This window comes from Lepidochelys kempii, chromosome 3 (genome assembly GCF_965140285.1).
Source record: "Lepidochelys kempii isolate rLepKem1 chromosome 3, rLepKem1.hap1, whole genome shotgun sequence".
NCBI classification, from domain to species: domain Eukaryota; kingdom Metazoa; phylum Chordata; order Testudines; family Cheloniidae; genus Lepidochelys; species Lepidochelys kempii.
Genome location: NC_136382.1, coordinates 118,708,740 through 118,929,013, shown reverse-complemented (window position 1 = coordinate 118,929,013; position 220,274 = coordinate 118,708,740). Strand labels below are relative to the sequence as shown.

At 41.3% G+C, this 220,274-nt stretch overlaps 3 protein-coding genes across 9 annotated transcripts; 1 reads left to right on the top strand and 2 right to left on the bottom strand.

Moving 5' to 3' along the window:
- The first annotated feature begins 16,783 nt into the window (after positions 1-16,783).
- On the top strand, positions 16,784-66,122 carry TFB1M (transcription factor B1, mitochondrial). Of its 6 annotated transcripts, none has more exons than XM_073337735.1 (8): positions 16,784-16,802; positions 18,578-18,735; positions 22,640-22,791; positions 29,115-29,223; positions 33,548-33,699; positions 37,641-37,760; positions 63,253-63,380; positions 65,242-66,122. In XM_073337735.1, exons 2-8 carry the CDS (start codon positions 18,603-18,605, stop codon positions 65,489-65,491), a joined length of 1,044 nt encoding a protein of 347 aa, XP_073193836.1. In that variant the 5' UTR covers positions 16,784-16,802; positions 18,578-18,602; the 3' UTR covers positions 65,492-66,122. The 6 variants fall into 6 exon arrangements, with proteins under 6 accessions (XP_073193836.1, XP_073193835.1, XP_073193834.1 ...); XM_073337734.1 differs by having other exon boundaries at positions 16,795-16,813; XM_073337733.2 differs by lacking the exon at positions 16,784-16,802 and adding an exon at positions 16,930-17,146.
- On the bottom strand, positions 47,942-53,162 carry CLDN20 (claudin 20). The gene is made up of 2 exons (XM_073335236.2): positions 53,002-53,162; positions 47,942-48,780 (listed from the first exon to the last, which is right to left on the bottom strand). The coding sequence occupies exon 2, from the start codon at positions 48,684-48,686 to the stop codon at positions 48,027-48,029; it is 660 nt and encodes a 219-aa protein (XP_073191337.1). The 5' UTR covers positions 48,687-48,780; positions 53,002-53,162; the 3' UTR covers positions 47,942-48,026.
- On the bottom strand, positions 66,073-170,701 carry TIAM2 (TIAM Rac1 associated GEF 2). 2 transcript variants are annotated; one of them, XM_073337719.2, is made up of 26 exons: positions 170,596-170,701; positions 168,346-169,545; positions 162,734-163,169; positions 157,162-157,334; positions 154,802-155,026; positions 144,428-144,613; positions 142,788-142,934; positions 139,652-139,723; positions 133,537-133,701; positions 130,531-130,635; positions 129,615-129,693; positions 127,841-127,933; positions 126,468-126,728; positions 109,508-109,611; positions 89,056-89,235; positions 87,007-87,075; positions 86,502-86,627; positions 83,972-84,080; positions 83,079-83,258; positions 81,179-81,297; positions 79,001-79,109; positions 77,557-77,615; positions 74,559-74,664; positions 72,872-72,959; positions 71,012-71,166; positions 66,073-67,295 (listed from the first exon to the last, which is right to left on the bottom strand). In XM_073337719.2, the coding sequence occupies exons 1-26, from the start codon at positions 170,608-170,610 to the stop codon at positions 66,655-66,657; spliced, it is 5,202 nt and encodes a 1,733-aa protein (XP_073193820.1). In that variant the 5' UTR covers positions 170,611-170,701; the 3' UTR covers positions 66,073-66,654. The 2 variants fall into 2 exon arrangements, with proteins under 2 accessions (XP_073193820.1, XP_073193830.1); XM_073337729.1 differs by lacking the exons at positions 126,468-126,728; positions 127,841-127,933; positions 129,615-129,693; ... (8 more) ...; positions 168,346-169,545; positions 170,596-170,701 and adding an exon at positions 116,484-116,544.
- Between the last annotated feature and the right edge of the window lie 49,573 nt (positions 170,702-220,274).

Here is a 220,274-nt window from a genome sequence, read left to right as displayed (position 1 = left end):
GAACTCTTTACCCTAATGAGAGAACAGGAACGAGACTTGGCGTCTGCTCCTACTTCCAGCAAAGGGCATAGTAAAATGTTCAGTGGCTTAAATGGTAGCAGGACCCTGTGCTTCAGAGCACAGCACTATCAGAATAGCTGAGGTTTAATTTTTATGTATGGTATATCAGAGAGTTTTCAACAGGATGAAAGACTCTTTTTAAATATTTCATGTAGAGAATATACAATGGCAAAGAATAGAGTTAAGTAAATAAATAATGTTCTGCTTCCGTTTCCTGGGATGCACTTATCCCCTTTATGACTCTTGATACTGCCGTGCATTTCCTTGCTTTCAGACTTCTCTTACCTCACTCATACTTAAAGAATTTTCTAAGATTACAGACATAGATCTGTTCATCTCTTGTCTAGTCTCCTTTAACAGCTTAAGATAAATCCTATCTGAACCAGGTTTGAAGTCTTCATCCTGATTCTTTATCACCTCTGTTATTGGCTGTGTAGAAATCCAGGCTAGTGAGTGTACAACTGTCATCTGATGGTTTTTGGTTATTGTCCTGCCTTGAAAATATATTTAATGCTGTATCTGTGATACTGTTATTTACATCAGTAAATTCATCCTTCCTCATTCCACTCACTATTTTCTATACAATTAATGGGGCATTTTTAGCACATTTTACTTCAAGAAGAAATCAGAAAACGGCAGTTGCAATGGGATGGGTGAACATAAGGCACTTTACTATGCATATGATATCTTATGTCTCTCAACTGGTGTTAGTTTGCACAGAGAAATCCAAGGCTCATCTGAGAAAAGTGATCAATTAATTTTCCAGATTCTCTGTGTATAAAGTAAATTTCCAAAAAAAAGTGAAGTACTTCCCTTGTTCAAATCTGCCCTCATCGGCTGCCAAAGTCATGAAGCACTTGGGCAAATTGTTCAACAGAGGATTGGAAACTGTGCTATGAGACATTATCAATCTGGGAATCCAGTTACTGAAAGCTTGCTTCATGAACTGAAGCTAATTGATGCTCTCATTGTAGGGTTGAACCCGAACCATCAAAATGATAGTAGTTCCACAGATAAATTAATTTTTAGTATGCTGCCACTTAAAATTCCACCCAGTCACTTTAAAAGGATTCAGAACATGATTCAAATCCTTTTATGGTAAGGGAAAAGATCAAGAATTAAAACAGAAAAATTAGCTGCTCATAAAAACAAAAGGTGACATAAGGTTTCAAATAGAGAATTATATTATATTGCAACATATTTTTCACAACTGCCTCTTTTTCTTTTACCTACTGAGCCACTTCTTACTTGGATCGATTTAGAAGCTCTAGAAATGGCATCTTTGCCAGTTCAATCCTGCATAGTCATGCCTATTAAAAGGTTCAGTATCCTAATATTAAAGTATAATAAGGAAGTTTGGATAAGGGAGACCAAACTGATCAATTTTTTAATAAAAATTATGTAATCATACTACCACCTGGAACAATGCTAAAATACAAAACAAGAGCATGTACCTTTACCTGGAGGAATAGGAAAAAGATTGTTTCCATAGGGAAGCTGTATCTGAAGTGTTTGCAGACTACCTTTACATTTTTGCAAAATGGTTTTAACTTAGGAAGTGATCAACAATTGAGACTCCATGCAACTTTAGTTTATTTGCATTCCTATTAAATATATTTGACTATGAAACAAGACCTGCTGGTAACTCTTTATTGGACTGTTATCAGCTGAGTCATATTAATATTTGTAATATTTATTACAGGAGTTGTCCTCAGTACATGAGAGTACAAAGGGTAAAATTTTCAAAAGTGCCCAAGGCCCAGATCCTCAAAGGTATTTCGGTCCCCAACTCCTATTGAAATCAATAGGAATTAGGCACCCAAATACATTTGAAGATATGGGCCTACATCCCATTTTCAAAAGTGCTTATTTCACTTAGAAGCCTAGGTGCCATAGACTTTCAGTTGGACTGGACAAATTTGATCTTGCCTCACTCATATCCATTCGGAAAGTGGCTGCAAAGATCATTTTCCTAGCTTCCACTTGTTAAATTTTCAAACAAGAGCCTCAGTGCTTTCTTTCACGCTGCTCCTTGTGCTAGGTAGGAGTTCCTCATAAACATCTGAAAAGCTACCTCATTATCGAAGCAACCTCATCTTCCTCCTTCAAATTCCTCCTGAAACCTACTTTGCTGTGATGCCTACAAAAAACTTGACAACAGTTAGGCTGCTGGTGTGCTGAGACCACTGCCTGTCGTGATGACCAAGATTGTCTCAGTGCTTCCTTTTCCTGCCCTGTCTGTCTGTCTCTGTCTGTTGTCTCTTGTGTTATACTTCGATTGGAATAGGGTGCATCTTTTTGTTTTGTGTTTGTCCAGTGCCTATCACAATCGGGTCCATAAATAGAACTCTTACGTCCTATGGTAACACAAATAATAAATAATAATAACTTACGATGATCCAAGAAATATAATGAGGGGAAATGAATGAAATTGAGAAAAGGACACTTTAGGCTAAAAAATAAGAGAAAATATCCTAATAAGGAATTGCCAGAAGCATGGTTTCTTGAGTTATTACAAATAGGACTAGACAAACTACAGAATAGACCTTAGGAATAGACCAACCCTGTATTCACTCCCAATAAACCTCTAATTTCCACCTCTAATTTCTAGGGCTCTCATATTTTCTCTGAGTAGTGGTCAGAAACTTTTAATCAAAAATGCCAATTTGTCAAATTGTTTCAAAACTATGTTGACTTCAGTGAAATGTCTCTTAGGAAAAAAACCCAGAATGAAGTGTTTTTATAATGTTATAAAGCCTCTGGTGGGTGGAAACCACTGTCTATCATGCTGACCAATATCGTCTCATTGTTCCCTTTTGCTCCACAATCTGTCTCTATCCATCTGTTGTCTCTTGTGCTTTACTTTGATTGTAAGCTCTTTGGACCATCATTTTGCTCTGTACAGCCCCTAGCACAATGTGGTTCTGGTCCATGACTTGGGCTCCTTCATGCTACCACAATACAGATAATAAACAAACAATTCTTGAAATGCAATTTTTCAAACCAATTTAGAACAGTGTTTATCCAGCCTACAAGGCTGACTAGCTGTCTCCGCAACCAATTTAAGGAGAGCTGTGTGTTTTAAGTTTTCAGACAAGGCTTTGTCAGATGAAAAGTCAGAATTATATTAAAAAGAAAAGGAGGACTTGTGGCACCTTAGAGACTAACAAGGTGCCACAAGTCCTCCTTTTCTTTTTGCGGATACAGACTAACACGGCTGCTACTCTGAAATCAAAAATTATGTTAGTTTATCACCACCTAGCTGAATCTTTGGGTCACAGTGCACTGGGATCTGTCTTAAAAAGGCCAGATTGTTAACCACAGCAGTGCAGTGATATTTTCAAGGATTTTAGGATAAGGGTTTTTATTTAAGAGTTAGACGCTGTCAAGATTTTAAAAAATAAATCAGCGTAGCTGATGTGTAAATCAGCATACGTCCATTGTCTTTAATAGAACATTATACTAGCTGGGAAGCTGGTCCAATATCTTTAAAGAAACCTCATGTATTTCTGAGGAAAATACCTTGGTGTATAAAAGCTTGAATAATACCTTTTCATCATTTATACTGCGTGCTTATTTTTTGCACTTCACTTTCTAATTCTCATGACTAGCACAATGCTGATAAGTTTGGGGTTCTAAAACTGCATTATAATTAAAAACAAAATAAAACAACCTTTGCACTGAAATTTTAAAATGTCATAAAATCCTTTCTATTTAAATTATGTTTTGTAAGCACTCCTCCTGCTCCTTTTTAGCAAAATGTAAATTTTGGCCTAACTTACTTGAAAGCTTCCAAAATCTGGAAGAGCTATGATTGACAACCTACCTATTCATGTGTTTAACTACATTTATTTTTCAGGTTTGTTAGTCAGGATTTATACTTTCAATTTTTCTTAGTACATTTGCCTTCATTCTTCACTGTAGACTTGTTTCACTGACCTTCCGCTTTTATTTCCAGGTACAATATTAATATTCTGGCAGTCTGACTCCACTATCTGTGGTTATTTAAATGTTTTGTTAACTAGTGAAGACTGTAGCATTCACTTAACATGGAACAAGACTGGCACCCAGTGGCCAGACCAGACACCTCCAGCATTTATTCTTCACAGTTTTTCCATTAGGCATCTTAGAGTTTTTCTGGGATGTTGAAGATAGCATCTTAATCTCACAGAATCATTTTTCCTGTATTGCCCTTGGCATTAAAAAGGCATAGAGCAATTGTAGCTAAAAAGTTCACTGTCTGTACTTTTCTACTGCCACAAAAATGTCTTTATAGAGAGTTCTCTGAAAGTGGACCATGAGTAACTGCTAGGTTCAAACACCCCAAACTGCAAAACACTTTTATACCCCCAGGGCCAGATTGTGACTGGCTGTTGTACAGATGCGCAGAAAGCGGCGGAGTGCAAGATGCCCCCAGCCCCACTTTGCACATCCCACTTTAAGGCCTGATATAATCTCAGTCCTTACACTTAGGGGAATGCAATGACTTTTTCATCCATATTTACACAGCACCCCAAAGCGGGTTGGGAGAAGGCAGGGCCTTGCTCTCGACCCTCATCCACACTGGCCTGCAAAACAGTCCTGACACATCCCAAAGGATCCTTGGGACACAATCCTTCCTAGAGTTTCCCCTGTGCTGGTACTAGAGTTGCCAGGTGTCCGGTTTTCGACTGGAACATCCGGTCCAAAAGGGAAACTGACAGCGTCTGCTCAGCACAGCTGACTGGACGCTAAAAGTCCAGTGACCTGCAGTAGCAGGAAGAGCAGCAGCTGCGGCTGGAGCCTGGAGGAGCGGCTCTGCTTAGCAGCTGCTGCTCTTCCCGCCCCCAGCATGACACAGAGAACTGGCTGGCTCCAGTGGCGCCAGAACCCGGTGGGGGGTTGGCCTGTCCACTTTTCCCAGGAGCGGACCCCCCCCTCCACACCCGGCCAGACCTGGAGCCTGGTGAGGAGCCTGGGCAATTGTGGGAGCCGCGTGGACCCTCCACCTGCCTGCGGTGTGGGGGGGCTGAGAGCAGCCCCCAGCCCGTGTCCCTGGCCCCCAGGATCCCTGCCCAGCCCAGGGCAGGTGGAAGGTCTGCAACTCCACGCCAGCTCACCACAGCGGCCCGCACAGCTCTCCCCAACCTGAGTCTGGCTGGAGGGGGGCCCTCCGAGCCACAGCCCGGCCATGATAAGAGCTGCACAGAAGGGGGAGCAGCAGACCCACCCCCTGCCCTGGGTTCCGGGGAGGGGGGAGGGGACATGGGCAGGGGTTGCTTTTGGTGGAGATTTGTCAAGAGCAAAGCATGCTGCCAAGCCAAACTAATTTCTTTCTTTGATAGGGTTACTGGCCTAGTGGATACGTGAGAAGCAGTAGACATGCTATAACATCATTTCAGTAGGGCTTTTGACACAGTGCCACAAGACATTCTCATGAGCGAACGAAGGAAATGTGGTTGAGATGAAATTACTATAAGATAGGTGCACAACTGGTTGAAAGATGGTACTTGTAGAATAGTTATCAATGGTTCACTGTCAAAGTGGGGGGATGTATCTAGTCAGAACCCTCATGGGTCTTTCCTGGGTCCAGTAGTTGATATTTTCATTAATCACTTGGATAATGGAGAGAATATGCCTATAAAATTTGCAGACGACACCAGGCTGGGAGGGATTGCTAGCACATTGGAGGACAGTATTAGAATTCAAAATGACCTTAACAAATTAGAGCATTGGTCTGAAATCAACAAGATGAAATTCAGTAAAGACAAAGTACTACAATTAGTAAGGAAAAATCAAGTGTACAAACACAAAATGAGGAATCACTGGCTAGTCAGTAGTACTGCTGAAAAGCATTTGGGGATTATAGTGAATCACAAATTGCATATGAGTCAACAATCTGATGCAGCTACAAAAAAGGCTAATATCATTCTGTGGTATATTAACAGAAATGTTGTATGTAAGACACAGGAGATAATTGTCTAATTGTCCCCCTCTACCTGGCACTGGTGAGGTTGCAGTTGGAGTACTGTGTCCAGTTCTAGGCATCACACTTTAAGAAAACTGTGGACAAACTGGAGAGAGTCTAGAGGAAAGCAACAAAAATGATAAAAGTTTTAGAAGCCTGACCTAGGAGGAAGGGTTAAAAACACTGGACATGTTTAGTCCTGAGAAAAGAAGACTGAGGGGGTCCTGATAACAGAGTTCAGACATGTTAAGTCCTGTTACAAAAAGGATGGTTATCAACTGTTCTCTGTATCCACTGAAGGTACAAGAAGAAGTAGTGGGCTTAATCTGCAGCAAGGGAGATTTAGGTTAGATATTAGGAAAAACTTTCTAACTATAAGGACAATTAAGTACTGGAATAGGCTTCTAAGGGAGGTTATGGAAGCCCCATCATTGGAGGTTTTTAAAAGGAGGCTAAATAAACACCTGTCAGAATGGTATACTTGGTCCTGCCTCAGTACAGGAGGCTGGACTACTTCCAGCCCTACATTTCTATGATTCTATTGTTTTAAAGGATAACAGAAAACAACACCTGTCAGAACAAACAATAGATTAGAGACTTTGTGGTAAGGAAACTTTCAATAGGGTGGGAAATAACAAATTTTCTAGTTATAACCTCATTTGGGTGTTTTCGGGTCACTTTGCAACACAAGATAACCAGTTATAATCTGACTTTTAATTTACCTTAAATTGGTGTAAATTAATTGTCACATGGATCTCTCTCTACTAGCCTGCAGGCCACAAAACTCTAATGAGGATGGCATTTTCTTTAAGCCCATTTTCTAGAACAAGGTGAATATATTTAAAACCTACCAATAGTAATTCCGAGCAACACATTAGTTTTAAGGTCAGTGTGATTACATTTTCATTCTTGAGATAATTCTTAAGTTGTCATAAAGTGTATGTCTATAAATATAGAAATACAATGTAAATAGTAAGTATGCCATTTACTGAGCTCAAGAGAAATCTGTAGAAGGAAAATGTCATTAGCATTCATAAAAAGAGGAACGAAAGAATAAACAAGTTTATATCTTCTTGAGATTATAGGCTACAACATGCTATACTAGCTATTCAAAATGCCACAGAGATCTCACCCTTTCAATGGAAATTCTTCACTGGATATCAATATAGGATTGATGGAGTGGCAGCTGCTGTTCCATAGCTAAGGTTGTACTTCTGGCCCTGATCCTGTGATTGTAGGCAGACCCCTCCAATTGCTCTGAAGCCAATGGTGCTCCTGGTGGGCACGGAGGTCATATCATATCAGTTCTATAAAATTATGACTGGTGTAGAGAAAGAAGATAGGGAAGTGTTGTTTACTACTTCTTATAACACAAGAACCAGGGGTCACCAAATGAAATTAATAGGCAGCAGGCTTAAAACAAATAAAAGGAAGTATTTCTTTACACAATGCACAGTCAACCTGTGGAACTCCTTGCCTGAGGATGTTGTGAAGGCCAAGACTATAACTGGGTTAAAAAAAGAACTAGATAAATTCATGGAGGATAGGTCCAACAATGGCTATTAGCCAGGATGGGCAGGAATGGTGTCTCTAGCCTCTGTTTGCCAGAAGCTGGCAGGGGATGGATCACTTGATGATTACATGTTCTGTTCATTCCCTCTGGGGCACCTGGCACTGGCCACTGTCGGAAGACAGGATACTGGACTAGACGGACCTTTGGTCTGACCCAGTAGGGCCATTCTTGTATTCTTATGTTCAGTAAGTTAAACCTGGGGCTGAGTTAGAATTTTTCTGAAATCTTGCAATGAGTCAGATAACACGTTCGTAAATTACAATGCCCTGAAAAACAGATTCACCAGTGTTCCAAAATTCTACATTTTGGGGGTCACTTATACCAAAATAACCTCTCCCTTCCCAGAAAAAAACTCAACAGAACACAAGAGAGAGGTTAAAAACAACTCTGCTGGTCTTTCCAGGCTGAATTTCAGGACCAAAATTTAGTTGTTTAAAGTCTAATTTCAACTGTTATTAAAACTTTATTATTAGGTATGGTAATACCCACTATGGGCTAGGTGCTTTCCAAACACTTAAGAAGGACAGTTCCTGTTCCAAGGTACTCACAACTGAAAATTATTATATACATAATAAGAGCTAGTCTTTGCCACCAAAGCACTTACAATCTTTATAGACAAGACAGACAAAGCATAGGGAGTGGGAAATCCATGAAGAAAGGTGAAAAGAGTTGCCTAAAATCCTGCCACACATCAGTGGCAGATCTGGGAATAAAACCCATATCTCCTCACTCTCAGGCCAATGCCCTATCCACTACACACATTGCCTTGGGGAGGACAGCTCCAAAGACTGTAGTTTACTATGTCAATGGACTGCTGGAGAATGAGGCTTTCATTTTTAATAGAAGTTCCTAAGCCCTCTTCCTTGCACTGTAATGTTAGTTAGGGAAGTTTGTCAATAGAAAAATGACTCCATTCAAAGGCTCACAAGGGACTTTTCCCCTGCCTTGGGACCTGAGGAGCTTCACAGGAAGGGAAGGGGAATTCCTCCCAATTTCCTTTTCTCTAGTCTCCTCTCCCTGTGTACTTCCTTAGGTCCATAGAAAGAGACCCCCTGCTTCTGCATGCCTCCGGTGAATGTGTGTGTGAGGGGGGAATAAAAGTGCTGGAAAGAGCAGAATGAATGGGTGAGAGATCAAGGAGTTTCACTCCTTCCTGTAAACCTGGTGAAGTCTGCAGTTGAAGAGACCTTTCAGTGACTATCAAATAGATTCTATGGCCCAAAGGGACACTGTGATCATCTAGTCTGACCTCCTAACACAGGCCATAGAACTTCTCCAAAATAATTCCTGTTTGAACAACAGCACATCTTCTACAAAAGCATCCAGCCAATTTTGATTTAAAAATGGCCAGTGCTAGAGAACCCACCATGACACTTGGTTAAAAAAGAAACCTAATTACCCCTAATTTTAAAAATATGCATTATTTCCATTAACCCTATAACCCACTGGGAGGGGAAACTGCAGCACAAAGACAGGAAATGATTTGCCAGGTCACACAGCAAACTGGGGCAAGGACAAGAGGATGGATGATGCAGCAGTTTGGGTGTGGGCCTGTGACCCAAGAGATTAGGAGACTCATTGTTGCCCTCCCTTTCGTCACTTCCCCTCACCCTCTGAGCCTTAGGCTAATTCATCCAGAGCCTTATAACACTGGGGCCAGAGCCTTGGGCCTTGTCTACACACCAATTGCATACTGGTATAATTATTTCAGTTAGGGGGTGATTTTTCTACCACAATAATTAAATAGGTACAACCCCTAGTGTCGACACAGTTATACTGGTATAAAGGTGGTTTTATATTGGTGTATCTTATTCCCCTTCCCTGCAGGAATAGCCACACTGGTATAAAGCACCTTTATAGTGCTATGATTATATCCACTTTAGAGGACTTGTAATGCTTTAAGTATAGTGGTATAGTTAAAGTGGTACCATTTTTGTGTGTAGAAAAGGTTAATGAGCAACTATGGGCCCAGCCGATCCCGCCCAGCCACACCCACAAAGCATACTCCAGCTGGAGGTACAGCTTAAAAGGGAGCCAGATAGCACAGAAGAGGGCTGACAAGGCAGGGTGAAGAGCCTGCCCTGAGAACTCCTGAGGAAGGGTGCTACAAGAATCTTCTGTGGAGAGAAAGGGCCTGCCTGGTGAGACCAGCGGGACTGAAGGTTCAACTGGTACTTTTGCTCTTACTAATTTGTAACAGAGTGCAAAAACTTTGACAAGAGAGAGGGCGGTAGGAAGTGGCCCAAGGAGGCAGACATCAGGCTTTCCTGGGTGCTGGACATTTGGTAATCCCTACAGGGCCCTGAACTGGAGCCTGGTGGAGTGGGATGGCCTGGGCTGCCCTACCAACCCCCCTTCATTAAGAACCCTCAACTTCTAGACTCCCTGCTGGAGGCAAGGAATGAAAGGGCCATTTGAAACCTCAGCTGGGCTGAGACACTTGTTGGGGGGTCAATAACTGAACCCCATATCTTCCTAGGAAACCTGTCACACCAGGGAGAAAGAGGACTAAATGAGAAACTGACTGGAGAGTCAAGTCACCTGCCCAACAGAAGACAGATCAACACCAGGTGTGGAGGTGGTGCAGGGGCCTAACCACTGGGCAATGCCACCAGCAGACACCATCCATCACAAAGTCTAAGTGAACATCTGAGGTTGGTGTGGTGAGAGAAAAAAGCACACTTAGTACTAGAAATATGAATTTTTATTATTAAAACAATGGTCTGAGGTGCATATTACCAATACTGTACACGCAAAGAAGAGAAGATGGTAAATTGGCATATCTATGGGGTGGAGTTTGGTTGTCTTGCTTGAGAAGTATTTGGTTCTTGTGCTGTAGAGCAAGCACACGTGGGGGTAAAGTGCATAGGTGCCTCTTACTCCCCCATTAGGGTTATAGAGACTAAGGCCAGAAAGGAGCAGGATATCATCTATGCTGACCCGAACATCACAAGCCACTAACCCTACCCAAATGTTCCTGAATTAAGACCAATCGTCTGGATTAGACTGGAGTATTACAAATCTCAGGAGACTAAAGTATTGCGTGCAGAGAAAAGGAGGAACCTTGGTGCACCAATGTCCCACCCCCCCCCACATGGCAGGGAAATGATTAAATGAGATATGCCCAGATATACCTGGCAAGCGACCTGCATCCTCACACTGCAGAAGAAGGTGAGTCAATCTGTTTTAGGGAAAATTCTTTTCTAATACCAGATATAGTGATCAGTTAAACCAGGGGTGGGCAAACTATGGCCCAGGGGCCACATCCAGCCCTTCAGATGTTTCAATCTGGGCCTCGAGCTCCTGCTGGGGAGTGGGATCTGCGGCTTACCCTGCTGCATGCGTGCTGTGGCTCTGCACAGCTCCCGGAAGCAGCAGCACGTCGCCCCTCTGGCTCCTATGCATATGGGCAGCCAGGGGCTCCGTATGCTGCTCCTGCCCCAAGTGCCAGCTCTGCAGCTCCCATTGGCCAGGAACTGCAGCCAATGAGAGTTGCAGGGGCAGCACCTGCGGACAAGGCAGGGTGCAGAGTCGCCTGGCTGCACCTCCGCATAGGAGCCAGAGAGGGGGACATGCTGCTGCTTCCAGGAGCTGCTTGAGGTAAGTGCCACCCGGAACCTGCACCCTTGACCCCCTCCTGCCCTCTGAGCCCCTCGGTCTCAGCCCAGAGCACCCTTCTGCTCCCCCAACCCCTCATCCCCAGCCCCACCCCAGAGCCCGCAGCTCCAGCTGGAGCCTTCACCCCCCCACACACATCCCAACTGCTTGCCCTAGTCTGGAACCCCCTCCCACACCCTGAACTCCTCATTTCTGGCCCCACCCCAGAGCCCTCACCCCTTCCTACACCCCAACCCCCAATTTTGTGAGCATTCATGGCCCACCATACAATTTCCATACCCAGATGAGGCCCTTGGGGCAAAAAGTTTGCCCACCCAAGTTAGACCCTGACCATGTGATCAAGACCCCCAACCAAGCATCTGAGAGAGAATTAGAGAATTTACATTTTTAAAAACCCAACATGAAATCAAATTTATTAACAGCTTATCTTGAAGTAATTAAAGAAAAACCCACTGATTTTTTCATTAAACCCTTCTTGTTGTTTTGTAAAATAGCAATTATCATTTGCTATTCTACATTTTTCATCAATATGTGGAGCTTGCTCTTTTTACATTGATCATGTTTTAGCATTTTAAAATGTCAGGGCCAAATCCTGTAGTTTTTACTCAGCCAAAATTGCCATATCTTGGCTGAGTAAGAACTGAAGGATTTTAGAGACACTTAAAAAGATATATAATGGAATATGTAAAGGACAAACATTGGCCAGGTTCTTTTCCTATTGAATCAGTTGCAAAACTCACATTCTCCTTATTGAGAACATGATTGGGCCCTTATGCAGCATACTGAAAATACATTTCACAGTAAGATTCCAAGATTATCATTCTGTTTCACTCTGTAGCCTAGGATGTCCGTAGAGTCAGTGTGAAGCGATTGGAAATAGCTACAAGCATGGATGAGGGCTCCTTTTATTCAGAATATCACCAGGTGCAACCTTTATTGGGTTTCGGGGTCTATCCTCACCAATTTTTAAGGTCTCAGCAATTTTGACTTTATGAATAATACCTGTGCAGTGTACTGCCACAGTATGTCATGCAAAGAATCCTAGGTAGGTAACACAACCAATCATCACCCTTACTCCATAGCTAACTTGCATTCAACAATTTCATTGGTTGTGTGAGGGAGACTGCATGGATGGTGGATTAGTTGGTCCAGCTGCCACACCCCTTCAACAGGTTTAGCTACTAGTTTTAGATTATGGGTTCCCAAACTTGGTTTGCGGCTTGTTCAGGGTAAGCCCCTGGCGGGCCACGAGACACTTTGTTTACCTGAGTAACCACAGGTATGGCCGCTCGTGGCTCTCATTGGCTGGGTACAGCAAACCGCAGCCACTGGGAGCTGTGGGCGGCCATGCCTTTGGATGGTCAATGTAAACAAACTGTCTTGCACTCCAACCAGATAAACTGAGGTAAATCTACAACTTGCCCTGTCTACGCTAGGATTTTACAATGTTAACTATCACATAGTAAAAACTCACCTGTGTTCCTGGTTTAGACAGGGCATGGTACCTGGTTTTGCCAGAGGATGTTGTGAAGGCCAAGACTATAATGGAGTTCAAAAAAGAACTAGATAAATTCATGGAGGATAGGTCCATCAATGGCTATTAGCCAGGATGGGCAGGGATGGTACTCCTAGCCTCTGTTTGCCAGAAGCTGGGAATGGGTGACTGGGTGGATCACTTGATGATTACCTGCTCTGTTAATTCCCTCTGGGGCACCTGGCATTGGCCACTGTCAAAAGACAAGATACTGGGCCAGATGGACCTTTGGTCTGACCCAGTATGGCTGTTATGTTATATGGGAGAAGCCTAGACTCTAATCCAATATGCTAATGGGTCTATCATATTGCTGTGTCTTCACTTGAACTGTAGAAGGTCTTTCATTAGAAAGAGAGGACATGATCTAACTTCTTTAAATTCTAGTTTAGATAAAGCCTACGTGTGAACAACCCAAATGGGGAGAAAGTAGCCTAACATTTTTAAATACTTGCAGTTAATTTAGAAATTTTTTCACCAACTGTTACACACACACACAGACTATTTTTGGTTGATTTATGTATGTATTATATAGTATACTTATAATACATACCCACTTATATAAATTACCTTAAAACAACTGTGCAATGGTCTGATTTTTTTCTATGTTCTTCAGAAGGATATGAATATCTTCAGTCTTAATTTACCTTACGAAGCTGTCAGGATGTTGATTTACTGTTTGTTAATTAATCTTATTGCATTTGAAATATTTTTAGTGACTTAATCATTACACTTAGATATGGACAGTAAAAAAGTTTACATTAGTGTACATTTAAATTGTCCTTTAAATATGCTATTTCCATCAGTGGCTGTAAATACCTCTGCTGATTCCATGACCTTTTACATAACTGCTTATCTGTTTTATAATACAAAGTACATGGGTTTGAGCCAGGACAAATCCCATTGACTTCAATCAGAGCAGGATGGGGGCCCATACTGCCCAACTTACTCCTTATAGAGGGACTTTAACATGTTACTGGGATCTACTGATTTGTTGTTGTATTATTGGGAATTTGTTATTGATGCTAGAGGCTTTATTCAGTGAATGTAACCTAGAGCCCCCCCTCAGTGATTTCCCCTGATTGAGGGTTACTTACTGGAAACATTAATGTCAAGCTTACATTTAATGTAATAAAAAAAACACACCCTTCTATGAACTTTACTTTTCCACCTGCAACTACCAATATGCACTTCACTTCTCCAGGACTTCCTCTTGGCTTTTTATTAAATATTCCACTTCCAGAAAACAGCTTCTTACCATTCACTTACCTGTCAAAGCAATCAGCAAGCAAATAAATAAAAAGCAAAATCATAAGTAGGTACTTAAAACCCATCGTTAGTTCTACAGTACCACAGAGAAAGGAACATTCTTCTCTGCCATGCCCAATCACTTCTGATGTCAGCAGGGGACTCTTACAAGTAGTACTGGAAAATGTTGAAAGAAGTGTACTGTACATATATTTTTAGCTACAGTATGTTCTATAATTCAAATACTTACTTGTGACATATCAATTGCTTGATTTATTTTGTCATTCATAGGTGAAGTGTCACTAAGCAGCTGATACTGTAAGCTGCTGAATGCCTGAAACTCCCACTGTAGTCAGAAGAAGTTAAGTACATGAAGGCCCAGATCCTCAAAGGTAGGAGCTTAAGTCTAATTGTCTCCAACTCAAGACCCCCTAAGGCATGATTCTCATGAGGTGCTCAGCACTCTCAACTCCAGCAGAAATTAAGGGGAACTGCAGGTCATGAGTACTGCTGAAAATCAAGTCCTAGGTGTGTAGAATTGGGCAAACCATGAACTTGGAAATTAGTTAACTCAAGCTTTTTTAAAAAAAAACAACCTCTAATGTAAACATACCCTAAAAAAACTGGAAGTCGGGATATCTGCTTTGTATTTTTAGTTCTGCTCCAGACTTGGAGTACCACTTTAAGCAAAAAGAAAAGGAGTACTTGTGGCACCTTAGAGACTAACAAATTTATTTGAGCATAAGCTTTCGTGAGCTACAGTTCACTTCATTGGATGCATTCAGTAAGTCATTTATGGCTGGATCTTCAAAGCTACTGAGTATCTGCACATACCATTGATTGCAGTGACTTCTGAAAATTGAGACACCAATGTCTATGTACTTTCATTTCGCCCCTGTAAATGGGGATAACACTAAATCACCTGACAGGCTTTCCTAGGATAAATTATGTTTGAGCTTTGAGAGTCTTGGATAAATGATGTTATATTTATTGTCCATAGTAATGAAAGATCTAGCGAAGGCTGTAGATGATTTTTCTTATAGCCGTTTTATATGCTCAAAATTTTCTGGAGAACACCACTTTCACGATTGAAACATGCTTCAGGGCTGTAATGTTAACAAATCAATGTTGTTAAAAACTTCGAGCTAGACCCACAAATGGATTTAGTCTCTGAGTGCCCAAATTCCTCGGTTGCCTAAGTTTCTCCAAGTAAGCATGCACAACACTGCACACATCTGATACCCTATCTCATGCTTAAATCCCAGCACGATGCTCAGATTAAACATTCCCATGCCCATCTTGCACATGGCCCAGTCCAGTAGGTGTTTCCAGAGCACACCAAAGCCCACAAGACTATCGGGGTGACCAGACTAGGAATTTTGGGGTGAAGGCATGGGCATGTGTGAATACCAGTAGCCATGAGTTAGGTTTCCCACCTGGAATGTGCGATGCCTGATTTCAAATCCCCACTCTGCTTCATGTGTAGCAGGATCTCCTATATTCCTGGTGACTGCCCAAACCACTGAGCTATGATATTTTCTGGACTAGGTCACTCTCAATCTCTCCTTTTGAAGCTGTTCCCCTCAATTTGCAGGCTTTCTAGTGAGTCCATTTGTAGGTGCTCAATTTTTGATGTGGATTGTAGAGGGAGCCTGAGCACCAAACGTAGGGCTGAGGACTCCACTGAGTGACAGAACACCTAAACATGAGGCATTGTAAGGCTGAGCACTGCAATGCCTTTGTCTTATTGTGGGTCTGGCCCCTTGTGTTTTGCACCCCGTCACTTCTTACAGTTTTACGCCCCAGTTATGTTATTGGATCTACATGGCTGGACACTGCTGCCTAGTGAGGCATAGGGTTGCCACCCATCCGGTTTTTACCTGGACCACCTGGGTTTCGGTTTGTGTATCCCGGTGCCATTTGACAAGCCCAGATGTCTGGTTTTTGACCTGGTGGGGAGGGGCATGCCGTTCGGGGGGGGGGAGGGGGTGGAAAGAGAGTGGGGCCACGAACAGGCAAAGCAAATGACACAACGGGGAAGGGGGCAGAGCAGGGGACGGAACCTCAGGGGTCCAGTTACCAGCCATTAGAAAGGTGGCGACCCTAGTGAGGCTCTGCCCAGGAACCAGCCCCCTCGCGTGTGGCTCCAACTTCAGGGCGGCAGGGGGCCCCAGCTGCAAGCAGAAGCAGGGGGCAGGTTTGGCAGCAGGGCTCGGGACAGCGGACTTCACGTTAATCACGGGGCGGCACAAACTGCCCTGAAAGCAAACCTAGGGCACGGAAAGCACAAGGAAAGCCCAGGCTGAACCCAGCGCAGCCCGCCGCGCGCAGAGCAAGAACCACCCGGGGGCGCGCCCAGGACCGCCCTACACGCTCCCAGCAAGCGGCGCACATGGACGCGCTACGGCGCCTGCGCAGTGTGAAGCCCACGACCCGGAATCGGCTTGGGAGTAGGAAGCGCACGTGCAACAGACGGGGAGCGGGAGTGTTTTGAGACCAACGGTGCGCATGCGATCTAAGACCACCGTTCCCAAGGCGATGACGCGTGTGAGACCCTATCCAGGCACCGGAAGGCGGAGTGTAATGTTGAGGAGGACGGCAAGGGCGCATGCGCTACGGGGAGACCCAGGCCTGATTGGGCGGCGAAATTCTGTTTCCGGTTCGCTTTCCTCCGTATCCGGGTCCCTGCGCCGCGTGGCGGTTGTTATTGCTTAACGCGCTAATAAAGTTACGCTTTACAAAAAAATATACCAGTCGCCTGACTCTCGCGCGCGTCCTCCCGCTCGGGTGCGCTCCGCGCCTCCACGCGACAGCGGCCTCCACCAGTAAGTTTCAGGTGGGCAGCTTCCGCCCATGCCCCCCTCCCCTTTGGGGCCTTTGCGCATGTGCGAAGCCTCTCCGCCGGGGTGGCTCTACGTCGCCGCGGGGCCCGTGATGTGGAGGGGGCGGGGCCAGGGGGCGGTCACACCTCCCTCCCAGCCTCACGGGGCGCTGCCTGGCGGCTAAGCCCCGCCCCTGTGGGGGGCGGGAGAGTTGTGATACAAAACGCGCCGCCTCGCAGCCCCGCCCCCTGGGGCGCCTCCCGGGAAGCGCCTCGCCCGGCCCCTTGTTCAGCCGGGCACGCGCTGCCTGGGCCTCCGCGTGCGCAGGGGCCGGGCCCTCTACAGAGGCAAGCGGGGTGAGAACCGTGGGGCCTTGTGGGTGGTTTCACTCGCCCCTTTTAGACGCTCCCAGGCTAGAGAGCAAGTAGTTGGCAGCGCTGGGCTCGTTGGAAGATGGGGGGTTTGTCAGTGGTTGAGCTCCTGGAAGTGCCCAGTAGTATTAAAAGCTGCACACGCTGGTGCAGATCAGGGCCCGCCCTATACCGCGGGGGCAGTGGCCTATGTGGAGGCTACAGCTCTCATGAAGCTTCCAGTGGGATAGCTTTCTGATAACAAAATTACTGCATGACCCCATGCCGCAAGGGCTCCCGCAAAGTTAAGTGGCTTGGACTTCAGTCCCGCGGGGCTCGGGCTTTGGCAAGGCTGACATTAGACTCACTGAGGAGCAGGGCAGAAACTCTGAGCCTCCGAGCATAGGGTTGAAGCCTGAGCCCAAGGCCCCTGGGGATGAAGCCTTCTGGCTTCAGCTTTCTGCCCTGGACCCCAGCGAGTCTAATGCCAGCCCTGGTGATCCCATTAAAATGAACTCGCAACCTACTTTGGGGTCCTGACCCACAGTTTGAGAATCGCTGAGCTACAGGATCTATCTGCTCTAACTAGAAAGCCATTTGCATCCAAACGGACCGTTGCATGCTGGAACGTCTTGTCTCTAAGGCTACTCAGATCTCGCTGAAGCATTGCATGCTGAGACTGTAAGACTTCGCTGAAGAATACTGTGTAATCCTTAAACTAGGGGAATGGGTCTGAAAAGGGGGCACATTTTGGTAATATCTGTGGCAAGTAGGCCTTTTTCTCCACCATCCAGAGGATCAGAGTTAGAAGGATCACAAAGTGTGACCAGTGTTGTGGAAAATGGCACTTAGGCTTTCCACCTTCTTTGTCTTGTTTTATCACCAAACTTGATGTTTCAAGGAAAAGAGGAAATAGTTTTTCTTTTTATTGGGGAAATTGATGTAATTAAATAATTGTGTACAATTTCTGTACACTTGTACTGACTTTCCCTTTCAATGTAAAACCACTACTTTTTAGTTTAAAAAAGGCTACAATTAAACATCAAAATACTGGACTGTTAAATAACTCTATTTTTGGAGGTATAGGGGGTTCATTTTACATCTGTTGTCTGACCAGCCAAATATATATGATTCTAGTGCTGCCTCTTGCACACAGTACCTAATCTTAAAGGTGTGAGTAGATTAAAGTTAATGAAACTACTCATGTGCTTAAAATTAAGCACATTCCTATGTGTGTGTTTGATTAAGACCTTAAGTTGTATATCATGTGTATTTTTAATATATGCTTCTAAAGCAATAGGCTCATTTGATATGAGAATAAGTAAATATTTTGAGTCTTTTACTTCATTCCATTCTGTTTCTTACATATGTAATTCTGTCCTACTGTATGCTTGATTACACCTAGTCCCTTCTTTCCCTGTTTTTTAGGAGCAAGAGTTAACAGTTTTGGTCAATGGCTGCTTCAGGAAAGGTGGCTGCTTTCCGTCTACCACCTCTGCCCACTGTTAAAGAGATTATTAAACTGTTTAATCTCCGAGCACAAAAGCAGCTGTCCCAGAACTTTCTCCTGGATTTGAGATTGACAGGTAGGACACTTTTTTATCTTGCATCTTTTAAAATTTTTAATCATAAACTGCCTATTCATTTTTCCCCAAAATTTAAGTTCTATCTACATTTGTTTGCATGGGGACTCTTGTCTTCCTCACAACAATACTCTGGTACATTTTAAAAAAAAAATAAAAAATTAACGCCATACATTTACCTATAAATACTCAGAGATTTAATTCTGTATGAGGATTAAATGCTGTATTGGGGAGTGGGGGGAGTTCCTGTACAGTGTAACCCTCCCACACTTAACGTTCTCTCGTTTAACGTTGTTTCGGCCTTACGTCCCTGCTCAATTACAGAACATGCTCCATTTAAAGTTGTGCAATGCTTCGCTATAATGTCGTTTGGCTGCCTGCTTTGTCCACAGCTGGCAGCCCCCCTATTAGCTCCCCTACGCCCCTCGCCATGCCTCGCACCCACCAGCAGACCCCGCGGATCAGTGCCTTCCACCGCTTCCTGCCCGTGGCAATCAGCTGGCTTGTGGTTTTCAGGAGGGAGGGGGGAGGAGGGAGGACTTGGTGCGCAGGCTCCGCCTGCCTCCCGAGCACTACAGACCAGCTGATTGCTGCGGGCAGGAGAGGGAAGAGCGAGGACCACGGTGTGCGGAGTAAAGGAGGAGGGGGAGGGAAGAAGAGGCCGGTTAAGGGGGGGGAGCTTGGGGAAAGGGGTGGAATGGACCGGCCGAGGGTTGAGCCCCCCACCCCTAGTGCTTGCAGAGTAGGGGAAGCCGCCGCTGCTGCTGCGCAATGTGCTTCTCCTAGCCTACAGCACCTTCAGCCTCCTTGCCTGCCTCATTGTCTCCAGTGCCAGTGGGCTGTGCCTGTGTGGGGTAAGGCGGGGGCACCTCCCAACTATAGTACTGTATGACAAAAAAAATTTCCCTGGAAATTTCCCTAACCCCCCCCATTTACATTCATTCTTATGGGGAAAGTGGATTCGCTTAACATTGTTTCACTTAATCGCGTTTTTCAGGAACGTAACTACAACGTTAAATGAGGAGTTACTGTATTTATACATAACAGAAAATTGATTTTCTTATTTAAATGTGAAATTCAACTTCATCTTAATTATGGATCTGTGCCCAGTGCCTATAAAAAAAAAAAAAAAAAACTAATTCCCCCTCAAGGGTTACCAGAGAATATTACGGAATGGTGGGAGGCAATTAGATAGCGTCTATGTTCCCCTCAAAAATGAGATACTCTGAGGATCATATTTATGCAGGGTATGAAGTACTGCATTTGTTTGTTTATTATCCTAGCATGTACTTTGACTAGGAAGGCCATGTGCCCTAGTTTACTGGGATTGTCCTGGTTTTTCTGAGCCTATTCTAATATACTGGTCAGATTTATTTCTCCAGCTTCATTTCAGCCACAGTTCACATCACCTATGCTGCTGACTCTAAGCTGTGTTGCTCCTTCTCTGCTGACCTAGAGATGGTTCTACTGTGCAATATTTGCACGGTGTGGGTGTGAAACCCCCAAGAGCTTTTCTACACTTGAAAGTTAACTCAGATTACGGTAGGGTGCAATAAAAGTAGTTATGAGAAACAGGAATATGTGGAGTCAATCAGGAACAACTCCATATGTGGGCAAGCCTTAAAGGTGAGATTCACAAGAGGGCACTTAGGCACTGAAAATGGCAGATGGGCACCTAAGTCCAAAATTTAAATCCTCAAAACCCTTGCTCAGCTGTCACCTAACTTTATAGGTGCTTAAATTGCCTTGGTACCTAAGACTCCACTGGTAATGTCCCCGGGCATCTAAATTTCTGCTGGTGGGCATGCACTAGCTTTGCCAACTTTCTAATCACATGAACCTGAACACCCTTGCCCCGCTCCCTCCCTGAGGCCCTGTCTCCCCTGCTCACTACATTCCCCTCCCTCCGTCGCTCACTCTTCCCCATGCCTACTCACTTTCACCGGGCTGGGTCAGGGGGTTGAGGTGCTGGATGGGGTGAGGGCTCTGGCTGGGGGTGTGGGCTCCAGGGTGGGGTCAGAAATGAGGGGTTCAGGGTGTGGGAGGGGGATCTGGGCTGAGACAGGGGCTTGGGGTGCTGGAGGGGGTGAGGGCTCTGGGGTGGAGCCAGAGATGAGAAATTTGGGGTGCAGGAGGGGCCTCAGGACAGGGGATTAGGGTGAGGGAGGGGATGTGGGCTCTGGGAAGGAGTTTGGGTGCAGAAAGGGCTCAGGACTGAGGCAGGGGGTTGGGGTGTGGGAGGGGGTGAAGGGTGCAGACTCTGGAAGGGCGGTGCTTACCTCGGGCAGCTCCTGGAAGCAGCTGGCATGTCCAGCTCCTAGGCTCAGGGGCAGCCAGGTGGCTCCCTGTGCTGCCTCTGCCTGTAGGCTTCGCCCCCACAGCTCCCATTGGCTGCAGTTCCCGGCCAATGGGAGCTGTGGACTTGGCGCTTGGGAGCAGTGTGCCGAGACCCACTGGCCACCCCTGCACCTAGGATCCGGACATGCCGGTCACTTTCAGGAGCCGTAGGGAGCCTGCCTTAGCCCCACTGCGCCGCTGACCGGACTGTTGGCCTGTTAAAATCTCCTGGATTGTTTTTAGTAGTCACCAGGAGATTGAGGCTGATTCTGGTAGACTCCCAGCCAATTCAGGAGGATTGGCAGCCCTAGCATGCACACAGCCATCTCGGTCCTCATACCACCGAGCAGCTTAGTGTCTAATTCACACCTGAGCCTCAGCGGGATTCACAAGATAGGCATCCCCTGTCTGCTTTGCCCGTAATATGCATCTGGTATATCAGGCCTTGCTTAAAACAGAGACGGTGGTTGTGCTGCCTGTGTCCCCTTATATCCAATAGCATAGAGGCTGAATACACATCTAGGATACGGGAGAACCAGATTCAAATCCTCATACTGCTTGATGTGGAGTGGGGACTTGAACCCTGGTCTGGTACCTGCCAGGTGCCCTATCAACCTATTGGGTAGTCACGTCTGGGTCTCACTCAGCCTCTTCTGTTGAAGTGGTTCCACTTTGCAGCCCCCCCCCCCCACTTTTTTTCTTTTTTTTGTTTGTTTGTTTGTTACCACTCCCTGTGTTCTTCTAATGTCTGACCCTGGTTTTCTGCACCTCCTTTTGTACAGATTTTTCTGCTCCCCACTCCTTTAACCTTTATCTGTCCACAACCAACTCTGCTCCATTTTGCCCTAATCTTTCCTGGTTCTTGTTCCAGGGTTCCCCCAATCTCTTATCTCAAATAGCTCTGCTTCCTAGATATCTTAATCCCCAGGCTGCTCCTCTTTAGCCTTGTTCATTTTATATTTCTTTGGAACTGCCTCAGTGTAATGGAATTTCCCTTTAAAATGGACAGACTCTACAGAGATGCCACAGGGGTTACCTACCAGAAAGGTTTCAGAGTAACAGCCGTGTTAGTCTGTATTCGCAAAAAGAAAAGGAGTACTTGTGGCACCTTAGAGACTAACCAGTTTATTTGAGCATAAGCTTTCGTGAGTTACAGCTCACTTCATCGGATGCATACTGTGGAAACTGCATCCGATGAAGTAAGCTGTAGCTCACGAAAGCTTTTACTACCAGAAAGAGAATTGAATTTCCTATTTGTAAGGAGAAAATTATTTTTCTATCTTTTTTTAATAGATTCTGTAATTAACAAAATACATTAAGCACCTGACTGTGCAAGCTCTCTGTTTGGTTATATGAGTTTCTCTAGTAATCTAGAAATGAAACTGAATTCTGTGCTGTTTAGCAGGCTCCATAAAACAACAGTACTCCCCTCATTTAACCAGGAGGTGTCATTGTTTATGTCTCTTCTGTGTTAAACTCATTGTTTACTGTAGAAACACAAACTGTATTGCTCTTGGTGAGCTCAGTGCCGTGCAAAATAAAAGCTTTGTATGTGCTTTGTGACTTACAGATAAGATAGCTAGACAGGCTGGCAAGCTGAAAGATGCCCATGTCTGTGAGGTGGGCCCTGGGCCAGGAGGAATTACAAGATCCATTCTGAATGCGGATGTTGCTCAACTCCTGTTAGTTGAAAAAGATACTCGATTTATTCCAGGACTGCAGGTATCAAATAGGAAATAAATTGTTTTTGTATAATTAATACATCTTTAAACATTTAAGAAATTAAAGTACTTGAACAAAAATTAGATTTCCTATTTTGATCTGAACAATTGAAAAAAGTACTCCTAGCTCTAAAACAACTTGTATCAGAAATATTGCAGTGTTCTCTGCTTCTTTCCTAGTGTTCAGTTGTTTAATGTACACTGTTCAGCCACATAGATTAAACTAATCTGTTTTATTATGTTTGATTGGATGCATTACCCATTCATTGGGATAATACTGCTTAATACCAATTTATGTAGAAAACCTTTTAAGGTTTTGAGATTTAAAATAGTTTATAGTCCATCTCAAACACCATTTATCTGATCACATCTTTTTCACCAGATTGATATAATGACATTTTTGTACTTCTAATCTCTTTTTGTGAAAATCATTTCTTCAGCTCAAACAAAGGATAATAATGCTCGGCCCCACTCAGATGAAACAGGTTTCAGAGAGGTAGCCATGTTAGTCTGTATCAGCAAAAACAATGAGGAGTCCTTGTGGCACCTTACAGACTGACAAATTTATTTGGGCATAAAATTTTGTGGGTTAAACCCATTTCATCAGATGCATGGAGTGGAAAATACAATTGAAACAGTTGCAGATGCATGCTGTCTTTGCAAAAACTGTTGTAGTTAGGATCATCCTGATACAGTTGTTGTTACAGTTATAACTGCATCCGTTAAGATTATTGAATATAATCATTATCCACCAGTTAATAAATTTGAATCTCATAATTGACTCATAAATCACCATTATTTGAACCAAGTAAGAAAGTATATGATGTAATTAATTCTTTGTGCATATCTTATCAGATAATTGCTTGAATTAGCCAGTACATTTTTGTTTGGCTTTCAAAAACTACTGCAGAAGCAGATTCCTCTAAATAGAAGCACCACTTCTAGGATCCTCCAGCAAAGTATCTTAGACATATATACAGACTAGTTGAGTGAGTCACTGTTTTTCAGTAGCGAGCCCCTCACAGCAGAAGTTCATATGCTTTTGACAGGCTATTCAGTGTATTGGAGATCTTGAGTAAGAGTGGGTGTGAATAAACAAATAGTATCTTGCATCCATTAGTATTAAATTTGGTTTTCAGCTTTATTTTCCAAATAAGGTTATGATAAATTACAGAATGAGTCCCTCTTTGATGTGGGTCATAACCTCTGTTTTTCACTGAAAGTTCTCTGTCTCAGTCTAGAATAGCTGTACATTAAAGGCCTGGGATTTGAACAGCAGAAAATGCTAGATATTAAAATAACAATTGGGGACTGTTATTTAGAAGAATCTTTTACCATGTGTGAAAGCAGTGACCTTTAAAGCATTCTGCATTTTTACTAAGTTCTTTTCAGGCTTTCCCATGATTTTTTGCTTCATAATATTGAAGTAGGGGTCTGTAGTACAAAATTGAAAACAATACAGAGCCTAAGAGCAAAATTCTGTCCTCAAATCAAATGTGCACATGCAAACCTAATCTGACATGAGTATGCAGGTAGAACTTTATCCTATATGTTAAAAGACAAAGGACTGGATTTCATTGTGTGTGGTTTTTTTTTTTTTTTTTTGGTAGCACATCCTAGTGAGGTGGGGTTGTGAGGCACCTCACTACCCCCTACCCTTACTGTGAGGATGCCTGGTCTTTGCCTGCTGGGGGTCAACTCCTTGGGCTATAGGCAATAGAAGCATTCCACCCCTGCCAACTTGAGCTCTGCTGCCCCACCGCAGGGTAGCGGTGGGCATGCGTCAACCCTCAAGCCCTTTGAATGTCCCTCTGCAGAGTCCAGCATTTGTTCCACTGAACATTTGCTGTATTCCCAGATCCACTGCTCTCAAAGGGAAAATACATCCCAGCTTATGAGTTACACCTCAGATCGCTCCTCCGCTTAATAAACAGCATTTAGAAAAGTTTATAGTGAAAACAAGTAAGTTTATTTAACAAAGTGTAGAGATTTAAGTGATAGCAAGTAGAAGTATTGGAAATAAATGACTGCATATAAAATAAAATCATAACTTGCATTCTAGAGCCTAGACTTATTTAACTAGTCACTTTCATGTCTTACAGTATTGTTCTCCAGCGTTTTTCAGCCAGGCAGGCTGTGATCCCTTTTTCATGAAACAGTCCATTTTGTCAACTTCTCTCCTCAGTGAAGGATAGGTGTGTGTCTCTGCATTCTTTTGATACACTTGATGAATCCTTTCATCTAGTCATAAACTGGACACCCTCCTGCGGTGTGTTCCTTTCCTGTAGATCTGGTGATCTCTAGTCAATTTAGCAGTCTTGATTAGTTGGTGGCTTAGTATGCAAATAGACTTACATTGTGAGGCACACAATACACAGTGACCAGATGTAGAGATAAGTGTCTCCTGTGCCCTCCTGAGCAGAACCTGTCCAAGACAGGTCACCAGGTAACCTGCCTTTAACTTTAAGGCTTTAAGAACACAATTTCCAGTATAGGTACATAACTTCTTAAATATTATCTGTACATACATTTCACAATGATTATGATGGCCAGTGGGCTACTGGCTTTTGGTAGCGTGCTTATATGCCAGTCCTTGGTGAATTATTGTGCATATATTTGGTCAGGGGATTCCTGTAAAATTATCTAAATTTCATCCTCAAAGGGTCATAGCCTCATGCTGGCATACAACCTGATAACTTGGCTAGGCAAACTTTTATAAAGAGGGCAGAGGTAGGATTTTCCCCTTAGGCTGAGCAATGGAATGACTGCAGAACTCTTCCATTGTGGTGAATTCAGCCTATTGGTGGAAGTATCTGTCAGTGCCCTTTATACCCACTCAGATGCAAGGTGGAGGGCAAGAGGAACTGCAGTGACAAAGCCTCTGGTCCCATCTTCCTCCCGGTACTTTGTGTCTAGAAGCTTGTGGAACCTCATTAATTCTTCTGCCAGAGGACCCTTAGTGGATGCCAGAGGACCCTTGATGGATGCAGGATTTGCTCTAAACTGCATTAATTCACAATGGGTGTCCCAGTCATTAGTTCAAATTAGCAATGTTCTGTTGCAATTTTATGCCAACATGTTTCATAAAATGCAGTGGAATTTACTAGTGTAGTGAAAGTTAAAGGGCAATAGGTAATAGTTGGCTATTAAGACACAAAGTTGCATCTGAAAAAACACATTTTGTTTTTTCTAATTTGTTACTGTCATAACCATAAGGGTAGCCTAAAATTCCTCCTTACCTCTAAGGGGTTAAGAAGCTCAAATAACCTGGTTGGCACCTGACCAAAGGAACCAATGGGGACAAAAGATACTTCCAAATCTGGGGGGGAGGGAGGAGGAGAGGCTTTGTTTTGGGTTCTTTGTTTCTGTGTTCGTTTGCTCTTGGGACTAAGAGGGACCGGACGTCAATCCATGCCCTCCAAACCATTCTGAACCAGTCTCTCATGTTACAGAAATTGTAAGTACAGCCAGGCAAGGAGTATTAGTTTCTTTGTTTTCTCAACTTGTGAATTTTCCCTTTGCTGGAGGAAGGTTTATCCCTGTTTTGTTGTAACTTTGAAACTAAGGCTAGAGGGGGTTCCTCTGTGTGTTGTGCATCTTTTGTTACCCTGTAAAGTTATCTTCCAACCTGATTTTACAGAGGGGATTTTTACCTTTTCTTTTTTAAATAAAATTCTTCTTTTAAGAACTGATTGGGGTGTTTTTTTTTTTTTTTTTTTTTTCCAGTGTCCAAAGATCCAGAGATTTGGGTCTCTGTTCACTTTGTAACCAGTTGGTTAGGATATTATTCTCAGCCTCCCCAGGAAAGGGGGTGTAAGGGCTTGGGGGTGTATTTTGGGGGAACAGGAATTCCAAGTGGTCTTTTCTCTGATTCTTTGTCTAAATCACTTGGTGGTGGCAGCGTACTGTTCAAGGACAAGGTAGAATTTATGCCTTGGGAAAGTTTTTAACCTAAGCTGGTAAAAATAAGCTTAGGGGGTCTTGCATGCGGGTACCCACATCTGTACCCCAGAGTTCAGAGTGGGGAAGGAACCCTGATAGTTACTTATACCTATTTACTTTTATAGTGCTGACAAGAACCTTAAACTGTTTATTTTCCATCTCTAATATGCTAATGAATTTTTAAATTATGCAAACTATAGTCACTTAAAAAAACTAAAAACACTTCTTGACAGCGAAACCCACTATTAAAAAACAATTTCGCATATGATCACTGCCTATTATTAGTATGGACATCTGTCTACTTCGTTTGGTACTATTTACTTACTCCATTGATCTTATTATGTTATCTGGCATCCTTGGATGTCACCCTTCACAGTAAAAATTAACATATCAAGGCAGAATAGCTACTTATAGGTAGCTAAACTACTGCTGCAGTGATGAAATCCACTCTTAAATTGGTTTGAATTAAAATTCGGGACTTGTTTCACGTTAGATTTTTTTTCTCTCTCTAGTTGAAAATAATTGCATTTAAAAGAAAGGGGGACTTTTTTAAATTTTTTTTTTAAGAGTTAAACTCCATTTCAGTATCCCCTGCATGGAATTTAAATCTCTGCTTGAATGCTATGTCTATGAACATTCCTGGAAAGCAGCAGTTTCCTTTGGCTCAGAAAGCTGAGAAAGTTGGTTTTCCATTAAGCAGTATAGAGGTGAACTTTTAAAACGTTTTTCATCCTGTCCAAATACCCGAGTGAAGCTGCATGATTGAAATTGAATATGCAAATGATGCTGCTGAAATGACTTGATAAGCAATAAATCTAAGCTACCACAAAAATCAGTTCCCTTTTTTCATTGATTAAAGTCAAAACATTTAGCTGTTTATAACATAGGTTTGAATTTTCACACACACAAACCAAAATTGCTTTTTCGTTGTTCATCTGTTTTTCCTAATCTGTTTTAAAAATAATAAAAATCTTCCTCTGATACTTGCTAAATATAAAAATTGATTTGCTCCATAAATAGTATATTCAATAGGGGCACTTTTATTTAAACGGAAAAACATTGCAACTATCAGATTAAAACACATCAGTGTATCTTTCACATGTTGCTTACTATGTGTACTTACTACCAGTGTTTGTGATTTACTATTATGGTTTGCTGTCTCAAAGACTATTTCTCTGCTTGTTTGATCCTACAGTGAAGACATAATTTCAAATACACTGTCTTAAATGAAGCATTATGAATCAATGCAAGGTCAAGCAGCAGTAGATGGCTCATGAGGGAAAATCTAATTACTTAGAAAACAAAAGAAAAAAACCTGCTAAGGACTTGACTAGATAAACGGTTAGTGCACACCAAGCTAAGATGTAAATCTACAGTGCAGTAGCATGCTGCTCACTAACTGTTCATGTGGACCCTGTTAGCGCACATTTACAGTTCCCTAGTGCGTTTTGATCATCTCCGTTTTGAAATGGGAGTATATCAGTGTGCACTAGGGGAATTTTTTGTGCAAGTGAGCAGGGTCCACATAGATTGTGTGGCATGCTAGTGCACTGTAGATTTACACCGCCACTTGCTGTTTCTCTAGAGAAGCCCTTAATAACAGATATCTCTAATATAAAAAGAAAGGGAGCAGAGCACTGAAAATTTCAAAGTACATTTATTTTTGTATAAACAAACTATTATCCACAAGTTTGTTTCAGTACGAAACTCCTTCTTTCATGGCTGTATAGATTTGCATTATAAACTTGATCCTGCAAGGTGTTAAATCCTTTAGCCTGATCCTGTACAACACGTAAGCATGTACTTAACTTTAAGTGTGTGAATAGTGCCATTGATTTGAGTGGGACTAATAATGTGTTTTGCTTGATCAGGCCAGAGTGCTCAGGATTTTGCAGAATCAAGCCTTATATGAGAGTTTTGCATGTTTGAAGCACAAATAAGAAGTTACATTGACATTTGAGAATTTTCTCCAATATATTTTAATAATCCGTGTTCATTCCAGGCTTGAAAATTCTTAAATCTTTAATTATTTGCATTAGATCTAAACTGTCAATCCTGTAACCCTTTATTCTCATAAGTAGTGAATAGTAGGTGTATAGAATCAGACCTTTTGTTTGTATTGGGTTTATTTTTGTGTGTGTGTGGGTAGCTTTTGCATGGAAATGTGCGTTTTGTTCATCTTTTATTTATAATGTGCTCAGACCTAAAAGATAATTATTCTATTTTACTACTACATGTATGTGAGGTTCAAAATATAGGGCCAGATTCATGCCTAATGTAACTCCATTGAAGCAAAGGATGCGTATGGCTCAGTATGTTTAAAAGTTTACCAGATTTTATTGGAGCTAAATCAACTAATTCTGCTTGCTTGCTAACAAATAGATGCTGTCTGAAGCAGCTCCGGGAAAAGTGCACATTGTTCATGGGGACATTTTGACATACAAGATGGAGAGAGCTTTTCCAAAACACCTTCAAAAGAAGTGGGAAGATGGTTAGTATCTGTTTTCAGTATATTTGTTTCCTCCAAACAGTTGCTATGCAAATCAGTTTGTTTGACAAGGTACCTGGAGTTATTTGTCATGATTTCCATTTCCTCTCACTTCATCTGCTCACATGGGTTTTGATCTCTTTTGGTGGATAGCAGTTGACTAGTCTCACCCAGATTTACGTTTTAGATGTTAATAGTTAACCCTTCAAATACAGGGTAAGATTAGAGAGGCTGGTTTTCTTTCCTCCAAAATAAAAAACAAAACATGAGAATCGCCTATTTCCTACCTTGTCTAAGATTTATAGTTATGGTATAACTGTTGCTTAGGGAAGTGGAAAATCCAAACCCCTGAGCAAGGCAGTTACACCAACCTAACTCCTGTTGTAAACAGCACTGCGTCAATGGTAGGGCTTCTCCCCTGGACATAGCTACTCTTCTTGGGGACGTGGAGTATCCACGCCAACAGGAGAAGCCCTCCTGTTGGCTTAGGTAGCGTCTTTACTGAAGAACTAGGTGGGTGCAGCTAAGCCATTACAGCCTTTTAAGTGTAAACGAGCCCTAAGGCAAAGAGGCTAAATTTGTATAATTTAAAATGGTTGATACCTTTGCAAGTACTAGCCTCAGGATGTTGTCATTGTGAAAAAACAGTTTCTGAAGAGCACAGAAGTAAAACACAAAGTGCGCGTATTGTTGTTTTCCCCAATCCTCCTGCTTTTGTGTGATGAACCACCATTTATTAAATTCTGTTGTAACCCCACTGAAGGGTCTTGTAGAATCCTCTTTGAAATTTGGAGAGTTTCGTGGTATGTGAATTATATTGCTGACCCTTCAGTCATGCATACTGGGAAAGTATAAGGTCTAATCATGGCTTTTTATCAAATCTTGGGGTTTTCTTATGGCTGGATTTCACCTTTTCTCCTAAAACCATATGACAGTACTAGATAAACTTATAGGTAAGTTTAGTCGTCTTTTCCAAAACCTGATTTCTTAGTCAAATATAGACACAGCATCTGGTGGATGCCAGAAGAACATTAAAAGTTTTTTTTCTAATTTGAGATTCAAAGGAAACGTATTCCGTTAACTTTTTGGAAAATCCCCTGCTGTATTGCATCTTCCCATGTTATTGGGAATTTAATAAAACGTGGGTATGCGCAAATGTGTATATGAGGATGGAGCTGAATTTTTAAAATGTACTTTTCTAGAACTGATGCATTTATTGTGTCTGATTAGTTTAGATACAAATACACAGGATGGATGTTAGAAAGTTCCCGGAATTATTTATTGCATATGAAAAGAAGAATAAGGGTAAAGCTGTTTCTGTGTAAACTCTGTCAAGATGCATTTGATTATAGATTCTAAGGTTGAAAGGGACTATTGTGATCATCTAGTCTGACCTCCTCTATAGGACAGGCCGTAGAATTCCCCAAAATAATTCCTAATGCGTATCTTTTAGGAAAAACCTCCAATCTTGATTTAGAAATTGTCAGTACTGGAGACTCCACTTAGACCCTTGGTAAATTGTTCCAGTGGTTAATTACTCTCACCATTACATTTATGCTTTATTTTCTCATCTGAATTTGTCTAGCTTCAACTTCCAGCCATTGGTTTGTGTTATACCTGTCTCTGCTAGATTGAAGGTACTTGGATTGTAATCAAGGCGCTCTTGAACCTTCTCTTTGCTAAGCTACATAGATTGAGCTCCTTAAGTCTGTCACTGTAAGGCATGTTTTCTAATCCTTTAATCATTCTCCTGACTCTGCACTGAACCCTCTCCAATTTATCCACATCCTTCTTGAATTGTGGGTACCAGAAGTAGACACAGTATTCCAGCCGCGCTCACACCAGTGCCAAATACAGAAGCAAAATAACCTCTCCTACTCCATATTCCCCTGTTAATGCGATCCTGGGAAGCATCACTCTTTTGGCCAGGACTCCACTCATTTGGCTCATAATTGTTTTCAGTTTTGTGAAATAGGCCTTGTTAAAGCACCAAGTGTGTGTGTATTACTGGTCTGGACTTTATTCCACTTGTACGTTATAAATGTGATCAAGTCCTGATCACTTGTACCTAAGCTACCATTCACTTTTAGTTCTGTGCTCAGTTCTCTTTATCTGTTAGGACAAGGTATAATATATAATATAATATGTTGCTGCAATATTTTTTGAATTAGGAAATTGTCATCTATAATGTTTAGAAATTCCATGCATGTTTAAAGTACTGGCAGCATGAGACCTCCAGCATATGTCACTCAAATTGAAGTCATAGAATCATAGAATATCAGGGTTGGAAGGGACCCCAGAAGGTCATCTAGTCCAACCCCCTGCTCGAAGCAGGACCAATTCCCAGTTAAATCATCCCAGCCAGGGCTTTGTCAAGCCTGACCTTAAAAACCTCTAAGGAAGGAGATTCTACCACCTCCCTAGGTAACGCATTCCAGTGTTTCACCACCCTCTTAGTGAAAAAGTTTTTCCTAATATCCAATCTAAACCTCCCCCACTGCAACTTGAGACCATTACTCCTCGTTCTGTCATCTGCTACCATTGAGAACAGTCTAGAGCCATCCTCTTTGGAACCTCCTTTCAGGTAGTTGAAAGCAGCTATCAAATCCCCTCTCATTCTTCTCTTCTGCAGGCTAAACAATCCCAGCTCCCTCAGCCTCTCCTCATAACTCATGTGTTCCAGTCCCCTAATCATTTTTGTTGCCATTCGCGGGACTCGCTCCAATTTATCCACATCCTTCTTGAAGTGTGGGGCCCAAAACTGGACATAGTACTCCAGATGAGGCCTCACCAATGTCGAATAGAGGGGAACGATCACGTCCCTCGATCTGCTCGCTATGCCCCTACTTATACATCCCAAAATGCCATTGGCCTTCTTGGCAACAAGGGCACACTGCTGACTCATATCCAGCTTCTCGTCCACTGTCACCCCTAGGTCCTTTTCCGCAGAACTGCTGCCTAGCCATTCGGTCCCTAGTCTGTAGCTGTGCATTGGGTTCTTCCGTCCTAAGTGCAGGACCCTGCACTTATCCTTATTGAACCTCATCAGATTTCTTTTGGCCCAATCCTCCAATTTGTCTAGGTCCTTCTGTATCCTATCCCTCCCCTCCAGCGTATCTACCACTCCTCCCAGTTTAGTATCATCCGCAAATTTGCTGAGAGTGCAATCCACACCATCCTCCAGATCATTTATGAAGATATTGAACAAAACCGGCCCCAGGACCGACCCTTGGGGCACTCCACTTGATACCGGCTGCCAACTAGACATGGAGCCATTGATCACTACCCGTTGAGCCCGACAATCTAGCCAGCTTTCTACCCACCTTATAGTGCATTCATCCAGCCCATACTTCCTTAACTTGCTGACAAGAATACTGTGGGAGACCGTGTCAAAAGCTTCGCTAAAGTCAAGAAACAATACATCCACTGCTTTCCCTTCATTCACAGAACCAGTAATCTCATCATAAAAGGCGATTAGATTAGTCAGGCATGACCTTCCCTTGGTGAATCCATGCTGGCTGTTCCTGATCACTTTCCTCTCATGCAAGTGCTTCAGGATTGATTCTTTGAGGACCTGCTCCATGATTTTTCCAGGGACTGAGGTGAGTCCCTCAGGATAACAGTTTTTGTTCCTACATATTATAGATGAGTGCACAAGTAGACAGTCATCCTGTTCCCCAGTGTGATGTGATGGTCTGTAGCAGTCATCAACTATTATCCCATCTTGTGCTTTATCTGTTAGGACATTGAGCCATAAGCATTCAAGATAATTTTCTTCTGTGTTATTAGGGACGTGGAAATAAGTAATGCCACTTTTTACATAGTGCCACTCCCACTTTCCCCAATTTGATACTTCCTAAATAGGTCATAACCATTGATTTAACATTCCAGTCATGTCAATCATCCCACCAGGTTTCAGTAATACCAGCTAGATCAAATTTATGCTCATAAATGAGCATTTCCTGTTTCTCATGTTTGTTACCTAGACTCCTAGCATAGTGTATAGGCAATTCAAGATTTTTTTTCTGTTTACGTTCTTTGGTTTCTTGAATAAATTTTGTTGTCAACATCTCGATTTTATTCTGAGGGCTCATATCTTCCTTCTTTGTACCTTCCCCTTTTGCTGTTAGTTTAATTCCCTCCTGAGTGCTCTAGCCAGCCTGTCCCCAAGGAGATTAGTCCCTCTTCTGCTGAGGTGGAGGCCTTCCAAATTATACAGCCCTCTCTAATTGTAGAAAGTGATCAGTGTTCCACAAAACCACAGCTTTTCACCCTACCTCACTTATCTACCTATTTTTACAAAAGATTTCTTTTCAAATTCTTATAGATCCACCAAATGTGCATATCATTGGAAATCTGCCATTCAGTGTTTCAACACCTCTAATCATCAGGTGGCTTGAAAATGTTTCCAATAGAGATGGACCTTTTGTTTATGGCCGAACTCAGATGACTTTGACTTTTCAGAAGGAAGTAGCAGAGGTAAGTTTTGTTATTGGCTTATTAAAAACTTACAATTGGACAGATTATTTCAGCACCTAATTACTTTAGTTATAGATGAGAAAAGCCTGAGAGAGATTTTGTTGACTTGCAGAATGTTTTAAAACTGCCTAATAGTCTATACTTCTCTGAAATTGTAATTTTAAGGCAGGAAACCTGGCACAGTGCTTAAGTTTGTGTGTGCTTAGCTACAAATTATACAGTTTAATATTAATTTTCAAAATCTGCTCAGTTCTGTGCATTGCACACTGTTTATAAAAAGTTTCTTCTTATGTGGGAGACAAATATCCCTTAAGCATTGAAACATTTCACAATCTTGTTTTCTCTGAAGTCTGACTGCTTCATTCCAAGTAGCTTCCACAGCATGCTCCTTTTCTGTCTTCAACTATTTCCTTTCCTCATCAGCTGAGGTGACATTTTGAGTTACACTTCATCTTGTTTTTCTAAACCTTTCAGTCACCTCAAGAATTACACTGGAAGCAATTTTTTACCCTGCTTTATTTTAGACCTCCTTTGCTAACAGAAGATTTTCAGTTTTGAAATATGTCATATCACTGATTCCCACCAATGATTAAACACTTCAAACATAGGGAATTTCTTGTCAGTGGAGCCCATAGACGCTGGTCTTCGCTTTCCTGAATATAATCTTGATGCCAGAAATCTGAATGGAACCATTGCCAATCTCTTCACCATACCCTGACTCTGATAAGAATAAAACTGAGTGCACCAAATCAGTTTCCAATTCTAAGAACTCCTGGAGCAGTTTTTGACTGATTACATTTCATTTGAAAACTGAGAAACTTGATGAAAGTGAAATTGATTTTCCTGCTCTCCACAGACTCTCTCAGATGTTTCTAGTCAACTGATGATCAGCTGACTCACTCTACAATGCCCTCAGACATTTTTTTAGCTTATTTCATTCAGTGTTTGAGAAAACCAGATTACCATTTTCTCAACCACTTCATTGTTCTGTAAGTATTCAGTATTGTTTGTATATTCTATGTGTTGCAGTCAAAAGGCTAAAGTAGCTGCTCCAAACTGAAAACCAGGTTAGACATTAAGTTTTACCCGCAAGGCCTTTGTGAATTGTGTAAATGAGAAATACAGTGATTGTAAGCCATAAATTAAACCTCTCCTGTTATTTCGGGTACCTAGAGCGTTACTCCGGTACCTAGAGCTCCCATCCTTCTGCTACATTTACTGCAGTGTTTGGGAGGACAGGGTTTGAGATAGGTACTTAAGTGGTTCCAGTATATGGCTGAAGAGAACATCTGGGACAAGTAGTCTGTATTTTGTGAATGTGAAATAAAGCAGCCGCCTTTTATCGTCTGAGTCCATATGATTTCTGACACACAAGATCCAGTTCTTTCCCCCAAAATACTTGATGAGAGCTATTAGCCTAAACATTAAAAAATGGCTAATAGATTAGGCTTTAAAGTATAAAGTGGAAAGATGTGGAATGCTATGATAGCAGGAAGAAAGAAATACAAAGAGAATTGAGAACATAAAAACACTCTGTACTTTATATAGCTATAACCAGCTGTATGTGCCTTTAGGGTTTTTTTTTCAACATGACATGGAGATTATAGTGTTTCTGCACCCAACATAGCTCGAGTGACATGCAAAATAGCATACCCGTTAAGTTCATTGTATTTAGAAAGCTGAAAAGACTGAACGTTATAAAGTGGAGTGATGTTCTCAAGGTCATGGAATGAGTCAGTGCTGGTTGTGTTTACACTGTAGGATCTTCTGTTTCTTGGTTTCTCATTTATTTAAATGTGCATGATTCCAATGAATATTTTATAAAAAAGATCAAAGTCTTTCAGTGTTATGGTTCACATTTCCATTATTTATATGAGTTGGTATGCCTTTTGGGGAAATATACTACCTTCAGTAAAAAAACAGGTTACCTTATGGTCAGCCAGGAAACTGGGAGTCAGAACTTCTAGGTTTTATTCCTGGATCTGACGCACTCTGTTTAGACCTAAGGCAAGTTGTTTCACCTTTCTGCCTCCGTTTAGCTGTTTGTAAAAAAATTGGAGTTAGATATCCAGGATATAGGTGTCTTATAAATATTTAAAATGCACTAGTAGAAAAACAGGAATAACAACGCTTAGTTTCACAGAGGTATATAGAGGTACACGTTTAGATCATCAGATGAAAGATACTAGTAAGTAGAATTTCTGTTTTTGTTGGAAGAAAAAAAAAGTATGACCAAAAATACTTATTACTGTTTTTATTTTTTACTTGGCACAAAATCAAACATTGCCCATATATGGATTTTAGATGGAATGAGAAGCTTGAAAGACGAAAAAGGGCGGCAACAACAAGGAAAAAGTGGTGATACAGATTCTGACAGCAAAACGTCTTTGTACAACTTTATGTGGCACATAACTTGCATTTTCTTGCGTGGTGTTTTCAGCGAAGCTGAACTGTTAAACCAGTTCAGTCATTTCATTTTAAGCACTAGCGTAGACCAGACAAAACCAAGTGTTATGCTCTCTTTCTGAAATAGCATTGAAAATGATTTTGTCTTTTCTACATTAGCACTTAAGCCATCTGTAGTGTCAGTACAGGGATTTTCAACAACAGTTCAGTTTCCTACTGTATGTAAGGCTTCAGTAGCCACGCCAACATTCAGTGGTACTGTGTTCACTGGAGGGCACATTGGATGCAGACATTACCATCAGATATCCATGTCATCTTTTTCATCTGCATATAATGTGAAAACAAAGGTGATGTGGCAAATGAGGACATGAATCACCTTATGATACTTGAGTGCAATAAGAACCACTTCTAACAGATCATGGGCACAGTAGTATAGACCGGACCAGTTTTTACCACTTTTAACTAACATAGCTGAAAGTCACAGGAGCCTCGTTTATCCTACTGCTTCCTCATGTTTTCATACCAGTTCAGTTGAACTGATGTTAGGACTCATTGAAAAATGTATGAAAAAATTCCCATGCGTTTCTGTAGCTTAGCAAGGGAGGTTCTGTGTGGTATCCCATGCCCGTGTTTCTTAAGTGCAAACAGAGGCACCAAGAGCAGATAGATTACATTTCCACCTACTCCACTTAAGATTATCTCACTGATGGTTCATTATGTGACCTGCAACACTGCTTCATTCTTAGCTCAATTATACTTAGTTTCCGATAAATGACCACCACAGTAGTCATGCATTACAAAACTAGTAATTTTGGCCTTGTAAGTCTTTTTGAGACTTTTTTTGGAAATTAAGAGATCTTGAGAGCTGAATTTTAAGTGAAAACAATTTGAAGATTTGTTGCCTTATTTTTATTAAACCGTTTCATTTAACGATATTTTTAAAATGTCATCCAGTTATTGAGGAGGGAAAAATCATCCTTATCTTTGTAATAAGTTCAGATGGATTTACAGGGAATAATACTTTTATTTGCTTCCTTATATTGCGTCTGTGAGAACCTCATTTGACTAATATTTGATCTTGCAAGAATTAAAAAAAGACCAGAAAAATGAACGCTCAAACATGGACATTGGAAACAAGGGAAGCTTTGGGAACATTGTCACTCAGTTCTGTCTTCAGCATGAGCCTTGCAAGCAGATCTGTTCAGGTGGCTCCCAGAACCATTTTTATATCACTGAAGCTCCACAGAAGTGCAGGGAACTACCTGTACAGATTTAACCTACAGGTTTGGGGCAATAAATTGTATGTAATTTAGATATCTTGATAGGCATGTTAGAAAAACTTTGGATGGTTTGGACATTAATTTTGATCATTGTATTTACTTTTAAGAGGGTGCCTTTAAAAATGCTTTTGTTACTCTTGGTTTTAAATATCCTTACCTTTAGATTAAGCTGCAAGTTGATAGAGCTTTAATATTCTTTCCACTTGGTCAGTCTGGATTCACTGACTTATAAGTGACATTCTGATTATCCCATAGAGGCTCACAGCCACCACGGGAAGCAAGCAACGTAGCAGACTGTCCATCATGGCTCAGTATCTCTGCACTGTTCAAAACCGGTTCACAATTCCAGGCCGAGCCTTTGTTCCAAAACCAGAGGTGAGTCATCTTTGTGCATTTCCTTTGCTAGAAGGAGATGCAAGCTACAGTTTCATCTAATTCTTTACCGTAACAGCAACTTATAAAAAGATCAGTAGTTGTACAAAAAGGATTGATCCTGAGAGATGCTTAAAGCCATTGGAATTAGTTGGAACACAGCACCTTTCAGGATCAAGGCCAAAAGCAGTGTGGACCTGATCCTGAAAAAAAATTACAGAAATACAGTAGGCAGTCAGAGATGAGTAATAAAACGACAGGAGGCATGGAAAGTCTTCCATGTGAGGGGAGCTTGAAAAGGTTGTGACTGTTTACAGAGGAGATGGTATAAAAAAGTTAAATAAAAGAACATGATAAATTTAAAATTGATAAAAGGAAATATCTTTTACATCCACATACAATTAATCTGTAGAACTAACTGTCACAAGATCACATTGAGGCCAAGAGTTTATTGGGACTCAAAACAGGGTTAGACATTTATGTGGATAACATTTGCAGTGACATTAGATAGGATATGTTTTAAAGAAGGGATATAAATTGTCATGTTTCAGGGAATAAACCAGCCACTATGTGAGAGGGTCAAGAAAATTCTTCTGCTGTGGATAAGCTATTCCGTAATTGTCTACTTTGATGATTCTTGTACCTTGCTTTGGAGTATCTGGTACTAGTCACTTCTGAAAGGGGATGTTGGACTAGCTGGATCTGCTGTGCAGATCAGATAGAGCAGTTATGTTTCTTTTTCCTGCTCCTATTGAAGACAGTGATGAAAAACTCTCATTGACTTTGTAGGATTGGACTATAAACTGGGATTGCCATATAATACTAATGAATACAAGGTTTAACATTTTTATATAATGTAAAAAAGTTGGGGCTAGATTCACAAAGAGAACTTAAGCATTACAATGCCTAACTCCTAGGCACCCTGCTGATGAGTGAAATTCACCACCCTGAATTAGACGCCCAAACTTTCCATGCATTGTATGGGGAGAGTTAGGTACATAAGAAAGGGATACACAGAAGCCAGCAAACTAGCAAGTGGGAAATGCTGAGGAGAAGCTTTTTTTGTATAGATTAGGTGTACTCTGAGCATAGCTACTGGATTGGGCCATGCAGATGAGAAATGCCTAGTCTGAGAATCCTATCAGGGTTTATGCAGCTTTGCACGAGCCCACTGGCAAAAGCACCCAAGAAATGTAGACACCTACAAGATTAGGTGGCAGCTCAGTGGTGGTTTTGTGAATGACGGGGTGCATAAATATTGGACATAAGGCACTTTATATAGACACCTCAGTCCTTTTGTGAATCTAGCCCCAGGTACCCACATTTCCCTTCTTTGGATTAATTTTTCTCCTTGAAATAACCTTTATCGATGGAATCAGATCAGTGCTTCCACAATTAGAATGGTACAATTTTGAGTGCATGTAGTTTTGTACTTTTTTTTTTTCTCTGAGGAAGATCCTCAAAAGCAAAATACATTTTATGGGATCTATACCTATTTGGACTGCATTCATTAATGCTGAACAGTGACAACACATTGCTTCTAAAGTTTCATCCAGCAATAAACATCTTCGTGGGAATTAATAAAATAGTTGTAAAGTATTTAGTGACAGAATATAAAATGAAAATATTCTGTAAACAGATTAATAGCCAGTGAGTTATGTAAACCATTTGATTTGAGACGTGAGTAAACAAGTAGAGAGAGAGAGAGAGAGTTTAAAAACGAAATATCAGGAAAGTGATCCCCAGGCATAAGAAGAGATGCTGAGCTGCAACGGAGCATTAGTGAAACTACAATATTTTAATCAGTCTGATCAACTCCCAGTTCAGCTGATACAGTGTTACTCGCATGCTGTTCAGAAATATTTTAAGGCTGCTCAGTGTATAGCAGCATTAGAGTAAATGAAGGCTGGAGGCAACTGAGTGAAGCACTACCACTGAAAAGGCTTAGAATAATGCAGATTATTCATGTTTTCTGATGATAGTGGGGAAATCTGTTTCAATAAGTGAGTATTTCCCCCTCTTCTTACTTTTAAAGTAAACCATTCTTTTGGACTGTAATTTGAAAACTGCTTACTGAAAATAGCAAGGTCTCTTACCTAAAGGAAATAATTGATTAATAAAATATCTGTGCATATTTCTAAAGCGTGGTGTTAAATGTTTTACAGTCCCATTCCCAGGGATGAGCCAGAGCTGGTCACAGGTTACACCTGTGACATCCCAGTCCTTTCCATAGCAATGTATTGATATATCAAAAACTGTCTGGTAGTGTTGGAGAATTTTTTTTTTTTTTAAAGAAACCTCAAACAAATGACACATCTATCATTGCCAAACAATGGAGTTTCATCAGTACATGCCAAAATGTTGGAGCTGGGTCAGTTTGTTTAAATATATTTTGTGACAGGTTGGAACACCTTCCCCTGTTGTTCACGCCCCCCCCCACCCCCACCGGCCCGGTCCAGGATGCCACCTGATGTGCTGGGATTTCACTGAGCCTGCCTGCTCCACTAGCCTGGGGGCCCTCTCCCTGTTTTGCTGAATCAGGCTTTCTGGCAGCGCGCACACACACAGGTAGGGATGCACCAGTTGTAGAATCACAGAGTCTGCAAGCAGCTGTCTATGAGGAGATTCAGCTAGGAAATTGTCCAGCGCTGAAGTGCACACCCCCTTTTGGGGAGTAAACCCAAAATAATCATAGAATATCAGGGTTGGAAGGGACCTCAGGAGGTCATCTAGTCCAACCCCCTGCTCAAAGCAGGACCAATCCCCAACTAAATCATCCCAGCCAGGGCTTTGTCAAGCCTGGCCTTAAAGACTCCTAAGGAAGGAGATTCCACCACCACCCTAGGTAACACATTCCAGTGTTTCACCACCCTCCTAGCGAAAAAGTTTTTCTTAATATCCAACCTAAACCTCCCCCACTGCAACTTGAGACCATTAGTCCTTGTTCTGTCATCAGCTACCACTGAAAACAGTCTAGCTCCATCCTTTTTGGAACCCCCTTTCAGGTAGTTGAAAGCAGCTATCAAATCCCCCCTCATTCTTCTCTTCTGCAGACTAAACAATCCCAGTTCCCTCAGCCTCTCCTCATAAGTCATGTGTTTCAGTCCCCTAATCATTTTTGTTGCCCTCCGCTGGATGCTTTCCAATTTTTCCACATCCTTCTTGTAGTGTGGGGCCCAAAACTGGACACAGTACTCCAGATGAGGCCTTACCAATGTCGAATAGAGGGGGACGATCACATCCCTCGATCTGCTGGCAGTGCCCGTACGTATACATCCCAAAATGCCATTGGCCTTCTTGGCAACAATATTGTCTTACGCTTTATAGAGAGATCTCTCCCTCTCCCTTGCTGTGGAGAGAGAGAGGTGCACAGCTTCCTGCCCCGCCAGCCACCCCCAGATATGAATTACACAAACTGGGTTATGTTCTAAAAAGAAATAGGTAAATTTTAAGTGATTATAGGGGATGGCAAACAGAATAAAGCAGATTACCAAGCAAATAAAACAAAACATACATACTAAGCTTAAGATCTTGAAACCACTCTCTTTAATAAGTAATTTCTCACCCTAAACGTTGCTTTTGGGGCAGGTTGCAGAAATTTTGAAGGTTAGCTAACCTGCTTGCAGCTTAAATCTTCAGGTATCTTATTCAGACTATATTCCTTTTCCAGCCTGGGTTCAGTACTCCTCCCCTTTTCCCTTTGTCCTTGTTCCTTAGGTGTTTCCAGCAGTCATCCTGGGTGGGGATTCAGTGAAGAGTGAACCAAGTTCAGCTTACCTCCAGAGGCTTAGATAAGATTTAAATAAGGCGGGAATCTTTTGTTTCTCAGTCTTGACCTCCCCACTCCTTTTAGTGGAAAATTACTAGAAGTCCAAGATAGTGTTTAGTACCAGGTGACATGACCACATGGCCTAGTAGCATCACAGCAACTTCCCAGGATGCCTCTCAGGAAGGAGAGAGATTAGTATCTTCAAAGTCTTATTGTTTCTTCCTAATGGCCCATCAAGGCTGATGGCCTGTTTTCTGGTGGGTGTCTCCCAAATACACACACAGTTGTAATCGTTGCATAGTCGGTATTCCTAACTTTAGATACAGAAATGATACATGCATACAAATTGGATAATCACATTCAGTAAATTATAACCTTTCTGATGATACCTTACAAGACCCATCTTGCATAAAATATCTGTTATGCTGCATCTATATCATAAGCATATTGCCATAAATAATATGGGGCATAACGTCACATTTGTAACACTATTCTAATGAGACGGGATAGGCATTGCTTTTTTTATACTGCTGTAGATGGCAGAAGCAGAGAAGATATATCAAGATGTACCAAGATGGTCAACTAACGTATTGGGGAGTGCTGTGTTGTGTGACTACATCGCTCTGTTTGGAGATTAGCTGGGGATGGATCCAGAGCAGCAGCACAGCAGTGTGATGAGGCACTTCCCAATTGATAGTTTAATAAATGCAAGATTCCAAAAATTGAAAGAGCAGGAAACTGATTTATTTCCAGCCTGAAATTCCCTCCATGCTTATCCCCAGTGCTTGTGGCCCCGTCTTCTGCACATGAGAATAATCAACCATTACTAGTAGCATTGTTTCTTGAAAGAGAATACCCCCTGGGTAGGAATCATTAGTGCCGTGATCCCTGTTTGTGTGGGGGGCATTGCTTTTTTTCTGGTGTGACACTGTGGAAACTATGATAACTTGAGTATGGTAACTTGAGTAGCTCAGATAAACAGTTCCATACTATTAAGAAGAGAAGGCTGGGGAAGTGTGCCTGGGTCTGGAACTTGCTTCCCTTCTTGATCCCCCAGAACCTGGCTTTGGTGACCCTTGGGTCCTGCTGCAAGACTTGTTGGCTTTCTCAGGTCATTCTTGCAGGGCAGGTTTGATGATAGGATGGACTTGGGGATGGGATGGGATGGGATTCTTTGGGGGCTGCAACATTTTTGGAAGGTCTGCCTTTTTAATGTTTTTGTTTTGATACAAATGTATATATTTTTTTTTGCCTAGAAAACCTGTTATGCACAGTTGAAAAATGAAAATAAAACTAACTAAATCCTGTTCAACCATGTCATTGCCCCTTTGCTAATCTGCCTGAGAGCTGTCTAGTCTTTATTTACTCCTGTGGGAATTCTGCACCACTGCGCATGTGCAGAATTTATGTTCCCCACATATTTCTTTTCTTCCCCGCAGAAAAATGACTTTCTGACAGGGAAGCAAAGGGAAGTCAGAAGAGTGGTCATGCGACCCTCCCAAGCAGTATGTTTTGGGTGCTCAGGTTAGCCAGCAGAGAGGTAAATCACTGGGGCAGGAGGCGGGACCGGGGAAGACCCAGCTGGTGGCTCCTAACCTGTGCCGGGCTCAGCTGCTTGTCCTGGCTGGGCTGGGGAGGAGAAAACTTTCTTTTGCCCTGCATAGCATCCGGGGCTGAGTCAGACCCACCACTAGATTTCTCCCCTGGCTGCAGGAAGGTCTGCAAACTTTCTCTCTCTCCCGATTCATGCACCCATCGCTCCTCAGCTGCAGGGGAAGGGACCCCTATACATGGAGCTCCTCCCCCATCTGCTCAACCGCCATGCATCCAGACCTTCTCGTACCCAGATTTTCCTGCCGAGCCTCACCCAGGACCTTCCTCAGAACACCCACCCTCCCCCATAAGCTCCATTCCCCTTGCACCTGGACCACTCTGTCGAGCCACCCACACCTGGATCCCTACCCCACTGAGCTACAACCAGCTGCACCTGAATCCCCACCCCACTGAGGCCCATTCCCCCAGCATTTGGATCCCCCACTGAGCCCCACACAGCCAGTCCCGTCCTGCTGAGCCTCAAGCACCTTCACCAGGACCCCACTGTAGAGTCCTATTACCATTGCACCCGGATCCCACCTGCATCCATATTTCCCCACATAGATCCCTCTCAACCACACCTGGATCCCCACACACTAAAGCCCCTTCACACTTAGATCCTGCATTGCTGAGCCTGCCTGCCCACATGGAGGGGCAGGGCCCTGGGGTGTTTCTGGTGCAGTCCTGCTCCCTGCACTGTGTCAGGGTTGTGTGCAGCCTCACTGCACAGTCTGTGCCCGGGGGTGGAGGAAGCTGCACAGTGATCTCCCACCTGTGAGCAGCCAGTGGCCTGTGCTTCCCAATTCCATCCTGGAGCCTCCACATTTATTTGACAAATAAAATTTGCAGAATTTTAAAATATTGTGCACAGAATTTTTAAATTTTTGGCACAGAATGCCCTCAGGGGTATTTATTTTCTGTGACCTCAAGTATTAAAGTCTTAACTTTTAGCATATTATTTTTCATTTCCCTCTTCTTCCCTATCCTAACTCCTGTCTGCATCTTTTCCTTCCCAGTTTTAAAATAGTATTACTACCACCCTTTTTTACCCTTTTCTGGCCACTCCACCCTTGAGTAGGCAGAGAACAGTATGCTTCCTTCCCACTTATCTGCTCTCACCAGCTCTTTTTTAAATTAATACATAGCTGCTTCTTGGCATCCAGAAAATCCCTGCCCTTGGATTCTGAGGACAGACTGAGCCTCTTTCTGGTATGAGACAGGAGGAGACCAGTAGCTGGAAAGGCATAGGAGAGTTCTGGTGGCAAGGAGAGGCGGTTTCGAGCTTGGGATGGGTGAAGTTGCCTCTCTGTGGGAGTTGGACCTGTCCCCATTATAAGCAGTGGGGTTGCACATGTGTAACAGAAAGCGAATATAGTCTGCAAACTGTTACTTACAAGAGTCCATGAAACAAAAACTGCACAGCTTCATTGTCAGATCCCAGGCTGAGTTTGCAGGGCTGTTGGGAAAAACCATCTTTTTACTTGTAAACTGAGCAGATTTAATCTGGAATCCTTGAGAGAGAGAAACACTCAGTTCTGTGATGCCATTTTCACAGTAGAGCCACATTTCCAAGTTCTACTGATTTCCTTCCTGCTCTACCTTCTCTTGTAATTTCATATCCCAGCAGAAGCAGCTCATGGGACAGTACACGCAGCCTGAAGATATCAGGCCGGTCCTGGGGTCAGTCCTGTATCCTCTCCCCTTCCTCCCAGTGGGAGATCCCCTGGACTGCCAGAAAGGAAGTGGAGGGAGTTCAAAACTCTGGCCAACTTCTCTAACGCACCTGCAGAGCTCTTCCGGAGAGATTGTTCTCTCCCTGCCTTACCCCATTTCTAGGTCTTTGTCTGTCTTTGTCTCCTCTTCTGGGCTGCATTGTTTTTCCTCCAGCCTTGTAGTCTCTAAGATTCTTTGCTCTTTCTCTTCTCTCTCGCACTCGTCTCCCCCCAGTTTCCTCTGCATCTCAAGCCTCTGTGTGTCACACGTTGCAAATTACATTCAAAGTTACCTGGAACTTCTTACTGCCAGCATGGAGAAAAGACTGCGGTCAGGCAGGGGCACTAAACCTCTATAATTACTTTTTTAAAGACCTGTTGTTTTGTTGGCCATTTACTCCCTCCAACTTTCAGTTTTTATAAAGTAATATCAGTGAGTCCTAGCTCCCTTTTATACCAGAAATGTGTGAACCGAGAGCGAATGAGGAAAACCTAGAGCTGGGGCCCAAATCTCAACTTCGTGCTGGTCATCCCTTCCTCTCTGGCAAAGGAGGCTAGTTGGGGGCATGGCGGCATTGGTGTAGTCAAAACTGGGGCTACTGTAAACCAGCCTCCTGACTCAGGTAGCTGTAATTGGCTCCCTGTTGTCTCCCACTCTCCTATGTTAAATAGAGCTCCACCACATGAGAATCTGGCTCTTAGACTGCTGATAGGCAGTTAGCTGGCAATGGGTTGATCAGAATGAAGTCCTGTGATCCCGTCTTTCTCTGATTAGCACCCTTCAAAAAAGACAACATGCTTAAAGTTAAGCTTTTATTTATTGAATATTTCTCTTTAAACTAAAGCAAATAGTGACAATTGCAAGAGGAAAAGAAACATAGAAATCAGCAGACAAAAACATTGCAGATATTTTTCACACTCCTTTTGCCACATTTTGCTTTGACTCCTGCTGTCCTGTAGATTTATCCTCTAACTTTTTTGCCGTGATCCTTGAGAGTTTGACTACCATACAACCTTAATTAGATACCAATACTATATGTGGAGTTGCTTTTTTTTCTCTTGGAAAGTCGTTGAGGCGCTTGTTGTGAGTTAAACAAAAAGCTCTTGCTTAGATTTTGTGTTGGTAAATAAGGAACTTCTGAGTCTTCTATATAAGTAGTCTTGGCAAAGGAGTCTTTCTTAGCTGCTTATGTAACTAGTGTAGTCTTCAGTTTTGCTTACAACATGCAAATAAATATTTTTTGGGGTCTTTCCCAAAATTTCTCTTTTGGTTCTTGTTTTCTTGTAATTTTTTTAAAAAAATACTGATTTAAATTTCCAGGCTACAGATGCTCCTGATTAAGTACAGGACATGCCACTAAATTTGACATCCAAATATTTTTGAAACAATACCTCAAATCAGTTCTCCAGAAAAATATAGGTGTTTAAAGAAAACCGTACACCCCTAAATGTATACATTTTTACAACAAACTCAGTACAACTGCCTTGGAGTGTTGCAATGCACTAGGCCACTGTCCCTAAATAACTTTGGCTTTTTCAGTTCTGGTTCTGGCTAAGTCTGCACCACTGAATTACTGCTGATCTGGCACAGTTGCCAGTGATGGTACAAAACAAACTGCTTCATAAAATAGGTAGAAAATTCAAATGCTCACTGTTAATGTATAATATAAGGCAAGTTCTGTACCCATAACTCAGAGCTAATGGATATATGATAGACACTGTCATTGTGTGTACAAAAGTATTTCTCTCTCTATAAAAGCCCATAACTAAAGATTAAGCTTCACTCCTTCCACACTATTCAGATTCGTCTTTATTTGATGCTTACTATATTAATCTATTTTATACTACAGTTCTACCATAGTATTTTAATGAATCATGAGCTAATAATCTGAGCACTAAAAAACTGTATAAGAATAAACAAGACATATTATAGTACCTGACTGAATTGTGAGGAACTTGTCCAGAGTCGTATCCCCAAACATTCAGCCAGTCCTCTTTTATCCTCTTGCTTACATCAGCAAATTCACATCATTTTTTTTTTAACACCTAGGACAATATTTGACATGAGACATCTTCTGCAATGTCCAATAAGTTATGCATGCTGGAAAGAAGGTTCTGAGGCTTTAGAAACATTCACCAAGTTAATTAAACTGACAAAGTACTTGTAAACTAAGATGCTGTCATTGACCAGTGCTGTGTATGGCATATTGCAATGGGTTTGATCCATTGACTTCAACGGGTCTTGGATCAGGCTCTATGAAATTAAATTTTAAAAGGGCCAAAAATATACAGGGTTCAATAAATAATGAATAAATAACAGTAGGTGAAATACTCCATTAGTTAAAGGCTAGTGGTTTGCTTTGTAGAGTAAGGAAGATAGAAGTCAGGGAGGGTGCAGATTTTTCTTGTGCCTAAATATGTAGCTTGTAACCAGTGGGTTAAAGCTTCCAAGTATTTCCTTAGTCATGATGACACTTCTTTTGCCATGTTCCTCCTTAAACCAAACATTTGTTGTTCGGTGTTGGGTTGCCAGCAGTTGGAGACTGCCTAGTAGACATTTCTTTTAAAATAAAAAATGGAACCCACAGCAGGTGGGGATTTTTTGGGCCATTTTTGGCAATATCTCAATGGCAGCGTTCGCTCTTCAGCTCCTGATATGCCAATATACAATGTGGCTGTGTTTTTTAAAAAGAAATCTAGTTACCATGGCAGTTGGGAGCTGGAAATGAAAGGCAGATATGGCTGTGATTTAAAAGCAATGCATGGGGCTTCACAAAGATGGAGAGTTGGTTTTGTTTTGTTATCATAATTAAAATGAAATTCTAAAAAATAAATCACAAATTTTGGTACATTACTGGTACCTGTATTTGCTGAATAGATTTCTTTTTGTGATTAACTGTCTCTGCTGTAGCTAACCATTAGTTTAATTGTACTGTTTAAATTGGTTCCTTTCTCTTCAGTAAATTTCAGCTGGAAAGCCAAAGAACTTGGTTTGAAAAATCAGCACAAAATAGTGCTTGCAGCAGATATTTATGCTTTATTTCCTGCCATCTTTTTTCCTGATTTTAATTAAAAATAAAAATACCTTATTAAAATGTAATTGCAGCCCTGACATTAAGAACAGTAAGTGTTTTGTTTTTTTTTAAAAAAATCTAAAGTAAACAAAAAAGCCCCAGCTGATAGACATTACTATATTTACACATAGTCCTTCAGGTTGTAGCCTGCATTGTTCTCTTGCTGTGTGGCTGGGAACTGTTGTTGCTTCGTAGGGTAAATCCATGCTCCCTGCTGCTTTTTAAAACAGGAAGTGCAGAAGATCACACCTGCAATGAACAGAAATCCTGCTGAAATGAATCCAATATAAACAGCTCCTCCTGGTTCATTTTTACTGCTCTCTGGAACTGTTGGGTCCAGAAAATTTGAAATTATCTCTCTCGTGTACCAGGATGTTGGTATCAACTCAAAGATTCCTGCAAGGATGAAGCAGACCCCTCCAGCAAAAGAAGTGTAGCTTTTGGTGTCCCTGTCCCCTCCCAACTTTGTGCACTTCATTCCTACTGTGGAGATGCAGATCCCAAAAGCTGATAGGATGCAAGACAGGACCATGGTTGTCCGTGCAGCCTGGATATAGACAGGGAGGGATAGGACTGAATATTTCAGAGTGCAGCTAAACATCCCGGTGCTGTACCATGTGCAGTCCATCCAGAGCCCTTGCATCTGTGTTATAGCTGTTATGATATTTGAACCCACGTCTGCATTTACTTTCCAGTTGGGCAGTAAGGTGGCTGTGATGGCGCCGAAAACACCCAACAAAGCTAGAATAAAAGCAAAGAACTGTAGACCTGCTGATGCCATGATGATTATCTTCTGTCACCTTTGTCTGCCCGTTCCTCTTCTGTTGTAAACGTATGTAACTGGCTGATAGCTTCCCAGCCAAGGCTGTAGCTGTCTGTGTGTGACAGAAAAAGGGGAGGAGAAGGGCAGGGGGAAAGAAAGGAGAAATCAGGAAACAAAAAAGCTTGCATTTAAAATTAGAGCTATCTGAACGAGTATCTGAGCATGACCCTGCAGCAGATGAGAAGCCTGCTGAGCAGCTGTACCCAAGGCACTTGAACGTAAATGTTTACAAATGGACAGTGTTTTAGAGAGTGATCACAAGAAAGAGCTGCCCTTTCATATGTGACTAAGCCATGAGCTAAAACTTGCTCCACCAAAGTCATGTTTAATGGTAGCATCCAGGTTTTTGGCTTATTAGGCAACGTGAATGCTGTACATAAAATTATAGAATTTAGTAGACATCTGGGGAACAGTTTATTTTACTTTTCAAGTACTTGACCTTAATTGTGTAATAGGAATTGGCCTATAGATGTTTATTGATTTTTTTAAAATAAAAATATTGATAACATTTTCTATTTGTTCTAAAATGTCCTTGTTTAAAAATAGCAACCACTCTTGTGTCTAAATAATACGGTGACCGAATTACAGATTTTTGGGAGGAGTGAAGAGATGGGTCAGTTTCATTTAAAATATATTTACAATTAGGCTATCATTTGTGTAACCCTTTTCTGAATTTTCTCTTTAGTTCCAGAAACATGGTCCTTCGATCACATGAAAAATTTTAGCAGCAGTGTTATGATTGTCAGCACAAACAAAAATAATGATTCAACTGATCCCTCAGTCTTATGTTTCTATATAATGTTGGATCTGTGGTATTTCTGTGACATTAAGGGATTCCAGTCAGTAACTCCTTGTTAAATCTAGTTTTAGGTGCTGAGTGCCATCAAGGCCGGGGGCCTTTGGTAGCTGAGGCTGGTGAGCACCTTGCAAGATCATGCCCTAAGTCTCTGCCTTAAAAATCTTTCCCTAAAATTGAAGCTTGATGTCCAAATAAAGTGTTTGGCACGAAAACAAACATTTTCCCCCAGTCATTTTAATATTATTGTGTATACTTGTTTTTATCATAATAAGAAAAAAGAAGAGCAGTTCACAGTGACTTTTGAATTTATTCATCTCTGATCATTATAGGGTTACGAACCCTCCAGAATTAGCCTGGAGGCTCCAGGAATGAAAGATTAATATTTAATTAAAGATTATGTCATGTGATGAGACCTCCAGGAATATGTCCAACCAAATCTGGCAACCCTAGATTGCTAAGACTAGGAGAAAAAACCTGGGGTTAATTTACAGTATACCCTTTATTGTGTGCAGTGTTGTGGCAGTGTTGGTCTCAGGATATTCGACAAGGTGGGTGAGGTAACATCTTTTATTGGACCAACTTCTGTTGGTAAGAGAAACAAACTTTCGAGCTCTTCTTCAGACCTAGGAAAGGTACTAAGAGTGTCAGTGCGACATACTCCGAACTTTTCCCGGGCCTGAAAAAGAGCTCTCTGTAAGATCAAAAGCTTGTCTCTCTCACCAGCAGAAGTTGGTCCAATAAAAGATATTACCTCATCCACCTTATTTCTCTGATACAACCTTTAGGCTAGATTCTGCTACCTTTATACCAACTGTAGCTTAATCTGGGGTTTATCCCATCTAGATGAATATGGCTTGATCCTGTGTTTACGGAGGTCTGTGGCAAGGCTCATAGTGACTTCAGTAGTACAGGATCAGTCCCAATGTGAGTAAGAGGTCCAGAAGACTGACTGCCTTAGGTATTTTTTGGGGGGAAATCTAGTTTACTGAGGTGGAGATGGGATTACAATTATGCACATTCATCTGGAGAGAGCTGATTCAACAAAAAATTAATTATTATTACAGGTGGAGTTAATGTACATTAGCCTGATTGACAGATTAGCTGCTACATCTGTGGACAAAAGCCTACAATTAAAAACCAAACAGTTCTAAATACAGTATAGCCCATTCAGTGAGTAATAGATTCTTCTTAAATGAAAGCCTGTTTCTCATTTTTTTTCAAATGCATAGTGTGCTCCAGAGAGATAGGAGAAGCCAATATGTGCTGTCCGCATTTAAAAAAAAAAAAAAAAAAAGCATAGAAAATGTCTGGTGGGACAGCCTTATTTCTTGTCTTGATAAGTTGGGCACTTCTTGGGATGAGAGAGTGTTTGTTTTTTAAAAAGTCTCATTTGTACTATTACATGAATGCATCATGAACTAAAAGTATATATTTACACATGGGAGCCTGTTGTGTACCAAAGTGTATCTGTTGTGAAAGCCAATTATGTATTTAACTGATTAAATACTTACTTTTACAGGGAAGGGAGGTTGAGGGGAGGGAAGAGGGCATTTGTACCCAAAAGAGTGAAACAATTTTGGAGGCATTCTGTAGCTGGAGTTGATACTGAGTATTTTATACCCTTTTATAAAATATCATAATGAGGTTCGTTAAATACAAACCTTTTAAAAATATTATTGAAGTGCAGTTGATGTATGAAATGATTGATTGTGGGGTTTCACATTTATGTGTCTGCTAACTTTCACATCAAACTTGCTAATGTCACAAGTAAAATTACGATTTTCCTAACTCACCAACCCTACCAGTTCAGCTAAAGATCTGAAAATCAAACCTCTGCACTCTGGGCTGCTCAGCATCCACAATAATAAAGGATCTGTAGTTGGATGTTAGGCCCCAAGAAAGCACTTAAGCCTATGCTTAACTCTATCCCTGTTCAGGACAGCACTTACACACTTGTTTAAATTCCATTAGCAGAAATTCAAGCACATGCTGCCCTAACAGGGATGCTTTCCTGAACTGCGACCTTAGTGAAAAGTTCTGTTGATGGACAAACCAGAATAGAATCTAGTCACTTTTCCATAACTATGACAGTTCTGCAAAACTAACAAGAATTAAAGGTAATAAATTTGTTACTGAAATCAGACTGTATAATTTTGAATACTCGGGGAACAGAGGTGCCGTGTAAGAAAGTGCCATTTTTCCATCTTCACTTTTCTGACCATAAAAACACCCCCGCTTTGCTGCTTAGGCTGACCCTTTTTAAAAACTTATTGTATGGAAGAGGTATTTTTTCACTCATGTTACAGCTGGAGGGTCAGGCTACCTTAACAAAAGCCAGAATCTTTGCAGTAATGTAATACCAAGGATATATAGCTATGAGAGTGGACACAGTTCCCTTTAAAATGATTGAATCTTCTGGGTGTCAGGTTGAATAGAAATGAGGCCACTTCTGTTTGTCATCCCAAGTAAGGCAACTTGGAGTCGCTGGAGCCCGTGAGGAAGGCCAGGATTAGGCAAAGCTTGCTTTATGAAATTACATCTCTTGTTGGCTGGCTGGGGCTTTTAGCAGAGCCACAAGGAGGGGAGAGGCATCAGTTTGGACTCCTGCAATGTGGTTGCTAAGATCAGTGTTGTTTGAACACTTTTAAAAATGTTGGGTTTTTTTTCACTTGTATAAATGAAAACAAATAGAATTTCTAATGTCTGAGGTTTAAGGAAAAGTCACAAGAAATAGTATGTGGGGAAAGTTGAAGTCAGTGAAACACACGCTTTTCTGAAATAGTTTGCTATTAATTTATTATGTACTACAAAGTGACATTAGTTTAAATCAGTGTTTATGTGGAAGCACTACCCATTATAGACTTTGGATAATTACTTGATTACTAAATAACGATTAACGTAGTGTGTGGGGTTAATGAATGAAATTAGAATTTCTGTGTGTAGTTAGCATAGTTTAGTCATTTAAACGGCTGTTCTACATCTTTCCAGACATATAGTTGATACATTAGCCAAATTGTAACAGTTAAGGTACACATTTTAGAAAAAGTGATTCCAGCTTTAACATCAGTAACTTAGGCCACCCAGTCAGAAGACCTCCCCTTTTTCAGAATCCTGTCAGTTTGCTCAAACTACCAAGAATTTCTTCAGCAAAAGCATCTCGCACTAGCTGTAACAGGACCCTGCAAAGGCATGGTGTTGCTTCCATTTACAGGGCTAATTTGCATGGCTAGATCAGCTCAAAACTTTCATTTTAAAAGTGTGGCTTGATCAGCACATTTGGGTTTTGAGTTATCAGCCTCTCTCACTACTTCGTTTGTAAATTTCAACATATTCAAACCTGCAAACATTGCTAGCAGTAGTTGTATATTGTAATTAATAGGTATATGGTAAATTCCAAGCACTATAAAACCTAGTATAAACACTGTGAACCATAATAAAAATACTATCTTAAATTTCTGTTTGCGTAGCACTTACCACTGAATGTGAGGTCTGAGACGTTTTCTTCACTGTCAGTGCCCTGTAGAAATACAGTTTCTCTGGAATGCAAAGATTTGTTCTTCATATAAAATAGCATTGGTGTTTTATTAAGCAAAAAATTGCTTTGTGTGTTCTTTTTCTCTCTTCTGCCACAAGGGTAGCCCTGTTGCCCATTCTCTCTCTTCGTTCCATCTACCAGAGAATAAAGGACCACTTTGTTCAATTAGTTGTGTTAGAGAAACACTGTTAGTGAGCAAAAACGAAGAGATTATGAGAAAAACACATGTAAACCCTTTGTCCTAAATACATAATGATATCCAGATCCCATGATGAACACTATAAACATTTGGCAAATATAGGAAAATCTTGAGAATCTAGAAAATTTACAGATGTATGTTTTAAAGAAGAGATTTTTAGAATGGATTTCAATGGAATTGAGAGTCAGAATAAAGGAGTTTTATATCAAAGATAACTGTATATATGAGTTTACAGTTCCTAGTAAGATTTATACAGTAAGCTTAATTCATGATTAGAAATGTTGCATACAATTCCATATGATTTTCATATTTTACATACCTTTCATTAACAGTCTTTAGTCTTCTGTGGATCTTCCAGTAGTTGATTGTCTTTCCATGAACTTGGATGAATGAATAAAGTAGTAATGCTCATGGAGGCTTATATGGTAAACACAGCACTGGCAAAGTGGCCCCAACAAGTCAATGTGAAGAAACATGTTAAATCATGCGTCGGCCAGGAGCACCTGTGCAGACATGGCGCAGGGACTAAATTTGGAGTGACTTGATCAAGTCATTCTCTTTAGTCCTGCAGTCAGTCCTATTGAACCATCTTATGGTGAGCAGGCAGGCGATATGGATTGCTAGCAGTCGTACTGTACGATCTTCTGTCAGGCAGGCAAGAGATGAGGATGGCTAGCAGTCATATTGTACCATCTTCTGCCGAGCAGCCCTGAGATGTGGATGGCATGCAGTCCTTCTGCACCGTCTGCTGCCATCCAAAGGATGTAAAAGATAGATGGAGTGTATCAAAACAAGAAATAGACCAGATTTGTTTTGTACTCATTTGCTGCCCCTCCCCCCCCGTCTAGGGGACTCATTCCTCTAGGTCACACTGCAGTCACTCACAGAGAAGGTGCAGCTAGGTAAATCTAGCCATGTATCAATCAGAGGCCAGACTAACCTCCTTGTTCCAATAAGAACAATAACTTAGGTGCACCATTTCTTATTGGAACCCTCCGTGAAGTCCTGCCTGAAATACTCCTTGATGTAAAGCCACCCCCTTTGTTGATTTTAGCTCCCTGAAGCCAACCCTGTAAGCCGTGTCGTCAGTCGCCCCTGCCTCCGTCAGAGCAACGGCAGACAATCGTTCCGTGCCTTTTTTCTGAGCGGACACCATACCAAGGCAAGCATGGAGGCCGCTCGGCTCACTTTGGCAATTAGGAGCACATTAAACATGCACATTAAACACCACACGCATTATCCAGCAGTATATGCGGCACCAGAACCTGGCAGAGCGATACCGGGCGAGTAGGCGATGTCAGCGCGGTCACGTGAGTGATCAGGACATGGACACAGATTTCTCTGAAAGCACATCATGATGCTAATGGGGCAGGTTCATGCTGTGGAACGCTGATTCTGGGCTCGGGAAACAAGCACAGACTGGTGGGACCACATAGTGTTGCGGGTCTGGGACGATTCCCAGTGGCTGCGAAACTTTCGCATGCGTAAGGGCACTTTCATGGAACTTTGTGACTTGCTTTCCCCTGCCCTGAGGCGCATGAATACCAAGATGAGAGCAGCCCTCACAGTTGAGAAGCGAGTGGCGATAGCCCTGTGGAAGCTTGCAACGCCAGACAGCTACCGGTCAGTTGGGAATCAATTTGGAGTGGGCAAATCTACTGTTGGGGCTGCTGTGATGCAAGTAGCCCACGCAATCAAAGATCTGCTCATATCAAGGGTAGTGACTCTGGGAAATGTGCAGGTCATAGTGGATGGCTTTGCTGCAACGGGATTCCCTAACTGTGGTGGGGCCATATACGGAACCCATATCCCTATCTTGGCACTGGAGCACCAAGCTGGCGAGTACGTAAACCGCAAGGGGTACTTATCAATAGTGCTGCAAGCTCTGGTGGATTACAAGGGACGTTTCACCAACATCAACGTGGGATGGCCGGGAAAGGTACATGACGCTCGCATCTTCAGGAACTCTGGTCTGTTTCAAAAGCTGCAGGAAGGGACTTTATTCCCAGACCAGAAAATAACTGTTGGGGATGTTGAAATGCCTATAGTTATCCTTGGTGACCTAGTGCCATGGCTCATGAAGCCGTACGCAGGCAGCCTGGACAGTAGTCAGGAGCTCTTCAACTACAGGCTGAGCAAGTGCAGAATGGTGGTAGAATGTGCATTTGAACGTTTAAAGGCGCGCTGGCGCAGTTTACTGACTCGCTTAGACCTCAGCGAAACCAATATTCCCACTGTTATTACTGCTTGCTGTGTCATCCACAATATCTGTGAGAGTAAGGGGGAGACGTTTATGGCGGGGTGGGAGGTTGAGGCAAATCGCCTGGCTGCTGGTTACGTGCAGCCAGACACCAGGGCGGTTAGAAGAGCACAGGAGGGCGCGGTACGCATCAGAGAAGCTTTGAAAACCAGTTTCATGACTGGCGAGGCTACGGTGTGAAAGTTCTCTTTGTTTCTCCTTGATGAAAACCCCACACACACACCTTGGTTCACTCTACTTCCCTGTAAGCTAACCACCCTCCCCTCCTCCCTTCGATCACCGCTTGCAGAGGCAATAAAGTCATTGTTGCTTCACATTCATACATTCTTTATTCATTCATCACACAAACAGGGGGATGACTACCAAGGTAGCCCAGGAGGGGTGGTGGAGGAGGGAAGGAAAATGCCACACAGCACTTTAAAAGTTTACAACTTTAAAATTTATTGAATGCCAGCCTTCTTTTTTGGGGGGCAATCCTCTGTGGCAGAGTGGCTGGTTGGCCGGTAGCCCCCCCACCGCGTTCTTGGGCGTCTAGGTGTGGAGGCTATGGAACTTGGGGAGGAGGGTGGTTGGTTACACAGGGGCTGTAGTGGCAGTCTGTGCTCCAGCTGCCTTTGCTGCAGCTCAACCATACACTGGAGCATACTGGTTTGATCCTCCAGCAGCCTCAGCATTGAATCCTGCCTCCTCTCATCACGCTGCCGCCACATTTGAGCTTCAGACCTGTTTTCAGCCCGCCACTTACTCTCTTCGGCCCGCCACCTCTCCTCCCGGTCATTTTGTGCTTTCCTGCACTCTGACATTATTTGCCTCCAAGCATTTGTCTGTGCTCTGTTAGTGTGGGAGGACAGCATGAACTCAGAGAACATTTCATCACGAGTGCGTTTTTTTTTTTCTTTCTAATCTTCACTAGTCTCTGGGAAGGAGAAGATCCTGTGATCATTGAAACACATGCAGCTGGTGGAGGAAAAAAAAGGGACAGCGGTATTTAAAAAGACGCATTTTATAAAACAGTGGCTACACTCTTTCAGGATAAATCTTGCTGTTAACATTACATACATAGCACATGTGCTTTTGTTACAAGGTCGCATTTTGCCTCCCCCCACCGCGTGGCTACCCCCTCAACCCTCCTCCCTCCCCGTGGCTAACAGCGGGGAACATTTCTGTTCAGCCACAGGCAAACAGCCCAGCAGGAACCGGCTCCTCTGAGTGTCCCCTGAAGAAAAGCACCCTATTTCATCCAGGTGACCATGAATGATATCTCACTCTCCTGAGGATAACACAGAGGGATAAAGAACGGGTGTTTGAACGCCAGCAAACATACACTGCAATGCTTTGTTGTACAATGATTCCCGAGTACGTGTTACTGGCCTGGAGTGGTAAAGTGTCCTACCATGGAGGATGCAATAAGGCTGCCCTCCCCAGAAACCTTTTGCAAAGGCTTTGGGAGTACATCCAGGAGAGCCGCGAATGCCAGGGCAAATTAATCCTTGCACATGCTTGCTTTTAAACCATGTATAGTATTTTAAAAGGTACGCTCACCAGAGGTCCCTTCTCCGCCTGCCGGGTCCAGGAGGCAGCCTTGGGTGGGTTCGGGGGGTACTGGCTCCAGGTCCAGGGTGAGAAACAGTTCCTGGCTGTTGGGAAAACCAGTTTCTCCGCTTGCTTGCTGTGAGCTATCTACAACCTCCTCATCATCATCTTCTTCTTCTTCTTCATCCCCAAAACCTGCTTCCGTGTTGCCTCCATCTCCATTGAAGGAGTCAAACAACATGGCTGGGGTAGTGGTGGTTGAACCCCCTAAAATGGCATGCAGCTCATCATAGAAGCGGCATGTTTGGGGCTCTGACCCGGAGCGGCCTTTCGCCCCTCTGGTTTTCTGGTAGGCTTGCCTCAGCTCCTTAAGTTTCACGCGGCACTGCTTCGGGTCCCTGTTATGGGTTCTGTCCTTCATGCCCTGGGAGATTTTGACAAAGGTTTTGGCATTTCGAAAACTGGAACGGAGTTCTGATAGCACGGATTCCTCTTCCCATACAGCGATCAGATCCCGTACCTCCCGTTCAGTCCATGCTGGGGCTCTTTTGCGATTCTGGGACTCCATCATGGTCATCTCTGCTGATGAGCTCTGCATGGTCACCTGCAGCTTGCCACGCTGGCCAAACAGGAAATGAGATTCAAAAGTTTGCAGTTCTTTTCCCATCTACCTGGCCAGTGCATCTGAGTTGAGAGTGCTGTCCAGAGCGGTCACAATGGAGCACTCTGGGATAGCTCCTGGAGGCCAATACCGTCGAATTGTGTCCACAGTACCCCAAACTCGAGCCGGCAAGGCCGATTTAAGCGCTAATCCACTTGTCGGGTGGAGTAAGGAAATCGATTTTAAGAGCCCTTTAAGTCGAAATAAAGGGCTTCATCGTGTGGACGGGTGCGGGTTTACATCGATTTAACGCTGCTAAATTCGACCTAAAATCCTAATGTAGACCAGGGCTTAGATTTAATCAATTTGAGGGCTTTTTGTTGCCTACCTGTAGTCTTCTTAGTTTAGTTCAGTGAAATCCTATAGTGCACCAGATACTTTTTTTAATCTTTTGAATGAATACAGCCTGTAAAACTAAAAATTTTCAAAGAGACGATGTATCTTTAGTTCTGCTGTTTGAGAGAGGTGAGGGGAATAAGAGGAAATTAAAGATACCCCCACTCTCCAAAACCCCCCCATCAATGTTGAAGTTCTAACTTACTGCACAAAAGCAAAGAAATTCCAGGGAAATTTTTCAAATGTTGGGCCTCAAGCTGGTGTGATATCAGAATCAGGTCCATTGGTGTTAGTGAGTTGGCACAACTGCAAATGAGGAAAGAATATTTTCCTGAATATCATTTTTCACTAGGGTTAGACCTGAATGAAAACCCCAGATGTGAATGAGACAAATTTTGAGGAAATTAGTTCTGTTTTCAAAATATACAGCTGTCCCTTGTCTCTACGGTGGACAGCTAAAACCCCAGTTCTGAAAACTCTTGTCTTCTCAGATTGCTGGCTTGTGCCCATCTTATTTAGAGTGAAGGCAATTGATGCCTCTCATTTTGGTGAAGTTTTAAAATGTTCTTCTTGTTGGGTGAGCAAACTGAATCTCAAGAAAGGAGTATCTAGGTTTGCAGTTAGCACTGCTCTGCTGCAGACGTGTATTTTCCATAATCTGAACTTTGTTGCTACCGCTGGGTAAGCGGTAGAGTTACTTTACCTGAACAGTGATAACAGACTGGTGCATAAACTTATTTTTCTTTAGTTCATTTGTTTTCCTTGTCCAGGGAACGGGCAGACCTAAGCTAAATTATATGTTTGTGTCGGGGTTGTTGAATCATGTGGCAGGAATCTCCATCATAGTAGGATACCCTACGGGAACGACAGGTGGTAATGAGTGTTGTTACACTGTTGGCAGATCAGTTTATTTCAACTTTAAACATTTTTAGCTTTTATTATTACTTTATTTTTTATTTGTAATTATATCTTGCCTATTAAAAATATTTGGAAAATAAGTAAAAGGAGCTGATAATAAGATAAACAAATGAATCTGTATATTTTAAATGCATTTGTGTACACTATGCTGGCTTATGTTATTCTAGCCCTTTTAATACGCATAACATAGAAAGAACAGGATAATAATGTATGTAATTCAAAGGACGTGTCCAATTACAAGTAAAAAGCATTTTCCTTTAGCTGTTGCCGTAGTAACCAGGCAGTTTTCTAGGTTTCTAAGGAAAACAGTTCCTGTAATTGAGTGAATGCTGAGGAGTGGGGTGTGTTTGTGTGTTTTCCCTAGAAGCTGAAAATATTGCTGGTCAGCTATGAGATTGCAAATTTTCTTCCAAAGGAAAGCTAGTGTCCTCCTAAATTGTAAATTGCATTTAATTTTTTCCTGAAATTTTCTTTACAAAGGTAACTCCTACTTCCAAAACCAAGGATTCATATCTCACTTTGCAGTCACTCTACAAAATGCAAGGGGGGCAGAGTGGATGACCCAAGTGGGTTTTTTTGGCCCTGTTACCTATTATATTATGAAAATTGTGTGTTTTATGTCTTAGGTTAAATTTTAAACAGTCACCTAAACTGAGTAGTCACTCTGATTGTGAATGTAAAATATGGTTTTGCATATGCAAACCAGCACTTCCATGTTCAACTGCTAAATTTTTCCAGCTAAGTACCTGGATCTGCAGGATTTTGCATCTGCAGATTAATTTGGATGTGCATTTGTCTTTTCATGAATGATGATTTTTTTTTTTTTTTTTTTTGGCTACAGCATATACTCCTGGGGCCAAGTTCTGGTTTCAGTTACACCGATGTGAATCTTTTTAATTGATGGGTGGAATTTTTCTGGATTTACTTGAGTGTAGTAACCAGATTGTCATTCCAGTCCAGACCAGTGCTCCATCTAGTCTGACATAGCCCAATACCAGATGCTTCAGAGGGAGGTGTAAAACTTCCATAGTAGACAAATACGCATTAACATGCCTGTGAAGGAAATTTCCTTCTAATCCCAGGCAGTTAATAGTTGGTTTACATCTTATAACATGAGAGTTGATATCCTTTATACTTTTTATCCCATCTAGTATAACTGCAAATAATATTCTTATTCATTTGAATATTTAAAATTCCTTTTCAGTGATGCTAACTTCATAGCCACACTAACTCTATGCATTGTGGTTAAAAAATATAGTATATATACTTATCTCTTTTAGTTTGTTGCTTTTCAATGTTATTGGATATCACCTTGTTCCTGTATTGTGTGAAAAGATAAATAAGAAAACTCTGTTGACCTTCTCTCTGCCTTTCATTCTTATTTATGTATCTCTGTAATGTCCCCTAATTCCTCTCCTTTCTACTCCTTTTCAGTATCACCTTATTTGGAACTTATGTAATTTATTTACTGCATTTTATTATTGTTCCTATTATCTATATTACTTTTGTGCCTAGAAGCCCCAACCATGATCAGGGTCCCATTGTGCTATATACATACACGTAGTAAGAGACTGGCCCTTCTTTAAAGATCTTAATCTAAATAGAGAAGATGTACAAAAGGTCTAAGTGGACATGGAGAGCTGCTGTGACCTGCCACGGTCAAATAGCAGGTCAGTAGGAGAGCCAGGACAGAATCCAAGTCTCTTAGAGTCCCATCCACTGCTTTATCCCTAGGATCACCCTGTCCTCCTCTCTCTCTTCAAGCCTGTAATTCTCTGGGTGGCCCTTCTCTTTCTGCTATATTCTTTTGGAAGCAGGGTTTACAGAAAACTGTGAATGCAGTTTTCAAGGTGTGGGCATAACATTGTTTGTATTATGGAATTATGTTTTAAGTGTTATTCCTTAGTGTTTATCAGCCTAAAATCTTGCTGTTTTTTTTTTCCCATGGACCCTGTACTTTGAACACAAGTCTTCATTGAACTGTCCAAAGTGAGGCCCAGATATTTTTCCTCTGTGGGACTGTTAATGTAGAGCCCATCAATGTTTTGAGTAATTAAGATATTTCTTCAGTGTGGATTCCCTTGCATTTGTTGCCATTAAATTTCATGTGCAACTTTTTTGCTCGATCACCTAGGTTTTCAAAGTCCTTCTGAAGTTCCTCGTAATCCATTGTACTCTTGACTCACCTAAAGAATTTTTCCAGTTCAGTGTTTACCCTCACATCCAGATAATTATAGAAATCCCAGCCCCCACCCCATTATAACCTCTTTCCATGTTAAAAATATGCCATTTAATCTCTCTGTTTTTTATCAGTTTCTGATTCATGATAGTACTTTACCTTTCATCCCTTGACTACGAAGTCCGTAGGGTGACCAGATGTCCTGATTTTATAGGGACAGTCCCGATATTTGGGGCTTTGACTTATATAGGCCCGTTACCTCTCCCCTCCACCCCATCCGGATTTTTCACATTTACTGTCTGGTCACCCTCGGAGGCCTGGTCTACCCACAAAACTTGTACAGTTTTACCTATACCACAGCCCCCCTAGTGTGGACACCGTTATACTGGTATAAAGGTGCTTCTACCAGTATAGTTATTTGCATAGGTGAAGGAGTGTAAGCACCTTTATATCGGTATATCTGCATCTACTCCAGGAGCTGTACAAGTAAAAAACCCCAAAATTGTTAAATCAGTACCAAAGCTTTGTGTAGAGCAGTCCTAAGCTTCTTTTAATAATCTCTTGTGAGACTTCAAACAAAATGTGGGTTCAGACAGGTTGAGGAGATGCTGTTTAGAGAAACCATACTAGTTTCTTATCCTATATTCCTCACCCAGTTGTTTTATAACTCTGTATTAAATACAGTTTGCCTAGTTTTGCAGAGAGGCTCGCTGTTTTGTAATTCCCAGGATCAATTCTTGTGCTTTTTTTTTTTTTTTTTAAAGAGAAGAACAGCATTGGCTGATCTGTTCTCTAATGCATTAACTGATTTTAATGAGATTTTACATATTTTTATTGCTTGGCCACTTCATCCTTAAAGTTGAGTATACTTTAGTACTCGTGTAATACTAATTTTCAGTCTGATCCCTCTTCTAAAGATGTTTTTACTTCGCTGTATTACTTTCGACATTAGATACTCAACTACAATTATTTTTTGAACAAATTCCAGTTACTCAGGATTAAATCAAAAATAGACCCTTGTGTGCTTTAGAACTAACTGTTTCAAGAAACAGAGTATAACGGAGTAGAATTTGATCCCTTATTTTGAAATTTTACCCCCTACAATCCAGTATTCCGTATTGTTCAGAATGAAAATTTTTAGCCTAGTCAGTACTCCTGGGTAAGTTATTTAATCAGATTAATTTGTCTAGGATGATTCTTATGTACAGTAGGAAGTCACTTTCATTTTACTTTCAGTACTTTTTTTTGTTGCTTATGTATGAGGATGGAGGCTACGTTATTTCAGGTGCTGTATGCAAACCCAGAACAGTCCTTGCTCCAAAGAGCTTACTTTTTATACTATAAAAATAACAGACTAAAATAGGAAACATGTGACACAAGGATTACAGATGAACTGTTGCAAGAACTGTAGTGCACTGGCAGTAACTATGCTACTTATTCATCATTTGAACTTACCCCCAAACTTGCTCCCTCAGAGTTCACCTCAACCAGCTCAGACTTGTTAAAATGCAACTTGCCTTTGGCTATACTAGAGTTTTAAAACATTTTGGCTAATCCATTCAAATATTCCCTCAGCCTAGCTGTTAAATGTTGGCTAATTTCTTCTATATATTATGACAGAATTGTGTCTCTTCAGGCGGGTGTGGAAGAGAGGTTATTAGCTTCATGGATTAATTCTGAGAGTGTGTTCCAACATAAGAAGCAGCATGGAAAAAAGTACAAAGATGTTTGAGAGAGGAGCAGACAAGCAGATGATTGAAGCTGGTATCATTGGCAGAGCAGCAGGGGCACGTAGATGTGATGCAATAAGAGGCAAGTGGATAAGTAGGAAAGGGCAGATTTGTGAAGGGCCTTGAAGATAAAAGACAAGGCCCTAGGGTTGACATTTCACCCTTGAACATGAATAATTGTAATATTATTTCACAGCTCTGTATCTGCTAGTTATTTTCAAGCCATTAATGTATCTTTTTATGTTATGCCAAATGCTGATTCCTGACACCCACGCTGCTAATTTAGGAATGGTAAGAATGTACACTGGAGGGGAAAGAATTAGAAAATGCAAACCTGTGTTCACTATCTGTATCTAATATTTCTTTTTGTATAGGTGGATGTGTCAGTAGTGCACTTCACCCCTTTGGTGCAACCAAAGATACAGCAACCCTTTAAGCTGGTGGAAAAGGTCGTTAAAAGCGTTTTTCAGTTCAGAAGAAAATACTGCTGGCGGGGAGTGGAGTAAGTAAATTCTTTAACCAGAATTCTCTTTAGAACAATCTTCTTGTTGATGCCTACTAAATCCATCAAGAATAATGGAGTCTTCATTACATATTCTGGGTTTGTTCACTTTATGTAAATTTATACTGCTTACAAGGCATCTCGGTTCATCACGTCTAGCTCTGTAAGTAAGTAACTGACTCAGATAATGACAAAATAGGTTCTGGACAAGAGCCTGTGTGGGTTGTGTCCAAAAGAAAAGGTCTAAAATTCTGAACTGAAGGTAAATTGATTAAATAATGTTTTACTAGCCAGGAACAGGGGAAGAATTATTACTCACAGGGAGGTAATGGGCAAAAAGTGAGATCACCACCTTCACTCTGGGCCCTTCACACAGGGTAAAAAGGCTGCAGCTGTATAAAGACATTCTAAAAGCCCTATTGTAAAAGCTCGGGGAGAATTGTCCAGTGCAGAAACTGAGGAAGACAGCTGTCTGCTATTGTCTGAGTACTTGTTCAGACACTAGTATTGGGGGCATACCCACGTCACGGTCACAGAATGCGATGCTGCAGAGGCTCTGGAGGGAGCATTGCTCACAAGAAGCTGGGGCTGGGCTTCTGTAACTTTAGCCAGCCCTGTTGGGTCGTCTAATTATGCAGAGGATCAGCCTAGAATTGCATCTGACTCTGGGTGGCCAGCTCTGTGCTGCAGCACAGTATCTCACCATAGCAGGGGCGTTCCATTTTTTCTCTGCGGTGCAGGCAGTTGATTTAAACCCACAATGCCAGTGGCTGAGGCCGTAGCTCTGGGAGGTGGTAAGTGAACAGGAGGCCAGGCACAGGACGAGCTGGTGTGGGTGGCACACGCTTAGTTGGGAAAGAACTGCTGAGGAGCAGAAAATACAAACATTGCTGTCTTTCTATTTTATGAAGAATGTATTTTCAGAAGATTTAAAAAAATCAGTTATTGTTTAATCTCACATTTCGGATACTATTCTAAGTTCTTTGTAAAGGGGGAAAAAAATCTGCATTTTTTTTTTGCATGTCTTGTATCCACTAGCAGCTTAACGTGCCTTAGTACTGTGCCTAGCATGTAATTAAGGATCACAATCCTTTTATTGTTCAGCCGGTGAAAGGAAATTAGCAAATTCTAGATGCCAACTCAGGAGTGCTTATAAGTTTTAGATAGTTATATGAAAGCAGGGAGGTAGGCTGAAGGGTTAGTGTCTACTTAAACTGTAAATGTATCAATTCCTTTACATGCCATATGTTATATAAAGTTGCTAACGAAGTACAGTTTGAGTTACTCTAAATGACACAGACCTGTATAGATGTTCAGACTATCTAATGTGACCACCCCAAGCTGCAATATTTTCTATGACAGGTGCATTCTCCCCTTTGAACATTTCAAATCTCAAATTCCATCTCCATGGCCTATCCATCCTTGGCTTCTCTACTGAGCTTGCTAGGCAGTAATGGTGACAATTGTAACGTGGATCTCTTTCCATGAGAGATGTGATTCTTTTTACTAAGATTACCAAAAGTCATCAAGATGGTAAGTCCTATCACAAAATTTTGATCTGATCCAAATAAGCAATTCTTGTCCTCTCCTTCCTAAATATTACAGATAATTTAAAATGCATATGTCACATTTACACCAGAATATTAAACTGGCAGTCTCCCACTATATTTTCTTAACATCTAAACCTGAGTTGGAAAATTAACTGAAAATTTAAGGAGATCTATTTCTTCTCAGGAAACTAAGTGTTCGAGTTAGGGGTGAAGGAAAAGATTTAGTTCAACATAAGCATATCCCCATGTCTGTGTGCTTTTTTTAAAAGAAAAAAATGTATTTGAATGTCTTCCTTCTTGTTCCCTTTTAGAATCCTGTTTCCAGAAGCTGAACGCTTGGAAAAAAGTGAACAGATGCTGATGCTGGCAGATGTGGATCCAACTCTGCGTCCAGCTCAGCTCTCCATTTTACATTTTAAAAACCTGTGCAATGCATACAGGAAAATGTGTGATGAAGACACAAGCCTTTTCAGTTACAACTACAGAGAAGAACTGAAGCAGAAGAAGAGAACTAGAAAAAAAGGACACTTGGAGCAGTCTGCAAGGGAAGACCAGCTCTAATGTGTCAGACTGTGCATCTAAAAATAAAGTTGTGTGCCTCATTGTTTTAGTAAAAGGAGACATTATATATGTGTGTGTAATCTTGAAAACATATTTATATATACACACACACCTTTATTTTTGTTGAAATACTGGGGGAGGGGCCATTCCTATTTATTTCATTCTGCTCAGCAGGTTAAGGAGCCCATGTTTGGTGTATCCTCCACTCTGGTCTCTAACTTTACCTTGCTGAATCAGGATCTAAAAGTTTGGGTAGACACATGCTTCAGAACCTTGCTGAATGCAGGCCTCTCTGAAATTAATGGGAGTTTTTTGTATGAGTGAGTCCTTAAAGTAAAATTTTACTGACTATTCCGGCATAACAAATATTATGTGATAGTGTTTTTCTCCTTATCCTGGAACACTCTATGGGCAGAAATCTTGTATTAATGCACTCAAGCAAATAGCTTCAAGAATGATTAAGAGTATTAGCAGGCCTTCCATGCACTTTTTTTAATCCCAAACAAAAGAACTCTGTCTTGAAAGCTCCAGTAGGAGAAAGCTGCCAATAAAGCAAGAAACTAGACAGAATGCTCATTTTTCTTTTACTGTACAAGTTGGTAGAGAAAATAAAAATACAATCAAAAGATTACAGTACACGCTTTGTTTTTATATTTACATATATATAAAGTTGACAGCATCTTGCAACTTACAAAAATGACTCATGCACTCTTGTGGACTAAAACACCTTAAAATAACTTAATTCTGCTTTAAATAAAGCAAAAATTAAAACTGCTGAAAAAAATGCCCAAAGGAAAAGTTATTTTGACTTTTTTTTTTTAATAAAGATCACAATTCCCCCAGCACCTTCTCCACATAACTTAAAATAATTAGAATGTACCTTTTTAAAGGACACAACATCATCTGGCTAGCTGCTTAAAAAGGATAAACTAATTTACAGACTCGGGCCAGCTTAATCTATTTTTCTTGATCCACAATAAATTAAAATAACTTAAGAATCCTTTACAACTATATTTTTGTGGAAAAATGTATTAGTGCACAAAACCAACAGTAGTTTTTCAGCAATTTCCACATAATCACTAGTTTTAAAGCAAATCAAGTAAGTCAAATTTTATGTGGATATTAAAATTTTTAAATAACCTGTTAAATCATAGCACTCACAGCTAGGATTTTCCATGCCTCTCCACTGTTTCATAAAAGCAGTCCTCATTAACTACAGAAGCTAAACTCTGGACACTAAATTCCCTCTCTAAAATAGAATTCAGATCCAAGTTTGCACTGTCAGAGTGACCGTCAAGAGAATGGTGATGTTCCTGCATTGCCAGTAATGTTCCCATGTTATGCTTTGTGGTGTTTGCTTTTCGTTTAATTGGACAGAAATGCCCACGCACCAGCTTTGAATGTTCTCCTGCCTTATAACCATCCCCAGCCTCTTTTTCAGGGAGTAGCTTGTGCTCTATGTCAGCACTGGTCTCCTCTGAAATCTTCAGCCGCTGGAACTGTATTTCAATGTCCCTTGTAGGGCTGCCCTTCTTTAGGCTTTGCTGATAGTCATCCTCATCATCACTGAGAATATCCGATTCCTTGACAAGGTTGTTGGAAAAATCTGATGTGCAGCTTGGAAAGTGTTTCAGAGGAGATGAAGTTTTTGATTCCTGTATGCTTTCTGTGGTATGGCAGCTGCTACTCTGAGTACTGCTACTCAGGCTGCATTCATCAGAATCCAGTAAGTTTCCTTTCAGTGTATCATTGTTCCACTCATTACTGGAGGAATTCTTCAATACCTTTAAGGATCTTGTGGAAGCTGCAAGTATAAAAGGCAGTCTTATTTTTGCATTAAAACAGCTTTCACAAAACAAGGGAGTTATGATTATGCTGCTGAGGGATACTGTATAAAATCTTATGGCTTTCTGATTTATAATGTAATTAGTCCCATTTTGACTAAAATGTATTGTATCCTCTGAGATCAGACTGCTGGTATTGACAATATTTGATTTTATATTGCTCTAGTAGTTGTAAAGTTACTGCGTATTTAGTATATGCAAAATTCTTCATAAAGCCACAGATATGGTTTGCAAAGCAACAAATCTAAACACTTGTGAGGCTGGGTCAGTTACCCAGTGTATTGTATGGCCAAGCACCATCTGAGTCCAAATTCATTTTTCTGTCAGTTGCTTCCCATGATGCAAGAGGAATGTTTCAGTCATAATTGTTTCAACTCCAGGTAGAGGACTTGCAGTATTGGCAACACGAGTGGCCAATTTATAGATTTCTAGGCCAGAAGGCTATCGTCTAGTCTGACCCTCTGTATAACCGGGCCACAGAACTTCCCCCAAATAATGCCTAGAGCATATCTTTTAGAAGAACATCCAATCTTGATTTTTAAATGGTCCGTGATGAAGAATCCACGTTCCAATGGTTAATTATTCTCATTGTTAAAAATTGATACTTTATTTCCAGTCTGAACTTATCTAGCTTCAACTTCTAGCCACTGAATTGTGTTACACCTTTCTCTGCTAGACTGAAAGCCTCATTATTAAATGTGTGTTCCCTGTGTAGGTACTTAGACTGTAAATTACCCCTTAAACTTTCTCCTTGTTAGACTTAAGGAGATCAATCTATTTAGCTATCATAAGGTATGTTTTATAAGCCTTCAATCATTCTTACGGCTCTTCTCTGAACCTTCTCCAGTTTATCCACATCCTTCTGAATTGTGGATGCCAGAATTCGACAAAGTATTCCAGCAGCACTCACACCAGTGCCAAAAACACTTAAAATAACCTCTGCTACTCGAGAGTCCCCGTTTATGCACCCAAGGATCACATTTGACCACAGCATCACACTGGGAGCTAATGTTCAGCGGATTATCCAGCAGGACCCCCAAATCCTTTTGCACATCGCTGCTTCCCAGGAGCAAGTCCCCAATTGTATAAGTACAGCCTACTTTCTTTGGTCATAAATGTATACATGTACTTTTAGCCATATCCAGCACTAGAAAGCAGTGCTCCAAAGAAGTCCTGTATTTCACCAAAAAATGCACTGATAAAGCACTCCAAGGTGGAGTGGATAGATGCTGTGAGGGAACAAGCCCTCTCTACCTTGCCTCACTTCCCTCTTTTCACTTCACTTCCTGCTCTGTTGCGTGAGCTTTGGATAATGGTAGGGCTAAACCAGTAAAGAAAGCCAAACATCATTTAGGGAATGCCTCGTAGTGGATGGAAGGGCAAATCCCTTTCCACCCAAAGTAATTAATTTGACCTACACTAGGTCTGTTGGTGGAAGGAAGCTAAATGGGGTAGATTTAGGGTGGGGGACACAAAGGGGGTAAGCGGCAGCAGTTCTGTGGCATACTTCTGCTGCTCCCTTAACCCCAAGTACATCACAAGAAGGGTTCTAGGGAGGTAGATTTTCTCTGTGGCAGTGTCCCTGCCTGGGGATATGACGACAAAAATTAATGCTAACTGTTAGCATCTTATGTTGCTCCTCCCACTGTGATACCCCCCTGAGTGAGGAAAGTATGGCAGCTGTTAGCCCCACCCCTCAGAGAAGGGATGCCCTAGGATTAGTGAAAACAGTTGGAGAGCCATGGGATTTTCCAGAAGATCTCAGGCCAGTGGCAGGTTCCACAAGCCAAGGCCCTTCTCTGTTCTGCCCAGAGTTGGGCAAACTCCAGACTGCTCCACTGGCAGAATTGTATTTGAGGGTCTACACCTCTGGGCTTTTTTTCCCCACGGGGGGGATGAGGGATAATAACTAGGGCTGTCAATTGCAGTTAACTCTCATGATTAATTGCAGTTTTAATCACCTGTTAAACAATAGAATACCAATTGAAATGTATTAAATATTTTGGATGTTTTCTACATTTTCATATATATTGTATTCTGTGTAGTAATTGAAATCAAAGTGTATTATTTTGTATTACAAATATTTGCACTGTAAAAATAGTATTTTTCAATTCACCTCATAACTAGCACTGTTGTGCAATCTCTATCATGAAAATGCAACTTACAAATGTAGATTTTTTTTTTTTTGGTTACATAACTTCACTCAAAAACAAAACAGAGTAAAACTTCAGAACCTACAAGTCCACTCAGTCCTCCTTCCTGTTCAGCCAATTGCTAAGAGAAACAAGTTTGTTCACATTTATAGGCGATAACGTTGCCCTCTTCTTATTTACAGTGTCACCAGAAAGTGAGAACAGGTATTTGCATGGCACTTTTGTAGCCGGCATTGCAAGGTATTTATGTGCCAGATATGCTAAACATTCGTATACCCCTTCATGCTTCGGACACCATTCCAGAGGACATGCTTCCATGCTGATGATGCTAGTTAAAAAATAATACATTAATTAAATTTGTGACTGAACTCCTTGGGGGAGAACTGCATGTCTCCTCCTCTGTTTTACCTGCATTCTGACATATATTTCATGTTATAGCAGTCTCGGATGATGACCCAGCGCGTGGTGTTCATTTTAAGAACGCTTTCACAGCAGATTTGACAAAACGCAAAGAAGGTACCAATGTAAGTTTCTAAAGACAGCTACGGCACTCGACCCAAGGTTTAAGAATGTGAAGTACCATCCAAAATCTGAGAGGGATGAGGTGTGGAGCATGCTTTCAGAAGTTTTAAAAGAGCAACACTTTGATGCGGAAACTACAGAACCCGAACAACCAAAAAAGATCAACCAGCTGCTAGTGGGATCTGACTCAGATGATGAAAATGAACATGAGTCGGTCTGCATTGCTTTAGATGGTTATCGAGCAGAACTCGTCATCAGCATGGACGCATGTCCCCTGCAATGGTGGTTGAAGCTTGAAGGGACATATGAATATTTAGCGCATTTGGCACATAAATATCTTGTGACGCTGGCTACAAGAACGCCTGTTCTCACTATCAGGTGACATTGTAAATAAGAATGAGGCAGCATTATCTCCTGCAAATGTAAACAAACTTGTTTGTCTGAGCGATTGGCTGAACAAAAAGTAGGACTTAGTGGCTCTAAAGTTTTACATTGTTTTATTTTTGAATGCAGGGGTTTTTTTGTACGTAATTCGACATTTGTAAGTTCAACTTTCAGGATAAAGAGATTGCATGACTACTTTTATTAGGTGAATTGAGAAATACTATTTTTATTTTTTACAGTGCAAATATTTGTAATCAAAAATATAAAGCAAGCACTGTACACTTTGTATTCTGTGTTGTAACTGAAATCAATATATTTGAAAATGTAGAAAACATCCAAAAATATTTAAATAAATGGGATTCTATTATTGTTTAACAGTGTGACTAACTGTGCGATTAATCACGACAAAAAAAATTTAATTGTGTGACAGCCCTAATAATAACTGGCACTTTTAGTATGAAGCCTCCCTACCAAAAAGTAAATTATATTTTAAAATATGAATTACAGTAAAAATACACCACCCCCTTCATGCCTAGAAAGAGAAGTGGTTTGGCTCATGCTATAATAATCATGAAACTGCAAGTCTGTATTTCCCAGTCTAGCAAACTGACTCTTACCCAGTTTGGCTGAAACAGGGATGCGGTTCTTGAGTGGAACTAGGCGATCTTTACACGTTTTCTCCAATGGGGACTCACATTTTATGTGACGTCTGAAGTTCTCCCGCAGAATGGAACGAATCACCTTAACAATGTTAGTCTTGCTTTCGCAGTCGCTGCCAGGTTTAAGGGAACAGCAATGAGAGGGCAGATTACACAGGTCACTGTAGTTTTTTTATATTCCCATGCCCAAGCAGTCTTTCCATTTGGTGCTGCCTTCTTTGCTACCGAAGGTTGGTGCTATTTAGTTATTTAGACTATGTGGAACAGTTTCAATAGGAAGGTTGAAGGAGTCCCACCCCAGAATACCCACTAGCTCACTGGTGAACGTACTAGACATCAGGCAGATGGAGGGAATCTGAACCTGGGTCTCCCATATTCTGGGTGAGTACTCTGCCCCGTAACGTTTAGCCAAATGGTTAATCATAGAATCATAGAATATCAGGGTTGGAAGGGACCTCAGTAGGTCATCTAGTCCAACCCCCTGCTCAAAAGCAGGACCCATCCCCAATTAAATCATCCCAGCCAGGGCTTTGTCAAGCCTGACCTTAAAAACTTCTAAGGAAGGAGATTCCACCACCTCCCTAGGCAACACATTCCAGTGTTTCACCACCCTCCTAGTGAAAAAGTTTTTCCTAATATCCAATCTAAACCTCCCCCACTGCAACTTGAGACCATTAGTCCTTGTCCTGTCCTCTTCCACCACTGAGAATAGTCTAGAACCATCCTCTCTGGAACCACCTCTCAGGTAGTTGAAAGCAGCTATCAAATCCCCCCTCATTCTTCTCTTCCGCAGACTAAACAATCCCAGTTCCCTCAGCCTCTCCTCATAAGTCATGTGTTCCAGACCCCTAATCATTTTTGTTGCCCTTCGCTGGACTCTTTCCAATTTATCCACATCCTTCTTGTAGTGTGGGGCCCAAAACTGGACACAGTACTCCAGATGAGGCCTCACCAATGTCGAATAGAGGGGGACAATCACGTCCCTCGATCTGCTCACTATGCCCCTACTTATACATCCCAAAATGCCATTGGCCTTCTTGGCAACAAGGGCACACTGCTGACTCATATCCAGCTTCTCGTCCACTGTCACCCCTAGGTCCTTTTCCGCAGAACTGCTGCCTAGCCATTCGGTCCCTAGTCTGTAGCTGTGCATTGGGTTCTTCCGTCCTAAGTGCAGGACCCTGCACTTATCCTTATTGAACCTCATCAGATTTCTTTTGGCCCAAAAGAAATCTTCTCCTTCAGCAGCTGTGTTTTATGCAAGGCCCACTTGGCATGCCTACCAGATCAGGCACAGCAGGGGAGATAGGGCAACTCCTAGTTTGAGGATCCTGGTCAGGTTTAGGCATGAGAGAGGCAGCTGTGTGCACACCCACCAGAAGTAGTTCAGGGGACTGAAGCAGCTGAAAATTAGGTGCCTAGGAAAGTCAAGTGCCAGCTAAGCAGGGATTTTAAGGATCTAAATTTTGGACTTCAGCACCTGAGGTGGCATTTGGGAGCATAAATTCCTTTGTGACTCTAGGCATTGATTGCATCAGACATAATTCACTGAAATTTAAGATCGTACAATAAAAGGTGTGTGCAGATTCTTGACACAATGAATGATTGAGCCGAATTCACTCCAATCTCAGATATTTTCAGCACATCAAATTCCATCCAAGTAAAGACTACCTCAGTGCCTGAATTTGAGGTGATGGGTGTTTTAGAAGTGCTGAGAGACAGGAAAAAAGGTCACTTGGAAAAATAAAATGTTCTCAACGTACTTTTGTCATTCCATTAGTGTAATTTTGTCAAAAATAATCTTCATGTCAAGTTTACCTGCTGCACAACTGAAAGATTGTTTCGGGCCTGCCTTCTATTTCTGACTTGGTATGAATCAGTTCCCAGATGCAATTGTTTTCTGTTCCTAGAGATAGGAAAAAAATTGTGAATAATTCATGCTTTCAGACTACACCATCAGCATTATAGATCTCAGTGTCTCACCAAGACAAGGTTCATAGAAAAGCTGAGATCTGCATGATGAGCTGGAACCCTCCAAGGAGTGCTAAATTTTATCGCTTAACAACTTGTCTTTAAAAACTCAACTTCTTTTCCAGAACAAGACTCTTCCTTTCTATCACTTGCTTCAACAAACACGAACATGCTCGTCGTTATTTCTGAAGCCTTGAAATCCAGGCTACCAGTCCCTATGACGTCTGATTATTAGGCCTTTTCTCACCAGACACAGGAACTTTGACCCTGAACCTCCAGTGGCAACACTAGGCTATTCCTTGCATAGACAGGCATCTCTGTTTCTGTCTGCTTAATCTCCCCTCCTGCTCAGCTATTAGCTTGTCACATAATTCAGTTCAGCTCTGCTATATCAATTGGGGCTCTTTTTGACGGATTTAGGTCTCATATCTGAAGCACTTACATGACCTCCATCACCATAGTATTAGAGCCCTTCACAGTTGTTCATATATTGGTCCTCACGCACCTGTGAGGTAGGGAAGTGCTATTATCCCCCTGCTTACAGATAGGGAACAGGGGCACAGAGATTAATCATGGGATTTTCTAAAGCACCTAGGCAGCTAATTTCCATTGATTTAAGTGAAGTAGGCACCTAAGTGCTTTTGAAAATTCCACCATAAATGACTTGCCCAAGGTCACACAAGAAGTCTGTAATGGACCAGAGAATGGAATCCAGATCTCAGACTAGCACACTAAGCCCTGAACAATCCTTTCTCTCATGCTGCATCCTGATTATATTCCTTGCCACCCCTGGACGGCAGTGATATTGCACGGGGTGTCAAGTATGAAAGAGTTTGGCCCATATTACCATGTTATCATTAGATTGCTTTGAGCAGCCTCTTCAGGTTTTTTCCTACCCTTTTGTTGTGGGTTTCTGTTTTGCCATGAGAAAAGGAGTACTTGTGGCACCTTAGAGACAAACCAATTAATTTAAGCATAAGCTTTCATGAGCTACAGCTCACTTCATCGGATGCATACTGTGGATGCATCTGATGAAGTGAGCTGTAGCTCACGAAAGCTTATGCTTAAATAAATTGGTTAGTCTCCAAGGTGCCATAAGTACTCCTTTTCTTTTTGCGAATACAGACTAACATGGCTGTTACTCTGAAACCTGTTTTGCCTAACTTGTTGCAGCTCTATTGTGAGTTTCAGTCATGACATAGCAACACCAGCCTAGCAAGTCAGCTTCAGGCTAACCATTTAACATCCAACATTCCTGAACTTGTTCTCTGATTACAGAAGGGAAGAAAATGAGGTGTGAAGACAGAATATCTGAATGAAAATATCTATCAGTGTATAAAGCCTATGGCCCTTACAAGCACATGCTACTACAGGGTGTGGGTGTATAAATATTTATAGAGGGAGAGATAAAAGGGCATATGTTTATCTGATACTACATTTTGTAGCCAGGTTCACGTTTGCCTGTTCACAAGACTTCAGGAAGCAATGTGTAGCTATTTATTAGTTCCTAATGTATTTAGTTAAATATAATTACCTGCTGTATTCCCCAGCCGGACTTGAAGAGCAGATAAAGGAATTAGCCAACGAAATTTAAATGGATCCAAGTCGCCATAATTATGTGCAGCCCGTACATTATTGGGCTACAAATTGAAAAATAACCAAGACATATTTTTTAAAAAAGAGGTAAAGCAACATAAGTGACATCTGCATTGATATAAATGTTATTGATAAAATGGCCTTCTGTCCAAGGACTCGCTTCTCAAGGCAAATTTTATCCGAATAGTCTTACTCCTTAAATATCTTACTGTCAGTTTGATTGTAAAACAATGAGAGCTAGAGCTGAGAAATATAGATTGCTGCAGCTTTGAAAAATGAGTTTTTTAATAAATTACATATTTCCACATGAAGGAAACTACCTGAGAGCAAGTTCACTATGAGTAAACCAACTACCTATTGTTTAGCAAAACAAATTCTTCAGTTTGACAATACTGTTACATTTCCTTTTATTACAGTTGTTTATATCTCTCTTAGTATAAGCACATTACATTAATGCTCCATGTCATCTCCTCTGTTGTAATTTACTCCTGGGGGAATTCTGTGCCCTGCGCATGCGCAGAATTTATGTCCCCCACAGAAAAATGACTTTGACAGGGAAGCAAAGGGAAGCCACAAAAACGATCATGAGACCCTCCCTAGCAGTATGTTTCAGGTGCCCAGGGCAGCCATTAGATAGGTGAATCACTATGGGGGGAGGGCAGGACTGGGGAAGACCCAGCTGGTGGCTCCTACCCTGCGCCAGGCTCAGCTGCTAGTCCCGGCTGGGGAGGATGGGACTTCCTCTTCCCCTGCATGGCATATGGACCCATCCCCTACATTTCTCCCCCAGCTGTAGGAAGCGCTGCAAACTACCGCCCACCCCCCCCAGCGCTTCCTGCACCCATCGCTCCTCAACTACAGGGGGAGGGATCACTGTACAGGGAGCTGCTCCCCCATCCAGCCAACCCCTGTGCATCCAGACCTCCTCATACCTGACTCTCCGCTGAGCCTCACTACGCCCCCCCCCCCCGCCAAGCCTGGACCACCCTGACGAGCCACCTGGATCCCCACCCAATCGAGCCCCAAACAGCTGCACCTGGATCCCAACCCCACTCTCCCAGCATATGGCTCCCTCCACTGAACCCCCCCACACCCTATGAGCTCAATCCCCCACACACTTAGAACCCCGCTGCTGAACCCCAACCACCTTCACCAGGACCCCCCTGCAGAGTCCCATTACTGTTGCATCCAGAACCCTCCAACAAGCCCTTGTGTATCCAATGATATCCCCCATTGAGCCACCCGCACTCCAATTGCCCGACACAACTCTCTCAACCCACACCTGGATTCCCCCCACACTAAGCCTCTCCACACCTAGATCCTGCCTTGCTGAGCCTGCCTGCCCACACCTGTCATGGAGGAGCAGGGCTCTGGGGTGTTTCTGGGCCAGGCCTGGTCCTTGCGCTGTGGTAGGGTTGGGTGCAGCTTTACCACTGAGTCCATGTTCCTGCACAGTGATCTCTGATATCTGTGCAGCCAGTGCCCTGTGCTCCCCAATGCCGTGCTGGAGCCTCCACATTTGGGCCCCACACTACAAGAAGGATGTGGAAAAATTGGAGAGAGTCAAGCAGAGGGCAACAAAAATGATTAGGGGACTGGAACACATGACTTCCGAGGAGAGGCTGAGGGAACTGGGGTTGTTTAGTCTACAGAAGAGAAGAATGAGGGGAGATTTGATAGCTGCTTTCAACTACCTGAAAGGTGGTTCCAAAGAGGATGGATTTAGACTATTCTCATTGGTAGCGGATGACAGGACAAGGAGTAATGGTCTCAAGTTGCAGCGGGGGAGATTTAGGTTGGATATTAGGAAAATCTTTTTCACTAGGAGGGTGGTGAAACACTGGAATGTATTACCTAGGGAGGTGGTGGAATCTTCTTCCTTAGAGGTTTTTAAGGTCAGGCTTGACAAAGCCCTGGCTGGGATGATTTAATTGGGGATTGGTCCTGCTTTGAGCAGGGGGTTGGACTAGATGACCTCCTGAGGTCCCTTCCAACCCTGATATTTTATGATTCTATCTGATAAATAAAATATGCTGAATTTGCATAATTTTAAAATGTGCGCAGAATTTTTAATTTTTTGGCGCAGAATGCCCTCAGGAGCATGTAATTAGCTTATTCACGGGAAAAAGCCATCCTAGGCAAATTAAGGCACGGCTTATTTCTTTCTAGATTTAACTGCTCATTGTATATCAGTCTCTGCAAGTTATTTCAAGACACTCCCTTGATTGGTTTCCTTGTGACCTCCTGAGGAGTAGAGAGTTGGGTGTATTTCAAGTATTTGGGGCCTATAAAATATGATACTTAGCTGTAAACGGACATTTGTTTTAGCTATCCCGATTAAATAAGTATGTTGTCTTTCCATACTACCTTTCGTTCCAGAGTGAACTATGTACTACATACAGGGATCGCTTTAGCTACATGGCTCACCAGTTTAGGACAGGACATAAAGAATGCATATTCAGTTGATACTATAGGGGGAAGTGATGTAATTGGCAAATAACTGAGTTTGAATTATGCCAGAATACCCAGGTTAATGAAAAGTCCCCTAGGTTCTTTAATGACTCTCAAATGATGAAGTTTAATATCTCATCTGACTGAAATCACCTCCCAACATCCTGCTGGGGCATTAGTTCACACAGAAATGTGCTGCTTATTGAATCAGTAACACAGTCTGTTGCAACATCCAGACAGTCTTCTAGTCTCAGTCAAATACTGAACACTTCAACCAATTTAGCCTGTGGGAGCAAGCACAGCCCACTGTGATATGGCTGCATTAAACCAGCAGCTTGTACCATTCACTTTTCTTTCAAGTTGGCATATTCAATTTTGAATCATAATAGTGATTCTAGATGATCTGGTGGTCCCTTCTGGCCTTAAACTCTATGACCCTATGCTTAAATATATATAGCTTGAATTGAAATTATTGCCAGACTTACCAGTTTCTTTTTCAGTTTACAGTTCTCCTTATATACCAATATGACGGCCCGCTTAAAAACTGAAAAGGAAAAACAAGAGGCCTCTGATTGTAGGTCTAGTATTCAACAAAAGAGACATGATGGCTGTACTGACTATTTACAGTTATTTCTAGTTAACTACAATCTACAGGGTACTTGTTGACCCTACACACAACAAAAAAATTCCCATAGCAACTGCTTGAACTGTGTGATGCAAGTCTGCCTCTGTCACAAAACTACTTTCTTAAAAGAATTAGGGATGAGCAATACTGTTTGAAAGCCTATCGCCCTGTATCAAGGTTACAGAAATTGGCCTTTAATAAATGCAGATGTACAAATCGGAAATGTTATTGTGAAGAAGCAACATGCTAGCAACTTCCCTTGAGGGGAAGGAAAGTGTTGCAGAAAAAAAGAGGCCCATTAGAGATGTCAAATTTGTTCTTTGATACAGTTCAGCATTTCCTCTGGAGTGTGACAAACTTCAGAACTCTCCAAATTCCTGATTAGCTATCTAAGGTATTACCATCATATCTGAGTGCCTCACACTCTTTAATGTATCTATCCTCACAATGCCCCAGTGAGGTAGGGAAGTGCTATTATCTTCATTTTGCAGATGGAGAACTGAGGCACTCAGTGAGTTGCCTATGGTCACTAGGGAAATGTCTGTGGTGGAGGTGGGGAATTGAAGCCAGATTTCCTCAGTTGCATGCTGTTGCTCTAACCACTGGACAATCCTGCCTCCCCATGTATCACTCAGACATTTCCCTTTAGGGATGGGGTTTGGGAATTCCCAGTGCCTGGCCCAACATGTTCAGTATAAATGAATCACTGATAAATCCAACTGTGTTAATCTGTGGGGAAAGAGGTGGTGCCTCCTCATACATGTGCTTCAATTTCAAACAGAAATGCCCACTTACCCTAACGGCTACCCACAACTGGCATGTTAAGCATAATGTTTTTTAGCTCACCCACAATTTCTACATAAATCAGCTGTGTCTAAATTCGTTGAAGTTCAAAGTCTCTGTTATTTCTTTCATGTAGCTGATGACTAACTCAAACCTTCGAAGTCATTCATATCTTCAGCTACCCATGTAGGTGTATGCCATACAGTGGCAATGTTTGCAGAGATGAGCTGAGGTCTTTGGTGATAGTAGAGCAGGCAGAAGGAAAAGCCATCACAGAGAAGTTAGTGCATGTGCTACTAATCTCATTTCCAGGTATCTAGACCTCTATCTTCTACATCTCAATAACATTACCGGGAAATTTTGTGTCTGTCCTCCATATGAAGGACTACCCCAACCATTACATGGCTATAGCAGGGCTTACATTTTAGTTAGTCTTCATTAGTACAATGTCAGTTGTCATATTTTACTAGCTAGATGATGTACTCGATATCTTTAGGGTTTTCTCTTAATAGGACACTAACCAAACACTGTAAGTTCAAGGTCTTTTCTTGCTTTGCCCAGTGATGGGAAAGGATTCAACCAGGAAACAGCAGAGTGCATCAGAAGTTCTCCCATTGAAAGTTCTGTGACCTGTATTACGTTATAAAAAATAAGTGCAATTAATTTCTTGATTAACAATCATCAACCACAAATGTTAACGCGTGCGGGCTGATAAATAAAAAGTATGCCTGTGTTTAATGTTATTTGTATATAGCCATGGCTCAATGCAACCATATATACATACCCCAACTGAGCCGTGGTTGTGTAAACAGCAATATATTTTAAAAAATACTGCCCATAAAAATAATAGCACACAAGTTATGGAAGCTGGGTGATTTGCCTCTTAGAGCTTATTTTTGCTACTAACACTTAAGTTGAAGAATGTTATGTCTGACTTGAAGTTCTGTCATTGAGATACAGCCAAGTGTGACGTTCTTTTATCATCCCTTTAATTTCTGTAGACTAATCAATGTATAAGACCCTTTCACTGACTGAATTAGAACATGACTGGTTCTCTTAGGCTTTTCTTTCTTTTGAGCAGTTCTTTCTCGCTTCCAGAACAGAAACAATTTGGCTCTTTTACCAGGATGAACCTTAAAACAATGAAATCATTAGCTGTCACACCTTTAAGGATCAAGCTAAATGGGTGATCCACTTATACATCTTTGACCACAAATGGCTAAATCTAGTGAGCTTGCTGGCCCAGTTCTGGGAGACACTAGAGAACACGATCCATTATGCTTCTGCTAGTTTTCTTTTTTAATATTGTAATAAAATAACCAATTTGATTAGAGGGGTGATACACACACATTTTACTTGGATGCACATTCATATCCAGAACTCAGATCAGAGCAAATAATTCTGAGATATTAGTAACAAAAAAGCCCTTCCTGGATGGTAGGAGTCTCTCACACCAGAGAACACATTACAAATATTAATAGACAAAAATAGCCACTTCCACAGCTGGTGTATATTGGGACTGCTCAACTGAAGTTAGCAGAACTATGACAGTTCATACTAGCAGATGCGCTGGCCCGTAATACCAACTAATTTTTTTTGTGCTTATAAACAGCCGTGTATGTATCAACACTAGATGAATCCAGAATGATGTTAGTAATGGGCATTATAATGAATCCCGCTAGAATCTTTGATGAAAAGAGATTCCATTTTCTGAAATCTAAGCACTCATGCATAAAATGTGACCTCAAGCCTTGGGATGTGGATAATCTACAGCAGTGATTCCCAACCAGGGAACCAACATGTACCCCTGGGGGTATGGAGAGGTCCTTCCGGGGTTACATCAACTCATCTATTTGCCTAGTTTTACAACAGGCTACATAAAAAGCACTAGTGAAGTCAGTACAAACTAAAATTTCATACCATGACTTGTTTATACTGCTCTATACACTGTACACTGAAATACAAGTACAATATTTATATTTCACTTGATTTATTTTATAATTATATGGTAAAAATGAGAAAGTAAGCAATTTTTCAGTACTAGTGTGCTGTGACACTTTGTGGTTTTATGTCTGATTTTGAAAGCAAGTAGTTTTTAAGAGAGGTGAAACTTGGTGGTACACAAGACAAATAAGACTCCTGAAAGGGCACAGAAGTCTGGAAAGGTTGAGAGCCGCTGATTTTCATTGTTTTCTTGCTGTGAGTTACAGTGGCTGTCTGCTCCCATCGGCCCTTCATGACAGACCAAGAGAAGGTTCTGGCAGTCGTTTGTGTAAACATGACAGTACCTGCTGAGGTCTTATCTATATGAACAGTATATTTGCAGCATGGGGTATAAGTCTACCTTGCACTTGCCTGCTGTGCACAAAGTATCTGGGCGGAGCCTGTTGATGCGCACTAAAAGTTCCCCAGTGCACTCTGAAACAAGACAAGATATTTTAGTGCACATCAGTAGGGTCCACAGGGACACTGAGTGTGCGGGTAGGGTATTGTGAGGTAGACTTACACCCCAACTTGCCATGCACTGTTTGTATAGACAAGCTCTTTGAGAAGGAAATTTGATGGGAGACACAAAACTGAGCACCCTGAACTCTGAATTAAGATCCTCTTCATGACTTCAATAAGACTTAAGTAGATACAGTATCTTACAGGACTTCATCTGAAGTGTGAATAATATATGTTTCATTCTTTCTCTTTACCTCCTTCTCTGTTCCACTCTGATCTGCAACCAGCTGGTCAAACACAGTTCCATAGTCCTCATATATCTTCTGCATCTCATTGATGTGACTGGCTACTTTTTCCATTGCCTTCAGCGCTTCTGAAGTTTTTAAACAAATCCACCATTTAACAGACAAATAATTCAGTTTCATTTTATAAGTGCATGCTTTTTTTTTTTTATTAAAGCCTAGGAGAGATTTTTACTCAGGGTTGAAAGTATTCAAGGTCCCAAGCCAGAATGGTCCATGACCAACAATAATTATGACTAGATCAGTACTTTACTTAGTAAATATGGGCTCTACACTTGTGGATAAGCATATTCAAAGAGCTTCTTAGCTAGTGTTTTAAATCCCTCAAAAGACTGAAATAAATATTTTAGTAAAAAAGCTACAAAGTATATAAAACTTCAGCCGGTAGTAAATATAGCTGTGGTTGTGGCACCATTAATATAAACAAGAATCAATGAATAAGGTCATTAGGAGCTTCAGTGTGACTACAGCCACACTAAAATAAGCTGTTTGCATGAGTTTTACTGTAAAAAAAAAAAAAAAAAAAAGGGGGGGGGGGGGAGTTTGGCTCAGCCCAGGAAGACTTGGGGAAATACAGTAGCCAACCACACAGGCTCCTTGCATGTTGTATCTTGGGGAAACATTCATGAGGTTAAATTCTATAGACCAGCTTTAAAATAAAAAAAAATCTTACTACTACAAGAAAGGTGTTGAATTTCAGCTGGATTTATATATAAAGGGGTCAGAAGAGGTGAGGTTTGCTTCCTCACACCCTGCCAACTGTTAACTGAGTATTCCTTTCATATTTTGGTGTCAAGTTTATTCCACCAGCAACTCATCTCAAGATTGGTTTTGATGCAGAAAAGCTATTTTCTTCTTTAAGAGTTTCCCCAGCTCTTGGGGTTTATGGCACAGCTTCACATTTGACTCCATAAAGTGATCAGGGTTGCTGACACCTGTATTTACTTGGCATCTATTCTGAATCCTCCAGTAAAGGTTCTAGCCAGCTCTATTTGAAGTCAAAGGAAAGTTTTGCCATTCGCACCATATTATCTGGGCATACCTGATAAACCTGTTGCTTTGATGTTAGCCTCAGATTTCTCACCTACAACAGATTTTTGCTCAGTCTGTATGTTGTGAAATGAAAAAAATTAACCCATAAAACGTTTCCTCGAAAGGCTGATCCCTCAGATGCTGAGTGCTTTCAAGTTCCACTGAAATAATTTAAAATCCAAATAAAGGATCAAATGGGAGTTTTTCTTGGGTGAGAGAGGGAAGACTAGGTCCTAGACAATAATAACCCCTACTTCATTTTCTCTTGTGCTTAAACAGGTGGTCTTTTCCTTTCTAAATGGGAAGATTGCAAACCTCTGAAGTCATAAATCCATCTCTACTAAAATGAGAGTTATGGGCAATTTTCTCTCACTGATTTGGCTGAGTTTTTTTAACATATTTTGACAGTGAATAATAACCACAAGATGGAGCTTTCTTCACCATTTCCTAGCTTTAAAAAAAAAAAGCAAGCACACTGAGTTGTCTTGATTGTGTTTCAAGAATAATACAGAGTGGGAAGCTTGGTCCCAATCATCATGGCAGCTCTTGGCCATACCCATTTTTTCAAAGACATCCATACACTCCAACATCTAGTAGGATTTTTCCGAGAAACAACGGAAAGCAGCTTGCTCTTAATCACTTTTTTTTTTTTTTTTTTTAAAGGAGAGAAAGGAAAGTAAGTATTATTCTCTCTAGGATTTGAGACGACTTTCTAATAACACAGAAATTCTGCTGGTGTGTAACAGTTGTACCATTTTGATAAGGGTTGAAACTAAACTGAAACTCCCTTTAGTCTCCATAGAAGAATGAAGATCGAGACCTGTCAGATGATAATGCTCCTCACTCTCATTATCTGTCAGGGACACCAGTTCCTTCAGGAGCAAGGGGTACTTCAGCACTCTCTGGACAGGCTTGATGAGGTACGACTCCAGCGTAGAAGAATGCTGTTTCGTGGGGTTCCGTGCATCCAGAAAGGCCTTAAAAGCTTTATCTGTTTTGGCTAAATGTAGAAAGGAAACCTGGTCAGTTCAATGTAGAAGTCATAGAAGCTAATTGAAGAACAGAAGAACACGTTTCCATTTTTTTTTTTTATAAAGGCACTTTTCATATGCATTTCAAACACTGCTTTATGCAGAAAATGAATAATTAATCGTGGGTTTTAATAGCATAATAATTACAAGTAATGTTACAGAACTGACAGCTGCTGAGTGAGCATCTCCTGGGCACAACTCTCTCAATGTACCATAAACTTGGCCTGCTCCAAAACAACCAAACACCAAGATCTCAGTGTGAAAGAACTAATTTAACACTTCCATCTCAACGTACACTTAGTTCTCTGCAGCTTTGACTGACACAAACCCTCATATGTTGCGCGCACACATACACCCAAAAATAGATCTCAAAGCTGCTGTTTTTTTAAGTGTGAACTGAATCTGTAGATAGCACAGCCTTATGGAAAGAGCTTCTGTTGTTATTCAAGCTACTCTGAAGGTGTTACAAAAGAAAACTTCTCCTATTATTTTCTCAGATCATGATTACATTTCAGCACAAGGACAAATCACAGATATTCATGTAAAAAGACCTCCCACTTCTCCTTTTTTAATATTAGGATTCTCCTGGGGCACAAACCTCAAATTGATAAAACTAGTTATAGTGATTTATTTGAAGTTAAAGTCATGCAAATGAATTATATCAATCAAAAAAATGAATTACCTCGCTCAAGGACTTTCTGAACTTTTATGTGGTTTGCACAGAACCCACTGTACAGTTTGAAGTGGTCAGCATAATATAGGAAAGAACCACCGAGTGAAAACAGCAGTTTCTGAAACCAAGATAATCAACATATTTATTTATTAAAATCTTAATTAAGGCTCTGCAATGATTTAAATAGTTTATATTGTGGCCCCATTTCCAAGCTAAGGCAGCTTCTGTTCTGGATATATTCTCTAGATATAACCATAAACCTAATTTAACAACTGGAATCACTGCATACCAGAACATTAAAGTGTGGCTCCACTGTGAAAAGCCAGATAGTCTTGTTAGATTCTGTATTTGTTTTGTTTCAAAGGCTTTCCTATAAATATGCTCAGTTTACAACTGAAAAAGGTGGTTGAAATGGATTTTTCCAAAGGGTAGGTGTTTGAAAAGCAAGTGTACCCTCTCTGACGTATGGCTGTATAAGTGAGAGGGTTCTAGTAGAATATGGACCCTTTTGACTTTAGGTTATATATTCAAATCCAATCCAGGTTTGTAGGTAAAAGTTGTTCCCATTTGACAATTACTCAGTGGCCTACGGTAAATGATTGGATGGTTTCAGCCAGTTCTCTGTGGACATCACCAAAACAACCACTTCATCTGGCAGTCAGTCTCAGCCTCAGCAATGAGACCAAGCATTGCAAGGGTTTGGGCACTGACTCTCCCCTCATTCGTCCCTCCAGGTCAGGATTAAAGGTGCGACAACGGACCAGCGGTGTCCAAGATAGAGAACTTCAGTCTCCGGTGCTATCAAAATGACATGTTTCATGAACATTGAATTCACTTTTTAAAAAAGAAAAATTAAGAACTTCTTTAAGAAATTGAGCTTTCCCTATTTATTATGTATCTTTGGGAAATAAGCTAATGAAATGCATACAAGCTAAAGATTAATACTGTAATTAGTGCCACTTCATAGAGCAATCCAAGAAAAAACAAATCAGTAGTTATAATAAAATTCTAGTGTTTCTCCATTACTCATTACATCTCCATACCTCCTGTCTTCTACACAAAGAAAATCACAGCTAGCATGAGCCTGTCAATTGAAAAGTGTGAAGAGGCAGTTTTCCTGCACTTATAAAAATAATTCCCTGTACTCCTCCACTCTCCCTGCCCCAGGTATGTGTGGGTCAGCTACACCAATTACTTCATCTTTGATTCCTTTCTCTGCCAACAGCGTCATGTTGCAGCATGAGTCTGCAAAAATAAATCGGTTTTGCTGTGTCTGCTGCTTAACAACAGCATATTTTATAAATGGAGCTTCACACAGACACAATGGGATTCCATTCCTGTACTTGCATATGCAAACACATGCAATCATTTGCTCTTCAAAAACCCTGTTTACCCCACTGGAAAGGTATTAGGAAGTTTACTTTACACTGACAATATTGCTTCTTGCACAAGGTTTAATAACTGGTCATGCTGTTGAATACACTTAGTTTACCCTTCAATGACTATATTATATAGTTTTATCCTACTACATGGCTGCAATGGGATAGGGAGAAGGTTGGGCAACCATGTGATGGAGCTTATGGTGTTGGAAAGAATATGGGTGACTGTATGGGTGAAAAGAAAGTAGGGGCTGATGCCAGAAGAAGGTATAAAAAAAATTCTGATGATTTTCAAGCCTGTTAACATTTTTTTCCAAAAGGTGGTAATTCCTGGGTGCTTTTGTGTTTCTTTTTTTGGATGAAGGTAAGCTTGGGAAGGACTGCGAGTCCTGGAGACTACCAGGGCAGGAGAGATATCTTATTAGAAAGCAATCCACAGAATGACAGAGTAAAAAAGTAGGAGCCATTAAAAGAGATGGGAAGGGGACAAACCAAAAAAGTAACAAAACTTTAAAAATAGCCTTTTTACCCAAAATTTCTTTAGTGAAAGTCAATGCGTATCTGGGAGACACAGCAGAACTGTCCCCTACTTCCATAACGCCGCAGTCACGGGATAGGAGCCACCTCTTGTGCGTGGTGAATGAGTGATGCTACTAAGGCATATTGAAGAACCATACAGTGGGCCATATTCTGCCTTCACTTACTCTCAATGGGCCCTGGATGTGAGAGAACTCCCATTGTCTATAGTTGGGGTTATTTGTATCATGTAGCTGGTGAATTAGGCACCATCACTTCAATGGACTGCAGGGGGCATAATTGCAGAGCAGAATTTGGCCAAGCGATAATGACCTTGCTATAAGAGAACACAGCACCTTTAAGCATTATGTGTTTATAGAATACTGAACATCTAAATCTGTACTTGTTTCCAGTGGCACATCATGCACCATGGAAAAGAGAAGAACTAAAATGCAAAGTAGGCCTTTATTTTTCATTTCTGAATTCAGTCAGTGCTCAAATATGTATTTGCAATAAAAAGCAAAGCTAACATAAAAAACCTGCTATATGGAGAGAAAGAGAAGAGAGAGAGAAAATAAACCTAAATACCAGAACTCTGCACAAACTTCCAGACATTACAATTTGTTAAAAGACCACATGTTTACCCGAAACTGGGATGGGGTTTCCAGTGTGTTAAAATCTGAGGAGGAAGAAATTCCATCTTCCAGGGTCTCCAAAAACACCTTCTGGAAATTTAACATTTCTGGCAGACTGCCAAACAATGACTCCATCTGTGTGAAAATCAGACATGACAGATATGAAGTGTCCAACTTTACTGGATGCCATGAGGAGACAATCCACTAAAGAGGAGCTATAAGCAAAGGGATGCCACAGGTCAATGATTTTTTGTTTTCTTAATAATGTTGGCATTGACTCCACAAAGAAAAAGTGGCTAAAAAATACCAAAGTATTTTTTAGAAACGTTTTAGTCAGGAGAACAATTACCATTACAAAAGATGTAACTAATGTGCTAAATAGAAAAACACAATAGCGTATGCTCTATTGGTATGTTTGTTGTTTGCTTTTTCTGTCATGTTCGCCCAAGTGTCAAGTGATTTTGGAAAGAATAAAAAAGAACGAAGAAAACATCTTTTTTAACTATTGCCTCACCTCATCTTGGGTAAGGAAGGTCTCATTTTGAAGGGGTTCCAAGTATAACTCAAAAAGGCAGCTCAAATCCTGCAAGAAACAAAGAATTTGCTCAGCTTTATATAACAATTCAAAACCATACTGCATTTGAGAGCTGTGTATAAAAATCACGTTCAAGAAGAAAACTGAGAAACAATTCACTTTTTTGCAATACTAAAAACTATTTTTAGTTTAGACGCAAACTAATCGGAACCTAACACTGAAGCTTTATCAGTCTTATAGCCCCAAACTGCACAGTTTAACAAAGAAATGTTTTAGTGCAGAGAGGTATACAAATATTACAGAAGATAGTTTTATGAAGAACACAAATATAGAAATACATGAACAACATCAAGGTTCATAAGCATGCAGGTTGGGTGAACAATAGCAGTAACAAGTCCATTAAACATTAGTATTAACAATCAAAATGATGTGTAGTGTTTTTAAATCTTATTACACATTAAGGTGCTTTGTTATTTTTTCAGGGCAACATGATTAAAGGGCTTTTCCAGTCATTTCTTCACAGACTTGAAGCTGTTTTGGAAGACTTATTATGTCATATCAAAGTGTGATGGCTGCCTCGTGGGTCAATGCAGTAGGGCTTTGTCACCCTGAGAAAAGAAGTGGCAGAATTTCTTAACGGGAAGGGCAGAATGTGTGTCTTCTTGAGAGCCCTGCACCAAAATGTTATGACTTGCCTGATCTGGGATGTTTGGCAGCTATTACAACACACCTCAATGACCTCCATATTAAACCACAAGATAAAAAGAATCTGAATTGTCATCCTTGAAGCTATTTGAATTTTGGGGGATCAAGATGAAACTATCTGATTACCAAATGCCTGCACATAGATTAGGTCATGTTCTCATGTCCAAGTAGGTACAATGCTTGCTTTGTATCATAAGTGGATGTATCCAAATATCTAAGGGCACACTGAGTCTTGATTAAAGTGAAAAGGAGTACTTGTGGCACCTTAGAGAACTAACACATTTATTTGAGCATAAGCTTTTGTTAACTGTAGCTGTAGCTCACGAAAGCTTATGCTCAAATAAATTTGTTAGTCTCTAAGGTGCCGCAAGTCCTCCTTTTCTTTTTGTGGATACAGACTAGCATGGCTGTTACTCTGAAACCTTGATTAAAGTGGTCTCTATACAAGAAAGAGCAGCTGGACTTCTTCAGGGATCCATTTTATGTAGATATACCTAGTTTGCTCGAGGAAGCATAGCTGGAGATAATTGAGATTTCTAAAGCAAATACATTGGGAACCTTCCCTCCTAGACTTCCACATGCATGTTGATTCCAGCAAATACCTATACCTAATAGCATATATTTTGAGATCAAGTGTTAGGTTGGCAGTACTTCGGATTGTGAACAGGCTTCTTCCTTGATGAAAGTTAACAAATCCAAGCTTCACATAAGACTTTTAATTGAAGTTTCTCCTTTTGGAATTCAGACTTAATTAGCTTGGGTCTAATTAAAGAGCCAGGCATTCAAAAAAAGTATGGCCTTATTTACTAATTGAACAAATTATTATTACTAGAAACAGCTGAAATTGTGCATTATGTGTTTAAGTCTCCCTGGCTGCAGATTCAAAAATAATTGCCAATTATTGACCAATTCATTAGTTTCCATGGTAAGAGACATTCTTCGTAATCAGAAAAGCTAATCTTTAAAAATATGTGAAAGCTTAAATTCTGGAGAAGTATGGAAAAATCCACTGGATGACCTGACAGGATGATCTCAATCCTCAGATATTGCAGATGCCCTCTACCCATGAATTTCCACTCCCCTGGATATAAGAATACATCTCAAATTGCCCAGGGATCTGAAATCTTAGGGCCTGGACCTGCAGTCGTTACTCACAAAAGGTAAGTCCATTGAAGGTGATGTGAATGCTCATGTGAGTAAGCTCAGGCCCTTTTAATGGTCAGCTCATACACAGATAAGCCTGAAAATGTACAAGTATAGTATGCAAACCATTGTAGAGCTCAACAGGAAGCATATAGCTAAACAGAAGGTTTTTTCTATTACCTTGACATACGATTTCTCAGTGTCCATAAGTTCTTGGATGACCTTTCTCAACCTATCTGCATCAGACAGGGCTCGTCCCAGTGGTCTCAGGGGTGGATCTTGGCTGTCCTTTTGTCCTTCCATGCCGTTTGCCTGGACTTCAGGAAATTTCTGACACAATGTAGTAATTTGTTCGGTGCTCTATTGGATTAAAAGAAGTAGACTCATTTGAAAACAAAGGACACAAAAGGTAGGTGCAGCCTTTTTAGAACTTTATATAGGAAAGGGGATTCACAGATTCATGTTTCCTCCTGTTCTAAATTCACTGGGCCATATCAGACCATTGATTTTTAAAGCATAACTCCCTATTGCTTTGAAGGCATAATACAGCATAAAAGAAAACAATAAATGGCATAATGTGGTCCTTTACAAGAAAAATTGTTTCACAGATCAAAACAACAACATTTGCAATTTTCTAGTGATTTGATCCAACATTTTTTGTACTGACTTCCGTGGATGTTTAACACATACAGGAAATACAAGATCATGCTCAATCTGCAACATCTATTTTGATACTAAGCATTGTCTGAAGTTACTTTCTGTATAATCTATTTCTCCTCTTTTTTGCCACATTCACTCCAGGAAGATAGGAAGGAACAGAAAATAAAATGTTCTTTACCTTTCTTTTTACTCGTTTTTATTTATTATCTGTTTCAGATTATTGACTTTCAATAAGACATGAGCTTCTTAGTGTCAAAGTCACTTTTGAAAATGGGACTTAGGAACCTAAATCATGTAGGGGTGTTTGAAAATTTTAACCATAGTAAAAAAAACGAGATAACAGTTTCTCAAGCAGGATGAGAGGTGGAGATGAAACAAAAAGGGTAATGAATCCTAGAAGAAAACAGGAGAATGCCTCCTGACAATGCGAGACTGTTTCCTAGTATACCCCAGAGTGTTTAGTCTAGCACAGTTTTAAATTACACAAGCAATACGATTTCCAATACTCCTATATGTCTGAGTACAACTTTATACCATGAGCAGCACTGAAGTATCTGACAGGTTTCAGAGTAGCAGTCGTGTTAGTCTGTATTCACAAAAAGAAAAGGAGTACTTGTGGCACCTTCGAGACTAACAAATTTATTTGAGCATAAGCTTTCATGAGCTACAGCTCACTTCATCAGATGCATCTGTTCCTGTATATACCTATATGTACACTGTACCTGCAGTGTCTAATACTAATATTGGATTGTCACAAAATGTTGTGCCATATCTTATATTCTATTTAGGAGACCAAGCCATAAATGAAATCAGCTGCACACATGTGTGAGTCCATATACAAATGTTTCCTTCATGGTTCTGAACTAAGGTGCTGATTCAGCAAAGCAGTCAGTGCAATATACAGCAGCCCTTAGGCTGCTCTAAATTACTTCAAAAGTCATTTCAGATGGCCAAAAATTAGGGAAGCTTAAAGGTGGCTCCTTTCCACTCCCTTTCCTTCTCAACTATTCTGAGTCCAAACTCAGCACAGCACAGCCTTTAGTCCAGAATATGGAGCTGGGTGTCCTAAGCGATAATGTCAGGCTAAAATCTGAAACAGGAACTACAAAGGCTTGCCATGTTATGGTGTCATCCAATGGAGAAATAACAGAAGTTCTGATGTTTAGGGAAGTAGCTCGTAAACCAGGGAAGGGCAAACTTTTTGGCCTGAGGGCCGCATTGGGTTTTGGAAATTGTATGGAGGGCTGGTTAGGGGAGGCTGTGCCTCCCCAAATAGCCAGGCGTGGCCTGACCCCTGCCCCTTATTCCCCCCTCCTTCTCACCCTCTGACGGCCCCCTCTCGGGACTCCTGCCCCATCCAACCCCTCCATTCCCTGATGGCCCCCCGAGGACCGCTGCCCCATCCACCCCCCCGCTCCCTGTCCCCAACTGCCCCCAGGACCCCATCCAATCCCTCCTCTGATTCCTGACTGCCTCCCCCCATCCAACCATCCCTTCCTCCCTGTCCCCTGACCGCCCCCAGAACCCTCACCCCTGACTTCCCCCTGCCACCCCATCCAACCCCTCCTCTCATTCCTGACTGCCTCCCCCCGGACCCTTGCCCCATCCAACCACCCCTTCTCCCTGTCCCCTGACCGACCCCAGAACCCCCACCCCGACTTCCCCCCACCACCCCATCCAACCCCTCCTCTCATTCCTGACTGCCCCCCTGGGACTCCTGCCTCTGACCGCCCCAACCCCTATCCAAACCCCTGCCCCTTGAACACCCCTCCCAAACTCCGCTGCCCTCTATCCAATCCCCCTGCTCCCTGCCCCCTTACCACGCTGCCTGGAGCACGGGTGGCTGGCGGCGCTACACATGGAGCCAGCCATGCCACCGTGCAGCACAGAGCACCGGGTCAGGCTGGGCTCTGCAGCTGCACCGTCCCAGGAGCTCACAATCCCACCCCCCAGAGCATTGCGCCAGCGGTGCAGTGAGCTGAGCCTGCAGGGGAGGAGCCGGCGGCTAGCCTTCCAGGCCAGATGCTCTGCCACATTTCCTATAACCATTAGGCAACGTGCATCATATAATGACACCATAAATTACAGCATAAAATCCCAATCAATTATTCGACAAAATAAATATGCATTCCTAACATCCAGATAAGTGGATATAATTTTTTAAAATGTCAAACAATATCAACGTAGGACTTTCCAGTCCCTGGCTTTAAATGGCTATTATTCCCAAACAATGCTTACAGTACCTTGCAACACTAATGCATGCAAGCATCTACTCCACAGTCCCTGTGTAATGACAGCTCTCAGGACTGCGGAATCTAGTTAAGGGCCATATTTACAGCACAAAATAGGATTTGACAAAATACAGTATACATTGAATGGCATCTGTTGAGATTACAGCTTTGTCTTGCTGAAATTTGTCAAAAATCACACTTAACTCTGTGGCATTAAAAATAGCAGGTTTTGAAATAATTATTCTTTGCACTTAGCAAATCATGGTTTTATTTTAAGAACCTTTACAAGAAGATGAATTTCCAAAACACTTGAGTTTTATCTCCTTTGTTTCTGATGTCAGACAGTGTGACATCTGTGTCATAATGACTTTGACTTCAGGCGAAATACAGCTCAAGGTGTGTGTGGGCAGCTGTGATTGACATCCATGGGAGTGCAACCATTGATCAAGAATACTAGGTAGCCTATTGAAGGCTATAAGCAAAGCACAGTATTACTCTAAGAAAAAATATGTAAAAATTATATACATATTATAGAAAGATGCACTTGGACAATAATGTTGAATGCGTCATCTTCTGTAAGTGCCTGAAAGGGGTGTGGGATGTCACAGCATTATTTGGAGGCATTTTGCAGGACCATGAGCTTTGGAGAACTGAGCTTTCCCACCCTCTTCCTGACTAAATTCTTGTTGTATCTCATGCATTTCTTTTATTAAAATGCCAGGGCAGTTTTCATGAAAGCAAGGCTAGTCCTCAGATGTTGAAGCGCATGCCCCCTGCCTTAGGTGGCACTTCCAGCCTGTACGCCCTGACAGTTTTCAGACTTACTGCCCACTGTCATCCCTTGTGAAGTGGGGCGCTGCAGAACTTGGCTCCATGATGCACATGGGGCTGTGCACTCCCCGGAGGCAGATTCTTCATTCCTGGTGCAGCCATTTACACCTGATAGGAAGAATGAAATGCTACCCAATGGCAGGACTTTACACCCACGTTGCATGCACACTTTGCACAGCTGCGAAGGGCCACAGTAGATGCAAGGCAGTACAGAATGCAGATCTTTGCAGAACAGTTTCTGCAGCAAAAACAACGAGGAGTCCTTGTGGCACCTTAGAGGCTAACAAATTTATTTGGGCATAAGCTTTCATGGGCTATAACCCACTTCATCAGATGCAGGGAGTGAAAAATACCGTAAGCAGGTATAAATACATAGCGCATGAAGAGATGGGAGTTGCCTTACCAAGTGGGGGGGGGGGGGGTAAGTGCTAACGAGGCTGTGTACAACACTTCTACCACCACACCAGCTCTACCTGTACAAGCTAATGTAAAGGGCTCCGGGTCATGATCCTGTTGCTTTTCCCCTACTCTCCCCACCACCCCATAGAGATGTAGAAGACACCCCAGAGGTTGCTGTTATGCGAAGTCCTGAAGAGTCACACAATGGGCAGAAATTGCTTTCTCACCCCTGGGTTGGTTGCTCACACTCTGGTCCTATGCATTTTGCTTTAAGAAATGAGAATATAATTTTCCCTATATTTTGGCTGCCATGTTCTACATAAATAGGGAATATCTTTATCGACCTTTTAGAGGGATTTGTTCTGGGCAAAGATATAACGTGCCAGTGCTTAATATTGCCAGATTCTCCCATGAGCTTGGGCCCAAGCAGACATTAGCAGTGATGCTTATACCGTAACTTGGTTATGAGTCACGTCTGATTCTCAAAAACACAGAGTAAAATGTATTTGAGAAAAAAATACTCAGAGAACAACCTTTTTAACTGAACAAAGAATCCCCTTACTAGGGAGCTATGATTAACCTTTGGTATTTTCTTTGCTATTTGGCATTTATGCACATGGCAGTCTGAAGCTTTGCCATCCCCTGCAAAGTTAAAAACCTATGCAAAATTAATTGGAGAAAGAGCACATGACATTAATCAGAACTGGTTAAGCTCCAGCAAAATTTCATGGCTGCCCTCTGAAACACTGCGACTTGATAGTGTATGATACTGAATGAAAACCAGGGTTCCATGAGGTTAGTGTTACCTTCTCTGTGTTGTTTATTTTACCATTTCTCATTTAAGCACCACGTGTACTCCAAAGTTTGCTCTGCCAGGCAGGCAGTTGGCATTTGTTTGAAAAAAAGTGATTAACAGGAATGTTTTTGAGTAGGCTTAGAAAATTCTTTAACGTAACCTCCCAATGAAATGTTCTCTCTCACTCTCTCTCTCTCACACACACACACAAAATACATGAGTGTGAAATCTAAGCAAAAATTTTATATATAAATACATATATAAAATATAGACTAGTCCATCACTTGGTATACAGTATGAGACACAGAGCATGATATGTACAGTATCTGACCTGTTACTGATGTATATTCACAGTTGTGTACTCTTATAAAGAATGCCTGCATCTATGTGGAGGTAATTAATTCTTTGAATTTATTATCTGAAGGTGAATCATGTTGATTATCATCATAAAAAACCAAAATGACACTTTACTATCATATCGACAGAACAGAAAGTGACTCACTTTAAACTTGAATCCTTGTCTGGTTAGTTGCCTGGTGTACCAGTAGCTTATTATTTTCCAGGGATGAGACCAGATTAGCATCACAGCTGGTCAACAGACGAAAAGCAGTGGGATTCCAAGAAAAGAACAGTAGGCCTAATGCCTTCTCTAGTGTCAGCTCTTGTGGGAGAAGAAAACCAGAGAAGCCCATAAAGTTTCCACTTGCTTTAAACAGACAGGGTAGACCTAGTTTTCATGATTTTTCTATTTAAAGTGCTTTTGATCTTCTTTCATCCTCCCTATGAATGGAAAATGCTTTCCACTCAAAGCCATAGAAATCTGCAGGTTGTAGTTTCTTAAGGGACATGTGACTGTCAAGACAAAACCTTTTAGGGTCCACATTTCACTGGAAAAAAAATCATCTATAAACTCCCCAGGTGCTGTGCATGTATAGATAGTATATATGTTCTACTAAATCATTCATTTGGCTGAAAAAATGTCTGGAGTTTGGGAGTTATTGAAAGTAAGCTGGTTTTCACTGGAAACTACCATAATGAGCTTTTCACTGCAGATATACTGAGGTTACTGATAATAGGTGGCACTGGAGGTGGGGTAAGAGACAAAATAAAATGAAAATGTATATATCAGAACTCTTGTACTGCTATAGCTCTAGTTATTTTAGATGGTCAGTTATAATCCCCCAGTTTCAGGATTTTGTACCTTGGACTTTTTTTTTTTTTTTTTTTTTTAGTTTGAGGACAACAACAAAATAGAATTGTCTGTTCACTAACTAAAAAAAGTAGCTTAGTTTATGATAATATAATTACCTTTCCAAGGCCATTTGTTCATGGGGTGAAACAAATCCTTGCTGGTACTGCTAAAAAATCTCAGTCATGTCTGAAAACCATTAGCTGTGCAAGCACAATAACTTTTTCTAATACACGCTCCATGATACTTTGGATCAACTTGATTCACCTCAGTGATTGCAGAGGGGCCTAATACAAAGATTTTATAACCAGATTTTTAGCCCATTCTCAATCTATTTTATCCATCGATATGATACTTTATAACAATTCTTAATTAACACTAGGATATCATCTTTTGACACTATGGAGGGCCAAAACAAAGTACAGTAAGTGTGACTAAGTGCACTGTGCTCAGGCAAACAAATACAACTCTGAAGTATCCTCCAAATATCACAGTATGAATTGAAAAGGTGTTACCTGGAAGCATTGTTTTGTTTAGGATTGTTTCAGTTTGAGATTATGCTTTTTAATTAAAATATTACTAGTAAAAAGCAAAGTAGATTAAACAGAAACAAACCTCATATAAGCTCTCGGGTTCTGATCTGCAAACTAAGCATGTTCAGACTTACCTTTAGGGATGGAGCAGCATACCCAGTAAGTAAAGGATGAAACACAGTGATGAGTATGAGCTTTTGTGAGCTACAGCAAGTGAGCTGTAGCTCATGAAAGCTCATGCTCAAATAAACTGGTTAGTCTCTAAGGTGCCACAAGTACTCCTTTTCTTTTTGCGAATACAGACTAACACGGCTGTTACTCTGAAAACAGTGATGAGCATTTCGTATAGTAACCAGACAAATTGAGCTGAGCTAAAGTTAACTCTGAAGTTCCCAGTCTCAGAAATTTTAATCAGAACTCTAATGCCATTAGTAACAACATGGATTTGCTTTTCTCATAAAGAGTGTAAAGTAATGTTGGCAAGGTAAAGTTGTTCTAATTAAAACATGAGAAGTTTTAATACTAACTTTATTTAAAAAGAACTGCTGAGATATTTGCTCATCAAGTAGCATTCTGTGTGTTAATTAAATATCTAACACCCTTTTGTGACTACATCACATCAGCATTTGAAATGTACAAAAGTTTGCATCCAGTAAACTGTTATGCAAGACAATTAGGCCTGCATTCTCAAGGTGCTCAACACCTGCAGTTCACACTGAGTTCACAGGAGTTTTGCTCAACACCTCTGAAAATCAGTGTCTTCGGGACCTGATCCAATTTGTACTGAAGTGAAAGGCAAAACTGAAAATCATTGCAATGATGCAGGGTCCAGGCCTTTAACGTATCATGCAAAATTTCAGATGGCATTCTTCAGATAGACAGACACCTAGACCGACATACTGATTTAGAAAAAGATGGCACCTCTCAGTGTATACATAATAATGAAGTGTATATAATAACTTCCCTGAATCCCTACTGTATTTTTATCCTATAGCCTTATTAAAAATATTGCCTCTCTCCTCCTTCCCTCTCTGCTTATTCTGATGCAGTCAGCCATTAACATATGCAATTTAAGGAGCAGAAGATTTCAGGCAGGGTTTTGCATACTTTTCTGTTTATGTAGTGTCACAATTTTCTTAAAATTTATTTCCCCTGCGGGGTCCAGGGTTGCAGCTTCTGCTTCTCCTGCAAATAAAGCTGCAGTCCCAGATTATTTGTTAGAAAGCTCAGAAAGGGAACCAAATGTTAATATTTTGGTTATTTCCAAGCTGTAGTGAACCGCTGGTAAAACAAGCACAATTCCCTGCTGTGATCTGAATCATCATTTGATAGATACTCTGCTTGCAACAGAGACACACAAAAATGCCATTACTTGGGTAAAACTGCAAATAATAATAAAAAAATCCCACCTTGAAACACAGACGACTGTAATAAAGCTATTTATTGAGCAGACACCTCTCTTGAAATCTATTATTCAATTACTAGATACAGTAATTTGATGTAGCGTTCACTTATGCTTTCACTCCTACTAAGAGCAATGACCAAACCATTCATCTGAGAAAACATGTAGTCCCTAGTGCGTGTATAATTGGTCAGCTTCTAACCTTGTTACATAAATGTCCTTTTATGAAAACAGTTCCAGAACTTACTATAGAGAAAATCTGGTGCAAAGACCCATAAGTTTCTGCTGCCAAGTTTTGTGAGCTCAAACTAAATTCTTAGCTCTGGTTTTACTCCTCCTGAAGGCAGGCACTGTGGATTACCACCATCAACTTCTCTAAGGAAAAGGCTTTTCTGAGCAAGGTAAGTGCCTTTAGATCTCATACTATCACATCTTTACTCTGAGCTCAACAACTGCAACATACTCTGCAATGATTATCCTTTGAGTTGATGAATGAAAATTTGAGATGCTATTGGTGCCCAGTTTTAAATTGGACTAAATACTGTACAGGAATGTAAACAGAATTCCTTGCGTACCTTCACTTTTAAAACACTTCCAACATCATGGAAAAATGCCAAGTACATTCAGATAACAGCATTATTTAAAAAAAAAAAAAAAAAAAAGAAGCAGAGTGTAGTTGTAAATGGCAGCTCATGGTTTGAGAGAATATGGTTTTATGTAGAGCAAATCTCCCCTGAGACATACCTGCTAACAGAATGCCATGGTGCCAGTGAATTTTACCACTTAAACAAATACATCAGGTGCTGTAAGGAAATTAGCCAGATACCTAAAACACCCATGGGGTAGGGACTGCCCTGAAGGTCAAGGTGACTTTACCAATAATGTCGATGCTCTGTCAAGTGTATCAGCCACTAAATGGTGTGGATTACAAATGAGCTCTGAAATGGAAAAAGAAACAAGCAGCTTGCTAGATGTTTTGTTTATATAATTGTGCTTGTCCTTTATTTGAACTTTCTAGTTTGATAAAAACATTCTAAACTATGCTGCTCGTTAATAAATTCATGCTCAAAAGGGCACTCTATGTCTCATGCTAATCAAGTCACAAAAATATCCTGTTAGTAAATAGATCACTTATAAAATGTGACTAAGCAAAATGTTATAGGATATTATGCCATTAGTAGGGATGCTGAGCCAAAGAGTTACAAGATGAATAAACAATTGTTTAATTAATTGACTGTGCTCTACCAATGAAATAAAAAGCTGTGACATCCTTCCCCACTTTCCCTCTATTTACTAACACTTTTGGGGCCCACTACAGTGGAGGCACTCAGCACCCCTGAGGAGATACTCAACATCTGGCAGGAGTGGGCCCTTAATGCTACACTTTCCCCTCCCTATCGCAATACAGTACCCATGACCCTTAATTTTTAACCCAAACAATATGCCAAATATTGCCCTTTGATACATGCACACTGCTTCAAGGGAATAATTTAGCTCTTAATTATTGCAACTTCCCTCCACCACTTCTCAGTTTATTACTCCCAGTTGGTAGTTCAGCATTAACCATTTTGTAAGGCCCTGTTGCAGGGTGGCTGCCTGTCAACAAACCAATGACCATTTAATCCCTAACATACTATTAAATACTGTTGAATATTCCGAGGGCATGTAGGTAGTGCCCATCATCTGTCCTGCTGATCGACCATGTCTGTCCTTAGATGATGGCAAGACATGAGGTGCACTGGAGGGCCAAAAGTGCAGCGATTCAACCAAAGGACACTGTATAGTGGTTACAATGATGGGGATATTTTCAAAGGGTCACGCAACGTTTCAGCCCCATTATCCACATCTATGGGATTTTAATGCTTTGAGAATCAAGCAAGCTATGTCTTCAGCATCACCTTCACTAAGGTGCAATTATATGGAAAGAGGTATTGTTCCTCCATCTTTTTTCTGCATCAACACAAATGATGGCAATTAAAAAAATCTGTTTTCCTCAGTGGATCAGTGTTAAAAAGAACTCAAATTCATACAGCATGATTGAAAACAGTCTGCTAAACTCTAGGTTCATAAAATTCTTTATTCTTGATTAAAAAACAATGACGACTGCTTTAATTCCGTATTAGGAGGGTATTCTTTCCCAGACTTGCTAATTAAGCCTGGATTATTAGCTAGCCATATGCCAGCTAAATGATGTTACCAATTAATAGGTCTTTCAAAAAATGTGTTCATTTCAAAAATTAAATGCAAGTGTTATAGTAATATTTCCAGCTCCTCTCTAGGAGCTGGATATAGAAAAAAAATGAAACACAACAAAACAAAAACCTTTAAATTACTTTTTCTTTTAGCAATCTGATAACCAGACAAGTTCTGTCCCCCACAAAAATCCACCATCAAAATCTACACATAAGATAATCAACCACCTTGGAAAAAGTTATTTTAAGATGAATAGAAATACGTTTGTTCCTTTTTGCTGTAAGTAATGTGCAGATTTCCTGTAGGGACAGATGTTTGCCATCTTTCATACCACTGGCAGAAAGCTCAGTAGCTAGAAATTGACATAAGAACTGCCATGTCATGCTGGGTCAGATCAGTGATTTACCTACTAACACTGTGTGTGTGTGTGTCTAACAGTGACTAGCGTTAGATGCTTCAGAGGAAGATGCAAGAAACCCCTGTAGTGGGCAATTATGGAATAATCTGCCTAACAGTGGAGTTTCTCCCGAAACAGCCCCCCACCTTCCCCCACTCAGTTTGTTATTGACTTGTAGCTTGAATCACAAGGATTTATACCCCTTCTAAAATACATACACATGCAATTTTATATTATATAGTACAGAGGAACCTGGGAACTTTCATGCTATGGTAGTTGTATAAATAAGCACAGTGGCAGTGAGAGACAACTCATAATGAGTAGGCATTCTGGCTAGGGAAACCCTGGGATTCCATAGCAATCACATGCTAGGTATGAAGGGCTTTTCTTTCCCAGCATGCTGTTCCTAGGGAACTCCAGAGCTTCCCTGGATAGTATGCTAAGAATTATGGGACATCTTTGTTCCTGTGCCCATTTGCTAAGCTGCTGTTAAAGAATGTGTTTCCCGTTTCCCACACCTTATTACATGAGGGTAGAGGGTGAATCCTGTTCCCTTGAACATACTTTTGGATTAGAGAAGGCAGTGATCCATTATGGAGAGGGCAAGGGCCGGCTGCATTTATAACATACACCTGAACCATTTGCAAACCTGGGCTGAAGTTTGCACATACGACATTAAACCGCACCCACCCTGATTTAGGGTAGGTTTCAGGTTCTGTAATATGAACTGTTCACAAATCCCTAGGTATTACTATTTCAAGCTTGACTCACTTGATCTACACATCTGCGCATAGGGTGTGAGGGGTTTGGTCTTTCATTTCTCAAGAACTTGATGGATAACGTGAACCATTATTTCTGATTGTTGACTTAAATATTTTCACTTTGCAGCAAACGTTTTAAAAATATCTTTGGATACGGTTACTTGTTCAAAGTTTAATTGACAAATGAAGAATTTTAAGTCTAGACATTTTAAACATCAATAACGATCACAATATTTGGTATTAATTAACGTTTCATTTAAAATATCTTCAAGCATCACAAAATACTGAATTCTTTCTTCTAAACGTTCATACACACACACATGCACAGAGAGCTTTGTTCTGTATTCAAGAAACTTTTCTTAGTCGCTGAATGAGAAACTATGGTAACCACTGAGATTTTAAACACTTTCTAGTTACACTCCTCCTTTACAAAGTATCTTAGCTTTGCCATTCATATTCTTTAGAGACAAAGAGGGTAACCCTTATCCTTTCCCATTAATGCACAGACTACAGTTAAAACACTAAAAAGAAGCACCTATGGTGACAGCAAAAATCTGAGTTAAAACTTCAAAATACTGATCCAAAACCCACTGAATTCAAGGGAATCAATGAAATCAAGCCCTATGCGAGGATCATGTGGTTTTCAACCAAGATAATCAGAAATTGATTGGAAGGAAATATCCTGCCTACCTGCAATATTTACAGGGTATGGATGTAGCCACATTCTGTTACTGATAACACCAGTTATCATCATGGAAGCCTCCTGGGGTTGCATTGGAGTGACTGAGAACAGATTCTGTCCCATGTGGGGGAAGAGAGAGGGGGTAAGCTCTTCAAGCTATTAATTTCTGATTCCAAAATTTTTAATAATCCTTTATCTTCCTTTTATACAGGTGCTGAGCTACTGATTTTCTTCTATGGTCAGCAGATTACTCCACCTTTTGAATGTTCTCTAAAAACAATATTGTGACAGCTGCATAAGTGGATGGGTAGCTTGATGGGGTACACATACTCTCCCTGCCATCATATGGCCTGCAAAAGGACCTATCATACTTGCAGTCCCTGCACATAGAGGAATTCAGGACTTGCTCACTTGGTGTACCTCAGAGGAGGTGGGATGGCTCAAGGAGGAGACACGGCCATACCAGGTATTTTCACACAGGTCTAAGAAGCACTTGGCCACTCATAGAGGAATTATGGCTCCCAGAGACTGGTTCCTTTCTTCAGATCTCCATGTGGCTTTGCAACTGTTTATCTGATATTATGTCCTCATTATGGACAGCTCCTCATTTTGACCCAAGTCACAATTCAGAGACACATACCAGGATGTGTCACTTGGTTGGAATGATTCTCCCTCTGGACTCAAGACACCACTGGTGCTTTGCCTGCATGCAGTGCACAACAACTGTGTTTCCATCTCCAGTATTCAATCGCTGTTAGGCTGGCCTTGCCAAGTACATCAAGAGCCAGGGAAATGACAAAATTGTACTTCCATGCTTCTGCCTTACAAGCCAAAAATGTGCAGAATGTTATTGCCACTAGAACTGAGTGACCTCTCATCCCTGAAGAATGAAGCATGAACCCAGTACTCTGTAGCTGGCAAAGAGAATTTAGTCCCCAGAATCTATCACAAACCTTGCAGACTCGTGTCCGATGCACTATATTCGTGCTGCTGTTGTGCTTCCTTTTTGTCCACGTGTAAACCTGGGGGATTTTTCCCAGAGTAGCAGAGGGGAAAGATACATTTCAATGTGGCTCTCATCAATTTCCCGCACATGCAAACATCAGAGATCGATTTGTTTTCTTCCTTTGAGTTGTCTGCACCAATTTCATTAATGAGAAACTCATAGTCAGTGTGTCTGGAGGTCAGTTACTACTTCAAGCCAGAAAAACCAGCATGATAGCACACAGAAGGAGTCACAAGTTCACACATTTGCTCACAAACACTTTTAAAATCATCTACTTTTCTTCTTGGCATGCTTGAACAACTGGAAAATGAACTATACATTGATCATGGTCATGGGTCTTATTAATTTTGGTTGAACTGCGTGATCAATGCGACACACAACGGACAGGAAATGTCTGGGATTTGCAGCAGATGTTGATACACTTCTAGAAAGTCCTTTACTAATTAGCTCATGCATATTGGAGGCCAACTGTTAGGACCTTGTCTGGGTGTCAGACAACTGCAGTACTCCCTTGAACGTGTGGCGCAAAATCCTGGCTCCTCTGGAGTCAACAGCAAAACTCCCAGTGAGCTCAGTGGGGCCAGGATTTCACCCCTGGCTTACTAGAACTGCTAGCTGACCCCAAAAGTAGCAGGGAGGTGGCAGAGCCATGGCTCCAACTCCATTCTGCACCAGCCAGAAAAGCTGGTTGGGATCAGCACATGCTGTGCCATCTGGAACTGTAGTACAATAACTTTCAGAGTGCCCAGTAGGGCTGCGCACTGCTTTCGGTGCAGAGCTATGGCTTCAAGGCACAACTGAACCAAACAAAACCGATGATGATAGACACACTGTTTCCGAACATCAGCTTGTCCTCTCGCAATACATCTTGATTCCATGCTGGCATGATGCCCACACTGCATTGAAGAAGAACAGATGATTTCAAGAGAACTATATCCACCACTGGTTCCCTCTCCCCTCCCCCCTTCCCCCCCCCCCCCCCGCCCCCGCAGTTAGAACAGAGTAAGGACATTAATTGCTGGTTGCTTCACTAGTTCTGGGGTCTTATCAATTACTAAAGAAAATTGCTCACCACACAAAAGATCCGGAATGTCTTATTGACGGTGATCAAAAGCTTCAGGCAGCTATTTCTCTTGCAATTAATGACATGCAGGGCACGCATGCACTGCCTGGGATATTGCAAAGCAGAGCTAAGAAGAAGCTGTACCCATGAAAACATTTACTGGAACGGCCTCAATGCATAGAAAGTGCGCCAGGATGTGGGGGCAACTAGTGGCTTCTTCCTTCTATTATTTCATTCCTCTGTTGAAGCCTGGGTCATCTCAGTTTGATTTTCTTTCCATTTGAATTAACGCCTATTGTTCATGTGTTCAGCATAATGGGATTTGCCAGCCAGGAATTTTACAATCTTTCCTGCACAAAACTGTCTCTCCCCACCTCGCTTGCCTTCTTCCCATTTTTACTTTAAGGTCAGTATTCTTCTGGGGACATTTTTGGGATGTCAAGGTAAGAGAGTATTTATTCTAATCCGTGAGCACTTCTGCTCTGGAAGCAAATCAGATGCCTGAATAATGTATGCACAGTGTCCACATGCTGGATGAAATCAAAGGGCATATCTGTACTGATCACATGTACGTATTATACATGACACGTTTCAAAAAAATTAACTTTCCTTCTCTGAATATTCTATTCAGCTTTTGCTGTAGGGAAAAATTGACTGTTTCTAACATTTACCGATTAAAAACAAATCCTTCCATAGCTTATTCACACAAATTCAATTAGTGGCTTCTGCCTGGTTTCTACTGGATAAGTGTCCTCATCAGCATAACTGGATGGCACCACTTTACAAGTGTTGGCAGCCACAGCAGAGATGTCATTGTTTATTATATCATAACGATCACCTGTACTTATGCATAGTAAGTGTCTTTATAGATAACATGCTCATACACGAATTGTTGGAAAACAGGTTAATAATGTATGCACCATTCCCAATAGCCATTTGCCTTCCCTTAGATGGCAAAATGACTCTCATGCTTTTGGCATTCATTACATGATTTTATTAATTTCCTGATGAGAATAGGAATCATGACTCACACTCCATTCGCCTGAAGCTCCCTCCAAAACAACATACTCCATTTTTTAAAACGTGTTTATGGAGGAACTGGATGGACCAGGAGATTGGCAACGGGATTCAGAAGTCTTGATCTAGGTTTGAATCTGGGCTAAATGGAGAGTGACAGAATTTTCACCAACTAACACCACTGTCTCTCTGAAAGAATCTGATGGTGTTAGTAAAGTTCTGAGTGAAGAAGTTTCAATACCATGTTTAGGCAGTCTCAGTAGAGAGATAAGGGATTCCATCTGCTTTGAAGAGTGTCCCTCCAACACATGGCTGGGCCAGGTGAACAACAAGGGCTACAAAATGTCCAACACCACATGGATGCACAGAAAAATATTATAAAATGCAAAGTGACTTTTTATTATAGGAATAGCTATACTGAACCAATGGAAAATTAAACAAACCTTTCAAGTGCTGACCCCAATGCAGGGTTTCCTTTTCTAATACAGGAAGTGATTATTTCAAATGTTTTCAGGCTTTCGTTGGTAGAACCTTTTAGACAAGTTTGTGTTGCTGCTTACTGTGCTTTACCTATTCTGTAATAAATTAAGGATTGAAGCCTCCAGGGCTATCCATCCAAACTTTGGCATTAGCACTAAATTCACTAGCAAAAGCCAGCCTTCTGACTTTTTAACGTGGTTTGGCCAAGCAATGGAAAGATGTATGAGAGGGTTGTGTGTGTCCGTGTCCACACCACCCTCTCTTTCCATGTGCATATCTGTTGAAGAAATGGGTTGTGAGGATCACCGTTAAAAGGTAACAGTTTGACACAGCTCAAATTCTGCCTTTTAACATATCCTACTAATTAGCTGGGAGCCATATTTATAAAGTTGTCAGAGGTTTAGGACGGTGTGAACTTTGTGCAAGGAATCATTTGCCTGATTGGTAAAGATGTTTACTGAGATTACATGTACAAATTGTTTATTTGCATGTGCAAATGGCCAGATGTATTAGTGGTCATTAGCATAGATATGCACAAAATTTACGCAGCCATTCCGGGTAACTGTACATGCAAATTAGATGGATAACTGCAGGCATACTCTGGATAGTTTTGGGACCAAAAAGAAAAAGAAAATCTTGTTTTTGCCAAAGTTAGGAGTATTGCAAATTGCATACTGAGCATACACAGCCGGTGTGCACTTCTAGTCTTCTGATATTCTGAAAATATAGCTGTTGGGTTCTTCCCATGTGGAAGCAGTAGGACAAACTTGGATTCTCAATGTATGGGGGCCAATAACTGTTGTTTCCTAAGCCATTTGGAAATGTGCAGGAGCTTGCCCACAGGCAGAGTTAATGAAAATATTAACTGCTCATGATCAATATGAAATTTGAAAGTTCTCTTATCTCTGGTAAATGACAAAAAAAAAAAAAAAAAATTCAAACAGTCCAAAATGGGCATGCATTTTTTTCAAACCTTCCAAACATTTGCCTGCCCATAATTTAATATGTCTGAAATGGTTTCTTTCGAGTGGCCCACGAAATACATCCATTAGGTTCTGAATAAATAAATACAATTTCAGCACCAGACAGACCATTTTGCAAAAGCTAAGGCAGCATTTGTAGTGTTTTTTTCCCTAAAGAAAGTGCGAGCAGGACAACTGCTTTGATCACATTTCTGCATTAGACAATTCATTTTGATCTGCCCTTTGAAAAGGGACATCAAATTATTCATAATACTTGAGAACCTGAAACGCCATCATCATTGATTTGTATTCAGCTAGTCAGGGAGACAAAATATGATATTCTAAATATGCTCTATTTCATTTAACAGTTTTGGAAGAGGTTGGCATATGTTACTCTGAATTATTGCATTCATTCCACTATTACTATTATTACAACAAAGTATCAGCTATCTATTTTTTCTATAGATTTTGTAAATACAGGAAAATAACCATTCTTTTTATAAGAACTTTAATATACAGCTTTGAACACACTGAAGTTATTTCAAATGCACTGCATTATTAACTATTTTGTGAACTATTTTGCCAAGCTGGAAACATGCAACCAGTCTGAGGACAAAGTATGTCTTTAAGAAGAGTGACTAAAATCTACTGTAAACTAATATTTTTTATTATTATCTGGTAAATCTCTGGTCTGAAAACATCTCTCTCCTACTCTCACAGACACACATATCTAATATCAGCGAGAGAGAGAGAGAGAATATGTTTACATTAAGGTCTTTCCTTTTTTGTTCAAATTTAATTTGTTTCAAGAAGCACTTTTCTCTGATGATGCTCAAAAGAATTAGAGCAGCTGAAAATTAAATAAATAAATGTAATGCATTAAAAGAATCTACCAAAAATACACAGTAAAGATAGACAAGTTATCAATTGCATGGTTATATTTCCAGTTAATATAAACCATAGCTTACAGAAAACATTTTTCACAACTATGACCTATGAATAAAAATAAAAGTAATCGACATAAGGCACTGAACACATAATGCAGCTTATGTTACTTTAATGTATGAAGGACTTGATCTTTGGCAATTGTCAATATATCAGCATTTCAATGAACACCAGGAGCACAAGAAATTAGACCTCAAAGTGATTAAACACAAATAAATCTAATTGAATCAGCAATCGTGCTGCATCCCCAGATTTTTCAAAGTCTTCTATCTTCTGTCAACAATACGCCTACATATTGCAGAAACAACAATTGCCAACGTTACATACCACTGCCATATAAACAATATTTTAACACAGTTTGAAAATGTATTGACACAGAATGTGTTAAAAGTGTAACATTTATTGTTAAAAAAAAAGTGTGTGTGTGTGTGTGTGGGGCAGTTATTAGAAAGGGTATAAATTGGGCATCTCAGAGAAAGAAAAACTGCCAAAACTACAGAATTGCCAAGAACAGATGGATTTAAGTGTCTACTTATTTTATATAATTTCTTAGAGCTTATCAAGAAGTTTCATTTTCTGTAACTAAGTACTGTAACTCTTTATCTTCCTGTTATCTCATGAATTAACTTTTAGACTGACAGACAAGACATAAAACTATTTCAATTCATTCATTCATCTGTCTCCTGGACTAAACAATGAATGAAAAACTGTTACTGTCAATGTCGTACCCCTACGACAAAAGATGTTCTTGCCCCAAATTAGTATGCACCTCTGAAATTCATTTGGATGCTCTCTTCACTGCATTCTTCATCAAAGATTATCCTTATCCTTTAGGTTGTTACAGGAAAGAGGCTACATAATGAAAAATAAAATCCCCAAAAGTGCAAATATAAAATCTAATAAGTAAACATACAGATTTATATTAAGAGTTTAGCTCTGTTAAGATTGCTTTTTGTTTACTTACTTGTTTTAGGAAAAATTCAACCAAAGTTCAAAGGATTGTGCTTCCACAAAGCAAGTGATTACATCTACAGCTGTTGTTTGTTGGGAAATGAACCACACACACACACACACACACACACACACACACACCCCCCAATAAAACAATCCCCAAACTGCCTGTTGTTCCAAGATATGTTCAGAACCACCTACCACCATCAACGTCTTCTTCACAATGCTGTACTTGCATATGTAGCCTCCTCTCACCCCCACACTTCTGTAACATTACATAATACTGAAATATCCTTACAACTGTACTTCCATACAAATGCATCAAACTAGCATACATAGATATGTGAGGCAAAGGAAAAAACAAAACAAAAACAGATACTATACCTTCAGAGGCTGCATTATTTTCTTCTACTAGCTTTTATTAGGAGTGCCTATTGTTCATATGGTGAACAGTCCAACAATCAAAAATAGAAACCACTTCTTTTTGTTCCTAATCACCAAACATGCCCAATGAGGCTACTTTCTAACTTACTGTCTTTAAAAATCCTACATGTATTAGAAACATCGACAGGGTTGTACAAAGAGCTGTGACAGTAATAGGTACCCTCCAACTGAAAGAAGACAATCAATTAAAAACCATTTGCAGAGATTGTAGGGCTGTCAAAGACTCATTTACAGCTGTGGTTCATGAAATCAAACTGCATCTGATTGCCAAGCCATTTTTTCCACTGCATCTAGAAAGCCAGGACACCCTCCGTTAACTCTTAAAAATAACGTTTGCATTACTGTATTCCAATCAAAGAACCCAACTGCAATATAATCTGGGAAATAACTTAACACATTATGCACCAGTATAACTGGTAGAGAATTTAGGAAAGAGTCACCAGGGAGCAAACCTGGCTGATCCCTTCCAGTTCTTTTGGAATTAGCGGTGGCACATAGTTTAGATCACAGCAGCTTATCCCATCCAATAACTACTATAAATGAATATCTCTCTGTGTATCAGTATCCTGCTGAACTCTCTTTAATTTCCCATTTTCTGGCGCATTTGAAAAAGACATCAGGAATGATTTTGACAAACAAGTCTGTTCCTTTCCTGTTGGCAACTAAATGTTTCTTGCAAAGCAAAAGTACGAAAATGTCTTCCTTCAAGCAGTCTGTGATCTGATTTGCATGTCTCTCAGCACTATTCCGAAACCGTTGTTCTCCCTCCTCTCACACACACTCTCCTTTGGCAAGATTACAGTGGATGGGTATGCAAGGAGAAGTGGGAGAGGGGCACCAGGGGTACAAACAGCCTCCCCTGAGTAGAAGACTGCATTGGACTATTGGCGCCCAGGCCAAGAGCCTCTCCTAGACGGACATGAAGACTGGATTCAGACAGCAGCATGCAATAAATTTTTACAAAGGACGTAGCAGTTGCTTTGATCTCCAAAGCACAATGCACCCCAATGCTCCTAGTAGGATAGTGCACCTCCACATTGCCCCAAGTGAGGCAACTATGTGTTTTAAGGGGCAAATCCAGACTCAGGTTTCATGAACTGTGAGGGCTCAAGACTTCTAAAAATCAGACCCCATGTAACCCTTTTGGCTGGGTAGCCAAAAAAATAAATTCTAAAAAAATGGAGGCACTTAGAACTAGCGGCCTCTTCTACAGTGGCTTAAGTAACTGTTGCTATGGTCACCTCAACCCAAAAAAGTTTTTGGAACAACAGCAGCACAAAGAATAAGAATGGCAACAGACATTCAGAGAACAGCTAACCAGCTTAGAAGGCATAGATGGTACAGTGACTAGCATGCTAAATTATCTTCTCTTGAGCCGTAGACTCAAACCCCACCTTTAGGTGACTTGCAAAGATGAATTTGGTGAACTCTGCCTTATTCCCATTTGTCCACATGGCAATATCATTAGAGACACAGCAGCTATGCCCCCTGGTATGTTACAGGTCAAGGCTGGCCTCAAGCTAATAATATTAGTCCTTCAGGGTCATAAGCAATAAATTCATTTACTAAGAAGAATAAATATATAAATAAGCTGGCATATAATCAACCCCCCTTTTCTGCAAGCTGCAGAGTGTCATCTTAAAATGATCCCAATTTGTTTATTATCGCTAGGTCTGGGATATGCTCTTACCCTGAAAGGTGGATCAGTCTTCTGCCTATGTGGTACTTGGTCCAAAGTGCCATCAGTACTGCTCCTCTTCAGACCAGCAGTGACATCAGGCACATTGCTAAAGTCTGCATTTGAAAGAAAAACCACCACAGTTTAGAGAGTTACCTATGATGAGAGGGAGAAGAATCAATTTGTTTTCATTTGTAAACGCTCTCTGCTGCTAGTCAGGTCATTTGGGGGGAGGGGGTAATACGTTAGCTTTCCCTATATATAACACAAGAGGAAAAAAGAAATGGACAAACTTCAGAGTGGAAGCTCTGCTTTTAAAAATGCAACTGGATAAGAACGAACATCTGAAAAAACATACATATCTGATCTACAAAAATAAATCTCTTCGTTCTTGCTAACAGCATGCTTCCTAATGTAGCCTCATCAGTCTACAAGGCAGCAGTCTGTGCCAGTTGATGGAGAGGACCAATCAAAATGATTAAATGTACAAAACCACTCTCTTTGGATGAACACTCTGTTCTAGGACATGACTTGGTTTTAAACTCCTTAATGGGCCAAAAAAGAGAATCTCATCTTAGAATAACTAACTTTTCTTGGCCGTTGGCTCCCTTAACATTTTAACCACTTGTGTTATGCTGAACATTTTTATTTTTTAGCAATACAATACCATTTACTGTGGTAATACAAATCCCACACCAGGCGCAGCCCAAGTACTTGCTTGTCTACACTTAAAGGGTGGCAGCAGCGCAGCTATGCCGATGCAGCAGCACCACTGTAGGGCTTCAGAGAAAACCCTACCTACGCCCATGGGCGGGCTTCCCTGTCAGCATAGGTACTTCACCTCCACGAGAAGTGGTAGCTAGGTCGACAGGAGAAGCTCTCTCGTTGACAGGGAGCAGTCTACATCAGGAGTTAGGTCGGTATAAGTGTCGCTCAGGCGTGTGAAAAATCTACACCCTTGAGCGACTTAGTTATACCGACATACGTTGCTAACATAGACCAAGCCTTAAGCAGTGAAACAATTAAAACATCCCTATATGCACACCAGACTTGAGTGGGATTCCGCACGGGTGGGGTGAGATGCCTTTGCAGGATCGGAGCCTCAGCTAATTACCTGCTGAGGGGAGGGACTGTTCCCTTAATTGCTGTATAAAATGCAATTGGTGCTGTACAGAAATGTTAAACAGAATACCTAAGGAAAATAATAAAGGAAGAAAAAACTATAAAAAAATAAGAAAATTAAATGAGAGAGAGCTAAAATTAACAGAACAAATAAATAGGCAACGATCAAAACTTCCACCAAAAAATAAAGGAAAAGACAAGGAAAATAGAGCAGTCAGGTACGAAGCAGAAACATAAATCTTATGAGAGACACTATTCATCACCCCGACCAGTTTGCTTGAGTATTCTGCCCCCCACACACGTATTTTGTCTTTTGAGTTTTAAGATTTTTTTTTCAGTGCAATGACTATGTCTTCTCATATAGTTACACAGCATTTACTGTTAGCACAACATGGCCTGATTGTGGTTGGGGCAAAGGATGTAACCACAATTTAAATTTGAAAAAATAATAATTTTTTTTAAAAGGTTACAATTAGCGCTGTCAAGCAATTACAAAAATTAAGAGTGCGGTTAATTGCACTGTTAAACAATAATAAAATACCATTTATTTAAATATTTTTGGATGATTTCTACGTTTTCAAATATATTTATTTCAATTACAACACAGAATACAAAGTGTACAGTACTCACTTTATATTTAATTTTGATTACAAATATTTGCACTGTAAAAAAAACAAAAGAAATAGTATATTTCAATTTACCTAATACAAGTACTGGAGAGTGCAATCTCTTTATAATGAAAGTCAAACTTACAGATGTAGAATTATGTACAAAAAATAACTGCATTCAAATATAAAACAATGCAAAACTTTAGAACCTACAAGTCCACTCAGCCCTACTTCAGCCAATCGCTCAGACAAACAAGTTTGGTTACAATTTACAGGAGATAATGCTGCCCATGTTTTGTTTACAATGTCACCTGAAAGTGAGAACAGGCATTCGCATGGCACTGTCGTAGCCGGGACTGCAAGATCAGTACATCTGGCACGTAAATATCTTGTAATGCCATCTACAACAGTGCCATGTGAATGCCTGTTCTCACTTTCAGGTGACATCGTAAATACAAAGCAGCCAGCAGTGTCTCCCATAAATGTAAACAAACTTGTTTGTCTTAGCAATTGGCTGAACAAAGTGAGTGGACTTGTAGGCTCTAAAGTTTTACACTGGTTTTGTTTTTGACTGCAATTATGTAACAAGAAAAATCTACATTTGTAAGTTACATTTTCACAATAAAATTGTATTGTATGAGGCGAATTAAAAAATTATATTTCTTTTATCATTTTTACAGTGCAAATATTTGTAATAAAAATAATCTAAAGTGAACACTGTACAGTTTGTATTCTTTGTTGTAATAGAAATCAATATATTTGAAAATGCAGAAAAACATCCAAAAATATTTAATAAGTTTCAATTGGTATTCTATTGTTTAGTAGTGCGATTAATTGTGATTAATTTTTTTCAATCGCAGTTCATTTTTTTTGAGTTAATCGCGTGAGTTAACTGCGATTAATCGACAGCTCTAATTACAATAAAGTTTTACTACCAGGGAAGGAGCCCATTTTGGGAATATTATGATGGAGTAAAAGTTGGATACCATACTAACACTGGGAAGGAAGGATATGGCCTGTCAATTGGTCTGGAATTTGTAACCTCTTATTTCTTCCTTTTGTGATGAATGCAAAACATCCTTTGATTGTGCTCTTGTGTGCCATCAGAACTGGTCCCAAAGGTCAGATAGGCAGCAACATCATCAGCCACATGGCTAAAAGCTGCACACCCCTCACCCTCCTGACCCCAAAAGTAAAAGAAAATTCTCTTGGAGAATGTCACATTTACAGATGAGAAGGGTTTTAATATTCAAGCTATCAAATGGAACCTGAAGTCAACAATGAAACAAACTATACAACCTAAAATTTGTACTGAGCAGCTCTCAGCACCCAGAGTTACCAACAACTCCAATGGGAGCTATGGGTGCTCGGCACATCTTGTATTTGGCCCAATGTGCACAAATGTTTTGATAAGCTCCTTTCCTAATTACATTACTTATGCTATGTTTTGTCATGCTAGCAGGCAGATACATGACTCACCATCATTCAAGAGAAATGATAATGTAACCACCACTAGAACTGAAAAGAAAATATGCTTCCTAAGTCAGTTATTTACTATTAATTATTCAATTAAAGCAGGGCAGATAGTGCACAGATGGGATAATCCATGAGAAAGGCAAATACATGTGTAGTGTCCAAGAATATCGCACATGTAAGGAAATTTCAGCCCTTGCATCTCTGCAGTTATACACGCAGAAGTCAATATGGAAATTATTCAAAAGACTGAGTTAAGATACAATGGAAGCATATCCCATGCAGACATCTGAGGCAGCAGCATTCTTATGCTATATTCCTAGTCAGGAAACTAAAGGAAATCAACTTGAATACGTCAACATCAGCCATCCGGCAAGCGACTTCATCTACCACAAAGAAACCATCAACCAGTGTAAATGTCACCAATCTCCTTTGTCCATTTAATTAACAAAGAAGTCTTAATTACATTCCAGTCCATGCCGTTTTTACCAATTCATCCTCCCACTGCAAGTTATCAAGGGAGCAAGTAGTAACAGGGAACATTGTCTCTAACTATCAGCCTATTAGAATCTTTTTTCACAATACTTCATTCAGGACTTGTTCTATTTTAAATTTTCTGACCAATTTGAAAAATATCTAACACTCATCGTCAGCACATCAAGTGTTACCAAACGTCAAGAGTCTTGTAGCTGGGGAAGCCTCCTCCTATCCCAAGGGGAAAATAGAAGGCAGCATGTTTCAACCTGCTACTCTATTATAGACAACAGCCAGTTGGTGAAAAACTTCACCAAACTCCATATAATAAAGGAACAGATGGCACAGCAAAATTAGCTGTACCCAGTCTCACTCTCCAAACAGGCTCAGAGTGCTGTGGAGACAGCATGCTCAGCTTTGGGAAGTGGGAGAGGTTCCGTGCATCGCTTCACACTAGCCTCCTGTCAGGTTAAGAAGCAGTCCTGACAGACTTCAAAGGCAGTCCTGGCAAGAATGGGGTGACTGCAATGAAATGTCTCAGTAATGGAGGGTGTAAATAGGATAAATGGGGGTGTTTGGAAGGGAGGGCTGTAGAGGATTCCTTCCCAGGGAAAAGAAGTGGATATAATATAGTCTTTATCAAACTTGGTACAAGGTTAACAAGCTCTTATGCTCCTTAAAAATAAATGACAAAATTTAAGTTAAGTTTTAATAAGTTTTTTAAAAGAAATATAAAATAAAATAAGTCTTTTAAAAGAAATTATTTAACTCTTCAAGCACTCCTGAAGAATAATCATCAACTTCAGTGCTTTCTGCTCATAGGTTTTGTAGCTAAGCAGATTTTGGTCCTGCTTCTCCTCTTATATCTCCTCTCCAACAAGAATCCTGTCTTCCTCCCTGCTCTTGCAAACCTAATGGAAGAAGGGGAGGTGAAGAGCAAGCAAACAAAAATACATACACCTACCCCTAAAAAAAACCTCATCTACTGGGGAAGGGAGAAGAGCAGAAGACTCATGAAATAGACTGAGGACCTCACCATGAAGACTTGATTTATCTGAGGAGCACTTAGACCAATGGTTCTCAATCTATTTACCACTGTGGGCCTCAGGTGCAGCTCTCTCTATGTGGGCCACAGCTGCACAATATATATACAACCTAAATGGCCCTGAGGATGTCAGGTGTGCTGATCGGGACACAAGTGGCCTGAGGGCTGCGGGTTGAGGCCCATTGACTTAGACACTATGGTGATAGGTGTTATGGAAACCCTAAGATAGACAGCAAAGAAGAACAGACAGGCTTCAGTACAAACAAGCAGACTTTCATCACTTGTGCATTACTTAGGACTAAAAAAGTTTAAAAAGCTTGCTGAGACCAAAGGGCCTGATTGTCCTCTTTCACTGATTTTGCATGGGTGTAACTAACACTGGAGTTACTCCTGATTTGTACTGGGATGAGAAGAAAATGGATGCTTTAGACACCTTAGAAAAGGTTTACAAGCAACAGATAGAAACCAGTTGTGATGGCCTCAGTCTATTTCCTCCACGGCAGAGAGCCAGATCTCATTAACTGGTTGTAGTGTGATAGGCTGTTTGCAGAAATAATTGTTGCCTCAGGAAATGCTACTATGCTTGCTCATAGTTCTGTAGTATCTGAAGAAAATTTGGTGGCCTATCTAAAATGAGATGATGGTCCCAGCCCAGTTTCTAGCAGACCAAGTAAAATCATTATCACAACTGGTACTAATTTGCACCAGTCAGAGATAGTCTCAGCAGAGAAGTCAAGATGTGAACAGGCATGGGGACTGAAATATCCACTCACCCTTATAGATGATGGTTTAGATCGTTGGCTATAGTACACAATACAACTCAGGAGGAGACTGGGAGTACAAAGATAGTCATTGTGCTCCCCCAACTTTGGGCTGGCTGGGTGGCCAGCCAGTTCTTCACCATAACTTAGAGCAGCCTGTGAGCTGCTTGAAGTTACACTGGCTGCCAGGAGACCCAAGGTACTGATACCACAGCCTGGAATCTGCAGGAAGCATGGGGATCCCAACCATGCTCTGGTCCCCTCCCACACTCTCAGCAGAGAGGGTGGAAGAATAGTGGTGTAATAATTGCTACATGAGCTCTATTCCACTATAGGCTCCCCAGGGTGAAGGGATCATGGATGGTAACACCATCCCTATGCCCAGATACTGCTGCTAGCTCAAAGCAAAATAGCTGCACTGCACCAGCGTATCTGAGCTGGTTTCTGTGAGACACACGAGACATAGTAGGGCAATATGCCTACAAAATGGCATTGTTTGGAGGCACAGCATAGATAAACTTGCTAGAACCACATTTCAGATCATTTTTATTTGCAACTTGGCAAAATTATTATATTGTACTATATATTAAGAATTAGTAGCCCCAGTCTGTTGTGCGGGAAACAATCAATTCAATGAGTTTCTTGAATGATTGTGCATGCTTTAGACACTGCTTGTAACACAGCCAATATTTAACATAGGATTCCTTCTTTCTCTGTGGCCTGATCTATGACACAGACTTTCCATAACATGGAAGTTAGAAACTGCTTTTGTGTAAAGACACTAATTCAGGGGTATGGAAAGCAGCATTTTTTGGGGGGGTTTTGTTGTTATTCTCAAGAATGGTCAGTTATGAAAGCCTGCAAATTCCTTTTATTCGTCTAACAAATGATACAGCCAAGAGAAAGGCAAGGTTCCAGAAGTCTGGAAAGAATGTTTCCAAAGTCTCTGGTAAAAGTCATTGTATGGCCTCAGACAAATCTCAGGAAGCTGCAAAGCCTTCGTGGTCTTAGTTCCTCAATATCTATTGAAAAAGAGTCAGGGAGTGGTAGATGAAGCATTCCACCACAGCTTGGAGAACAGAAATATCAGTGTGGTAAATTCTAACAATGCTCCCTAGAGAGCAGAATTCATAACTTCAAATTAAATAGTTCAGCCTGGCAGATAACTGCATCTTATTCTACTGAAAAGTAAAACTATTTCATATTTTCAAACAGTAGAGATACTCTTTTGCAATAAAATTACAAGAACTTAAAAGAGTATATTTACTTTTGATTAAAGCATATATCTTCTTATCCTCCTTCCTTCAAATTATAACTGTTACGTACCTGAAGCTGCATCTAAATGGAAGGACGCGTGAAGGTGTTGTTTGATCCAGAAAAATGTCTTATAGAGTAATTTACAAGAGAAACTTTTTTGTTTTCTTAAAGAAGATACTTGAGTTTAATAAATATTCACTAAAATACTTGGGATCCAGTCACTTAGATCTGATGCAAGCAAAACTCACTAAAATGAATGAGATGTCTGCATCAGATCTGAAGAATCAGGCCTTTTAAGTTCTTTGGTCCACATCATTTTCCTGGTTATCTTCATGAAGGGGGCATTCTGCATGGTTTCTCCCATCCTTGCTGCAGTCAGTCATCTCTACATTTTCCTGCGTAGGGACCAGAGAGAGCCTTCTATGAAAATTTTGACTGCAGCTGGGAAGGGGTGGGAAAAAGAAGGTAAGCTTCTGCGGGGGGTGGGGGGGGGGAGGCAAAGCACACTTGTGGAAAATTCAGCAGACAGCTAAGCCATAGCCTTAGGGTGCATTAACTGTTCAAAGCCCTCTTCTATGCTGGGAAATCCCCTTGCGGGAGGGAGATGTGTCCAGAAACTGTGGTGACTGGGGAATTCTTGGTAATGGAGGTTTCAATGAAGCTTTATTGCAACAGAATCAGACAGGAGGCAGAGGACCCCAGTGCTTTTACACAGAAGCACAGGGCTTCCGTCTGGATGCCATTCAAGTCCTTTATCAACGGCAGGGGATCCACTGAGTTTGGGAGCAGAATCTATGGGGAGTCGTGTGTGTTTGTGGGCAAAGATGGGGCACATCCTGTTCCCTGAAGGAAAGATCTCCTGCTGAGGTGATCCTCTCCTACAGAAGAGAGGGTGATCAGGTTCTTTGTGAAGTCAAGCCAGAGAGAAAAATTGCATAACCTGTAACACAAGTAGTTATGCACTAAATGGAGAGAGAAGGGGAAGCCTAGATTCCCCTAGAAAACTGAACATGAAAGATATTACTCCAACCCAAGTCATTCTCCTTAGTTTCATATGAAGAAGTCCATCCATTCTTACTCTAGTACCCTGTCGCTACACAATGCAGCATATGAAAATTGCTTATTCTGAGTGATAGCTGCTCATGATGTAAACTAACGACTTTGAGAAGAGATTTAAAACAAAGTTTAGACAAGGCACCTCCTGAACAGGTTTCTAACTTAGAGCCAAATCCTGAGAGTCTTTGGGCTCTCTCTTGACTTCAAGATAAGTTGCAGGAGCTCAGCAAAAATTTAGCAATTCTCAGGTATGAGGAGAACACAACAGGTAAGTAATTAAATTAACCCAGTTACTGCCACTAAGTTTTTCACTGTTCTTTGGATCAGAGTTTCTTAAAGTATAGTCTGGAGAATTATTATAAATTTATGAGTTGTACTAGCCAAAATAACTTTTAAAGCAGATAAAAAATTACAGAAGCCAAAATAAAGATGGTTAGATGATAATGTTCACAATGTGAAAAACTAAACTCAACATGGGATGTTACAATTTTCAATAGATAATAAATCAGTTTAGTTAATTCCAGGCTTTCTTACAACCTTTTTACAAAGGCAAAATTTTATCCTAGGTCTACAATTATGTGGGCAAGCGAGTGTGTTATCAGCATGGAACGATGGATCCTTAAATGTAGATCCTTATTAATCTCCTATCAAGTTTATCTGCTAATAGAATTATAGAACTGCTCACGTTAGTTCAGCCAAAACAATTCTTAGTAGAATTCAGAAATTAGACAGGTTACTTAATTATCAAAGTATTGTCAATTCAGCCCAAAATTATCTTGCCAAGGTGATACTGATAGCCAAGCTTTGCCACTTATACACACACAAAACTACGTATCACACATTACACCCAGAACATAATAAGCAGATAATAACTTTGAAGATATTTTAATTTCTCTGGAATTTCAATTCAATATGCTCTCATGTTACTTTAAACAAAGGTTCAAATAGTGGGTAAACCTGCAGCTTACAAGCCAATTCAAAGATTCTTCCTCCTTTTGTCTAACAAGCTATCTGTTCTGTTGACCACAATATCTGTGTGATTTCTGGGCTGACCTCTGAAACACTCAGCGTTTCTCACAGTTAACTTTTGCTGTGGGGAAGCCCAGTCTCCTGATTCAAATAGCACTAGGCTTAGTTAGTGTACTGAGTTTCTCCACCCTCAACACACTCAATTACTTATTGAGCTGGCATAACTTCTAGACAACTAAAATTAAACTTGTTAGTGTAGCAAGTGCATGTAAGAGATTTTAGTAATTCAGCAGGTTTTAAGTCAGGAACATACTTTCTGAGATGCATTTAGCCTCGCATAACAAAACTGTCACTTGGGTAAACAATACATGTATAAAAGCCATTCACTACTTATCAGTTGGAGCTGGCATGAAGGCAAGTTCTCTAGCTCAGCTTCGCAGTTGCAATGACTGGTTACTCAAAATAGAAAGTTCATTCAGGTAATTCACTCCAGGTGTTGTGACAGCTGTATTCCTATTCTCTTTCCAGATTTCACAGTGGTTTCCCTAGATAGGCAATTAAAAGATAGAGTTCACGGGCTGTTGTCAGACAAGACTTTAGCTATTGCCAAACAGAGTGCTCTTGCAGGCCGGACAGTGAAAGTCCTGCTCACAGTCTCTCTCATTCAGATGTTTTGGCTTCATGACGAAACATGTTGAACAATACAGGGCATTTTATATATTTTCTGTTGGTGACATGGCCTGGTTCCTCTTGTTGGCAAAGCTAGTGAGGACCAATCAGAAAGTAACTGAGGCTTCTTCTGATGAAGATTTGAAATGTCTAGCCAGAATACAAGTTGTGTCTCTTTTAATCAACCAATGAGAAAACAAGGTTTTCTTTGTTTCTTGCAACATTGTGTCTGCAAAATTTTTGTGCAAAACATCTTGTGTCATACCAGTTTGTGTAAGATGTGTTGGCCCATATGTTGAACACCTCTGGCTTTGCTCCAGTCAGCAACCTATTTCAGCAAGTTATTTTCTGTGGTTCCTTCGCAACACGTTCCAACTTCACACAACTCTATGCTTTTTTTTAAAGCAGCACTTTCAATTGTCTGCAAAAATGTCCATTTTGACATTAGAACAAAGTCTTTATGTAAAGTCTTTTCATACTCCTTGATGATTCTATTTTTGTTTAATGCAGCAACATGAAGTCATTTTTGATTCATTTGTTTGGGCAATCACCAATTGCTGATAACAATTAATGAAATCATACAAAACAGCTGTATACACTTCAGTAACAGTACCTGATAATTCCCTACACCTCAGTGACAAGGTTAGTAGGACCACTTCACACGTGAAACTTTCTCTGTGCAACTGCCAACCATAAGATAACCAGTCCTTATGGTTACTTAAGTCATACTATTTTGACTGGTTAAAGATTGGCTTCTCAGTATGCCTTTGGGATGTATCAGCATCTTTATACAAAACAAATACCTTGTGAGATATACCTTTCTTAAAGAATAGTTGTATCTATGTATATCTATATATCTTACTGATCGCATTAATTGGGAGGGCAATCTTTGAGGAGGCTGAAGAATAGAGAATATCAAGGAATTGACGGTAGGTATTATTGACTTCCTCCAATGAATCTGGACACCCTCTGCCAGTATCTGACACCCTCTTTGCCAGTTCCTGAAAGAGCTCAAACTCATCCACCAAAGATGGTAGAGAAGGCATGACAGCTTCATCTGGAGAGGAGGAGGGTATGGTCCTCGGAGTCTCTTTCTCCTCAGTACCAACTTCCTGTTCCTCTAAATCTCGAGGTGGTTCTGAAGTGAGTGTGCCTCAAGAGTTCTCGGGCAAGGCTCAGAGTTTGAGAAGCATGTTGGTGGTGCACTGCCCAACCGTCCCAATATGGCCATTGGGGGGGAGGGTGGGATAAAGCCCAGTGGTAGCACCCATGGGGGGCCATACCATGTTGGTGGTGGTGGGGTCATCTGTGGGTATATCCTTGGGCTCTGTTGGTAGCGAGCACCATATGGAGCTTGGGAAAAGTACTGCAACACTACCTCCTCAGGGTTGCTGTCTGAACCCTTGCAAAAGAGTGGAGGGGCATGGCATTGGTGGGGGATATTTCCCATGCTCTGTAGAGGCTCTTGGTACCAAGAGGAGGGGACTCCAGTGCATCTGGCATGTAGAGGCCTCTTGATGGCGGAGTTCCCCCTGTACCGATCATCCTGGTGTCAGTTGCAGTGCCAGGGAGACGGGATGTCGTCCGCACCAGTCACTCTTGTGTCGGTTGAGCCACCGCTGGCAGTACTGATGTGGGCTCATGGACTGGGAGCATCTTTTTAAAGAAGTGTTTACTCCTGTCCTTTGGTGCCGATGACTCTGTGCCTGTACCCATCAGGTCCATGAGCCATGCTTACTGTCTGTTTCCATAAGCTAAGGGTACCGGACCGAGATGACCTCAGTGCTGAAGATACTGAGTGAGATAATTATTGCTTGCAGTTATCTCGGGGCTCACTATGGGGGCTTCCCGCTTTCTTTTTAGAAGATTTGTGAAAGGGGTCCGCAGCCTGCTTCTTCAACCTGCAGCCCCTAGATATAGAAGGCTGTAGGAAGACTCATGTCTACCAGGCTACTGGGGTTGGAGAACTGCCTCCATGAAGATAATCTTCTGGCAGAGCTGTCTTTGCAGGATCTTGGCTGGAGCTGTTGGTAAAGACCACATTTCTGTTGTGTGGCCTTCCCCAAGGCAGTGAATGCACACTGCTTATCCATGATTGGGATCGTCTCTTTACAAGTGAGGCACTTCTTGAAGCCCAGCAAACCAGGCACATCCTGTTGGGAGAAAGGGCTCCCAACGGGGGAGAAAATGTGGGAAGAAAAATAAACTTTATTTTTTATTTTTAAGGGTAAAATAAAGAAAGGGGGAAAACTACAGCTAGAAATACAACTAGGAGACTAAGTATCCATAGGTAAATTGATTAAGATGATAGTCTTAACAGACTGCTATTGACTGCGTCTCTAGCCAAGGGTAGTCAAGAACGAACTGAGGACAGTTAGCCCATGTGCACTGGCTAGCCTCGTGGTGCAGCCCAAGGAGAGACAGTGCATGTGCGGGCCCAACAGACACTGCTACCGAAGTTCTCTGATCAGCAGTGCAGGGACACAGGCAGACCTACAGTGAAGCACCCGTAGGCAGACCTACAGTGAAGCACCCGTAGACACACTACTCAAAGAATAAACAATGTTTAAATGCATGGAACACAAACAAAAGACACAGGAGCAAGGTAATTTCCTCAGGAAGAACTACATTATGTAAATGTTAACTCTGGGGTAATTTTATCTATTTTCATCTCAAGGCAGTGTTTTACAAAAAGCCATCAGTGTAAGTGAGGAATATTTCACAGATTTACTGAAAGATCTGAATCAACAGATGGAGGGAGACAGAAAGAGACGTGGGCTGCTGTGAAACTGGCAAAAGCTAGTGCTTCAGTCAGAGTCTGCTACTGGAAGCGATGAGTTTACCAGCTTGAAGTTCTTCCAACTCATTTTCTCTCTTTTTCTTAATACTATTATAATGTGAGACATAGAAGACTTCGAGAATGAGAAATGCTCTGGACTCAATGATCTTTCTGATGGAAGCTCTATAGGAGCAGGGCTACCTGATCTTTATTAGAGAAAACTAATTAGACTCTGAAGAAGTCAAGAGGGGGACATCCCTCTTGAAGGTATTTATCTGTCTAGGCTAGGGTGACCAGACATTCCAATTTTATATGAACAGTCCCATTATTCGGGGCTTTGTCTTATATAGGTACCTATAACCCTTCACCCCCAGTCCAAATTTTTCACACTTGCTTTCTGGTCAGCCTAGTCTAGGCATTTATGCAACACCTTGTTATCTGAGTGTCTGTATGGCAAATTTGAATTTGAGGCAATGAAGATCTTGAGATATTGTAACAACAAATCATTTCCTGAAAACGGCTCTGTAATAGAGATTTAAACCTATTCAGATCAACCTCTGTTTGTAGCTCATGCTTCAGATGTCAGCAGAAGATTCATTAATTAAAAAAATAGACACATTAAACACTAGCATACATAGTATTCAATTCTTGTCATTAACTCTACTGTTTATTTCTCCATCATCTACAGCATGTAGAAATGGGGCAAGTCTATATTTTCCATGGCAGGAAAAATTCCATCCTAATTCCCTCATTTTTATTACCTCTTTACAAATATTTGTTTAACTTCCTTAGGACAGAGAACTTGGTGCAAACTTAGTTGCTCAGCTAATTGGGTTTTCAGTGTTTCATTTTATTTCTTTTCCAGTATAAACAGGTGGCTCAGCAGCAAGTGCATGCTGCCACATGGGAAGTCAGATTATAGCATCGGAGAGGCTGTATACACTGCCACAGCCGAGTTCAGGTCTCCTGAAGGAAATGAATCACTCTTATAGAAAACTGAACTTCCAATGCCTGGTTTTTTTAGCAGTGGCAAACCAATCACTTTTCTTCCCTTCTCTTTGCTCAAAATTGCCAGATTTTGACACAAGGTAAAATGTCACATCTGCAATGCAAGGGATTAGGTAGGAAACTGCATTCGTCATAAAGACATTAAGGAGTTATAAGCATATAAATGAAAACTCAGACAAACCATATCACTAAAGCTAAATGAAGTTAGTGTTTTTCAAAAGATTACTTTATAGTAACTTCTGCTTCATTATAGGCCAGATGTTGTTACCCAGCATGACTAAAGGTAGGTCTACGCTTACAGCAGTGTGTGTAGAGGATAGGCACTGCACACCCAGCTAGCATGGGTATAAATAGGAGTGTAGGCAGTGAGGCTCGGTAAAGGCAAGGGGAGTGCAGTACATGCCTGAACTCCCCAGGTCTCACACCTTACCCACCTAAGTACTGCCTCCCACTACCCACATTAGTGCCTACGCTGCTATTTTTAGCAATGTAGTGTTGCTCTGCCTCTCCCCTGCTGAAGCCTTTCCCTGCTGTAGTGAAAGGCTGCAGGGGCAGGGAAAGACTCTCACAGGGGGGAGGCAGTGGGGAAAGGCTCTGGCAGCTCACCACTGCCAGTATGTTTCACTGTGGAGTACAGATACATGTGTAATGCTTGTACTCTACATGCTGCCATAAATGTAGACATAGCCTAAGGGTATCAGCATTTAGTCCTATAGGATAATAATGCACTTGGAGTATATTTCCCAGACCTGAAGAAGAGCTCTGTGTAGCTCAAAAGCTTCTCTCCCCCCCCTCAACAGAAGTTGATCCAGTAAAAGATAGTAGCTCACCCACCTTGTCTCTCTAATAATACTCTGAGGCACTTTTCATTTTCAAACACCTTACACAACTTAACTAATTCTCTCATCTTCCTCTCAGAACTTCTAGGTATAATCATCTGCTTTTTATAAATGGGGGAGTAGAAAGATTAAGACCAACATATTCCAATGTGGCCTCTGCCCAATTTGAGACAACAGGTGTTTGTCTTTCAGAAGTGCTCAGCACATGCTAATCTTCCTGACTTTCTAAGGAGCTGTGGGTGCTCAGTATCTCTGAAAAGGCGGCTCAGGTTGTTTCAAGTTGGACATTATAAGGAACCAAAAAATTCCAACTGTGGTCTAAGTGACTCAATTAATACCACCCAGGGTAACAGTATCAGAGCCAGAGTTAGAACTAAGGAGTCTCTGGCACACAAGCCTGGGTTCAGACTACTACACCCAAGTTATTTATAAATAAAAAGAGAATACAAGGATGAAACCCATTAAGATTACCTATTTAAGTCAAAGTAGCACCACTTTCTTTTGTTTCTACATCAGTGGTTCCCAAACTTTAACAGCCCGCGAACCCCTTTCGCTAAATTGTGAAATCTCGTGAACCTCCTCCTAAAAATGAATATTTCCAGGAATTTAAGTTTAAAATTTCCTTCACACTCTGTGGGGCTCCTGCTGCTGGATCCTGTTGACCGCCCCGGTTAACTGAGCTCCACTGAGCTTGGGCTGCAGGTCCCGCTGACTGCCGGGGCTCGGGCTGCCAGCCCCAACTGCCAGGCCCCGCTCTCCCTGGGGCTCGGGCTGTCTGCCCTGCAACTGGATCCCACCTGCTGCCTCCAATGCCCAGGGTCCTCTGGCCACCATGAGTGAAATTTTGCTGGTGAACCCCCTGTAACATTCTGCGAACCCCTGGGGTTTGCGAATCCCAGTGTGGGAACCAGTGATCTACATGAACCAAATTAGATGACAGACTTTCTCACAGAGCTTGAGTTAGAACCATTTCCCCTTCCCGCTCTGCCACCCCCATTTCAAGGTAAACCAGTCTGCCTTAACTGCTTTCTTAATCAGATAAGCATATACACTTTAGTGCCTAGAGTATGAAACATACTCTAGCAATATCTTATTATAATGGAATATCTGGAAATTAACCGAAGTTGCAAATTTGTCTCTGAGAAATAATGAATCTGGTAAATGGACACATACGTTTATTATACTGAATACTCCAGGTAATGCTGGCCTGTAATATCAAACCAACAAGCTGAGTAGTGGCCCTAATATAACTAATTAATTAGTTCCATCATAATTTTTGTTTTAATGACACTAGCTTTTATATGCCAATAGTCAATTTAATGGTATTTTAAATTGAACTAAGGCCCCAAGAGAGATGCTACCGAGGGTATCACAAATCTTGTAATCAGAAATTATTTTTTTTATTTCAAAGATGACCCAAAAAGTTACTTTATAATTAAATCCAACCTATCAACTTCTCCTTTGTGATTCTTTTATTCTTTTTTTTTAAATCATGCCAAGATTAAGATCAGAAAACACTTGCCTCCACAATTAAGCACAAAGAGGACTTCCTGTCCCTCACGCAGCAATGACTTTGATCTAGGTTTCCTGGGGAATTTTAAAAGCATCCTCCAGATGTATAAAGAGGGAATTGCACCTTTTCCCCCCATTCATGATACATTGAGTTAAATCTGCTTATATCTTATAGGCACAGTTTTCCAGGGAAGCAAATACCCCCAAAATACTTTATATTTCAAGCAGTATCTTAAAAACATGTTGACATCACAAAACAGATTTCTTCAACACAACAGGGCAGTCTCAATCACAGTAATGTTTATACTGCTTGTTTGTGATGTGGCATTTGATAGAATGTTTCAGTTCACAAAAGGCCAAGTCCTGCAGTCCCCACTCACTCTTATTTAGACCAACAAGTCCATGAGATGATGAGTAAAACTGGCATTGGCCTACCACGGACTTGGGGGTGGGATGAGGAGAGAATGTTTGACAGAGCTCAATAGTGCTCTAGGGGTATGATCCGGCTCCCATTGACTTCTATAGGCACTGGCTCAGACCCAAGGGGAGTGTGCCCACTGCTACAATCCTTGAGGGTGTGCAGCAGTATGAGCTGCCTTCTACTAGCTGGTAGGGCAGAAAACAGGATGATACACTCACCTCCTTCCTGACCATTTATGGGTGTCCATGATGCTAGCCAGTCCTAGCACTAAAGATCCTTGCACCCTCCCCCATCTTCTTCTTCGATACAGAATATGGCCACAATCTCACCCTCATTTAGCATACTTCCTATATCTGATAGTTAGTATGACAATAGGATTGAGAAATTCACAGAGAAGGCAGCTGAATAATCACATTAAAAGTGTCTCAAGGTAAAAAATACATTTATATAAAGCGGATACCTGTATTCTCCTGGAATGCATTAAAGAAAACACTGATTGGTGGGAAAGGCTGCTGTAAAATGTCTCCATTTTCAGCGGGATTATTGTTATTATTTTCATAATGCCCTAAATGTACATGGTAAGTTGCACAAATGAAGCATATTAAAACATACGGCAAAACTTCTACTCCTAAAAACGATACCATTTCAACTTTTGATGCTCACATATGGTTATACTGGGTAGCCTTGACATTGCAAAACAGAGTACTTGGCATTACTGGGATGATACAGTGGAATAGGTTAAAAGAACATAATTTTCCTGTAGAAATGATCATTTTCTGTTTCATTGCTACTCTCAGGAAATCACTCTAATTACAGAAATGCGTGAAATTTAAATGGATTTTACACCGTTTATATCTGGATTTTTCTCTTGTAGCATGAGAATAATTTTTTTTAATGGATTTAAAAAAAAAAAGCAAAACTAGTTTTAAAATAACTGACTGGCCAGGGAAAAATACAATCATCATCATCATCTCCTCACCATTTGCAGTATTCTTTTTGAAGTTATCCAGAAATTCTTCCAGGAGCTGTGACTGGTTAGGAGGGGGTAACAAGCTTTTCGGGTCCCTGGAAATGTCGCCAACTGACCACGACGTACATAATGCTCGCTTAGGGCCATAATGACTTGCTCTCACCGTGAGCGTGACACTTCTCTCGGAAAACAATAACTCCATCTGCCTGAGGTCAAGATCAGACACAGCCTCTCCGTTTATAATCAAGATTTCATTGCCCACTCTCACCCCTGGGAGAATGAGAAAGGAAAGAAAATACTGGAGCACTGAAGAACAGGGCTACAAAACAAATTGTATTGCATTTTGATTATACATATTTTTATACAAATGACCTAATCCTGCAGTTATCCCACTGGAGTCAGAGGGAGTTTTGTGTGCGCGCCATGACTGCAGGATTGGCTATTTGTTGTGCCACCTATGACATGGTTGTTTCTACTCAAAGGCTAAAGCAGGATGACTCTGACATGCAGCTTTAGAAAAGGGTATGACAGAAGAATCACACAGACTCTCAGACCAGGAGTTCATTTTAAGGTGGCCCTCAGCATCCTGAAAAGCCTATAGGCAAAATAACTCTTATTTTAGGATCCCAGTTCAGGAAACACAAGGAGCTTTATCACGCTGATTTGTTCATTCTTGCAAAATTGCAACAGGGAAATCTAACAAGTGAAGTTTTTATGGGAGAGTTCAGTTAGATCTAAATAGTGGCAACTTGTACATTTTAGGATCAGCAACAGCCAGTTGGCCACTGCACTCCAGATGACTAAGGGAATAATTCTCCCCTTCCTTTGCAGGCAGTGCCAAACACAGCAGAATTGATGCAGTTCAGCAGTGTGGAGGGGAAGGTGAGATGTTAAGAGGCTGATGAGGAGGCGTACGGTCCATGAGCACCACAAAGTAGAAAACTTCAGTGATACCCTGCAATGTAATGCACAAGGTAGTTCTTTGGGAGCCAGCCTGTTGCATACATCGCTGCTTGTTGCAGGCAAATGGTTGGCTAAGAGCCATGGAGGTTAATTCAGCCGTGGAGGTTCCACCGTGTGAGGTGGAGAATTTCTCTCTTCTGTCCCTGTACAGATCCCAACATTTAGTGTGGGAGCAGATTTTGCCCCAAGTGTAGACAAGCATTCTTTTCACTTCACCTCTTGTTAGAAGGGTTCCTCGGCCACTTTATGTAAATAATCTTACCTAGGCTTCATCTACTGTACATGGTGATCAAGCAAGAAGACCAAGGGTAGTAGAAGCAAAGAACTATTTTCAGACAATTTTAAAGCTCCCTAACGTTTGCTACTTAATAAAAAGTAATGAAAAACGTAACAGTGCTTAGTACAGCCATGACACAAACCTTCTTTGTAAGCCAGTCCATCTGGAAGGACATCACTTATGAGTATATGAGTGAGATGCTGGTTTTCAACAACTTGAGCTGTGACTGCAAACCCTGGAATTAAGAATAAAGATGGTTTTACCCTTACCACTTGGTCTGCTTAAAACAACAATCAGGTGAATTTCTGGTCAGGTATTTCTCATTTAGTTTTGTATGTTCAGTAGATTTAATCTACATAATCAAAAGGGAGGTGACATTTCTCACTCCCAACTTGTATACACACACACACGGACAAATGCTCTCATATAAATTTCTTTCCTCTTCAAAGAAATGTAAATAGTTATTATGAGATATTTTATTGTTTTTTCAAATAAGCCCAATATAGCTTTTCAATAATACAGATCACCAGATCCAGTGAAGCTCTATAAAACACTTTGACAAATATTGTGAGGATTTCATATGATTTCTTGTAAAAACTGGGAGAGAACAGCGTCTGAAGACACACATCATTTTTACATGTTTATAACCCATTTTTTGTGTACAACTGACACAATCAGGACCAGGCCCCCATTCTGATGGATGCTGTACAAACATTAAAAAAAGAAAAGAAAAAGAAAGTCCTTGACCTGAAGAGCTGCCCCTCAGTGGCTGTTTCCTTTCTCTAGCTGAGAATGTTTGACACAAAGAGGTGAATGAGATGAGAAGTCAGCATGATGGAAAAGGAGTTCTCTGCAATACCATGAGAATTCTCCATTTTGTTCCTCACACGCAGATTTCTGGTCTCAGTCCCTGACTCAGAGAGACTATAATCACTGACACAATCAAACTCACATTAGAGCTGGTCTACATAGTGAATTAGTCCACACTAGAGGGTTGTGAATTCTAGTGTGCACTAGCATCTTGTGTGTTAATTAGACCCTGTGGATACTGCTGGCACAGACTAAAAATTCCCTAGCGAGTGTTACTGTAATACTTTTTGAAACAAGACTGCATTTACAGGCACACTGGAACTTTTAGTGAGCACCAGCAGGGTCCGCACAGGCCAATTAGTGTGCAACACACTACTACGTGCTAGAATGTACACCTCCCTGGTGCAAACTAATGCACCATGTAGACATGCCCTTAAAAATCAATGGAAAGACTACCTTAGTGGGAATGAATTGGCCTGAACGTGAGTGAATCAGGAAACTTATTATTTTTTCTGTTCCTATTTCTCCTTCTACAGTATTATCTTCCTTCCTTTTTTCTCCACTGCCTTCCTCATTCTTGTCAGTTGAATGACTAAAGTCCACATTTCACAATAAGCAAACATAAGGATATTCTTAGGCATTACCTCCCACAGTGAAAAGAAGCCAGTTAAAATTTCTGTCAAGCGACAGCCTATTGGCACAGAGTCAACAGAATGTTTTGCTGCCAAAAAGGAAATCATATTTCCTTATTTGAGAGTAGGCTGGGTATTTCTATTTAGTTGAGCATGAGAAAGTTGCCTGCAACACTTCAGCAGCATTTTTACTTTCCGGTCAATGAAGTGGCATTGGGAAGTAAGCAAGCCTTTTACTTGCTCCCCCAAATGCAGGAGTTTAAAAAAAAAAAAAAGCAGCAGTATCAAATGAGCAGCAATTCTTGGGTCTTCCTTAAAGTGCTAACTTGTGCACTCTGCAGACTTGTCATACTGAACATGGAGCGGCCCAAAAGTTGTCAACAAAGAGAAAGCTCCTGGAAGGAAAAATTAAGCTTCAAAAAGAACAAAGAAAATAAAAGGAAAATCATTGGGAGGGATTTTACTAAAACTTACCAAAATCAGTTATGTTCTCAGTCTTAGTAAGATGTACATGGTAAACATTTAAAGGAAAAATTTCTATTTCATCATATATCTGTTAGAGAGAAAACATCACAAGTTGTTAAACTGTGAAACTGTAGGACTGCAAAAGCCAAAGGTTCAATACATAATTGAAATCAGTATCATTTTAATTATTAATAAAAAAAGCCGCATTGTTAAATAATCCATTAACAAAGGGCTAGATTCTGCCACCTTTACTCACATTAGAGAAGTGTGTTATGCTGCAAGTATCACTGAACTCAGTGGGACTAACTGTAGACTAAGATATTACCTAATGGGTGAAATTCACGCATGTGCAGAGCACCAGCACTAGGCGTAGGCACCATTAAGTCCCACTTAAACCCTCAAAATAGTTCTTAAACCAAGGCTTAAGTGATGCCCTAGATCTCTAGTTCTCTGCACATAGGAGAGTTTAATCCATTGTGAGTATGGGTAGCAGAATACAGCCTGTGATAGTGACCTAATCTAAAAGTCCCATTTTGTATCTAATTCACAGACATTTCATAGAATCATAGAATATCAGGGTTGGAAGGGACCTCAGGAGGTCATCTAGTCCAACCCCCTGCTCAAAGAAGGACCAATCCCCAACTAAATCATCCCAGCCAGGGCTTTGTCAAGCCTGACCTTAAAAACTTCTAAGGAAGGAGATTCCACCACCTCCCTAGGTAACGCATTCCAGTGTTTCACCACTCTCCTAGTGAAAAAGTTTTTCTTAATATCCAACCTAAACCTCCCCCACTGCAACTTGAGACCATTAGTCCTTGTTCTGTCATCTGCTACCACTGAGAACAGTCTAGATCCATTCATAGAGTATAATCTAGCTGTGGCTACAAGTATCGAGAAGTTCTTATCTAAAATTAGTCAAACTTGCCTGATCTTGTATGTATTCATATGCTTCAGGAATACAATACTCAATGTTTTCATCAACTAATCTTCTAAGTTGTAGACCGTAGTGTCTTGGTTCCAGCTGCCTCATCTAAGGGATGAAAAGAACATATTTGAAATTCATGATTTATTTACAGAATCCCAGATGTCAAAGAAGCCACATACACACAAAGCCTTTAGAAGTTAAGCAAAGGCAATCTTCAACAAGTTATTTTCTAACTGGTTTTGTGGTGTATTGTCTGTATTGCCTAGATGATACAGTTCCAGCTCACATCAGTGTGATTTTCTGTTTCTTGTAAGTATACTCAGGAAACACTTGCATTAACATTACATCTTGGCTGTTAGATTAACCAAGTGTCATTATGTGTTTTCAAATAAACTTAGAACTCTGTTCTGTCCTTTTGAACTTGCACACATCTTCATCATTTTCTGTGGCTCTTCTGCGCAGCTCAGTTCTGCACATAACCTGTACCTCTGATGAGGAAAATGCATATGCATATACAGGCTCTTAGGAGAGAGAGATTTCCTAAGGGGTTGCTTTTATTGCACTTTTTACTGCCAGGTTTCATCTATGATCAGTGAGTAATACCTACTTTTCACCATATGTGGTCAAAGTGAAAACCTAAATCTGCAGGAAGTCAAAGGGGAATGGGAGTACTCCCTAAGGATACTAACCTATAACAGATGAGCCCCTGGTGAGTCTCTCTCTTAAATTTAGCTCGCTGCCGAGACTACTGCAGCAAATCTTGCATTTCAGAATTAAAAGAGCAATGTTTCAGAAGAGAAGGCAGTTCTGCATCTATTAAGGTCATTTCATCCCTCTGTCCAACAAGCCTCTGAAGCTTATGAAATCTTAATCCACTGAGGAAGGATTGTTTAGCTGAATATTTCATTATGTGTAAATAGAATGTATAGGTAATGTGTGCACTGTATTCTAAATAATTATATTAAAATGCATATTCTTTCTCTGTGTGTTATGCAAAGTTTTAGGTATGCAGAATACAAATAAGTGAAAACCATCAAAATATGGTTGAGAAAATAAATAAATAAATAATAAATAAATAAATCAGACTTTACCCCCACACCCACACTTTTTAAACAATGTGTTGTGTTAAAGAATGAAGATTCCTTACATTGCCATTCAATTCTGGTGAGGGTAAGAAGGAAAGAGCCAGAAAAGATGTAGCAGAAAGGATTCAGTGTTAGACTGCTTATGAAAAACTTTACATACAGAACAGAAAGAAAAGATAAAACAGAAAAAGGTTTCATTAAAAGAAAACATTAAAATAAAGTAACTTACTATTAGACTACTGAAGTGATACAGGCATAACAAAACAGTATTTTCTACAGACAGACATTTTGGAACAGTGTAGTGAGGAACACAAGTAATTTACTTTTAAACTTTATTTTATAGATCCCTTGATTTTATATCCCTTTATTTCTTTTAGCAGGGCTTCTATGTGTTACATGACAAACCAGTTCCAAATGTCTCAGCTCTGTCTTGCCATCTGGTGGTCAACCAAAGTCTTATAGGATAAATAGCCTAGCTCTTCTTTCCTAAAATTTAGCTCTTTTGCAAATGGTGGGGTCAACCATTCCTTTTAAAAATAAGGGCTAATTTTCTTCTCATTGATCCACGAGGAATGGGGACTAACATGAGCAATAACAAAATTATATCTTTTTAGTGACAGTGTGTAGGTTCCCTGTGACTTGGCTAAAGCACTGTCCTTGTGTCAATTTAGAAAATGTAGATAATGCCCAATTTTTTAAAAAAAGAAAAGAAATCATTTTGTTCAGCTATTATGGAGAGAAAGTAGTTGTGACTATCTTTCCTTTAGAAGCCCTGGTACTCCTTAACTTCAGCAAATTGAATCAGCACTCCTTGAATTTCACACTGGTCTAAAATAGACTAGGTGGTGGGGGGAGGTTTTCTGTTGTGTTTTTTTAATCAGGAGGTAAAGTCAATTGGACATAATTGTCAAGTAACAGGATTTTTAAACAATTTCACCCCAGATTTATTGTTTTATTCCATTATAATTTGAAAATGGTTTGAGTCACAAACTCAGAGTCAAGTTCAATCTGTTCGCACAAGTGATGATTAACACCCTAGACTATTTTTGGTGTTGTAAATGCTCTGGTCTTGTCTCCATAGTTAATGCTGAGTTCTATTTTGCCTTTAAGCAGTGATTCAACCTCTTTGTTTTGCATGAAAACTACAGTGTATCCTCCCCAAACTTACAGCACCTACTCTGAGAATAGGCTAAATTTTTTGAGAATTTATAAATAAATCCATTAGTTAATTTATTAATTAAAACAACTAGCTCCTTTAAGAAATTAACATCTGTCAGTCTTTTCTTTGTCCCAAATAATCTTATCAACGGAATATTGCAGACACTCCAAACTTTCCATATAGTTTAAAAGAACTAAAATCTTACACAGAGTCTCTATTTGAAGAAATTAGGTTCTAATCAAGCAAAGTTATTAATGATTATTGTTTCTAATTATTATGATTTTATAGGCTACAGAATAAGCTCAAGGGAACAGTTTAAGTAGCTCTTAAGTGGGGCCATTGTGACATCAGAGGTAACTCAGTTACCACCCTTCCTCTACAGCTAATTTCCATGCAACAATTCTATTCATTGTAATAGATATAAAGTGATATAAAGGGAGGCTGGATATATGTCAAGAGTTCTCATGGGTAGATTAACAGGTGCAGCTGTTACTGCTCTTTCAACATTCTTGACTGCATGCTAGCTTGGGCATCAATGAATGCCCATGCCACCGCTTGAAAGGCTCTCCATGACGCCGATGCTTTGGTTCCACTGAGTCTTAAATACAACTGCCAGAAGCACAGGAGGAATCCTTAAATTACAGGGACACTGGGACTCAGTGACTGGGCTCTCCCTGCTTCAGCATCAGAATAATTAATAACAAGTATAAGTGATGGCCTTTTAAAGCTCACAAGCTGCTTTCAGCTGTGAGAACTCTGTACCTTGCATGCCAAAGACAAAACATCTTCCACTCTGTGTTCTGGCTTGAGGGTTAACGTGACTCCTGGCCTATCACAGAAATGAACATATGTTTGGATTTCCCAAGTACTCTCTTTCTGGACCCTTTCTGATGCAGAACAGTAGACGTTCAAAAATTCATCAACTTGCTGCTGAAAATAAGGGGGAAAATTAACAGTACATGGAGATATGACAATATCAATAATATATTGTACTGCAGGTTTGCTACTGGTATGTACTATGTGCATTTAGCAAAGGTATCACAAACTCTTTCCTGTCATACAAGAACAAATTACGTTACAAGTCCTCATACAATATCACTGACTTTAGTCCAGATTTTGTCTAGAGACTTAATTACATTATTTCTCTTACATTCAAATGACACTATTTCACTCACCTATCATGTTACTAGTTCAAATTAACTCCTAATGTGGCAAGATTATACATATGTGAACAAATGGAATACCGTCTTAAATAGGATTACATAATTATACCTATGTAAACAAATGAAAGCCTTAAACAGGATTAAACAATTAGTACCGTATTTTATCAAAGACTTTGAATAGATCACTGTACAGTAGAACCTCAGAATTACAAACATCTCGGGAATGGAGGTTGTTCGTAACTCTGAAATGTTTGTAACTCTGAACAAAACATTGTGGTTGTTCTTTCAAAAGTTTCCACCTGAACTTTGACTTAATACAGCTTTGAAACTTTACTATGCAGAAGAAAAATGCTGCTTTCCCTTTTTAAAAAAAAGTTTACTTTTAACACAGTGCTGTATTTTACTGTATTTGCTGCTTTGGGGGGAAGGGGGCGGTCTCTGCTGCTGCCTGATTGTGTACTTCCAGTTCCAAATGGAGGTGTCTGTGGTTGACTGCTCAGTTTGTAACTCTGTGGTTCTACTGTATTTCTAATGAGAAAAAGAGGATAATCTAACGTAGTCTTCCAGCAGAGGGCACTATGGAGCAAGAAACATCACAGACAACATAGCAGAGGCATAAACTACTCCTGCTATACCTACAGTTTAAGATTATATTGTTTGTTAGAGAGTGAAGAGTATGTGATCTTTCACTGCTTAGGCTCAAATTGAAGCTCTTTCCAACATTAAATAGGAAATACATCTGGCAAATCACAACCAACTTTAATGTGGAGGTAATGCATGACACAAAGCCATTTTGTATACATTTATACAACCATTTGATTCATCTTAAATATCCCGCTACTATCTTTCTCATCTTTGCCCTTTCTTCTGTGCCACACTTTAGGATTCAAAAGTAACCCACCAAAGGAGAAGAAACATACAGCTACACTGTGTTGAGACTAGACTTTCAACCACTGTATTAGGTGTCAGAACTCTGAGCCAGATTGTGGTCGGCCTCTGCACATATAAACAATAGAGGGGATTTGTGAGGGAGCACAAGGAAAAGAACCCAACCACAAACAGAGCTTCCCGTACTCTGAGTGCAGAATCTGCTCCATGGTGTGAGCCACATCAAAGTAGGCGGGGAAGCAGAGGTGGGGCCATGACGCTGTCCACTCCCCACCAGCTAGCAAAGCCAGCCATCTATGCAGGGGAAGGGTAAAAGTGTGTGCATGCCTTTTGTACAGTTGGAACCTGGGAGATGCAATTCTGCCTGGAGCACCTGCAGGGGCTGTGCAGCCCCAGGGGCCCAGTGCAGGGCTGTGATTAAAAGCCACAATGGAATCCTTATAGTGGAGCTCCCTTGGACAGGGACTGCGTTTCCTTCTCTATTGGCACAGCACCAAACATAATGACCACACTCAACAAACAACAACAACATCATCGTTATTCTTGACATGCATGCCAATCACAGCAGTAAAAACAGTATATCAAACAGCCACATCAGTGTATTTACCACATTACCCATAAATACAAGTTGCAGCCAGATTAGAAGCCTGGAGCAGGAATTATTTTATAAAGAGCCACATTTTGATGACTTTCAAAAATCATACTTTCCTAGTGGCAAACTACCAGCTAGAAAAATGATACCAAGGGCAAAGCCTCAGCTGGTGTCAATAGTCATGGCTTTACTGTAGTCAGTGGAGCTACGACAATTTATATCTGCTGAGATTCTCCCTCATTGACTCTTGTACCATAATTCCTACAGAACAGTTGCTATATTATAGGATAATTCCTATAGAACTATACTCACATCAGAAAGCACCGAGAAGCCAAGAAGATAGGAATCAACTATGAGCTTCTACAACTGTACAAATGATGAAAAAGAGACAAAGCAAGAAAGACAAATTGCAAATATTAAGAATCCTGATATCATGTGTCAAACTGTTAATTCTCAGTGTGCCTCCTGGAGAGAAAGGTGAAGCAACCCTGTATGTCAACTCAGAAGATGCTAGTAACAATTCAATGGTTTGTAATTATCAGTTGGCTTATTGAAGGGAAATCAGCCCTTCAGTCTGCCCATTGTAAATCAATCTCACTACAATCATTGGTGGAGAAAAATTTCAACAGAGAAGCAAGGCGGGGAAAAACATTATTTAAAGGCATCTTCCCCCACCCCAGCACAATCCCCTTTAAATTATATGATTCAGAGGGTTTTTTTTTTTTTAAACTAACAAACTGCTAGGGATCCAAAATAATCTGTTTACTATGTATACTGATTCCCAAACATAAGCATTACTAAGGGCTTGATGTGAGGAAAACTTAAGTCTTTCTATATTAAACTACAAATATATTCCTTAGCTGTGGTCAAGATACTGTTGCTTCACCCACATTTTCCATCCCAGAAACTCTGACATTAAATGAGATTTTTTTTCTGTTATGCCTGCAGCGACTAATACTACAATATTTCATTCATTCCTTGCCACATAAAGCTACAACAACCCACCTAGTTTTCCAGCAACATGTGCCAGGACTTTTAGACTGTCATACACTATGCCACAGTGTTGCTTGAGGAGCAGTAGGATACTTCATGATTTTCCCATCTTTCTCTGTTTGTTGTCACCATCTTCATAAGGAACACCTCACAAAAGCTGCCCGGAACACTTCGCTACTTGTATTCCATTGCATTCGCCAGGAAGCATCTTATGAAAGGTTTTGATTCTGTTTTTGATTTTTATTTGAAATTGGCTAATGAAACTGGGTTGATTCCAACCTTAACGGTTTTGAGACTTACGATGAATCACTTCTGAATTGTTGTACAATTCATCAAAATACCGAGATCTTAAAAAATGCACAGGCCATATTTTGAACCCTTAAAAAGTTTAGAAACAAATGCCCCACTTTTGCATATTTAACAGCCATAAGTCTAGATTTGTTATCCCTCTGCTGCCATGAGTGGAAAGGATTCAGATGTAGTGAATGTAGCATCAAAGGGCAAAGAAAAACCATAGATTATTCCCTCCTTCCCTGCAACCCTTTCAAAACCCCTCCATGGGGGCTCAGCATGTTTCAGGTTCCGCCTGTTTGGCGGCGCGGGGCAAGTGGTGCAAGGATATGGCAGGGGGTGTCTGTTGTCTCTACCTCCCAGCCCTGTGACAGTATTGTAACTGCAGGAGTTTTATTCAGTTTTGGATTATTCAGTGTAGCCCATGTCAGAGTAAATCCCCTGGCCTTGGAGTGGGAGGAGGGGCTAGCATGAAGTGGCTGGCATGAAGGCCACGGCAGCATTACTCCTTCAGGAGACATGAAGAGGGAACCAGAAGGCTCAGGTTTAGAGGTCAGAATCCTGTTGTGTCTGGTTTCTATAGCACAGTTTTGTTACAATCAGTTCTGTGGGATGTGGGGAAGGAGGCAAACCTCACACCACACCCCATGGAATAATTCGAGGGAATTCTGAGTTCTCTTTAGGGGATGATTTGAAATCAGAAATCCCATATAATTACAACGTACGTATACTGCCTACTGAAAGAGGGGGCAACTTTCTATAAATATTCCCCCTCCTCCCACAGTATTCAGCAAATAACAGGCATTACACCGCTGAAAGAACAGTTTTTATTGATTTTTTGCATCAAACACATAATGAGTTAGAGATTATTTTCATAGGCACAACAACACTCTAGGGTTTGGTACTGTCATTGGGAAAATTCTGTCAGAGTGTACTTTTGCATAATTCTACGGAAATCTATATTTATATTTCTTTATTATCTGGCCACTAAATTAATACTCACAATACGGAAGTAAACCATACACTTCATCATAACTAGAAATTACAGCATAAAAAGCCATGAGATATAACAAACTTTTCCCAAGTCTCAAATGTTAATCTACCATCAAGAGTTGCATTACAGCTTTTGATTATAGTCATTTCTAAGTGCAATGTTTCATTCTAAATGCAGATTTAATCTAATGCTAGGTAGAGTAATTCAATGCAGGGAACATAGTTCTGTGGCATAATTTCTTCTTAGCTCTTTAAAACTTAAAATTACATTAGGGGATGATCTGGTCCAGGGAATGAAAGTGAGTGAAAATGTAAAGTGGAGAGAAACTATCACTTTTATTCCAGAGGGATACTCAAGGGAACCAAACGATGGTCTAATCAAAATTAAGCCATAGAATCCTGATTCTTAGTACCGCAAACCCTTGGAAGGCATGACACCTGCGACTTATGCTGCTATTGCAGCAATCTGTCAACAAATTTGCCTCAATTCTACCAGTTGGTTTGGCCTTATATCCTGCTCACACAACAGCAAGTTTGCATGGAGAGGGCTTCTTCTGTCTGGACTTCAAATCCAGAAAAAATGGGTTAGTGCCGGAACAGGGCCGAGCCACATGTTGCGGCCCCAGAGCCTACTCCCCAGCGGGAGCTTGTGGGCTTAAAATGTCCAGATCCAGCCCACGGGCCGTAGTTTACCCACCCCTGTTCTAACCACTTGGATCAACCTAGTATACTCACCAAAGGCTAGTCCTGCCCACTCTCTTTTAAATCAATGAGAACTTCCTTGCCATGCATAGCTGGAGGGGAGATATTTGGCATTCCCTTGCTTTGTCCTTATAGCAAACAAAGGTCTGCAGCTTGAAAGAATATGAGTCATTTGCTGCCAGTGATTTAGGCACACAAATGAATGATAGGTCAGAATAGTAATTAAAAAGATCTCTGATGTTTTGTAAAAATGTCTCTGCTTAACAGATGAGAATTAAAAGTACAATATCACAGAAACAAGCCACAAAACTAAATGAGATCATCTTAATTAGAGGGGAATATTTGCACAAGCCTAAGAAGGGAGAGGAGCTGGAAAGCCCTCTCAATGATCCTGATGCCATCCAGATTCTACAGTACAGTTTAAGTCCTCATTGTACCTGCAAATACAACTAACACTGAAACAGTAAGGACTGTATTGTGGCAGTTATGCGGTGTACTGCTCTGCTTCAGGGGCATTGCAGAGACACATCACCTCAGAGGAAGAGGAGGGACTATGCTCTTTACCGCTCCTAGACAATTGTGTGGCCAGGGTAGAGGTCAGTTCCCCATAACCCTACCTCCTCCTTTAGAGTGGCTTGCACCCCAGCAAGCACGAAGGAGGAGGATTGTGACTGTGACCAGCCACTATGCAGGGTACTTCAAGTGGGGGCGGGTTCTACTGCCCTCCACCACATCTCCTCCCACATGTACGGTGCAGCCAGGCACATTAGGTTCTGTGTCTTTCTACCTGAAAATACAGACTCTGTAATATTACAGTTTCTTAATCTTTAAATATACAGGTTCTGTCAAACGAATTCATGCCAAATGATAAGCAAAAATCCAGTAATAACTTGGTCTAGGCTATACTACACAAGAAATGAATACTTCCAAATTAACTAATTGCTGATATTGACGCGCATGCGCTCTCTCTCTCTCTCTCTCTCTCACACACACACACACACAGGTATGTAGCAGTTAGGATCAGGATTATATAGGAAGTTTTAGTTAAGGAAAAAGTCTACCTTACACATTTAAAAACCCATGTCAGAGTGGTTTCCCTTAACAGATTATAAATCAAATTGTGGTTCTGTCAATTAATACCAGAGGATATTCAATAAAGTTTCTGAAGTAGCTTTTTTTCATATACTTATGTGACATCCCTTCAGAAAGTTAAAAGTACATTTAACGGTGTAGTACAAAGACTGGCTTATCTTACCTCAGTAGAGGTGGATGATTTCTGGAGTAGCTGTGTGCCTGCAAATCCATTTCCCCCAGTTGAATCAAAAATCTAAATTGAAACAAATGCACAGATAAATAATCAAACAAACTAAGTGCTATGTAACATACAAGGTTAGTTTCCAATACAGCTAAATCTCTTGTGCATAAACAAAGATGAAAGGTAACAAAATATCATTCCATCAACCAACCAACCTGAGAATAGCTTATTTTTGAGACATGTTACCATTTTATTTTGACTAAGAGAATATATTATGACAGCATCCATGCTCTCTCCATAGTTAACGCTACAGCAAGACTCCTCTTATAAGGCCACACACACATTCACATTCCCTCGCTCTTATCTATCTATATATGGTACTTGCATTTATCTAGTATCTTTGAGTGGCAAAATAACCCTCTGGCCAACAGTTTCCAGTCCTGGTAGCCTGTGAAATACCATATCATGTCAAACCACGTGTCACTATTATTTATAGAAATGCTATTCTAAATAAATGTTGTGGTTTTCTAAAACACATTAGCTTGGACTCATGGTTGTAAGAGAAGTCTACCTTTATAGAAAGAAGGGTAAAAAAAAAAAATAGTACCAATAACAAGAAATGGTAGCTGAGTATTATCCCCACGTTAGAGATAGGGAACTGAGGAACGGAGAAATTAAGGCTAAAGTTCTCAAGCTGTAAAGTGGGGATGAAGCTTACCTAACTCACAGGTGCTGGGAGGCTAAAAAAGGCATTCATGATTATGGATACACTCAGTTGCTATGGTGATTAGTCATATAGTACCTAGACAGATAGACCTGCATACTTCATTCATGCTTTGCCACTTGTAAGTAATAGGACCAACCCCCAAAAAGGCAGATGTACAAAATGTAATTTTTAGTTCACTTCTAATATCAACAAAGTAGGAAAATATCAGACATAAATGTTGTTGTTAGAAAGTCTCATTTTTTGGTCGTCCCAGTTAAATGTCTTAGGATACAGAAGACAATCCCAAACTTTCTTCTCTTGACTTGTACACATGATGCGGTATTGAAATGTGAATAAACAGCAACACTTATTAACTTCCTTTCCCATGTTCCACTCAGAGCTCTAATCAAAGTATCTTATTTTTATGACCTTTTGAAATAATTTTTAAGTTAGAATCAAACAGAAACAGAAACTGTTTCAGAGATCAGGGATAATGTGAACCTTGATATCAACCATCTGCCAGGATTCAGTTTCCATAACTGATTGGTTTCTAAATAATGGGGGAACAAAATACTATCCCCTTCATTCAATTTTATATCGGAAATCTTCCCAGGGTGGACTTTAAATTAATACCATAAAATAAAATTGGGCTGAAGATAAAAAAAAACTTTAAAAGGTTTGAGAGTATGCTATCTGGCTTTCTGCTTAAAGTATTTTGAACCACCACATTCAATTTTAATTAAACCAATGAAAGCAGGGAGATTCAGAGTCAAGGCTGACATCCTCTTCTTAACTCACAATCTGATGATTAGGCACCACAGCACTGTGAACACAGCACTCACGAATGCCTTCCTTGCTCATCCCAAATTCCCCCTGGATTCAAAGGTACACAAGGAAGGGTGGATTGGGCCCTGAATAGATCTATCTATATAGCTATGAAACTCTATGGCACCCTGTGAGGGTCAGTGAGTCAAAATTTCAGCCATCATTCTTAAATTCTTCACTTTTATGGAAATGAGTCAGAGCCCTAGTATGACTGACACACAGTACTTTGTGTTTACATTTCCTTAGTTTTACAGTAGGATTTTAAATAAAAAGTGAAGTAAACTTAAAAGAAAAACAGAAAGTCTCTGAAAACAGATTTATTTGGGGTCAGCTTGTTCCAGCCCTTGGCGCTAATTCCCTGCAGTGAGGGTGATGAAAGGAGCATTTTACCCAGATTGTTGCCTGAAAATCCGAGTGTGGAGGCACCCTCCTCTCCATGTTCAGATTCTCCCCCTTCTGCTCAGAAAAGGAGGGATACAGCTGCCTTGGTGACACAGTCCCCGCTGTGAACTCTGTGGAGCACTCTCCACAGAGTCTGGGGCATGAAGGGGAGTCATATGGAGTCAGGATAGGGAGGGATAGTGGCCAGGGGCAGGGGATGCACTGTCTCTCTTCCCAGCCCTGTAAATATTAGCCAGGGGCTCAGTCAGGCTTGGGTATCAGTTATTTATTACCTACGTTCATCATGAAAGCACATCTCTCTGATATGTTGAAATATGTCACTATGCAATAGACTACACCCTTAGTCTATCACGTAGATAAATATTTACCCATTCAGAATATGAACTGCTAGACCATAAAACCCAGACATATTAATGTGCAATATTAAATCCATTACATCAGCTCTCGGGCTATTGTGATATGAATATGGATGGGCATGTTTAAAAAGTCTGAAGGCAAATTACCGGTGTATTTGCAGCAGCCAATTTTCAAATGCTACATGATCAGGGATTTTTGTTTAATAAAACTCAAATGCAAGATTGGGGGAATAACCGAAGAACAAGATGGACTAATGAGTGACCCGCATGGCCGGTTTTACAAAATGAGCCCAGCTAACACGGTAGGCACGCAGAAAGCTACTGAAAACGGTAGCATTCTGTGTGCATGAGCCTGCCTGCCTTATAACAGTTAACCAAAAATTAACCACTCCTTCTCTCCTTTCCTCTACTGCCTGTACAATTCAGAAAAACTCTGCCAGATCCTCATCTTGTGGAAACTGAAGTAACTCCATTGAAGTCAGTGGAACTGTGCAGATTTATGCCAGCTGAAAATCTAGCCCCCTAGGTCATCACATCCTTCCCTCTCCGGCTGAAGGAGCACTGGAGTCTAAGCTCCCGTCAAGACCCACCAGGGCTGCTTTGCATGTCCGCCACATGAAGTCACTCCGAAGTATTGCTGCAGAAATCTCCACCTCCCCTTGCAGAGTACACTGCCCTCACAACACACTCAGGCCCTGCTTGTCTAGAGCCACTAACTGTCTACTCCTATGGGTCAGAATCTCTCTTATTCAGCAATGTACACACACAGCAATAGGAACTTAATTTTACAGTACTGTCATTTACAAGCTAAACATAAGCCTTTTAATGATTTTAAACTGGCATTTACCTGAGTTACTGAAGGTCGTTTTTCTTTCCCTTTTCTTGCCAAAGTGTCTAGCCCTTTGAGTGAGGAAAATAAGCCCTTTTTACTTCGTACCCTCTGTGACAGAGACAGGGTTCGTTTCCTTAGAGCAGCCTCATCCCTGGAGCAGATCTATTAAACATACATACAAGCCTTCACATCTCGATCACATAACAGCAAGATAACACCAAAGTAATTATAACGAGGCATCAAATGAGGGTTATTTCAGTTTGTCTCAACATGGTCCCAGACCAATGGGTCAAATCTTCTGCACTGCTGCTCCTTTTTTTATTAATCATAGAATCATAGAATATCAGGGTTGGAAGGGACCCCAGAAGGTCATCTAGTCCAACCCCCTGCTTGAAGCAGGATCAATTCCCAGTTAAATCATCCCAGCCAGGGCTTTGTCAAGCTTTGTTAATACAAAGTGACAATTGAAGAAATATGATGTAAAAAAGTCAAGTAGGGAAGATACTGAGAAAATATTGCTCTGCCCCACAACAAGCTAAATGATAGTACAAGGCCATAAACCATGCGACTGAAGAAGTTATTGCAAAGATCCTGTGGAAGAATGATAAGCCATGATTTAGATGTTAAATTCCTCAAGGAAGGAAGGCACACAAAAGTCTCAAGCATGCAGGATAACAGCATATTGTCAGACCACATGATTAGCAAACAATAACACTAGCCACATGGGCAAAGAGAGAGAGAGTGCACGCATGTGCAAGAGAGAAATATAGTCCCTGTCTGTGGCAGAGCTTGCCTTAATATTTCAAGGTGGACCTTCAAAACTCTTTTCCACCCTAATTCCCGATCACATCAAATGTGATCCAGTCCTGCTCATTGTGATCAGCCTTAGACTTTTGGCAAGGGTTAGAGAGATGGGGGAAGATTCTCAGCTGGTGTAGGTCTGTTGAAAGATATGACAGCATACAATAGCTAAGGATCCGCTCTATTATTCTTTGCAGACTGACAACAAGATTTTTAAAAGTGTCTAATGATTTTGGATACCTCCGCCCACTTTTGGGGGCACAACTTGAGACGCTGTAAAGAGGCCTGATTTTCAGATGGACAATGCTCGGCACATTCTGAAAATCAGGCTCTTTTAAGCTGTTTTAAGATGAGCAACTCAGCACTGATGGGCCCAAAATAACTAATCACTTTTAAAAATATTAACTCCAGCCCTCACCCCAATTTAATTTATTTTATTTTATTTATATAAAAGTTGAGCTGTGAATTTAAGGGAGAAAAAAAATCACTGTGGCAAACCTTCCACAATGATAAGTTTACATTTTTAAGCCCATCTCTGCAAAGAAGAGAGTCAGAAACTTACACGGTGGTCTTTTTGTTTTAAATGAAAGCTGAGATAAGCCTCAACATATCTGAGTCTCCAAATTTGGGGTGAAAGAAAGCATGGCCCAATGATTCCAGGTCCCAAAGTCTGTCTCTGGGCAAGATAATTCCTGAGCATTTAGGGTCCACGAACTAATGGGGTTTCTTTGGCAGCTGGTGGGTTTGGCACTGTGTCAGAGCGTGTCTGTATGAGTTTCCTGGCTTTACTCTTCATACAAATAAATCACTAGTGATAAGGTAACCAGACCCTTCTATAATACAGTCACACTCACCAGTGCATGGAAAGAGGAGACTGAGAAGATGCCCAGTCTCCCCAGGGCCAGTTTTGAAGGACGGCTGGTGGCAGCCAGAAGGCTCTTAGGGTTTGGTAACTCCCCACCTTGTAGACTCGCCAGGTAGCAGCGCATCCTGAAGAGGTCCATGTTAAATTTCTCTAGATTCTGCTCCCATTGCTGGATCTATGTAGATATGAAGAGGGACAATTAGAGAAAAAAATGTTTTTGTGGGTCTCATTGAAAATGTGAGCTCTTCCACAAACTTCTAGTAAACTACTTTCATCTGGAGGTATATGGATTGGATTCGTTTTTCTCTTGCCAAAACACATTCAGTCATATTGTGTTACAATAAAACAAAGCTGGTGGTCCTAAATATATACTGACAAGATGAATGTATCATGGGTAGCCTGATTCCCACAGAAGCAATTACATAAAAACAAATCCTTGTGGTTCATGAAGTTTCAAGAAAATTGATTAATTTTGTTTCCTACATTTTTATGAGCTTAGATTCTATGTTTGGTTGCCTAAAAGCAAAGCTGCATGACTCAGCTAAATCAATCATCCAAGTAGCAATGTTGATGGGTTTTGCTGGTCTTTTAGTGCTCTTCCTTTTGAATCCCCCATTCCTAAAGAAGAGGTAGCAACTGGTAACACCAGCATGTCTGGGTCTTACTCCTATTAACAGATAAACCATTCCTCATACCTAATCATACTGTAAATGTCAATTAAATACATTATAAGCCTTACATATAATATGGAGCCTGCTGCAATGAAGAGTGTGTTTGCGTCATACAATATAAAATATTTAAATACACACACACGCTTGCTGAGGAGTTCAAAGGTGAATAAATGTTCATTTAAAGGTGTGCACTTATATGAATAACTTTCAAACTGAAGATCCAAATGCTGGACTGGATACTGAACATAAGTATCCAAACTTGAAGCATGGGCTTTTGTGTGTGTGTATATATGTGCACAAGCACAGACATTTACATAATGTATGTGGGCCAGATTTTGCCCTCAGTTACAATGGTGTAAATTCCTTGATTTAGAGAGGTGTAAGAGCAGGTAGAATCAGTCTACATATACATACATACATACATATATATATAGATGCCTCAACAGAAAAGAGCAGCTGTATTTTGCAAGTTAACCATGGCCACACTTTAGGCCTAGTCTATACTAGAAAATTGGTCAGGGATGTGAAAAATACACCACCTTGGGCAGCATAGTTATGTTGACCTATGTCCCCGTGCTGATAGCGCTAGATCACCAGAAGAATTCTTCCATTGACCTAGTGACTGCCTCTTGGGGAGGTAGATTACCTACACTGATGGGAGAATCCTGTTGGTGTAGGCAGCGTCTACACCAAAGCACTATAGGGTCACAGCTGTGCCGCTGTAGCATTTTACGTGTAGACAAACCCTTAGATAAATCCTATCATCTGAAATCTAGATCTATTAAACTCAGTCTGGACAAGTACCTTTCAATCATTTATTACCCAAAGGAGAAGCTGATAACAAGGGTATACAAATTCTAGGTGCACTGAATGACTAACACATTTGGCTTGAAGCTTAAAGTGAAATCAGATCAGTTTCCTTGTCATGTCACCAAATATCAGAAAGAAATGAATAACTGAATAGCTGAATAACTGAAATGAATAGTCTGTTGCACTGTTAAATTCTGCTGGCTCCTTCTGAATGCTGCTCCCCCTAATGCACTTCAGGAAAAGTGCACATAGGTAGTTAAGTATGGCTTCAGGAAAATACTGGAACAACCATCTTTTCTTGTTAGACAACTCAATTTAATGTCAAGGTCATCCACAGAGAAGTCACCCTTTCCTACTCCTTAATGCTTTATGAGTGACACAACCACAAGTCATGTAACCAAGGAAATGATTCACTAATAAAAAATAAAATATATAATTCTTTATAAGCTATGCAATATCCTAATTTTTGCAATCCATTTTTCATTTCTTGCTAATAGCTCTCTGAGTTGTGACACTGCTTTTCTCCTGCCCTGCTGCCTTATTTCTTATACTTTTCTTAGGGCTCATCTACATCACTAATTTTTGCAGTGGTTTTTGAAAGCAAGATAAATCCTGTTGGTATAAACCCTTCTTTACAATGGTGTAGCACACCTGCACGGGGGAAGTGTAGCTTCACCAGTGCAAAAATACTTCAGGTAGACAAGCCTTGAGTTGCCAGCTACATGCTGGCATGAGACACCAGAGGTTCCAAATACATTATTCATTCTGAAGGAGTGGGATATGTTGCAGCATGTTTGATGCACACTCTTTTTGTTTTCTCCAAATATTTGTTTTAATGTCTGTGCTCCATTGAACAGGAAAATGACCATTTCCCACGGTAATGGATTTTTTTTTTAATTCTCTTTCTTGCTATTGCAATTATTCCATAAGTAGAGGTACCATAGAAAGTCTCCTGTAAGAGCTACCCCGTCTTTGGGAGTAGTGTCTTTTTTTCCCTTCTCCTGCAGACAACAGAAAGGGCTCAATTCACCACTGCATTGTTTTAGTTTTATGCTGGTGCAACTCTGTTAATTTCATGGGTGAAAAAATGGAGTGATGGAGGGATAAATCAGGCCTCTTATCATAAAGAAAGATGAGTGATGGTGGTGGTAGGAGTTGTACTGCAACTGATTGAGGAGCCACTAAATGTTCTGGATTCACTTTGAGTTCCTCATTTATTGTTCCTCTACTCCTCCCTTCACACATGTGTTCGCAAACATAAAGTTGGCACCACTATTACATGGGTCAGAGTTATCTGCTTCTTGGGCTCTTTAGAAAAAGAGCCCAAAAAAGAGCCTCCAGTTTTTCTGTGACATACCATCTCAAATTTCAGAGTAGCAGCTGTGTTAGCCTGTATCCGCAAAAAGAAAAGGAGTACTTGTGGCACCTTAGAGACTAACAAATTTATCCTTGATCAGAAAAACTGTGTGTTATGTAAATCCAGAAAGAAAAAAAAACTTTGAGTGTTATTCTCTTAAAAATGTGTTTTAGGTCACAAAGAAAGGATACACAAACATACACACAGAAAAGACAGAGTATTTTCCTTATGTGTCCTTCACATAAGGAAAATACCTAGTGCAGTCTCACCAGGAACAACTTTTAACGCATGTATGTATGTATGCCTGTGCATAAATCCTTACAAAGAACTCTTCCCCTCACCGCTCACCCTGGATTTATTTTATGATTGTTCTTTATTTTAAGCTTCCCTTTACTTCAACTCCTTTCACCAGACACCCTTAGTAGGACACTTTTCCATCTACCTCTACTTCATGGATGGGGTAATATAGTATGTGGTTCCACAACAGTCTTCCCTCTCCATACACTGATGTCCATAGAATTAAAGTGTGTGCAAGCTTTCCACAACAATAAAAAGCTCAGGTCTGTCTTTTCACCTAGGGTATGTCTACACTGCAGCTGAAAGGTGTGATTCCCATCTTGGGTAGAAGTACATACATAAACTTTGTTCAAAATAGCACGGGCACAGACAGCAGCTTGGGCTAGCCTTCCAAGCACATACCTAGGGTCTTGGACAGGGTTGTCCATGAGCGATTGGCCCAAGCTGCAGCGCGAGCTGCTGCAGCCACACTGCTATTTTTAGCATGCTACCTTGAGCAGAGTTAGCCTGTGTAAGTCTACACCCGCTGGGAATCACACTTCCCAGCTGCAGTGCAGACACAGCCTTAGAATGGAATTTTGAAAACCATTCAGCTGTGGCCTAAGTCAGCTCCCATTGTAGTCATGGGAGTTTTCAAAGGAGGCAAAGTTAGGCTGAGTCTGAATATATTTGAAAATCCCACATTTAACAAACAGAGTTGAGATTTTCCTGGATACTTAGGAGTTTGGCCTACCAACTCTCAGAAAATCATGGAGTTTAGGCACCAAAGTTCCTTAAGTTCCTTTGAAAATCCCACGTAAGCTTTTCTACAGAAATATCTTTTAAATAAATATAAGCTAAAATGGGGGAGGGACAGGAAGAGATGATGCAAGGATCTTCTGGAGAAAGGATTACATGACTGTGTTTATCAGCCATGCAGGATGCTAGCTAATCAACTCCAAAAGCACCAGTAATCATGATGTTACGTTTAATGGCATTAGCAAAAACTGTGGGCAGGGAATTTCAGGGATTGTCTTGTAGTCTTATCAAAACCAGGGATGTCTGGAACTAATTGGAGACTGTGAACTAATACCAGCTGCTATTAGTCTAAACCTTTTAAACTATGATAATTCTCCCTGCCCATGATTTATACACTTGAAGACTAAAGGGGAAAACTTACAATCTAAAAAGCAACAACTTCAAAGTAAAACACATCCTGGTCTAACATGTTAATTACAATCTATGGGCTAGCAGCTACAATCCTCACTCTGCCTTTAACTTGAATGAGGCAAATATCCCATTGATTTCAGCCTGAGTTAAGACTAGAGGATTTAACCCCATCATGCACATAAATTAGACGTAGGGGCTATTGTGTAAGATAAGAGGTAAAAAAAGAAAAGTCAATGCAACAAACAATAGCAGGGAATGGAAGGAGAAGAAGAATGATAATGGGTATGGTAGGTGGTTACATATATGATAGGCTAGCTAAACAGACTTGATGGTTTTGAGACATTTTTAAAAAAACAAACATACACAACACAACAGAACACACTTCTGGCCACCTACCCAGCCATTATCAATTGCAGGTAGGACAAAGGAGAGGACAGTCAGATTGCCTGGCAACATGGCTAGCATTCTTCCAGGTAACTGCAAGTATTTTGTACATAATAGTAAATGCTTTGATTGATAGACGGAGATCTGCAAAGCCAATTAGGGGGAGGTTGGATGCTCAATTCCCATCGATGGCATCCAAGTCCCATTGGTTTTAAAATCTCAGCCAGAGGTTATAAGCCTCCTTGAAGAAGTGGGTTTTGGAAAGAGAGTTAAAAGAGGACAGGGATTGGCATTGTATACATTATGGTCAGAAACAGAGGTCCAGTTTTAGAGAGGTGGGCACGGGAGAAAGACATAAAGGGAGCATCCACGTAAGTGCCTTGAGAGAGAGAAAAAATGAGACAAAGGCAGAAAGATAGAAATGAGATATATTGTGGCGGATCTTGAAGACATGGATGAGATACTTGAATGATTTAGGCTGAGGGCCACTAAAGGAATTGTAGGGTGGTTGAACATGGTTAGAATGGTAGGCAAGATGGATTATTTTTGCAGCAGATACCTGGACTGGGGAGGAAGAGGCTTCAATAGCTGAGATGCAGGAGGAAAGAGGCTTGGAAAAGATTTGGGAAGCAAGGGTTGTTCTTAGATCACTAGGAGAAATGGCTCCTAGGTCAGAGAAAAATCTATTAAGATATTGGAAAACAACTGGAAATCAACTAAATGGTAAAACATATGACACCCTTATAGCATGAGATAAGCTAAGATGCTTGCACTGTTCATATCTGTGCTAATTTAACAACCTATAGGATCTGCTACAGGACTGAAATATATGTAAATAGTTAACAGATAAGGGCCTAAAGTGACATTGAAAGGTATTTAGATGCCAACTCCCACTGATTTCTGTGGGAATTAGGTGCCTAAATACCTTTGATGATCTGGACCAAATTGCCAGTCGATGCTGTTCAAGAATACGTTGCATTATTCCTGGCTTCTTGAATGCAGCTCTTTACATGGAGCTCTGACAAGGATCATTTTAGGTAGGGAAAGCCCAGTGTAACAAAAACCATCTCCACACAAATGACTGAAATGGAGTGTCAGAAGTAAGAGCCGACTCATGAAAAGGGGACAAATATAGACAAAACACATTTAAAGGTTCATCTAAATACTCTCACATGAAAAAGCTTTGTGCTCACTCAGACTGAGCCAGAGTCACAAAAAGAATAAAACTCCTTGACACATGATATGATTTTAAAACAAATTCTTCCCATTGCACCAAACAAAGCAGAAGGAGCCCAGGTAAAGGTGAGGAGAAGGAAAAGATTGGTCCAACACTTTAAACTGATGTGATTTTTCCCCCCATACACAAAACACCGTGCTCCTTGCTAACAGAAATGACTGCAACAGACTATTTGCATGAGTAAGAAGTGCAGGATTTTGCCCTGAGACTTTTTTTCAGACAGAATGTATCCTTAGAAGCTGATCTGGGGAACCTACTGTGGCCCTATGGATTTAAAAGAAAAAATCCCTGCTGTTTTATAGGAACAGCTTTTCAACCACATTACAAACACAAAAAACTCTTTGCATTCCATTCCTCAGTTCTCAGACACAATCCATATTGCACACATCTGGATGAATGAGTCACTCACTATCAGGGGACTTTGAAAAGATCTTTTTATTTTGTCATGTGTTCCTACAGAGAGCTTGAAGCAGCAACTATGGCACTCTTCCAGGAATTTGTATAACATAAGGGTTACTTCAGCTATCACTAGATCTTTGAAATCAAAGAGATGAAAAATGGAAGAGAACACAGTAAAACAACATTAGTGTAAAGTCAATAGTATCCTTTATTTACCATTCTGTCTACTAAGTTAAGAAACATTAACGAAAATATATTGAAACAACAAGAAGAATACACATGGAGAAAAACTACAGACAGCTAGCTTTTTCCAACCAGTGTCACTTTCTTATCGAAGTACAGATGTACAGAATATTTACTATATTGACCACAGTATGGAAAGGAGTCATCATTTCAGGGTCATAGCAACAGCATCAAGGCCCTGATTCCGTAAGGCACTAGGCATGTGAGTAGCCCCATTGGACTATTCACATGCTTAAAGTTAGGCATATGCTTAAGAAACTTGCTGAATTGGGGCCCAAACTTATTAGCCAACTTGCCTTCTGCAAAGGATAGAAGAATTAGCCTGCAGCCCATAATCTCCAGCCACCAACACAGTTTCTCCAAATGCAGAGATGCTCTACATCTTAAGTCTAAAGAAAGTATTTTATTCAAAACCTTGGTTGATTTCCTTTCTTGGTTCAGGATCCGCAAAATGGCAAATGCATCAGTGTGAAGACCAGAGCAAGATTTCCCTAACTTCTCTCCCTGTCTATTTACTTCTTTCCATAGTGGTGAGCTATCATTAAAATGGAAGCATTTTACTGAGGATGGAGAGAAGGACAATTTTACACAGTAAAAAATAATGAGCTAGAACCTCAGCTGGTGCAAATCAGTGTAGGTCTATTGTACTCAATGAAGTGACATTGATTTACACCACCTGATGCTCTGGCCCAGTAAATCTAGATATCAGTTGTTAGTCCCTGGGTGTGCCAATTTTAAAAAAAGTAACAATCAATTGCAACTAAAGCTTTATTTCTCTTGCAGCAAAAACAGCAAGGACCCAGCAAACTGCTTTTGAAAAAGATTATCTTGGAGAACTGGTACTGTGACTTTTTACTCATGTATGTTATTATTAAACAGTATTAAATTTCATTCTTTAAAAAAAAAAATTATGAAAAGTTGGAGCTTGGGATGTCAGTTTGCCCAATAAAATAGCTTGAAATTAAAGTCATGATCTTATAAATGTTTGTTACTGAAGGAGAAATCTATTACATTTTAAACAGAAAAATAATCTGTTAAATGTTAAACAAACCATGTAATGAATTGCCCTCAAAGTGGCAATGAGAGAGAGAGAGAGGGGACAGTAGAGGCAGGCAAAGGGGAACTAGTACAGTATAGTTCAAGATGACTTTGGGAAAGCAGAATGCAGTCCTATTGATCTTGCTATTCTGGCTTTTATGACAAAATACACTTAGCGAAAGGAAACTAGGAAAACTCCCATAAAAGTAATTCCAAGCACGTGTCTGCTTTTCCCATTAACATTTCATTGCTTTAGTGCCCGCTAATAAAAAGAAAATACTTCTCCTCACAACCATCTGATAAGTGAGTTAAGTAGAATGTCCACAGCAAACGTGAATCATGTCAGCTACGTCAAAATTATTAAAAAAAACATAATAATGTTCTTTCTGCAGATTCTAAAATGGCAGCATAAGCCCAGAATGCATTCAAGCCAATATTACTCAGAGTTATTCCATATGATCTTTTCTTTTAAAAGAAATTCGTAACAAAACGAAGAGGAACAGGGAGGGAAGCAGCCATGTGATTGAAAAATAGCAAATACATTAATGAAAACATTAAGAGATATATGCTGCCTTCTGTCCACAGCGGACTTTCCATTCATGCTGATAGACATTCCCCATGTGCCCAGATGCAGGGCCCTACTTTTGATTTATTTTGCAACATTCTTTTTAGAATAATTCTATTTAAAGATCTCCTGGACATGCACCTGACCCCACTCCCATTGAAGTCAAAGGGAGTGTTTTCATTGCCTTTAACATCAGTTAAACTGGGCCCCATGATTGTAGCATATATTATGATTTATTTGCCCACTACACAACAGTACACATGTTAATAATTAAGTGAGCCAAAGTGGTTAAATCTGGGTGCCTAAGCTGTGCCTGAAGATAAGTGTATATGCACCCATTTCATGTACATTCCCTAATGCACAAAAAAATTGCACTCACAATGTTTGGTGGCAAAATGCTACTGCAGCTCCAGAACAAAAGTAACTGAACTAGTGTTGTTAGTTCTGAGAGGAGTATGAACTGAGATGTGTAGTAAGGGCTTTTCAGAAGCACTCTACTTTGTTCTATCTCCCTTCCCATTTAACTCAATGAGAGTTTTACTATTGACTCCAATGGAGAAGAGTTAGGCCAAGGTGGAGTGCTTTTTAAAATCCTACCCATAACATATTTATGATATACTTAGAGAAAGACAAATATATCACAGCTCCCAGATCAGAGAGATGGCATAAACAGATTTCAGACTCACAACTAATCCATTAGATATGGCCCCTCCCAAGACCTTTGTATCTGTAGTTACAGCAGGCCCTTTGTGGGTTTCCCCCAGACAGTGGATCTAATTCTTTTAAAGCCCATGTAGTGGGTCACCATTCTTTGTAAGAGGGCTCTAAGTTTGCTATTACTGGACTGAGGTCCCATATTGCTCTAAAAATGTTACATCTACTGCTGGAGGCAGTCCCTGATCTAGGAGATACTTCGGCTACCTGTCCAGCAGCAACAAGTCCCAAGGCAGAGAGTTATAAAAATAACACCTTCTTCTTCATAGTTATTTTGTGGGGAGGGCAACTATCATTTTAAGCTTTAAAATTCTTTGGATTCCCAAATGTTAGAAATGCAATAATTCTTTATCAAATGCTAGCAATCAAACCCACCAAATTTCAAACCTAATACTATTAAACTCCCCAAAGTCCGAAATACCAGAAAGTTTAAAAACATATATGCACACCTTTAAATATGTACACATACTTAAAAATGAACATGTACAGACTCCCGTACTATAACCCCTTTTTAGAGGCTGGTGAATGGTGTGCGAAGAACCACATGGTGCAGGGATGTAGAGATCTCCCACTCCCTAACTCCCCTCCCGCCAAAGCAGAGGCATTCAATATCTTGCTTTTTAACAATAAAGATGTTGAGGAAGATAGAAGCTGTAAGTCTTGGGGAGCTGTAGGTTCCTATAGTATGTAGGATTTTCCCTTGGATGGTACTAAACCCAGAGATTTTACAAAGGACTGGGCCCTAAATTTAACCACATAGTGTGAAATCTTAGCCCAACGAAGTCAACAACAAAATTCCCATGGACATCACCGGGGTCAAGATTTCACACATGAAGTTCTATGGAAGAGTAGAACTTAGTATTGGGCACCAAGCACCTTTAGGTGCCTACAGATTTCGGGGGCAGCTGAGTGGGGGCTTTGTGAATCCCAGTGGGGCCTGATTATGGGATTGAAGTGCCTAAAGTGACAGTTAAGTGCTTAAGTCCTTTTGTATAACTAGTCTTGGAAGTCTTGTGTAAAGAGACTGGAGGATTTTTCCCTAAACATTAAGAATTCAGATTCCACAACTGTCCCCTGGTTTTGTTCCATATGTTAATGATGATTCATTCTTCATTCTTATGAGCAGCTAATAAACTATAAGCAACAAGAGCAGAAGACAGGAATGTCTGGCTGATAATTCACCCAACACAAGTATAACATAGACCTTGTTTGACTTTTGCAGCATGCTATAGAAATATCTATTTCCATATGTGGAAATTTGATTAGTAGTCCTTACAGGCAAAGTTGTAGTAGTTAGCTTCTATAACCACCGGCTAGGTCTTTTGTATGGCATTGTATAGCTACCAGTGATTTCCCCGTTTTGCATTGTGAATCCATAGGGACACTTGTTCTCCAAGCCTAGGAAACATTAACAAAATCTGAGCCCAGAGCAGGTGAGCCTTGTAGTCGAGACTGTGTAACAAACTCAGTAGTAGAAATTAATACATGATTTGTAGTACCTGATTCTCTATGGCCTTCCTGTTTTTTGGATCGCTGACAATTGAAAGCTGTAATTCTGCCATCTTTTTCATCTTGCTATCCATGTCAATCTTCTGGATAAGGCTCTTGGTCTGGTTTTTCAAAAGCCTGACAGTGTCCTCTTTCCCAAGTTTCTTTGCAAAGAGGGAAGCACAAGCAGAGTGTATTGCTGTAATCCAGTTTTCCAGGTCCGTCTGGCTTGTTGCCTACATAACAGATCAAGAAAGCAACATTCTAATCAAAGAGGAAAAATGGCACTTAGGTGATACTAAAAAGTTTTTGTCAGGTGCATTGATTTGTAAGAGCTTTATGCTTTAAATTAAGCATGTGTGTAGAGTTAAGTTAAGTAGGTTGCTGGTAGCCTTTTCTCCACTGTCTCATGGGGTATGTCTACATTATGATATGAAAAAACCCAGGCATGGCTGTGGCTGGCCCAGGTCAGCTGACTTGGGCTGTGGGACTATAAAATTTCAGTGTAGATGTTCAGGCTCAGTTTGGAGCCCAGGCTCCAAGACAAAGTGAGGCAGGAGGTCCCAGAACCTGAGCTCCAGTCTGAGCCCGAATGTCTACTCTGCGATTTTTAGCCCTGCAGCCTGAGCCCTGCAAGCCCGAGTCAACTGACCCAGGCTCTAAGACTCAGTGCGATGGGTTTTTTATTGCAATGTAGATGTACCCCATGATTGCTACACCCAGCCTTTTACTTCTGAGTCCTGCCAGGCCTGTGAGTGCCCTAGAATCAGCAAGCACAAGAGCACTTCTGAGAGTTGTGGAGGTGAAGTGATTTGTACGGATCAACCTTTCAGCCAGCTAAGAAGTAAAACTGGCAGGCTATGAAGACAAGTTTCCTCCAGTCTGACTTGGCCACAGGGATGGTGGCCACAAAAGTGATTTCTGAGGATAGGGGTCTGCATATTTGAACAAGCTCAAATTAGTGGAGGGAGCACAGCAGGACAAGGGAGGATGCATTTTTATGCATTTTATGTCTGCAAACATCAATTTAAAAAAATACAGCTTTGCAATAATGTATTTTTCCTTAGGAGGATGGCTGCATGTTATGAGCCTCTCCAATAACACAGACAGTGGTTAGTTTCCTTAGATTATTAACTACTTTTTTTGGGTTCCAAACGTCAACATTGAGCTGAAGCAAAACTCCCTTTGAGGCTAATGGAGTCAGGGGTGGGTCCATCTGTATGGAACTGTGGAGTGCTAATAATGTATCTGGATTTTGATAATACTGCTGATTTCCTATGAGTTGTAACGGGCGAACAATAGATGCCTTACAGCATAAGTTACGCTCCGTTTATTTTAACCCCATCCATTCCAGCCCCTCCATCATTTCTGTAGCTGTGGCTGGCTGAGTTCACTGATGAAGTATCATCATGCACCTGAATGGACCAGTGACAGACCTGGAGGATCTCTAAAATCATGACAGCATCAACAGTTATCATAGTTAACTATTGTTTTAATTTCATGCCTGCAGCCCTCCTCCTTGTCAGGACCAGACATTTCTCTCTCTCTTTTTTCCTCTATCTGAACATCATTGTTCTACTGTTACCTCTCAAAGTACACTTCTCACCTTAAGCTCACATTACATTTGGCTATCTAATTCTCGGGTCTCTTGACTGACTCTGATCATCTCCCCTGCTACACATCTGGGTTACCCTTCCTGTTCCCACCTCTTCTTACGTACCCCTTGCCTTTCCCTTCCCCAACGAGCAAAAAACAGCATTAATGGAGTGGAGAACATGGCGCTTGGTTTTCACTCAGTCCTCCCTCTGGCAAAAATCCCCATAAAACGTCAATGAAAGTTTTGCTTGAAGATGGGTTTGAGTGAAAGTCTGAGGTACAGACTAAGATTTAAACAAACATATATATAGTTTATTGCTATTAATCATGTTTATTACGAGGGCCAACCGAGAACAGGGCCCCATTGTGCTAGGCACTATACAAATACAGAGCAGCTGACTATCCTGTCCCTACCCTGCAGGGCTTACTATCTAAATAGATGGGACAGACACAGGGTGGTAAAGGAGTAGAACACACAGGCAGTGTGAACAAAGTGATTGTAGCCAACAGCATGTTAGTTTCACAATTTCTGGGAGCAGGAGGGAGGGTTTAGTTAGGAGGGGATCAGATAAATGGAGAGAAAAAGGAAGGGAAAGGGAGTGACAGAGACAGGGCAGTGGAGAAGAGGGTAAGAAGGGTAGATGTGGAATGAAACTAAGGTGAAGAGACTGTAAAGGAGCAGGAGGGGCAGGATGGCGCAAACAATCAATCAGCACAGGGCACATAACTAATTATATTATATATAAAGACATAAATAAAAAAATATTATCCTTACCTGAAATAGATACACATCTCCAAAAGAATTGCTGAGGCAAAACACATTTTCCTTCTTGGGATGTTCAGGGACAGACTGCACTATGCTGTCCTCTGCAAACAGAGCATATCTTGGTGAATTGTTCTGTTCCATGGAATTCCTGCCATAAGTCTCATAAAAGAGCAGGGTACAACCTTTGGGGAAAAAAAAAAGAGAGAGAGAGAGAGAGAGAGAGAAACAAAGTGAGGTTCCAAAGTTCTTTTACACTACATGCTGTAGGAATAAAGAATTAAGATGCAAGACACATGGCTGTCCACCATTGGAGTTTGAAAAAGAAGTATTACTAAACCAAGAGAAAGGCAAAGGTTAATGGTGGCTTTGTCAGAAAGAAGGGAAAACTGATAACTAATAATCAGGAAAAATGTTTTCTGAAAGACAGACTTGGGCTGAAAAAAAAATAAATTATAGCTTAGTAAACTTTGAATGCCAAAATGCTAGAGCAGTGGTTCTCAACCAGGGATCTGGAGTCCCCCAGGCAGCCGCGAGCAGGTTTCAGGGGGTCCGCCAAGCAGGGCCAGAATTAGACTTGCTGGGGCACAGGGCAGAAAGCCAAAGCCCCACCACATGGGGCTGAAGCCCGGGACCCTGAGCCCCACCACTTGGGACTGAAGCTGGAGCCTGAGCAATGTAGCTTTGTGGGGGCCGCTGTGGCATGGGGTCCCAGACAACTACCCTAACATCAGCCCTGGCTTTTGTATGCAGAAAAGCAGTTGTGGGCCCCAGAGTTTTTATTGCATGGGGGGGCGGAGGAGGCGGTTCAGAAAGAAAAAGTTTGAAAACCCCTGTGCTAGAGCACATAGAAAGGCTGCTCAGCTGAAGAAGCTGTTGTGTTTATTTAATAATTTGTGGAGCCAGTTCTCTCTCACTCAGTCACCTGGGAAACCTTAATATTTGCTAAAGGGGATTAGCAGATGCTCAGTACTTTTGAATTTCAAATATGTACAAAATGAGTAAGCATCTCTGGAGATTAACTTTGGTTCCCTTGTTTCTATCTGCAAATTCTGTAGTCAGACACTGTTCACTATCCAAATAACTTGGATGTTTTAAAGGATTTCCCTTTCTTGGACTGCATTCTCAGTTTTTCAGATAGAATGACATGCCAGATAGCAGATTGCCACATCTGCATCCTGGAACTAAAACTCAGTAACTAAGCTGATAATCATACATATAACAAAGAGACGGTTAGGGGTGACCCGATCACAGTCTATAAGTACCTACATGGTGAAGAGAAATTTGATAATAGAGAGGTCTTCAATCTAGCACACAAAGGGTATAACAAGATCCAATACCTGGAAGTTGAAGATACACTAATTCAGACTAGAAGTGAGGTGCAAATTTTTAACAGTGAGGGTAATTAATCACTGGAACTATTTACCAAGGATTGTGGTGGATTATCCATCACTGGCAATTTTTAAATCAAAGTTGAATGGATGTTCTAAAAGATATGCTCTCATTTAAACAGGAATTAATTCAGGAAATTCCTATGGCCTGTGTTATACAGGAGGTCAGACTAGATGATCACAATGGTCCCTTCTGGCTTTTTAATCTATTACTATATATCTGTCCTGAACTATAGAAATATACAGTAAAGGGTTTGAAAGGGAGCCAAACAAGGATTAACATTCTACCTTTTTCCACTGTTTTTCAAATTAAGAGGCACTGTCATGCAGTGTAGGCCGAAAATGTAGGTTTTGCCAGAAAGTGGTGATTGTGAGAATAGTGGTGCATCTTTATGTGTGTGCGCGCATGCATGTGCACTTATGGTGGTGTGATGGGGATGTCATACAACCCTAATACAAATAGAAATGTTTCAGTTTTACATATGCTTTTTAAAAAAAAAAAAAAAAAAAAAACCTGAAAATAGATTTCCTCCCCCATTTTTAATGTTCCCCTGACTAGTGTTGGAAATCCAAAATCACAGCATTCTAGTTCTTGAGAACTGGAGGTGCAACCTAGGTCACCAAGTGTAGATGTAAAACCAGCTCCAGCTTTAAACGTCCTCACTATTCAGGGTTGTTTGGATTCTGCTCTCCATTTTAACCCATTACAGCCATCGGTGCATGCTGGCTGTTAAGGACTTATGGAGTTTGGAGCCAATGTTCTGGTTGTGACCCATCTCTATAGAGAATTAAGAGAAACAAAAATTAATCTGACCAGTCTCATTTCATTTTCTAGTGTGAATTAAATGTAAACAGTAAATTCATAAATTAGCACCCAGGTGGCCTGAGTGCTGGGTTGACACTCAGAGGAAAGAATTCTCTCCCTAGTATACCCCACTGAGGGCACTCCAGTCCAATAGCTGGAACAGTCTACACAGCCATTTGTGTGTCCTTCACTACCAACACACACACACACAGAGGGTGTCTGACACAACTGACCAGTATAGCCGCAGCTTTGTCCCCAGCCTGCTATGCTCTGCTTCCCTATACAATAGAGCCACACTAAGGGCACTGTGCAGATGCAGTGACAGGGGGCATGATTTGCTCTGAAATAAGAGGCATTGCACCTAGTGTAGTCACTTATAGCTCAGCAGAGTGGGCATAGCAGTACCAAATCCAAATTCCCCACTTGCATACATCAGCAGCAGCGTTTTACAGCCACTATGCACGCACACATTGCACAGACATAAATGACCACATAAAATGCAAGGAAGGTGAGAACTGGGTTAGAGGTTTAGAATTCAAGCCTAGTTTTAATGGGTTGGTGCTTTGTTCCTGTATATATTTCCCAGTTTTCTTCAGTCAGAGAGCACTGTACCATCTCAAAGTATTTTTGACTTATCTGGATTTATTGTTGTTTATAAAAAGTATAATTATATTATTTTAAAATTCTTTCTAATATCCTTAAGGTGTTATAAGAACATAAGGAAGGGTATTTCAATCCATATTTTTATCCTGATAGTTTTTCACTAATTTTAAGTTTTTCAGAGGAGCAGGGCATGTTTTAGAGTTCAGCCACGTAACAGCAGAACTATGGATAAGTCCACACATTCTCTCTACTCCTGATGCTGCACTGGAACTGATTATAGTCTATGTGTTTTGATCAAAGCTTATACTCAGGGGGAACTGGTGGGAAAGCAAGTTCCCTTGTTAAAATAAATTAATTAGAGGGGACAGATGGGAAGGACAGTTCCCCTTGTTAAAGGTTTACTATTCAAGCTCAGGTCTTGTCAGCACACTAAGTAAAGTGGAGGCCTCAGGACACTGATAAATCCAAGTTTGGCAGGTAACCAGAAGGTTGTAAGCCTTTTCCATATTTATAATTAAACACATATCAACAGAATGCAGAGAAACATGCTGTTCTCATTCACATACGTGGCTCTTTTAAAAATGTATTTAAAAATATCTTGGTTATTTAAATTTCCAGAATAAATTAAACCAAGATTTTATCAAAATCTACACAAGGAGTTCTGAAGCAAGTTTCTTGATCTTAATATAGTACGCTATATAAATTAAATAAAAGAAGGCGGCCTTGAAATCCACACAGACAAATTTATTTTGGCAACAAAAATCTTTGCAAGACAAGTAAAGTGTATGTATGAAAAAGGAAATGAAGGAAATGTCTATTTATGAACAACTAACAAAGACAAAAAGATCCAGCACCATGAAGGTAACTATAACACTAATCCCATGTGAAAAGCACTCAAGATACAGTAATAGGACTCTCACAAAACAAGTGTAACAAACTGGATTTGTGCTGGAAATGGCCCACCTGATGATCACTTTAGATAAGCTATTACCAGCAGGACAGTGGGGTGGGAAGAGGTATTGTTTCATATTCTCTGTGTGTATATAAAGTCTGCTGCAGTTTCCACGGTATGCATCCGATGAAGTGAGCTGTAGCTCACGAAAGCTCATGCTCAAATAAATTGGTTAGTCTCTAAGATGCCACAAGTACTCCTTTTCTTTTTGCATATACTTAGCCTAAGGTGTTTTGTTGGTACTTTAAGAAATCTTTCAAAAGACAGATTAAACTCATATTTACACTTCAGTGTCTAAACAAAGGTGAGGAAAGGGTGGTATTCAGATACTGCTTTTTCTCTTTACATATGCTATTTGCAGGCGTGATTCATTTTACTGCCTCGGTCTAGTGATAAAGACAAGTGATGTAACCTGTTAATTAAGGCTTTGTCTACACTGGACTTTCATCTGTAAAACTTCTGTCATTCAGGGGTGTGAAAAAACACACCCCAAATGACAAAAGTTTTACTGATGAAAAGTGTTGGTGCGAACAACGCTTTGTCTGCAGGAGAGCTCTCCCACCCACAAAGCTACCGCCTCTCGCTGGGGGTGAATTTTTTTTTTTTTTGGGTCAGTGGAAGAGCTCTCTCCTGCTGACAAAGATCAGCTATCGTGCACACCTTTTAGCGGCACAGCTGTCGCAGCACAGCTGTGTCGCTAAAAGGTGCATAGTGTAGACATAGCCTCAGTCTGACTGCATTTTGATTGCTTAACAACAGATCTCAGAATTATCGTGCAGAATTATTGTATTTTTTTCTTTCCTGCTGGTTTACTTTGTATGAGTTAACATTGCAACATTTTGAACACCACCAATACTTACAGCACAGAATTTATTTTTCTTCAGGTCTAGACCCATGCATGGGTCAGGTAATAATTTTGAAAAGTGAAACCTGTGGGAAGGTTATTCTATTCTCTCCTCCAGCCTCAAATATGCTAGGAAACTATTTACTTTGACTATTTCCTTACTTATTAACTTAGCATTATATTAACTAAAAGGCAATTCCCAGCAGTATAATCTATACAATTTAGGAAATCACCTGTTAAATTCCTCTGCCTCCCCAAACAAGTCGTACGTTGATTTTCCTCCACATATTTGCTGACACCCATCCGCTGCTGGTAATACACCTACTTCCTCCATTACAATCATTAGTAAATGTGCAACCTTAGCTCTGACCCAACAAACATCCACCAACCCACAAACAGCGTTTTCCCCCCAACAGATTGGCTCCACACTGTGCTGTTTCATAGTAAGGGAAGCACACCCAAAGCTGAAGGTGCAAATGTAGGCCCACTTTTAGGAAGGTACTTAAGCACATGCCTATTTTTAAGCATGTGAGTAGACGACTTGTGTACTTAAAGTTAGTCATGGACTTAAGTATCTACCTGAATTAGGCTTTGTCTACACTACAGACCCTACAGCTGTACCCATGCAACTGCACTGCTGTAAGGTTTCCCGCGTAGCTACTCTATGCTGGTGAAAGTGGTCCCAGTGGCATAATTAAACCACCCTTAACAAGTGGCAGTAGCTATGTCGACAGGACAGTGTCTCCCACCAACATAGTGCTGTCCACACCGGCACTTCTGTTGGTGAAACTTTTGTCAGTCGGAGGAATGTTTTTTCACACTCGTGATCAACAAAAGTTTTACAGACAAAAGTGCTAGTGTAGACAATGCCTAAGGTCTTCAGGGGCTGAGTTTCAGTTCAAAACGTTATCTAGGTTTCATTTTAAAAGACCACCAAACAATGGATAGCACCTGTGTTGGCAGGTTAAAAGAGTTTAACAATGATTTACCTTTGAGTGTTATCCAATACTGTTTCCACTTTCTCCGTGCAACCAGCTCAAGTTTTTTCTCCTTCTGTAGAGTTACCAACGGCTTGAAGAAGAGCCACCCAGCTTTGCGCACAACTCCTTGTTCTCTCTCATACAGCAGATCCAGTTGCTCTAAGGAACTGAATGATTCACTGCTGGAGTCCTCTGTGTCTGTTGATGTGTCCGTATTCTCAGCGTTAGTCCTGCTCATGTCCAGCTCCCGCATGAAGTTTTCGTAAATGTTCTGCCGCAGGGCATCACTGCTGATTGCATTAGTGGATTCACTTCTCTGGGGCAGAATATGGCCAGAGCCAGGTGACCACAGTAAACCAGACAGCTGCGAAGGTGACAGAGTGTCCGTAGCAAGGTTATCAATTCTGCTGTCGAAGTACTCACTCAGATCCTTGGATTTTGGCTCCTGTAAATAATGCAAATTGCAAGTAATCTATGGCGAAGAGACATATTGTCTTGTTTCATGTTTTGTCATTGCAAACTCCATCACAGCATGCCTGCTTTCACCATGATGGTGCCTGTTAATCTTAGCAATCTTTGCTACTGTCAGTACTACTGCAACATTTATGTTCAACAGAATCCCAATAAGTATAATTGCCAAACCAGCAGTGTTTCCTGACTCAACAGGCCTTTAAAAAAAAAAAAGTCATAGAACTCCTTGATAATTGCTGTGAGTTGATTTCCAACAGCCCAATGGGCATTGTGAATAGAACCACATACCTCTGACAACCGTGAATTCACCTTTTTTCTGAGCATCGTGAAACAGGGACATTGTCTTTTACACCCCAACCTGACTATAATAGTAACACTGAGAACAGGGGTTTTATAATGGGTGAAATTAAATTCAATCTAGGTAGCAAGGTTTCAATATCTGACCATTTAAAAACTTTGGATCTTTGGATTAACAGATGTAAGCTGATTACTTTAATGGAGCTAGGCTCATTTTGCCTCCTGAGGATCTGAAGAATGTCAGTCTGAAATATTTTTAAACCCATTGAATTCACCATCTACCAACCAAGATAAATGTGCTCAACTTTGTTTTAAAACTAAGAGAAAGTGTATTGGATGATTTGCACAAATCCAGGTTTTAAAATGCAGTGGTGTATATTTTCTAAAGATTGTAGACATTGCTATTTCAGTGGGGGCTTGACTCCCAGATCCAGCAGTATATTATGAAATCCATTTGTATTACTCATGCTTGTATGATGCAATTTCATTTCTTCTGCAATAGAGCAGGGCAGTTCCCTTTTAAGCTCTTTGAGATGACTGTTCTACATATGATTTTAATTCCACATTGGTGATGTGGAATGTTCACTCATTCCTGCAATAGTCTGGCTACATGGAAGTTCCGAGCCTCATGGCCTGACTCAGCAAGGTGCTGAGCACCCTTACTTCAGTGGGCACTCATGGGTCTTAGTATTTCACAAGATTGAGCTCTTCAAGCTAATTTCCACTGTCAAAGAGAACCATTCCACCAATCTGATGGGAGGATTTATCTCCCATCCAACTGTATTTTACTGATATTCTTAAAAAATAGATTATACTTAAAGAATAAGCGAGAGAGAAACTATTTGCTGTCTTTTGTATGGGGGAAAAAAAAAATCTAACAAATTTTACTTGAAAATACCCAGTGGCTGTAAATAGCTCAACCAGAAGCACAACTATTACCCAGGAAAGTGTTATTTTTTGCTCAAGTTTACACTGCTTCTATAGTAATATTTATTTGCACTCTGACTTCTACATATGGATAAAGTAAACAAACACTGGTCTCCTGTGAACTAGTCGCACCAGAAGCTTGGAAAGCAGCTGCACTTTTTTTCCACATCCTAGATGCGGCACATCTAAAATGTACTGGAAGAAGCTGCGTCATGTTTTGATAGTATGATGACCTCCAATGTAAAGCCAAGAGCAACAGGGAGATCCCATGCCGTTGCAGATTTCACAAGAAAGGTCATTTTTCAGCAGTAGGCTCAAAAATGCCAGATTTAATTTAAAGATTATGTTCCAAGACAATACATTTAAGTTTGAACCTGGAAGAAACCCTTCTAACATCTAAATCTTTTAGATGTGCTCAGCAAAATAGGTGCAGCTTTCCTATAAGCGTGTATAGTTTCAGCATGTAATTGATCTCTATCCTTTCCACAAAGCTTACGACGATTAGGACTTAGTCTCAGAGCACTAAAACAACAACATAACACATATTGATCCATTTGGCACATTCCTCAGAACGGGACAGCGAAAAGCCAGCCTGGCCCAGAAGGAGCATTTACCAAGGGGTAAATCACTCTATGAAGTCAGCTGAGTATAAAAGTGGCTTGAGATCAGAATCAAGGGCTTGGCTACACTTGCGAGTTAGAGCGCATTAAAGCAGCCCCAGTTGCCCTAGCTCACTACCCGTCCACACTGGCAAGGCACGTAGAGTGCATCTGGTACTTCACCTTGGCGAGAAGATTAATGCTTGTTGTGCCCTGGCTGAAACACCTGGACGTTAGTGCGAACGAGGTGTTGCATTACTGTGCTCTGATCAGCCTCCGGAAACATCCCATAATCCCCTTAAGTCAAGTGGCCACTCTTGTCATTGTTTTGGAATTGCTGCAAGAATGCGGATATGCCCTTTGAAAGCTCCATTTCTGACAACTGGCATGCTTATCTGCTCCAAGACAAAGCAACCATTACTGTGGAATGCTGTGTGTGTGAGAGAGGGGTGGGCGGGGGAGTCTGCTGCTGTCTGAACTTACAAGACAGCATGCTGACATGCTCTCAGCCCCCCAAAAACCCACTCTCTCTCCCCCCACACACACACAACACACTCCCTGTCACACTCCACCCCACCTCCCCCATTTGAAAAGCACAATGCAGCCACTTGCATGCTGGGATAGCTACCACAATGCACTGCTCTCTGTGGCCGTTGCAAGAACTGCTAACGTGGCCACACCAGTGCGCTTGTAGCTGTCAGTGTGGACAGACTGAAGTGCTTTCCCTACTGCGCTCTACGAAGGCTGGTTTAACTCAAAGCGCTGTACATCTACAAGTGTAGCCATGCCCCAAGTTGAGTGTCTGAAGTTCATTCCTGCAGATGGAGGCAGGAGTAATCCTAAATTCCAATGAAAGTGAGAGGGAATGAATATCCTAATATGCAGATTTGGGTGAGAGTTGGGTTCATATTATTTGGATAGTTGAGACTATTTGGAATTAGAAAAAAATGACAATGGATATAAAAGATTTAAGATGTGAGCTATATTGAGCAAGGGAGAGAAGGCAGCAACATTCTCACCAGTGCAAGTGGAGAGGCAAGATTTAAAGAATATATATATATATATATATATTATGCATGTCCCTGCAAAATGATTGTATTCCATTGATCACACAACTCCTGGCCTGACTCCAGGCACTGAGTAGCTGCAAATCTCTGGTAAGATTTGGGAATCTCCATTTCCCCTTTCTTTAATCCAGTTTTGGCACAGGCACATGCTGAAACATTGGCATTTCAATACTTTCTTATTGCTCTTCAGAAGCAATCAGCTTCCTACAAAAAGACCAATTTTCAGTTTATTTAAGGAATATATTGTTAGGTTTGCAAATCACTAATAGGGCCTCGTTTGGGGCCCACTAAATTAAGGGCAAGCCATGCCACTAACTGGTTATAAACTCCATTAAATTTGTCAGACAGGGACTCGAGCCCCAAACCAATACTACTTTGAGAACTTTTGTCTCTCTAGGGATCCATCTACACTACCACTGTAACCAAGTGACAGCATAGCTATCCCCTGAGCCAGTTACAACATGTTTAAAATTGGTAAAGTGGAAAGGACCCAGCCAAGCCCTCACAAACAAACTACATCTATGGACAAGATGCTACACGTTTTAACCTGTTGTTGCTAGAGTCCTCATCTCAAAGACAGTTGTTCTCTGTTACTCAAGCCCAGCATTTTCAAAGTAAGATACTATAATTAGGATTGGGGTTGATTTCCTTTCACCAGGTCTGGTTTGATACAGACTCACCAGCAACATTTCCCTGCTGTTGGGGAAGTCAGTGAGTCTCTTCACTATGTATACACAGCTGGTACAAAACAGCCATTAATCCCTTACCGAATATCATTCTGAAAATGTTGTAATTAACTAATGCATAACAAAAGGGCTATGTTGCAGACATCGTATTTAGAGCCTGATGTGAACTTTTATAAAAATCTAAATATTCAGTGCTGTTTATATCAATGAAGAAACCTCGGGTAAAAAGCTAAAGCACTTTTTATTAATTCAGTTTTTTCCTGTTTTCTAACTAACAAGTGAGTGCTAAGGTAAGGTTTCAAGAAACTTGAGGGCTCCATAACAACTCTCAAAAAGTCTTAAGTAAGGTAATGAACCAGCTGAGCAGCCTTCAGTTTCCCAGAGCCAAATTCTGTGGCTCTCTTGCAATTTACACAGGCAACCCTCAGATTAACCTGATTTCTTGGCACAAACTGGTCCTTAATATTATATGCCGTGCCTTGAAGTCAGTTTGGCTCACACATTGGTTGTGGTATGGAGTGAGGAGGAGCTCCAGGAAGATTATGCCACAAAATGGCATAATGCCTACCAAATCTTCCCAGCACATTGGGGAAGCACAGTTGCTGCATCATCCCTTAGAGGGAGCAACGTGTGATCTCCTATTTAGCTAGATAATACTGCCGGATGGTCTGAAGATGTACTGGTACATGGCTCTGCCTCCTCTCTGCTCACCTTGGTGGTGGCTTGCATCCCTGTAGTTTTAGAAGGGAGCAGTCCCTAAACTGAAGAGAGCACAGAGAGCACAACTTTGGCCAGCCCTTTCATGGGAGGCATTATGGGAGTGAGGGAAGTTTCTGCATATCCCATTTGTGTGTTCTTAGAAGGCCAGGCACAGTCTGGCCTTTACGGAGCTGATTCTGGGACCTAGAGCAGGAGACAGGAATTTCAGTCTCGATCACAGCTATCCTCAGTTCCCATTGATGGGATTAACCTTAAACTGTTCTAAAGAGACACCCACTAACTAACCAGATGGCACTTCAGTTTTGATACCCAGAGAATTATGTAGCCAGGTTCATACACAGGAAGAAGACAGCTAGATAATAACATCTCCATAAAACACTTACAGGTTTAACCAAAAACCCCGTTGTCTACATTTGGATTTGGAGATATAACTGGGTTGTCCTTTCCTAACTTGAGAGGGATAACAGCGAACACTGGTGATGAGGGGGAAAAAATTTACAAAAGATATTTACAACGTGCACATTCCCATGTTTCAGGATTTGTTTTACTGCACTTTTCAGATTATTTTTACAGACATTTTCAGGGCTACAAATTATGTTTTGATCTACAGGATCAGATATCTCTTTGTTTTAACACTGAAACTATTTTAAAAGCTCTAGTCCATCTCATGAAAATCCAGTGACTTGAAAATCTATTCACTGATGTATTTGCTTCCATAAATGACAATTTGAGATAGCTGGAATTTTCACCAATCATTGAGTAGTCTTATGGGAAAAACAAAATACAGGCATTATACTAATGGAAGGTGTCTACAGCTCTCAGTACTAGACTTTAGGATGAGTTTTTCCACATACCTGCAGTTTTCTTTTCTTTCTAGAGAGGCTTCCTGTCCAGTCACTGATGCGTCGCATCCTGCTTTTTAATGTATCCTTCTTGGAAGCATCTTCGTTTAGGGGTTTGGATTTTCTACATGGGAGAGTATAAGAAGAGTACTGTGCGGGGCCTCTGTGTTCCACCCTAGAGGGAACATCAATGTCTGAGGCAAAAGAAACACGGTTGCTTAAGCTGGCATGAGTGCCAATGTATTCATCAGACAACCTGAGATCTGAGGATGGGCTGCCTTCTAAATTTGTATCCTTATATAGATCGCGGAGGGAGGAGAGAGATGAACTTTGGTTGAAGGACTTTTTCCTGTCATTTGTGGGGAAACTGGCATGAATCCTTGTATCCGGAGTGCTCCTGGTCAGGTAGGAGCCATTCAGCTCATTGATATCCCCATTGTTTCCCCAGGGAGAGTCATACCATGAAGATTCTGAGCTTAGGGAGCTTCCTTTACTGGATCTAAGTCTTGAGTCAGTGGGAGATAGACGATGACTTGAAGTGTCATCTGTACTGGAGTTCCTCCTCACATCTAGCAGGTCATTAGATTTGGATTCTAAAGTAGGTGAGTACCTCAGCAGCTGGACTGGTCCTTTGGATTCCTCTGTAGAGTCTTTGTTGTTGCTACTGTTGTGAAACTCAACCTTTAAACAGCCATCCAGTTTCCCCAGTGTTTTAATGAGAACTTTGGGGCTCCTCCTGTCATCTGGTGGTGAGGTTGATGCTAGGCTCTCATTCTTTCCATAGCAATTTAAAATATGTCCACTGCATTCCCTGGAGGCAACATGATTACTTGCAACTTCAAGGCCAATATAATGGAAACCATTCTCGGGAAAAAATGCCGCATTGCTTCCCTGGCAGTAGTTCCCTGTGTTTGTCCTGTGTTTGGCATGGATACTGCTTTTAGAGGCCTTTGCCACTGTGTCACTGAGCCTCGGTGAATAAGGCTGGTTACTCTTGAAGTGAGAGAGGCAGCTTCTGGCTAGTGATCTCGATTTGTAGCTAGTGCTACTGCTGCTGTGTCCCCATCCATGCAAGGAGCAAGACTTTTCACAGCATTCATGCGAACGATGAATTTTCAGAGAACATGGTTTCTGCTTGGCACCAGATGCAGCATTAGCGTGATTTTTTGATCCATGAAGGCTGTACTGGCTTTCTGAATTCCCCATTTTCCACTAAATTAAGAAAAAAAGTTTCATTAGTATCAGTGGCCAGAAGATGAAGAACTAAGATGAATAGAGCACTTTTACACTCTAGACTTTTTTTTATTGTATGAAACAACTTTTTTTTAAAATAGAGTCAATAACCATTTTCAGTATTTAATAATTTTTTTTTCAGTGGGTGGGGAGGTGGTCAGGAAAGCTCATTCTGTGTGTGGTTTGTTACCCTGCTATAAAGCTACCAAATGCTGGCGTCTAACCCCATTGAAATCATTTCAACACCTCCCTCTTCCCACACCCCCTGGCAACATCTTCTTCTTCTAACTTGTAAACCTTTAACTCCCAAGAAAAATTGCATAACGAAAGGGAAACAACAGGATAATCACTACTTAGATGTACAGTGAACTGTACTTTCAGAAAACCCCTTCTGCCAGGAGACACGCAAACTGCAGTTTCAGCTTGACTAGCTTCTGTGAAATAAAATGTTCCTTCAATAAATTGTTCAGTAAACCCCTACACATGATTAAAAAGAGCCAATGGGGTGGGGGGGGGCCTTGGGTTTTTTGAATAGCTTTATCCCTCATTTCAATACAAAGCTGCACCATGTTTGTTCAGCACACAGAAGTTTAGAAGCTCACTCCACAAAAGGTACTTGAGCAATCCTTGCTGACTTAAAGTAGCATTTACAGGAGAAGTTCAATTGCTGGTGTGAGAAGGTTGTACAATCTGGCCCCATATAAGTGCACTTGAACATAAAAGGCCCAAGCTGGCCCATCCTTACTTTTGTTTCAAACTCCAGTGGCTGCAATATACATACAAAGGACAAAGAATGTTTTGAACAGATAAAAAACAAGTCATCCTAAACTGTGTTTTCAATGTTGAAATAGTAACTAGTGCTTCTCTTCATATTAACTTTCAGACTGGACTTGTGTAGCCTCCTTACAAGCTTCTGAGAATCCACATTTTTTTTTTTACATTTATTTTGAAACCCTCCCTACTCCACCCTATTTATTTTTCATTACGTATTTTGGTATACAGTTTAGTATGAAATAAAAACAGAAATACCTCTAGAATCACCATTAAATGTGGGTGCAATTAGCAATCAGTGTGCTTTGCATTGTCCTAATAGCTAGCCACCACACTTTCCAAAAACGGGATGGCATTCCATGAAAACTTTCTGGAAAATACAAATAAGGAAAAAAATCTCTCAGTCAAATATATTTACATATACTTTACCTCTGCTATCAGATAAATCAACATAAAAATAAGACAGAGCACAAAAATAGAGAGAAGAGAATTGGTTAAGAGTCTTTATATTTCAGCTACATATTCCTATACACTATGTTTGTTAAATTATTGCAATAGAACCTAATATTGGGATGTTTTCTAATTCTTTCTTACTCCCCTTTCAGTGATGAACTGGCACAAACTTCCATTACTCTGCATTTTGCTTTGGTAACATGCATTAAAGTTCATCAGGCTGTGCAAGTATCCATTACAATTTGGACCACTTGTACCAAACTGATCAGAGCAATGTCTTTGTGCTTGTTTACTCCTGTCATGGCTGAATTCCAGCCACAACCCCAGAGGTGAAAGGCTACCCTGCCAACAAGCCAGCAAACTTTTCTTAAAGTTTATTCTGATTTTAAGTTAATCTGCCAGCAAAACAACAAAAAGGCAGCACCAGGCTCTGCACACACCAAAAGGTAACAAGACAAAAGTCGCTACTGAGAAGCTGAGTATACATCAGCTGTTCACATAGCACACAAAGGCTGTAATTCAAAACAACAGGACAGGATCTGAATTTCACAGAACTCAACAGCAGGTTATTGACTGAAAACGCTCAGCAGAAGAAATGCATCACTGTAGAGAAAGTTTTTTTGGGGGAAAATTATTAGAACAGCAGTTTAACAGATATACTGTTTACCAAAATTCATTCCTTCCCCCAAATAAACTTGGCGGACAGTTTACAAGTAATCCATGAAGAGTCCAAAGAACTATGACATTTTCAATGGAAAAATTATCCCATCTGCACAGAAATAAAAAAATACACTGAAAGATTTAGCTTCTTTATTAAAAAAAGAGAGAGAGAGCGCGCGCGCAAAAATGTGGATGATTTTATGTCTCTAACATATTAAGAGCCACATAGGTGACTAAAGGAATTCATTAGCAAGCTTTGTATTTGGCTAACGTTTAGGTTACCTACATTACAAGTCACAAACTAGCATTAAAAACAGTATCGACAGAGAGCCTTCGACAAAAGTCAGCAAACAAATGTCTTAGAGGTATATTATATTTTTTTGACCTTGCTCTGCAGTGTTTACACACCTCTGTACACAAAGCCATGAGTACTTTCACCAAGCCATTTGTTAGAGACTTTCACAAAATGTAGGGACTTGAACATCTTATGATAAAAAATCTACTTTATTTGAAATGTTAATAATAAGGAATTTAGATGTTTATGCATCCCCTTATCTTGTAGGTACTAACTGTCTATGCCTAGAAAAGCATTAGTTATATAAAGCAGCTCTAACAATAGCAGCTTTAATACACAGCAATTGATTTAACAACAGAAAGGGGAAAAAACCCTACATTCAAGATGAAACCAAGTTAAATAGAAAAAAAAAATGCATAAACTCTATCAAGTTCCCAGTTAGTCAGTTTCAGAGTAACAGCCGTGTTAGTCTGTATTCACAAAAAGAAAAGGAGTACTTGTGGCACCTTAGAGACTAACCAATTTATTTGAGCATGAGCTTTCGTGAGCTACAGCTCACTTCATCAGATGAAGTTCATCACATCTGATGAAGTGAGCTGTAGCTCACGAAAGCTCATGCTCAAATAAATTGGTTAGTCTCTAAGGTGCCACAAGTACTCCTTTTCTTTTTGCAGTTAGTCAGTGTAAATCTTTAGCAAACCTGCTTTCACCATTCCAATAGGAGCAGATCACACACTAGGGAGTTTGTATGTAGAACCTACATATCAGAGCATAAACTATACTTGCAAGGAAGCTTTGAGGGGCTTATTTCTATTCATAAGGGGACATTGAACCCAATTTGTCTAAATAAGCAGGCAAAGTGACCATCTGGTCTCCATAATGATTGTGCACTGGATGGTAATCCTTTTAACAGACAGGGTAGTGAGCAAGCTGCTATTAAGAACCTCAAGATAGACATCAGTTTTTCAAGGCTCAAGTCACTGGTACAACTTCTAGTGTGCGTGTCTGATGCCATGTACATATTATATAATGGGTGAAGGAATAAATTTATCTAAGGTACAATGACTGTAAAATAGGGCCTCAGTCAGTGTAGGAGCCAATCAAACGTACAACAAAACAGTCAATAAATTCCACAGAAATAGTGACAAGGGATTTTTCTCAGCGCTCTGGGACTTCAGAACGCCAGGACATTCTAAACATTCAAACCAGTGACACAACAAATAATGACATCTGCAAGACTACAGAGCAATCACCACTCTCAAAATTAGCCGCAGCCATTGCTACTTTTCTTACATTTGTATAGAGATTTTCCTTCGACAGCCTACAATATGCGTGAGTTGGGGGAATCAGTTTGGTGCCAAATCCCAGATGACACTGGTGCATGGGAAAGGCTCTAAGACAAGGTCCAGTTTCTTTGATTCAGAGATGCAACGTATTTTAAACCTCCTTAATTCTGGAAGGTACAGAAATTGAAACATAAAGGACTGATCTTAGCTACATCTAAAGAATAAAAATATATATTTCACAGCATCTTTGTATTTCAGATTAAGAGATGAATTCTCCCACCAGTTTGCAGAGATGGCTGTATGGATACCTCTCATGAACAAAACCAGCTCCTATTAAATGTTTTCTGTCATTGTAGTCAGTGTATTTATAAAGTGGCTCACCTCACTCAAGGATGATAAAGTTTATTTACTTTCAATTGTACTAGACATTCCATGAAAAAGAGAGTTTTTAGCCTTTACCCTAGGTGCTCCATGATACATTAAAAAAAAAAAATGCAAGTATACCAATAGACTACTCCAGGAAACCCCCTCTCCCCCACCTACCACCACCACATCCAATAATTAACTTAAGTCAGAATCCAGCAGCTAAAAACATTTCCCCATGTTTATGATCTTCCATATGAAGTCCTCCCAGTCTCTCTGGGCTCAAGAACAAAAATGTGCATTGTAGCATGCCCTGAAAGATCGACCAATTAGGTCTATTTCAGACCAGGGTGGGAGTGAGATCCTGAACTGAGGATCCCTCCTGGACAATGGCCAGCCAGCTACACCCCTTCTCTTAATCTAATGGGGCTCCACCTTAAGCACCTTCACTGACTGCCATTATGGCAGGATAGTGATTAGACAGCCTTACCAAATGATAGAAAATGTCCTTGGGAATAAAGGGTATAGCAGCACATTGCAGCTTTAAAGGAACTTTCCACACCAAATTATTAATCTCTGAGAACAGAGGTTTATAAAGAGGTATTTAGATGAACTCATTAGCATCCCATACTGTATGTAAAAGCAAAGACAAATTTTGTGTTTTCAAAATGTATTGGGTGAAAGCAAATATTTACTTTAAAAACAATAAAAAATGTTTTGGCATTAGATTTGCTTATAAGAAACAACAATTCAAGGGAACAGGAAGTTTTCAGACCTACAGAATAAATTGCTTATTCTGTGGCAGCAGTTTACAGCCAAGGACTACGAAGATTCCTGTTGTGATTTCACTTATTGTAAGAGCCACACTACTTTGATTTCAGCACTGCCATCTCTCTTCTTCCAGTACAATGACATTGCCTAGGTTAAGACTTCCCTAAAATTAAAATGCAGGATGCTTCTCTATTCTAAATTGTGCAGAACTATAACTTCAGATTGACAGAAGGTGCACAGGAAGACATAAAAGGACGGAGTACCCTTCAACCAAAGGCAGAATTATTTGGTATCCACGGATGAAATCTAAAGGAAAAAGAGGCTATGGTAGGATTGTCATGTGGCAATTTTGTAGATTTCTTTGGTAATGGTTGACCTCTTCAAACTATGAAGTTGTTAGAGACCGACTAACGTACATTCTAAGCAATGGTGAAAAAGGCATCTTCATGCACACATGAATCAGTCTACTTCTATCTGTCTATTTGCATGCAATATTTAAAATATCTTCATTCTCTTGTTGGGCACTCAGTGTGAAATTCACTCCTGTGCATGGCCAATATGAGACCTATGCACCATTTAAATTCCACTTAAGCCCTCTTTTAAGATCTTATGTGGGAATGTGTGTGCTTCACAGGCCTGGTGCTGGTCCTTTGGACATGCGTGAATCTCACACTAAAAGAATACAGTGTCACTTGAAGGATATTGAAGCAGGCAGCAGGGAGGGATCTGGGTCCAGAGACTTCCATTGCTATGAAACCATCAGAAAACAGATTTTTAGACTAATACAGCCTCCTTTCTAACCTAGGCAGATCAACATAAACAGTGTTGCCAATAATCATCAGAACCAATAGTTTGAAAGGATGAAGCATCTTGGAGAAATATCCAGGCTCCAAAAAAAGTACTCACACTTATGTTATATTGCCATTGTTCACCTGCCGTGAAAAAGTACGCACATCATTGAGGGAGAAATGGTCATTAACCTATCTTTACCCCCGACCCCGTCCATGACCCATTAGTTCCAAGTCTGAGTTCAGCAGATCAAGAGCAAGAGCTTTGTTTAAGACCGACTGTAAAACACTACTGAATGTAAATAGATCATCTGTGAGGGGAAATTCAACAAGAGACACGTAGGCAATATAACTGCATACACTCCATAGGTAACTGGGCTCTTAGCTGGTAGAATGGTAGTAATAACATTTTAGGAAAAATAAAATTCAACCCATATGGAACAGATCTTCTGGCTTGGATACATCAGAGGACCCCAGATTAGAAAATTGGGCAGAAGACCAAAGGAAGATGGGAAACATCAGACCAAGGCTAGAAAAGCCACCTAGGAAACGTGAACAAGAAAAAGGCCTTGTCTTTCCATTCTTTACTGTTGACCTGGAGATGAGAGAAGACATCAGATGACTGTTCTAATGAATCAACAAGGCATCTACTGTAGAGGCCTTTCATTTAGAACAGTGGCTGCAAAATCTTGGTGTCCTAGGGTTCTCTCTAGTCGCAAATGCCAGTAGTTTACATGCCAGTCCTCCACTGCTAGAAGACATCACAGAAACACGATGGGCAGGAGTCCACTCTTCTGAATACCATGGCCACTCAAAAATAAATCCTGTCTGAAGTACCAGTGCTGAAAGTGAGAATCAGGAAGATGAAAAAAATACGTACAGAAGAAAGTACACCGAGAGCCTAGGAAATCTCACTGTTCTACTCATGCAAATACTGACCTCAAGCTCCATCATGGTTATAACGTTTGTACAAAAGATAGGAGATTAATCAAAAGGAGCCCACACTGACAGATGAATGTGGATTTCTTTAGATAAGTGCAGTAAAGGGGTACACTCTCGGACCTTTCTTATGGAAGGACTTATAGTATTTGGCATTGACCTCTGGTGGGAGACACTATGGCAAATGATATTTATCTTTTCTCTATTGTTTTTTCACTTGTTTGTGGGATTTTTATTTTGTTTGTTTAAGTGTATATATTTATTTTTTTTATATAAAAAATGATCTAATCCTTTGAGAGGAGTGGAGTATAAAATAAATGCGTCCCCAGCACTCACCAAATGCAGCCTTCTGTCTTAGGAAAGATGTGCTCCACAAGCTAAGGGGGTATATTCCGAGCTCACATGCTCATACTCCTGCTAACTCAACGAGAGCTCGTGTGAGTATATTTAGTGGTGTAGCTGCAGCAGCACGGGCAGGAGCAGAGCCAGCACAGATCCCTGAGTCCAAACCTGCCTGAACCCCACATGTACATATCTGGCACCAACACACCATGCCGCTCCCCACGCTGTCACAGCTACACCACCATTTATGCTCTCTCGCTTACCCGCACTGAGCTAGCGCAAGGATGTCTATGCTAGGGGAAACCTCTAGCTCATACTAGATACACAGCCTTAGAAGGACTTTCAGCTGTAGAATGCGACTGTAATATTCACCTTCAGGAAGGGGGGGGAAGACATGGTGGTGCCAATGTCTTCGCAAACATGGCTGGTCCATCTGCATGTCAAATAAGGGCACCACAAGAAACTCTCATCTCAATTAGTGGTGCTGCGATTATGCAGAATCTAGAAGTATTTCAGAGTAATTAAAAAAAAAAATCCCTCTCCCATATGAAATTGCCAGTTTGTTATTTTCTTTTGCTGCACTTATGTGGTCTGGAATGCTATGGCTTTGACTTGGACCAACTAACTGTCTCCCCTCTTTCTCTAGCTCAAGACAATTAATTTAAGAAAAAAAGATTCTTCTTTCACTAATTCCCAATACTTTTTCTTGTCAGCTTAAATCACTTTTATACCCTCCTTTCTGTAATGGTCAAATCATCATCAACTTCAGATGGTTTACTGAGTCTGAGCCTGTATTTTTCACTTAGCTACTATACAGCTTATGGTTGTGGGGAGGGAGAGGGCTTAGCGTATTTGCTTTGTTAGTTCCACAGGAATACAGGGTTAGAAGTATCTTGTTTATAAATTATACCTTTGTTCACTTTGGTTTGCAGTTTAATGTGACAGTCACGCAGAAAGCCAAAAAGTAAGCTAGACTTCACCTTTTTCAAGGCTGTACATGGATCTATACAGGAAATAAGCAGGGATGTGTATTAGTGTTACACTGTAGCTGAATTAAATACCGAGTTTCTTATTGGCAGCAATTTACAGTATTTTTTAAAACTATGCATTTTGGTCACGTGCTTTCACAAATGAGAAGCAGATTTTTGATTCCTGCAACTCCAATCATATTCCTATGACAAAAATACACCATAATAAATTGTACCATAGTATTCTTGGCAGAATATTTTGCATTTATATACTACTGTATTCAAGCAATGAACTAAAGCAGTGGGGGAAGAAGGGGAGAAGCATTATTTAGCCTTAAAAGTCCTATTTGAAGCCAGAATCCAACTCAAACTCATTTGACTCTCTTTAGAGCAGAGTCTCATTAGGTTAAACAGAAAAAACTGTTCGGTAGATCACAGATGAAAATAAAAACAAAATACGACAACAGTTTTCTTCATAAAACAGTAATCAGTATTCAATTATTAAATATCAGCTAGATAAGTCTTTTAAACAGTTAATCATTGATCACACGCTTCTAATTTTATATATAAAAACCCACAATCTCTTTTTTGGTTTTACATACAAAGTCAGTACCAAAAAGCCTACATCACTCTTCACATGTCATATCAGAACTGCAGACCCTGTAACGAGGCCATGATTTTTCCTTTTACTTAAATCATTTTTCTGAGCCCTAGACTTGTGCAATTTAATTAAGTTATGCTTTACAGTCTTCAAGTTAGAGCAGCATGGAAGACTGATTCAAGCTTGAAGATCCTTATCCTATTACAGGAGGGCTGATACAATCTAAATCTCTGGAGACATAATTTTCTTCTGCAGTAAAAACAAAGTCCATCATTTGTAAACGTTATTGAATTGATGCACAATGGCTAGTGTGCACATCCATCTAAGTAATAACCATTAAGCTTGAAGAAAAAAAAAAAAAGAGAGAGAGAGACAGTTCAAATTTTGGCTAATGTAGTTGTAGTAGTTAAAGAGCTGATGTGTCCTCTCTCAGAGGGACGACTTCCTGCCCATGCAGGGATGAACTTAATGATCCGATAGGTCTCTTGCATCTCTAGCTACTATGTCCTTAGGGTATAGACCAAAATATAAAGTAGATTAATGTAATGCCTTCAAGGAATTTCAAACTATTTAGGAAACTAATGAGTTAGATCCTAGGAGTGTATGGACTCTGTACCTGCAGGAACTGCAGGCAAATTTAGCAAAAGTTTCTAAAACCTGATTTCTCAAACTGTCCTCCCTTTTTTCAGCTTACAACTTGTGGGCACAGATGTGTGCAGAAACTGATGTTCTGTAGCCATACATCCTGAGGATGGGTGGTCTTGTGGTTAAGGTACTGGACTGGGACTCAGAGCTGAGTTCAGTTTCTGGCTTTGACACAGATTTTCTGTGTGATGTTGGGCAAGTCATTTAGTCAATCTATGCCTCCTTTCCTTCAAGGACATAAGAACAATGGGTGAGGTTTTCCAAAGCGCCTCAGTGACTTAGGAGAACAAATGCAAATGACTTTCATTGGGACTAGTGCTCTTAAGTCACCTAGGTGTTTCTGAAAATCCCATCCAATAACATTTCCTTTCTCTCGTCCTTTGTCTACTTAGATTGTAAGTGTTTTGGGGCAGGGACTGTCTCTTAATATATGCACAAACACCACAGCACAGTTGGGCCACAATTTCAGTTGGGGCCTTTAAGTACTACTGTAAATACAAAATAGGGAAGAAGCAGAAGAAGGTGTCTAGGTACTTTGGATGCAGCCACAGTCAGCTAGTCAGTCATCTAAATTCTCTCAACTGTGCCCACGTGAAATTTTGGATGCCGAAAAAGACGCTTGATTGAGAGCAAGACCCCATTGCTCAGCAATAATTCTCCTGCAAACTTGTATGCGAGAATGTCTTACTAGGTCTTCCTTATTCTGTTAAAAAACTGTTCACTTCCAACTGGAAAGTTAGTAGAGATGGTTAGGGCTGCCATTGAGTAGCTCATCTGTGGAACAGTAACCACCTTATTTGCCTTAAACTCACACCCTTCTCCTCTAAAAGCAAAAGTATTATCTACTGATAGAGAGTTTACATGAATAACCTGAGCTAACACAGGTCACCTTTGGGTAGCTTGTTTATATCATCTTCTTGTACATATGTCCTGTATGTCAGAATTAAAATTGGACCTTACAGCAATAGTCTGTTTAAACAATGATGACATTTAGGTGGTTATGTGTACATTTCAAAAAATAACCACTCTAAGATGGAAATGTCATACTTCCTTCAGCAAATAATTTAAACAGATACTCTTAAGTAGCAAAGCTCTGTTTGCAGTCAGGTCTGAATTTTTTTTTTTCTTTCCAGTTGAATGTAGCAGAGAGATCCAAAAGACAACGAGGCCAAATCTCTGTGCCACTCCTGCCACTTTACCCTGCTTTATCAGCATAAAGAATGGAAGTTTTTCCTCCAATATTAAATGTATTTAACACTAAGAAAGGAAACTTTTGGTCCATTATGATTTGTATTTATTGTAAATTACTAAAATTATGGGACAGGCTAGGCAGAATCCAAGAAAAAAAAAGGAGAGAGAGATAGTCTATGCATTAATCATCATGGATTGGGGAAGTCACTGTGATGCATTACTGATAATATAAAGCTCTATTAAAGCATACCATACATATGAAGCTTTCCTTAACCCTTCCCCCACCCCCCACACACACCCCGGGCAAAAACACAAAAAACAACCACCACCTTTAGGGCCGAGCTGTAAGGTGATTTTGGCAGTGTCTAATTCACCAATTACAACAATTAAGTTCAACTGATCACACATACAAAAAGTTCTGTGGAGGAAAACAATTCACGTATACTATGTAGTGTAGATGTTAGCTAAAGAAACCACTATAGTTGGAAGACATCAGAGAAGTAGACACACAAAAATTGTTCATTCTGCCCAGTACCTTCAAGTTCAAAGGTTTCTTATCGCACTTTATTTTTCTTTTAAATATTGTTTTTGTGCCTGACAGATAGTTCTCTCTCACTGTCTTCCCAATTTCTACTGCCCACCAGCCTTACCTTCAGCAAAGCTCCTGCTTCAGCCTCTTCTCCCTAATGTTTCACAAAACTATGCAGCATACACACACAGACACTCCCTTTCTTTCTGCCCCAGTAAGCCAGGAAACTGTGTCTAACACTTCAAAATGTTCAGCCGTTATGAGCTAAAAACAGATTCTGGGCTACGCTGGATGTATTTTTGTCTGTAAGCTACACACCCTCCTCATGTTCAATTTTTTCCATTGGTGGAACAGTATGATGCAGACTTAACCAGAAAGTGGTTTTCCATGGGCCGCTTGAAATGATTAGCTTGGACAGCCTTCCATAATGCCTCAAAGCCACCAGGGAATACTCTATGACTAGGCTGTTGTTTGACCCTGCATTCCAGAATTACCACGAAAGTTCCATAGGAAAGCTACTAGAAAGTTTGCTGAATAAAGGTTTGCTTTCTTGAAGGTAGCCTCAGTGTCTTTTTTAAACTCATTAACAGCAAGTACACACACCTAACATCCTTGTGTATGATGCCTTGGTAAACAAAACAACTTCCAAACCCACCACTGGAATATTATAGTCATGAAAACCCTCTCTTAAAAATAATTCTATGATTTTACACAATGTCATGCATATCAGGCAAATCCTATGTTCTCTTTGGTTTTGTTTTTAAAACTGTACCAAGCTGCAATAGCCTACAGGTTGAACTATTTGTTTCTAATAATGGTCATACGATACAAAGCAGACATATATTTTACATAAATGACAATATTTTTAAATTTCAGTGCCTAAGCCTAGGCTACTAAATCTATATTTAGGCACACAGAGAACAGCCTGATTTCCAGAGGTTCTGAGCAACCACATCTATTGACTGCAGTGAGAGCTAAGGATGCTCAGAACATCTGAGAACCAAGCCACTTATTTAGATGCCTAAAAACAGATATAGATACCTACCTCTAAGCACCAGCATTTGAATATTTTGGCCAAAGTGCATCGTGGAAGATATGTTAACTCAGTAACAATGCTAATGAAACAGACTAGAATAAGTTTCATCTAGTTAAACTCCTTATGTATCAAGACTCTTTAAAATGACAACCAACAATCATAGCTACCAAACTGTTATCTATCCTGCATGCTTATGCAAAGAATATCAGTTTCACAAAATCAACTTCCCTATTCAGAAGTTTACTTTAGGAAAATATTTCTCCACGTTGAACAACAGGATGCATGATTTGAAGGACAATTGCATTCTAAAGTGGAAACACTCAGCAGAGAAGACAGTTACCTTTTCCGTAACTGGTGTTCTTCGAGATGTGTTGCTCATTTCTGTTCCACAATAGGTATGCGTGCTTGCCATGTGCACCAGTGCTGGAAGTTTCCCCCAGCAGTACCCATGCAGGGGGGGGAGCGCCCCCTGTGGCCTCTGGAGTGGCGCCTGCCTGGGCACGGTATAAGGGGAGCTGCACGCTCCCCCCACCCTCAGTTCCTTCTTGCTGGACAACTCTGACAGAGGGGAAGGAGGGCAGGATGTGGAATAGACATGAGCAATACATCTCGAAGAACACCATTTATGGAAAAGGTAACTGTCTTTTCTTCTTAAAGTGATTGCTCACGTGTATTCCACAGTAGAGGATTCCAAGCTATATCTGTTGCAGGTAGGTAGGAGTTCACAAGTTTCCAGGACGGAGAACAGCCCTGCTGAACCCGCCATCATCCCTGGTTTGGGGGACGATCGCATAGTGCGAGGTGAATGTGTGAACCAAAGGCAGCCCTACTAACGTCCTGGATGGGGACATGGGCCACGAAGGCAGCGGACGAGGCCTGCGCCAGAGTCGAGTGTGCCCTCACAATGGGTGGCGGGGGGACACCTGCCAGCTCATAACAAGAACGGATGCATGAAGTGATCCTATTGGAAAGCCACTGAGTGGAAATCGGCCCTTCGCGCGCTCAGTCGAGGCAACGAACAGTTGTGAGGACTTTCTGAACGGCTTGGTCCACTCGAGATAGAAAGCCAGAGCCCGCCGCACTTTGAGCGAGTGGAGACGGTGCTCCTCACTGGACGTGTGAGGCTTGGGGCAGAGTACGGGTAGAAAAATTTCCTGACTCATGTGGTAGGTGGAGACCACCTTGGGGAGGAACGCGGGGTGTGGGCGGAGCTGGACCTTGTCTTTATGAAAGGCCATGTACGGTGGCTTGGAGGTCAGGGCCCTGAGCTCCGAGACTTGCCTGGCCATCATGACTGCAACCAGGAAGGCCACCTTTCAGGAGAGGTGAGATCAGGAGCACATGGCCAGTGGTTCAAACGGGGGCCCGCATGAGGCGAGCCAACACCAGGTTTAGGTCCCACTGCGGGATGGGGGTCTAGAATACAGAAAAAGATGGTCCAAACCCTTAAGGAACCAGCCAGTCATAGCATGGGAAAATACCGTGTGCCCTTGCACCGGCAGATGGAAGGCCGATATGGCTGACAGGTACACTTTGACAGATTAGGGCGCCAGGCCCTGGGCTCTCAGGTGGAGAAGGTAATCAAGGATAAGTTGGATCAGAGTGGCCACAGGGGAGATACCCTGGTCTGCTGCCCACCTAGAAAACCGGGACCACTTCACCAAATAAGCAAGGTGAGTGGAGGGCCATCTACTTTCGAGGAGGATGCGCTGAACCTGTTCTGAGCACATCCTTTCCTCTCCACCTAAACACTGAGCAGCCACGCCGTAAGGTGAAGAGACACTAGGTTGGGATGGAGGAGGCGGCCCTGGTCCTGAGAGAGCAGGTCTGGGTGGAGTGGCAACAGCCACAGCGGAGCTATCACCAGGCCCATGAGGGTCCCGTACCAATGCTGCCTGGGCCATGCTGGGGCAATCAGGAGGACCAGGGCCTTGTCAGTCTTTATCTTCTCCAGGACCATGCTGATTAGAGGGAACGGGGAGAAGGCGTAGAAAACCTGGCCTGACCAGGACAGGATAAGAGCATCAGAAATAGCATCCCTCCCCAGGCCCCACTGGAGCAGAACTGGGGGATTGCCTGTCCTGCCGAGTCGCGAATAGGTCCACCTGGGGAGTTCCCCACCTTCGGAAGAGCCAGTGGGCCACTTCCAGGTGGAAGGACCACTCGTGTTGCGAGGAAAAGTCCCTGCTAAAGCAATCCGCCCTCTCTTTCTGGGCACCCAGTATGTGGAAGGCCTTCAGGTGGATGTCGTGGGCAATACAGAAGTCCCACAGCCTGAGAGCTTCATGGCAGAGGATCAGGCCCTGACCTGACTGTTGATATAGAACATTGAGGCCTTGTTGTCAATGAGGACTCTGACTACCTTGCCCTCCAGGTGCGAGCGGAAGGCCATACACACCAGCCGCACCGCCCTGAGCTCCTTGACCTTATATGTATGGTCAGGTCTTGAGCCGAGCACAGGCCCTGGGTCTGAAAGTTCCCCACATGGGCCTCCTAACCCAGGGCCGATGCATCGGACACCAGCTTCAACGATGCGGCCCTGTCCCTGAACGGGACCCCTCAGAGCATGTTGTTTGGGGCGGACCACCACCATAGGGAGGTGATCACAGAGTCCAGTACAGTGAGGACCTTATCCATCCTGTCCATGGCCTGGGAGAACTTCGAGGCCAACCACAGCTGGAGGGGCCTCATCCTGAGTCTGGCATGACGGACCACATACGTGCACGTCAACATGTGACCCAAGAGCTGCAGGCAAGCCCTGGCTGTTGTCACCGGGGTGACTGAGTCAATGAGACCTTTCAGGGTCTCGAATCTGTCTGGTGGGAGAGAGGCCCTGGCCGACGCTGCATCCAGGAGCGCCCCAATAAACACTATGCATTGGACCAGGACTAACATGGACTTGGTGTTGTTTACCAACAGGCCCAAGGCAGTGCACGTGGACAGGAGGAGTGCCACATGATCCCTCACCTGCGACCAGGAGGTGCCCTTGACAAGCCAATCGTCCAGATAGAGAAATATCTGGAACCCCCGACGTCTGAGGTAATCTGCTACCACTGACATGCATTTTGTCAACACCCTGGGGGCAGTGGACAGACCAAACAGGAGGACTGTGAATTGGTAGTGATTCTGTCCCACCATGAAACAGAGAAAGCGCCTGTGCCCCTCGAATATGTGGATGTGCAAGTATGTGTCCTGTAGATCGAGGGCAGCGTACCAGTCCCCGGGATCCAGGGAGGGGATGATGGAGGCCAGGGAAACCATGCAGAATTTGAGTTTCACCATGTACTGGTTCAGACTTTGCAGGTCAAGGATGGGCCTGAGCCCCCCTTAGGCCTTCGGGATAAGGAAATAACGGGAGTAATACCCCTCGCCCATGAAATCCTCGAGCACCGCCTCTATCACTCCTAGTCCTAGGAGCCGCCCCACCTCCTACTCGAGCAGAGCTTCGTGTGAATGGTCCCCCAAGAGGGATGGGGGTGGCGGGTGGTTGGGCAGGAAGGAAGTAAACTGGAGGGTGTAACCCCAGGAGATGGTGTTGAGGACCCATTGGTCCAAGGTTAGCTGCGACCATTCCGGGAGGAAAGCACACAACCGGTTGGAAAAGGGGAGCTTTATTGGGGGTGGATCCCTGATGAGGGCTGGCGGGGTGCCCCCAAGCATCCTGTCAAAAGCACCTTTTCCCCACCTGCTTGCCCTTGGAGGACCCAGGCTGGGGGGCAGGCAGAGACTGCCTCTGAGGGCATCTCTTATAGTCCCGCTGCTTCTTATGGGTGGCCTCGTACTTCGGGAAGGTGGCTTGGATGGGAGTCTGCTGTGGCTTGAACTTAGATTTTGCTGGAGCCGGTACATGGAGGACCAGAGTCCGGAGCGTCGTGCAAGAGTCTTTCATGCCATGCAGCCTTGTATCCGTTTCCTCTGCAAACAGAGCTTTCCCGTAAAACGGGAGATCCTGCACGGAAGACTACGCCTCGCTGGACAGCCCAGAGATCAGGAGCCATGACGCCCATCTCATGGACACCATGGAGGCCATGGATCGTGTGACCATGTCCGCAGCATCCGAGGCTGCCTACCCCTTCCTCCACTAGAGCCTTGAACTCCTTCCTATCATGCTCATGGAGGGAGTCCTCAAACTTGGGCAGGGAGCCCCACAGATTGAATTCATACCGGCCCAGGAGAGCCTGATGGTTTGCCACTTGTAACTAGAAGCTCAAAGACTAATATATTTTCCTTCAAAAAGAGTCCAGTCTCCAAGAGTCTTTGTTCTTTGGGGTAGGGGCTGGCTGACCCTGCTGTTCCCTGTGGTTGACCGACTCAACCACCAGGTTGTTGGGTGCCGGGTCGGTATACAAGTACTCATGCCCCTTAGTTGGTACAAAGTATTTGCATTCTGCCTTCTTAGAGATGGGGGCCAATGAGGCCAATGTTTGCCACAGGCCATCTGAAATCTTAGCCACCCCTTCGTGGAGAGGCAAGGCCACCCTACCCAGTGTCGACGGGGACAGCACGTTAAACAGGGAGTCTGAGGGCTCCTCCATCTCCTCTGCCTGGAGGTGGAGGCTTGCTGCCACCCTCTTTAAGAGTTCTTGATGGGCCCTGAAGTCCTCCTGCGGGGCGGAGCCACAGGTGAGGAGGCCGGTGTGGTGCTCTAGGTATCGGCCGGCACCGGAAGGTCCACCACCTGGCTGGATTCCAGGCACGGTGCCGAGGACATACATCCCACCGACTCCTTTCTCGGGGGTCTGGAGAGGGAGGCCAATGGTGCTTCCGAAGCTCCGGTCACCGAGTGAGCTCGCACCGGGGGCTGGGCATGTTGCCCACTAATACCATGGGGAAAGCCATAACGTTCGGTGCCACTGCACCTGCTGTGGCACTGGCAGGGCCGGCTGTTTGGGTTGGCTGGCCTGGCCTGGCCCGGCCCATCGAAGGCCAGCTATGAGTGGAGACTGGGCTGGCATAAGATCTGCTGCTGTTTCTGGATCTACCAACCGCTACCAACAGTAACAGCTGCTCTGCAAACGGCCTCAGTGGGCGGAGCTGCAACAGTGAGATGCCGGCGATCGACGCCCGGGGCTGCAATGTCTTGGCGGAGACTTGGAGCTGGAGTCTGAATGAGAACGGCATCGACGACTGTGCTGTGACCGACTGCGATACCCCCTCCGAATCGAGGACCATTGGTGACACCTGCCGTGGTCCCATCAATATTCGCTCCTTGAGGACAAGCGGTGCCGAGAGTCCTGGCCAGCCGGAATCCAGCCAGACAGTCTGGTAGGCGCTGAGGGCGATCCACATGGACTCTGCCCCAAATGGTTGAGGGCGGCGAACGGCGTCAGGAACATTCCCTTGACAGAGACCGGTACTGGGCGGGAGGTGACCGTGGAGATCCCAGCAGTGGCTTGCCTCTGGAGTGTGGGGCTGCCACCAGCGGCACTCCGGGCACCGGCATGGACATAACGTCCCGGACCGCCTGGAGGGCATCCGGGCAGGCCTGTTCCAAAGGGCTGGGCTACTCCGCTTAACATGAGTCTGAGGCCTGGAGCCCGGTGGGGATCGAGGACTGCCCGACATGGGCCTAGCCGTCTCTCCCAGACTTCCCTTGGTGCCGCTGCAAAGAGGGAGTCTTCTTGCCCCTCTTGGGATGCCCCGTGGATGGGGAGCGGTGCCCACTGGTTGATGGCACTGGAGGGTCGCCGCATACTGATGCCGCAGTGCCGGGTACCGGTTCAGAGTGGTGTGCTGGAGTCGGGGTCAGCGCCGACTCCATCAGGATGGCCCGGAGCCTAATGTCCCTTTCTCTTTTGGTGCGAGGCTTAAACGACTTGCAAATCTTGCACCTTTCTCTGATATGGGTTTCTCCCAAACAGCCTGCGTGAGGGTCACTTCTTGGCATAGAGCACCTACAAGAGCCGCACGACTTAAACCCTGGGCATGGGGCATGCCCTGGCCCAGGCTCACTGTCTGACTAAACTAAACTAACTACAGGTACTAACACCGAATGAACGAACAGTTCTGGGGACAAGCTACAGCAAAGCTGGAGCAGAGTAGTTCTCAGAGTAGCAGCCGTGTTAGTCTGTATCCGTAAAAAGAAAAGGAGGACTTGTGGCACCTTAGAGACTAACCAATTTATTAGAGCATAAGCTTTCGTGAGCTACAGCTCACTTCATCGGATGCATCCTTATGCTCTAATAAATTGGTTAGTCTCTAAGGTGCCACAAGTCCTCCTTTTCTTTTTACAGAGTAGTTCTGACGCACCTTCACTGGCAGCAAGAAGGAACTGAGGGCGGGGGGGAGCATGTGCCAGGCAGGTGCCACTCCAGGGGCCACGGGGGGGGCACTCCCCCCCTACGGGTACTGGTAGGGGAAAAACTTCCAGCACCGGTGCACGTGGCGAGCACACACACCTATTGTGGAATACACATGAGCAATCACTCAAAGAAGAACCCAGAAAACCTTCTACACAGATTTGCACACATTTGATTTGAGTGAATGCGGGAGACCTATTTTAAAAACAATTTGCATAGGAACACAGGCATTCCTACACCAGATCAGACCTGCAGTCCATTGAATCCAGTATCCTGTCTCAGATAGTGGCCAGATCCAGATGCCTAAGAAGAAAGTGGAAGAAACCATGCAGGTTGATAATTCTGAATAATCTGTCCTGGTTTCTGTTTAACGCTAAAAACAATGGCTGGCTGGCTCCTGCACTGAACCATGAAGGTTAATAGCATCAACATGTTTAGAAGGGTATCAGATGTAACTATTAATATGTTCTCATTATCCATACAAAAGTCTAATCCTTTTCTGAGTCCTAATGGGCTCAATGAAATCCTGTGGCAGTGAATTCCAGGTTTTTTTTTTAAAGTAGTACCAAAGTGATGCACTAGTAACATGCCTAGGCTGCACCCACCTAACTGGCTAAGACACCTGTTACACCTGTTTTAAAAGAGTGTGAGTTTTTCCCCTAACAGATTGCTTGAAAACTCTTTGAAATTAACATATGTTTTATGATACACTTTACTGATCCCTCTAAACTACTGAGTAGAATCCCCAGATATACTTCGTGCAGGCTATGATGACCCTTGTTTGTCTGTGCAGGTGGGCGAAGAGGTGTGCAAGACCCCCCTCCTATGTGCTGCCAACCCAGGGCTTCCTATTCCCCTCATGGAGGTGGGGTTTTTTTTTTATAGCATTGGGAGATGCTGCGACTACATAAGCCATGCTAAAGCGCTGCCCCGCGAGTGAACACGTGCCCTTAGCTTCAGCCAATATAAAGATCACAGGAGAGAGTCTGCTGGCAGGGCATTTGATGTCAAGGCCCCTTTCCTTTGCAATATTCTTCCACCATGGACCAAAATAACATGAATTGGTCTGTTAGGGCATGCTGCAAGCCACATCTCAGAAAAGCTATGGAAGACATAAGCATTGTCAGGTAATGTTTAAAGTACTGGGTAATATGGGAAATTTGCTTTATTTTTGTGTTGTCAGGTCTTTTAGTATTGTTAGATGCATGAAGTCACTGTTTCTTTGATTTCATGTGTTTTTTACAGTATGTTTCAAAAAGCATCTAGAGTGTCTAGATGCTAGATAGTGCCTCGTTACTCTCTTACAAACCAATGCATGTGTCAGAGGCAGAATCAAAAATGGGAGATCAGTTGAAGAGAAAGCAGGTTAATGGTGTAGTAGTTCCAAATCCTCAGGTCTGTGTGGATGATGACACCAGACAAGATAATCAAATGGTCTGAACACAGGGTTCAAATGGAGAAAAAATAAGCTTCACTCATTTGAGTTGCCAAAATAAAATACTGCTCACAGGAGACTGTACATATCTGTGCCCCCACCCTCCTTTCTTACATGAGCAAATTAAATGTTTAAAATGCTTGACATTTAAACAAACATTATTGCACATTCAAGCTAACACGTCCCTGAGATGAATGGGGCAGTTCACACCTCTCAGAGCTATTGCTCCAGGCTCTCTGCAGGTTCATCTCTGCATCAGTTAAACTTAGGTTTCAGAGTAGCAGCTGTGTTAGTCTGTATTCGCAAAAAGAAAAGGAGTACCTAGTGGCACCTTAGAGACAAATAAATTGGTTAGTCTCTAAGGGGCCACTAGTACTCCTTTTCTTTTTTCAGTTAAACTTAGTTCACATTTTTGAAGTTTTCTTCACAACCAAAACAGCTAGAAGCTTTCATTAAAAAAAAATTAAGATTTCCGAAAACAAGGAAACAGCTGATATAGGTGACAACACACCATACCACTGTGTACCATCCCAATCCGATCCTTTACTAAGCTGGTGTCTATAAAGACATAGAAATAGCATTGATATGTCATGCTGATAATCACAGTATTTCGCAGGTTCACAAATTCTCTCATAGCACAGGACATAATAGAAAATGTGTCTCTTGGACTAACTCTTCTATTTGGAGTCACATAACACCTTTTTGACACCAACAATTGTTTACATGGAAAAATAATATTAGGAAAGGATTTCTTGTATTTTTAGCTTTTCCCCATTCTCTCTTTCCCCCTGCTCTCCCCTCCATTCTCTAGACCTCTGCACAGAAGAATATAGAAATGGGTCTAAAGAAATCACAGATAATTTTGAGGTTACCTAGCAATATCAACCATCATCAATTACCCAGGGAAATGTTTTGTTCCAACAAAAACGTAACAGTAAAGTAAATACAGTAAAGTATTTGTAAAAGACTTTTACTACAGCAACATATGTGTCAGGTTTTTAAAATGTATGTTGTTGCATAGCAAGAAACTAAATTTAAGAATTGAAAAATGCTCATGGAAATATAAAATGGAACATTTTTAAAATAGTTTAAAGCATCTGCATTTAGTTTAAAGCATTTGGAAAGTGAAGTCTTCAAACAAGCAGTTTAAAAGGCATAAGTCTATCGAATATGTGCAAAAATATTTGAAGGCGGAGTCATTTGTCACATTAGCATAGGCAAGAGGTCTCCCGACATAAATATTTATAAATCACAGGTGTTATTTCACATTGCATAACAAATGTTGCTTGTGCCATTAAGTGATCCAACAGACCAGTTAATTGCCTTGGCAACACTGAATATTTACTATCTGACAAAGATTGAGGGTCAGACACACACAAAAAAAAAAAAGATATTTTTAATAAAGGGATACTGGTAAGTCAACAGAACATGCCAAATTCATTTTGAGTCACAATGCTTTGTTACAATGGGATAAATATGGGGGAGTTTGTCAATGTTTGCTTAGATAATCTGCATCAAAAGACATGTAAAAATAGATCTTGTATAAAATACATTTTAATTAAAACAGTGTTGCTAGTTCTTGTGACTATCACAAGTTTCACGATATTTGGTGTTTTTCTTAAAGCTTCGGCTTCTGAAGTTACACAAGAATCTCAGCTGTTTTTATTAAAAGTAAGTTTCCAGCTTTCACTGTTGCAGAGAAAAGCTTGAAAATGGGACATGAGTGGCTCATTGTAACGGTTCACAAACCAGAAGGCAAGTAACAAAATTTCAAAACATACTACTAAAAAAAAAAAAAAACCCAACCCTATGATTTTTAAGCGAATCTCATGATTTTTAAAGCCTGGCTCATAGTTTTTGAACATTGGAGTCAACTGTTGAATTACATTGCAATTGTACAGAAATGTAACAAGAAATAAACCTGGTATACAAATACTAAAATAAGGTTTTCCCTGGTTAGAATGTGTCATTTTATATTTATACTTCTTAAATGGAGAAATGCACATCAGGACTTGTAAGTTGCTGCAGAGAAATATGCCCAAAGCAGAATTAATAATAAGGACAATTTCAACATCTTGTCTACCCATTTACAACAATTTTTCTGGTTGGAGATGGTGGTGTTCAAGTTGACAAGTTCCTAATGGCCTGGATTATTCAGCAATTCTCAGAGGACTCTTTCTAGTCATTAGGAAAAAAGTGAAACAGACAGATTTACTCCCATGGAGTCTATCACACTAATTGACAGCAACATCACAATGTGTCCCATTTTATTTATACGAGTTAAGTAGACAAGACGCTTCTATTATCTTTAAAAAAATAATATGGGGAAGAAGATTGGCTTTTCACACGTATGTTTCAGTATAGCATCTCAAACTTTAAAAGATCCTTGCTTTAAATAAAGAGGCCATCCATACATTGTGAAGCCCTGTAGATACCAAATCAAGTAAAATAAATTAATTCCATCAAAGGGGAATTGGCAACATGTTGATAAGACCAAATGGTTTAAAAAACCATTTTGTCAAGTTTTATATTATGGAAAGACACTGCTATGGGACGATCCTTCCCCTACAATCTGATGGATAATAAGTATAAATGTACTGTCATAGCAGCACAAAAAGAGGCAGATAAGTAGCGCTCATATTTAAATGAAAGCATTCATAAATATCCTATACTACAATAACTGTGGAGGAGGGAGGGTAAAAAGTTAGGGAAGCAGGGCAAAAATGGCAGTAGCTGCATCAATTGTTTTTTAGCCAAGTATCTTACCAGAAATTAGAAACAAGTGACTGTTCCACACAGCCTAATCTTATCAAATAGAAGCAGGAGATACCACCCCTATGTTTTTGGAGTGAAGGATCAACATGACTGATTCAAACCATTTTGCCATAATTAATAGAATTCTATTCAAGTTGACTCACTCTGAATTGAATTCCTGAAACAAGCACGGATAACAGTGATATTAATGTAGTAATTAAAACTATATGTACTGTATTAGAATTTTATAACCAAAGTACAAAACATGAAAAAAATAAGATTTATACACACTCACAAAATATCAGAGGGGAAATGTAAATCGTTACCAGATCACCATATGGAACAAAACAGACCATAGTTCACTGACAATTCATTGGTTAGGTGATTGGAAGGATATTGCTTAAAATATGTAATACTCTCATTCCATTTATAAACAACCTGCATGGGGATCAGAAATTATAATATAATCTTATCTGATTTATCCTTATATTAATATATATAATAGGAGGCTCAAATATTTTACAAAACCACTTACAAATGTTTAAAAAAATACTACAAAGGTAACATTTTCCATTAATGTGACATGAAAAATCCATATTTATCACCTACATATAAATATTTTCAGAAGCAGAAGGCAGAGATTTCGAAGACCACCAAAGAAATGGAAAGATATAAAGTGTTTTGCCAACATAACATTGTGAATAAATAACCAACTGCATGAAAAAGCAACACACTAACTAAACACAAGACATATTCAACTATCAAATGCATCTCCGCTAACGGTTTGCAATGTATATCATATTTAGCAAGGAGCTAGCCAGTTTCTTGTTCTAATCTTCTTGACTATAGCCCTAATTGTCCCATAGTCAGGAAAAATCCCATACAGGGGATTAGAAACTCCGTGAGATTCTCTGTGTAGAGTGTCCCACGCATTCTCCCTGTGGGCCTGTGGAGAGACTGGTCCCATGGATGAAGCAGCAGGGACCCTCGCCCAAACTAGCCAAGATTTAGGCATCTGCCAAAGGAGCAGGGTCATTTGCATGAAACTGCATTGCCAGGGATTTCTCCTACCAGTTACTGTCTATAGAACAACCTCTTCCACTCCTAGTTTAAACAATGTAAAGAGAAAGTGCACAAAAGCTCAATGTCTAGGTCAGTGTGAAATTTTCTGTGGTTCCTGCTGGTCACCACCCACAGCCTGTATTCTCCTCACATGTGGTATACTCCATGCCACAGTGTGGCTTCAGCAGGGTACAAGGAAAGAGGTGACATTCCTCCACTTCATATTCACCACACAGACAGGGTATTTGGGCTTTCCATTTGCTTTGCCATGAAGACTTAGGGAATGATTTGAGCCCTTTGTCTGCACTTAACCCAGAGCTCGATGGGAAATAATAAGCATAGCATTGACATCTTCCATTACATATTTTCTTTTGACTATCCTAAGTTCCCTTCCCCTTGCCTGGGGTGCAGGGTTTGGATCTGGTCAGAGAAAGGATTTTCTTGCCCTCAAACAGGATATCTTGTTTCCATCTGGCAGCCATAAGGACTCTTTCCTGGTCCCTGGCATCTGAGAGGGTTGCAATTAATGTTTTTCTTTGTTGACTCTTTCAAGTCAAGGCCCTAAGGGGAATCCTACAGCATTTTTCCATATATAGATGATCTTCATGCACATCACTATTAAGTATATTTGCAAGAAATATAGCCAGCAAATTAGGGTTTGGAAATTCTTTGCCTCCAACCACTCCAAACATTTTGCAGAAGCAGATCTGGTTTTCTAACTGCTCTTTTTTTTTCCTTCTTCCAGAAACCCTTAACCATGGTTTTCTATGAGCAGCCTATTCTGAAGAAGCGGTTTTACATTCCTGTCTATTCTCTACCACCTTATCAATTTATCTTTTGGCTTCTTGAAACATTATTGCTGACATAATGGTACTGCTGATACAGGACACCATCCAAAACCAAATTCCAGGGTGGGAAGCTGGGTTTTTCAGGAGGTCATTGGCTTCGTACCTCGCTGCTGGGCCCCTCCATGTGACAACCAACTTTAGCTCGTAAGTCTAGTCCACCAGCTAGCAGGTATCTTCCAACAATTTTTTACTGTCCAGATTCTACAAACTGCTGTGGTGGCTGTTTGGTTTTCACAATCAGCATATCCCATTGCAACTTCTGATTTACTACTGAAAGAGCAGAAGAGACAAATGGGCAGGGCAACAAAACATGATCATTTTGCTTACTTATGCACTTGGTAATACTGGACAAAATATATGTCCCTATGTGTATTTAAACTATACAAGAGATAAGTGACGTACCAAATGGGTGCCTCTGTGTATACTCCACATATTGTATTTCCCAGCCGTCTTTCCAAAGCTGTAGGGGCCTCCACAAAATTCATTCCTATGAGCAAAAGGGAAAGGGCCTATTTCTCTTTTGCCCTGCACCTTGTGTAGTCATTTCCACCAATGCACAGCCTGTGTCAACTGGTTTCAATTTTACCATTCTAATTTGGTAGCACTTTATCCCCACTTTGCACTGGTATAATTGAGTACTCAAGATACAAAGCAAGGGAGACTCAGGCCCATTATTTCCACATAGCTTTCCCACACAAAAAAAATATTCCTCTCTCAGACTCACTAAAACAAATTACAACTAAAAGTCTCTCTTCTAATCAAGCAGTTACTTCTAACTGCTGGAAAAGAAGAGAATTATGTAATGAGGTTCTCAGATACTACAAGGATGGGTGCTAATTTAAATATATTGAAAGCTAGATTAAACAAATAGATTGAGAAGGTGGCACTTCTGGGAATAATACAGCAACATGGGCTAGAATATCTGCATTGTGAAGATGATATGGGAAATAACATTTTGGGGGAGGGTACTGGTATCCACATATTCAACAGACAATACCAGATCTCCCTGGAGTTAATCTAAAATTTACCAAGTGACAGAACCCATCTCCACCCACCCACACTCTTTAGCTTCCCCTTTTCATCATGTTACGGAATTTCTCACACTGTACCAGGCTATCTGCAGTTATTTCTAGGTAGCCTATAAACAGCAATGTTCCTGCATTTATTGCCACTGCTGTGGTATGGTTATTGTTCTGTTCTTTTCCCTTTCCTCACTTGGGATTAGAAGCGCCAATTTCTTTCACCTTCAGCTACAATGCCATATACTTTTAGCATTTATCCTTCAGTTACCTATTACACTTTATTATGATGTATTGTGTTGTGTGATGCAGCAAGACAGAAATCAAAAGGAGGTGATGAATGAAATGGTAATTTGATCCCCCAGGATGTAGAAACAGGAGGGATAACAGGGCTGAGGAACATTTTGACAAAAGAGATATACCCCCACTCTGTCAAACTAAATCCAAACATCATGGGTTCAACTTTGACAGACTCTAAACCATGCAGTCATATATAATGTTTTATTTTAAAGGGCTATTAGCATAAACAAAGGTTCAAAATAATGTCTTACAACAGGAGCAGTTCCTCTGAAGTTAATTGAGTTACTTGTGGAATAAGGTACTATTTAAATGTAATCTAGCCCTATTAGAAAAGAAGGGGAGAAAGTATTTTTCTTGACTGAAACAATTTGTTTACTTTATTCATTTGACACCACTTTGTGTATGGTTAGTCTCAACATTTCCCCTGTATAAACAGTTAGGGCCCAAACCTGCAAGTATTTGGACATATCAATGACTTTATTAATGGGAGTAGTTCAATTAAAAACAAGTAAAACACTCATATGCCAAAGCGTTTGCAGAATCAGATCCTTAGTAAGTCAGTTGACCATGCCAAAGAGATCTCTTCCTTCCCATGCCCCAGGAATTTCATTATTCTTAGAACTTTTTGTGCATATAAAAGTTATTTTCTTTACCCACTATCAAAGACAGGATATCGGACCAGATGGACCATCAGTCATAGCCAATATGGCCATTCCTATTTTCCTACACTGTTACATTAACAAGCTCATGATGATGTAAACAGGGGCTAAAGGAAGGAGTAGCAGGGGATAACATAGCTCCTCCTCAGCTGGTACAGTGAGAGCTTCCTTCCTATTTCTATCTATTTTAATCACTGGATATAGGTGATAATTAAAAGCTGCAGGTCACTATTGTAAAGAACATCTATTATTTTCCTTCCTCGTTTTTTTGTTTTGGTTATTAAAACGAAGCTCAGGATTTGCCTTCAGAGCTCTCCCCCGGCTTTCTACGAAATCCACATTTGTGGAACTCTTAACATCACCAGCAGCATGCAGAAGAGGAAAGCCACACCTACAGTAACACAGGTCACTATCAGTCAAAGCTGTTGTCAAGCCCTGAACTAAGTTCACAGACTGCACAGATTTTATTTATAAAACAATCAAACAAAAACACACCATACACTCTTTCAACACCACTATAGAGGAGCTTGGGACGCTAGAGCACTTAACACAACAATCAACTTGGCTAAGACACTGGTTCTTAGGGTGACCAGATGTCCCAATTTTAATAGGGACAGTCCTGATATTTGGGGCTTTTTTAAAAAAAAAAATGGGCTCCTATTAGCCCCCACCCCCTGTCCCAATTTTTCACACTTGATATCTGATCACCTTATTGGTTCTTGACCCACAGATCCTTGCTTCACTCCTTTTGATTATTTCACATATTTTCCTCATTAGCATGGATTAACCAAATTTCTCTGCTCTGTCCTCAAATTTGCATTCTCTGCTTACTTGTTTCCTTCTGAACTTCACTTGCTATCTCACTGGGCAATAGCATATGGTTTCTGGATTTCACCCAATCACTTTAGTAATGATTATCACTATTATGCTAATAAACGGTGGGCCAGATAGTGGGCCATCCTAGATGCCTGTACAGGGTAATACTTGCACTAGCTACACACATCACTGATCAACCAATAGCAGCATGGGGGAGAGGCAGCCCCTGTAAAGCCTCTCTGAAGCTTAATGCATCTGCACAGAAAGGCAAGGAGTGGACCAGCAGGGGTGGGAAGTGGACAGAGCCATGGCTCCGCACCCCACGTGTCAGAGCATAGACATGGATATAGGGCTGATGCAGGGAACACACCCACCCCCAATGCATAGAGAAAACCAGGAGACAAACTGGTCTGCTCTGGTGGCAGCGCAGGTATGGACTGTCCCATGCCCTGGGGTTGTGGAAAAGCCACAATTTAGCCCTGAAAATTAATAAAGCAAGTTACTATTTAATACTGTAATCACTTTCCTTAAGCATGACTGTTCTCTTTCATTTGTGAAATAAGCGTAGTTCATGCAACAGGATATTCCCCACAACAAAGAAAAGGAAGCTGCACTGTAACATGCTGAGTGCTATCAGTAGCACTGGCAAAAGTTAGAGAAATATTTAACTTATGATAAAAAGGGGTGGTTGATTTGTTGAGTGATAGAAGAAACCGTCACAACAGGGATTCTTCCTGATTTGCTTCTGCCTGAACTGAACATGCTTTTTCCCCTTCACAAAATAAATCACAATACTTTAGAATTTTAAAAAGTGGTCTATTGCTTGAAGCAAATTCAATGATGTAACATATAGTAGAGGCTGGATAAATTCACAGATTCATAGTATAAAGCCAGAAGGGAACAACAGATCACCCATCTAACCTCCTGTATATCCAAGGCCCTTAAATTTCACCACGCAACTCAATAACTCGTTTGGCTAAAGCATGTGTCAGGGTTCCTTCCCCACTCTGAACTCTAGCATACAGATGTGGGGACCGGCATGAAAGACCCCCTAAGCTTATTCTTACCAGCTTAGGTTAAAAACTTCCCCACAGTACAAACTTTTGCCTTGTCCTTGAACAGTATGCTGCCACCACCAAGCCTTTTAAACAAAGAACAGGGAAAGAGATCACTTGGAGACATCTTCCCCCCAAAATATCCCCCCCAAGCCCTACACACACCCTTTCCTGGGGAGGCTTGAGAATAATATCCTAACCAATTGGTTACAAAATCATCACAGATCCAAACCCCTGAATCTTGGAACAATGGAAAAAATCAGTCAGGTTCTTAAAAGAAGGTTTGTATTAAAAAAAAAAAAAAAAGTAAAAATCATCTCTAAAATCAGGATGGAAAATACTTGACAAGGTATTCAGATTCAAAACACAGAGGATCCCCCTCTGGGCAAAACCTTAAAGTTACAGAAAACAGGAATAAATCTCCCTCTTAACACAGGGAAAAGTCACATAAAACAAAAGAAACTAATCAGTTTTGCCTGGCTTACCTGTACTAGTTGCAGTATTGGAGACTTGGATTAGGCTGGGTTGGAGAAGATGGATTTCTGTCTGGCCTCGTTCAGCCCAAGAGAGAACCACCACCAGCCCAAGAGAGAACCACCACGTAAACAAAGAGCACAAACAAAAACCTTTCCTCCCTCCCCCCACCCAAGATTTGAAAGTATCTTGTTCCTTTATTGGTCCTTTGGGTCAGGTGCCAGCCAGGTTAGCTAAGCTTTTTAACCCTTTACAGGCAACAGGATGTTGCCTCTGGCCAGGAGGGATTTTATAGCACTGTATACAGAAAGGTGGTTACCCTTCCCTTTATATTTATGACAGCATGTCTTCCAGAAAGGCATCTAGTTCTGATATGAAGACAACAAGAATATAGAATCCACCTCTTCCCTTGCTAGTTTGTTCCAGTGGTTAATCACCCTCACTGTTAAAAATCTGTAATTTCTCATTTGAATTTGTCTGACTTCAGCTTCCAACCATTGGTTTCTTATGCCTTCCTCCACTAGATTAAAGAGCTCTTGAGTAGCTGATATTTTCTCCCTGTGAAGATACGTGAAAACACTAATCAAGTCACCTCGCAATCTTTTTTCTGATAAACTAAACAGCTTGAGCTCTTTGACTCTAACTATAAGGCATTTTCTCCAGTCCTGGAATGAGGAGATTACTTATCTATAATTGGAGGTTCTACAAGATGTGTGGTCCCTATCTGTAGTCCACTGAGGGTTATGCATGCATACCATGCACTCAGAGTCGGAGAATTTGAAAGTCACGTCCATTCATCCACACATGCACCCTGGCTCACCTCATGCTTCTGTCTGAGTTGATAAAGGGTGGGGCAGACTGACCGCATCTCTAGTTCCTTCTCCACAATGAGAAGATCCATAGTAGAGGGGAAGGAGAGTGGAAAGTGGAATACAGATAGGGACCATACAACTCCAAGAACCTCAAGTTACAGATAAGTAACCACCTCCTCTTCTTTGAGTGATGGTCCCTGTTGTATTTCACTGAGAACGATTAACAAGCAGAACCTAAGTCAGAGGATGGTGCAAGGATGAGGACAGAATGGTTGTGTGAAGAACTGCCCCACCAAAGAAGGTGTCCACCAGAGTCCTGTAGTAAGACTTAGTGTGTTGAAAAGGTGTGCACAGAACTCCACATGACCGCTCTACATATGTCTAGGAACAGCACGTCTTGAAGGGATGTTGTGGTCAAAGGCTGAGCTCTCGTGGAGTGAGCCCACACTCCTGTAGGGGAGAGGTAGTCCTAATAGTAGGCAGCAGAGTCTAATGCAGCCCAAAATCCATTTAGAGATTCTCTGGGTGAAGATGGCCTGTCCTCTGAGTCTTTCTGTTACTGCAACAAACAGTCTGGGGGACTTCCAGATAGGTTTTGTTCTCTGCAAGTAGAAGGCTAAAGCTCGTTGGACATCTAGGGAACGAAGTCAACATTCCCCTGCAAATGTGTGCGGCTTAGGTAAGAAAGGATTGTTTGATGTGAAACTGGGAGATCACCTTTGGGGAAAATTTGGGGTGCAAACATAGGGAAACTTTGTCGAAGACTGTGAAAGGCAGGCCCTTCATCAAAGCTCCAAGTTTGCTGACCCTTCTCGTGGAAGTGATAGCAACAAGGAAGGCAAAATTCATGGAAAGGAGGGAGATAGAGTGCAATACTAATGGTTCAAAGAGGGGTTTCATTATCATGGGTGAACTAGATTCAGGTCCCATTGGGGTGGGATCAATTGAACAGGTGGGAAGTTTCTGAAGAGACCCTTCCAAATCCTAGCAGTTAGTGGGTGTGTAAAGAGAGTAACCTTTCACAGGAGGGTGGAACACGCTAATCGCCACCAAATGGACTCTCAAAGAGTTGAGGGCAAGACCTGATGACTTCAAGGACAGAATGTAGTCCAGGATGAGGGGGATCCCAATGATTTTGGTAAAATTCCCTTTTGTTGGGCCCAGAAGCAAAACGTTTCAACTTGCCCTGGTAACATTGCCTAGTGGATTCCTTCCTGCTGCTGCTGGAGAAGATGCCTTGCATGGTCAAGGAGCAGATACATTCTCAAGCAGTTGTCCATCCAAATACTATGCTCTGAGGTGGATTGGGATGTCTGATCTCATCATTGTACTGTGTACAGTACTCCTGTGTACAGGAGTGGTAGAGGAGGGAAGGCGTCATTGATTTGGTCTGACCAGGAGAATGTCATCCTGAGAGTGGTGGCTGAGACTTCTGCTGGAGCAATATGTGGTGCATTTGTTGTTTATATGCAAGGCAAATAGGTCTCTGGTCAGGATCCCCCATCGGGTGAAGAGGTCATGTACTACCAAATCGTGAAGTTCCCAGTGGTATTTGATTGCAAAATGACTGCTGAGCAAGTCTGCAAACACGTTCTGTGTCCCAGAAAGATAGGCTGCAGACAACAGGATCTGGTGATTGATGCACCAATTCCAGAGATTGACTGCTTCTGTGCATACAGCAGTCTCGTTCCCCCTTGTTTGTTGATATAGAAAACACTGCCAGTGTTGTCTGACAAGATGAGAACACGATAGGAACAGATGAACAGGAGAAGGGATTGGCATGCCTTTCTTACAGCTCAGATTTCCAGGCCATTTATGTGCATCCTGGATTCTAGGGAACTTGGGTCGCCCCAGTGTCATGTGATCAGCCATGTGTGCTCCTGTGCCTATATGGTATGCATCAGTGATGACCATCTTGTCCGAGGAGGATGGGAGAAAGGGAACCCCCTCGCATACATGACATGGCTCGGTCAACCACTGGAGGGATGACAGCATGAAGTCCATGGCATAATGTTTTGGCAAGTAAACTGACTTGAGCCATGTCTGGAGGCAGAGAAGGTAGACTCACGTGAAAGTATGTACATGAAGCCATTTGGCTGAGGAGGGACAGGCAATCCTGGCCGGTACATAAGGATTGCTGACAATACAAGTTGTGTGTCCCATTGCCTGGAACCTGTCTTTCAGTAGGTAGGCCTGTTCTATGATCAAATAGATGGTGGCCCTTATAAAGTCCAGGGACTACATGGGGTCTAGGATTGATTTCTTGACATTGATGCTGAGTCTGAGGGATGAAAGAAGGCCGAGCAAAACGGAGGCTGACACTTGGGCTTTGTTCCTGGACCGTGTGGCTAGAAGCCAATCATTGAGATATGGAAACATGAGAACCCCGTGACATCTGACATAGGCCGCTAAGACTGAGAAAACTTAGGTGAAGATTCTGGGAGTGGTGACTATTCTGAAGGGAAGTACTCTGTACTGGAAATGGCGAGTGCCCACTGTGAATCTCAGGAAATGTCTGTGGACTGGATGGATATCAATGTGAAAATAAGCGTTCTTCATATTGACTGCCATAAACCACGTGCCTTTCTCAAAGGATGGGATAATCATTGCCAACATGACCATACAAAACTTGAGTTTGTGAATGAAGTGATTGAGATGACCGAGATCAAGTATTGGTCTTCACCCGCTTTTCTTCTTCGGTATCTGGAAGTAAGTTGAATAAAACCCATTCCTTGATATTCTGAGGGAAGGCGTTACATCATTCCTTCAGTTGTAGTAAGGAATCCACTGCTTGGGGGCGAATGCTGTTGTGAAAGTGGTCCCTGAGGAGAGAGATAGGGAGGGGGGTTTGGAGAAGGTAGCGTGATAAATTCAACGGCATAGCCATGGTGGATGATGTTCAGTACCCATTTGTCTGTTATTGCACTCCAAGCTTGGGGAAGAGAGTACTAAATGACCCCAAGAGGAATAGAGGGGTCATGAGGTGGTAGGCATACTTGTTGGTGGCTCTTGAAGTTGCCTCAGAAATACCTCTTGGCTGCAGGTTGTAGCTGTAAGGTGTAAGCCTGTGAAGGGAGGCAGGATCTCTGAGTTTTCTGTTGCTTCCTGTGGTTCATAAGATCTCCGAGGGTAGAATTGGGTGGATTTGTGGCTTTGGGTGGATGGTGGAATTTACACTTTGGGGCAGGAGTGTTGTTGTCCACCGAGCGAAGGGTGGCTCTGGAGTCCTTCAGGGTACGTAGCAATTCATCCGTCTTTAGATTAAAAAGATAGGATTCATTGAAGGGGAGGTCTTCAGTAGTGTTCTGCACTCCCTAGGGAACCCACAGGAATGGAGCCAACATTCCCTATGCATAACTGTGGCCATTGCCATGGCCCGGAGGAAATATCTGCTGTGTCCACTGCCAGCTGAGGCACTGTTCTGGCTACCAGCTTCCATTCCTCCATGAGCACCTGAAAATGAGCCTGGTCATGTTGTGTGAGGCTATCAGTAAATCTGTCAAATTTCCTATATTTCAGAAAATTGTAGCTCTCAGCCCTTTTCAGCCTCCCAGCACTGGTGATCTCCAGTTCAGGACGTTCTACAGGCTAGCTTCTCCACTGGCTCCCAGTTCTCAGCCCTGTCCAGCCTCCTGGGACTAGCTCTCTAGGACAGTCAGTCCCTCCATCAGCCTCTTGGCAAATCCCTCTCTTCCCAGAAAGGGCCTGCAGAGAGACCTCCTTCAGTCTTTCGACTCTGGCAGCCTTAACTCACCAGCACTGTCCCTCTCAAATTATCCCTGGACTTTTATAGCTCCCAAGTGCTGCCCTGACTTCTTAATTGACCAACTGGGAGTACCTGTTCTGGCACAAGGATGCTGCACCAAGTTCATTTATTGGGGCCAGCCACGCTGTGACATCACCTGAGTAATTTACCACCTTCTAAAGCAGGGGCAGGCAAACTACTGCTCGCAGGCCATGTCCAGCCCATCAGATCTTTTAATCCGGCCCTCAAGCTTCCACTGGGGAGCAGGGTGCAGGGCTTGCCCCGCTCCAGCTAGGGAGCGGAGTTGGAGACTTTCCCTGCTCCGCGTATGCCGTGGCTCTGCGCTGCTCCCAGAAGCAGTGGCATGGAGGGCACGTCCCCTCTCTGACTCCTATGCATAGGGGTAGCCAGGGGGCTTCACATGCTGCCCCCACCCCAAGTGCCAGCTCTGCAGCTCCCTTTGGCCGGGAACCGTGGCCAATCGGAGCTGCAGGGGTGGCGCCTGTGGGCTGGGAAGCATGCAGAGACACCTGGCAGTGCCTCTGCATAGGAGCCGGAGAGGGGACATGCTGCTGCTTCCGGGAGCTGCTTGAGGTAAGCGCCGCCCAGCACTTGCACCCTGACCTCCTCCTGCACCCCAACCTCCTGCCCCAGCCCTGATCCCTCTCCCGTCTGCCCAACCCCCTTGGTCCCAGCCCAGAGCAACTTCCCTACCTCAAACCCCTCATCTCAGCCCCACCCCAGAGCCTGCACCCCCAGAGCGAGCCCTTACACCTGCCCCTTGCACCCTAACCTCCTGCCCCAGCCTGAAGCCAGCTCCCGCACACTGACCTCCTCATTTCTCGCCCCACCCTAGAGTCCACATCCCCAGCCAGAGCCCTCACCCCCTCCCACAACCCAACCCCCAATTTTGTGAGCATTCATGGCTTGCCATACAGTTTCGATACCCAGATGTGACCCTCAGGCAAAAAAAAGTTTTCCCACCCCGTTCTAAAGGCATTAACCCAAAAGGGGAATACATGTAAAGCACATAATTTCCAGTAATCTTAAATTTTTAGTGTAAATCTTTTAAAAAGTGGCTTGTATTTTAACCAGAACAGCATACACCACATTTTGAAAAGAAGGAATGAAAATTTAAATTGAAAAGCCCTCAAGGGCAGGATAAAAATCTTTGTTTACACTCATCCCATACAATCACAGAACTCATGAATTGATGGTTCTGCTGCTCTCAATTTAACCATACATGAGTCACTCCATGGATGAAAATAAACATTTTCAATGTGTAATTAACTCTTAGCAAACTGGATAGCTCAGCAGCAGAGAAAACAACAGAGAACTGACCATATGGTAAAATTATTCAATAAGATATTTAGGCCCCTCTCTTGCAAACACTTATGCACGTGCTTAACTTTAAGAATGAGAGTAGTCCCGTCAAAGGGAAAAAGAATATGAACCAGGGTACAAGATTGCTAGGGGTTCGGTGAAACCTTGTTGAAACTGGTGAGCACAACAGCCACCCTTCCTCCAGGATAAATGGCCCAAAAGAAGTTTAATTTCTTCTTACGGGACAAAATAGCTGAAACAATAAGAGCCACTACCCAAAAGCATAGGCCACATGCAAGGCAGGTCAGAAGCTGAGCCATGTGGGCAGAAGGGTTTGCTGGGTATGGTTTTGGAGGAGAGGGGTGGGAGTGAGTTAGAGAGTGCACACATACAAACAAAACCAGAAATACAAGAGGACCACACAAGGAAGGCAGTAGGAAACCTAAGGACAGCCAGAGAAGTACTTGTAGCATGACCCTGAGAGAAAGCAAAGAGTGCTTTTTCAACACAGTGCTGGCAGGAAAGAGATCTTGACAGTGAGGAAAGAAACTGCCTTCCGTTGTTTGAGTCACACTGCGTTCAGGGAAACAGGACTGTGCATACACTCTTCGTAAATAAGCATGACTGTATCAAAGAAATACCTATCATCAATTTCGCATCATAACAGAAACATCCCAGAAGACCTTGAATATTGGCTAATCACTTGGGCCAAAAAAAGGTAAGAATATTTTATGCAGCAAGCTTTCTAATCTTGGCCATGATGGGCAGAAGAACTGTTGATTTTCCTAAAAAGCCAGCTTAAGGAGTGATGTTGCTGTTTGCTGCCTGGTCCCTTGAGTTCCATGCCCTCCAGCATACCCAGAGCAAAGTCCTTTCAGGACATTTTAAAACTGATGGAACATAATGGCGTACATGTCCCAACAGAGTGCTCCCTCTTTGCTCTTCACTTTATGAACAGACAGTCTCAGGAAACCACGAGTCGGACTTTGAGACTCCTCCTGTGGCACGAGTCCCTGCCAATGAAGATGTCAATCAATGAGTCAATAAATGGAAAATGAAACAAAGTGTATTTTTTAGTCTTAAAGATTTGTTGTCAGTATTAGTTATGTCTTGGTGAAGGTTAAAGAAAACATGAACAGCTTTTTCGAAAGAGAGCCATTTACCTACTTACATTTCAAGTTCTGCCTTTTCTCTCTGTTTTGTTCTAGTGTTTCTCTTTCCTCTCCCCTCCCACCCCACAGCGGCAAAGGGAAGAGAGGAGGGAAAAAAATGACGACGTGTTCTGATCATAGCCAGCTTCTTGTCCTGATTCCTATTAGCTCTGCCATGAAATGCAGGATGCCTTAATAAGTAATATTCATCCTGGCTTTGAAAAGCAAACACCAGGCTTGTACATCCAACTAAAGGAATGCTGTGGCCAGGGTGAACAATTTTAGTGCTTGAGGTCCTGATTCAGGAAAGCATCCCTGTTCAGAAAGCACTTAGGCACATGTTTAACTTTAAATCTGCATCTACATCCCATTGAAGTCACTGGGCCTTAGGCACATGCTTAAAATTAAGCATGTACTTAAGTGCTTTCCTGAATTGGGACTTAACACAGTTCTAATCCTTACTCCACTTAATGTCTGTTCCTTTTCAAATTATTTCTCTCCCACAATTTCCTCTACCCCCTGACTCCTTTAAACAACCAAATTAAAAAGCCTATACCAATTAGCATTAAACTATATGTATTCTTCCCTACAGAATCATAACCACATGGCTGCATTAAAGCCCATGGCTTACAAGCATTTTCATCTTTTCAGTATGGAACTGACAGGATATTTCCTACAGAGATAATTTTGGTGTGGTGGTAAATATAGTTTCAGTGACAATTTTAAAAAAGCTGTGTATTTTACCTTCTCGTCTTATTTCTTTAATTATATTTGTAATATACTCTTCATTGGCCTTTACAGCAAAAAGATACATTTTAAGAGGCTATTAAGCAACCCATCATGTGTATCTCTGAGCACAGCATGTTTGCACATCACAATGGGCAATTTCAGACACAAGTACACATTTGCACAAAAATTGTTTTCCACCTACAGTACAAACACAAACTTCTGCACACAGATGCACACTCAGTCTTTGTGAGCATGTGTAAGGACTCATGATGAAATTGTGATCCATTATTCAAATGCAAATCAACAATTTACAAGCTTAAATTATGAGAAAGTACAATCATAGATTGCCACAGACTGCAGAGCCAATGAAATTAGGAAAGCTTTTATCACATAAAAGGTTTGGAAAAAGTAAAAGGTCCACTTGATACTGAGGAGTCCAGGAATATTTTAAACTTCATTTACCATTCACTTACATCCATGGCAAGTTAAAGTAATCTTTTTAGGGTGGAATCCTGCTCCCAATGAAGTCAGCGAGGGTATCACCATTGATTTCAGTAGAGCCAGGATTTCACCCGTACATCAGAGATTTGCTGCATACGATTCTGGGGCCAAGTTGTGCCCTGTAGCAAAGTGGGTGCTCAAGTGAGGGAACTGAAGGAAGAGATGGTGCCAGGGTGCCCCAGTCCTCTTTTGTCCCTGTACGACAGCAGAGTACAACTGCAATTCCTCTGCTTCCCACAGACAGGGTGGGAAAGGACAGGGAGGAGGCAGCAGCACCACCCTCTCCCACCTTTATGGACCCGGCAGCAGAAATAGCCAGCATGCAGGCCAGCATACTGCCCCCAATGAAGGTGAGGTCAATTAGGTTTTTTCATTCTTTTTCCTTCCCCTTTTTCAATTATCAAGAAAAATGTGTTTCTTAAGCCCCTTTGTTACAAGAGAGCTCTGTATCAGTATATATGTAATTAGTTAGTTAATAGATAAGGTACCAGAAGACGGCACTCATGAATACATAGCACAGTTCCTGGGTTTTGTAGGACCAATAAAACTTTTTGTTGATGTGCACTGCAAATGGATTTTTCCATCAGCTCTTTAAAAAAGGTTGAGAGTCTTAATAGCTTATGTATTGTCCTATAACTCTTATCCTCTTTCTGATTGATCCTACAGGAAAGTCAACATGAGGTAAAAACTAGGAGAGCTTCTAAACTGCACAAACAGGTTATGTCTACATTTTCACTTCCTTTCCCCATAACCTCTCTTTCTTAAAACAAAAACGAAGTAATTTACACACAAAAAAATTGAACTAATGCAATGTTAAGTTTGAAAGACTAAGCACACAGCCAGGCAATTCTAAAAGTTAACACTGCTCTGGCGATATTAACTCTAGCACACTGCACATGGTATAAACACCCTTCAAAACTCAACCTTTGCCACACACCACCAATTTTAAAGTACACGATGTTGTGAGGACTGCAGACACCATGGTGGCCCAATAAAGGTAGAATTTTAATTGCATTCACCATATGCAGTGTTTTAGTGTGCTCGCTCTCTCTCTCATTAACAGAAACCTTAATTGATTTCTCATCATTATTATTCAATAACATTTCCTGACTCTGGAGCAGTTGATTTCTCAAAGATAACATGACAATGCCATTTTTTCATTATGTAATCATTAGCAGACCATTACCATGTACATTACTTCCTCTTGTTTTCAAATTAGGAGTCCAAGTTTGACTCCTTGCCCAGGAGGCAGCTATGCTTTTCATAGCACTGATCTCTTCCTAAGCTTTACCTTCCCTAATCAATGCCTTGAAGAAATCTGAACACAAAGCTTATCTGGTGACAGGGTGGATTTGATTTACATCAAATTGATTTTTAAATCATGATTTAAATCACTCGTCAGGAAGAAAAAAAAAAAAAAAAAAGACTTGATTTAATCATGGTTTTCTACATAGAAATGCATTCTTGTTGGTTGTTATAACCTTAATACATATTCTTCAAAACTAAGAGATAGATGTAGGTTTCATTTTTAGAAGGTACACACCATTTTTTTTAAACAGTGATTTATTTTGAAAACTTTTCAGATTAGTTTTACAGCTGTATCAGAAAATGAATGATTGTTTGGTTATTTAATTTACCAAAGGTAATTGAAGTAGATATTTATGAAGTCATTGGGAGGTGAACTATCATTAATATTTGGAGGATTTTCTTGCCATGCTGTATTAAGAAGAAAACATCACCAGATAGACATTTAAATTGTTTTATTTAACTAAACCAGCAATGTTAAGTATTCTGGATTTTTTGTTCAACAGCAAAACATAGAATATTTTAACAAAACAAGCATATGTCCCTCGCTTCTCACATTTATCTCCAGACTTCTTCTCCTTGTCCAGATCTATTCCGCCCCCAACAATCTTCTATTCATTGAACTTTTTGAAACTTTGCACTTTTAGAGAGGTAAGGGATTGACTCTGTGTACACAAATTTGCAGAGGGACAATAGAATTGAGGTCTGTTATTTCTCACCTCTATATATTAATTTATTTATTTTAAAACATTTTTGCTGTTAACAAGCATGTTACCTCTGGACACACAAATCCACAGTTTGAGAACTGCAAAACTAAGCATCTCTGATGGTATCTTCTAGACTGAGCACTGACTCCCATTAGATAGAAAGATAGATAGAAAGATTAACCTAAATAATCTATACAGAAGCCTCTGGAACCCCATAAGATTGGGTCCTTAATCCATGAACTACTGGAACTCATTTACAAAACATTTCTTAAACATTACATGACTATATTGTCTCATACTAAAGAATCAGAATTTATCATCCCTATTCCATGATGAGATACATTTGAGCTATAATGTAGCTTAATTAAAACTATCTTCAGATAGGTTTTTTACTCAAAAAGCATCAAAAAAATCCGAATAAAAAAAATTGGATTTTTTTTTTTTTTTGGTAAAAAATCATAGATTTTTATCCACCCTATCTGTTGACAATCTATTTAGAGATGACCTGTGCCACCAGACAGCTTGTGAAATCACCTCAGGAAGGCTGTTTTCTGTATAAGATCATGGCAGAAAAATTGCACATGACCATCCTGCCAACATTATTTCTTCCCTCCGCAGCTCCCTCCCCTATATCGTCTACCCCTAGGACACATTGAGTCGTGAATCGAATATTTGTTTCTCTTAGGATTTTGATGAAGAACAAAACACAAACTCTAAGACAGCTATGACCATTATAATGCATTGTGATTGTTTCATTTTAATGATGTGACATCTAGCATGACCTCTCCTGTGTTTGATAAATGTTTCTAAGCAAAATATATTTTTGAGAGAATGAGAACCGTCCAGAATTTATGATAAGTATTCTGGAGAAACTATTAGGATACAAATAGATGCCATTGGATTAGTTCTCAGCCAGGAGGACTGGCAGTGATGGAGACAAACTAGCTCCACTCAGGAATCCCTAGAAGGTCCCATTTCCCCTTAGTTTCAGACATTTTCCCTTCGCTAGAACAGTACTCCCTCCTGCTGGCTACCATAGCTCCAGGAAATTGACTAGTGTTGAAAGTATAAAACATCTCAAGACAGTCCCGTGTCCCAAAAGTTCATGCAGTCCCCTGTCCAGTTGGGATAGGAGCTGACAAATTACAGTTAGCCCACGCGCCCGTGTGTCAATCTGCCTATGGTGGGTGGAAGAACAAAGAGAAAAAGCAACCTGCTCCCTTAGCTATCTCTCAGATTCACAGAGTTTAAGGCCCAAACGGACCACCAGATCATCTAGTCTGACCTCCTGTCTAGCACAGGCCACCAACACCAGCCAGCACCAGCACACTAAACCCAACAACCAAAATTAGACCAAAGTAGCCTCCTGTGGGCTGTACTAGACTATTATGTGCCACAGATAGAGACTAAGAGGGCCCAAGGTAAACCAGTGCCTGAGGCCCCTCCAATAGCAGGGCACTGATTAAGTGAAATATATGCAGATAATCCTGGCAAGTGATCCACACCCAGACTCTGCAGAGGAAGGTGAAAAAAACCCAAAGTCACTGCCAATCTGACCTGAGGGGAAATTCCTTCCTGACCCCACATATGGCCATAAGTTAAAGCCTGAGCATGTGAGCAAGAACCAGCCTGCTAAGTGCTCTTGAACTGATGCGTCTCTTATTTCCTCTCAAGATGTAGCCATTAAAAAAAATAAAAGAGTGAAATCAGTCCTTCGTGGGCACAAAACACCTCTGCTAAACAGGCATTCGGGATACAGGTTTTACTTTATCCAGGGAGCTTTGGTCCTTTCTAAACCTTGGCACTCTTCATTGACCCCTCCACAGAATGAATTAGTGGTGGTACGTGAACATCCAGGGAATGTCACAATGGTATCCAGGAAGATATCCAAGGCAAAATCTTAGGCGTTTCTGGTATGGAAGTGACTAGCACAGAAAATTCCAGATTGTTAAACAAATACTGCAGAGACCTCTCTAAATTCACAGGATATAGATAACATTTTGATTTTCAATAAAGTATGTATAAAACTGAAATGTTTTCTTGTGAAACAAATGTTTATTGAAGCATTTCAGCAAATGAAGGAGAACCAGAGCTCACGAACAGGTTGGCCGAGCTGGAAAACTAAGAAGGGGCATAGCAGGCAATAACAGAATGTGGGAGGGCAAGGAAGAAGAGAAGAGCATCTAGGCCTGTAAGAAGAGGGGAAGAGTCAGTGGAGATAGCCAGAGTTCGGAGCCCCAGGTGGATAGAGGATGACTCTCAGAAGATTGCAAGGGAGAACAAAAGACAAGAGGACTTGCAGCCAGAAAGAACAGGAGGAATGCTGGAGAATCACATCAACACCAGGAAGAGGGAGACTGGAGACTCCCCACTAAGAAGAATGGACAGATCTGTCACCAGAGCTGATCCAGAGAACAGAAGGGTGCGCTGTCTGTTGGGAGCTAAAATACAGGAGGTGGTCAGGATACAACTGATCACCATATTTGGGGTTGGGAAGGAATTCTCCCTTCCCCTCCGCCCCTGGGTCGGATTGGCAGAGACCCTGGGAAGTTTTTGCCTTCTTCTGCAGCATGGAGACATGGGTCACTTACAGGTTTAAAACTAGAGTAAACGATGGATTCTCTTGAAGTCTCTAAATCAAGATTTGAGGACTTCAGTAACTCAGCCAGACGTTATGGGTGTATTATAGGAGTGGGTGGGTGAGGTTCTGGAGCCTGCAACGTGCAGGAGGTCAGACTAGATGATGGTTCCTGCTGGCCTTAATGTCTATGAATCTTTCATCCTAAGAAAAATTGTGAATTTCCCTAACCAGCTATATGTGAAGATATAAAAGAGTGTTCATCCAAGAACCTGCAAGTGCTTTGTATTTGCACAGCAAGTCAACGGAGACATGAACAGAAAAATCTCCCCACCCCCAACCTGACTCCTATTATGCCAGTTCCTTACTGTAACCCCTAGACCAATGCTACTCAAAGTTGTGGTCCGCGGACTGGTGCCGGTCCAGGAGCCATCGGCTGCCGGTCTGCGCGCACATGGGAAAAAAAATTGCCGATCCCCCACATCAGATAGCTTGAGAAGCACTGACGTAGACCACATTCCCTCTCCCTTGACTAAAGCTTTGGATATTAAGTTGGTGGTTTCTGCAAACCAAACCAATCAGGTGGTCATGTAACACTTAACTGAGGAAAAAGAACAGGAATACTTGTGGCACCTTAGAGACTAACAAATTTATTTGAGCATGAGCTTTTGTGGGCTTTGGGGGCTGGAGGGGGGGTGGGAATGGTTAAGGCAAGTGAAATTGTTTAAGAAATTATTTTTTATCCATCTTGGTCTTTCAACTAAGATCAGGAATCCCATACGTTTTGTATCCCCCCTCCCAACCTCTGTTCGGGGGAACTGTATTCTGCATTGAAGGTAGGTAGATTTGACAATCTTTTATGGTGACTGGTTTCAGAGTAACAGCCGTGTTAGTCTGTATTCGCAAAAAGAAAAGGAGGACTTGTGGCACCTTAGAGACTAACCAATTTATTTGAGCAAAAGCTTTCGTGAGCTACAGCATCCGATGCATCCGATGAAGTGAGCTGTAGCTCACGAAAGCTTATGCTCAAATAAACTGGTTAGTCTCTAAGGTGCCACAAGTACTCCTTTTCTTTTTGTGGTGACTGTGATACCATTGAAAATATGGTTTGAAAAAGAAATGCTCACAGACAATTACAAACAATTTACAGAGTCTGTAAACACTATAGTGAACATATTTTGGAAATTATGTTGCTGCTCAATAATACATTGAAGTGCACTTTAAAATAACCCATTAAAGGGTACTTTATTCTCAATACAGTATTTTAATTTGCAGAAGAAAACAAAAAATGTCGGTAAACAATGTGGTTAGGTTTCTTGTCAGATATTTCATATTTTCCACAGCCTTCGTGTACAGTGAGACAGTGATGCTGCATTCCATTGGTAAGCAAGGGCCCTGTTCTGCAACCTAGGTTGGAGCAAAAGCTCCAAAATTCAAGGAGGGATGAAGAGGTGTAGTGCCTCTACAGGCATGCTCCCTCCTCCTCAGAAACCTGTGGAATTCTTTCTAGTCTAACATCAGATGGTAGGGACGCCATACATTGTGGAGTTTCTGCCAGTGCAAAAGCAGGGAGAGACAGAGAACAGATATTTTACAAAGCATGTGCCTCTGGGGACCTGGCAGAAAATACCATGGGAGAAATCAGTAGCAGTTAACTGAGGATTAACTGCCCATCTGCATCTCAGAAGTTAAGGGAAGAGGGTGGGGTGGGGGGGTAGGGGTGGGGGTAATGAGGAAATAATTCAAACACAAGATAGCCCAAAGTCAAAACAGCTCCTAGGAGACACATGCCTCCAGGATTCAGGCAGAGGAAGAGCTGGGGGGGGGGGGCACAGAAATGTTGACTCTCCATGTAGATAGCCCAAGAAACTTTAAATTGAAAAAATCTCTTCAAGTGAAGGTGAATTATCTCTACTCAAACACAAACATACACAGAGAGGCAGTAAATGCAATGATGCACAGGATTTCAGATCTCAGTCTTTTTTGCAAATCCCCAATTCTTGAAATAAATAATTTTAGTTCTCTAGAATAATTTAAAAAAATATATATACTTAAAGACAACATGACAGAAAACATTAACAAAGACATACCCCTTGTGTGAGATTAGGCCCCACCTTATGCTTCAGAATACTCATTCTATCCAAAATGATTCTAAAGAAGTAAGCTAAAGGTTTATATAATCAATCTGGTTTGCTGCTTAGAATGTCCTTTGCCCTGAGTTATCCATCATTGCCCTGTCTAATTCACCATAAAGGAATTCCTGAGGAACTGCCTTGTACTCAGGAAGGCTCTGTTGCGGGGAGGACTACACACCAATAAACAAATGATTTGACTTGGCATAGACTACTTTGTTTAAAAAGATTCCTCCAGCTTTGAATAAAAATGAAAACAAATAAAAACCAAGAATAATTGTAATATTTTATTTAATTAGCCACTGGAAAGCAAGTTCTGAAAAAAAGAAACAATATGAAATACTCACTATTTACAGCAAATCCCATTATGATACGGATCTGTTTGCATTCTTATGCAATTTACATTCTATAAACATTTAATTATATTTTACTGGAAAGATAGCAACCCTCTTTTCTTCTTAATGATCCCTTTCCTCTTTTCATCCTTCTCCCTATTTTTCATTGTTATTATTCACTGCTCAAATAATATCATTAGCACTTACTGACAAACTGTTGGGTTACGGGTAGGGTTAAACAGCTGCCACTTCAGAGGTGGCTGCATTTTAGATTTGAGTTAAATGATCCCTATATACCTCTCCCCTTAGAAGAGTTTTGTAAGTGTAATTAATATCTATATAGTGTTTTGAAATCTTTTAGAAAAAAGGCATTACAGAAGTGCAAAATATACGCATTACCTTCTCAACAGTAGTTAGTATTCCGCCAGTTTATTGTAATGGTATCAAAACATTTCCCTTCCTCAATATTGCCAATGCTCTAAGCAATGACTCTATGGAACAAGAAAAGGAGTACTTGTGGCACCTTAAAGACTAACCAATTTATTAGAGCATAAGCTTTCGTGCTTATGCTCTAATAAATTGGTTAGTCTCTAGGGTGCCACAAGTACTCCTTTTCTTTTTGCGAATACAGACTAACACGGCTGTTACTCTGAAACCTGTCATTATGGAACAAGAGTGGTGGCTAATATAAGCCACAGAAATTGTTCCTCACATTTTAAAATGGTACCAGGAATCAAAGTAATATTTGTGGCACAATATTATCAGAGGCTAAATCTAGTTCTCATTTTTCTATTTGGATAATTTGTGCTTCATTATTTTCTTACAACTTTCCAGAAATTCTGAGAACACAGGAGATAAATCAAGCATGCCATCTCTGCAAAGACTACAAAGGAAGGCATACATTTAAAGTATTTCGAACATATCCCCAGTGATTCCTGTAAAAACTTGGAATTATACCTCCAAACATATAATGAAGGGCAACACAATGAGACTAGAGTAAAATAAGACAAAGCCAGAACAAATTAAATAGGTAACTTCTGCAGTTTAATAAAGTCCCTTTTGTAATATAATATCTTCTGCTTTCTTACATCACCACACTAAAACACAGGCTGCCTGAACACAAATAGATTGTCTAAAATTATGTCACCGAGTTCTGAATTTGTCACTGTACCTAATGCCAAAAACGTACTGTTATGTGAATCCCTTTTAAGAAATCTTTCCACAGCAGGTTGTTCCAGGCTTGTGCCAAGCACTTTACTGTCACTGACACAACATTGTTATTTCATTCATTCATTCATTCATTCATTCAAGAAACTTCACACTCTATTGATTAAAACAGGAAATAGCTTTTATTTAAAACAAGAAAAAAAGCATGCACTCATTTTTCTACAAAACTTTTGTTATTAATATACCGAGATTCACCCCAGGTTGTGTTTGTGGATTACAAGCCTAGGAGGAAGCATCAGCTAGTTAATAATCATCTACATCGGTCTCAACATCATTTTTATGCAACAGCCCACATCAGCTACCTTCAATAAATGATTGTCATGACTATTCCTCTACCTTTACAGGAAGAAACTGTCAGAGCAAAAAAGGCATGACCTGACTTATCTCCACTGCATTTTCATGACAAACAAACCAGACTGTTAAAACTACTACACACAATTCATGCAAAATAGTCTGGTATTTATTAACAGGATTTGATAGCCTCCTCCATACCATTTTTTTTCTTTTTTTTCTTTTAACAACAAGGCTCTGGATTAGTTCAGAAGTGGTTCGCCTCTATTGAGAGTTCATCCCAATGAAACAAAGCCCCACAATCATAGTTGTGCAAAGAGAGAACACTTTACCCCCTATGATGTTTGTGAATTGCCAATCAGTACCCAGGCAGTTGGCAGCCAGGCCAAAAGTTAAGTGGTTTTAGCAGCTCAGGTATCCAAACCTCAACTGTGAAGGTATTTAAAATTCAGAATTAAGAAGTTACATGACAACAGTAACATGATACAGAAGCACATAAAGTAAGATGTTACCATGTTAAATATATAGATTGAATTGCAGATTTGTTTTTTAAATTTTTGAGCATTTATATATTCTAGTGGGGGTTTTTTGGGGGCTGGGGTGGGGAAGGGTTACTGTCACACATTATATTCTTAAAATCACCATCAACTAAAGTACCTGTGGTCTTTAGAGCCGATGTACACAAATGCAGCCATCATCTCACTTTTTCCTGGATATTTGTTTTTTTAAATGAAATGAACTTTTTAAACTTGAGAGGGACAAAAAGAATCGCAACACTAAGGGTTGGTCTACACTACAGAGTTAGGTTGGCGTGAGGCAGCTTACATCAACCTAATTATTGCAGTATAGACACTGCAATGTTGCTTCCTCTGAAGTAAGTAGTCCACTACACCAACATAACTCCACCTCTTCAAGAGGCATAGCGCTTACATCGATGTAATTAGAGTGACACCAATTGTCAATACACCGTTACTTACATTGGCTGTTAGCCCGGAGAGGGACTGACAGCTGGAGCCCCCTGCCTCTCTCCCTGTCCTGACAAGCCAAGCTGTAGGCTAGGTGCTGGGCTCACAGCTGCCCCCTGCTGCCCTGGTGCTGACAGCCCCTCCTCCCGGTGAGATCACTCACCGCTAACAGGAGGAGCACAATGTGGACATGAACTGTTGCTTTAATTACTGCAGTGGCTGTATGTCGACTTAATTTTATAGTTGAGACAAGCCCTAAGTGAGTACTTTTATGCATCACACACTTCAGGGGCCAACTTTAGTGATGGTGTAAGCATCTTCAGGGCTAAATTTTACTCATTGCAAATCTTGGGTAAAATCTTTCAAACACTTGGCACCACTTTCTTCTCTGGAGACATGAGCATGGAAAGGAACACACACACACACACACCCTACCTCATCCTTTGTTCATGCAAAGTGGGAAGTGCAGCTGCCTCCATGCAACATCATCCTCCCCTTATATCCTGGCAAACCACCAGGAAGTTATGGAGAGATGCCTGGGGAAGGGGAGGGCCAAGATCAAAAGTTGAACATCACAGGTGGGGATGGGGTGAAATACTGTCCCCCACAAAAGCCCTGTGGGAAATCTGCTGATCTCAGTAGGGAGCTGAAGGGAGGCAAGGGCAACCCTGAAGTCACCATGTAGGCAAGGTTGGTGGTTGGCCTTGCGGCTCTTTCCAATTCTTTATGTTGAACCCCTGTTCTTTGGGAGAGCAAACCTGCCATAAAATTATTTGGGGAACCCCAATGAGGTAAAATTTGGCTTCATTCCAACACTAACCCCCTTCCGCAGGCTCTCTCCTCAGGGCCAAAATGATTGAGCCACTGGGTTCTTAATTCCAAGAAGAGCCAAAGAGCAATAGCGCATATCGTAACATTTTAAGAACATCATGCACCGCTGAAGGATTGAATAAGATGAATCATAGAATATCAGGGTTGGAAGGGACCCCAGAAGGTCATCTAGTCCAACCCCCTGCTCAAAGCAGGACCAATTCCCAGTTAAATCATCCCAGCCAGGGCTTTGTCAAGCCTGACCTTAAAAACCTCTAAGGAAGGAGATTCTACCACCTCCCTAGGTAACGCATTCCAGTGTTTCACCACCCTCTTAGTGAAAAAGTTTTTCCTAATATCCAATCTAAACCTTCCCCACTGCAACTTGAGACATTGTGACATTCAGATTTTCCACCTCTCTGTACAAGGTCCAAAGCAACCCCAACAAACGCCATGTTCACGATCGCTCTAAAAGTGCATTCACAATACAAAACTTAAAAAAAAAAAATCACACCATGCAAAAGCAGATTTTCTAAATGTAAGTCCATTGTATTGGTGTTTCTTTTTCACATAAAACAAGCCTTGAAAAGCATCTCTTAACATTTGAATCGGACATCAAGAGGTTTTGCTTTGATTTCACAGAGTTGCTACTTCTATTAAATTCTTAACTGTTTCCCTTTTAATGATTTGGGATTTTATTTTTTAAAAATACCACTGTTGTCGTCAGATGCGCTCATTGCAGAATTGCCAAAGTAGTGTGTTAACAAGTGACAATTGATTAAAAATTATGTTTGCACCACTCGGATAACAAAGGAAAGATCATCCTCAAACACATACAAAGCATGTCCAAGGGGGAAATTCTCCATCGGCTGAATACTTTCAGCTAAAATTACTTAATTGATCAATTTAAAATCTCATTAGGAATATGCAAAGGGTACTGAAAGCAGCTGCCTAGTCAGGTTTAACCCAACAATATAATTAAGCAGAAAATCAAAAAAGTGTGTCGCTTGATGCACTGAACAGCATTAACAGGACAGAAGAAAATAGGAGTGTGCAGAATATCATCTGAACATCCACCTGCGAGCAAGATGAAGATGGATTCCACTCAAAGCACCTCAGGTTGTTTTTTTGTTTTTTAAAAAGGAAAGCTTTAACTTGAGTTTAATTTTCCCCCAGCACAGCTGTTTATGTAATCAAGACACACTTGACCAAGAAAGAAGGGGAAAAAAGCCCCACAGCATTGTGGTGATAAAATTAAAAAATAAATAAATAAATAAAATAAAAAAAATAATTTGTGAATTGTAAGGCAGGAAAATAGGGTGTATTTAGAGCTAGGCCACAGGTCTTTTAGTCACAGGTCTGAGTAATCACTTTTCCTAAGGGAAACCTGAGGCACAATCCCACCCGTGCTAGCTACTATACAGGGGAATTCACACGCTGCTCCAATCCCCCATAGGTTCTGACCTGTGCGGGGATGTGGAGCCAAAGCATGGCCCTGCTTTTCCCCTGTCCCTTCCTAACCTGTATCCCGGGGCACCTGAAGGGAACATTTCCTGCACTCCTCTGGCCACATATCCAACTTATGTCCCTGGCCCTTTTTTTGGAGCACTCAGAGGAGTAGACTCTTTGCTCCTTCTCCCTCTCCTGGTGCAAGGGCTAGGAAGAAGAGGTTACATAAGTTATATTAATTTGAGTTCTTCGAGCTATTTTGTCCTATGGGTGCTCCCCACCAGATGTGTGCATGCCTGTGCATTCTTGACCAGAGATTGTAAATAGCAGTATCCTCAGGTCCACGCCCACACAGAGCAGTGTCTCGTGCTTCCTTCTCGTGCTTTAACTTCTACCTCACAACTCTGCAATTCTTTGTTTCCGAGCTTGGGAGATGCTCAGCCTTCCCACTGAGAGGTGGGGGAAGTCCATATCCTTCTGGGTCACTGGCTGCTAAGTGTCCATGTCTGGGCAATTAGACCTGCCATTGTATTCTCAAGAGCTCCATTGATAAGGGACCTAAAGTCCCAGCCAGCATTCATACCTGTATCTTACTTAGCCTGCCCCAAGAGCAAAACACAGTCCCTTTTCACCCACTAGGTAACAATGCAGCACACCGTGGAAACTGGGGCACAAACCAGACGCTCAAAAAAATATTACGGAAGATTCACACTTCATCACAACAGGTAAGTAACCTCTCCTTCAAGTATATGTCTCCACATGAGCTTCACCATACGAGACTCCCAAGGCGTATCTCAGCATACAGGAGGGTGCTGAGGAGGCAAATCCAAGACAGTTCAGAGGACTCAGTTCCCAAAGGTAGCGTTAGCTCTGGATGCAGGTTTGAGGGAGTAGTTTGGCAAACATGTGAACTAAGGACCAGGTTGCAGCTCTTCAGATTTCCACTATGAAGACACCCTTCAGGACGGCTACAGAATGGACTGAGTCCTAATGGGGTGGGCTGTCCCTGTGTGAGGGGGATGCATCCTAGCAGCTTCATCACAGGTCAAGATACAACCCAAAACGCATTTTGACAGTCTTTGAGTGGAAATTGGCTGTCCCTTCATCCTTTTGGCATAGAATACAAAGAGTCTGGAGAAGGCACAAACAGTCTCATTCCTGTTGAAACAGAAAGTGAAGGTCCTCCTTATGTTTAGTGTGTGGAGACTAGCTTCCTCTCAAGCTTTGAGGCTTCAGATAAAGTACCAGTGAATGAATGTCTTAGTTGATATGAAATTCCAACCAGACTTTAGAGGGGGGAATTGAGGATGGAGCCGCAGTGTGTAGTATATGGTGGGTCTGCCAAGAGCAGCCTGAGTTCTCCCATTCTTCTGGCAGAAGTGATGGCTATCTGAAATGAAGTCTTGGGAAAGAGGTGGAAGAGAGAACAGGTAGACATTGGCTGAAACGGGGAGTTCCTCAAGTCATTGAGAACCAAATTAAGGTCCCATGTAGGGCACAGTTCTGGACAAGGGGGAATAATTTGTATAAACCTTTAAGGAATTTGATCATAGTCAGATGGGCAAAGACTGAAGCCATTTCTAGTGGAAATGGCAGGTCATAACAGCAGCCAGGTGTACTCTAACTGAACTCACTGACAGTCCTTTGTTTAAGTCCAACAGGTAATCTGGAATCCTTGAGAGTGATGCTTCTGAGGCTTGCAAAGAGAGGTGAGACCACCAAGAATGGAAGAGTTTCTACTTCTGCAAATAAGTCTTACAAATGCTGGGTTTCCTGTTAGACAAAAAAACCCAAAAACACACTGAACATTAGCCAAGCAGTTTAACTCTACACTCGAGAGCCATGGAGAAGCCAAGCCTTCAGGTTCAGAGATTCAGGTTGGGATGGGTAAGGGCAATGGAGCTCTGCGACAGGAGATACTATCTAAGGGGAAAGTGGAGGGAGGAAAGACTTTTCCCCCAGGCCACACAGTGGCAGCAGAGCCACTCTGTGGATGCTACTGTAGTTCTATGGCTGCTGCAGCCCCCACCATTTCTGCATATTGCAGCTGATTCACTCCTGGATTGGCCCTACTTTGCCTCCCAGCTGCACAAGAATGCCCAGGGAGTCACCTGGAACTAGGATCTGTGCCACGTAAGGGGTGAGAGATATAGTCAAATGACACGTGATCACATGTCATTTGGCTATGTCTCTGCATGAGCTAACCAAATACCCATCATCCTATGCAGCACAACCACATGATTTCCACTATGCCAGGGACGTTTTACAGAGGTGAGGGTAAGATATGCA

What these genes read in the sequence shown, in the direction of transcription:
- TFB1M (XM_073337735.1), top strand. Translation starts at nt 18,603, where the DNA reads ATGGCTGCTTCAGGAAAGGTGGCTGCTTTCCGTCTACCACCTCTGCCC. An exon ending in CCTGGATTTGAGATTGACAG is followed by an intron (nt 18,736 to 22,639) that starts GTAGGACACTTT and finishes TGTGACTTACAG; the next exon opens with ATAAGATAGCTAGACAGGCT. An exon ending in TTCAGAAGGAAGTAGCAGAG is followed by an intron (nt 33,700 to 37,640) that starts GTAAGTTTTGTT and finishes ATTATCCCATAG; the next exon opens with AGGCTCACAGCCACCACGGG.
- CLDN20 (XM_073335236.2), bottom strand. Translation starts at nt 48,686, where the DNA reads ATGGCATCAGCAGGTCTACAGTTCTTTGCTTTTATTCTAGCTTTGTTG.
- TIAM2 (XM_073337719.2), bottom strand. An exon ending in TCTCCTCTTTCCATGCACTG is followed by an intron (nt 142,935 to 144,427) that starts GTGAGTGTGACT and finishes TATGTTTAATAG; the next exon opens with ATCTGCTCCAGGGATGAGGC. An exon ending in ATCTTTCAGTTGTGCAGCAG is followed by an intron (nt 71,167 to 72,871) that starts GTAAACTTGACA and finishes TAAACCTGGCAG; the next exon opens with CGACTGCGAAAGCAAGACTA.